Source organism: Pomacea canaliculata, linkage group LG13, assembly GCF_003073045.1.
Source record: "Pomacea canaliculata isolate SZHN2017 linkage group LG13, ASM307304v1, whole genome shotgun sequence".
NCBI lineage: Eukaryota > Metazoa > Mollusca > Gastropoda > Architaenioglossa > Ampullariidae > Pomacea > Pomacea canaliculata.
Window position 1 is genome coordinate 12,261,359 of NC_037602.1, and position 271,047 is coordinate 12,532,405.

The following is a 271,047-nucleotide window of genomic DNA, read 5'->3' on the forward strand; positions in this document are numbered from 1 at the left end:
CTGTCCAGTGACGAGTGAACAGATTGTGAAAGTGAGACAGAGGCAGACCGTCATTACCTAATGATGCTTCTCCCTACCTTCTGCCTGACTCTATACACACAGGTAAATGAGGAATTAACTGACACAAACATGTTCCAAGAAACTAACTCATGGACTTCTAGACAGTATTTGTAGTTCCCACGTTTGCTCAAATGTCCAGTGTCACGAGGTCTTGATTCAGTTCTTTTTTGACTGTAGCATCATCACAAACGCCTAATGGCGGGATTTCTAGAGGTCAACATACTTTACTGGTTCATCAGAAAATGAACATGGGACACGTGACATTCAGAGTGTTTCTTGCGGCCTTGACACTGTTGACGTGCGGCGCATCAATGATGAAGTCGGTTCAGTGAGAACTGACCGCCATGTCTTCCAGCGGCTTGTGTAACACACAATCCTTTCATCTACTTGCATCTACGCCTGCGTAATGACTTCAGAGCTCCTTGTGCTTCTGGTTTAGCCTGCACTTGCATACTTTATATGTATTTATATATAAACCCCCACAAGACTTGACATACATGAACCACTTGCAGAGTACAGTGAGTACTTGATATGTGTATGAACACGCGTACTTCATATGCACACACACACACACAGCGAAAACGCAACAGAAGTGAGAGTCCTGGAGTATGCGCCGTCGTTGGAAACACCAGCTGCTTAGTGGGAGGTGGGAAAATATCAAAAGCGTCAGCAATCAAACGGAAAGCCTATCCTGTTCAGCAAATGTGGTAATCACTTGGGTACTGACCTTTCCAGTTTTACTCAATCTTTTCTCGGAGATTTCTAGAGCTCTGCTACGTCACCTGTCACTTCACGTCCTTCTCTGTACTCGGGCCTTTCATTAAATTTCAAGAAAACACCTTTTAGCATATTAAGTTCAGAGCGTTATCTAAACGCTGCAAATGCGATCTTTTGAGGGTAGAATGCTTTTACATTGAGTTGGGGCTGCAACTCGTCGAAGATGGCTTTCGCCACATAGCAACCAATCTTGCACGTCCACATCACACACGCACATTCAATCCACCATACTGGCTCCAGAAAGCACAGTCCTGCTAGCTGCATACTAAATCCTAGCTAAACGACGATGATTAGTTTATAAGCATTGTAGTTGACTGTTAGGCGGAAGCATGTAGCTATTCTGGCAATGCAGCTGGACCTGATTTACAGTTGCAAAGCTTCGCACGTTATCCAGCTATCCTAAGTTCCAAAGTTTACACAAAACCCTTATTATTAGTTTACAAGCCACACCACAAAACTTGATCAAAAAAAAAAAAAATTAAATTAAAAAACCGATATTCCCAGTTGGTATGGTTATCTCTTCCCCTCCCCTTTGAACACCAACTTAAAGCACTACTCCTACACTTAAAGATTACTAAACAAATGGGTATTTTGTAAATGGAGTTTTAAAAATCTGCACTAAACAATCAGCATTTTTATTTTGTTGATCACCAAATTAAAAAGCTGTGACAGAAAATTATGTATTTGTTTTAGATCAATATAGATGTAGAGGATAACAAGTTAACCATCCATGAAAATCAAATGAAATTAAAAAAAAAAATCCTATTTCCAAATTTTGGTGTACTTTCTACATAAAATGCAGAAAAATCCTACAGTTAACAAATCTGCCTAACACCATTTGAAGCCCAAACTAAAACAAATTGACCAGCTGTCAAATGCCTTCAGCTCTACAGACAGCACACATAAACACTCACCCATCCACCCACACATACATGTGTACAGCATCTACATACTTGAGTGACAGCTTTCTCAATCCATGTATTATACACTTTTTTACACAAAAGAATAATTTTTGTTATGGTATACTCCAGTTTATTTACAAATGTGGTACATGTCAGTGTACTTGCATTCCCTAAAAAAAAAATGCACCACTTTTCCTACCCTTTTGTTGTTGCTAGTTCCTGATTAATTTTTCTTTTATATGAGCTTGAATTTTCACAGTTCAGCAGGAAAGGACAGCTTGACCCAAGGGAGGTGATGATACTTGTTGAATCAATTACTAAACATGACCGCTAGAGTAGCCAACACAGCTAGGATAGTCTGAACCACTAGAGTACCCAGAACCACTAGGGTGGTCAGCAGTGTGTGCTCTTCACCTTCCTCCTGGACTCAAGCCATTATTACCCACCCTTAGGTAAAATTATGGCCTTTAAATGTCCAGACATTGAACACCATAAACTCACTCTGAAAGAGTTAAAACATTTCCAGTTACAATGAAAGAATGCAGTGAAATGGCCATAACAATATTAGCCTTGATCTGACACACGAAATCTGGCATCACAGAAGATTGGACATGCACAAGAAACCCACACTGAATATTTCAGTCAATATCATGACAACTGTAACTGGCTTTATAGTGACAGTGCACAGTGATAGTGCACCTTGACATCACAGGGTCTGTGACAGGGCCTTGCAATCTCAGCACAGTCTTGCACATTTGTGTATTTTTAATTTGCACACCATTTTACAGAAGACCCTTCATTCGCAAGTATGCCTGAAAAAACAAGACACAATGGGTTATTTGTTACTGCAAATCCATACAATGTAAAAGAAACATTTATGCGTTAAGAAAATATTGCAACAATTCATTACTGTCTATTTATATGATTATGTGTATCATATAATATGCATAAACAAGTACCAACACATGCATGCACACACACACACTTCTATGAGCCAGCATTAATACTTTTAACAGAAAACGTGTGTTGTACAGACAAAAGTATGTAAGGACATGTGAGAACCTGAAGGTCTGTATCTGGAACACTCTCATTGTTGTTGCAGCAGGCAACAAGACGCTCTTTCTGGTCAGGGTAGTGTTGGAAGTACAGGTCCAGGAGAGTTTCTGCCTGAGCCAGCCTGTCAATACACCATCTCTGTTATCTCAATGAGAATTTTGCAGTGTTGCTGGCTGAATTTAACAACACCCGATCAAAGGAGCTTACAGATAAAATTTTGGAAACTCATTGTCTGTCATTGTCAGTTTTGTGCAGTAAATATTTATCACACTCAGATATAACACTCAGGCCTGACAAGCATCCAGGATATCTCAACTTTTCACTTGTTTTGTAATGATGCACTTGATTTATGCGAACTAAAAGATAAAAGAGATTTTAAGACATTTTGATTCATGCATCCTGAATGCACACTTTTAAAATGGCTATTACAAGATCCCTTTGTTCTGAAAAACATACATGTTGTTGGATGCTGCAAATAGTAAGCATCCATCAATGTTGTCTTGTTTAATGATGAAGTTTATAAATTCTGGAAGGGCTGTGGTTATGATGCTCTGATAGTCCTCTTCTTGAAGGATTGCTTCAAACAATTTCTCTTGCATCTGTCACAAAATCCCACAAAGATAGTAGCTTTATAGGACAAAAGTCGATTCACTGCATCTGATGAAAATCAAATATAAATTAATTAATTTATCTTTGAAACAAAATTTTTGTCACCTTCAGATTTGTTCTTAGACCAAAATGGACTTTTGCATAAAGCTAACATAACAAGAAAATGCATAGACTGTGTGTATATATATATATACATGAACATGATTAAAAAAAAACATAAATAAGAGAGATAGTTGAGAAAGAGTATATGTGTCTGAAAGAATGAGAGATAGAGAAGGAAAGAGTATGTGTGTGCATGTGGAGGGGAGGAAGGGGTTGGAAATAGTAAACATCCTTTGAGATTTACCAGATGACAAGACTATAGGAGCTTTGCTACTATTTTTTCTTGTCAGACAAAGAGTTCTCCCCCTCCTTAGAAACTAATACTAGGAAAGGGGAAGGCATAACTAATCTAGTTATTTACTTCCATGAATACTCTTCATCCTATAAACAGACCCTTTCATCAGCTAATCACTACTGACACCATCCCCCATCATACATAGAACTGGAATAGCTGGATCAAAAGGGCAGAGGAAGGTTGATTATGTCATCTGGCAAGTCTCAAAGAGTTTAGTTAAAAATTTTATTTCTTCAACATTACCAGACGACATGACCATAGAAGAATAAAGAAAAGGAAGAATAGCTGAGGCATCTGAGATGTATCTCTCTGAAGAGAGCCACCACGAAATCAAACTCCACCTGGAAACCCCCAAGGTAACCTACTGGTCCCAAGCCTGGATGAAGGAGGAGGGTTGGGCATGGGGTTAGCAACCCCATCGTATAAAACAACCCCTGCTACAGAAATTGACTCTGCAACACTAACACAACGAGAGCCTGGACGGGAAAATCCCTCTTTGGAAGGGTCTGTGACACATGCTGGTGAAAGCCTTCGGTAAGTCAGCTCGCTGACCATCTTCTCACAACCAAGGCAAAAACCAGGATAAGGACCTGGAGCATCGGAACCCTATATAAGAGAGGGAAATCAGCTCAGGTAGCCCAGGAAATGAAAAACCATGGCATTAAGCTCCTCAGCCTGTGCAAGACCAGGTGGAATGGCAGTGGTCAGACCAGACTTTCACCAGGGAAGACTATCATTTACTATGGACATGAAGACCCTGACCATGGCCACACACAAGGAGTATAAATACTGATAACACCTGAGGCTGTAAGAACACTAATAGCATGGAAACCAGTCTCCCCACGACTCATGTCAGTGACTGTTTGCATTTAACGCCATGGCAGCAACTAGGGATATATCACAGCAACAAAAGATAATTCTAGCATAACAACAAAAGGTAATAAATAGAAAGGAATAAATAGAAGAAGAACTACTGGATCAACCAGAGCTGCTAGCACAAAGACAGTGGGTTACAGAAGAAATTAGTATGAAAAGACTTGTGTGAAAAAAAGACATGCATAAAATACTGGCACACCATATTCCGATGGCAAGCCAGGTAGATGCAGCTACAAACTTCATAAGGTCTATGCAACAAACAAGCCCAAAGTAAAAGGTGAGAAGACACTCCCTGGAAGCCCTGTTCTCTCGCCAAGGAATACCTTTAACTCAAAATCCTGCCCAGCAAAGTCCAGCTACAGCAAGACTTATTCCTTTTCAAATCCTCATAAGACAATCCTACAAAAACACACTAGAGCCGGGTGCTAAACCTGATAAAAGTATGAACAGTTTTAGTAGGATGAAGAAAACACAGAAAGTATCTCAATGTTAGTCTGGCAACAATAAGTGTCGAAACTTCCTATGCTCTCTCTGCTGGTTAAAGCTACCAGTGTCTCACGGAAGAAGAGTTATGCCCCTTCACCTAAAAGGCTGAGGGGATTGGCTCTACTGTTTCTACATTGTCTCATGTTGCCATTTGAATAGAAGTGTTGGATCTTCATGTTTACATGTGCTTCTGCTGTTTGCTCCCTTCTTCTGTTTTGCAACTGGATTGAGAGCTGATTGGATCTATTGACTGGATTCCACTCTGCTGTGCTTCACTCACTTTGGCAGCGACCTTAAGCTGCAGTGAAATGATGATCACCTTTTTGCTCTTTAATATGCTAATATTTTCAATGCTCTCAAGATTTTCTCAATGCTTTCTCCATATTCTCCTGATGTCATTAACCCTTCTTTTCTTGAGTCATCACCATTATTGCAGTAATTGCCCTTTACTGCTGGAACGCAGTGAGTCTTCACATTGTTCTACATCCTTGTGACTATTTCATGAACCATGTTCAATGCAATGAGAGCCTTTTAGCTGAGATATTGCACTATACAAATTAACTTATTATGAAGCAGCCTTCAATAAAAGATGAGACTGAGTCCCTCTTTCATAATTTGTAATTCTAAGAGGTCCTAACACACTATAGGTGTCCATGTGGCTAAATGTCTCTTCAATGTCTCCTGCCTGGACCAATAAAAAAGTGAATACAGCTACTAGTACTGGCTGAGGTAAGTGAGGTAAGAATTCCCCTCCTTGGTCAAGGAGGAAATGGTTATAAACACTTCATCCTCTTGTCACATCCTTCTAGGTGTATTCTTCTTCACATGCAATCGGTCATTCACTGATAAGTAGGTGCAGGTAACCCTTGTAGGGTATGGCAAAGAGAGCCAGTTATGTGTCAACTTCATGCACAGGTTGCTTGTGAAAAAAACGGGAATAGCAAGTCCATAGAGTTGAACACAGTACCACCAGTGCAGGAAGGTCAAATCATGACTGAATCATGGAGTAGCAAAGTGACCGATTACCGAAAGAAAAAAATGATATTGAAGAATGCTGGTGACCAGCTGATGCGAGGGTCTGAAGTAGTCAGGGGAAGCAACTGGTTTGGTTAACTATGCCTTGCAATACCTAGCATTTGTTGCTAAAGAGGGTTTGTTTGTTTATTTGTGCTTTATGTCGTGCTAGCAACTATGGCTATATCACGGCAAAAAGTAGTTGTAACCTTAAAGGTTTTGGAATAAAATTTCCCAATTCTTATAAACATGATATATTTTTAAAGGCCAACATAATAAGTAACCAAAATGTAAAAAAGGGTGGGTAAAGCATTAAAAGGGGTGTTGAAGCCCAAAAACAAAACTATCACATTATTACTATCACATCAAAAACAAAACAGAACTATCAGGACATAAAAATTTTAAATTTGATGGTAGAGCCCTATCCTCTTCAAAAAGGAAAAGATTGCCGCCGATGGGATGGACCTAAATAAGGAGAATAAAGATTTCTCTGTAAAAAATTGACGTGTAGCCTGAAGCTAATGAGGGAGAGAACTCTACAGCCGATAAAAATGTAGTAAAACTCCTATGGTCAGGTCATCTGGTAAAGTCGAGAAAAGAAAAAAACAATTGCAAATGAATAAAAATCTCAATACAGACAAGTGTGGCTGTTGATAAATTCAGTCCCAGTTCAACAAGATGATGGACATCTGACAAGAGCTCGCTATGATTTCCATCAAGAATGTCCTGAAAGAAAGAGGAAACTGTATAAAACATGGCCTCAAAGTACTCTTTGTGTGTGTTTGTGTGTGTGGAACCAGTGATATTTGACATCTATTATCTCACAAAGGGTTTGTTTACATATTTGGGTCCCATCTTACGTGGTGTCTCATAAACATTTATTATTATTTCATGTAACTTTCCCTGAATACATGAACAAGTTTTATCCTATTTCAAACATAAAAAAAACAGGTGCTATTCAAATTTGTACAAACAAAAAACAACAATAAAACTTGCAACAGCAAACACTGGAAACAAATAGAGGTAACAAAAATTAAATGCTTTCAAATTTAAATCTAACATTCACTGCCCAAGGCACTCATTAGAAGCAGAGATGATTGAGGACAGTGTTCTTTCTAAGCTAACCTGTCAGCCTCCTCCTTTAGTCCACAAACAAAGAATAGTTTATGTCAAAAGATCTGTGCCTACCTTGAATTTAGAGTCCTGCTGCAATGGATCCATGTCAAGACAGGCAGCTGAGCAAAGAGCAAGACCAAGGCACTGGAAATGGTGTGCAAGCAAGATGAAGTCCAGCTGACCAGACACAGGACAACTGCAAAATCATATCAACTGTATGAAAGGCAGATTGAAACTATGCCTCCAAATTATTGAAATGTGAAATATCGAAGCCAGGTGGAATGATCAACTCTGGCCATCCATTGTCCTTTTTCCCCACAATGATCTCACCCTTCTTCCATTTTTTGGGTCTTTGTATCATACTTTTTTAATAGTATATTGAACTTGCTGCTCAGTGGGGGAAATGCACTATATAAAGTGCTTTTTATGATTATTAGAATATTAAATTTGGGAACATCTTCAGCAGTAATAAGTAATAATAAATGTATTTTAATAGCACCTTCCTTCTGCATCAGCTTTACATAGGTACAGGCACACAAGCTAACACCTTGACATCAAATGCACCTTCGTGAAAACACAGACACACATAAACATTGCCTACACATAACACTGCATGCACCCGTATTTCCCCCCAACCACTACCACAAACACACACAAACATGCATACAGACTGCACAGCATGCATGCATACAAGCATACACACATACAGGCTGGAGCAAACTGGAGTACAATGAGAAAACCCTAAATGGTCAGCTTTGTGTCACATTCATAGAGAGAATGACAGAACTATGTTGGAGCTGAAATACAAACCCACCAAACCCAATTCTTACTGTTGTGTGACAGGCACATCGGCCACTGCTCCACCAACTGCAGACATTTCCCACCGAAACAGGAATTTTATCATTCATATGAGTCTTTCTTTAAAAAATGTCCTTATGTCCTTGCATTCCCAAGGCTAACGTACATTAACTGTTTACATACCTTTGTATAAGATTAAAACAATGAATACAGGCTTTCATCTGGTCATCTGTCAGAGGCACAGTCACTAAAGGATGAAAAATGAAAAGACACATTCACTGTTTTGAAGATGTTATGTATTGACCTGTACACTCTTCCCTTTCTATTGTTGCTAAATTATTTATACAAAATATTGACACAAACATTCTGTGGATGTGAAGCAGTTATGTGCTTTGATATTTTAATGGTAATTGGTGGCCAAGTGGTTACCAACAATCATAGATAATTTTAGCTGAGATTATCTTCCTGACTATTTGTTGATTTGTTCTGGTTTCACCACAGCTGAAGTCATGATTTTAGATTCAAACTGTAATTCACAAACTTCTTGGCTGTGACAAGGTGAACAGCAACTGTGGGCTTCCATTAACTTGTTGCAGAATGAGCCACATGATTTGTGTGCGAATGTTGTTTTCAGCTTATTATTGAGATTTTTTTTTATGTAGGTACATATGTGTGTCTCTATTGTGTTGAGCTTGCTATTTATTGTTTATATGCAGGTGGATGTAAGAGACAGAAAGGAGATTTAAAAAAAAAATTTATTCTAATATAGTTTGGGCTGTCTGCTAGTACCCTCAGGTAAATATTTACTTTTCAGTTTTGAGGCTGCTACTTTAATAGGATACTATACTAAAAAATACATTTTACAGGGGTTTTTGATTTTACTATTACTTTAATCCAATAAATAGAATATACTTTTCTCTGACCTGAGAGAGCATACAGTGCAGGGCTATAAAGATAAGAAAGCTTACTCTTGCCAAGGGTGGAAGTCAGCAATGGCCTGCCAGGCATGAGCAAATATGGGAAGACTCCAGACTGATGGCATAGCTTGCAGTCTCTTCAGTATATATTCCAGATTTTCTAGCTGTGTAATAGTACATATAAGTTGGACAGGATCCAAGACATTCAGACTTGTACATTTTAAAAACAAGAAGTTCAAGAATAATGATGGGCACAACAGACTGAAAAAAACACAAACGTTTAATTCTAACTTTACTTGCAATGGGCTTTAAAAAACCCACACTTTCTTCTTATCCACACAAAAGTGAAAGTATTAATTAATACATACCATACTGAGGCTAAGCATTTGCTGCAGAATAGCTGCCCACATCTGGCGGTCCTCAATGCCATAGTCAAGACACAGACTGGCTACAAGTAGCACGGCCTGCAAAATAGTGCCATGTATGTTCAGTGCATCTTTTTATCCAAAGAACTTATCAGAATATGCTTGTAGGTTACATCACCCCTATCACATTGCATCATGCCATAATCATGTTATGATCCCCCTCTCCATTGCACCTCATCTGGTCATGTTCATAGGTTATGCAATCCCTATCCCTAAGATTCTTCCAACAATACAATGAACTTCCTATGTGTCTGTTTTATTACAGATCTGATGCCAAAGCTAACAAGCAGTCCCAACAAGAGTATGACCTTTGATTATGTCATTTTTGAAAAAGTAATGATGCTTCTAACCTCAGAATTTCTCACACAGCCATTACAGACTTAGTTATCTTTTTTTTTTAAATGCATTGGAAACTTCTGAAGGCAGACATTCACATCCTTATAGAGAATTATCTTTAGCATCAGCAAAACCTCTTTCACAACTTCATAGACTGATGTAAAAATTCAACATTAAAGAAGGCCTCTTTCAAGTCACTGAAGCACTGTCTGATAACTCAACAAGTGCAGTACTGCTGGATAACCAAATAGGAGCTTACATTCATACCACAATAGCTGTATGTCAAGAATACCCTCTATCACCAGTGATGTTCAATATCTTCTTGGAGAACATCATGGCTATCACACTTCCACTTCCATTGGTGGAAGTCCGATCTGCAGCCTTTACTTTGTAAACAACATAGATTTGTTAGCAGTCACTAACAAAGAACTGCATGACCTCACCAACAGACTGACAGTTTGAACAATTATGAAATGGAAACCAGCACTGACAAGAACAAAGTTAAGATCAATGGCAACGACAAAGCAGAGATCTTTTTGCAGAGTACTGCTTGAAGAGGTAAGCAGCTTCAAGTACTTGGTAGTCACCCTCTTCAAGAATGGCAGCTCTATGTCAGATATCTGCATCAGGATTACAACAGCACCAGCGGTGATGGTTAAACTGGATGTGATCTAATATAAGCATAACATCAAGTTTACCACAAAGTACAATCTACAAAACCCTTGTAGTACCAATTCTGCTCTATAGATGTGACATGTGGATTCCTTGCCAACACAAAAAGGGAAATCCAGTTCCTGTGGAGGCTGCTCCAGGTCTCATAGAGAACATAGAACCAAGAACTCTGTACGAAATACAGTTGCCACACTCATAGGACGTCAGGAACTTCTACTTGCAGCAGTCAAGAGACGTATGCAGGTCTTCTTTGGCCCCATGACCCAGCTCAACAAAGACTATTTTTCAAGGTACCTTGAGGGTAGTCAATGATGCAGTGGCCAAAGGAAGAATTGGACTGGTCATCCTATGAAGGACCTGCTCACTATCACCCAAAATAGGAAAGAGTGGAAGGCCCTGTTAGCTGCCATGTCTATCCATGTGCTCAACCAATGACAGGTACCAGTCAAGGGATGACTGTATTTAAATGGTGAGACTTACCGGCTTGCTGTGGCTGTGGTTTCGCCAGATGCCCTTAACAAGGCCTGTCTTGTTGCATTCAAGGAAAGTGTCTTGGGAATGATGGATGTGGAGCTGCTCCAGGTGGGACAGGTACATCAAGACCTTCAGAAGCTCCCTGTTGCAGACAAAGTAATGCTGTACCAAGCTGCACCTCAGTCAATTTGTATTAAGCAGAATATCAGCAAAGTATTATCAAGCTAGGTTAGAATTTGCTAAACCTATTTTAATCTTGATGCCAAATACTTTAAAGAGAAAACCCCCCACCTTATTGTGTCACAAGTGTATCCCAGTGGCCGAAGGTCTTCATCTGTGGCCACCTGTAGCAAGCAGTAGAGGCACTGCAGGCGGCCCCTATAGCTGATGCTTTCGGCTTCCTCCTGGAAACAAGAATTTGAATCATTCATACACTATTTTCTCCCAGAACAACTGGATTAGCTCTAGAATTGAAAGCAAAACTAATCAGCATGGCTTACATGAGACCACAGCAATACTCCACTAACATGCCAAGAAAGAGAAACAAGTAATCATTGTTCTCACCATCAGGGTGTACCCAACAAGAAACTCTATAATTGCCTTCTTAGGTCCATGCTGCAAAAAGTACTTCACCCTGTCATAGGACAGAAAAGTTTATTGGTGATCAAAGACAATTATTTTGACAAGCCCTATTTATACATATCACCAAAATTTAAAATATACAAAATTAGCCAAAGGTGACAGAATATTAATCATATCCATGTGTGTATGTGTTATTCTATGACTAAGGTAATACACTAACAGACTTGCCATAGACTGCTCAGTAACAAGCCACTGCTCATTAACAGAGAAATCAGCAAGACACAAAGGAAAGAATCAGTAACTACTTCTTCCCTATCTCTTTCACCAGTGAAGTAAAGAAAATATCTTGCAGTTTGACAAATGCGCTTAAAATTTGGTTACGATTTCTATGAACTCCAGGGAATTGTCCCTCAAACCACAGGATCATATGAAGAACAGACTTGAAGAACAGGTGTGAGTGCAGATAAAACAAGTTCAAAAGAAAGCATACCTAAGGACTGATCTACAAACATCATATTTCAACCAGAAACTCATGCTGAAGTGTAATCCACTGGACTCAGTAACAACAGATTTTGCATCTTTGAGTCAAAAAAAAAATAAAATAACCTCTTCATGTTGTCCTGTAATCTGCCATTGTCAGATTGATCTGTGAACTTCAGGCTGGAAAAACTGATGTTCATTGTCTGTGAAAGAACATAACCACCATAGTTTACTTTGTAGAGTAAACAGGAATACTTTGCTCTTATGGCACCGAACAAAAATGAGAAAGTCATATCTAAACTTAAAGAATTTTTGATACAACAGGGAAGTTAAAATAAATCAAGAATCTTGCGTGCTATCAAAATGCAGTACTATCACATACATGTATTAGGAAACTACATATAGAATATTCCAGCATATTCTTGCTGGTCTACATTTTCCTAACAAATGAAATGCTTTTAGTTTGTGTTGTGCATCTAACAAAAATTTACTTTTAGTATCATTAGTAATTGTATGATACAGATGACATTTTGTAAAGTGCACTTTAAGAAAGATAAACAACAGTAAGAAAAAAAAACTGTGCATTAAAGAAATAAAAAAAGAGAGAAAGTGCCACTGTACACAGATCCTTACCGTGTCCATATCTTGCTGTGAATCAGATGACAAAAGCCACTTCTGCATGGCTTCCACAACAGCTATGCTGACATCCATGCCATTTATCTCTGCTATTCCTTGTATTGCTGCATAGATGTCTAGAGATAGAGTGACAGGAAAAAAACCCATTACATTCTATTATCTCAGATATTCCTTTGTACTGCCGCATAGATGTCTAGAGAGAGAGAAAACCAGCACATTCTATTTTCTCTTTTGTCATAAATAAGATGATGATGAAAAGATGATACATCTCTAATTCTTTTGTGTAGAAGCTGACCCACAGAAGCTAAAATGACTAGCATTTGTATACCTGGTCCTGTCCCTAACTGGCCTGATTCATTGATCAGACAGGGATGCTCCATGAGTTGTGCCAACAGTTCATGAGGTGAGGACCCCAAGTTGCAGCAGATAGGGCTGGGCAAGATCATGTGTATACAGCACCTGCTCTGTCAGAATCTTGTGAAGAACTTTCTCAAACTTGACATATGCAGCCATGGACTTCTTTTTTGTGGGGTCTGAAGAAAAACATTTCTTGTTGACAACTGTGTTACAATCATTGTCATTCAAAACCACTTCCTTTTGTTGTCTATGTCCTTCTAATCTGCCTTTGTCTACCACATGGATTTCTCAAAGACCAGTCACACAAACAATCAAAGATCCATGTCTGTATTTTTATTTATGCAAATTTGGGTGAAAAATTCTTACATTGTCAGCACAAGCTTGATGCCATTGTCTGGCAAAAGTAACACAGCCCTGAAGTCCAACCACTTTCTCACCACCTGAGAAGATCACAAATACTAACTATAGAAGCAAAAGAAAGTAAAAAAAAAGTGGGGAAAAGATTATTTCTATTTTGCTTTTAAGTCATATTAACAGTATTAAAGTGAAATATAGTAATGCTGTTGCATCATTCTGCGGTCCCAGTGTCAGCAACAAACCAAGGTTACAATCTTGCCTTCAGTATGCAGAAACTTAAATGCTTCTTCATCAAAAAGATGTACCCATAGGTAGTTCTTTGACAACCCAGCTGGCGCATGCTAGGGCCATTTCACAATTGGTGACAGAAGACACAAGCTGCTGCACTCTCTCTAGAAACCGTAGACTTGATTCACTGCATTTCCAGTCTTTGAGAGCTGGCACTGCCTTCTTGTGCTGTGTACCACTGGCACCGGAGGGGAAACTGTTGGTTGCAGCACACACGCCAGAAGTCCGAATGTGTGCAACATGCTGTTTAACCATGTTTTGAACAGTCATCAGGTATATTTCATCGGTTGACAACTACAAAAAAGAAAGAGAGAGACACAATAACATTCAACTGCACAAAAATGACACAAATAACCCTTTCTGCGGAAATGAAAGTTAGCAGTAATTTAGAGATTTGCTCAGCTACAAGTTTTTAAAAATCTGTCCTTGCTAACAAGCAGCTATAACTGCTGGCATAACTACAAAAAAAAGAAAAGAGAAAAAAAATCTCAAAGAAACCTTGAAAGCAGAGGGTAACTCAGGATGACCAGCAGTTTTTTTTTATAAGAAAACTGCACAAAAGGTGCAACTAATGATGGCAGGGTCATCTGAGTTTTCTAGAGCCACACAGATTTTAGAGTAAATGGATAACACATGCATGAACATATGCATGCAGAAAGGAAAAGAGATTTGAAGTTGTGTACAAGCAGATACACACCAACTTTCAGTTTCAGTCACGTTTCAAGATAAATACTTACATTAAGTAGTTGAGCAATCTGAAGCCAGATGGTGACTGTTTCTGCCTGTAGTTCAGATGCTGTTGGGGAAAAAAAACCCAAACAAACCTGGTATTGTTATTTGTGTTAAAAAAGTATTCATGTTATCTTGCATGAATAATAACAGTGGATGGAATATTTGGACAAGCTTCATCCAGTAATTTCACATCACACAAAATAGAAGTGATGAATAAACTCTGAAACAGACTTCCTCCCATTTCAAATTTACCATTATTCTACATAACGAACCATTAAACATTAAGCATGTTATCATACCACACTGTACTCCTAAATAGATATCTCTGCAGAGGAACTGTCTCTATGAACCTATAAATATTTTACACTATATCTAAGTCTAACACAGTACATGGTCGAGGCTTACTAATAATTTTCCAGGCATCTCCATCCAAAAGCAGATGGACTGGAAGACGTTCTGCTGACCAGCGTGTCAATAAATCCACAGGGCTTCCGAGTTCAACTGCCTTTAAATATAGATCAAGTTTGTACAGTAGTCCAATTGCTTTTAAAAAAAAATTAAGTTTATAATTATGGTTTTGTTAATTTTTCTTTTATTGAAAGCGTGCACATGCAATTCAAATAGCTCTCCCCTCTCCCTATCCTCACTTTAAACCATGTGTACAGATATAAACATGAACACAGAACAGGCATACAGGTATAAACATGAACACAAAAACATGCATATGGATATAAACATGCACACAAAGACACGTATACAGATAAAAATGTGTTCACAAAGACATGCATATAGGCAACTATATTCACACAGTCAAACTGCTTTACATACATCATCCTTTTGTTTCACAACACTTGACAGCTCATAGTCAGAAGGAGGGTTATGACGATTATAAACCTTGAGATAGTTTACCAGCTGTAGGCCCTGCACAAGAATACATTTGATATTAAACATTAGAAAGTAATTAACAGCATATTTCTCCATTTTTAATAAAATGCTCCTGTGAACAAAATCTTATTTTACCCATAATCATCAAGAAAATGGTTTTACCTTACTTAACAAAATAATATGAACCTTGTAGGATCAATCATGTCTCTTTCAGATTTTGTCTCAAAATTAACTGCATTCACTCAAACTCAGACATCCCCTTAAAAACAGAAGTCGAACTTGTGTCATTAATTACCTTTTGATAAAGTGGTGTTGGTTCCAGCTTATTGATTTCAGTCAACAAGAATTCAATATTCTCATAGTCATATGGGCTTGCCTGTAACAGTAAAAGGTAATGTAAGGGCTAATTTAACATTAAAGTAAAAAAAAAAAATCAAATAAGCCAACAAACAAAATAAATTTAAATTAAAAAAGCCACTCCTTTCCCCACATACAAATCTGGAGTACCTTTTTATACAGTGCCTTTAGTTTCTTCAACAACTGGTTCTGTCCTTGTAAATTTATGATGGCAGACACAGTAATCTGTGCATGCTTTAGCTGGAGTGCATGAGGGGCTGATGTTGAAGAAACGTAATCACCATCTCCAAGAGAGATAGGCCATATCAACAGGTGCTCAAGGTAAACCATATAGCCATCTTCAAGATCTAGCTTGAAGTCACTGAAACCAAACCAATACTGACATTTTTCAAACCCTAAGGGAGGTAAAATTTCTTTTAAACTGATTATGAAAGGTTTAATTCAAACTTGCAAGCCTACATCTCATAAGAATCCAAGATCTGAAAGATCAACTACTTATAAACACTCATAGATACTCCAACATGCCATGCCGGGCAAGGACTAGACTATGACAGAGAGCTTTGTCAGCTGCATTCTTCCTTCCAAATAAACTTAACACCTTTACAAAAATAAAATCTAGCAATGAGTAAGACCAGACCAGAAACCAATGTCATAATGTTTTACAGCTAACTTACTGGCAGAACTCAGTCACCATAGCAATGCTGGCTTCTTTGCAGTGAGCTAAACAAGCAATAATGTCACGCTTGGCTGATACTCCACCTTTGAAAGCTTCCTTAAAGTCAACCTGTCATCAATAGAAAGGAATAGATGTTACATAGTCAATGCTTCTGGGCACCATTACATGTTCATTAAATCATTTTACACTTTAAGTGAAAGTTATTCATTTTACATTTTATTAAAAACTGTTATAATAAATCACTTTTACAATTGTGTGAACATTATTATATCGTGAACTTGTATTACTGGACTGCTGGCAGACAATTTTTTTATAGGCAGTTGTGTATTAAGATTCCGGTTTAGTCACATTCATTGTTTAGGCTCGCCGAGACTAACAGAGAACTTCGCAAGAGGCTAAGCATTGGTCTCAGTCAGACATACAGCTATCCACCTATGCACTTTCGTGGTTATACTTTGAATGTGAACAAAAATTGTTAAAGGAAAGAAGATGAATTTCTATCTGCCTTAAGGTTTAAACAGGGCATACATTTTCAAACATTTGACTTGATGTGTGTGAATGTCACAGGCAAACTTTGGGACACTGAAATTATGGTTAAGAAGCTGTTCAAACTTGTTCGCCAATTTTTTGCATCAGATTTGCCAATACAATGGGACTTTAAGGCGGCACCTTGTTTGGCTCAGGGCAGACTTAGTTGAGGTGGAAAAATACAGGTGGGATAATTGCAGCAGTTGTAAAATCATGAAAGGAGAGAATGAGGCAGAGCACTCTACCTGGTGCTAATAGTGGTTTGAGGAGTGGTATGAATAGGCTGCAGTCACCAATTCTGTTTACAACAGCAGGTTTAATGTCAACAGAGACCCCCACCCCAAAAAAAATCATTACACTGAACTAAATAAAAAATAAAATCCCTTTCATTTTCAAAACAAATATCCAAGCATGAAACCAGATGTTACAAAAGAAGAGTTATACAGAATTTTTTCTTTTTGTGTGTGGATCATATAAACACTTAAAATTTTCGAAATAACTTATACAAGTTTCTTCCTGCTAGTAGACCACACCTTCGCTTTGGCAAGCCGAACACCCCAAGAAGCTCCTGTTTCTAGCTCTTGGCAGGTGGCAATGACAGAGGTCTCCTTCAACAAGTGTCCCAGGCAAACGCCAACACTAGCAATAGCCTTAATGTGAACAAATAACAGCAAGACAAGAAATAAATATTAATGGCAGAAATAAACTGAACAAGAACAAGAATTTTATGCAGGTAGCAGCTAAAAGCTACATGGCACTCAACTACTGTCTTATGCTAAAGGCTACAATGGCAGCTATTGGCTTTATGCTAAAGACTACATGGCAGTCAACTACACATCCTGATCAGCAAACAGTTGCCATATCCAGCTAGAATGATTATGGGTCAGAGGCAAAATTTGAAGAATCTTCACTTCGTGCCAAGTGATCTAATGTACTGCAACCAGATTTTGTTCTCACAAAAATGAGTGTTATTATCTTAAAAACAAAATTAACAAAATGTACACTTTAACATTAGTATATAAGCTTTATAATGCCAACAGACACTTCCCAAATTGTATTAACGATAAGCAGACATTTAGACAGTATCCTACCCTTAACTTGCGAAAGTTCAGTCCACAGGAAGAAATACTTCTGTTGAGGCATGAAATGCTGACTTTACGTGGAACACTAAGGAGGTAAGCCAAGGCCATTTTACAGTCTACAGACTTTGCACTAAATATCTGCAACAAATAACTGTACTGATTTGTCATGCTTGTAAAAACAACAAAATTTGATTAAAACACTTCAGTCACTATGTGCATACCTTGAAAAATGCAAGCCAGTCGAGTTCCTTAAACCATATGCGATAACTGAATGTAGCATGAAAGCTGTTAAAAACAGTCCTATCCAGATGATCCTACATATATAATTTACACATTTAAGTTTAAAAATAAGCATGTGTTTCTGACCATTACAGGTTTTCTATTTTTATTTTTGGGCAGAGGTAAAGTGTGGGTAGGGGTCTAACAAGAAGAAGAAACACAAATCTTTACTTTTTGTCTTAGAGACTGCCAGAAAAGGTACCTTCACTAGGATGCCTGACACCAGATCTCTTATGAGTTTGCCAGCTTTAACGTCAGCATCCTGCATAACAGCCCTCTCCCTCTCCAGCCATGCTTGCATCTGAGACATGATTGCTCATATCACTCTCAGCCTAATCAAGCAAATCTTTTCATCCCTTATTAGAAGTTAACCACTACATGACATGACCACTGCAGGACTTAGCAGACCACAATAAAATGTACCTCTTGACCTGATCACAATTTTGTCTGATAGTACTTAACATATCTTTGGAAAGGAAACAATTTTTAATCCCACAGAAAAAGATAAGAAATAAAATACCATAGTCTGTTACCAACATCAAAATTGAACTCATAAAAAGAATAAATAGGAGTTTACATAAAGTTCCAGAAGGACTAGAGGCACACATATGAGCATGCACGCACACACAATCTAGTCACACAGCTGTAGGCTACTACAGGCACTGACTGACCTCAGGGACCAAAGGGTAACCCATGTCATGCTGTTGCAGCATATGATGTAAGGAGCTAAAGGTGAAACTGGTGAGGCGCAGGGACAGTTCTAGGTGGCTATTCTCTCGCAGGTGGCTGACAGCTGTAAGCAAATGCTGCAGTGGCCTTGTCACAGACCCTCCCTGTTGCTCCTCCTCGTCTCCATCCTCATCATCTGCCCATCAAAGGATTCAACAGGAAAAACACATCTTATATTGTCCCACATTCCAGGAATACATTTTAATGTCTGGTCTAAACTCTTTGTAAGCTACATCTCTCTATGCAAAGATATGCCTACACACACATACAGGAAGACACACTAACAGAAAAACAGTGAAATGAATACCTGACAATAAAATAGTAGAGACAAAAAACAGGACTGTACTAGAATAATTTTAACAAAATCTCAGAACATAGTAGCAAAATCTTTAAACATTAGCTGATAACAGTGGGTTAAAATATATTGACAGCCCTGCCTAACCTTCAATAAAACTAACTGTGGTTGCCAAAGATGTGGAAACAAGTGGCAAAACTACAGCAGAACTCATCACTAAGGCATCATCTTCATATAATGTGTCCAGTTTGTAAGCCTGCAGTGGTGTCCTGGGCTTCAGCTTAGCCTCTTCTATCTGCTCAATAATTTACAAATTATAAATGAGAAAGCTGGGACAATTAAGCAAATAATAAAAGCACCTTCTAATATTCAAATATTCAAAATTAGCTATTAAAATTACAAGAAAATATGGCATCATATGACAATAGTTAAGTCAGGTTGCAAGCTATGAGTTATTTAAGAGTTAACAGGTTTCTCACTTGGAAATAAAATTGCAAGTAAAAAATCTATCTGGCATTTTGGCTACAGGTAGAAAATGTAATTTCTACTTTGTCTATTTTTACGTATTACAAGAATTACCTTATCCATATCTGGGGTCTCAAAGGCTTCACACTGGGCACTTGTACGTTGCCAAAACTCTGCTGCTCGACTGAGCTCTAAGCATGAAGGTAGCAATTCTGTACAAACAATCAAACACAACTGATGTTCACTGTAACCTTTCTGAATACTTCATAAAGCTGAGATATTGCAGCATAGAGAACAATTTCTCAGCCACACAATCATACTGTACAATATAATGCAAAATCTTCTAGCTGCAATGGTATGTATAATGTAATGCAATGATATTGCACCATTAATGTAATGTACCATGTAATGCAATAATAATGTACCATTAATCTAATGGTAATGCATTATGTAATGCAATGATAATTTGCCATTAATGTAATGTATATTTAACTTGAAAACAGCTGATGTCACTGCCCATGTACACACCTTCACTGCACATGACTACTGCTCTTGTTGCTAGCTGCTGTGTCAGGTGAGAAAAATAGCGATATTTATTCGTAAAATTTGTTTCCTCGTCTTCTTTATTTTCTCTTCTTTGAATCTGTAGTAAATTCATCCCAACCTGATACAGCGCATGTCCTACAGTAGGTGATGGATCTGCTCGAAGCAGTTCTCTGGAGACATCATACAATGTAACACATTTTAGGGGAAAATGATAAACAACAAAGGGAATACATGTATGATTTAAGCACAGGTCATTATGATAAACTAAGAGATATAATTATACATTATGGGCCAGCAGGAATAATAATAATACTAATAAAGAAGATTATTGTAGTGCATTTCTCCACGATACAGCACATTCTAAGATTTTTATACAAATAAAAACAAATCACATAAATACAGATTCAAAATGCTCATGACACACTTTCAAACAGACCAAACCAAATTGCCCTCTGGGATAAATAAAGTGTTCTCTTATCTTAACAAACATATCAGCCAATACATAGAGACATATCAACAGACACAAATGGAAATACAAGGCATAAAAAGAGAATCAGGCATATGCCACAAAAACACCTGAATTAAAATGATAACAGTAAGGTTTGGCAGCTATGTCTAGGTGGAGTCGACAGCTGAATGCTGAATGATTTAAAAGGCAGTATCTCAGCAACTGCACAGCAGGTAAAGTACATGCAACTCGAGATGCCCAGTCCTTATATTAATGCTTGTCCATACAGTGACAGCATATATAGTACATGCAACTCAAGATGATAATTCTTATGCTTACAAATGCATCCATATAATCATGTGACATCTAACCTACCTGCATAAGCATTCAGTAGCCTTGATGTTCCCATCACATGCTTCTCGGACAGCCATCTCCATAAGAAAATCTTCTCGCCTGATAACGAGCAGATCTGCTAAGCTGTCAACAAATTTAAAAAAGTATTCTTTATTTGAACCACACAATATACCACAAAGCAGAATTTAGAAATTTATATCTAAATGTGTAAATTATTAAAGTATCCACACCAAACAATTAGAATAGCCAATCTAATTATGGAAGTACCTGCACCCACACTAAGTTATTGAGAACCCACACCAATTTAGTGTCAGCAAATGCTTTCCAGCTGTGCTGCTATTTTCATTGAAGTCCACAAAGAAGAGAGAAAACTGGCTTTCAGATGTTTGGTTTTTAATGCTGCAGAAACTTCCAAAACAGCTTAGGTAAGCTAACCAATCTGTGAGAATCTTACCGGTAGATATTTGTGAAGTCAAAGTTGTCCTGAAATCATTTTGAAAGAAGAGTCACATTTGAGAAAAAGAAATAATCACGGCACATTAAAATGGATATTAAGTGACATGTTTAACTATGCTTCAGAGAATTCTTGTATGGCATACCAAATCTCTATAAATGAATATTTGGAACTTTAGAATGATAAGTTTTCTGGGTTTTTTTTAGATACATTGACTTTTTCAATTGTTTCAATATTTTAACTACAGTTGATAACACTGATCTAAGCCTTATGCTTGAAATCTGAAATGGCAAAGACAAAGATGCAGAAGAAAGGAACAATCTACAGCCCACTGCTATTTGCATTTAATCAGGGTGTTGAGTGGATTTATCAAACACAAAAATTTGTAAGAGCTGAATTGAATTTGTCATAATTTTATAATATCAACTGTGACTTTCACTCCCACGAATATGTACACTTAAAGACACACAAAGGCATATACAAAATATTTTAGTGGTAGTTTCTGGGTGTTCTGGTTAGAGTTATCACACATTCTTTGAAAAAGACAGAAATAATGAATAGATTGTGGAAAAGAAGTGACTTGCCTGAAGCAGCTTTCCTTCCTTCAGGTAACTCTGAATAGACTTGACAAATATCTGACCACGATGTATATCACTGCTGTAGTCCACCACTGACATATAGATATTGTACTCCCTCTGCAACATCAATGTATACTTGTACATTAAAATTTACAAGTTATACTTTCAGATGACTGAACTGAAAAAAGTGGGTTTATGTCAAGCAGACAACAAATGTCATCTCACAGCAGTCTTCAAGAAAATAAAGAAAGAGGAAACTAAGATAGCATAGTAGTTTCACACTTTATGAAGCTGATAAAGCTTATAGTTTCTTGTTTTTCTTTATCAGCAATAAAATTTACCTGAAGACAATAACAATTACATGATCATTACCTGGAGAGAAGATAATGCAGTAAATATCGACAGCTGACACTGAAGTTCATCAAGTTCTACTCGATCTGAAATACATTAAGTAAATTTAAGATTCTGATTGAAAACCAACTAGACTGGACTGCAGCAAAAATGATCAATAATCAAACACATAGATCAAAACATCAGGAGAATATCCAGATGATTACAAAGCAGAAATTGCAGTAAAATGTTGAAGCACATGACTGATACTGATGTAGATTCTATCCCAGGGATGATGTAAAAATGAAGAAACTGTGATGGTGTTAGTCAAAGAGAATTAACAACAATGAAAAAGTTGATATTAGCAGAGGAATAAATAAAAGCCACAGGTAAGTAAACAGTCAAACACAATGCTGAACATGTCAGAAAAAAGTGCAGATGAGTACAATAGGCATTACAAACACAACAAATCCAAGATGAAAAGGAAAATGCAGAAAGCTGTCTCCCATAAGCCTGTTTGGCGAAAAGACATCAACTTCTAAAATCTTGGTCTAAATTTTAGTCTATTAAAAGCACCCTAGAGAGACTGCATGTAGCGAAATTTCAGAAACTGCTATTATTTTAAAGTGTTAAATGGTTTACATGGACTGGACAAAAAGATATTTCAATTTTTCTTTTAAATATTGGGTAAAGCTCAGTGCAAGATACTTCTTCCCTAAATCTGGGTGAATACCCCTCTTCCTCAAAAGCTTTACCTAATCATCAGAAAAAATATTGCACCCCACTAGTTTTTTTTAAATAAGAAGTGGATGAAAACCAAGAAAAATGCGTAGATACCCTTGGTCTGTGTTATCAGATGCTTCAGAGTGAGAACAGCTGCCTCTGTCAACAGAACCTGCTGTTTCTGTTCTGTCTAAAAGCATGGACATTAAAGATAGGAGAATAAGAAGCATGATCTTTTTATTTCTCATGCACTTAAGCTTCATTTCTTATATAATTACCCACTCTCAAGTGAAATTTTCTCACTGTCTAGTATGTGGCTTGTTTGAATTTTTAATGATCATGTAAAACTAAACATGAGTAACTTTACAAGCCCTTTATACAGGGATTTATACAAGAGATGTAGTCTGGAATATTGTCCGTAATTAAAAAATTATTATAAAAAAAGATAGTGCCATTATACAGTGATTGGGATGTAGTTTGGAATATCATCTATAATTAAACAGATGAAAATGTGAAGATTTGGTACCTTTTTTAGCCCATGCATACCCAATTGTGGGGAAATGTTAATAATTCATGTGAGATGATTCATAATTCCAGAAATGTAAATGATGGTTTCTTATCAGCCAAACACATAGCTTTGAAGTGAAATAAACAGAAAATAACTTGCCTCTTTTAATGCAGTTGGTGGAGGCTGGTCCAAATAGACTTCTGCCAGACATACTACTTGCATTCCACATCTTTTGGCCATCTCTGGACTGAGGCATCTCAGGTGCTTAATGTATTCAGATAACTGGTGAAGAGGTATCAGGAAACTGATCAGTAATATGATACCACATGCACATGGAATGTGAACACAAATAGAATAGAATCATAAAAATATTTTGAAGTATTACGAGCTGGTGTAAACAGACCTGTGCACACTTACAAATTCCTCATTCCCACTCAAAATGCATACTTTCTGGTACCGTAGTATTGCAGACATTGTCTGAGGTACCAAGTGTTCTTTAAAATATTAAAGAACCTTGCATCCCTCTTATCATAGCATTATGAAACGTTATTAAAAAGTATTGGTATTATGTCCACACTATTGTTTCAATTCAGCAAGTACAGCCTGGCCAATTTTGCCCTTTCTTTATCTGACATAACATGCTTCATCCAAAGACATAGTCTTTTCCTTGTGATTACTGTGAAGATGTAGGGTCAAAAAGTGACTTTTTTAAAGGCTGCTTCTCTCTTAATTTGTCACAATATCTGAGACCTAAACATCTCATTATCAAGAAAGAAATCTTGGGTTATATCAGTTTTATTAAAGAAAAAGTGTTTAAATTTAAGATTTTCTTTGGTGTGAAACTTTTGAAACTCAAATATTATTACTCAATCTTAACTTCCATTCTTTTACAAGCCAATATTTAGAAGTTCACCTACAGTACCATGGCACTTTTTTATCATTTGGTTATTTGACCAAACAAAAATGTATTATCAAAAGAACAAGATGTTTGTACGATAATGAAAACTATTTGTCTTAACGAAATGAAAAGTCTTGAAAAGTTACAACTCTCTTCCGGTCTACACTGTGTTGAACCCATCTCCCACCCTTCTCAACAGCAAAACAATTGACTGGCTGGAGTGAATAGAAAACATTTCCATTCATTTAAGTCAAAACAGCAAGATTATAACATGAGATGAAGTTGACATTGAGTATAGTGACAATATGCAGCATAAAACAGGAGTCAGTAATAGTTTCCTGTCTCTTACTGTAGCCCTGCTTTCTAGAGAATCTCTCCTGCCCTCACCAAAACCACCTTTTGTCCATTCGTTCCCTATTGTCCATTCATCAGTGTAATCATGTTATCTTGCTTTCCTAGGCACACTCCTGGTTAATCAGTATAATTTCAAAGTATTTACAGTCTCAGCCTAATGACACTTTTTTTGTACTTTTAGGATGGTGAGGTTACAATGGTTGGATTTGTCTTTCTGTAAACTGGCAAGTTCTTTTCTGTTTATTTAGTTCCTTAAGCCTTTTCATTTTAATCTTTTCTTGTAGTCAGAAGATCGATGGTTTCTGAAGCATGACTAACTCAGTAGTCAGCTGTCTGTAGCAGTAGACAAGATTATAAGTAGTGTGGAATTATTTTATGCCAAGGGGTGGGAGAAGGAGAAGGACTGGAGTGATGCAGAGAAGGGGAAATCCTCCTTAGTGTAGGATACAACACAAGTGAACTTCTAACGCCTGTTAAAAAAAATAAACACACGCTAAGCTCATCATACACAAGTTTAAGTAAATGGGTAAAACCAAAAACCAAACACATTCCATTTTAAATATATATGGATTACTTTCCTTTTATGTTTCTTTCATTTTTATATTTATCATGCAGACAAGCGCAATGTATGATGATTTAAATTGTATACAAGCAACTGCACAAGAGCTTACCCTTTCTGTGGAGATGAGGACATGTGCATAATGGAAATAAATGTCTGCTTCTGCATCTGCGCTGCAGATGTTGTATTCCTTAAGTATCTTAAGAGCATCTTGTAGTGACTTCTCTCTATCCTTTTGCACAATCAATCTGGCAAGTTTCTAAACAGGTTTAAAAAATAAAAAACTGGTGATGGCATTAAGAATGAACATCATTTACCATATCTGTAATCCTAATACAAAATATTTAATTCTTACTAGGAACAAAAAGTAAGGTTAAGCTAAGGTCTAATAACGGCAGCAAGTCATAATTTGCAGTCAATTTACATCTAAAACCAGTGTTAAAGTTCCACCTGTTTTTCAAACATGACCATTATGGATTACCAGTCTGTCAGTTTACAAAGTAATGCAGGACAGAGAACTTGACAAGTGGATGTTTAACAGAATAAAGGAAAATCTGCATGACTAGTAATTTGGAACACAGCACTTGCTGCTACAAGTTGTGAGGAAAGTACTAATGTGGAAATTTGAAAAAGTTTTGGGTCTAAACATAGTCTATACAAAAATCCATGTTCTTATGAATTTTATGCGGGAATAAGGTCCAAGTAACAAATAAAACTCTAAATCAAATCCATTTCAAACATGAATCTTGTGGTTTTTCTAACATTCAGCTCTAAGCATTCAACATTATTAAACATTTTTTTAAAGAGGAAATTCTTTTAAAATGTTTGTTGCTATGTTAGGTTCACACAAAAATAACCTGTGCTTGGGCCTGGCAAGGATGATTGGAGGTTTTGATACCATAGCACTGCATCAGTTGTCGGACTGTAATAATCTTCTTCTGTTCCCGCAAATCACTTACACTTCAGCGAAAAGAAAAATAAAAAGATTAGTTTCTCCTACAATTTTTTTTTATGACTGACATTACACTGATATCAGTAAGAAGCATTTATCATCTATGCGAACAGATTCAAAACACGTGGAAAGTGTCTTGGAAAATAGAGGTCACAAGACCCACAAAACATGCATGTATCAACCTCTACACACCAGTGGGACAGAACTAATCAGAATAATAACCTTTACGTGATCTGACAGCAATATCTTTCTTTCTGTTGCTGGGTTTTTTTTTTAAAGTGCCAAACACGAACAGCTATTTGTACTGAGTTCTATACTGAGTACTGTTCTCAATGAGCTCTTGTGCAGCACTTCAGCGTCTATGATGAGGTCCTCTATGATATTGAATTTTTAAGTAACATGCCACAACCATTTGTGTAAGACTCTGTCAAATGCCTAATTAAAATCAGTGAAGTTATTACTGCTTATCTGTAGGTGCTTTTCTATCAGGATGGGACAGTTGATTAAGATTTTTAAGCTGCACCCCAGCATGGTCTAAAGCTAGGATGTTTTTCTGCTAGTCAGTCAGGTCGTTACTTCTAACCCTAAAGTTTCAAAACAGAGTATAGTAGCAACAACAAAGATGAAAGCAGGTTGCTTACAAAGGATGCTGAACTTTTAAGCCATCCTCCACAAGTTGCTCGACCTCTGTACTCCAAGGCAATGGGCCTCCTTCATTACATTTAGTATAGCACAGCACTTTTCCTGCACACAGACAACAACTTTCTCTGGCTTTTTCACCTGCCTTTTGCTTTTTTGAACATCTTTACTTTCAGGGATACTTCATGCATAGATAGCAACAGAGGGTGATATTAACTAATTTCATCCTGTGTTTTTTTTGTTTTTTTTTTAATGACTGGCTAAGGCTTGATTCAAGATAATTAGCACAGACATATATATGTGTACATTGTGATGGCTTTAGCTGGTGAGAGAACTAGAAGAAATGTGAATTAGGAATATCTTTATCTTGTATTGAGCTTTTCCCAGTATTTTACAAAAAAAAGCTCCACACTAGACATTTAAATCAACATAAATATCCTGTCATACAAATAAAATAAGCATCTATATTTAAACCCCAAATTCATCTGTAAGATATGATAAAGCAATCAGTAAGTTTTTTAAAATCACTTTAATCGTCAATCCTTATTTATTCTTTTTTAATGATTTACATAATTTTTACATAACATTGTTAACCATAGATAAACAATTGTATGTTAAAGAGATGCATGTCTGAAATCATTGCACCAAATATACTGCATAATGAAACCTCACTTGTTTTATCTATCTTTCTATGTCCTCTTTCAGATATATAACTGTTATAAAAGTAACAAACCTTAGGGTCAAGAATAAATGATATTATAGCTAGAACCTTCTCCTCCCAGGCTGAATGGCCAGTGTAGGACTTCAGGTGGCCTACTCTCTTCAGCAGATCCTGTTGGTCATAAACAAAGTTAACTTTAGGCATTCATATCAGTTCCCAAAAGAAAAACAGCACAACTGTCAGTAACAATGGGAACTTAAAAGCTGTATTCCTTTTAACTGAAAAATAAATATATCTTAAAAACGGAATGACAAACATTTAAAAGAAAATACTTTTATTGCAAATATATGATAGTACTGATTAGCTTTTATTACATATTTCAAGAAGGCATAGTGAAAAAAAAAAAAAATTCAATCCCAGGTACTAAAAATAAAAACAAAACTCATTACTAGTAGAAGTTCCACCCTCGTCTGACAACTTAAATGAAAACTTCTGATTTACAACATGTATGCTTTGAGGGAAAAAAAAAGTGCTACATGGGCTTTTAGGCTAAAAATTGATTATATGTGGCAGACTTCTCATGCAACCTACCTTTACATAACTGGCAAAGATGTGGTCTTGGTTCAGATGATTAGCTTGAATGTAAGGAGTAATATATCTCTCAAGTGTTGGCACAATCAACTCAACCATCACAACACGGTCAAGCATACGGAATGCCAGCGTTTCCTTTGTTTCCTGTAGAGTCATTAGCAACAAAATCTTGACCTTTTTTTTTAAAGAAATTATTACTCTAGTCCAGCGGTTCTCAACCTTTTACTTGTGACGCCCCCCTGATGAACAAAGGTACGTCCGCACGCCCCCTTAGCCAGCAATGTAAGCTAATTTCACTAATACCGGTATAAGAAACTTTTCAAAAAATGACCACCTTTGCGCCCCCCTTGTAAGCACGGCGCGACCCACAGGTTGAGACCCGCTGCTCTAGCCTCTTCTCTTAAGTACATATAGATTGCATCAGTATTCCATAAGCAGCCAAAGACTCACCTGTTTATCGGCTGAACTATCCAACCAATACTTCTCCAGTCTCTACCACAATTATTTGATGATAATAAAAAAGACAGTAATGATGATTATACCATTCCTGACAAACATGACTGAACTGAATGCACTCCTGAAACAATATCAACTTAGCTAAAAGAGAAAGCAATAATGGACAGCAGCCCAATCTTACCTGCTGGAACTGTTGTAAAGGCATCCTGAGATTGTACTGTTGAAGGTCATACAAATTTTGTAACAGCTGAAGCACATTCCTCAGTGGCCCCAGCAGTCGACATGCATCAATTTTCGTCTAGAATGACATTTTATTATCCACACATTTTCAAGAGTAAATGCAGTTTAAAATGCCTACATGCACCCACCCACAAACTTCCATCTTTGTACATGTGTCTGCAAGGCAACTTACACTTATCAACCTCGTCCACTTGGCTACCCCTCTCCTTCTCTCCAGCCCCTGTAATCTAGTAATTCAAAGTTAACAGTTCTCTTAATGCTGAGAAATGGTTTTGTATTAAAAGATGCCAAAAGATCTTCATTCTTTTTCTCTTGTTTGATCATGCATCAGCAACAACAGCATGGCTTTATTTATCCACCAGGGGCCATAGTTATTTAGCAAGAGTAAGTTGTTTCAGGGTAAAATGGGGAAATCAAGAAAATGCGTCTTGTTTCCATAGTTGCAATGCAACACTCAGAGCCTGTGGACATTACTTTATGTTTCATTATCCCAATGCAAAATTTGCTACTGATGTATAACTATGGCTCCAGGGTTAAAACATCTGCAATGTCTGGACACCACTTTATAACTTTGGAAACAAGACGCTTCTCACTGACTTCCCTGTGTTGCCCCAAGGCAATGACTTAGCCTCAATTAATAACTACGGCACCAGGGGAATGAGAGAACTATACATAACTATGCAAGTTTATATTCCAAATACCCCATATAAATTATGAGTAAACTGCTAGTGCGTGCACTGATCCTTGGAAGAACAACCTTTGTGGCATTCTCTGCAGCACTGTGAGTAGATTCTGAGAAATCTACTTCCATGATTTCCATCATCTGCTTGTAAACAGCACCCAGAAAACTGAGCGCATTCCTTGGCCAGCCATCCTGACAACAAACCTCTCTTATCTCAGTCATAGTTCCTAGAGGGATAACCCTCCAAATATTAAAAAAATAAATCAATAAACAACCTAAACTGAGACAGTTCCTATCACTTGTTAAGTTAAAACATTTTGCCATAAGTCTGCAATTTAAAAATGAAATTCATTTTGAATTTGAAATGGATTTTAATATATGATTCCAGGAAATCACAATCTTTCAAGTACCTTTAAAATGTTAGGCCTGTAGAGCTCTATTTCCTGCAGTTTTTTTCATAGACACAAAACAATCAATTTCAAGAAGCTATTCAGATGTATGGTCATAAACTAGATGAATTAAAAATGCCCAAAATTCAGTATCAGTACTTTCTCCAGCATCTCCATGTTTGTGGCTCTCTGAATGCTCCATTGCCCAACTTGACCCTAAGACAAATCAGTTAAAAACAAAACAAAACAGTAAAACAATGAAAAAGCAACAAAAGTAAATGACCCACCCTCCAACCAAAAGAAACCCTAAATGAAGACAAACAAATATCCACATTAAGGAGACATGTCGACTAATCTAAAGCGGCCAAATATCTTGTTTTATTTGCTATCTTAACTGAGCCTCAAAGCTACGCCTCTACTCTGAAGTCAAGCATATCAAATGGAGTAGTCTTAAACAGAGCGACATTTTAGTTTCACTTTCTGACACGAACCAGACTGTGCGGCAGGAATCTGGCAACGTATGGGATAAGATCTTCCAGCACCCAGCCCAGTACACAACTGCCTCCTAGCCTCTCTGGTACTGCAAATAACAGCTGGTCCAAAGTGTGGCTGGTTATCTGACTTGCCCACTCCACCTGCAAATGAGAGGTCTTATTAGTTCTTTTTTATTTTCTTCAATGCACCATAATATATTATTATAAACTTTTCTAATTACTGCACAATACTTTATTTTCTTTAAGGACACAATGTGCTTTTGTGCATTTTATTTGGAATTAAATGAATAAACCAAACGTCTAATAACTAGAGTGTATACATATAGACACACACATACAAATAGGGTGATGTCCCTAGCAAGAGCTTTGACTCCTCTTTATATTTTTGTTGCAGCTACAGCTACATTATGTTGTTGTCCATTGTTGGATTGTTCAGATCTGCACCAGGGCTTATAGCCATAAATCAAATGCTAAAATAAAAAAATGTATTTGCAATGGTTCTTTTCCTTGGATTATGGAATCTGTACCTGCTGTTCTTTGCTGGTTATACCAAAAAATGGTGGCTAGCCAGGACTTGAAGCGGACAGGACTATGAAGTCATGTACTTTAGACATCAGACCTCTGGTTGTGAATGCTTGAGAGAATTATTTAGTGCCTGCACCAGTCTTTTTTTGTACTGCTGATGATGCCCTAAACACCCTTCACAATTTGCTTCTCTTCTGTCAGTCTGGTTCTCTCTGAGTATGTCACTTTCTGTGTTGTGTACATGTGTATACATTGTGTATATGTTTATTCATATATGAAGGTGTACTTGAGGCCTTCCATAAAATGGTACATGCTTGTGTGCTTTTGTGTGTGGTGTGTATGCGCGCACATGTGTATGTGTATGTATGTGTATATGGTGCTTGAATATGTATGTAAAGTTTGAGTCTGGCTTTAGTGTTAAGAAAGGTGCATATTATTGTTGTTGTTGTTGTTGTAATATTCCCTGTATATCCTCAAAGAGAATGCTTTTAGAAAAATTACAACTGTCAGAAAGTAGCTATGCTACTGTGAAACCTCTTAAACAAATTAACACAATCTGATTTATTAAACTCACAGAATGTCTGCGCCATATTAAAACTGCAATATGAGCATTGTGGGCAGTCATGTGGCAGCATGCTTCATGCAGGAGACTAGACTGCTGAAACCTCATCCATTTCTCTGCACTTTAAACCAAAGCAGAGAACAGCATGAAAAGATGCAAGTAATAGCTCAACAAGCAATCATTTTCTCTGTAATGCAGAAAACAGTTCTAACCCTCACAAGGGCTACCCTCAATGTCACAATAAGACATTAATAAAGCACTAATTCATTTCTTAATAACAGAAAACGTAACAATAATTTTGTAACCAATATGATGATCAAATCATGTACAGTCACAATCTAATCTTACATCTAATGATTGCAAAGAGGCTTTACTAATATTTTGATTTTCATTTTAGAAAATGTTTAAATTATTTGATCTGTAAAATTATATATATCATATATCAAAATAAATGTCATATATATATATAACATATAAATTATGTGTTGAATTCATTTTCAAACCTCTTTGCATTATTATTATTATTATTTAAATATCACAGGCTTACATCATTAACACTTCAGCTCTATTACAGCAGCCAACACCATAGATCCACTTTCAACTGTGGTTGTGGCAGCCACTGATACACAATATTTAGGATTCTTTGTGTTAAAAATGAACATCAAGACTTAACCTGTAACTGTTAACACCGAAGGCAAGTTTGAATGTCAGAAGTCGGTTTTGAATGTCCAAAAGCTGTAAAGAGTAAAGAAAAGAGTTCATTATTCCTCAACCATTGGAAATATCTAAAAAAATTTTTATTGCTTTTAGAACCCAGCAAGAAACTATAAAATAAGTACTTTATTATTTCTCATTCATGGAAGATTCCTTAAATGCTTTCATTTCCCTAATTCTTCATCACAAAGTTCAAATGCTGTAGCTATGAATTATAGACTAGAGGCAAAGTGGTGACTTCTATGAACAAACAGGTACACACCTCTTGAATCAACAGGTGACCTAGAAATCTTCATTTTTTATGCAATTAGAGATTATATGTATTACTGTATTGGGGTTGTTACCTTTGTTTGTAAAGCAAGCTGTTTGTCCACTTTGTCAGTCTTCACGATCTCCAGCTGAGAAAGCAAAGAAAAAGGAGTTCAAGATTTATCTCATGCCTTGATTTATGATGGAGCTTTGCTAAAACTATGAACAGGATCCAGATTCTTCATGATGATATCTGATATTTCTTGATCCATTTGGTTCACATTTTTGGTGTTTTTTTAAGTCTCATTAAGAATACCATTTGGATCAAATAAACAGAACCAGTTTTATCAGCTACTATTCCAGGTATGAGAAATAGCCACAAAAAAATCGGTTACTGATTTTCTAAAAATGGGCTCAAGTAAACCTACACCCTACACAAATGGATGATACTGATTAAGGCAAAAAAAAAAAAAAAAAGATTGCCAAAGAAAGGGTGAGAAATTGTAGAAGAAATTGTAACATTATTATAGATCTAATACCTGATAGTTCATGGATGTTGCTAGAGAGAACATAACTACACTGTTATATTAAGATCATCTTATGGAGAAGTTTAGACATTTTCCTTTTTTTTTTTTACTTTTATTTTTAGTTCTACTGATCACTGCAAACTCCATTTTCCCTTCTTGTCATGGAAAGACATTTATATTAAACCTGCTTCTATTGGATGCCTTAATCCACCACAACATCACATTGTCATACTAACTGCTTATTAACTTGTAAATATCATTTTGCATTTTAGTTTTGGCAGGAACTTTTTGCTTATGGTTATTTTTATGGTTTGCGGAGAAAATTGGCCACTGCCTCATTTTCAAGCCTAATTATTTACCATCTTAAACTTTTTGCAAGAACAGTAAATATGCGTCAGGTTAATGATAGGATGTATCTAATGCAGGAAGTTTTACATTTTATGACCAAGATGAACTTAATTGACTAAGTCAACAGGTTCAGGACAAGCAAAAACCATAGACTGCTCCACTTCCTGTATGAATACAATTTGTCTGTAGATTCAGCTCTATGAGCTTAAGTTAAGCCCTAATAACCCACTTGTCAACTGCAAGATGAAAACCTTTGTTTTGATACATTACCTTGGCCTGGCATACTGTCAGCAGTCTCCATGTATCTTGAAAGGAGGGAAGTGCTGCTCGCATGCAGTTCTCCACCACAAGAAGACACTCCTGGAACATGAAAGACAACAAAGTACATTTTTTTTAATGGCAAATGTTTCTCCTTGTTTAGGTTAAAGCAGCAACAAAATATATAGCAACAAAAGATATTGTTTTTCTTTTAAGGATTTATTTTCAGTTAATTAATAAAAACACACTTCTTCATTATTCACAAATGTAAATAAAGCCATTTTTCCCTTTTGCAAACATATGTTCATCCAATAAAACTCTGACTCACCCTAATGTTATCTAGGCAGTCCCAGAGCTGTAAGGTCATGGATGACACACTTTTGTTATTGAAGTTCACAGCGCTCCATGGAGACAGTTGGTCAAGCAAATGGTTCATGAAAGCCACATGTACTAGCTGCAATGTGTACAATATTATGTCCTCCTTTCTACATTCTTTGTGTACATAATGTTTTACTCAAGGTAAAACCAGTAAAGTGAGCAATACACTCAGTGTGTTATTTAGACAAGATTCAGAATCAAGCCCAATATACACCATTCAGCCCCTGCTTTCCTACGTATTGATAAATAAAAATGTGAAGACAAAACAACACAAAGCAAAGGGTCATGTACTCACAAAAGGAAGGATAATCTATACAAATAAATGTAGAGGAGTAAGACCTCTTTCTTGTGCAGAATCAGACAAAGAATAAAAAATGTAGTACCTCTCTGTCTAAGTGGAAGAGCTGTGCAAACTGCAGGGCCTCTTCAAACTTCTTCTTCTGTAAGATTCGATGAAGACGAGTTTCTGGGCTGGTTTCACTAAGGCGTCGAAAGCGAATGGTGGAGATTTTGCTGGGATTCCTGACACAGACAGCACAACAATGTACTGTAATATATAATGTAAAAGGAATGTAGCGATTTAATGACTCCAGACAATATTATGCACTTCTTTATATACACTTTGTGATTAAAGTAAAACTGTAAAAGTAAACAATAGTTTCCTCCACAAATTCCTGGCTGGGCAGAGGAAGTATTCATCACAGGCATAAGCAAGCCTTTAACAATGGACTGTTTGTTCCAAAGTAGACAGAAGTAGACAGTACTAACCACAGGCTATGGAGTGCTCTACAATCAGGAAACTAAGATCAGATAAAAAATAATTTTTTAATGTCCCTTAGTTCTATTCAAATAGGTTTTTATATTTTTTTAAAAATGCTGTGCGCAAAATATTCAAGCCTTACTAAGACTAGTAGAGTTAATGTAGCCTTAGAGAACTCACCTTGGTTCTGGAGAACCCTCAGCCAAAAGCAGAGATTCCTGAAAAATGAATAAGTATGTGAAATGTTTCTTTTCTCTATGCATATCTAAATAATTGGAAATACTGTTTTATTTATTTATTCATCTTCACAAAGACCTACCTCTGTTAGACCACATCGGGGCATGCAGACAGGATGCCCTGTCTGAAGGGAGTAAATGCACTCTCCCTCAGGTAGGGTTAGAATCTTGAGACATGCGTTATCTCCCAGATCTTCACGATTCTTTTCACAGAGGACCAGTCGCATTCCTCTAAGGCTACACAGAATAATTGTGTCAGTTAAGTCATAATTTTACTTTCCAATTTGTTTGCGTGAGTCTTGTGATAAACTGCAATTTTTAACATGAGCACTCATGTGCATTTAGTAATTTAGTAAAGACTATAAGCATTAAATTTTTTATAACTGAATTGATTTCATTTTAAAGGCTAGTAGTAAAAGTATTCCTCATTTTCTTAATATCTCTAAAAATAGTCATGCAACAATTTAACATAAAGATTCAAAAATTGGTCGAAAAAGAGTCAAGTAAAAGATAAAAAGTTAAAAAAAAAAAAGATAAGTTCCGATTTCAGACTCACCTGTTACCAGTGTTGTTTGGTGTCTCTAGCAGTACAAAGTTTTCGATATGTTTTGTCTCACTTGCAGCCACAACAATCAATAGCAAGACAAGCTCTGGTACACACCAAATACTTATCTGGCTCTGGAGACAGATATGAAGAAAATCTTTCCTTTCTTTCTAAAAATATTCCTTATCTTCACAACACAGTGCATTGTCAAAAGCTAATGCTAAACCAATTTAGCCGAAAGTGTATTGCATCACAAAATATTTCTTAAGCTATAATACATGGCCTTTCTAAATCACTTAAACCTAAATGAAATAATCTAACTGAAACTTTATATTGTCTTTTTAACAGTTGATGGACATTACACAATTTGACAGTTTGACAGCTCTATGACACTTTAGAAATCTGTAAAAATGTGCTGAGGTAAATGCAAAGATTCAAAGAAGGGAATTTAGTAATGGTCTCTGATTAGTCTAGCATAATTATCTTACTATTCCTATTGTCCTTTTCTGAGTGGTCTATCCAAAAAAGAAAAAAAAAAAAAAAAGAAAAAGTGACCATAAGCAAGTTAATGTACAAACATGTATGGGGCATTGTCTATGTATCAATGCCAACAAGCTATGTAAATGTCTCTTAAAACTATTATCTTCCCCAGAAAAACTGCCCAAGATCATCTTTAATCATTAAACGCCTTACATTCTAAAAGAAGAAGCAAACTCACATTTTCATCTAAAGTCAGAAGTAGTTTGTTGTTGGAGACTGCATGAGCATGCACTATCCCCGCATCTGCAAAATATGTTATTAATCTTGGTCTTGTGCCGATATTTTCATGCAAGCACAATATATTCAGGCTTTTAGAACACTGATTCTGGGCTATTTGTTGCTTAGTTCTGGGCAATGTTGCATTAATGAAGAGTGACCAAAAGTTATGTGACAACTATAGCTAAAAGCCAGGTCCAGCATGTTAACCTTCATGTAAAAATCAAAGAAAAAATAATACAAAACCAAGGCTTTCTGAATAACTTAGAACTGCTTTTAATTTTTCTGGATATTCACTTTAAGATCCTTTTCTCAGCTACAGACAATGGAAAGAACATAAATGAAGTTAAATATAAACTGCATGTAAGAAAATTTGTCCTGTCTTCACACTTTTTGATTGCAAGAAATTCCGAACTTAATTTCTCCTTTCTGCAGCCACTTGCCCCCACATGCACGTACACAATAACACCACACCATGCATACATGTGCATATGCGCAAGCACATACCCCCACACACACAGTTCATCTGTCCAAGTGCATATGCACAAGCACACATACCCCCACACACACACACAGTTCATCTGTCCATTATGCTGGAATGTAGCATATTTGAAGTAGTGTTAGACCATTTTATTCCAAATACCTTTATCCAGGATGCTTCCAATACTGTCCACCAACTCTAAAGAATTTTCATGCCACTCCCACACAGCCAACACGCAGTCTCCACAGCCCTAAGATCAAACCCAACATTACAATTTTGAGTGTTCAGTAACAGAAATTTTTAATACATATATTTATTTTAACCTTTTCCTGAAAACCAAGAGTACTACCACTGACACAAATCACTTATGTGTGTTTTCCAACCCCCACCCCAACTTTTGTGTGTCCAATAGTTTAAGGTTATTTTTGATATGTACATATACTAAAAAAATGGACCCTGATATAAGTAGGTTCTGTAGCTCCTCACTCCCAATAATATCATGCGACAAACTTAACCTTGCTTGTATATATATATACTCAGCAATACTTAAATGCAATGAGGATTTGAGAATGAATGTAAACCTTTCAGAAACATTTTGTATGAGGTTGTCTTTCATCCAGCATACACTTACACTAGAGCTATTACTTGAAATGTTTATTACCTAGACTATTTTCAGTACAAGAGAAAACATAAAAAAGAAAAACAATTAAAAAAATTACCATCCTATCCTCAAGGGCAGTTTGATCAGAGAGCGTAGATATAGAAAGGCTGCACTCTGGTAGCATCACGTTTTGAAGGGACGCAAATTTTCTTAACAAGGACAAAGAAGGAGTGTAGCCTCTCTATGTCTACGCTCTCTGGTTTGACTCCTTTCATTCTACATAGGAGCTTTAGGTAACAAGTTTCAAACTGCTTCAAACTAGCAGCCATCAAGTTTCAAAAGGTTTAGAAATTAAAAGGAAATGCAGCTTACAACAGTTATGATATTCCCATGGCCAAGTGACACAATATCACACGCTTGCCTGGTGTGCATCTGATGTGTCTCAACTGTTGCAAACTGCAACTGCTGTTGTATGATGCTAGCAATATTGTCTGTTTCTGCATGTAAAGGGAATATAGAAATGTTATCCACAAATTTAATATGGGAAGTGGTGCTAGACTAAGCTTTTTTCCTGTCAACAAAAGAAATAAGACTGAATTCCTTAGAGAATTTCCATTGCTTCTTGATTGGTATGCATTAGCAAACATCAGAATTATAAGTCCAACTCTTCTAGAAATGCTATGTGAAATGTCCGAAGCCAATACTACACAAGCAGCACCACTTTTCACCACTCTCACATTCTCTGGTGCAAACATCCTATTCTATCAGACAGTGAACATATCTACCTTCCTACTGTATCATCTCATAAATCATTAATATTAAACAGGTTATTCTAAAAGTCAGGTAAAATTTGCATACCTTGTGTGAGAGATTTTGTATCCAGATCTTTGACAACAAATAGGAGACCACTTGAAGACAGCAATATCAAGTCACACAAGCCTATAAGACCAAGACTTCTGTTATACAACCGAGCTTATCAAATGTACTTTTAAACCCCGTCCCAAAAAATTTTCTTACCATTCTTTATACAATTCTTACAATTTTCTTTTTTATCCATTAGCCAACATAATCTAAGCACCAAGTTATTTGATCATTGCACATGAGCTATCATATTTATGATTCCTGATAACATTCCATCTCACTATTGATCAAATACTGTTACAAGATTCATCTGATGAAGATAATCAAAACATTTATAATTATGCTCACCATTGTCACATCTATGAAAACAGATGTTTTGGAATGCTCTTCTGCTTGTGATCCTTTCACATGGCAGTAACCTCTGTTGATAATATGAGTGAATTTTAACAGATTCTCAGCTCACACAACTATTTTAAACAGCACAACTAGATCAGCATACCCACGTATACATATCTTTCCTCATTACCTGTTATGGATTGCAGGGTCTTCCTTATTATTCTTCACTACATTCTTGTAAAAAAAAAATGTTGTTTGCCTTCTTCCATGTGAGATCTAAGAAAATGCTACATTTAAAAAACAAAAGATTTCACAACGATCAGATTTAACTAAAAGATGACCTGTTTTTGAGGAAACGTGGTGTTTACAAAATAATATGGAAAAATAATGCTTAAGGTATAAAAGCATTTAACTTACATGGGAGAAAACAGATTGAAGGGTCTCTGCGATGAAGATATACAGTTTCCCAGTTGAATCCACCGTAACCAGCAATGAGCCATCTGGACTCCAGGCTGCATCTTCTAGAGTACTCTCTGAGGTCAAACAGAAGACTTGCCATAGCTTTGCACTATTCCATATTGAACTGTGAGAAGTATTTGTTTATTTTTTGCAGATTGGTTGAACAGATTTAATTATTAACAAAAAAGGCTGTGCATTAGGCTGTTTCAAAATTTCTCCACTTCTTTCTAGGTGTGGCCATATAGGGGAAAATATGACTAATCTAAACAATTTCAACCTATACAATGCATGCGATTTGATTTACCCATACAAGAAATACAGATGCCGCTATGTGCTTGTGCATATATTTATAATAAACATGAGAAAAGATGTAGCAGCATGAAGAAAGAGATGCACATTCTTGTGAGTAAAACTGTTTAAACCATTCTACACTGATAAACAATGTACCTTATTTTACACGCAATCTACATTTACATTTTACATTCCTCAATTTTTACAAATGAAAAAGATCAAATATGAGATTATTCTAGCTTTAGGACAAAGATATACTGAACTAACATACACTCCCAGTTCTCCACTGACTGTAGCCTTCAAGCTCTAACTGTATATTAGTACATTATAAACATTAGCATCCACTTGTACATTAATGTAGTCTAGCCCATCTTTGGGAATTAGTACATTATCTCGTAATAACTAAATTCCTCATTAAACAATTTCAAATTGTCTTTAAAGATAGGAAAAAAGAAAAATAACAATACTTATCAAAATATGTATAGATATTTTCAAAATCTCTTCATATCAGATAATTGCCTTCAAGAAAGCATAAATGGAACTGATGAGATGAATAGGACTTATACCAAATGCAATCGTGATCTGAAGCTGTGAATCCTGGAAGACACTAAGATGTTGGTTGACTCCAACACATGCAAGCTCCCCTACTGCTGCAGTGACCAGAGAGGTAACTTCACTTGCAGTCTGATGACAAACGTTTAATATTCAAGCATTAAAATGTATTTTTCTTTTACTTTATAATCACCATTATATTCCAAATCTTCCTAGATAATTCAACCGCAGCTTAAAAACAACTCTACCACTGCCAAAACCAAATCAATCTTGCCAAGGCCAGATCGACCACTGCCAAAAGATGTGGATCATTGCTTAGAGACACCTTAACAAAATTAATAGAAAAGAGAGTAGTTTATTTCAGCAATCTTGGAGTTTTTTTCCTGTTATGTTTTAATATTGATTTGTCTTATCAGATTATTGCAACTTCCTGTAAATGGGTACAATGAATGGATCTAAAGTCTCTCTTTGATAGTCTCCAACAAATGTTTGATAAAATCTCTCATATTTCTCCTAACATGACTAATACATGTTAATTATTATAATATTCCTATCTTGGTGAGAGGAGATAGGGTGAAAAGTGAGACAATGTGTGAGAAAGAAATATAAATCAACTGTGACAAAATTATGACACATAGATTTGTTTTAGGACAATATGTTACACTGATTATATTTGATATCATTCATGCTGGTTTGGTAAATTGGGGGCTGAGCTACCTGTAATCACATACCAATACAAAAAAAAAAATAACAAGCATGCTTGGATACATTGCTCTTTGACTTGGCAGTGGTTGACATAAAACAAAAGTCATCAGAGATTGATCGAGCTGCTTCCAAGTAGTGGTCGGGTCCTTTTTTGGCCGTAAAAACAATCTGAGCTGTATGAAGGGTGTAACCTGGTAGTGGGAATTTTATGACCACACCGGAACTACATATAGTAAAAAATTATATTAAATAATAAAATAGGACACCGATCACAATAGTCTAAGCCTAAACCTATAAGCTATTGTGGTGAAAATAAGTATATATTAAGTGCGACGTTGTATGAATCAGTCAGTAAATATTTATTTTAATGTCATCAGAAACACAAAAGCTTGAACTGGAGGATCACCAACCTGACTTTTGGGTGAAATGGTAGCTAGCGTATCCACTTGGTAAAGTGCTGTTCCATTTTCAATTCTAGGTCCAAAGTTTGTGGTCTCGTCTCCCATAAATTCTGTTTGCACACAGTCCCAGCTATCCATTTCTGAAAATTTAATGACAGGTAAATAAATGGATATTATCGACTATATCTTCCTTCTTTCTACGTCCAACAACACTTTGAATCAAGCGCCATTCATAACAAGGCAGCAGGGGACATAACTGACTACAACTCACATTTTTAAATACATTTACTTTTTACTACATTTAATACTCGAAGTGCCTAGGATAACTCATTTTTTCGTGCATACTTAAATATTACAAAATAGTGTTTTAAAGTACTCGGGAGTCTAAAATTACTGCACCTTCTCCTACTTCCGCCATATTTTTTCCAGTAGTAGTCACATTTTTTCTCTGTTATTACAACAAAGTGGGATTATCCGTACTAGGAGGTTTTAATTAATTTCTTTTTTTCACAATCTTAATATTGATATCGACTACAAACAACATTTTCTTACTTCAAAGAAGCGTAATGCGGCTTTACTTTGTCGAATAATTTCGTATTGCGCACGTTGTAGGTTTCAGTCTTCAATATCGTGCAAAATGGGAAAGCTAAATGCTAAAGTACTTCGATATTTAACCAAAGAACATTTTCGTGTTCTCACAGCGGTAAGTTTTAGCAGTAATATTGGATAAATAAAAAAGCTAAATGAAAGATAACTTTTGTTTTCAGATAACAGTTAATTATGCATTATACACAGACATTTCGTTATAACTTACACTACATAAATTTGGTCTGGAATCTAGATACACGTCGAACGACAAACGTTAATTTTCAGGCCTTGAAACAATAGCATCAGAGTAGCATGCTTGTATGCTACCGGTCAATCGGTTAAAGAAGATTAAGTATTGGAACAAAATACATATTATGAAGATATATATGTTTTGATTGTAAGCGTGAGTATTGTCAATCTAAGATGCTTAAATATTTGAAGAAAATATTATATAACATACATGTTTTGGTTGTGAGCGTGGGTATAAATTATAATCAGTATACTAAATCTTTTGCAGGTTGAGATGGGTATGAAGAATCATGAAATCGTTCCCATTCCTCTAATAGCATCCATTGCCCGTTTGCACAGTGGTGGATGTCATAAGATTTTGATGAGCTTAGTCAAGCATAAGCTAGTAGCATATGAACGAGGCAACAAAAGATGTAAGTACTCACTCATGTCTGACCCTTACTTTCTGTTTCTGTCATGATAAAGCTCATGTATGATTTGTGTTATAATGGCTGGATAACTACACCACTACATATTAATCTTTTTAATCATCTTCTGGACACGTTCCAAGGGTTTAAATTAAATGCTACTTGTTTTGTCTTTGATAAGCAAAAGGTACCATGCCACACCTCTCTTCTGTGAGCTACCTAGGCAGACCCCATTTGCATCTTTCTTCCTTATAAGGCACAGTACTACATCAATATTTTGTAGGAAGCTTGAATCACCTGAACCAATAATTAAAATATTTTGTTTGAAAAATTATGAATCTATGCTTTTTTCTTGAGATTTACACATAATCGTCCAAGATATTGTTATTATTTTACATCATAAATATCTTTCAGATGATGGCTACAGACTAACAAATTCGGGGTATGACTACCTTGCCTTAAAGGTTCTTGCAAGCCGTGAGGTTGTGCGTTCTCTTGGGAATCAAATTGGCGTTGGCAAAGAGTCAGGTAAAGAATACTTTGCTTGTATCTTTACCCCATGTGTTTCACCATCTCCTATGTTAGATATTTACTAAAAGAAAATTTTACCTTGGACAAAATATCCTTGTTGGTTGTTCATTTGGTGGTGTTACAGCCATCACACATGTTAAAAATATATAATATTTTTATTAAAAAATTTTTTCAGGAAATTTTGTTGTTGTCTACCAATAGTAATATGAGAACATCAGTTTATATAAAACATTAACACAGGCTATTAAAAAAAAATTGTCTACATCAAATTTATTTATACAGGTGCTTGTGTCTTGCAATTATTAAAAATCTGTAGACATACATATTGTCTTTCAAGGTAGGAAAACGCAGACATTATATATAACATAGTTGAAACGTACACATATAAATAAACACTCTGGAAAGGGGATGTGCAGTAAGTATTCATAATCCTTAGAGCATTATAGATGAAAGAGGTTGTGTTTTAATTGTGCAGATATATACATTGTTGCTGATGCAGAACTAAAACAGTATGCGCTTAAACTACACAGGTAATCAGAAACAAAATATTTAATAATTATAAGATTGTATTATGTTAAAATTTTTATTTTACTATTGCCCTTTGATCTTCTAGATACACTACTTTCTTCTCATTTCTTATCCTTGACTTTAAACCTGTAGCGAAAAATTCCTGTAGACTTCAGAGTATGCGTTTATAGCATTGCATTTGCTGCAGATAATAAAGAGATTTTTCGATAGATTATTTTGCTCATTTGTGAAAAGATAATTTTCTGGTTTTTACTTTTTAATAACTAATGTCCCCATTGTTTTCCATAATATATTTTTATAAAGATAATTTGTATTTTGTGTGTCAGTGAACAAGGATATACTGTGTATTGATGTTGTGTGTCAATATCTAGGTTAGGAAGAACTTCATTTAGACAGCTCAAAAACAAAAGAGATTACCATAAACATAGGAGTTCTACTTCTTGGCTCTATCTTTCTCGATTGTCAGCTACAAAGGAGTTTGCATACATGAAAGTAAGTGAACACGTTAAGCTATCTTTACACTAAGAGTTGAGAAAAATATAGTACTTATGGTAGAAGCTAATGGATATTACTATTATGACACACATGCTTTCACATATAACAGACTGTTAGTAAAACTTCATGAGAATAAAGCGCTTTTTCCCTTTACTTTTGGTGGGGGAGGGGTGGAAGTTTTAGACATACAGTAAAATAAATGACATGAGTCTGACAAACAAGAAAAAATGTGGTCCTCCTGTTTAACGTTGTATGCCTTTTTGCTGCAGGCACTCTATGAAAAAGGTTTCCCCGTCCCAAAACCTGTGGACTGCAATAGACATGCTGTTGTTATGGAACTGATTAATGGTCATCCACTGTACGTATAATGTTAATAGTATAATCATTTTCTTTTTTGAATTTATAGTATTTTATTTGCCTGGAATTTTCCTCATTTTATAAAGAGGAAGGATTTGGTGAACAGGTAAGTTTTCATGGCAAAATTCAAAATGCAAGACAAAATAGCACTCAGCATATTTCTGTGTTGTATATGCAAAGATTTAGTCCTGTAATAAGAAAATTAACTATTTTACATTTCACTCTTTTAAGGCCCTCTCCTCAACTTGTTTTTTTTTTTTTTTGGGGGGTGGGGGGGGGAAATCAATGTCTGATGCTGCACCACACTACTTTTCTCCAAGCCTTGTGGCAACACTTGCATGTTTTCACAGACTTTCACACCCTTAATGCTGGGATCTAGCTTAACATGGGTCATGTATTTGAAGTGCTGACAACATGATGTTTGCTGTCTTCAGGAAGTTATCTCTTTATATTGCTTGCAACTACATTTTGTTTGACATTTAACTATCAGAAAATCAGATACTTTTCTCCTGCTTGTCATTTTACCAATTTTCTGGTTTCTTACATGTGTCTTTGGTTTCTGTTATCTTCCTTACAGATGTCAAGTTCATGAAGTCGCTGACCCAGCAGTCTTGTTTAGTGAGTGTATGGAGACCATAGTAAGACTTGCTGAGCATGGAGTCATTCACTCTGATTTCAATGAGTTTAATTTACTGCTGGATGCAAAAGATCACATTACTCTCATTGATTTCCCACAAATGGTCTCCATATCTCATATCAATGCACAGTGGTAGGTCGCATTTTTGCATCATGACGGCAGTCTTGGGTATTAGTATCTTGTATATCATGGTAAACTAAATATCTAATCCTTAAAACATAAGTAAATTTTTATATTTTGATTAGTTGTATCCATTGCAAGCAAATAACACACATGCACCCTTCAAAAGAAAAAAAAAACCAAACAGGAAAATAGAAATTACTTAAAAACCGAGTAGGTAGGCTTTTAGAAATGGTGAAGCTAACAATCTTGTAAATTATGTTTTCAGAAATTGTATAAATTATAGGAGAGTAACCGAGATTCTTTGTTTCAGGTACTTTGAAAGAGATGTCCAGTGTATCAGAGACTTTTTTTCTAAAAGATTCAACTATGAAAGTGAACTGAGTCCATCATTCAAAGATATCAGGTAGTTAATAGTATTTTATTTCATACAAAGTGTTCAGTTGTTATTTAAAATGAACTCGGACGTCTGTCTTGATATAATTATGAAAACACGCTTCATATTTTTGCCTTTAATATCTACTGGTTTATTCTATCCATGTGTTAAAGACGCATTGATGATCTGGACCGAGAAGTTGCAGCAAGTGGATTCACAAAAGCCATGGCTTCTTCATTCAATGAGGTGAAGTTTTTGTGCAAAAAGTCATCAATCATGGACCAGTACAATAATCAAATATGAGAACATTAGCATTAAATTGAAGTTATTTGGTTTTTTGTGCAGATCTGTACTTGTGGAAGTGATTAATATCAAAAATTTCTGCTTTATTCATGTCTCGTCAGAACAAAGTATTAGAACAGTGCTCTCTTTAGTGTTAATATTTTGTCAAATTATACAGTTTTCTGCACTTTTTTTAAACTGTGTCAATTGTTTCTTTTCTTCTCAACTCCCTAACCTCGTATTTCTCAGGCTTCTGTATTTTTGTTGTATTATTGCTTGGGGAACAGAAACAGCAAGCAAATAGGTGTTGTATGGGATCTATTTTTAGGTGTTTGCAATACATGCATAATTGCTTTAAAAACTAAATAAAACTAAAAATTTCTGTTCTCAGATTATTGATGAATTTGGGACACTTGAAACCAAAGAGAATACAACAAATGAATTCAGCAGTGACGATAGCAGTGAAAGTGATTCCAAGGAATCTGTTGAGAGTGAAGATGAGGATCTTCTGACCCACAAAAATTGCCAAGCCCTATCAAAATCATCATTAAACGCAGAGACTGACAGATTAGGGTACCGTTTGTCTCTGCTTAATTTCCCTACTGCCAGTTCTGATGAGAGGGAAATTCCAGAGGACTTCATTCCGGATTCTGAACTTGATGCTGTGCACCCACCAGAAAAGATGGTTGCTGAGGATAAAGGTTTAGATACTACTGATACAGCAGACTATACTAGTGCTAAATTAAGAGAAGGCACTCCTTCTCAGTCAGAAGTGGCATTCAAAGAAAATGCAGCAGATATAAACGACGACGAAAAGACCAACTCTAGCAGTGAAGAGGAGGTGGAAAATATTAGAACTAGTAATAAACATTATAAACCATTTAGAACTGAAGCAAGCATGCACCACAAAAATTCCCATCTAATCTGGCCTGCCGTTAGAGCAGAAGTTATGAGTGTAGCGAGTTCTACCATAGATCCTGAAGTGATAAAGAAAAAAGTTAGATGTCAGGCCAAACGGCAAGAGGCCAAGTTGAAAGCCAGGCGAACACGCAAAAGTGGGGAGTCTGCTTTGGCCACGAAAGCAAGGCGTGAAAACCAGATGGAAGTCAGACAGTCATTATCAGCTGTTTGGTACTGAAGCAGATTATTGTACTGACATGAACTGTGATCACAAACTGCAATTTGGAATAGGATGAATTCTATGTTTTTGAATGAAAAGGCAGTTTTTGAAATGTATCACAAATAAAAATTGTTAAAAATTTATCTTGATTTTTGACCTTGCATGTTGGCTGGGGCTTTGGATGCAGAATCCTATTTGGATATAGGGATACAGTCATTTAAAAAAAATAAGGTTACTATAGAAATATGTTGTAGACTGATGCTAAGAAGAATGGAGAATATGTACACCTCAATGAGAGCTTGCCCTCTTGTTCAGTTTAATAACAACCTGTGATTTTCAGTAGCTTTAATCTGGTGTAGAACAAATGCAATAATGCAAACAGTGGGGAAAAATTCTTGGGTAACAATTAGAAAGCACACAATTGATAACACTGTTGCAATTTCAAGATCAACCAAGACCAGTATGATGATTTAATTTATAATCACAAATTATAATAAAAAACAGTTCCATCAATTTCCAATACCTCTATTACCAGGAATGTAAGCATTTTCATAGACTCCACAAATAAATTCTTATAAATGGCACAATAATTCCTTCTTATAAACCTGATTGTCATACTCTATGAGCATCTGTTTATACTTTACCGTTCAATTAATAAAATTGATGCCTGCATGGAGCAAACATATTTGCAAAGGTTTTCATGAAGGGATGGCTTGTGGAGGGTGAGATGAACCACCTCCAAAATGTGGCGAACAATTTCACCTCAAAAACTAGCTATCCATAACCTATATCCTATTAATTCTTAACTGCTACTCAGTCTTTTTAAAGGCCAAACTTCCACTGTCTGGCATAAAAGAATGGAATTGATCTGGCAGAGGACAGTGTGCTACTACTGGTCTGGTCAGATGAATGCAATAATGAAAAACAATTTTTAGGGTAGCCAGCACAAAGTGTGCTCCTCACCAGCCTCCCTTGGGTCAAACCTTTTCTGCCATAGGGTAGAAAATGATGGCAAATCACTCCAACATCCATCTCCAAAGCATATGAATCTGACTCCTAAGATTGATGATATTTCCAACAGTGCTACTGAAATATGTTTTAAGAGCACCTACACTTTGGTAAGGCTAGGCATGCAACATGGACAAGTAATCGCAGAGCTGAAAGATCACACTCTTCCCCAAGCTTTCCTCTACATCTCTACCCACATGTAAAGGGTTCTTTTTTTAATGGATTTTATAACCCAGTAAACATGCACAGATTGCTCAACGAGATGTATGCATACACCTATTATACTGCTTCTAAATTGAAGACATACTTTATGAATGAATATGTCAAAAGAAAGTCCTACCCTCCCATCCCCTAAAGAAGTGAACAAATAATGCAACAATCTGTGATAAAACAACAAAGTCACAACAGTTTAAATCTATTTACCATAAAATCCAGAATATTAATCTGTACTGAGTCGCAGGGTATAAGTATGTTTTTTTTAATTTTAGCTTATCATTTGACATATTTACAGACAGAAATGTAAAAATATTGTCTAGGTTATCTAACTTCCAGCAAAAAAAAAAAAACTTTTTTGGTCTAATCTTCAATATTTGTCTGTGCATAAAAATTTATTTCACATCATTCACAATTGTCAAATGTATACACATCTCTAGTGTAGAATGTTTTATATGCTATCCAAGTTATTTTTCACAAGTGACGACTGTTATTAGTCGCGTTTTTTGTCGCCTCCACCATCAACTGATGTCACTCCACTTGCCAAACTGTTGGAGACCTCTTCACCCTAGAGAAGATCAAGGTAAATACAGAATATCACATCTGCTGTTATTTAGGAAAAAAGTGGCACACTCATGATACAAATGCATCCCACTTCATTAGTATCACGAACTTATATCCCATACACGTCCATGATTAGTATTGAAGCTTGGACTGTGCATATGCACATCCATTACTTTTTTATAAAATCAGTATGCCTACAAATAATTACTTTTAGTAAAAATAATACTTCTTACTGTTTACCTACCTTTTCCGTTTTAAGCATTGTTTTCACGGGGCATTGTAAAGGCGTGGATGTACCGTTTCCCTTAGATTCTTCTACTTTCTTCCATGGATTCCACAACCTTGCTATGTATGGTTGGATGTATTTATGAAAGAACCAGAGAACAAATGGAATTACGATGCACGGAATACAGACCATGACTGGAGCGTTAATCAAAGATTAAAAAATAAAACACGTTGCTAGTCAGTTGATGTTGTCTGACGAATACCGGAAATCGTCAACATAACGAATGGGAGTTCACTCCAATGACCGCACATGCTCTAGGAAAGGTTTATTTTCATATCAGTTTTTAAATAAATACAAATATAATATTTTAACCTAATTCCTAAAAAAATTATTTTAGATAACATAATTTTAGAATATGCTTAATAGTATAATAAAATTCTTTGAGCTAACAGCAAGCCCTGCCACCCCGCCCACCAATATCAAGGGAATCTACTCTTTAACCCAAACCAAAACATATAGCAGAGTTCCTGTTCTTCAAAAGAGAGGCATTGACGTGGATTACGACTTGAACATTGTCAGCGATATCCCTCACAATACCCGTAGATACAAAACCATTTATTCTGTTTCACGGGTTTGAAGCACTTGAAACTTAAATGTACAGCATTCTGTATCGCGATCACTTTTGTTTACACTCATCTTCTGCAAAGAAAATACGACATGAGTAGAGGCAGTTTGCGTCCCTTTACGAGAGGAAGAGAGATCCTGTCTCACGCTATTGCCGATTACAAAGGACAAGTTCAGAATGTCAAAGCAGCCCGAGTGTACATCTTTGGAGATGATGATATTGTCGAAGACGATGAAAATGACCAAACAGAGTTTGAAATGCCTGAAATACGTTCTAGACGTGGACAGCAAGGCATTGGTAGTGGTGGCCGGCTCGAGGAAGAAAAGTTTTATTTTGAAAAAGAAATAGTAGATGGTGAAACTTTACAGAGTGTTTCACTGAAGTATGCTTGTCCGGTAAGTAAAAATACTCACGCTTTGTATGTTGAAACGCTTAAAGAATTTAAAGTTATAGTCGTCGAGTTTATGTGTATTTGTGTTACCACATGGGGATTTAAAAACCCTCTTTCATTATCTGGGAGCATACAAACAATTAAAGAGTTTGTGTCTGCAGTTTTTATCCTTTCTCCACCCAAACCAATTGATCATATTCATGAGAGGATTGACAACCTATCAGGAGACACCTAGGCACTTTGTCCCTCTTGTCCACAGTATCTTTTTCACTAAAAACATTGTGCTCATTCTGTGGAAAGTGAGCTATGAACATCAACATTTTAAGGAAGGAATATTGAAAATACATCAAGTACAAGCGTTTCGCTATTTTTATGAACATGTATAATAATAAAAAAAGATGGTATGAAAATGTGTGTTGGTTGTCTTTCGTGTCACAAGAAGACGAGGATTTGTGTGACTCATTTGTGGCTTCTGAACGGATTCTGCAGTCCCAATAGGTAAGCACAGAGTCTGGTAAAGATGAGGCACTGTTGTCAGGATGACTGCTTAATATACTCTGTGATGCTGTTCCTGTGCACCAACAAATCTCTGCCACTGGCTGGCCTCAGTTTGTGGGGGCTGCATGGGTCAGTGTATACCGTTAGGTTCTGTGACTGGCTGCAGGTTCCAGTTCTTAAAGTTTGATGTTGCACTACTGGAGATTATTTTATAAAGTGTCAGTGTAGCGCTTGTGTGGATGACCTTGCTTCTGCATGCCATCCTCTTGCTCACCGTAGAGCAGTTGGCATGGGATGCACTTACCTTCCATCCTGATGACATTACCCCTCCAATAGAGTTTGGCTTTGAGCAGTATGGCATTGATACTGGTACAATCCCTTTTATAGAAATTTTAACTTGGTGGCTGTAGAACAGTTTTTTATGTAGTTTTAGTATGGTAGGGTATAACACTACATGAATTAGTCCATGTAGATAGTTGTCAAGTGCATCTGCACGGTAATAATGATATCCCCACCATATTTTGCAAGTATGTTGTGCAAACATGTAAACAAATGAACTGTTCTCAAACTGATGCATTAGACAAAAAGTACATCATTGCCAAATTTCTCTGCTGTGAAAAACCAGTTTCCTCTGCACCTACAGGTCTGACTGAGGTTCAATTACAAAATACGATGTAAATCACGAATCTACAAAATTTTTCTAAAATTCAGAAGAGGACTTTGGGAAATATTTTGACAACAGTGACTCAAATATACTCACGAAAATATGCATTACATAAAAATAGACTATTCTGCAGCCACATAGTTTAAATTTCTATAAAGAGTGATGGCCCATGCTTCTTCGGTCAAAGATTTTGAAGGAATATGGTAACATTTAGTGGTTTTATCATTAAACAAACAAAAAAACAGCATAATACCATCTTTTAAAAATGTTTGTTGATATGATCCCTGAATTACTAAGTTTATCTTTATTGAATATTGTTTTTACTGATTTTTAAGGACCAGTCTATTATGTTTGGTGCATTATGCAGGCTGATAAGCTGTCCTACTTTTAGATCATAACCGTTCACATTATCTCTATCAGCAGCTATATGTATGTCAGAAATTGCACATTTTGGAGGAAAGATGGTTAATAGGTATGAGGAAGTAGCAATGTGTATTTTGTAAATATTTAGATTGCTATAAAAGTGAACTGGAAATGAACTAAGCTGCAAATTTTAGTTGATTTAAATGTAGATTGTAATAAACCACCAAAAACAGGAGTTTAGAAGTGCTCATATGGTAGCTTAAAATGGATGTCAAAACATTTCATAAACCTTATTTGAGCCTCTGGTTCCAAAGATGTCAGATGTGTTAATTTTATGACATTTTGTATGCCATCTATTGATCCCTTATCAAAGCTGCCCACACCTGTGCTTCCATGTAGCATTTGGTAGAGAACATTTCACACAAGCTGTTTATTGATCTGGGTTCATTTTGCCATCTTTGCATGATTGAATATTGCTTATATTACTGTTTGGGAGGACACACCTCTTGATCAATGATAAAGATTACTGATCACTAGTACATGTATCATACTACACTGCACATGCCTAACAATTACACTACATTTGTCAATGCCTATTTAGACAGTGGCATCATTTTCTTGACAGCATCTGTGCACAATAATCTTGTGACCAAAAGACCAATGCAAGCGCACATTTTTCTTTGGAAATGTCTATTTCACCAGAAGACCCATTGGTACTGCACTTCATCTGTATATATTAAATTATTTCTCAAGAACCATTATATATTACAGTACTCCAGAAATGAAATGCAATAATCTATCACATATCTTCAGCATTGCATCAGATCATTTGTTGTGTTGTTCTTTTTTTAGTTCTTGAATGAGTTTCTCCCTATTAAAAAATGTTTGAGCCTTTTTGTGGTTAGACAAATAACACAGCTTTATTGATTTTATGTTCAGGTATCAGAGCTGAAAAGAATCAATAACCTCATCAATGATCGAGACTTTTTTGCCTTACGACACCTCAAGATTCCCATGCGGCGCCATGGCTACCTGTCTTCCATTGTTGCACAAGAAGAACAGAACAAAAAGAGGCCAGCAGAAACACATGATAGCCAGAATGGAGCAGTTCCACTCTCTGAGTCTGAAGCAGAGATGAATGCTGTTAGTTCTGACGTGGACTTCAGTGATCCAGAAATGCAGAAACTTGTCATTCGAACTGTTAGCATACGAGAAAACTTTTCTCAACAAGGACAAGAGGCCCAACATTTTTTGGACAAAATGGACAAAGATCTGTCAAATTATCGTCAGTCAGCAGAGACCAACCGGAACTCACTAGATGAAGTGATATCTGTCTTAACACATACAAGCATTTATCCTCTGCAAAAACGAAAAAGAACAGATGGTGCTGACTGTGGAGTAACTTGGGGGAGAATTTTGATAGTAGCTGTTATTGTGGCTGTTATTTTTCCTATAATAATTTTATATTTCAAGTTCTTTCATAACAAAGACAAAGGATCCTGAGGTCTTTTCATCGTAATGTACATAATGTGTTTGAATAGCACTGCTAACAAATATTGGCAAGCTTAAGATGGTTGTGCTAAAATGAGTTGTTAGATAGATACAAAATAGGCAGAATACATGTGCGAGTATATCTAGAATGGGACTTGCAACACTGTCAGAAGACCAAGCAAATTCCTAGTACATGCTTACACTAAAAAGCTGATAAGGAAAAAAATGAAGCTGAATCATAAGGATTTTGAAACATTAGGATCTAATCTCTGTTGAATAGGTTCATACAGTAAACTTGCAATTGATTTGGAGAAATGGTTTGAGCATCGGGTCTGCACAACACTTTTATTTTAAAGAGCTGTTCAGAGATAGCTGAGTTTTGGCTATTTATAACAACACTACATAAGGATCCCAATTGAAGGGGGCTGCCCAAAACCGGGTCCGCTGGTGAGGTGTTGTTGCGGCCCTATGGTTATCATGTGACTGTAAATGTTTTGGGCTTCATTTTAAGCCTATACCATAAGCTGTAATGTGGTCATCAGTATGGTTTGCTATAGGTTATTTATGTTGCCATTTTAGGTCCGTTAATTGCATTTAGTCATTCACACTCCAGTGAGAACACACTTGCATCACATACCAGCAACCTTTGTTCTGTGCAGATTTTATAGAGCCAGTAGCCGTGGACTAATCATGAATACCATCCATTACCTTTGTTGATTTTATGCTTCTATTTGATTCATTTTCTCAGAATTAGGATTATTTTTTTCCATTTCAAATTAGTTGTCAAGCTTTACTTCAAGAGGTATTAAAAAAATGAGATTAATAGTTTACATCTCAAGTGTGATAACATTATTTTCCTGGTAGTTGTTGGCATTTGTTGTATATCTAGTCTCCAAGGTGTTGGATGTCAAGGAATCTCCACCATCATCATTTTGGGAAGAATAATTGTTTCAAGATGATCTGCCATTACATGATTACGCCAGTCATGTACTGTCACTGTATGCATTGTTCAACACCATACCAGAACTAGTTTTGACATTGATTTCTTCTAAAAATGATTATAAAATCTTACTGAACTAGATCTGAAGCCTTTTTCCTTTTTATGCAGGCAAGGGGTTACATTGTCATGAGTTGGGAAAATGTCTGAATTGTTTAACAGTAGCATAATTGTTATATGTCAGTAAATTGTTTGCCATGTTCTTGACCACTAAAATGATAATACTTTTAATCTTTTATGGGACCAATTTTACTGCATTTTTCATTTTGGTGGCAAAAACATGGGGTCTATTTGCCTACCTGACAGGTTTTGATTTCTCATATCAGTGCTTTATCATATCATTGACAGCTCATTTTGAGGTAACTGCTCACAGCAAAAGTAGGTTAATACACGTCTCTTCCAATTAGTTCATGCTGGAAAGGGACATATGCATGCATCTTCATGTTTTCCTCAAAACAATCTTGCTGTAGTCTACTGCATTGATGGGGTTTTTTGGAATATAATTTGTGAAAATGAGTACATGTATTATGGTGAAATTGTCTTCTGAAGTGCCATTGTCTTTCACTGCTGGTGCTGATATCAACCAGTTAGTCAATGCTCGATATTGTAAAAAAGAATGACTAGTCCTTGAAATGGTAGAAAATATTGTGACACATTTTCTGTAGAAAATGTCACTGATGGGTGTGTTAAAACACAGGCTCAAATCACTTTGGATTTATTTGGTCTACACATCATTTGCACATTAATATATAAATTTACACTTGCGGCCTGCTGGGATTTTTAGGCTGGTAACATTTGCAGATTGTTTTATGGGACCTTCTTCTTTGTACAGATCGTTAGTTGCCTTTTATGTAAAATACATGAAAACGATTTTTTAAATGCTAAAAATGTGCCTTAACCAAAAAAATATAATATCTATAGTTTTGTCATTTAAAAAAGCCTCGCTACAGGAATAGAAAACAAAACAGTTAAAAGAATACAGATCCTGATTTAAGGAAAAGGCAGGTTGAATGTGAATGATAGCTACGGATGTTCTGAATTGTTTCTTCTCAAAATGGGCACTTTAACTCCTCTACAGCTGACATTTTGTTTCTGACAGGAATGCCACAGCAGTTAAAACCGATCAGATTGTTGTATCTATGGACAGTTATCTCTTCCAACAGCTTCTCAGATTTTGCAGATGTGTACATGCACAACTCAGACCGGTGGGAGTAAGCAATACAACTTTATAAATTGTTGTAATTTGTTGAATGCTATAGTGTAGGTTTTTAAATTTGTTTCATAGTCATCTTCTTTATTACACAGAAACATATGCATATCATGGGTAGCTGTTGGAGCAGCCTTGGTTTGTTCTCCAACTGCCTAATATAGTCTTTATGTTCATGACTGTGCAAAACAGGTGAAACTGGAAGTGATAGCTTTGCTTCTGCAGTAGTCATCGAAAGTTGAATTGGTTGTTAACAAAATTGTGTTTTGTCGGTTAGAGAAAGATAGCTACTCCTTTATAATGCTGTCTGGTAAAAAATGATTTTTAACTTTCTTTATGAAGGATGGAGTTTCAGAAGTGACAAAAATAATTTCAGTTACCTGAATGTGATAAAATGGCACAAGATCACTTGACATTTGGTTTGATGATTTATCGTAATATACACATGCAGTGGATACTCATATGCAAACAACAAAAAAAGTGAAACATTTTGAAAGTACATGTGCTGAAGATTGTAGCTAGAGTGAAAACCAACAAATGATGTGATATTTCTCAAGAGGTTTTCTTTGTTGGCTGTTTTTATTTGACATAATACTTTCTGTGTACATATGTACAGAAAATGTGGATTGATGTTTGTTGTACTGATAATTAAAGTCTTGTTAAAACTTTCCCAATTCTTCAAACTGACTCCAGCTTTCAGCTAAAGTGCACAAGACAGGTACATAGTACTATAGCAGCATTTATTACACAGTGAAACAGGATCTAGAGTGCTTAGAAAGCTGCATTTACTTGTCCCTCACACCATTTAATATTACCTTGTGACTGAGCATCCTGAGAAATTCTTGGCCTTCAACTTTTCCTTCTTTGAGTGAATGATTCATAAAACAATATCTTCCGACATGTACCTTAAAGTTCATACATGCATCTTGTCTTGATCTTTGCCAGGTAAAATCCTGACACTTTGTCCAGATCTGCTTATACCACATATTTCACTCACTCTTTGTCACATTGTTCAGAAAGCGGTTTTTCAACCATAACATAAAAGTTTGTCAAATTGTGTTCACATGAGAAGACAGATTTCACAATGGACTCTTTTGAAAATCAAATATTGATCAACATATTAAAAAAAGGTAAAGGCCATCCTATGACCTTTTTCAAGTCGTTGGGGAGTGAGGTTTTCACTTTTCTTGTGGCCAGCTTTACATAGGGCAGTGCCCATCTTCTCAACCTTGCTGTCCTACCTTTCCTAACCTCCTTTGGAGTGCAGTGCCATCCCTGCCAGTTGGGTCAACTGGGAGAAGTGAGCTGCACTAAATGGCTATCAAAAAAGCACATTACAGTTCAGATGCCAGCATTCTAACCAGCCAGCTTCAGAGATTTGCTGTCACAATGAAGTTTTTAAGTACAATCTTGATAGAAGATGAATTCTTTCAAACTCCTTGAGATAAATAGCCATTTCTCAGTATCCTGGTAAGTGTGAAAGAAGCCAATATTATCTTCCAGAAACCAACACAGGAGCCGGGATAAACATCAGCATAGTACAAAATGGGCAAAATGTAGAATTCTTGTGATCTAACATCTCAGGCACCTCCTGTTTGACATGAACCAAACTCCCTGGCAAGTCCAACATAAATGGATCCACCTAGATTGAATCAGTACACTCCTTCATCATCTTCGTCTTCATCTTCACCGCCATATCCCTCACCATTGTCGAAGTAGGTCATGTTATAATCTGTTTCCTGGGAAAAACAGCAAAAAATCTCAAATGTATGTCCACAAGATGACTGACTGTAAAGAGCTGAGTATAGTTTTAAAATGTTGAAATAATACATGCCTGGTACCCAAGTTCATGTCTGGCATCTATTCATGTCTGAGTGGATGGTATCACATATGAAATGGTTTGTACTCAGATATTACATCTCACACATTATTATTAGTGCTTGCAATTAATGTTATATGACACACCTATATCAAGCTATAATTTCTTCTCTTCACACAGCAACGTTACACATCAGTTTTGTTTCCCTTCTATCAACAAAAGAAAATATATAAAAATAGAAAGATGTACTTACTTCTTCAAGCTCCTCCTCATCATACTCTTCCTCTGCTTCTTCCTCCTCTTCATCTTCATCCTGCTTTTCTTCTTCTCCTTTAGTGTCTACTTGTTCCTTCTCTGCAGTCTCTTCAACAGGTGCTTTCTCTAAAGTCTGAACCAAAAATACACAAATTTTAACTCCAAACTGAAACCTACTTTGGTTTTCAATAGAAAGATATAACTTTAAGCACAAGTTCATACTACTCACTTAAAAGCTGGATGGGGCAAGGTTGTTAGAAAGGTCACCCAGTTAAAAGTAGAAAAAAGACATGGCAACACAATGGGTCAAAAGTGTTACTCAAGATTTCTTAAAATTCTGTTCCCCTGCCTATTTCAAGGACTAATAATAATAATAATTAAAAAAAAATTCTGAGCATGCTCTCACCTCAAGAACTTTTTGCACAATTTCTTTGACATTCCTATCCTTTCTTGCTATAGGGGTAGCGGCTTTCAGTGTTTTGTGTTTTCTCACCCTTTTCTCTCTGAGCTCAGCAGGAAAACGCTGCCAGTCTGGTGGAAAATGTGTTTGACACAATAAGGGACACTAAAATCATCAAATAAATGTTAAAGATGTTAACATTTCTATACAGAACAACTGTTCTAAAATCATGATCAGATAGACATATATTGCAATATGTCATTGTAAATGCCTAAAATCGCACGTGTGCATGGATAAGGTGTAAACATTTGGAGAGCCTAACAAAAGTCTGGAATGTTTTTCAATAATGATTAACTGGTTTGAGGAGACTGCTGTCTTTTCACCTGTTATTCTATAATTGGACTTTGCTTTAATGCATGTTTTATGGTCTACCTGTCACTAGACATCTGCATGTGATGTAACTCCTTACACCTGAGTTGCTTTATTTTCTTGACTTTGAGACATCCATATTGATGCATATCAAAATGCTTCAATGCCTTTTGACCTTTGTTGATATGTGGATTTGTGTGTGTGTGTGGCATTGGGTTGGTTCACAATGCTTTGTAAATCCTATTGAAACTGTGGGCTGCACTGTCTAGTGACAGCGTTTGCCATGGAGAGGGTTTCTTGGCTGGTTTTGATGTGTGGAGACTACAAATTATAATTTATATGAGAAAACGTCTATGCTTTTGCCTTGGACTAATTGTCCAGTCCTCCCTAGCTGCCTTCATCTCTTTCCTGATGTCACAGTTTGTTTGGAAAAAAATAGTCAGTTAAAATTACGTAAATTTGTATTGTCACCACCTAATGACTTCTTTGCTTTTATTCATAGATCTGGACCATAAGTAAGCAATATTGAACTGTAATGTGCACAAGGCATTGAACGGACAAATCTAGGCATCCATTGTCCTTATACTAAATATGACTAGCATATCTTATTCTCTGATTTTATAAGGCTTTTCGGTACTTTTCTGTGATGTGCACTGAGCTCACTACCCAGTAAAATACTTTATACATACTCTTTAACAGTAATAACCATTGGAAGAAAATCAAAAGATGACTATTACTGTAATACTTGAAAACTATTTTTCTGAGAATGCACATGCAGTGACCTTAACGGAACGTGAAACAAAGTAACTTTCAATAACTTATACAATATGCAGTAATCTCTACTTTGTCACCACGAGATTTATTAATACCATATTTCTAGGGATATGTTTTGATACTTTAAATTCATTAGTTAAGTTAATCTGTTTAACAGTCAACTACTGAAAATACTGCATAAACACACTTACTTGGTGTCCAGTTGCCCTGAACATCTTGCTGACCAAGTTGATACTTATCCGAATAACGCTCAATATCTTGTTTCTTTTCCACCAAGGTGAGGTAAAATGGTGAACGGCGAATTGTTGTTCGAAAGTCCTGCTTTAAAGCTAGCAAATAATCATAATCTTCCCCTTTCTGGAGAGGTACTGGTTTGTATAGCAGCAGCTGTAAATAAACACAGGAAAGATTCTCATTTTGTCAGCATTTCAACATATCTGATTTCAAGTGAAGCATAAAACATAATCATGGTGTCGTGCTTTGTAAACAGCATTTTTCTCATTTCAAGAAATAAATGGGTACCAAAAATAAGCGATCAATAGCTTTTAACATGATCATTGAAAATGGGATGGATGCCTAGTGCCGGTGCTAGTGGCACCAGATTTTTTGCATCATGGCCTTTAATTTTACAATATAAGCAGTATAGAAGACTGATAAGTAAGTAAAGTTAAATAGTAATGATAACTGGGGATATCATTTATCCTATGTAGACAAGAATTTACCCTAGTTATGTCTTAGCAAAATTACAAATGATTATATCAGTATCACAACGACACTATAGCAATGAGTCTCATAAAAGCCCACGTACATATAACAGCACGAGGTATTCATTTTAATCTTTACCGGATAAAGGGGCGGTGGCTGCTGAATTGCAGCCGGCAAAGTTTCACCCCTACCAAATCCTAGGGTATCAACAGAGAAGGACAGTCCCCTCCCTCGTCCTCTCCCACGTGCCGCCATCTTCGATTCTTCTTTCGATTCCTCCGTAGAATAACCTTAACCTTTCTGAAGTTTTAAATTGCTTTCAAGTAAAATTTTTTTTCAAACATTTCTTATAAGTAATATTTTGTGAATATATAATTAATCTGTCATTCACACACACAGAGCACATATTTTTAGTCTCAAAATCGTCTTGACTACACATTATTTACAAATGGCGACCATTGTAATTGTAATTTTTGCTAGTGATTAGCGTGTAACAAAGTACCACTTAAGCTGCAATTGAAATGTAAGAATGTTTGAATGCACTGAACACATTTTCTTTTGATAAAATATTTTGCAGTTTTATTTGTTTTTGTTTTTTTTTTTTCTTTAGCAGAAGAACCATGTAGTGTTGAATAATCTTCATAAATACGTCTTTAAATTTCTTATTGTACATGCGCATGACTAAGTCTTCTTATATAAGTTTATTACAAGCACACTATACACCATGTTGTATTTTCTGTGAAGCAAAGGAAAAAGTAATCTTTTGCATAAAAATACCTAATGTTTGATGGTACTTTTGTGGTACTAATAATTTAATTATAGTCCCTCTGCAAGAGACTTTGTATTTTCTTCACCAGCAGTTTAATACCCATTTATTGTCTCAGGATTAACACAACCAAAAGTTATAATCTAGGCTAGTTGTATAGCTGCAGGCAGAGCTTAGTATATCAAGTGGTAAAACGTTGCCAACATATAATTTCTTAACCATGGAAGGAATTCCCAAAACATTAAAGTGTGTCATGATCATTTTTTTTTCATGTTAATCTACCAGCAAATATCAGGCAACATAGCAAATGGACAACCGAAAAAAGGTAAGTGATAATGATTATAACCTGCCACAAAGATTGTGCAGATCTCACTTTGAAAAATGCATGCACTTGGATGAAATTATTTTGCCACGACATTGTTCTTTCATACACGTGTAAAGCATCATTATTATGAACAGTCAGAATTAGTTTAATTCCCATTTCAGTAAGCATATGTATTATATCTCACTATTGTTTTATCCTCTTATAACCTCCAGCCCCATACCAGGCAGTTCTTTATGCTGGAAATTACAACATCTGTTACTTGTTATACATATACATGTATCCACTTCATTACTGCTTTTTTTTTAATTGTATGGAAATAAACAAAAGTTTAGAGGAAGTGTATAAGGAGATGCTGGGGATCATGAACCTGATTCCCCTTTCTCAATGTATTTGTGTTTATGTTTATGTTGGGGTAGGGGTGATGGGTAGATAAAGAGACATATACCTTGCTGGTGGAAATATCATTGTATGATTAGTATTGTTGCTCAAGTGGGTTGATTATTTATCAGGGGAAAGAACCAGCTGCTGGGAAAGGCCATGGCTGTCGAGCTCCAGATTCAACAGCAAGCAGAAATCAGGCTTCTACCAGCAGCAGAGCTTTGGTACCAGCAGGCAGTCATGCTGTAGCTAGAGGCACACCCTTTGATGGCAAACAACTAGCATTTACAAAGAAGGGAGACATGCTAGTCCCAGAAGGTCAGATTTATTGAAGGTTAAAGGCTAACCTGAATCAAACATGAAAGTAATCTCGAAGCAGCTGAAAAGTGAACAGGACATATAGTACGTGTCTTTAGTAGTTTCCACAAAAATGCATTGTGAATGTTAAATTATTTTTTTTAAATGCATGTGTGTATTACACAGCTTTTCACTTATGTTAGACTTTAACTTTGCTTATATCTGTATTTCAGAACAGGGATTCAGAGCCAAAAGTCAGACTTTTGATCCTGAATAGGTCTTCTTTCTTTGCAGAAATTACAGATTAAAAATTCAATAAATATTTTATCTTAATGATCTGCTATAGTTATGATAAGGGTAACCGAATACCTGAGTGGTTAGAGCACTGGCATCCAAACTGAGATGCGCTCTTGTTCAATACTCAATTAGCACAGCAAACTTCCCCCAGTTGATCCAGCTGGAGGTAATGGGTACCTGAATGTATAGAGAGTTGGGGAAAGTAAGGCAGCAAAAGGGAAAGTAGAAGGGAACTGCTCTCATGTAAAGCTGGCACTGAGAAAATGAAGTCTCTACCATCTCACCCCCAATGACCTGAAAAGGTTAGGGGATGACCATTAGCTTTTTACCTTATAGTTATGTGCATTTGATATGTTATGGTCACTCTTAAGTAAATATAGCATGCATTGTTTGCACTTGGTTGCATTAAGATCTGACAGCATGTGAAGGGCTTTCATCTTCCTCTCAGTGTTAGCTGTCAGGGTCTCTCTTTCACAGTAATTTATGACAGCTTGTATATGTCAGCAGTATAAATAAAAGAAACTTATTTCTGTGCTATTCACAGGCTACAGTATGCGAGTAATCAAACCAGCAGAAAAATATGATGTCACATCTTTTGCCCGTGCCATGAATCCTGATTTTGCTCCAAGGCTGAAACAATTATTTGACCTTGAAACTGAGGCTGCAGTTGAAGCACAAAAAACAGGTCAGTATAAGATGCATAAGCAGTTTTGTTCTTTATTGAAAGCACAAACTAATATCTCTACATCCGTGATCAAAAGACTTTGTTAAAGACCTTCTACTGTCAGAAGCATGCACTGTTAAAAATAAAGTATTTGACATGTCGCCTGCACTATGATATGCTGAGATAAGGTTGTGCATATTTTACATGTTATTAGAACTGTGCTGTAGAAGGCTGTGTGTATTCAATGTTACCAACATGATAGTAGCCATGGAAAAGCAGAGAAATTCAAATAACCAATTGTCTAACAATACTTGAAATTCCTGAATCACCACTGATACCAGTGCAATATTTCTACACTTTAATTTCACACTGTTGATGTTGGTGATATTAGTACATAACATAAGGTGACCAGACGTTTCGGGGGCGAAAGCGGGACACGTGCCGATGATGGTGTCGTCACCGTCAAAGAACGCCGAAAAAAGTGATTTTTAAAGACAACCGGGACATTTATGGACTTGCCAGAAAGCCAGAAAGCAGGACAATGGGCGTCCCACCCGATTAGCAGGCAGGACACGAGGTCAAAAGCGGGACTGTCCCACCTAAAGCAGGATGTCTGGTCACCTTAACATAACAGCACTGCAAGGGACGAATCTGTTGGCTTTAAAAGATGCATTTAGCCTTTAGTAAAGTCTCTAAATGAAAACAAAATGTCATAGACTGAGGTTGCTGGGTGAGAGGGGAGGACACAAAGATTGTTATATGATAGCTAATAACTGAAAGTATGGATACATAAGAGAGTTCAAATTAAACATTGATTATGCCAACTGTTTACAAACTTCTTCCCCTTTCAGAAGTGCTCATTGTTCTGTTTATAATTAAGCTGTACTAAACAATAACTCAAATTCGAACATCTTATCAGGGATTTACATTGGCTGGAGATGTCCTGAGTTCAAATATGACTGCCAGCGAGTGAACAAGAAGTCAAGATGCTTTTGTGATCATTCGCTGGAGGAACATGACAAGTTTACAGGTGATGTTCCATCATTGTTACTTATTTTTGGTACTTCTTTGAGGACTTTAGAGTTTGAAGTATTTATTGAGCTTTGTTTGTCCTGTATGCAGAAAATTCCAAGTTTTCAAACCATTTTATGGCCAGCTCTTTATTTCCCTGCTGTCATCCCCACATTACCATTTAACAGTGGCATAGGAACCAGTGAAGCAAGGGGGGCAGCTGCCCCCTCAAAAAAAATTTTGAGGTGGCAAGAATATTTTTTTCTCCTCCTGGCCCAATGCTTGAAATGTGATTCTTCACAAATTACAAAAAAGGCAGAGGAGCTAAGAGGGAGAGGGAGGAATTACAAATCTTTATTTACAAGGGTAACAGAATAAGCAAAAATATGCTCTTGATCTAAAGAGAAAGAAAAGAAAAACTACTACTTTACTACAAAACAAAATCATCAAAGAAAATGTGGTTTTATTTCTTTTTATTTGGCACACTGACATGTGAACCTTGAATGTGATTAATATGATTATATACAGTTTATCTTATTTTGAATATTACATAATTTCTTGTGATTGCTATAACCAGATGAGTCCTTCTCCAATGAGTTGTGTTTCTTGTTAAGTGTTGCTTTGTCCTTTAACACTGAAAGCAGCATATGTTGCTATGCTATCACCATGTAAGTATATGTGTGTGTGTGCATGGCTGCACTCACGCACCTCCTTGTCTTTTTCTTTTTTTTTTTTCCTTTAATGTGTGAGCGTGAATGTTATTCATTGTCAGAGTTTGCCCCCACCCTACTCCCAAAGCCGAACATCTTCCTACACCACTGTTTAAAGATTAAACAGTTCAGTTGTAGTGAACGTTGTTTATTCCTTGTTACTCTTCGAGGAGCATAGGGCCACAACAAGTACGTCGCCAGCAGACATGGTTTTGGGCAGCCCCCTTCAGTTAGGCCCATGTGGTTCTGACTTCCTTTGCCTCGCTCTCTACTGTTCTTTTCCAAGCGTGCCTTAATCTCTCAACTGTCCTCTTCCCCTGCGGGTTTCAGTCAAGTGTCTGCCTGGCAATTTCTTACCTTCTTTTTCTAATATTTCATGCATTTAGTTCAACTTACCCCTTTTCCTTATGTGTATTGACTACTCTGTACATGTATCACATGGTAACTAAAATCAAGTTGTAATATCGCAGGTTAAAAAAAAAAAATTTCTTTTTAGGCAAAAGTGTTAGAGTGCCTTGTAAAGTTCAAGGATGCCCTTGCAAAACGTATGCGTGGATTCCAAATCGTCCTGAGGATATTGGAGAGTTCTGGCATCAGCGCCGCAGAGATTTTGATCCATCTAAGTGGAGAGCAAAATGCAAGTGCAAGCACACACACATCTTTCATGACCCGGTTACCAGAAAGTGCAGAACACAAGGTATATTTGTAATATTCCACAGATCATTATTCACTATTGTTTATATTGCTTATTTGAGCTTTGTTGAAGTATAGTTTATCTTTGGCCCTACTAGGAAAAGATGAAAGATTAAAGTGAGATGGATTACAAGAACCATGTGCGTACAGTGATGATGGTGATTTTAGAAAGATTAAGTAAATAGGTGGTACAAGGAAAATTTTCTGGGGCCATAGTTATGAAGTGAGGGTAAGTCGTTGCCCTGGGGAAACATAGGGAACTTAAGGATAAGCATCTTGTTTCTGAAGCTATAAAGTGATGTCCAGAACCCATGTACAGAAGTTGTTTTACCTCTGAGGCCATAATCATAAAACAATGACAAAGGTGTCCAAGGGTAAAGAAATGTGAAGTAATGTTTGCAGGGTCTGGACTTCGCCTTCTCACTTTGAAAACAAAATACTTCTCCTTGAGTTTCTCATTTTGCCCTTGGAGGATGACTTACTCTTGCTTCATAACTACAGCCCTTGGAAGAAAGAGGTGGGAAGTGTCTCTGTTGGAAGGCAGGTATGAATGCACACTTACATACAAGTTTATAAGCTTAAAGAGAGGTTTTCAATTGATAAAAATTCTGCAAAGTAAAAGGAGCCGCCCCAGTATGCTTAAGAACAAAGCAGTGTGCATTCATAACCATTCAAAGAAATACAGTTTTCATTCAAGAAAAGGTTCTTTGGATCAGTAATGCAGTAATTGCCATAGTCAAATATCTTTCAACCTATTCTTTATTTCTATCTTTATTTCTAGCATGATTTTAAAAAAATGCTGCACTTCCCGAAGTCTTATGACAGATTTCTGTTATCTGGTTTGGCCTGCATGTGGCATTGCTATACCCTGCCATTGTTAACTAATCATCGCTCATCCTGTTTTCCAGGGTGTGGCTGCAGTCATTTCTCCTCTGACTTCCTCTGTGCCGCTTGCAACAGGCACTATGAAGAACATGAAACGTTTTTTGATACAGAGGATTCTCGTCGCAGCAGGGTTTGCCCGTTGGTCAGTGCTGATTTCAACGATCATGTAAAGAATGTTTTGAGTGCTTATAGTAAGCACTTACAAAAATGAAGTAAAAGGTGAAGGTCCCATGGCTTAATGGCTGTAGTGAACTTAAAGTGGTTCAGTGCATCTAAGGCATAGTATATGGCAGGTGGAGTTCAACCCTCTATTTCAATCATTTTTCAATCCATGATGGAACAGATTTACCATTTTTGAAATCCATGATTTACTGTATGGTTGGCAAAGGGACTTGTTCAGTCACTCAACAAGTGAGTCTTAGACCTGCAACCTTTGCATCTTGAGTGCACTAACCACAAAATTCAGGACATAAAATACATTATGAAGTTTATCAATATGGCTCTCTTTCAACATTTATGTGCTAAGTTTCATCATACTTAACAGAAACACACAAAGCAAGTGACGGTACAGTACCCAGCTATATTATCTTTGAGTGATATGTCTTATTGTTGCATGACTCCCTGCCTACCGCCTTGAACACAGGGAAACAAACTACATTTCCTCATGTCATGGCCTAATTCCCATAGCTGATATATATTTCTTAAACAAGAAATACCAAGGTTAAGAGCTATGACTACATCGGAAAATATTAATTATCCACAAAGGGAGTTTTATATCCTTATCAAAATATGTATACTGCTATAGGCAGTAGCCTCCCAAACATTTGTTCTGTCGCAGTGGTCCACTCAGAACCTTCTGAGCAGTCTATCTAGCCAGGCACAGTAATGACATCATCACTGTGTGAAGCCAGTAAAAGTTAAAGTACTGCTCCCTATTAAAAATGTTTAATTTCATGCAAGTAGCCAATTTATACCAGTAACAAACTACCAGCATGCTACACCAATGCTGCTACACTGGTGTAGATTACATAGAGATTAGAAATTATACAGGTGTGCAAGTGGGAGGTGGTGATGACCAAAATTTATTCTAAGCAATGGTTCAACACCAACCTGGAATACTTTAAGATGTTCATCTGAATTTGTTTGGTTAGTGACAAGATTATTAGTGTTGTTATTGTTTTCAGTTACTATCAGTTGTTTTTGCCCAGGTCAAGATTGGCTACCATTTGCTGAAATGCCTGATCTACGCAACATTGCACTCACTGGTGAAGAGGCCAATGACTCCAGATACCTAGCGCTTACCCAGGGTGAAGGTTCCATTCCACAGGGGTCAAGGCCATCTGGCAATGATGCAGTAGTAAACTTTGGAGCCAGTAGCAGTCGTGGTGGTGGAAAGAGTGGATTTCGGCCAGTATATGACTAAAGCTGAAAGTCAGGCGGTTGTAGATTTCAACCTAAGGCCAAAAAACTCCCCACAAACAATGAGCTAATGTTCATTTTTATTCTGAGCAAAATGTATACAGAAATCTACCTTTGTGAGATTAAAGCAGATTTTATTATTTTTGGGTCAGCCATAATAAGAACATTTGCCATAAAAGAGATTTCATGTTAACCATCATAAGCATGATTAGAGTATCAAACTATGAAAAACTGGAAAAATACAAGTGTAGACAAGGATCATCCCAGTGCATTAAAAGACATTTTTGTGCAAGGCTTTCGCAAAAGTCTAAGGGAGTACTGCAGAGAGAAAGCACAAAATTAGATTATATTCTTGCTAAATTGTGATATATTTATTGTAAATGTTTATATAGAATTTGTTGACTTGCTTTTTTTTCTTTCAAACTGCATTTTCACAACTATTGTGAAGATTAATTTGCCTGTGATCAGTAGAACAAAACATTAATTCATCAGAAAAATGACAGTATGTGGGATAGTGCATTCCATATATTAGCATGTCAGCTACAGGTATGATCAGTTAAGCAAGCTATACACCAAATCAGTGTGTGACTTCAGTTTGGTTCATAAAGAATTCTTCAGCTACTTTTTTTATCCACTTATGTACACATAAGGATAATGCATATCTGATCACCTTGTTCATTTTATGTTTAAAATCAATTAAATACATTGCTTTTAGATAGTCTGAATGCTTTTTTTGTTGATATTTGTTCAATGCTGTTGCCAAATATACACCTTAGCTTCAGAGCAAAATAAAATTTGACAATGTTTGCAGGTGCTGGGGAGTAAATTCTCCTGTCTGTTGCAGAATGTTCTCTACTGTTACATCATACTATTTGTATTTTATTTTTATAATTTTAGAACAGTATTCTAACAAAAATTGTTTCTGTTTTCCAAATATGTATTCAATATTTTTGGTTGAAAAGTTTTTTAAGTATTTAAGATTTCTGTTCTAAGCCAAGAAGAAAGTGTACATTTTGACACAATTGACACTCTATAAGTCTGTTAATTTTTATAGGGGAAGGGGTGTGTGTGAAAAAATAAAACTTTACATCACACATGTAGATGCAGGCACACACATACAAAGACACACAGAAAGAAAGAAATCTTTTCCTTTCAAATTTATCTTAAATTTACTGTAAATTGAAAAAATATGACAAGAATTTGGGGTAAAAATGAACAGAAATTTTTGACACACCATTATATAATAATGCAGTCAAAATAAAGAGTCCCATCTGTTAATAAAAACTACTTTTTAGAACATTTTTTAATTTTAATGTTACCTTCTGAGCAACCCATTAGTATGTATGTGAAAAAAAAAATCAAAAGTAAAAAACAAAGTTCCTCACCATAGCTTATGCAGCTTACTGGCCCAGGTTAAAAAAAATCAACAACCAAATAAAAAAAACCAACAGGAGCATGGGAGTGGCAATAAATTGTTTTGAAACTAAAGAATAGTTCAGGACTATGTTTAAGGTGCGAACTAAATGAAAGATTTCTACAGAATAAATAGTATGTTTAAGATGCAAATTATTCTAAATGCTTGTAACCAAATAAAATCAAAAGAGAAAAGAAATTCTATTCAAAAACAGAATACTGCAACACTTTTAAACATGTTGTGTGCAACTAAACTTAACAGAAATAATATTTCTAAATGATTTTTGAGGCTGTATCAATCTAATATATTCTTGTTCAGTTTTTAACAACTGGTGTAAGATGAATGTATCCTCTTTGGGCAGTTTTTTCCTTTTAAATGGGAGTAAAATTTTTAATTTCTGGTGAGAATTTCAAGGTGATAAAGATTTAGTATTTTTAAACAGTATTGAAACAGATATTTAGCAACAGAAAATGAAATATAGAAACAATAAAAACCATGTAAAAAATAGTCACAACCGAAAGGAAAAAATACCACTAAAAGATTTCATGCTGGACAAATTGACCATATGTACAGATTAAAAAGAATTAAGTACAGGATAGAAAGAAGGCCATAAGAAACTGATGCCATCCTTTTCACAATTTCACAATACACACTCACATTTTTACAGGTGCATACACAAACTCCCACACAATATGCAAACATACAGACATTTACAATAACAAAAAGAGCAGAAGATCTGACTAAACTTGTTTCAAATATTTCATCATGGTTTCTAGTTCTATTACCTGACTGGCACACACAAACCAAATCAAAACATGTTCTGCATCATTCTTGGGTCATAGGTGTTTCAGTGCCTGCTGTCACATGCTACAGTCTTCATATTATCTTTAAGGTGTGACAATACTTCTTTTTCGATCCATGTTTTCATCCTCTCATATGCATAAAATACTAACAAAAATAAGCCAAAATGCTAGCATTAAAAACTGCAGCTAACGATAAGAACCCTTACTTTGAAACCTATGAACACATCACAAAAATGACATGCAACTATAATTAATGAAATGTTAAAAGGATCGAAGGTTGCTGTGACTACATTTCCCCCCAAATACTAGCCACTTCTAAGTACGATGAGGATTAAAAACAACAAAAATAATGATCAAACAGAATAAGCTGTACAGTACCCTAAACAGAAACACTGGATGAAAGCACTTTTACACAGGTCCCAAAAGCTGCAGATCTGAGCAGTATGCATCCAACCTGTGAAGATCTTCCCATGGCAATCAGGTATTATGCACCTAATGCAAAAGCATCAGACTATGCGACCATCTACAGCAACACCATTGTTGTGAATATAGATCTCTAAAGACAAAGGCTGTTATGAATATCCTTTGCACACCAGCAAGCCTTAGCAAAGCTTTGTTAGGAGTTGTATCAAGTCACATGACTGCATGCAGCACCGGCACCAGATTTAACAATCCATATTGAAGCTTAGTGCTCTCTCTCCCTGTGAAAAAAAGCAGCCACATTTCATAGGTCTCTTTCTAGGAAATTTTGTAAAAATCTATTCTTATTCTGTGTATGTAAAATTAAGAACTGAAAATTTTGAATCATCACTGTAGATGGAGGGTGTCACAATCTGGAATGTTTCAAAATGCCCAATAACAGCCATGGAACAATTCTTTATGGGTTAATTAAATTAGATTTCCAACCATAGCCTTGACAATTTAAGTGTATTCATGTGCTACACTAACATCATCAAGATTCAACTCTTCCAATGCCCTGGTGAGAATTTGAAGACTAGTAACTTAACAAAATAGTGTGTCTGCTTAAATTTTGTAAACTGGTATCAGGAAAACTTGGCCCAAACATTTACAAAAATTGCACTCTACAATGTTCACTGCAAGAATACAACTTTAAAGTATATTTAAAAGAAGGTCATAAACTTCTGCCCAAGTGCCAATATCTTAAAAAAATGTACATGTACAAGGACAATTAATTTTTGTGTCCATTGGAGTAGTTAAAAGATAGGACAGTGGCCATGAAACAGCCTATAATACAGGCATAAATAGGTTATATAAATATATATTGTATTTAAGTATTCATCAAAACTAATAATATTTGAGTAAAGATGGAACTGATAAACACTAGTAAGCACAAATGTGGTAACCAGCTAGGAAAACAACTTTTTAAATACAAAATAAAACCCATCAAATCTCATCATCATCTTAGAATTATTATTAAAGTTAACTGTCAATCCAGAAAGAGTTTTACTGCAAATGCAGTCATAGTATTTAAGAAATAGGTGCATGGTTCAGTGGACGGATCAACACCTCTCTACCAACAAACCAAAAATATATATCTTCTTATTCAGAAATCTCTCAAGCTGCATCATGATGATCAATCTACATCAGATTTAAATTACTACATTTTTCTTTACAGTATTCAGGGCACTTCATAAGAACTTCACTTGAAGTGTTATATTTTCCATAGAAACACCATAAATACAAAGCTTTCAACAACTTCTGTCCACAAGAACTCCACTCAAAGTGTTATATTTTCTGTAGAAACCCATAAATACAATGCTTTCAACCACTCTTGTCCATAGTTTGTGTGACTGAAATCAAACACTAGCCAGTCCAGCCTCACTAAAGTTCTGACATACAGATATGGCTGGGTGGCAGGATACTGAGAATCCATAGGCAAACATAACCTCTTTTAATTCTTATCTCAACTTTGGAGTGACTTCCTGCAGCACTAAAGTAAATTCAAAATAAAGGATTCAAATAACACATCAGTTCACATGAAAAAAAAAACAAAAACATATTGCAGATGTTTTTAACTTTGTTTGGAAACAATGATGGCAATATGTTGCACTCTAATTTTTGACCTTTTTAATGCCTCTTTGCTTGGCATATAAAACTTATCAGTTTTAGCAAAAACATTCTTCAGCTCTGGAAAAAGCCTATGCTTAGTCATGTCAAAATTAAAAACCATCAAAAGTTTTATTCTTTTTCTCTACACCTTTTTTTTAACCATTGCTACTTTTTTTTTCAATGCACACTACCAACACTCTTGTTTGTGTGGTTTTTTTCTTGGCTTGATTACTGTTAACTCCTTGTTTGTAGGCTGCCACTCATACCTCATCAATAAACTCCAGAAAGTACAGAACTTCACTGGACATCTGGTGCTTAGAGCTAGGAAACAGGACCACGTCACTCCTCTCCTTCATTTTCTGCACTGGCAACTCATCCACTCTCGCATTCAGTACAAACTGTGCTGTGTTTTAATTTCTTTGCAGGCTCCTGCCCTAACTATTTCTCTGAAATTCTCTTTCCCTACGTCCAGCCAGACAACTATGCTCTTCATCTGATGACTGTATCCTATTACTGCCACCAGAATAACAACATATGGTCACAGGCCTTTTAGTTACTGTGCAGCAAAACAATGAAACTCTCTCGCTTTCCATATCTGCCACCTACCTACAATTGAATCCTTCAAAATCTGAACTGAAATGCACAGCTTCTTTAAGCATTACTCCAAAAACAATCCACACAATGCTAGTCCTTTTTCATCCCCAATTTTTCCTATTGCTACTTTCCTACTCATCTTCCTTTTTTGAATCACAATATTTTCAGTTTTTGTTACTTGGTTCCTCTTTGCATTTTCTGTTTTTTATTTGTTGTCAGCACTCTTGTTTTTTCTATCCCTCATATGCTGTCCATGTCTCATTTGTTTTAAGCACTAAGCATTCCTTATGAGTGTATGTGATATACAAATCTTTCATTTATTATTATTTTTCTCCTGTGACAACTACAGCACACAACAAATTAATACACTTCGTTTTTGGGTATGTTTCCTTTTTTAACTTCTATCTCTTTATCGTTTCAACCATTGATGTCACTAAACTTTGCAAATTGAAAAGCAGCCCTGTTTAGCAACATTGTCAACTTGTCACATTGAAGCAGTTTGATTTTTCTGGTTTCCCTCTGGTCAGAATAGCACCAGTATTCATATACTACAAGGCCCTAAACACATGGTGGCCAACAGATGAAAGGACAGCAGCAGGAAAGACAGTGACTGAGGTATAAGGTAAAGTCTTGAAAATGACAACTGTTTGCTTGGGATAAAACTGATATTTTAGTGTAAATTAAAAGATAATGATATAATTCTCAATAATTATATAGGATTCTCTTCTAAATGATAAGGACTATATGATCATTTAGACAAATATTTAACACTGGGGCAAAAACTCCGTAATATTTTTTATATAAGTTTGATTTTGAGGTTTTGCTTGCCGTGAAACTATCAGCGAATGAACCTTGTGGATTCAAGCAGATTTCATACAGAACAGGTGACATAAGCAGTTTGCATACAAAAGGGATTTAAGTGGGGAGTGAATGGGTGCAGTGACCAAATAAAAGCAGATTCTTTTGCTGCCAAATTTGTCGGCCAGTATGTTAATGATTACAATACACTTGAATGGAAAACACTGCTAGAGAGAAGCTCACTGTTGAAGATGCAAATACAGATTTTTCTGCTCATAGATCAGTATGGGCTGTACACTACTGTAGGTCACTGCTAAATGGTGGGAAGGCAACACTGAAGCCTGGGTAACTGCTTTGTTGAAACTGTAGTGTGGCATGCTGTGAAGGACACATAGAATCTAACAAAAGACTTTCCAGCTCAAAGACTGTTGTCAACAGCCCCATGTTTGAGCTGCTGAATCTCTTCAGTTTGCTTAGGCACTCCATGGCTTCGAATGGTGATATCTCTGGCAATACTCCCATATCATCCACAGACGGCCGCAAAGGTCCAATGGCTGCAATTTCACTGCTTTCATCAGGCTCACTTTTGATGTTGCGACCAGTTGTCTCTGCCAGAAGTGTTGTCTCCCATTCTTCTCCATCTCCTTGGTGGCAGGGAAGCTGAGAATCGAACTGAGAATAAATGTCCGCTGACATGGGCATGAATTTAAACGTCTGTCCAATCTCTTCTATTAACTGAGGTAGATCTTCAGGAATAAACTCAAGGTTGACTGGACTTTTATCCAGACTGCATGAACTTTTGTTTTCAGGGAAAGCTGCTGCTTGAAAGCAGGTAGTGATGATCTCAGAATTAATGTTGCGCCAAGCTTCCTGTTTCAATCAAAAGAAATATCTATTTAACAATAACAAAATAGCCAAATATTTTTATGCACATAACTACCAAAGATAATCTGTATTTCTCATAAAAAATAGCTACTTAAACTGGTTAAGGTTTGTGCACAAAGTGGAGTAGAGTATTATTGCTCTAGTATCTGGTCAACATACCCTGAGAATTTTCTACATAAATATATTCTACAATAAATCCTACAATCCTATAACACAAAGCAAGTGAGCAGATACCCCAAAAAAGAAATCTGATTAGTGATGACATAATATAAAGCTGCAGCTCGGATATTAATGAAAAAATCTATTCCTGTATATGCAAATGTTTGTGTCTTTTACAGATAAATCCTTGAAGAAATAGTCTGTAGCACAACTGTAACTGTTACTATAGCTGTAACTGCTTTTAAAGACTAACCCAAAGCAAACATGAAATTTAGTTAAAGATTGCTGTCACATTCACCAACTTTACTACTGAAATTAAGTTTTTAAGAAAAATGTGACTTCATTTATTTTCTTAAAAAGCACCTACACCTAAAGCACATTTATTCAATCTTTTGACATTACTTAGGACTGCAACAAATGCAGCATGTGCTAATATGGCTTTGTACCCTCAGCAAGTTTACTTTTGTGACAACAATAGAAAAGAGGTCTCCACCTTCTAAAACCCACTGGAGAAATGTGAGGTTCAAAGGCTTATATTTCAAGAATAGAGTAAAAAGGGTTTTTATTTTTTGCTCAGCTTGGGTATCTTATAATCTTTTAATTAATTATGTGCACTCATTTCAAATATAATTTTCCACTTGGGTTAGCTTTTAACACTTCAGTCAATATTCTTTAGTGACACCACAACCATATGAAAATTATGGTGTATTCCGCAATGCTTTTGTGTGAAGGAGTTTTGTCTCAAGTTGTCAAGACATTCAGCCATGTAAAGATAAGAGAAAAATGGATTGCATGGAAGAAGATATCTCCAAGCAATTGAACAGATAAGAAGCCTCTCTTCGTACACATTGTTTAAAAGTAAGGCAAGAACTGAAATCCACACACTAATTTTTGTTGTTAAATACATATCTAAATTTTAAATCTGAACCTCTCAAGGACAAATAAGCATGACATGGATCCTTCAGAAAGACAGAAGATAGGGACTGGTTTAAACATGTGAGACAGACAAAAACAACTCATTATCTGATATGACATTTTCATTTGAAACAAATCTACAAACCCACAGTAAAAGAAACAAACTAAAGTCTAACAAGTACAGCATGATTAAAAAAAAAAACCCCAATTTTTAAGTCTTGGTGTCAGAACAGCCTATGACAGAGCTAGGAGCTATAGACCAAAGATGACTCTATATTCTTTTCACTCCTTTTCCCTCTTACTCTACCCACCAGCCTTAAGTTTGAAATAATTTGATGCTGGGTTACACATCATGAAAAATTATCTTCTCACATGTATCCAGAAAACTGCATCAAGCTCTGAAACAGCTTCAAGAGCAGAGAGGCAGTCATCAGTGGAGCAAGTTCTAGCTAGAATGGACTGCAACAAACGCCGACGATAAATGGCTTTTAAAGTCTGTATAACACCCTGGTTTAAAGGTTGCAGGAGATGGGAAGAGTCATCCAGATAAAACTTGAGACTGATGTTCTTCAGCAAAGTAGAAGCAAGATGGCTTGGAGTCATGTCCATGAACAGGGCAATCTATTAATCAAAATGAACAATTTTATTACTACAAGAACAGTATCTGCCCAATACTAAAAAAAACCTGAATATAATGATACCAGATAACATTTCTTGAGAAGAAATGCATTAAAACAGGATCATTGCATATTAATGTAATATCTAAAGACTAAATCCTAGCGAATTGTCATGAAGTGCTATTACACACAAAACAAATATAGTGAGGAAGTTCATGAAAAATGCATGAGGATCACCTTTCATTATTTTCAGCTTACCCTGTACTTGATGGCATCCATGAATGCAAACAGTTAAGACTTATGCAATCACTGTTACGTGATGAAATGAACAATGATGGCAAGGTCAAACTTATGAAACATTTTATGAGGGCAGACAGATACGTTTTGCCTCCACAGTAGTATTTTTAGTTACATTACAGATTTCTGGATAAAACCAGTTCCACATAGTCCAATCCAGTGTACATTAAAATGTAAGGGTGTTGAAATGTTTGGTTCAAAATTCCAAACATAAGCTAGAAATGTTTTACTAATTTTTTAAAAATCTGAACAAGTTGCTCTTGCAAGCTTCCTCAAAAAAGAAACAAAATAACCTTTAAAAGTTACACCAAATCTTTGACAGCATTTAAAAAAAAGGCGCAATCAAATGGATTGGAATAAGAAATGAAATATTTCTTCAACATGATAACGCCAAGCTTCATACAAGTGAAGCAACAAGAGATACAATTCAGCGACTTATTACTGCAGCAGCCTCTGTATAGGACAGACCTGGCTCCTGGTGAATTCTACTTGTTCCCCAAACTAAAGGGTCAGTACTTAAGCTGTGATGAAGAGATGAAGTCTGCAGTGAGAAAATGGTTTCAAAAACAAAACACCAATTGGTTTTGGACAAATTAAACAAATTAATACAGGATAAGTGGAAGGTGATTATGTAGAAAAAGCTGCTCTAAAAATAATTGACGGATGCTTGTTTCTTTCATTATTTTATTAAAATATCTTATCCTGTTTATTTTCTATTTAAGTAGAGGTAAAACTTGACAGCCTGGCCTTTTAGTATTGCACACAATTTAATTTGTTGGAAAAATAATTGGAAAAAGCTCATATAGTCAAGAACTTGTGCCATAATACTAACAGCAGCAGGGTGTGCTTGAAAGAATGAAACTGGATTTTCTTTCACGATGGTAAAAAATATCTCTTCACAGCCTGCATGTTAATCTAGACATGTATAAACATCCATGCAGGCACTCTCCAAAGGAAGGAAGGTGTACAACTGTTCGATAATTCTGTTAAAGGGAAGTTTAACTTTAAAAAAAAAAAACAACCACACAAAAACAGTGAATCAACGACTAGTGTTTAAGTCCAGCCCTCAGTGACTAATAGGGTAAATACATATGCACAAAACTATTTACATGTCTTTTTTGCTGTCCCATAGCTGTGTCTAGTCCACGCAACCAACTAGCAAATATCTCAGCTGTCATATTTGCATTAGGTTGATGACACCATCCCACAGGCAAATCTGACATTCTTATGTTGGACAACGAAGCAGGGCTGCCATGCCGCGACACAACCAGGGGCTTAAGACGCTCCCCAAGAGCATTGCAACACAATAGGATGGTCAGTCTGTTCTCTAGGACATCTGAGTGGTGATGACAGCCCTGTGAATAGTCAGAAAATGTTATCAAAAGCAATCATAAATGGTATTTCATTAACTAACCTTTTCTTCTCACTCTACCTGTTTTGTGTGAAAGCACACATACCTGTTCACAAGCAAGCATGCACCCACAAGTTTAGAACGAGTGATCCCACATTTTATATGCACAATTCAGATAAGCATCAGACTACCAGAGCTGATACTTTCTAGGCAGTTTACAAAAAGCTAATCTAATTATTCTGCAATCATGTTTTCAGAACATTAATAACAGCATGAGTGAAGACAGAACACCCATTGAATGTTTCCTTAAATTGTATGTTTAATGTTAAAACTTGATTTGATTTTATTTAACCAGTCTTTCTGTGGCACCTGTTTCTTTACTGCGTGGGTTAGGGGGAGATGGCAGGTCAATGAAACTTTAGCCTATATTGTATCAGATGAATATTCTTGTTATTTCTATTATTTTGTGTGTGTATAATGTTGCATATATGTTGCTTAAATTTTGAATTATTCTATGATTGTATGTGTTGTACATGTATGTCTTGTGGAATAAAAATGTTATAAAAAATTGTACATTTCTATTTATTTCCTCCAGTTTAAATGCCCAACAGCTGACCCTTACCTTGCATGTTGCTCCTGTAATAAAGCATTTGTCTGGTAAGCACTTGTAATAAAGAGCTGTCTCTGAAATGGTGAAGATGTTCTCTGGCTCATATCCCTGCTGCAGAAAAGGAAGCATCTTTCTCCACATTGACAGCAGCTTAACATCACTGTCGGACATGTTAGATTGCTCTGGTAAAGGTACCGCAATATCAATAGACCTTTTCAGGTTTTCTACCCACAATCCTGAAGAATTAAAGTTCAGGATATTCAGTTTGACTGCAAACTCTCTAGACTTCTCAATTATGATGGGCCATGTTAAAGGTTTCATTTTTCCTTTAACCTTTTCAATCCATTTCAAAATTAGGGTGTGCAGCTCATCATATCCAGATCTCTTTGGTGGACGAGTAAATCTGAAACTTTTACACGTTGAAGGAACTTCATTTTTCTCAAATGCTTCCAAATACTCCCTCTTTCGCCGCAATATATTATTGACTGAGCCTACAGATATGTGAAATTCAGCTGCAAGGGAACGCTGGCTTTTACCTGTTGTCTCTGACATATTTATCAATCGCACTTTTTCTCGAAGAGCAAGGTCTGTACGCACTTTCTGTTGACGTGACATAGAGCGGGAGGACGGTGTCTGGTAGTCCATCAGCTTTTTTAAGGATGAGTTTCCTTGTTCTGGATTTCTCTGAATCCATTTAATTTTTTCCATCAGCATCTGACTGACAACTGGGTGCTGCTCCTGTCCTGCAGAAGCATGAAGTGGGAGATGCTCAGGGTAAAAAGTTCCTGTTAATGATGAGCCAGTATGTTCTGGGATTCGACCAGCAAAAACCTCAGTCATGATGTCCATTTGATCACCCATAACAAATGGCCCACTTGGTGGTCTTCGTGACATGTGTGACAAAATAGGACTATGCTGTTCCTCAGCTGAGTCACTAGCTATTGGAGTTGATTCAAACAGACTAGGCGGTCTTCTCATCACTGATGAATCACCACCTTCTTTTGATACATCAGCCATTATTCTATCCACTATTCCAGTCGCTAAGTTTCCCATGTCATTAGATGAATCCTTTGGTGATATTTCTTGCATCATCCGATCAACAACACCTGTCAAATGATCACCCTCTAAAGAAGAGTCTTTGTCAAGGCAGGTAGCATCTTCGTCACATGGTGACAGATCTGATGGATTGTCATCTGCTTTGGGTCGAGTGATCAAATTTCCCTCAGCTAAGTTAAACGCCATGTAACCATGTCTCTCCATGTCACTGTCACTTCCATCGGAGTCCTTGCTGTCCATGTTCCTTTCAAACACAAGACAGACGAGGTGCATACTTCCAAAACATTCCCATTTAAATAATAACAAATTTGCTGAAACCATTAAGACAAAGATAAAAAAACACTCTGGCAGAATGTAAATAATTAAGACTTCACTGATATTTTAGTTCCCTTAGGGGGGGATGTGTGTGTGTGCGCGCGCGCACCAAAAAAGAAAGGAGACTGGAGTGATGGATAGCTCATCGTCAACGGAATTAAATGACAGCGTCAACATTTTTAGAAAAAAAGCACAAAAATATCGCACTCGGATGTACTTTCTCTACAGTTCTTTTAATTTTTGGAAGTATATTCCCATAATAATTCATCGTGAGCAAAATCAGTACAGAATGTAATGTCAATAATGGGATCGCCTTCGGTCCATTCACTGTTCATCAACCCTTGTTTTAGCATCTTACCTGAATTCGGTAAGACCTCTGCCAGGCCTCCTAACAATGATTAGGTGCAGTGAATCACGTCTGCCACACAGATTGGTACCATCAGATACATTGTTAGCGTGCCAGCTCAAGACACACCGAAGAAAAAGAGGACTTGAAGAAGTTGCAGAGGATGGCGCACGGATAATTATTCCGTGTGTATTGATTAACTCCCTTAGATTACTCTATCTAGACACAAAAATTATGTTATTAAATTTGCAGCATTTAATGTATTTGTAAAACCATTTAAAGGTGAAATCGAAATTGTATATTATGTATTTGAGGTAGTCTAGATAAGTTTTAGTTGAATCCATACATTCAAAACAAAGTGAAAGGTCATCAAAATGGCGTTCATTCTACGACGAACTGCTAGTACGTTTATAACGCTTTTACGCAAGAAACTTGATTAATTTATCTTTAACTATTCTGTAATACGACAAAGATTTTTGTATTTTGATATGTGAAGAATTTTGCGCCACATTTATATCATCTGCATTTATATTTGTTAGTTTCTATGATTGCAGTTGTCTGTAGCAGACAACACAACGCCGTAGAGTGGATGCTTGCTAGTTTGTTGTTAGAAGTCACTGATGTTGTCGATCTGTGTATGCCTTACGTGCGGTCTAATTTTTCAGTGCCATTTATAAGTTTCACAAGACAACAACTGCCTGAAATAGCTTTAAACTTTCGTCACCATTCTGAAGACAGCAAAGCTGGTAATGACAAATCAAAACGAAGAAAGGGAAAAACGCCAACAGGGAAGCTCGATGACAAGTGGGAGAACGAGGGGGAAGAGAGACAGCCACAGGGAGAGCAGGAACCTTTAGAACGCTTTCCAAACGACACAAACCCAATTACTGGCGAGATTGGTGGCCCACGAGGGCCGGAACCCACACGATATGGAGACTGGGAGAGAAAGGGTAGAGTAACGGACTTTTAATAAAAATACTTTAAGTTATAATATCCTAAACTACACCTCTATATTGTATAGAAACTATGATGTCGACATGTTGTGCGGGACAGAATTAAATGGTTGCATGTGCAGTGAAAAAATCGATGTCAGATCTTCCCATCCAGCATATTTTTTTCAGACTTTGACAACAGGTTTTTTAAAGTAAATTTTGTACAATTGCATACAAATAAAGAAAATATGCATCAAATAATTCATGCAGCTTTTGTGACCATTTGCATGTGCATGAAGTGCAGGGTCTGTTTTGTGAATGTTGAAAGTACTATCAACTATTTTAAAACACGCTGAAACATTTTTATTGAGAAGACTGTGGACTGGTAATGATTCCTCCAAAAAAATTCGTTAGAAATGCTTGAATGGCAACCTATTGAACTATTTATTGCATGTATACAATTTGAGCCAAAAATAGAAATGCCATTTTTTTTTTTTCACAGCATGTAAAGACAAAGCATTTTAAACAGAAATGGTCAGTTCTTTTTCTTACTCTTACTCTCACTTTTGTCTTAATGATGGCATTAGTTATGAAATATGTTGTGTCTATAATGCGAGAAAACACTAAATTTTAAAGGTCTTTCCTCAATCAATTTCTGTGTATATATTATGTTTGCTTAGCCCGGTAATGAAGTGCGGAGAGGTGGGCTACATAGGGATTCTGTACTATATAAGCATCCAACTGAGATTTTACCAGAGAATGTGCATGCTACTGGACTTCATTTGACTAGTAGTACAGAATTCAGCTCATCTCTACAACCCCTTCAACTGCCCTTTCCCATCCCAAATAGGTAAGAACTGGTCACACACAATCTTTCAAAATCCAGTGACACTGCTTTATATTCCATGCAGATTTCTTTTGAAGCATCCAGTCATACTGTCACTGGTAATAGAGCAATGTATATAAAAGCACCATACAATAAACAAGATCCTTGCTACACTGGATGAAGTTGTTACAAGTTTGATAGTGAAACCAATCATGGTAATTAGGTGATAAAGATTTATAAAATATCTTTGGATATAATCCTTGTAATTGTTGATTTCTCTACTTTTTACTTCTAATAACTAGTAATTTTGTTTTTACATTAACATTTTCTGTTAAGTAGCAGATATTCCACCATAACCTTTGCTTTGAAATGGCAGTGTTACTTATTTGTTTAAACATATTTTTAAAAAGGGGGGGGGGGTAAAATACGGTCATGTTGGTAGAAAACCTTTCATATTATCAGAGTAAGCTAATCATTGTCAGTGAAAGGTCAAGTAAATGGTCCATGTGCATCAGTATGTACATTTATATTGCATACAAACCATGTCTGCAATATCTAAATGTCCTGGTTCACCATACCTGAAATAAAGTTGTGAGCCAGTTGCTAAGCCTGGTTGGATTACCAAAATAAAACTTTGGATCAGTACCAAAGGTGCAGATACACATTTTCATAATTTGATAACAGCAGTTCAACTGTAGTTGAGAGTGTAAAAACAAGTTATAATCCCTCTAAAAATTCTATGATTGTGGCTTGAAAGTTTGTATAAATACATGTATATTCTATCATTTCTGCCTCATGTATTAGTTGTTGTTCTCATGTTAAATGCAATAAATAACTGCTCATTACAGATAATTTTAGGAAGTTCTCTGAAAACATATGGTTTTATCAGGATACTCTAAGAAAACACACAATAGACAAAACATTACTGCACGTGTAATGCTGAAGAAATCAATATTACACAGGATGATTCTTAGTGAATTGAGCCAAGTTCAACTGCTTGTTATCGGGCATTTTATTATCATTATAAACTGATGTGAGTACAGATAGATAATAGAGCTGGACAAGTCTTAATTTTCAAATTAACAAGTCCCTTTGTAGCAATTTTCATCAATTGTTTAAAAAATGTTTTCAAAGAGTTACACTACATTCTTCTTAAAACTATGTAGGGGCAAGTCAATTTTGTTTCTATGAAAGCTTTACTACAATTACACTTACAAATTGGTTCTAGAGAAATAAATTGCAGTTTCACAGAAATACTGTAATGAATCCGTAGCTACATTCACCAGTCAAACCAGTCCCGTTTCTAACCCACTACTGATTCCAAAAGACCATGTTTGCTTAAAGATTCAGTAGCTTCCCACATAAGAAATGTCTGTTGCACATTCAGTCAAAACTAACACCATAATAACAAGAATCTCCATGAGATTCTGCCAGTCAGCAACACATCCAGAGAAGAAAAGTGAACAGTTATTTCAAGAGCGAAGGGCACAGAACTGCTGAAACACTTCCAGAATATGGATGTCTATATCAGAGGTGAAAAGCAAGCTCTCAAGTGTGCTGATGTAGCAGAAGACCAACTGGTGATGCTGCAAGAAGATCAAAAAGTAGCAGTATCAACATGTCTCATTTACTGATGATGTGAAGGGTACTCGTAGCAAGACACAATGATTTAAGTACAAAACTTGTAGCATAATAGTAATATTAGTAATATAATAAACATCTTTGTTATATTTAAAGCCAGATGTCGCAAACAACCAATAGTGCAATATTCTTATTACTATTCTGGGTTTTTTAAAATTAGAAGTTAAACATTTAATAAAAACAGTCTAGCTGGGTACTTAATTTTTTTGAATGAACATAGCCATACTCATTAAAGTTATCTTGTTTTGATACACAGAATTTCGCACGCACACATGCACCACGGACTTGTATAGGTGGACTGTCTGCCGAGACTAACGCTTAGCCTCTTGCGAAGTTTTCAGCTGTTAGTCTCGGCGAACCTAAAGCATGAATGTGACTAAACCGGAAGCTTTGTACACCCTAGCCTCATTCTAGTAGTCAACTGAAAAAAAAAAAAATAGTCTGCAAGCAGTCCATTAATACAAGTTCTTACTCTCTCTCGCATGATCCTCAAAGTTTTTTTTGTAGTTGGTTTATCCTTTCTAATTACCAGTCAAAAAAAAAGCTACTTTTTACCTGCAGGAAGACCTGCTGCAGCCTCTCAGTAACCCACTTATACCAAGTGGTATTGTATTCCACGCCAGCTGACTCACATCTTGCCAAGTGCTCTGTTAGCACAATAATGAATCGCTGCACAAACAGAAAGTACTTGTTCAGCTTTTATCTCAATTCAACAGCATTTTTACTCTATGCATAATTTGCATATTTTATGAATGCGCTCAAGATTAAACTAACCTGAAAAATTATCAAAAAAAGATTCTTCTGCTGACTAGTGGCTGCTTCCAGTTTTTCCTCCAACCTTTCAATCATTTCTTCTGATGGTACCTCTTCATCAGAGAAGATTTCCATGCCATCAGCTTCCTGAATCAAATAATAGGTTTCCCCACATTAGAAATATTGAGTGAGAGAGACCAAAAGCAGGTTCAATAGAAATAAGAGGAGATATGCTGTACCTTTCTTTTGGCAGCATCAAGTTTATCACGAGCTTCATCTACTTCTGACTGTAGCTGATCCACATGTTTGGTCATCTTTTTGATGGTGCTGTGCAAGATTTCCCAAACGTGAAAACTGCAAAAAAGGAAAATGATAATATCAAATCTAAGCAAAAGCCTCATGTCTTTGCTTGCTAAAATAGGATGCCAGACTTTATTTTCTTGCTTCTGATTAACTGAACTCTTTCATAGCTACTGGCTGCAAATATCCTATTTTCTCTGAAACATAGGAAATGACAAACCTGGTGAAATCTTTCTGCATAGTGTCTGAGAATAACCAAATGGCCACTGAGTGACACTGCACAATTTCAGTTCTAAGTAGTTTGTCCACCAGAACCACCATCATCTAATTAAAGAAAAATCACAAAAGTAAACATAACGAAAAACTATATCAGATATACCTAAGTAGGAAAGGTAAAGTAGCTTTAGTACCCATACCAAAGTGAAACTGATAGCTATGAATAAGTTTCATTACATTAAAATGATTTCATTATATAAAAAATAAATGTCTATATACAACTAAGTGTAATTTCACTGATTATAGTATCTCTGATGGTAAAAAATGGAAACAAAATACCCAAACTCTTACTCAATACTTAAAATACAAAATTTCAAGAAAGTGAAACAGGACTGATATTAAAACTTGTTTTGAATACAAAAAAATTCTTAAGACCACAAATAAATCAATAACTGCATAATTTTTCATAAAACAGGAATAATAACATGCAGCCATTTAAAAGTAAAATGCAACTTGCCTGCTGATGCGAACCCCACACACTGTGTAGGGTTTTCAACAAATAGATTTGGCTTTCTTCTGTCTCAGCTAATGATTTTAGATTCGGGTAAAATCTACAACAGCAAAACTTTTTATTTTATTATTATTATTTTTTTAGGAGAGGGTAATAAAGTAATAGCGCATTCTCTAAACACAATGATTCAGTTGTGTCTGCATAGTTTTATCTCAAATTGCTTATTTCTTGATTCTTTGCTGTCAATCTTCCAGAAAACAATAGAAAAAAAATGAATTACAAGTTTAATGATAAAAATAAAGGAATCCCTTATTATCACACTAATACAAAGAAACAAATGTGCCATATACAAATTCAATTATTTCCCTCAACTCACCATGCACTTGCATGCACACACACAAAAAAAACCAAACAAATTGAGAAAAAAAATCTCACTTGGCAAGAGCAGCAAAGGAGTGGCTGAAAGACTTTTGCCCAAGAAATAACAAAGTTGACACAAATACATCTATCTTCAATGGATTAAAGGAAGGATTGTCTGCAAAAACAGCAATCAATTCAACATATTAGGCATATACAGCAATAGTTTTAGATTTATTTTAAGTAAACAAGCCTAAAAAGGAAACATAAAATCTTGATCCTATCTAGGACTATGTTCCACAAAATCAAAGCCTTAAAAGTGTGCAGAAAGGTCATTATCAGGAAATTAAGCTTCCTATGCATGCAGAAAGACAAAGATAGCTCCAGGTAAACAGTATAGCGTATCTAAGTTGTTCACATATTCTAAGCAGACATGTTTTTCATGAAATATTAACAGATATACTACCTATCCTGCACATTAAAAGCTCCAATTTTAGTATTATAACCGCCCCCCCCCAAAAAAAAAAAGTACGCCCAAAAACAAAAACAGAAAAAAACAAAAACAAAAACAAAACCGACCAATGCAACAATGCTTGTAGAACATGTTTTGGGTTCTTGATTAAGGCCCTTGTTTGTGACAGGACAGCTTCAGCTTTAATCTACAACAGTAAATGCTAGCAAACTGGTCAGTCAACCAGACAGAAAGCTGAAACACTTGGTGTCAGAAACTAAGCTATGATTAAATATTAATAAAATAACTCCTAACAGAAGGTGTAACCAGTTCTAGGAACCCTACCGTTTTCTTCCCCATTTGGAAACTTATTGGGCAGGTCTTTCAAGATCTGGGCCGCCTCATCTGGTGTGCACTTGGACTTAATTGCATTCATCAGAGCATGTGCTGCCATTTTACCTGGCAACGATCCTGAAAACAAAGAAGTCATTAACTTTTCTTTCATTGTTATTGGTTAACAACTTTTCTAGTCAATTATATTTCCTAGTCTAAAGATGTCCTTGACTGTTGAAATACAAAAATCACAATCAAAATATTCATAACTATTGCTATTAACACATTATAGTTCAGAATTTCTCGCTCATCTGTCCAGTAAACTTTGTTTTTCAACTAATCATAAATGAACAATAAAAAAATTAAGGCAATCTGACCCAACCTAAAGCAGGCAATACTACAAACCTTGTTCTTGTTCATACTTGTAATCTGCATGTGGCTTCTCTGGCAAAAGCTCCAAGAATGACTCAGGTACATTTTCAACTATTCGCTGATGGTAAGAAAACCTGGACCAAAAAACAAGCTTTCCCCTTAGAATTTATGTTCTCATGAAGAGTAGGAATAAGAGATGCTATCAGAACTTTTGAGCAGCAAGATGATAAAAATAAACAGTTGTTGATGCCAGAATTGATATGAAAGATCTGTTTTAACAACAAGTTGGGCTAAACCATAATACCTCCATTAGCTGACTTTCTTTTCCTAAACATTCACACGTTTAATATATATATATACACATATTCAATATATGTTTATTTTGTATGAAACAGAGAGTTTTTTGGGAACTGTTTCAGATATCAATTTTTCAAAACAACAAATTGAATAAGGAGGAATTTTGCCTTTAATACAAGAGATCAATTCTGCTATTTTCACAATACCTGGAGACAGTGCAGGGCATATTATAAAGAATATCTCTGTAATAAATAGTTGATATCTAAAACATTTGGTCTAAAAAGGCTGCTTTATAGCTAAAGCATTATGCCAGCTGACAAAAGAATCAAATAAATATAAAGTTCTTCTTAAAAAGGCTTTCCAAAAAAAAAAACCACAAGTGTAAACAATACCTCTTATCTGTGCACCAAAACTAGAATTTCTCAAGCATTCAGATAATAAGGATCCTGAAAATTATTTATCTGAAGTATTTTATTTAAGAGTGTCTCTAAGTACTATATTAACAATGAGGGACAGTATGTCCGAAATGAAAATATGTGAATCAGGTTCATATGTTCACCTCATACACTTGAGGAAAACCTCCCGCACAAACTTGGCCTTGGGTGCCTCTTTATCCATACTTGTCACTTCTACCCAGTCTTCCCAGCTCCATCGAAACTGGAAGTTGCTCAAGTGATAAGAAAACCAGTTGACAAGCCTACCAAAAATATGAAACATTAATAGCAAAAAATTTCTAAAAAAACTATTTAAAATCAACTGAATAGAAATTAAAGAGATTGTGTCAGTGTGTGTAGTCATAAGAGTAGCATATTGCTGTGCAGACAACACTTTATTTATCCTAAAGGGCTAGGGCCAGCTTGATATGAAAGCACAAACAATACCACAACATATTCATATCTACCTAACATACTCATACATTCATAGTTCAGGCAGCTGCATTCACACACAGTAACATTCAGAAGTCCCACGGCCGAAACAATGGGCAGCCTCGATCTACTAGCCCCCATGCAGGTACACAGAATCAGTGGCTCAATGTGAATTGGAAAAATTCTTTTGACAGGACATGCTTGTCATCACAAAGAATTTCAGATATTTCAGAAGTGTCTGCCTGTTATACAGAGATTGAAAAGCACTCTATTTTGATAATTTGGCCAACAAAAAGAAGAAAGGTGGACCTGACCATTCACCTCTGATGTCTGAATCAGTGCATGATTGTGCGACATCTTATAATAAAAGTATTTTCTAGATACAACACATTCATGACTGCACACTGTCTTCATCTATTATTATTACAAAAAGTGTCTATGGTAATGTTTTATGCTTTGATACTAGCTCTACCAACCATTCACCAGGCTTACACCACTAACAAAACCACTATCAGTACACAGTAGACACTTGTCCACATGGCAGGCGTACCTCTCTATGCAGATTGTGTGCATGCTGTCAAGTCTTTCAAACAATAACTCCGTAGCCTGGGCAAGCTGAGAATATGTAAGGAAATGAACCTCCTAAAAAAGGCAAGACTGTAACATGTGCATTTTTATCAGTGTTGTTTAACTTTGAACAATATTTTTAAATTTACAGTGCAACAGTGTACTTGTACACATTCTCTTAAGAATCATTTTGTGATTGTCTAAGCAAACATACATACGACCTGCAAAAATTATTTCAGACAAGAACAGTTCTGCTTTCTATTTGTTTTCTTGATTTATACTACTGTATAATCAGTGGCAGTACCAAAAGTAAACTACACACCGGACTGCCTTCGGTACAAAATCTGAAGGAATGCAATTGTGAATCAACTAGAGTTATCTAACTAGTGTTGAAAGCTGTATTCTGTACTGTAAGAATCTCAGAATGATAAAGTCTGCAAGAATAAACTGTTTTTCAATGTTTTCTTAGCAGTTTTACAAATGTACAATTTTCATATTTGTAGAAATATTCTAGCCATCACAAAAAGTAAATAACTACTTTTCAATGCTGTCCATCATCAATGGCTAGTTTCAGATATCCAGAAGTTGCTGGTAAAGGATACAACTTGAGGCATGGAGCTGGGCTGGAGTTTGCACAGCTCTATGAATGTGGATCCATAGAACAGTTCAATGTATGGGGCACAAGGCAGCTGGAAGAGCTGGGCAAACATCACCTCTACAATCATGTAGTTCAGAGGAATTTTGTTCTTCACTGGGTAGCTAAGCAATGCAGCAGCACTAAAAGAGAACAGAAAAAAATTTGCCCATAACCTTCCCTGGTTTTTTACCTATAAGGCCTGGCAATAGGTGCTTAATTTATGATTTATTTTTGATGCAATACATCTCTTGTACTACACTTAGATCATAAAATCAGTTTAGCTTCACCTTAAATGTAGCTTCTTTATAACAGTAGCAACAGCTAAGGATGAAATACAAATACTTCTGTTTGGAATCCTATTTTTTAGTAGAACACATAATCTAGCTGCTTCTGCTACATAAACACACTTTACAAAAAATCAGTTTATTTATTATGACATAAAGAAAACTGACCAGTCCTTGCGTTCTTCATTGTTTGCATGAATGATGCAATCAATCTGTTCCTCGATCAAATACCTCTCAATAGCATGGCTGCCTGGAAGCACAGTCTCCTAAAAAAACCAAATACATCAATGACAAAAATGAAGGCCTCCCATAATTATATAAAGGTTAGTGTGTATGTTATTTCTCTAAGCCTTATCCTCTTAACAAACTGAGCCCTATGTGCATGAATTCTTCATGACATGTTTGTGAAATTTAGACAAGGGAATAATGATGATGACAAGTGTGCATTTGAGAGACAAAAACCACTACAATTGTTTTTTTTTAAATCTTTAAATAACACCAGGAAAAACAGATCACTTAATCACACTCTGCATATATAGAGAAGGACAAACTGCTTAGAGAATACAGGCCTGTTCTGGAAGTAGGACTTTGTCTGCAGGAACTTCTTACACTGATTTAGTTTTTTTTGTTTTTCCTGAACACCGATAAGAAGAAATAGACAAACAGTCTGCACACTCACCTCTGGTACGTCTGTGTAATCAAACAGTCTGAAGATAACACGAGGGAGAGGGTAGACCATCTCCTCATTATGAGAAGGAGGGATGATCTGAGGCAAGGTGTGCTGCAGAGCATCACACAAGACACCATCAAAGGCCAAGTAGGGTCGCACAATCTGCTTTTCTCGCCACTTGTTGCTACGAAGGTTGCAGATCTGTGCCCATAGGCAGTCCAGGTACTTCACAAACAAACAGATTCTATAAGATCAGATGGTAATATAATTAAGCAACTGCAACTAACTAGTACCTTGCAAGTCTGTGTATCTACCAAATTCAAAGCCTTGTCAGGAAAGGAAATGCTCCATTATGTATATAATTTTCTATAACCAACATCTAGATCTGAGAGATTGAAAAATTAACATGCTGAGTCATACCTCTTCTTGTGGATGTGGCACATCAACTGACCACACCCGCAAAGCTGGCATATGTATCTTCTGTCTCTTGCTGCAATGAAACAGTTTAAGGTTATTTGAGGGAAGAAATAAATCCAGAGATGAATGACAGAACCCAAGGAGTTAAAAAAATACCAAGGAGATAAATTTTTAAAAAGTAATTTGATGACTCTACAATATCTGAAAAATAAGACCTCATCAGACACTGGTCACATTATTATAAACCATAGTCCACAGTCTTAATATTTTTAAAATCCTCTTCGCTTTACATTCCAATACATGTATTGAAATTTTTAACACATTTTGAGAAAACATTCATAAAAGTCTAATTTTACATATTTTAATATGCTCGTATAAAATCATATTTCAAAAGACATTCTTACCCAATATAACTGTCAACTGACTCCAGAAGTTTGTTGAGTTCTGCTTCTTTCTTTTCAAATAACTCTCGACCAACCTGTTTTAGAAAAGAAAGCAGTGGGAATAGCTGATGGTACAATACAATGGTATCTAGTTCACAAAATATCTACATGATAGATATACAAGTTGCAAAAGCTTACATTAATACAAGGAAGAAGTCAAAACAATTTTTGCACAAACCAAACAAAGTCAACTCAAATGTATAAAAACCACTCACCCAAGGTAAAGCAGACAAAACAGTGTACACGTATACATCGGATCGTACCTGCACATATGAAATGAATTCCGGGTACTAATTACTTTTCTATCAAAATGGAGACAATACTGTAAAATGGTAATGGTCGTTTTGCTTGGGTAGTGAGGATTGAGAGCAGAATATGTTTGCTCTCTGGTCATTGGTCAAAGCTGTCCAATCAGGCGCATACATCTGAAACTGGTATGGTTAGCAAAGTAATCTCTATAAAGTTACATCATTTGGTACTGTACAAAAAAGAAATGCCACCTCACCTGAGGAATGTTATCTTCTAGAACAACTTCAATGAAATTGTCAAACATTTGAAGAACTGAAGCTGCCACAAGGACATGACAGTTGACAAGATCAGCAAGAAAGCGTACCTGTTTAATAGAAATTTTAAAATGATACTCAATGTAATAAAATTTCACCTCCAACTCTGACTAGTTATTATGATAGGTCAACAATGAAAATTATAGTCACTTTGTGATTCTACATTTTAAGCAACATTTCCTGCTTTATCTTAAAAAAGTACTAACAAATATCATACCATTAATCTTGCCTCCTCCCAAGAACCTGTCTTTAAAGCTTCTTTTAAATTTCTGACCAACATCTCAACAAACTGTGGAGAAGAAATCAGTAAAAACAAAATGAGCATTTCATTGACATGCTTCACTCTTATCAGAGTTACATTTTTTCTGTTCTTAGGCATGATCATAAAATTTTCATCATGATCTAACAAACTTAAATATTAATGAAATAAATTACTGTCTGATAAACTAACAAACTTGAAAATCGACAGATATGCAAATCTTTATTCAAGATATAAAATACAATTTTTTAGATAATAATTATAATAATAATAGGAATTTATGCAGTGCATTTCCCGACTTAGCAGATGGCTCAATGCGCTTTACAAGAGAAAGGCACACATACAGACACAGTCCAATACATGTCAGCAAACAAACAAAACACATACACAAAACAAAGAAAAGACTAAAATCCAGCTGTGCTGTCATTGATGGTAGTGGAAGGACTGGATCATTGCTCTGCTGTACTACATCCTCAATGCAGACCAAAATTGTGAGTTTTTACAGTTCAGAAAGCCATTGTATCGCAGAACAGATAAAGAAATGCCTGGGCCAACGGAGCTGAAATCACCAGAAGACTGTTGGTATCAATGCAATCACAAAGCAGAGAAAAACAGCATGAAAAATTTGAAGCAGAGTTTTCTGTGTGATCTTCAAGTTATATAAGGTCCATAGTTGTGATGACTTGGAAAAAAACAGAAGAAACTGTTATGGCATAAGATGGAAAAGACCGGCAGTTGACAAAAAATTTGAAAGTTGCAGAGAAAACAAAAAAGTCAAGCAGTCCCGCATAACAGTGGTGCAAAGAAAAAAGCACTGGCCTATACAACAGGCACCAAAAACACAGCAAATTCACAAAAAATACAAAAAGAGCTGCCTCCATCAAGTCTGAAAGGTGAAGAGACTTCCCTCCAATTTTGAGATATTTACAACAGTTGAAAACAAAAAATGCCAAAGGCAGCATTTGGCATAATTATTTTTACCTCTCCTCCACATGTGTAGTTTTTTGCATTGAGAAGACCTACAAGCGTGGTGTAAACTGTCAATTTTTCTGGCATGTTGACCACACTGTCAATAAAAACAGTATTGAAGATACACATATACATGCTGGCACATAAAATGTTTAGATCTTGAGACGTGACTCAAATGTAGCAGTCATTACCCAGAAAATACCCATCAAGATTTAAATGCTTTATATGTGATTTTCAGCTGTCTAAAACCCTTATTTCCAAAAGAATGATTAGTTTTCAATTAGGCTAATATAAATATTGCAACAATTTATTAAAATTACTTCAAAATAAGAATTATAAAATAAAACTATCATCATAAACTACTATAATTCAAATTGTGACAAAACCCAAATACTGACCACTGGCAAAGGATTCGCATGATCTTCACTTTATAGTTGGGCAGGTCTGCTTCAAGAACACTTGCAAGACCTTCTAAGTTGCTTTCTAAGGATGATGTGCTCTTAATTATATAAAAAGTTAATATTAAATTTTAATCAGCTGCTAAGAAAATAATGAGAAATTCTTTTATTAACAACAACAATGTTCTAGACGTGAAAACATTTTAGCACCCATCTGCAAGAATAGTTTATATAAACAAGTAGTCTAATATATACAAACTTTCCACTTAAAATACACAAGAAAAAATACAATAAGAAAAATGAGAATACAAAACATTTAGAATACTCACTAAAAACAATGAACAGATTTTAAAACTAAAGTCACCTAAAACTTACATCATGCTATCTTACTGGTATAAGGTATTCAACAAACTGGAAAAGTCTTTTAAAATCTCACATAATATATAATGCATAATATAATTTTTTTTTATAAATCTGTGAACAAATATGTAAAGCTGGTGACACTGACTTTTTCACCGACTCTTGTTATTAAGGATTCCAGACGATCTTCTATGTCAATGAGCTCTGTCCTTCTCTTTCTTGGACGCTCTGTTTGAAGATATGCTTTACATCAATCCATTAGCGCAAAACATCTTTACCTAGATTTTTATAAGCTTACATTAATAATAATTAATAATAATAATTGAGAAGATGTAGAACGAAGAACAATGTGAGGATTATAAGGAGATAACAAATGTAGTCATCATATCTGTGAAAAATCTTGAAGATTTGAATGAGATCCCCTTGATTCTTACTTGATTCCTACCTTTCAGAAAGTGGAATCTTAAGTCAGAGTAAGTCATCTTTCCATTTTGCAAGTAATTTAGTTCCATGTCTTTGTACTCTTTCTACTTAAATAGATTGCCTCTATAATATCGGACTTCAGATTACAATGGCATATTCCAATTGTCTCTTTATCCTAATAACTGAAATTTATATAGACAATAACTAATTTTGTGCTGAGAACAAGATCTACCATTTGATGGTAGCTACTATTGCTGTTTTTACACGACTAAATACATAAATAGCACGATTAAAAACGTTAACATATCCCACATTAACTACTATATAAAGATAAAGTAAAAAAAGGACAATATACTATTTAGGAGTATCAGTGAACTACTTCATGGTTTTAATGAGTAGCTCAAAGAAAACAAAAAGTCGAATGTTTAGGTTGTTCAGTACAGTATCTCTTACTGACTAGACGATTTAATTTAATAATTCTTAAGTTAAAAAGACAGAAAACCATTATAACTGTAAAATCAATTTTTGTTTAGCGTGACGTACCATCATCTTCATCGTCACTATAGCTTTCCCTTCTTCTCCTAGACATGTTGAAATTTAACAATCAACCGCGTAAGGCTCACAATAATAAGACGTGATCTTTTTTTTCCCAACCGGAAGTGGCTAACAGCAATGGTTATGAGAGGGAGATCTCATTATAGCCACTGGAGCATGTTGAACTATTTTGTTAAAAATGTAGAAAATAGTAATTTTTCCAATAACCTCAAACATTTTCTGGAATTTTATTGTACATTTAAGTGTTTATAACATGTAAATGTATTGTTGAATGGAGGGCAAAGCGGCAGAATGTACAGCCTATAGAGGCATTAACCAATACCGAGGACCAATAAACACCTCCACTCTTTATTTTCACCTTGTCATGTTGAAAATAGTGGGCTCAAAGACTTTTTCCACAGACTTGTATAATCTCGAAGTCCTTGAGTAACTCGATAATTTGATGTACTTGATGTGTGAAATAACTGGGCGCTTTGTGTAAGATTCACACAATTTAAAAAAATATATAAAATCCTATGTTGACCCTGTCACGGACCAGTCCGTACCTCTGTGTGCCTGATAATTTTAACTCCTTTTAGACTTACGATTGCAAGTGTAGATAGAATGTATGGGAGAATGAATGTGAACGTCAAGGGGAAAGGTTAACCGTGACACGAAGTGTATGGTGAACCCGGAACACGGCCAGTGTGTAAAGCTTTATAGTTACGCGGAGCGACCAAAGATTTTCTTACCCCCCTCTCTCGGGGAAGAATCAACCGATTCTAGGTGAAGTGTACATTACTAATTGTGTTATTTGATTCTAGTTGGCTGGGGATGCGAAGGATGACAATGAACTGACTAGTGTAACTACTGCTAAAGCGGTTATAAGACAAAACGGAACATTAGAACTGAAATCTTATTGCCGAACAGTATGAGAGAGTACAAGGAGCGTAAAATATTCATGCTTTTATCGCAAGATTTGATTATGCTAAGAATTATCGTGGGGAGTACCCCAGATATAATCATTGCATATAATGTTAGGTTTTCGTCGCCTTTTAAGCCTTTTAATGCTGTGTGAGGTAAGTTGTTTACAAATAAGTATTTGTGTCGTAGTCTGTAAAGTCCTGAGCCACTATATAACGAAATTAACATGATTTGGGCAGCCCCATAAAATCGTTTTGTTGCGTGTTCAAAGAACGCGCTTTTGTCTCGTACGAGTGTGTTGTTCGAACCATCCGTGCCGTGACAGACCCGATTCTGAAAATTTCATGTTATTTACAATTCTAATAGTAATCTTTTCGGATAATTCGGTCTCGTCTTTATAGGTCTATCCAGCCAGACAAGTAATATATGCTCTTTGATGGCCGTATTCTAACTATTCCTGTTAAGTTATAGGCTTTTTAGTTACTGTGCAGCAGTAAAGATGGAACTCTCCTCGTTCATATCCACCACCTACTCGATCATTTTCCTCGGCAGAATCATGATAACCTTAGTTATTGTTACCAGATTCCTCTTTGTGTTTTCTATATGTGTTTTGCTTTTACTAGTAATCTTTTATCAGTCATCACTACCGTTGTTTATCCTTCGGTCTGTCCTTCGTTTGTTGTCCATGTCTCGTTCTTGTCTCAAGTGCTGAGTATGCGGTATATAAATAAATCACACGTTTATTATTATTATTGTGAGATTTCCAAATCTTTGGTCCATAACTGGCATAAGAATTACCGGATTCTCGATTTGGAAGGATGTGTATGCTTTTCTAGATATCACTTTTAGAAAAAGTTCTTGGGTGTAAGAAAGAGTTGTTTTTTTTAAAATTAAGCAAAAATTTAAAAAAAACTGTTTGCTGCTTTCCTGTTCTTCGACGTTCGATTGATAATGGTTGGTCGTATCACAATTAGACGGTGGCCTCAAAAAAAAAAAAAAATTAAAAAAAAATCCATCGTTCTCTCAGTTAAGTGGTTTCTGTAGTTGCGCATATCGGGCAGGTCGAAATAATGTACTCTGGGATCTAATCTGTTCCCCAGGTCTGACTTCTGCACGTGACCCAAGATTATTTATATACATCCAGATTAGTGTTGGGTGCGCATACGTTGTCTGCTCAGAGTACACGAATCGATTGCCATAAGAAAAACCAATAATCGCTGACGATGGTCACCTGTGATGTGTCCCTTTTTGCCAGTGAGAATTGATTTTTTTTTAATGAAAGGAAGAAAAAAATACATGGCCTCAACTTCTTAACGCAGTAAGCTTGGAGGTTTTATGTGTTTATTACGCAAAACTTACATTCACCATTTCAATGCACAGATCGATTTACAGCGAATGTCTTTCAGGGGCATTTACAGACTCCACACACTTTTCGACATAAGTTCGCTAAATGCCAGTCAAAGCACAAGCTGGACAATCCAAACTGTCAGTCAATTTTTTTTTTATGGTTGATGGTTGTATTGAGTCAAACTTCGCCGCACCGATTTTTACGAGCAGCATTTTCTCCCACCTCCAAGAACTCGCATCAAGACATTGATTGTGCAGAGGTTTTGTATGCCGTATTCCTCCAGAGGCTGACCATCCTCTAGTTGCCTACCCGCGTACAGGAGGCGCTGGTGCTTGGGGTCTATATTGTCCCTGTCTTTCGCCTGTATCATGGCTTTTAGTTTGTCCACGGTGTCCGAAGGCTCCACGAACAGTGTGAATGTCTGGCCAGTCAGGTATTTAATGAATATCTGCATCTGCGGAGAAAGAGTAAATTATAGAAATGAGTAAACATAGCTGAAATGTCTAGACCAGTGGTTCTCAACCTTTTACTAGTGACGCCTCCCTGACGAACAAAGGTACGTCCGCGCGCCCCCCTTAGCCACACAATATAAGCTAATTTCACTAATGCCGGTATAAGAAACTTTTAAAACTTTTTGGTGTCAACAACACCAGGCACCCTGTAAACAACTACGGGCTTCTCACAGCCGTTGTAAACAGTATCTACTAATCCATACCCTCCTGCAGGCTATTAAAGTGTCCCAGAGCCTGCGGAGGGTTCTTACAACATTGTATTCAGTCCTAACCCTGACCAGTGCCCCAGAAGAAATATGTGAACTAGAGTACTAGACTGTGCTGTAAATATTATTATTGTAAATTGTCTTGAACTTGTACATAGAGCAGGGATATAAGGCGCTATACAAACGAACTTTATTAAAATGAACATGTGTCACATTCTAAGGTCTGCTTCGGTGACAAGTCCTCATTTCATTACTACGCTATGGGACTAGGCTGCACTTACCACTACGGCAGGACTGTTTACTTCATTCTACAAGCAGCGTTTGCACGTGTATAAAAGGAGCCAAGAGGGGAATTTTTATACAAATTTCCTTCTTTAGATATAGTTATACATTCTATAGCTATACATTTCATTCCATAATCAAGTCAATACATTGTATAATTATACAATACATTCTTTATGTAATTATACAATACAATACGTAACTGCATGATACAGCTAGAATTTGTGTTAAGCAAACATAAAAAATAATAGGTTAATTTATGTAGCGCTTTACCACACCATCAAATACTAACTCAAAGCTCTTCACAAAAATATATACAATAATAATCGTCTCAAAACAAAGAGTTCATAAGAATTAATAAGCTGTGCAGGCTACCGAAATTAAGGCGACCATACAACGACTGTAGACATGCTAATACAGCAAACTAATGTGAAATTAAAATTTCTAAGAGGTATTCCTACCTTTCGATGAACTGTCTTAGTCTAGGAGTTGCGTTAGCGGTAAGCTTATTTGCGATCTTCCTCGGCAACTTGTTTCTTGACACTGCGGTCTGAGGTACGTATGCGTCACCTGTGATCTGTCTAAGCGTGACTGGGAAATTTCCAGCGTTCAAAGAAAGTTCTGAAGATATTTGTTTTGCGTAATTCCGCGAAAGCAACCTTACAACTTTCGGTTTGCTTGGTCTATAAATAATGACACGTTACGTTTAGACACATTTCGATGAAATGTTCTCCATGCCGCTACTGTTTGCATTACTGCAGAGTATCGGTGGAGAAAGGCTGTTCTAAACCACGGTAAGTGCCAAACGTCGAGCCCCTTAAAGGTGGTGCAACACGGGGTTTGGCAAAAACCACTTTCTTGTGAAACAGCCTCGTTTTATCTTGTGTCCTTAGAGTCCCATTGTACTGACAATGTCCTAGAAAATTTGGATGTACAGTATTCACAAAATTACTAATGTCCCCAAAGTTCGCCTCAAAACAACGCTCGGTACACTGCATTAGGTCACCTGAAGTCGACACAGTCGTAAGAGCCGGTGATTAAGTGAATGGCATGTACGGGGAATAAATGAGTTGGGGTGACGATTTGTTTTACATACTCTACATTCTTATGTCTGCGGCCAGACCGCATGCCAACATCTGCAATGGTGCTTCGTAAGGATATGCTGAATTCATAAGAAAACTGCTTGCTTCCTGTGATAAAACCGGGAGAGAATGACAGTTGACACAGAGACCGCAGTTTCCGTAGAAGGTACATCCATTGCTAGCTCCGACTAGGATTATGCCAGTGCTGGCGTCCCATTTAGTCTTATTGTCCAAGGTAGCATAATTATTTTTAGTAGTTCACTGTCTTGAAAGCATCACCATAGATATTACTGTTAGACACCCCCTTCCCAAAACCCTCCCCACCTACCTTTTCTCTGGGCCAGTGGGCGCATGCAACTCGCTGTCAAACATTTTTCCCCGACATCAAGAACATGAGAAACGGTCTACACTGCTTGATGATTGACTCATCAATGGTATTGTATTGTAGGAAAAGATGATGAGACCCTTCTTTCAATGTGTTCTAGTATTTGTCTCTCAAATGTTTTACTAAAACACATGCTCTCTGCCATACCTGGATAGAAGGGACAATGGTGAGGTACTGGAATTTTATACCTTGACACCATCAGTTCAACGATGGCGAGAGTAAGCCAAAACAGGTGATGAATAAGTGGTAGCATGTAAGTTTGGGATATCTTTTTTAAACTGCTGACCCATCTTTGACACAAATTTCATCTCTGTTAACATTCTTAGCTGTTGCCATTTTCCCGTCTACCACTGGTTTCAATAATTCGGACGAATCTCTCATATTCCACCCCTTCTTCTTCTTCTCATATTTGATTTTGAGGACGGAACTGAGCGGAACTATGGAAATTGTTGCTTACTTTTAAATCACGTGATCTTTGCCATGCAATGTTGGTACTGTATCACATAGTGGTCAACGGTTTTAGTGATGCAAAAGTATTTAAACCCACACATATGCCTGTAAGAAAGGATTAACTTTAACGACCCAAACGAATTCACCAGAAACACAAAAATTGCAACCTTATTCAAACAATACTTTAAACATACAAAACTACAACGAAAAAACTTGAGCTGACTTTATTTATTTTGCAATCAAAAAATATTTCCAAGACCTAGCATTAGTTCACAGCAACTAAAAACAAGTCCTAGGAAACGTTTGAAGCGTTTTCAGCTACTTTCTCGAAAAGTGCTTTTTTAAATTACTGACAGTTGCAGAAATTAATTATAATTAGCAAAAGCTTTAATAAACATCTGAACTGTAAATAATTCTTTCTCAGTTAACAATCTTCTTGTCCAAAATATTAGAAACCACCACGCAGTCGAAGAACAAGGTGAAGGGTGGACTCTTTCTGGATGTTGTAGTCAGATAGGGTGCGACCATCTTCAAGCTGCTTGCCAGCAAAAATTAGACGCTGCTGGTCTGGGGGAATGCCTTCTTTGTCTTGAATCTTGGCTTTGACATTTTCGATGGTATCTGAAGGCTCAACCTCGAGGGTGATGGTTTTGCCGGTGAGGGTCTTCACGAAGATTTGCATGCCACCACGCAGTCGAAGAACAAGGTGAAGGGTGGACTCTTTCTGGATGTTGTAGTCAGATAGGGTGCGACCATCTTCAAGCTGCTTGCCAGCAAAAATTAGACGCTGCTGGTCTGGGGGAATGCCTTCTTTGTCTTGAATCTTGGCTTTGACATTTTCGATGGTATCTGAAGGCTCAACCTCGAGGGTGATGGTTTTGCCGGTGAGGGTCTTCACGAAGATTTGCATGCCACCACGCAGTCGAAGAACAAGGTGAAGGGTGGACTCTTTCTGGATGTTGTAGTCAGATAGGGTGCGACCATCTTCAAGCTGCTTGCCAGCAAAAATTAGACGCTGCTGGTCTGGGGGAATGCCTTCTTTGTCTTGGATCTTGGCTTTGACATTTTCGATGGTATCTGAAGGCTCAACCTCGAGGGTGATGGTTTTGCCGGTGAGGGTCTTCACGAAGATTTGCATGCCACCACGCAGTCGAAGAACAAGGTGAAGGGTGGACTCTTTCTGGATGTTGTAGTCAGATAGGGTGCGACCATCTTCAAGCTGCTTGCCAGCAAAAATTAGACGCTGCTGGTCTGGGGGAATGCCTTCTTTGTCTTGGATCTTGGCTTTGACATTTTCGATGGTATCTGAAGGCTCAACCTCGAGGGTGATGGTTTTGCCGGTGAGGGTCTTCACGAAGATTTGCATGCCACCACGCAGTCGAAGAACAAGGTGAAGGGTGGACTCTTTCTGGATGTTGTAGTCAGATAGGGTGCGACATCTTCAAGCTGCTTGCCAGCAAAAATTAGACGCTGCTGGTCTGGGGAATGCCTCTTTGTCTTGGATCTTGGCTTTGACATTTTCGATGGTATCTGAAGGCTCAACCTCGAGGGTGATGGTTTTGCCGGTGAGGGTCTTCACGAAGATTTGCATGCCACCACGCAGTCGAAGAACAGGTGAAGGGTGGACTCTTTCTGGATGTTGTAGTCAGATAGGGTGCGACCATCTTCAAGCTGCTTGCCAGCAAAAATTAGACGCTGCTGGTCTGGTGGAATGCCCTTCTTTGTCTTGGATCTTGGCTTTGACATTTTCGATGGTATCTGAAGGCTCAACCTCGAGGGTGATGGTTTTTGCCGGTGAGGGTCTTCACGAAGATTTGCATGCCACCACGCAGTCGAAGAACAAGGTGAAGGGTGGACTCTTTCTGGATGTTGTAGTCAGATAGGGTGCGACCATCTTCAAGCTGCTTGCCAGCAAAAATTAGACGCTGCTGGTCTGGGGGAATGCCCTCTTTGTCTTGGATCTTGGCTTTGACATTTTCGATGGTATCTGAAGGCTCAACCTCGAGGGTGATGGTTTTGCCAGTGAGTGTCTTCACGAAGATTTGCATGCCACCACGCAGTCGAAGAACCAGGTGAAGGGTGGACTCTTTCTGGATGTTGTAGTCAGATAGGGTGCGACCATCTTCAAGCTGCTTGCCAGCAAAAATTAGACGCTGCTGGTCTGGTGGAATGCCCTCTTTGTCTTGGATCTTGGCTTTGACATTTTCGATGGTATCTGAAGGCTCAACCTCGAGGGTGATGGTTTTGCCAGTGAGGGTCTTCACGAAGATTTGCATGCCACCACGCAGTCGCAGAACCAGGTGAAGGGTGGACTCTTTCTGGATGTTGTAGTCAGATAGGGTGCGACCATCTTCAAGCTGCTTGCCAGCAAAAATCAGACGCTGCTGGTCTGGGGGAATGCCTTCTTTGTCTTGGATCTTGGCTTTGACATTTTCGATGGTATCTGAAGGCTCAACCTCGAGGGTGATGGTTTTGCCAGTGAGGGTCTTCACGAAGATTTGCATCTGAAAATAGAAGAACAATTGACAATAACTAAAGAGATTTATTACTTCTTTCTACAGTTTTGTTTGAATCATACATGTGGCTGCTTTGCTTTGATGAAGTTCTTTGTCGTATAAATATTCTAGCAATAAATAATCAGAGTTAATTTTGATGCCTATCTGCCATATTTAGATAACTTAAAAGTCTCTTTAGACTGCTCCCTACACCGTTGTAGATTCCTTCAGACAAATCATTTTGTTTATTTGCGTGAAAGAACGCGTATTTGTCTAACTGAGCAAGTGTGTCGAAAGGGAGTGAGCGGGAGATACTTTGCGGTGTCGTGACAGACAATGAGAGTCTAAAATAGTACCACTATTTTCCTATCAGTTAATTAGAGCATAGAAATAGTACTAAACACAGTTTTAACAGAAAGTCACTTGCTAATTGGGCCAACGTAGACTTGGAATACTATAATAAATTAAACATATTTCACAAATTAAAGTAAATAATGCTAGGAAACTTCCTTTAATTTTACATATAGAAAACTTTTCTATACCAACTACTTTATGTCTGAAACTCTGCCAATATCAACAACGAATCACATTCATTCCCGAATTTCGCAGGAAAAAATACCTTCTTATTAAATGTTATTTCCATCGTGACAGAATAACGAGATGCTGGCATTTGCCCAAGCAATTGTTGTCCCTACTTCCCCCTTCCCCGTGACACTGGCAGATCTTATGTTTGGTCATTATGCGAAAATGATTAGTCATCGCGAACGCCATCTTGAAAAGACAAAACGGTCGCCTACCGATCCGTTCACAAGCCCTTCCAAATGTTTAAATACAGTGAATCTGAACGAAAAATAACATATCTGCGCATTGTTATTTCCTACAATCGCATATGTTTACGCACACACCGACGGCGATTTGATTTCACAAGGCCCTAGACTACTCCGTCGAATCACGAATGATTCGACACTACTGTCATTAGTTTAACATAAATTCTACTTAACTTAAGTTGTACCAAAACTTCAAGAATAAGATAACAACTAGTCTTACCGTTCCAGAAGTTACAACCTGGACCCTTGTATACGAAAAATTTGCGAAGAATTTGTAGCTGATCGTCGACGAGAACAAGTCGGCTAGACGATTTCTTCGGCTGTCTACTTCGCAATGGCACGCAGAGCGTTTTATAATGATGCATCACGTGGTCTGCTTCAGGTCGTGTGATGTCATGGAACGTCAGATCTAAAAATATATATTTTTCTTTCAAATGAACAAGCGCAGTGGAGACGAAAATATTTTTATTTTTATCAGTTAAAAAACAGTTTTTTTCCTCAAATTGCAAGTAGTTGTTGTATTATACTTCTAGATTTTGTAAATAACCCTAGCCTTTCTTTGTCAAATCGTGGTCGAGCATTCTAGAAAGGTGAACCCACTCTATCTTTAGTATAAAAAAATTGCATTGCAATCAGTCAAGAGCTTGCGTTGACTATACTAGCTGCACTCAGCATAAATTTATCGGCATGAAAACATTTCTGGATGATTCCGACCGTGCTTGTATGACCGCTTAACATTGCTGAGTCTTATCGATAAAATGATAATTACGAAAACATAACCGAGTCGAGAAATCATCACTAAACATGTTCATGTTCATGACACGAGTACACAATATTTTCCTCACCATCAAAGACTGGAATAACAGATGGTGGAAGAATACAGCCTCAACATCTTTAAAAAAAAATATATAAAAAAATAGAAGAATTGTTTTACTAGTTCAGATGTAGATCATCTCATTGCTGACAAAAAGACCAGAATTTGAGTAATAGTAAAGCTGCTCGTACTACATAGGCCGACCAGACTTGGCAAGAGGTCATTAAGGTCAGGTGTGACGGATTAATTATCATGGTGTGCATTTCACTCTTTTTTATTGACCTATGCTTGTCACCCCGTAGTGGTCGCTGAAATGGAGGTAGAGGGGATGAATTTAAACAGCAGCTGACAAGGCTGGAGACTGAATAATAATTTTATAAACCATACAATGTCAATAAAAATTTCCTATCAGGGCTAAAAATAATCAGGTAAGACGATAACCATCACAGAATTTTGACAGTCACACACTATACAAAGTTCTTTCTTGAGCAGCTGTCCTGCATAGAATGATCATTCCATTCTTTTATATTTTCAGCAAGTTTTTCCTTTTTGTCATTAGACTTTCTGAAGTTACTCTGAAGAATAGTCTCAGTATTGAGACAGGTATAGCCGTATAGGTTATGTGGCATGGCTTGCATCATTTTACTGTTGGCAGAAGAAATTCTTGGGAGGTGTCTGGATTTTACTGTGTTAAGTTAAAAATCTCTGAACAAGTCATCTGAACAATATTTCTTTGACAATGGGCACATTTTTGGTGAAACAGTTTTTGTTTACTCGAAGTTCTCATAAGCTTAAAACTACAATCTCAGCTTACTAGCTAGCCAACCATGGGTCACGATGAACGAATGGATTTTCTCCAAATGTTCCCTCTACTTATTGATCATACATCCTCTTTCTATATATATATCATCATCATAACCTCTTGCCCTTTTGCATTTGACAGATGATAAAAAAAAATGAGTTGGGACTGTAAATTACAGTTCATAAACTACTCAGAATAAATAACAAACAGGCTAGATATGGTTGATTCCGATTTTTTTTTGTATGTACACTGTAACTTCATTAATTCACACTATTTTTCCCCCATGATAATACTGATACAGTGATAGTTTTGCATTATGTTTAAACATTTTCATTTTATTTATACAGTAGATGATGGAACATAACAAAGCATTAAGAGGATTGTTTGTTATGTTGGATCCTAAAGGATAAAGCAAGCTTGTTGCTCCAGATGTATATTCTAGAACTTGAGTGTTTGGATTATCCCTACAGCAAGACGTAGGACGATAATGAACACAATTTAAGAAAGCGTCTCAATTTGGAGATGTTATTAAGTCCAGGATTAAGATCATGATGGAATTAACATTAAAATGGAATTAAAAAAAGTGACAGGACTTTTGCTGAATCTGGAAAGCAGCTTCAGTTTCTTGGGAAAGAGCCTTTTTGGTAACTTCCAGAACACCAAATAATGTGACACTTACTTGAAGTCAGTCTCGCTCAGAAGGAGAGGTCAGCATGGAGAAAGAAAAAGCACAGTGTTCAGTCTGCTCTTTTCTCTTTCAATATGCAAGAAAATTGAAGAAACTGTTTTAGTTTATAAGGGCTTCTACACTGGAAAAATTATTGATATTGGTAACTCTGAAACGGTAGATGTCAACTTTATGGGGTTACAAAACCAACATAAAAGTAAAAGCAGAAAGTGTGTACCTGTGGCCTAGACTAGATACAAAGTTTTCTTCAGCCTTGAATTTGCCGTAAATATGATCATCATTCCATCCTCTTTATATGGTTGAACGTCCAAAAACATTAATGACCAGGAGTGCAGTTGAAGGTGCGCTTTATGTATGAATGACAAAAACCAGCTGAGACAATTTTATGGGAAAAAGATTATCTACCATTGTCAAATAATATTCTTCTGCCATCAATCAAAACTGACCATTAATGAATCTCTCTAAAATACCCTCACTTCTTTATTAAACCTAATGTTATTTCTTCATTAAACCTAATGTTATTTTTACAGAATTGAATCTGACATGGAATGTAGAAGATACTGGTATTTCATCATGTATTCCCACTAGCTGTATATCAAAATTCTGTATACATTGCAGTTAAATTTTTTAAGTTAGACATGCAGTCTACTTCAAGTTATAGATGATTTTGACCTCCAAATTTTATTATCTTCATTACTCTTTCAGAATGACCTAAAACACTTTGAATATACTATAGTCAATTTGAAATTTTGGCATTTCTATAATTTTCTTTTAAAGGTGTGTAGGTTAGGGTGGATGCTTCAAGTGAGATAGTGAAAGAGACAAATGAAAATTACAGCTAAGGCAATGTCCACCAACACACAAATCATGTTGCTAGTCCCTTGTATACTGCTAATGTGATGGCAGACATAAGAAAGACATTATGAAGATAAAATAATAATTATGATCACAATATAAATCATGATTTGGGGACATTTTTGAGAGCTGGCAATAATGAGTATTCCAGCTATTTCAATTTATATTCATTAAATACAAAGTTTATACTGATTCTGGGATAATAATAAGTTGTTTTTAACATTGGGTAAAATGAGACAAGTAGTCAATACCAACAAGTATCAGCAGATAATGTTTTCAGTAAATTTAAAGAGATGAGCTCTGACACACTCTTTTCACTTCCACACTTGAAAGAATATATAGCAGAGACAATTGAGACAGTTTCAATTTTGAATGTTACTGAATACAGACGATAAAACAAACATAATGGTAATCATTTTTTATTTTACAAATGATTCTTTTGAAATAATGAAGGCTAACCCTTTAAAGAACTCATTCACTCCATTTACAGGTCTAGAAAGTTACAATTTTTGTTAATGACTGTTTAAAGCTCTCTACAACACTCTTTTCCAAATTATGTGAAAATACATGCAGGATGTTTGTAGGAGTGTATCAGGTGAACAGAAAGGGAAGTATTCACTGAGCACTTGCACTGAGCTTTACCAATCATTAGAAAAGAATGCAACCCCCACTAGACCTTTTAAAGGAAATCATTCACTCACTGATGTTAGATGTTCATGGGGTGGGGTGACTGATAAACTTTCCAAACATTCTAATTGAAATTTGAAATACAACTATCACAGTTAGCTGATGTGAAGCCTTGCATCTTGAAACAAATCAAACTATCGATAGTATGTTGTACATATTGTAGGTCACATGAATCCACTGATACTGATCATCGTTCTTATGCTCACTAGAAGTCTTAGTAAGATCACTCCACTATCAGTCATTTCCATGAGCTATATTATAGCAATCTGCTAGTTCGTGCACACTCTGCAAAGTTTCTAAATACTCCTCCTCTTCCAGTCCTGCTTCTAGAAAATGATGAAGCTTTTTAATGTGAAAGCGAGCAGCTTCCATGTGTAAGCTACTGACATAATTCCCAATCTGAACTAGACTGCAATGATGTCATCATGGGAACTGACTCTACCCCTGTTGGACAAAAAATGCAATTGCAATCATGACTCAAAATCAAAAATACCAATGGCCAAACAAACCACAGAAATTGCAGAAAGTGAAAAATATAGTCACAAACTGCTCTTAAAAACCACTAAAAAAAAATGTGATACAAAATCTGAGTCCCTGACAATATCCTGCTTGCTTATTAATAATTATAAAGATGCTTTGGATATGTGCAGCTAGGAAATCAGTCAATCAGATAAGCAACATTCTACTTACCACATTTTGGATGTCTTCGGGTATCACTCACAAACCCTGTTTGTGTTACTCTTTGGTCAAATATGTGGGGAAAAGGTCTTTTGACAATTAAGGGATCTCTGAGAACTGACCCTTCACTAAGAACAAAATAAAAAAGAAAAGGACAAATTAGACTTCTTAAAACTTGTCATCTTCAGTATTTATCGGGGACATATATCTCTGGACTGGTAATAGTGTGCTGAGACCAACTCTTAGCCTCTCAAAAAGTTGCAGGCTGTCAGATCTCAGTGAACCATTTAACAGTTCAGCATCTAGAAACATGATAACATTCATCAACAACAGACTTGCGTGAATTTATTACTTGGGTTTTGTTTTTTTGTGTTTGTTTCTTTTGCAAACGTCCTTGGCCTCCACATCCCGTGAAACAATAAACTGAAAACACAACAGACCATAAAGCTTAGGCTTTTGTTCCTCACAAGAGTTCACATTGCTCTTATTCTTGATGTTGATGGCTAAATTGGAAGTCAATCTGTGCTTTGGCCATGTTTAAAGTTAATGCAGAAAATTCATCTGCAAGCAGTCCAGATATATATATATGTATCTGTGCTTTTATGTACTTTACAGTTCTCACCATTCATACTGGGTTCCCTTTCTCCTGCTACTCCCTGCAAAGCAGGTTATTTGAAATGACTTGGTAAAATTTTGCAAAATAGAAAAAAGAGTCTTTGTTCACCATCTGAACTTATTTGATAGTTGTACGAAGACACAAGTCTATCAGAAAGTGGCTGGGTTAGACTGACTTGAGGGCAGAAAGGTTAACAGGGGAAGACTTACTTTAGGCTGTTTGGAAAGGTATTTGATAGGAAGAGATTAAGGACATCCTCAACAGACCCAAAGGTGGAGATAAACCGTGGGGCTGTATGCTGATTCTCCCTGAAACAGAAGTAATAAAGTTTTTAAAGCATGAATGCACAAATATGAAACACTCATATATTAAGTGTAACTACCTGCATGTAAACAAAATGACTGGGTTCTGGTTGCATTGGCTTGTACTGTAGTTGAACTGACTGATGGTCGAACTGGCAAATGGTTGAATTAAGCGGCCCCCAATAAAACTTAAACCTATTTCATTATAGAATAATAGGGAGGATAAAGAAAGAGAGTTCGTGAAACTAAACATGGAGAATCTGCCCTGGTGAAAAGTTATTGTCTAATAAAAGCATACTTTACTGTATGCTTTTATTTACTTTTCCTTAAATTACAGTTAAGGTTGGAAAAAAAGCCATATCATGATTTCTTTTCCAAAAGAAATGACACTTTTAAAATGTTAGAAAATCATAAATTTCATATTATTGTTAAATTTAAACCATGGAGCTGATAATGGGTAAAGAGTAAAATCTGAAAAGGCATTATCATGTCTGTACCGGTGGATCCTGTCTGAGGGGATGCCGCGAACAACACATGAATGGACGATAGGGTCAATCTGACAGGTCACACTTGGAGTCAAAGCATGCCACAAGGAGTGTTTTTCATAATTTATCATTATGTCAGCGAAGGTCTCGGACTCAGCCAGAGGAAATGGTAAACTAGTGTTAAGTGCTGCCACCTACAGAGAAATGTTGAGACAGGATTTATGAACAAATACCACATTCTAATATAGATTTAAAAACAATTACCCCCAGAAATCACACAAAACAATAAGTAAGCCATTAAACATAAAGATTATGTGACAGCTGATATAGCCTTGAAAAATATGTATCATAAATACCCTGTAGCTAGGATAAGAAAGCACACAAATTGCTAGCACTCTATTATCCTTCTAGCATTTTGTTACAGCCATCTTTTCATGTAAACATATTGCAGAGCACCTTAATCTTCCCAGTTTGATAGAAAAAAAAATCTATTTGACATATGAAGTTGACACAGTCGGTATGAAATAAAAGGTTTATCATTAGATATGTACTGACCTTTCTGCCACAAAATGAAAAGGATGCAGTGAGATCTGCCATATTCATCTGACTGCTCTCTCTTCTGTAGGGCAAGGTCATTGTGTCAAATGCTGATGCCAAAACTGCACTGGTGTGATAGTTTAGTTCTGCCTTTTACAGAATAGATTAATTTCTTTGATGCTTCACTTCTAATTATTCTAAAAACGACTTTTGGCTACCAAAAGATGATGAAGAATAATAAATGCTGGTTCTTGATATTTAAGTGATATTTTAACAAAATTATACAAACTTGTCACCATGAGTTTACACAGTAAAGTGATTTGACTGAGTTTTAAAAACTAAAAAGATTCTGCTGCAATATAATTATAGTTCTTCTAAAATGATCAAACATGCATTATTACAGGTTTTCAATAACAATCATAGCTACTCTCCATATTTAAAATAATGTCATTATCATTTATATGAAAACACTTGTTTTTCATGTCCAGAACAGCTGCATCATGACAAATTTTAAAGGGCAAGTCAAAATACTTGTCATACTTAAAGGATGATAATATTCTGAGTCTTTCTGCACATAATTTCCAGTTTTTAAAAAATGTTCATTCATCAAACACACAAGACTGGTCATACTTTTTTATATGACATTTAACAGCTGTTGATTTTGAATTCTTGGTTTCAATTACGGATGTCAAGCACAAAATTTGAGGAAAGGCTACAATCAGCCATTGACAGGAATAACATAGTACATGTGAATAATATGAATAAACATGTAAAAATTAATTAGGTCTCTTATCTAATGGCTGATAAAGTAATGAACAATTATACAGCAATGTTCATGAAATATGACCACAACCCATGAACCCTGGCTTTCATAAGTCACAATCAATGCAAAATACTGGTGTTTTAGGTAAGAATCTGTACAAAGGATTCTTTAGTACTGCATGTTTCAACACAATGATGTTAGGGGAGGAATGGTATGCTATTCAGCATATTACTTCATGGAGGTGTTGTAACAATGTAGGCAACATGCATGTTGTTTTAACAGCCACATCAAGGAGGCATCATTCTTTCTAGTGCATCCTGGAAAATGTGGCATCTAGAGATAAAGCAGCATGGCTGCCTTCACCTCGGAGCTGCATGGTATGTGCATTCATAAGTAATTCTGCAGCTGGTAATCATGTGCAGAAATGATTCAGATTATTATATTCATCATTTCAGGCAGCTTGTCTTTTGACTAGCCTTTCTTTTTGACATCTGATCACTGAAGCTTTGAAGGGAATCTTATTGATAATGGCATCTGTCTCACAAGACAAAAAAGTGTACTTACATTGTAATGTAAGAGAGGAAAACCACGTGGGGCACCCAGGTTCCTCCACAAGGATGAGGACAACGACAATGGAATGTACAAGGAACTTAAAGGAGCACATGTACCCAAACTCAAGGTGTTGTTGATGATGCGTGTAGCCCTCTGTAAAGCAGTCTGTGACAAGACTGCATGCTAGAACCTTCATGGTTGACTTTCCTCACAACATGCTTTATCAATCAGTCTTAAACAGTTAAACATTGTATGTATAGATATGTTGCTGAACTCTGACTTTGTGGACTGTGTTATCAGTAGGTTTCAAAAGGGACGAAAGCATCAATCTGTACAACAGTCATTTAAAAACAAGAATATTTTAAATCCATCTAATAAATTAAAAACAAGTTAAAATGAAAGTAAAGTAGTACTTGGTCTGGAGTAATGGCAGGAGCAAGTGAGAGAGTCAGCAGAGATTTGCTGGGGAACTCATCCTTGAGATAGTGAAGAGCAGTTGCTGCTGCACCACCAAAACCATTGCAGGAATCAAACAGCACATGGAAACCCTAAGAGACAAAAGCCAACGAGCAATAATTGATTCTTGGTCTGCAGCTTATTTTGACATCATGTCTGCTGAGCTGGAGCTCGCTGCAGCAGATTCATGGCTCTGCCTATATTGTAAAAAAAACCAAACCAACTGCTGAAACATAAACTGTGCATAGGACAACATGGTAACTCATAATTAATGCATGTTCACATGAAAACATAAGAAAAAACATAAAATGTCATAGAACTACTATACACCATGTAGAGGTATATATATATATCCATGTCAAATCCCATCTACAAACAATGAAAAAGATGAATTATTTGCACTGAATACATTTTTCTTGCCATTCAAACCCATCATTAGGATTTGACTGCTGCAAACTAAAAATAATATAAGTGCAAAAAAAATCTGTCAAATAGAACAACAGGGCTAAGTTATGAGCTTCTTCCTGATATATTACCTGAAGCTGATCACATTCCTCCGCAAAAAAACGGACCTTGTCTTCCCACTCTTCCCAACAGGTCTCCAGACATTGCTCCCTTGCCAAGACCAAAAATATCAAATGGCTGTTCTTCACTGTAATGGAAAACATATTTATTCTTAAATATTTAACATATTAAAAATCCACTTTGTCAGTTAGTTTAGTTAGTTTATTCCTTGTTGCTCCTTTGAGGAGCATAGGGCCACAACAACACCTGTCCCTCTTTGTCAGTAGATAACACATATTATCCCATATTTTACCTAACAATGGTATGCTGGAAGCAAAAATGTTCTGAGAAACAGCGAAACCAGTCATCATGACCGGCAAAATACATGTGAACTCTTTCTCTGTGCAGTAACAACAGCTCATTGAGTAGCTGTCTCTCCTCTTTTGCTTTTAATCATTATACTTATGCTTATATCTTTGTTTATCATAATTTGATATGTCAGTCTGTACTTCATCATAACAGGTAAGAAAAAAAAGAAGAAAAAACTAACCACTTAAAAAAAAAAATAAAATAAAAACATGCCACTATCAATTACCCCCCTAAACCCAACAAAAAATGCAGATAAATGGAAGATGACTGAGTCAGACATAAGATCTGATCTGTTCTTTTGACACCCAATAAGTGATTCTGTTTCTGTGGATTTCTGATTTTCTTGTTAGCATTATTTGTTTATTCTTCAAAAACTCCTCATTTATAGGGGAAGCTGAATGAGTTGTAATTGTCAGAGAGCAGTTTGAGTTAGGGAGAAAGAGAATGTGTACATAAACATATAGTAAAACACCTACCAGTCCAAAATATAATTTTGTATTAGTTGAACTGATCTTGGGTGCAAATGAGTTCCCAAGAAGTCAGACCACACTTTCACTTGGTCATCTAGATCAAAAAACTTGTGTCCAAAAACTTCATCAGAGTTCTCCCCAAGCTTTCCTAAAATAAAAACAGTTTTCCATTTACTGTTACCAGTTTCAATATAGCAATAAGAAAGATGCATGCAATACATAAAAATATGCATCATATATCATCAAGCATCCTCAATAAAGACCACAACTGAACAGTACAAAAAATAAAAAAATAAATAATTATAAAATACTGCTTAGCCATCTCTGTCACTTGTCTACTCTGACACACAGTACAAGGATACAAGGTCTAAAAGCCCTTACTCCTTTGCTCTGCCTTCTAGAGATTTTCATGACACCTGTAATTCTATGCTCCTAGCCTAACTCCTGACAGTATGGCTGGCAAAAGGGCTGAAGATAGACAGTGAGCAGGGAATAAAGCTGTAAAGTGAAGAAACAATCTGAATAGTTACATGAGAGTATGATTAAGTGGAAGGCCTAAAACAATATGGCAATGTAAAATGATGGCATGAGAACATAATTAAGTGGCAGGCCTAAAACATGGCAATGTTATATAAAGACCCTCAACCACAATTGTGTTTCCAAAACGAAGTTTTCCAGTAACACAAAATTTTTGTTTGGCTGTACCTATTACACACCAGAGGTTCAATGATCATTTAACTACTGATTTCCGAGACTGTCTTTCTGGTGCAAAAATTAGTCCTTTTTTCAAGTAGGTCAGCACCAGTCAGAACCAGAGCTAGTCTTAAGTGCATTCTGCCATGGCACAATAAAACTGATATTATTTGATGTGAACCCAAATTCATATAATATTCGTCAAATTATCTCTTGGCAACAGCTGAAACATAAAAAATATCTTAGCCTAGTTGACTTGGTTGAGTTGCACAGTGAGCCAACATGACTGCTTGAAGTCAAGTTTCCCCCCACGTTGACTAACTATTAAAAACATGAAATGAAAAAGTTAAAAAAGAAGTTTTACAGTAAAAAGGCTTTAAAAGTAACAGGGTAAAGAACATAAAGAAAAAAATGGTACCTGAGTTTTTCACATCCTCTGTATCTTTGGTATCATGCACACTCACACTGCTGCTACTCTCCGATCTTTGCTCATCTTCATGCTGAATTGATTCCCAAAGTACTTATAAGGTAAATGTAGTTGTAAAGTGCTTTAAAAATAAATGTATTAGTTATACAGGTGCAAATAGTTTTATTGTCATCCTTTTCTTCATTCTAATTACAGGATTGTATTAGAGGTAGCTAATACCAATGGCAACATGATATAAATTTTACGCTCTCACCCACTTTCCTAAAGAATTCAATAACTGGCCACTTTGCACACATTCATGCATATGTGTATAAGAATGAATATCATAAGCAAGGAAGACCAAAGTTTATTCACACATACACACTCTCAAAAGTAAATGTACACACATGCATTAAAGATTTTAACTTAAAAGTATTGTCTTGAACGTACCTCTACACTGTCAAGATGTTGAAGATATTCATTTTTGCAACTGGGAACTGATTTGTGAAGAGTGACATCCCCTGACCTGCAAAATTTCCTATATTTCAGCCCGTTGCAATGCCAGGAACATATACAGAAACCACAGGGTTTAAACAATCATCATCGATTTTATACCAGAAAAATCCCTGCTCCAAACCTCAGCTTGAACTAAGTTCTGGATGGGGAAATCTCTTAAAAATCTCCAGCTTGATTATAATTTTATTGAATGTTCATAGCAATAATGATTATGGCAAAAGAAGTTTTGTTTACATCAGCATTGTTAGGCAAGAGTACAAGTGCGCTATTGTACTTTTTTTCCCATATCAGGTCAGCATCAAACAGCTGCCAAAGCATAGCATATGCTTACATATTGGCATAGTTTGTAAGCAGGCAGACAAATGCAAAAGTCTTTTTCTTTCTGAGAACAAAAATGTCCGATCTTGACAAATTTATGCCCATGTGCTCATGTAAATTTGGAAAAAACTTTGTTTAACAGATCCTGGCCGTGGTTATTTTATATGTTGGAGATAAGTTTTATAGCAGAGGATCCTAAATACAGACCTGTATGAAAAGCAGTGTTGTGTGAAGGTGTGCTGATCGTATAGCAGTTTACCACTGAAAGCAGGCTTAGGAAGGAGGGAAGACAACTTTTGAATTTATACAGTTTTACTTAAGAAACCAATTTTTTTTTTCCCGCATGAAAATTGAACTAGAATTGATGATCTTAATCCCTTGTAAGTTAAGTCACTATATGCAGTATGGCATATTACACTGTTTGCTAGTTAAGAAGTTTACATAATTTTTACATGCTGGTTGACGTTCAAGGAATATTTGTAAAGAACCCTTACCAGAGAAGATATCTTTCTGTTTTCATGCGAGTGGGTTAAATTTTTCATCTGTCATATTTATTCCAGAAATTATGAATGCATATGCTTATTACCCACATGTATACTCAAGAAATTGTGGTGAATGAAGGAAGCATAGTATGCAATTTGTTCAGCTGACATGATTGTATAGCAATTTGCTTCTCTGTCATGCAATGTTACAATGTCACGGAAATAAAATGTTATATTTAAAAAAAAAAGTTCTGGATGGGAAAATGTTTCCACAGTGTACTACAGAAATGTTTTTTAATTCTAGCAGCTGACTGGCTAAGCTCTTCCTACGGAACAAAAAAAAAGTGGAATGGTTTAATTAAGAACAAGATGTTAATGGTTTGAACCAGGTTCAGATTGGGAAGGATCCCTCAGTCAATTGACATCACGGAAACAAAGTGGTTTGTAAACGATGAACAAATCATTACATCAAGACAATGGAAAAACATACTTCCATTTACATGACTGGGGAGACTTTGCAAGTCCAAGTATACACAAGAGTGAAGAAGCATGAGGGAATAGTTGATCTCTTTTCTTTAAAGGCTCTATCAAAACAAATTCACTGACAACAAAAAATGAGAATTGATCATGTTAAATTGTTTGTTTTGAGCTACGTTAAATGCAGTAAATAGCAAAAACAAAGTTTTATCAAAACTGTGATCACTCACCATTTTACGTCCTCTTCTTTGCCCTCTTGGTACAGCACTCCTCCCTTTGGAAGGGTATTCAGGCTGCCTTTGAGGTCAAGAAGAACTAACCTTGGAGTAAAAGTCACATCTCCCTGAAAAGGAAGGAAGAGAGTGTGGTGATGAACATCCTCTTGTATGTGTGAGAAGTTATATTTGCACTCCTCTGTATGAACATATTTATTACACAAATGTGAACTGTATTTATTGAGAATATCTTTGTATTTTGTAATTTAGTTTATGACCCTATAATAGCATTAGCAAGTGTACTGATGCAGGTTAAAATTCCATTGATAACTGAATATTTTATGAGCTCAAAAATAGAACTCAAATACATGTAGCTGCCAACTGTAAAAATTTACACTTGGGAATAATAAATGTCTCACTTTAAGTGTCTGTCCTTCCCTAAAAAGGATGTCATGGTTCACTTCCTTTGGGAACAATAGAAGATGTTTGGGATCATAAACAAATGAAGCTTCCTGCAAACAGACCATTATTTCAAGAAACAAATTAGTGAAAAGTCACTGAAGTTACACAAGGCTATGTAAATATTCAGGCAAAACCTTTGATAAGATATATATATATAGATGTCTCTGTGTTAGATGGAGGGCACTTTTTATTTCTGTGTATAGGTTTAAGTTGTTTCTGTAAATCGCAACAACCTGGCTTTGCCTGGAGTACAGCGCTATGCAAGTTCCATAATTATAATAATAATTTCTATTACTATATACATTTCCATGCTCAATTCTTTTATTTCCCTATTTTCTTGTGCATTTAGCTATCTCTCAAATGAAAATGTGTACAATTTAAACAGGCTAAACATCATTTACGTGTGATCAGCATCTAATATCGTAACAATCCATGGATAGGCGATTTAGTACACCTATTGCTACTAAGGAAAACAATTTGATTCATGTTTATGAGTGTATGTTCTTGTGTACTTTATTCACAACTTTTAGCCTCAGTTAACCACTGTATGCGTCCACGAGCGCATTACTAATAAATTGTGACAATGTCACTACTTGTAACCAGCGTGCACGGAATGACAGATCACAAAACACATTTTATTCATTAACCTGCAAATTCCACATTTGAGTTCCAGTAAAATTGGCGTAATGGCCAAACTGAAGAGTAACAATCTCGCGACCAGACATTTCATTGATTATTTCTACGACATTAGTAAGATGAAATGACTGTTTTTAAGCTGTCTGTGGATTTTATCTACCACATGTGCGACTTCGCCCCGCTGCTTAATGGCATTGTCCAAGTTGTTGGAAGAACGTTCGCTTCCATTGGGTTTTGAGCCAGTATTTTCGTAGAAGTTACCCAATAGAATTACTCAAAACATTACAACCATCACCAACCCGAATCGCCGAAAAATTGTAAACAATCGTCGATGAGATTTTGTCACGAGACCGTTTGACATGCAAATAAAATTTTATTAAACCTTAATTAACACCGTGAATTGACTTGCAGCTAGACGAAGTTCTTGAGAACAACAACCTGATGCGTAAGACAATTTTTATTTTGCGTATGTAGCTTACGTCGGAAAGGTGGCGGGAGGTTCGTTTACGTGCGATGCAGTAGATGTATATATCAAAATATTTATTTTGTGCGCTGCATTACTATTATATATAGTCGTTTTCATTTTCGACGTGCATAAAGCTTACAGCTTGATTTTTCTTCTCTATTAGGAGATTACCTCCGCACACACTTCATAGACTTTCCGTTTTACAATATACCAGTTTCATATATGACTAAATTTTCCTTTTAATACTTATTTAATTGCTCTGTTATAATTGTTATACCGATCTTTAGATTGTGGTAATCTTGCATTTTACGGTGCGGAACACGCGAGCTTGAGTGGGATCTTTGCATTTCTTCAGTGGGGTGTATGTAATTATCCATGCACATTGTTTTGACGATGAATTTTTAAAGTAGATCAGTTAATTGTGTGTTTACTATAACGGTGGTCTTGAAGTCTCATATATATATATGCCCATTCCTTCTTGTCATCTTTAATCTACACTTTAAGTTTTATTGGGTATTTTTCATAGTAAAAGTTATGTGAGAATTTCACGTGGAGCTCTTCTCATGTGACCATACTTGCAGATGGTAGAAGCATATGGATGTGTAATACAAGTTCGTGGGTAGAAGCTGACTGGAAAATATATTCTTTAGATATCATGATAAGCAATGTGTGTCAGCATATGTTTTGCAGCTCTAGTCGCAGCTGTTTTGTGGCACATGGTATACAGAGTCCAGGAAAGGGGTTAATTGTTAAGACTATATTTAGTACCTTGTTTTTTTAAAATTAATATAAATTATGGAACTAAAAGAGAGGAGAAAAAAAAATGGATGAAGTTATCGCCCCTTTCCCTTTTCTTGTTTGCCTGATAGAGCTGTGGATCTAACTTATACAGTGTACGTGTTTCTTAAAGATGTTTGAGTGGGAATCTGGCAGAGGGTAATGCATGCAGACATTTGTGATTATTGATCTTGCGAGTTTTATTTCTAATAATAGTAATATTAGTAATATGTTTTTCTAGTAATATATATATATGTATTCTGATGTATACATACTCTTTCCCTAATTCTTGGGGAATATGTCAGAATGGTCCATAGATATGTGTATGTTGTGAAGCCAGAGGGAAAATTGGGATCTTATGTTAGTAAGGTATTTATGTGTAAAAAAAAAATGTAACATTATGATTTTGATCTCTTTATCATGATGCTTATAGAAATGTATTTTGAGAACAAATGGGAATGTTAATTTGGGGAAACATGTTAATGAAGAAAGTACCCAGTCATTAGACACACACACACAAAATTGCACTGATCTAAACTTTTAAGATAGGTAATGACTTACTATTGTTAGAATGAGTACATCTGGAGATGGAGCTTCTTCCAAACAGCCAGTTGTTTACATCAGTCGCTCAGAAGTGTTCAGCGCTAGCCACAGACTGCACAGGTAAGAAGTTTTGTTGTTATGTTTTTAGTGTTATAGTGTTATATATGGTGGCTGTTGGTTCAAGGGCTGAAGCACCAGTCATGATGACAGTGAGAACTGGGTTTGTGGGTTTAGATTTTGCCTGACATACTTCTCTCTGGATATGACACCTGTTCATTGGGCTGATTGTCAGTGGGTAATTTGTTCTAGGTAGTACAGTTTCCTCCACACTGTGTGTGTGTGTGTGTGCATGATTTTTTAAAATTCAATTCTTTTAAAACACCTGGATGAACCTAGGTTCTTAATTATTATGTTACTGAAGAGTATAGCCAGTGCAAGACCCTGAACTTGAGCTCATGCTAATTTGGAGTTGTCATAAAAGCCAGTTTAATTTTGTGGTGTCCTGAAAAATTATTTTTTAATCTTCTTAGATAATGCAGGGGAGAATTGTGATGTTCAAACAATGCAAGGCTTGTGTCTTGTGAGTGGAATGCCTTCATTCAGACCTGGTGTTAGTTCATTGTGATACAGAAAACTAGCTATTTAAAAACCATTATACTTTAGCTTTAATAGCAATCAGTACATAATTTTATCATAAAACTGTCTTACCTCTATTGAGAAACTCTTAAACAAATCAGTGGCCAAGTCTTGGAATAATAGAATGAAAATAAATACTAGCGCTACATATATATATATAGCATTACAGAGCAAGGAAAAGATCAACATTTTTATCATTTTCACTTTACCAATTTGATAATGGCCAGTTACCTGGGGATCATGATTTTCCTATCATGTGTTTTGTGTTTTGGCAGCCATCAACTCAGTGATGAGGAGAACAGAAAGCTTTATGACAAGTGCAATAACCCTAATGGGCATGGGCACAATTATAAAGGTACTAGTATTGACAAAGAACTTTTTTTTTTTAACAGGAACACATGCCCTTAAACACTTGCACTTACACACACATAAACACAGAGGTGTACTAGCGTTTCTTATGAAAGATGTGTTTTTATGTTCCATAGTAAAACAGTTGCACACTGTCAAAGGTGTAATGTGTGTTTAGTCCTTCTGTTTCTAGTATGCATACATTCATTTTTCTTGTTTCCTTTGCCTGTATTTGTGAAGTAAAGGTGCACTGTTGTTCCTGGTGTGTATTTATTGATTTTCTTTTTAAACTTAGCTAATTCAGCTGGTGATTTCCATGAACAAGTCCTTAAAATTTTGTGTACTGCTTATATATAGATATCTTTTATAATCTATAATAATATATTTTACTCTTTGTCTTCTGCAGTTGAGGTGGTTGTGCGTGGACCAGTGAGTAAAGGAAGATCATTATCTTTCTTGTACTTTCTGATGTGCTGTTGACTGGTGTGGGCTTGCAGATGTCAGAAATATATGTACATATTTTAGGAGGGATTATTTGAAAATTGTCGTTGTAGTCTGCATTCAAATTATGAATGAGCAGAATGTATTTTCAGTAATGTAGTATCATACAGTGTAGATGTGTACAGAGTTGACTTGAGGCTAAGGGAGGAAGCAATAAGGGTGTAATGCTAAGAGGGACAGAGTTTTTAATCAATAGAGATTGTGATAATTACAATGTACCTGTGTTGATTTGTGTACATATGTTTGGGTAAGCTTGCATATATGTGTCTGTGGCTTTACTTATAAGCCTGTGTTTCAGGTTGATCCTGTGACAGGAATGGTAATCAATCTGAGTGACTTGAAAAAATACATTGATGTAAGCATGCAGCTTTATTCCTAAATTTACTTTTTCATATACCAGGCTATGTACAATTAGCTTATGTGAAAAAATAAATTATTGATTTTTTTTTATGCCTGGCAGCAAGATTTGTCCACATTTGTTTGTCTAGGTGTGAGTGTATATTAGAAGTCAAATAGTGTAAGACATTTTGTAATATGTCAGTTTTGAAAACTGATATTTTGTCATTATTATCAACTATCAGTGACAGTTTTACAAGTATAAAAATATGTCAAATAATAAATGCAGTTTCTTAACACAGGTTATTTGTTTTGGCTGTTTAAACCCATGCCTTTAATTATGCAGTTCTGTAAGAGATAATGCAACATCAAAGAATCATTATTTAAGGTATCAGCGTTATTGCCTTCTGAACCTGTGCAGTTGGTATAGCAATCTTATGCTTTTGTGTTTGAAAAATTATCTCCCCTTTCCCAGTTTCACATTAGCTCATTGGAGAATATCCTATTGCTGGCATCCTGTATTACACTGTTATTGAAACAACTTTGGAGGGAGGTTTAATTTCTGCAAAAGACCATTCAATGTTTCTTTCATGGCATATCAGCCAGTATTATTTTGTCCCTTTTATGGTAAAACTATTAAGTTTTCATGGAGAAACATTTTGATCTCAGTACTTTTATGAGAGTTAGCTCTCACTCTGGTTCTTGGCTCTTTCTCTTGCTTATTTCTAAGTATTTTCTTTCAGGAATCAGTTATGTCTGTACTGGATCACAAGAATATTGACAAGGATGTTCCATACTTCAAGGATGTTGTCAGGTATGCTGCATGTATTCAGTTTTATTTAATTGATTATGAGATGGATGGAGAATGAGAAGGAAATTTATTTATAGGTAGTTAAATATCCTTAGTAAGAGCTGTCTACAGTTAGTTTACTCAGTTGTATTAGAGAGATTTGTTTATCTGTTTATCTATATAAGTGGTAAGACTACTCAATTGTTTATCAGTGATGTGCTTAAATTAAAACTGATCTATTTTCAGAAGTACTTCTTTAAGTAAAATTCTGTTGCAAATTCTCATTGGAATTGAAAACTACTCTGTATGTCTCTTAACAAAGAATTAGAAAACAGATCTAACAGAGAATTCTTCATATATTGTACTCCCATGCTTGCAGTCCTCTGCTGCATCATTAATGTTCATCCTGGAATTTTCTTGTTAATGTTGTCCATAATGGCTAAGTGGTTCAGCTGTCATGCCATTTTGAGGGTTTGAGATGCTAGGGCTGATTTATCCATTTATACACATGGCCAACTTTCTGTTTAGTGTGCAAGTAGACATACTCTTTGCATCAGGATTAAACTATTGTATTTCTGTCTAGATGTTGAAGACTAGATTGTTTTATTCATTGTTGTTGGATTCATTCCTTCTTTGATGCTGTGTATATGTGTGCCTATTTACTGTTTTCAGAAGCTTGTTTACTGTCTTGATCAGTCTCTCTCCATTCTTTTGCAATGATAAACTGAATGCATAAATGTCATTACTGTAAGAGAGCTACATTTCCCACATTTAGGTGGGTTTTTTTTCATTTCCCCCTTTATTGACATGATAATTGCTTTGGCTGTGTTACATTGCATAATAAGGCAGAATTACTGTCACTTCTTTGTTCTCTTGCACTTTTTTAAAAATTCGAATGATAACTTATTTTTGTTAGTTATCTTGAAAATCCAAGATATATTTACTGATGTGGCTATTTACTAATTAAACTTGAACTTCCAAACAGCACAACTGAAAACATTGCAGTGTTCATCTGGAACAATCTAGTCAAGCACATACCTGAAGGACTCCTTTATGAAGTCAAAGTTTACGAGACAGATAAAAAGCGTCATGTTTTATCGAGGGGAGCAAGTGTAATTGTGGTCAGATGTTAGTTAAAAATGTGTTCTGTCAAGCTAAAATGATATGCTACTTCAATGTGGGCATCAGATTTCCTGTAAAAGAAAATTAGATCATGCTTTAAAATATTTCTGCTTTTGGATGAGTCGCATTGAACTGAAAAATAAAGGACTATATGCTGCTACAGTTTTGTTTTCTTTCAATAGACTGGGTTTTATAAGGCACAATAGTTTCTGAAATAGATAAGGTCTAGAATTTTGGTTGCTAGCATTACATCATATACCCTTTGCAAAGAATGTCAGTAACAACCATAGCATAGAGAAAGCTTCATCACAGATGTATATAAATCCTGGCTTCATGCACTTTGCACTAACCCTAGAATACAAGAATGATAGTGCGATTATTATACTCTTACTGCCAGAAACCAGTGTTTGTGAGCTTATGTGTCTTTTGTTGTAGTCTTCATAACAACTCTCAGACTTACCCTCCTTGCATTATCAGACAACTGATAATCTATCATTACAAAGCAGAAAGGTGTAATTTGTAATTGAAATAGTATAATTAGTAATTCCTGAGATTCTCTTTCTGTGCATGAGTGAGAGAATGTTTAAAGCAGATTGATTGGCAGGTGGAGGTGGAAGACAGAAGGTAACACCTGTGCTTTTGAAGCAAATACGTTGAAACATAATCTCTCTGTCAACTATTATATTTTTTGGTTTTAGAAAGAGGGGCGCACACAGTCAACTTGGCGTGGTATAACTGTACATAGCTTACATACTATGGGCATAATAGGGGCAGCGTATACCGCCGACAGTGCTTTGTTCCCTCCACCCTCCACATACTGTAAATGCATGTCTGTTTAGAAACGGTGATTGCAACTTTACAAGCTCTTTTTTACCATCAGATCATATTGTTGATCCCACGTATTTTGACACTATACTTTGTACGGAAAGAAAATGGAAGACAGCTTAATGGATTAATGTGCTGTCATTTTGTGTATTTTGAAGACTGTGGCCGGGCCGGACCATCGGTTAGTCGCGGCTCCTAAAAGCCCTAGCGCCAACCAGTCCGTTAATTCCTTTTTGTTCCAGGGAAGAAGACGGAACTTCCCAAAGAGAATGTTCTACTGCAATTCTAACTCTTAATCGTCGGGTGTGCTATCTTACTTTAGCCTAACATACCTTGGCTTGAGTTTTTCTGTTTCCTTCCACCTACCGCACACCCACACTTAGCCGTCCGTGAAGTCCACAAAAGACCCTGCTTTTTCCAAAATAATGTTACGTGTTTTATTCTTTTTGGAGTGTCGTTCAGTCTCGGATCGGCTATAGCTTCTCTGTCACTCAACGCGTGCTGTTTCACAACTGCTTTCTACCGTGCACGAGACGACAAGTAACATTCACCCAAGGAATGTACAACTATTTCGTTCATAGGACGAGGACAGAAATACATGAACTGAATCACACACACACAGCGGTAAGTAAATTTAAAAGGATAAATTCACATAATATACACATGCAAACCAAGTCGATCGATCCATCCAACTGTACTTATTCTTAACTCCTACACCGCTAATGCCTATCGCCTACTTCTAATGCCGTCTGCTTACGTTGCTAACAACAAAGGGGAAGGAAAATGGGATTTCGATATACTTGAGCCACTTGACTGCGGACCAGAGCACCCACACAGTGCATTCGAAATAAAATGAAGGGAGTGAGGAGAGCATGCAATTTTGAAATACGTAAGTCACTTGTCAGTAACCAAAACACCTCGATGCAATTAAGGTACTCTCTCCCACACTCAAAATAGAGTAAACTAAAAAGGGGGCATTTATGTACCTGAATCACCTGACAGAGGGCCTGAACACGGTGCAAGGGTACTTTCTCTCGTTTTTGCCCCCTATACACAACTTTGGGTGCTACGTCACCCGCTCCCTATACACAACCTTGGGTGCTACGTCACCCGCTCCCTATACACAACCTTGGGTGCTACGTCAAATGGAAATGGCTACGGCATGTATGTAGAATGAAACCAGAGGCACCATCCAAAATATCTCTTCATTTGACAGCAGATGGCAAGAAGTGGCGTGGTCAGCCAAAAGAAACATGGCAAAGATCAGTGGAACGTTAATAAAAGGATCAGAAACTTTCCTGGAACAGCACGGCTAAACTTGATTATTACAGAGGGGTAACATAAGTTAACTAGTTAGCACAGCGGGGTGGCCGAGCCGCACCTGTCGAGTGCGTAACAGTTTTTTTAAAAAAAATAAAGTTTGAAGAGAAAAGGGGAACCAACAAAATTAACCGTCGCCGGCCAGCGCTTCAATTGCCAAGGACTCATGGCAAGTGCACAGACGTACACTATGTTTTGGGGGAGTGGAGGCTACGTCTTCCTAGAAAGGTGCGGTATTCATATTCTCGCGTACCTCCGATTTTTGTGTGTGTATAAGTTGAATTGTTCCATTGTTAGTTATATGGATAAATATAAGAATTTTTTGGTTGTAACTGTCAATAGGCGCAGTCCAAGATATAGTACTAAGGTACTAGACTGCTCTCGCTTTGTCCGTCAGCACTCTTCCGTTTCCTACCGAGTTGGACGACGGAGACTCAGACGGTCGTTTATTTCATCTTTCAATGTTGCAATCAGCCTCTAACCCAACGTAACTTAAGCAGTAACTCTAAATGTACACTCATACATCTAAACAAAAACCATCCACCACACGAAAAAGAAAGCAACCAGAATTTTAGACATGATTTTAAAAAATTAAATGAGAAGAAAATAGAACTCCATGACCTTATTACAAAAACAGTTTTGACACAGTGGCTTTCAAGTATGGTAGGATTTTGTTGTTGTTGAGTTGGTGTTATACGCCGAGCCAGCAACTATAGGCTATATCACGGCAAGGCAGCCAGCCCTGTAAACAGATGCCACGTGCAGAGAAAGAACAGCGTGCCCGAGACGAGAGCTGAACCCAGGACAGCCAATCCTCGCTGTATTGGTGGCAGGCGCTAACCGTTACGCCACCGGACCGCCTTCCAGTATGGTAGGAAAAAGTTGTGTGCAGACACCACCGCACCCCGGTCATTCACACCAGCCCTTCCTCGTCTCCATTGAGTAGTTTTCTTGGTCATACTAACCGGCGGAGAGGGAAGTCGTGCCGGAAGGAGGCAGCCAATGACGTCATGAGGAGTACACGGGGGCGTCCTTGCGCAATCTCAGCGCCGCAACGCAGTTGGCAATTAACCAATAGGTGATGAGGGCACTTAGTGCACAAGTACTAGTAGGTGTCTGTACATGCAGGTACCTGACAGTGAAAGTCTACACAAGCAAGCGATGTCCATTGGCCAGGTGGGTAGGTGTACGTGACTGGCTGACTGGCCATGCCGATATCACTCGCTCGTCTAACGGGCTTTCCCGATAAGCATCATGCCAAAATATTTATTCTTATAAACTCCAAGCGCTCCCATGCACGGGGGTGTATGTCAGGCATGTGTATTTATATAAAAACATAAACAAATAAAGCTCTAGTTTGTATGTGTGTTTGCGTATGTAGTAGGCCGAGCTTCTTTTAGACTACTTTATATGCTTTCATAGTTTATTTGTCCACATGTATTTTCTGCTTGACAGTTTGATAAGTTTTCTAAACTAAATTATACCCTAAATATATATGAAATTTCAACCTGTTACAGTTACAGCCGAACTAAAACCATTGAAAAAACTATAAAAATATTAATTAAAGAGTGTTTTCACTCATAAAAGAAGTGCTAGAGGCGCGGCTGAAATGCATGGCGATAAATGATGAGTGTCGTGCCAGCCGCCTGTACATACCTATGTCCATATATATATATACGTGAACTGTTCTCACAAAGTCAGTCCAGACGTCATTGTCATTGCCTTAGTTGTCACTCAAATCTGGATGATACTCATAACTCGAGAGCTCGTCGATGAGTGTGACATGCTGACTCAGACGATCCTATGAGTGTGATACACTGATCCAGACGATCCCGTGCAGCACTAATTACACTAATAGTGCTGTTGCTATTTAAATGGACAACCCAAAAAGAAGAAGCAGCTCGTCCTATGGGGAATATACACTCCACTTTCTTGTCTTTGTTATGTGGAATACATGTTGCTTCCCTATCTGTCTTGTAGCAACACGTTAACCATCTTAGCACGACATAAGTATTACAAATACTAGCTAATAACTGAAGACTGTAAAGACGACAGTGGATGAAGTTTCTATTACTTTTATTGCAGCTGCTGCTTTCAGGTAAACATTAGACCAAGAAACCTTCACATTTTTGGAAAGGAGAAAGGGTTAAACGGGTGCAAGCTTGAGGGAGGCTGACGCCAAGGTAAACAAAGACATGACTGACGAATTGGATCATTTGGCCATAAAGATGCTTAGTTTAAGCATTAGTAGCCCACGCAGGACATGCTAACCGCCCCTCTAGAAGGACCTCTGAAGGGAACCATGTCGTCCATGGTCCATCCATTCCTTTGGCGACAGCACGGTCTGAAGAACATAGGTCAACCAGTAAAGGTCAAGGAAATAACCGAGTGAATGAATGAATAGGTAAGAAAAGGTAACGCAAGGACTGTACCTAATCACGTGCTATGTCGTGAACAGATAAGGTCATGTTTTGCTCGATCAGTAGGTAATCACACGCAAACACGGCACCGAAGTAATAAGTGTCACGTGGTCACCTGAGGCACGTGACCAGTGTGTGCCGACCTTGCGGCCTGACTGTAGCACTCGCTTGTCACACTTGTGAAACTGTGACCGTAACCTTTTTGCAGCAAGCTGTTGACACCCCTACAAAAATAGAATAGACACAGGGTCTTGTGAAATATATTTGTAATGTATTGTTGTAATAACAGTTTATATGCGAAGGTACGTCATGAAGGAAAACGAACTTTCAGGATTTACCAGTCTATACTTTTGCTTATCCTATATTTTCACCACCATCCACCTTTTTTTCTCTCTCTCTCTCTTTCAGAGTAATTGCAGACAATTTATTATTCTGAAACTAAAAACGCCATTTACAAAAAATTCAATATATTCTGTGTGACGATTTACCGTTTATAATATTAAGTCTGACAGTAGACTTTGAATTTTAGGAATAAGGTTGCTTTCTGCGGAATTCTGTTTCTTTTGGAAACGTGATATCGCACGTGATCGGTGATTACACAGGGTGGTACGGCATGGTGTCAGGCGGCAACTGCCGGGAGCTGTCTACATCTTGTATCTATAACACGGGAGAGATGTCAGAAAGCTTTTTGTATGCAAATATTGTGATCTCCTGATTTCAACGTCAGTTGAAAGGAAAAGGTTCACCATGGTTAGTCCCTGCAGTATGAGTAGATTATATAATAAAACCTACAAATAATAAAGAAATCAAGCAACCATGAAATTGTTGTGCCTACAAGTAAGAAATAGTGTGAATATAAGTAAGAAACATTCACAGCGTTTCAAGTGAATGCACATCAGTAGGCATATATTTTGCGATTGTGACATTAATTCTTAATACTTTTTGTATAAATCTAAAGATATTTGCTACCAGACAGCTTAAAGAAGGAAGCATATTTATTAATACTACTATCTCGTATTAGAACTGGGAAGAATATTTCTGTAAGAGCCAGGTGGCTAGTTTCCAGCCAGATCCGTTTCTTTTCATTCACAAATCAACCTTCCTCTTTGGGCGAGTTTCCGCCAGTGTTTATTACTGTTATGTACCACAGGCGCAGTGGTCCAGTTATTGTTTGACTCACTTCCCTAAACCCTTTGTGTGTGTGTGAGTGTGTGCGAGAGAGAGAGAGAGAACATCGATAGAGGAAGAAGGGAGAAGTGGTGGTAATGACTGTGTAGGGGTGGTAATTGAATCTTGAATTGCGTCTTCTCGTTATACGATCTGCGGTGGGTAAACGACCGCCAGGAAAGACTTCCTGACTGGAGTGAACGGGGATACCTTCCGTATTCCACTGAGTTTTACTCATTGATGGATCGTTATCATCATGCACCATCATCGACACAGATCCGCACAGAACCAACACTTCCACAAAATCCGTGAACATGTCTCAATATGTTCTGGCTTATTTTATCGTGGTCATTCTTTCCCGCTGTCACCTGTCAGACATAAGCAAATGTGTAAACAGCATAAAGGTTTTCAAGACTGACATATAACTGTAGCCGACCACATAAGCCAGGGCCATTTTGGTATTGCTAGTACGAGTCACGGGACGTACAAAACTTAAAAATGAGATTGTTTTATTTGGTCAAGCTGTAGTTTCACACCACAGATGTTAGGACTTTAGCCACGTGTACAATCCCAGCCTGCCTGGCACTGCTGTCCTCTGAATCACACAATCGGCCTTTTAATAATTAGTTGAGCGAAAAGCCGAAAACAGCCCTGCCACAACGAAAACTGTGCAGTGAAAGTACATTAATAATAAATAATATCAAGACTATAAAAATACCTACTCCTGATAGAGGGGTTCATATCTCCCAAAATATAGGTTATTGTTATTATTATTGGTATTATTCGCTTAATATACATTTATGTTGCTATATAAAACTCCAAATTTACTGAACTGCGATTGCCTTGGCGGGCCGGATCAAATGATTTTGCGGGCCGTACATAAACTTGATAAAAACCAACTTTTCTGTGAATGACCATTTTGGCATCTTTTCAACATTGGAAAAATCCCCGAAAGTAAAGGATTCGATTCACATATTTTTGTTTTTGATACGTACAGCAATGAATAGGGCTGTGTGAGACGAAACCGGAACTAGATTGGTTTTCACCGGATATTTCCGAACAGACCACAGACCACTGCATGCCACAGGACGTCACGTGCACACTCCCACACCACCACCAAAGTTTCTTTTTCGCACGAAACACTTCATTTTGTGGTGGTCGATGTGGTCAGTCGTAACACGCTGTCCCTCCACGCTTTCTTTTTACAGTTTCTCCCTTCTGTTATAAAAGTCGCATTTTCTGTAAAATATCTGACTGTTCCAGTACTTCTCAATTCTAATAAACCAAAAAATCATATTGATTTCTTAACAAAATTTGCAATTACTTTTTCCACCTTTACAATTCTCCCTCCATCTATGGAAAATAAACACTGTGTTTTCTATAGTTACAGATTTCTGCAAAAATAAGGAAGGAAGCGAATTTTAAGTAGTTCAGAATGTCTGTGCATATAGGTTAGCTATGTATGACAACAACTATGAATCATAACCACGTGACGCGGTGGTCAAGTACTTTGATTATATTTTAATCGTCATCATAAAGACACTTTTATTCATCGAAATTAACTAAAGTTTTACGGAAAACAGCTGGTATCGGCCTCGAAAGTTGTACGAAGTTGCATCAGCATCTCTAGCGTTTGACAGGGTGAACAGAGAGTAATGTTAACGACCTTGTTGACACTTTCTCTGTCACTTTAGACTGATTTTCGTTAAATGGAGGAGAGTGGACGTTGACGTCACTTCCAGGACACAGGGACAAGTCACATTTAAGCTTGTAAAGTACTGGTTTAGTTTTGATTACACTGGTTGAGAGAGATGATAACACTGGTTAGGCCCGACGGACATAAATGTATTGGAAGGTTAGTAATGGCGCCAACTGACCTTACTTAAAAAAAAACTAGTTTGAGTGACCACCAAATAAAAACTGACAGTGACCACAGGAACTAGTTTGTGCGGTGCAATAAGTGCCTGTATTTTTGAAAAGAGATATTAATGAGGACTAGGAAAGATGGAATCCATGTGCTGTACAGTACAAGTCGACAGCTGGCAGTGACAAACCGTCGATCAGTTTAAAAAATAAGTTAGGAAAAATAACCATCTAAGATTTTTTCACAAAGTGCAGAGACTTGCAGAGGTTTCCATTTGTGATACTGTCAAGAGTTGTCGAGAGCAAATCCAGCATGTCATAACGGGTAGTCCCTGTCCGAATCCCACATTACGAAACTAGTGCTAAATAATATTGTATATGGCAGGGAAAACAATTCAAAATGCTTCCGTTGTGATTGTGGGTCAATGGACATTACACGTTATCAGTTGCTGCGAGTCTGACTTTACTTATTTCCAAATAATAGGAGAGAACGTGTCCAAATAAAGTAATAAAAAAGTAATTATGAGTACAGAAAGTGTCCAAATTATAAACAAAGAAACCACAAAACTACCCACCCACCCGATCAGCAAACGAACGGACCAACAACAACAACAACAACAACAACAACAACAACACAACAACAACAACAACAACAACAACAACAACAACAACAACAACAACAACAATGCAATGAGCAGTACTAATTAAAGAAATCTAAATACTGCTTAGCAATTAAGATACCTGTGACCTCTACAACCACCCCAAAGATAGTCAAATATAAATTATATGATCATTGTTTATCTACCTACAAGATCGAGGAGAGAAAGAGGCCGTATACATGATGCTGCTATTAAATGCGTTAAGTCAGAATAGGTGTTGGTTTATTGAGTTATGATATATAGGTGTTTGTTTATTTAGTTAGTTATGATATATAGGTGTTAGTTTATTGAGTTAGTTATGATATATAGGTGTTAGTTTATTGAGTTAGTTATGATATATAGGTGTTAGTTTATTGAGTTAGTTATGATATATAGGTGTTAGTTTATTGAGTTAGTTATGATATATAGGTGTTAGTTTATTGAGTTAGTTATGATATAAAGGTGTTAGTTTATTGAGTTAGTTATGATATAAAGGTGTTAGTTTATTGAGTTAGTTATGACATCCTTATTACATTAGCATTGTGGCATTAGTTAGTATATCCTTATCAAATTAATGTTATAGCGGGTTTAAACTTTTGATTTGCCCTTCCTGCATCACTTCCCTCTCTTTTCCTAGACATGTCATTCAGTTGTGATCGTGTGAATGAAGGATATGTGAATGCTAAAGTTAGTCATCGGAAATCCCCGCGTGTGTTTATAATAAGCCTGGCGCCGTGAGTTGGCGGTTACAACTCTCACGCACCTCGTAACAGTGACATCGCGAACTTGAGACACTAGGAAAGAGAGAGGTCCGCTAGGATGATGGGAACTACTACTTCACGTGCTAGAATATGTTCGGACGTCAGCAAGGTAAGGACATGTTTTTACATTGTGCCTCCGTCTTTATACCACATGGAGCCATATGAGCTTAGGGATCACCGGGGATCCTAAACGGTGACCTGAGGGATCCTAAACGAACCTGACGGATGTGTGTATGGAATTACAGTTAGGTTTAGTGAAAATGGATTAGACTTAGATTCAGTAGCGTAGTGATGGTGATGATGATGATGATGATGATGATGATGTGTGCTTGGCTCCACCTCTGCCCATCTGCATATTGCTTCGCTCCGTCCATCTCGAGAGAAACCCAGGGAGAACCCGCGAACCCAATAACCGATAATTATTTATAGAAACTAATCTACAATACTGGAAATGACTGCCCCACTCTCGATTTCTATTTTTAGAACACGCCTACTGTGCATTGGCTGTTACTCCGAAACGTAACAGTCACGTTACTTCCCACACTTCCGTCACCATTTACGGCAGTGACGTTATTGCATAGCCAGCACTGGGTGACTCACCGCCATTATGTAACACCTCGCCCTTATATAAGTGTACATTTGTTGTCTCTAGTTTCACATACAGATTGTACATGCTGAGAGACAGACAGAGGTAGTCTGAGGTTACGTATAAACTTACGTATTTTCATTAACGGTTTCAGATACATCGTAACCAGCCGATTAAAGGGAAGCTACTGTCACCACACCAAGAACCTGTAGAAATGACGGAATCTGCCGAAACAAAGTCTATCTCCCCTTGCAAGCTGAAGTACCAAGGCAACATCGGCAAGGACGGACAGCACCTTCACACCTCTATTAATTCTGATTGTCTCTCCACCAACAGTGTATCTAAATCACAAATGGATGTTTTTAAAAACCAAAGGCCACCAGGTAACTCTCCTTGTGAGTGCGCCACGCGAGAAGAATTCCTAATGTCAGCAGCGGTTTGTGCCGTCAGATGCATGCAGACAGACGTGTCTGACGACCTCCTCTGGGCGGCCTTTAAAAACATCTGCAGCAACAGCAGCGAAGCCTCCCAGCTCTTACTTTCTCAGAGACTTCTAGAATCACTGGCGAGCTTTGACAGCAGTGGTGACACAGAAGGCGACGACGCCAACAGTGGCACCTGCGCATGTTCCAGCTCGCACCAACCAAGACTCGTGGATGTCTCAGAGAAATTCGTCGAGAACGTCAGAAAATCAGAGAGTGAAGGCGATACTGGCGCCGCACAGTCCTGACGTAGCCACCGTTCTTGAGAAAGGGCGCGTGGACACGCAGGACAGTGAGGTTTACTTGGCCCAGTTCCCCGTGGAGAGAGAGTCATGTCTAGAAGAGCCATCCGAGCTTTTGACGGAGGTTCAACCCCTTCCTGTCACGATCAAGTCAACAACAGACTTGCTGCAGCCAGAGATCGAGAGAAAAAAGTTCCATAACGTTACTGCTAGCAGGTAAGCTAAGCGGCTAATTGTCAGCAGTCTTGTCTTAGTCGAGAGCACAAGTATTTTCAGTCTAGAGTGCAACTGTAAACAGCATCATTCTGACCGTCTTTTATATTCGAAGACGCAGTCCACGTCTTGTACACTGTCTATGGAACAAGTTTCTCGCATGTCGGAGGGGAAGGGGAACAAGGTGGATCAAAAAAGGAGGATGTACAGCACGTAGGAGCAGGATCAGACCAGGATGTGGGTGGGGCTGTATGCGAAGGGCGAAAACAATAGTTAAAAGTGGTTGACGTGCAAACAACGTGTGGTGGCTGTAATATTTATCTGTCACCCTTTGTTAGATCGCCTCGTGATGTAAGAAGGAAAGAAAAAAAAATAGTCCTCTAAGGGATTCAACTAATTAACTTAGTTTTTTCTTCTTGTTTCTTTTTAGGTACAAAGTTCTGCTGGCAGAGAACGAGCGTCTTAAGAGAAGACAGGTGTGCCGCCTTTGCAAGGTGCACGCAGTAAATGCCACTCTCCTGCCCTGTGGTCACTTTGTCTACTGCCTGGACTGTGCCCAGACTCTGGAGCGCTGCGGAGTCTGCGACAAGGAAATCCTTGGCGACGTCAGGACCTTCCTCAGTTGAGGCCTCATGACACGAGCTCACTGTGGCACATGGTTACGTGATGTGAGCACAGCAGGCCAGCCTCCAGAACGTACCCCGTAATGCCACGTAATGTCATGTGATAGGACAGAAGTCACGAGCATCATCCAATGTACGTCGTCATATCCACAGCCGTCTCGTGATGCCTGGAGCACCAATGCACTACATCGGCCCGATCTCACACCCTCAGGCCACCATGGATACGAAGTCCATCCCGGGTCCTCCTGATGCTCACCAACAGATGTCTCTGCGGCATACAACCTGTCTAAGGTCGCCGCAAGAACAAGTGGCTCCGTGCACATCGCTTCACTCAGCACAAATTAGTTCATTGGCTGTGCCGTCACCTTCGTTGTCACGTGCTATCTCAGCTTTCAGAGGGAGGAATTCTTCTGAGAATGCTGTGCAGATGGCCGTGAGATTGCAGGTGTTGCCCAGCAGCCACACGGAGCATGGAAGCGACAAGATGCCTGCCACTGCTACACGAAACAAAGCAACAAGATGGCTCAGGATCACTTGACAGTTCCATTCCCATTTACACCCGGCACACAATTAAAAACAGATTTATGGCGCGGCTGACTGGTGGGAATAAAAAGCAAAAACTTTAACTTTAATTTCGAGTTTCGACATTGTTTTGTGATCATTTTGTCTAGTCATTAATTAATTCTCCTGTTTATTTATTTATAGTCCGAAGCCTTCCAACAAGACATGGCCAACAGTTATAATTGTATTGTTGAATATCTAGGCCCGTCCACATGTCCACGTCGGTCGGTTGGCTTATTTAGTAAGAAAGTGCTTCCACCTTGCGGCGATTTCGCACTACAGGGAGAGGGAGAAACCCGGAGAAAACGCCGAACGCCCATCCCTGCGAACAGGTGTCACATAGAGTGTCCCTAGATGCTCTCTGCCGTAGTGACAAGCGAGTGTGTTAACCACTACACTACCGGGCACCTCAACGAAGTGTTTTTGTAAATCATAATTTATACTGGCTTATGATGATTTTAGGAAATACGTTTATTCAAAACGGTCCAAGTATGTTCGACCAAGTCCGGTTACATTTTTAAGCATTTGCTTAGAACCAAAATTTATTTATTACACGATGAGGAGGAACAACTGAGTGACAACAAGAGCGAGTGAGCGAGCGAGAGAGAGAGAGAGCGGGATGAGAGAGGAAGGGAGAGCGTGAAGGTCTTAAATTTTAATGTTCCGTTCCGATACTCCATTTTATTGAATTTGTAAAATTCCTGTGAAATAAATCATTTCATACCATTTGTTATATGAAAACTGTTATGTTTATAACGTGAAAGCAACGAACACAAAACTATTAAGCAGCACTAAAGTCCATTTAATCACAAAACCAGATAAAGGAAGGAGGGTAATAATTCACCTGCCTTAGAAATAATGAGGCAGGTCAAGAGTTTAGGTGAATTCAACGGACGAAGAAATCATTAGGACCTCGAATCGTTAACGTAGCATTAGGTTTGAAGCCCTTTCTCTCTCTCACAGACACACACGTACACACACATACACAGTACATGCCGAAAAACAAAACAAAACAAGACACTGGAGAGAGAGAGAGGAGTGGAACATTTTGGAGTATGGGGGTGTTACTCATTTTATGTGTCTGAGAATTTGATATAACCATTGAGATGTGGATCGCGAAACAAACAAACAAACAAACAAACAAACAAACAAACAAACAAACAAACAAACAAGACCATTGGACTCTTGTCTCCAGCTGAAAATACTCAAGTCAACCCGGATGGACTGCAGATCCGGAAAGAACTGACATTTGTCGCGGGACTGTCATTCTCATTTTCTGAAAAAAAAGCGAGAGGCAAGGAAGTGATGAAGTACGTCCGGGTCAGAGTCGCTTATATAACCAGCGTCTTTGCAGTGGCAGTTCCTGCTTATTCTCACAACACGTGGCAACAACAGACTGACAGCGACAACCACTACACAACCAGAGGTGAACACACGGCTTGCCACGTTTGAGGTTTAGTTCACTTTGTTTCATAACTGTACTAGCTAATTAGCTAACGAATTAGCTACTGATGATAATGTGTGTGTTTGTGTGTTTCTTAGAGAGAATGAGCGATTGAAGAAAGAAAGTGGGAAATAGACAAAGAAAAAAGAGAGCCAGCGTGTGGCTGCATGTGTCCGTGAGGCAGAGAGAGAGAGAGCGAAGGAGTGGAGAAAGTGGGAAAAAGACAAAGAAGAGGGAGCCTGTGTGTGTTTGTGCCTGCATGTTTGTGTGGGAGAGAGAGAACGAGTTAAGAAAGTGGGAAATAGACAAAGAAAAGAGAGAGCCCGTGTGTGTGTGTGGCAGCATGTGTGTGAGACGGAGAGTGAGCGAGTGGAGAAAGAAAGTGGAAAAAAGACAAAGAAGAGAAACAAAGGGAGCCTGTTGTGTGGCTGAATGTGTGTGTGTGTGCGAGCGCGCATGTGCTTGTTGGAAGGAGACAGCGAGGTTTTGAAAATATAGGTCTTTCTAAATAGTCACATTACTTGTTATTATAACAGACCTGAAAGCAGAGTAAGGCCGTCGTGCCTGCGTGTGTCCTCCCACCTCACCGGTAACTACCTGTTACCTGAACCAAGAAGGCCGGCCACCAAAGATGACAGGTGTACAGCGAGCATTACTGGTCCTAATGATGGGCCTGACTGTCTTGTTGCACCCGGCAAGAGGTCAGGTCAGACTGTGTGACAACCTCATACCCGGGGTCAGCATACAGTCCCGCGGAGTTGACGTCACCATGCTCGACCTCACGCCTCTCGACTTCACAGGTGCCGATGGCTACCGCAGCCCCATCATCCTCTTCACCTGCAATGAGCGGAAGACATTTGCACACAACGGGGTATAACACACACACACACACCGAGTACATAGTATGCTCGCGCACGCGTAACACACATCCCAAAGATAGAAACATATATGAACCCACTCTCACACAGGCTACATTGTGTCTCTTCTATCTCTTTTTTCTGTTTCTCTTGGTGTGATTAGCTGCCTTTAATCTTATGTTGAGGTGCTGGTTTAACTTCCAATACTTAGTTGATAATAACCATCGCACAGGTGCAGTATGACTTCCCAGACCAGGTGTGGCACGTAAATCGTGTTCCAGGAGGCTGGCTTTCGTCAGAGGTCAAGATTTTTAAGGACTACAAGGAGGTCAAGCGAACCATGTCGTCTGACGTCAGTGGCGGCATCACGCTGGAGAAGTTCGCCTTCTCGGCCAGCTCTTCCTACTCCCGCATGCAGCACACCATTACCAACACGTCCAAATTCATCGAGCAGGTCTCATCATTTGACTCGGCCACCAGGACTGATCTCGTGCCCTTCTGGGTCCTGGAGCTGGGCGCCATCGTTCAAGGCTTTGTGGACAACCGCCTGCCGGCCAATTATTCACAAAACCCCGCCGCCTACAAGCTGTTCATCCAGTATTTCGGCACTCATTACTTCCAGAGTGCCAAGTTTGGCGGCCTGATCAAACTGGTTCTCGAGACGAGCTCCGAATACTTCCAGAATAACAACGACAACAGGGTCCAGCAACAGGCTGAAGCTTCTTTCATGAACCTTCTGAAGGCCAAAGGCGGCTACTCAGGCTCTGTCGCTACAGTTGACCAGCGGTTTGAAGAGCTGACGACAAAATCGACACGGTAACCTTAGTGTACATGACTGACTGAATGGTGTTACAGCGTTACACTATACTTTATATGCCTTTTGTAATGGAAAATTTCACAAGGTCTATGCACTTGAATTTTAAAATATGAGAGTTTAGCACTGTCAGGGACGCGTTCAATTCACAATTTCACACCACTCGAACTCACTGTGTACACACGTCCCCACACGTGTTCTTTCTCTCATATATCACATAGATTTGACGTGGGCAACGAAATTTTTATGATTCAACATTAACATTAAACACTCACCTTATTGCAAATTATATATACAGTCTGAATGTCTTTCACGCGGCGGCACTTAAATCAAATTGGACGATTGTTTTTTTAATAATTCTGTAAATTCCTACTTACTCACACAACCACACTGCCTGGAGTAATCGTCTGAGAAAAAAAAGGACTTACTGGTATAATCCTCCCTTTTCCGGTCCACAAATTGAAAGTGCAGTCTCGGCAACACCTGGCTGATGTCCACGAATAAACTCTTTAGGAAACAACTCACAAGTTCCAGTTCTTATAATGGTAGGTGCTGGCTCGGCAGACACCTGGCCAACGTCCACGAATAAATTCTTTGGGGAACAACACGCAAGTTCCAAAGCGAACACTCCACACACTCCGTCCGCCTCTAATCCCTTCTCTCAGCCGTCTGCCGTCTTCCAAAATCTTTTCTCCTTACGTACAATCTAAAATTGCGTCATAATATGACGTCGGGTTCTGACGCCAAACCACGACGCAGCAACCACACTCACACGCTGGTAAGGGCAATAATCCCTGCTTACCTATTCCTAACAAGCACGTTCAATTCCTGGTCTATCAGAGTGACAAACTTAGTTTCCAATCAACCAGTTGTGGTCATTTGCCATCTTCTGGGCCTTCAAAGCCTTATTCGTCAGTCTTTATTCAGAGAAAGTCAAGATTATGTTAACACTTATGGATTATTTATTACTGTTTTAGCAGACATGTATAGTGTATAACAGGTCTGTAGCAAATATTTTTTAAAAATTTATCTTACTCAAATCTACTCCTTATGATTTTTATGTCATAGTATGTTTGTCGTGTTAATATCAAAATTTTCCATCAGAACAAAGTTCTGACATGAATTGTCGCCGTGATATAGCCTTAGTTGCTTGCACGGCGTGAAACACAGCAAACAAACAAACAAACAAACAAACAAACAAACAAACAAACAAACAAACAAACAAACAAACAAACAAACAAACAAACAAACAAACAAACAAACAAACATGAATTATTGCATCATAGAGGTACTCATTGAGGTATTTTGTACAAAATAGTACGAGTACATGCAGTAAGACTGGTTAATTCTGATAATAATATTGTCCACTTAGATTAAAATCAGTTTTGAAATAAGATTACACGCATCAATCAATCCATCAGAGTAAAATTTTTCCATCTCATGAACGCGAATCTCTGACCAGTTCAGTTAAATGGAAACGGAGAATTATATAGTTTGCACTCTCCTGTTCAGGTACTATGGCGGCAACACCAACCTGTTGTCATCCAGCGGAATCGTGCAGTGGCAAGCTACAGTGGCTGGCAGCCATGGCTGTTTTCAGGAGAACTGGCGTCATCAGGCGAGCTGATCGGACGCCGACAAGAAGGCTTCAATGGAGATCGCCGTCAACTCCTAGCATAATCCTACGATCCATCTGGACGGCTTGCTGCGCCTGCTGAATGCCCGGAGAGAGAGCTGGGCCGCCGGCCTGTCCACTCTCAACTCGCTGGTCACCAGGGTACAGGCCATGAAGAGCATGGACTTGCTGGATCAAACCGCTGTAGAGGCGCTGGGGATGGAAGTGGATGAGCAGGTGAGACAGCACAGCCCGGAGTGATAGAAAATAGAACGAGGCTGAGAAATGTGTACGAGCTTGTTTACGAGCTTGTTTGCTTAGTGTACGAACTAGACTGTTTGCAGACGATTTTTCAGTTAACTTCTAGAACAGTCATCAGTCCACCTACACACGTCCATGACCAAGGGCAGTCAACTCAACTAAAGGCCATGGGAAGGTACAACCTGGCTTGTGAGGTTACGCCCCCTCCACCTTGTTTCTCCCCATGTATCTCACCCGACGTGTTGTTTGTCTGTAGGTGACTATACCCGCATGGTTTACACAAAGGACGCAGCTGTGTTACCAGTGGTACCCAGATGGTGACGGGGGACAATGCGGAGGAGGCGCTGACCGTCTGCTGTGCGCGGCACCGGGTAAGATGACGTCATATTACCGTGACGACACAGACCGGCGACCCGGCGGGTGCCAGATGCAGTGGGGCGTGATGACGTCTCGTGGGGCAGACTGGTTCAGACAAGTGCAGGTGAGGACACGGGTGGCTTGCTGTTTTCTGACAATAAATGCTATGATGCCATCCTATGTGATTCGGCAGGACAGTTCTCACATTAATTACCGAGGTTATTGATTTTCAATTTAAGGCCAAATTAATGGTTTAGTCTGTCTGTCCAGTAGGTCACCCACAGGTTCACGCTGAAGATAATTATGTAACCTGTTTCAACCTCAGGTGTTTTCAACACCGGGTCACAACCAACCACCACCGGATGAAACGAACCAGGACGGCGAAGTGTGGTGGTGGACGCTGCTCGGAGTTATGCGCCCCTGTCAACAGTTACACCCCTTACTACCGCGACGACACCGACAGGCGAGGAGGTGGTTGCCAAATGTCCTGGCGTATCTGTGGTTGTCCTAGCAACGCGCAGCCTGTGGCCCTGAACCTGCAGCTGTGCTACGTCTGGTACCGATGGTGACGGTGGCAGTGCGGGGGCGGAGCCTCGCGCAAACCTCTGCGCACGCGCAACGACTGGACCTACTACAGAGACGACACGACAGACGGGGTGGCGGATGTCAGATGAGGTGCTGGGGTATCAAACTGAACCTGACCACCCGAGTGTTCACTGGAAACTCTCACCACTCACTATGACTGATCGTTTTTTTTGATGTTTTTATCAGCACTAGTAACCGAGTATAGGCAAAACTTCCGTAAGATCATACGTTATACAATGTAAGTCGAAAGAAGTAGAGGTCTATTTCTTTGAACCTGGCTCGCTATTATTCCTATGAAATGATTTTGCTTCTGGATAAGCAAGACCCGATTGTGTTGGTATTTATCCCTTTTCTCCTTTTTTTCTTACTAGTAATTAGTTAGTACATGATGTACACAAGTTCATATATATATATAAACATTTTGGGGATGGACTAATTTGTTGGCGCGTTTAAAGACAGAATATGTAATCCAGGTATTGAGTTCACACAAACAAGTCTTTTCTGTTTTTTTGCAATCCTTTTTTTCTTCGTTTCTCTTTACTTCTCTCTGCGGTTTAGGTATGGATTTCCATTAGTTACATTTCTTCATAATATGCAATTTTCAAAGTGTAAAAATTTCTATTAGGTTTCCTAATTGTTGATGCAGAAGTAGTTGCGTTTCATTCATCTTTCCACTTTCATTCGTCTATATATTCTGTAGAAAAGACAGACAATCAATATTTGTTTAATTGACAATCAGAAAACCTTTCTCGACGACATTTGTTAATGTAGAAATGGTTTCAATTATTACATGAATAATGGCGCTGTCACTTTATCGAATAAAACACTTCTGACAAGGCAACCACTCACTGAGTCATTCTTGACGCGATTTAGTCAAAACCCTATTAACTTAACCATACACAAAATGCACAACTACATTTACATGCCTTACACAGAAAACCTTCAGTAGACATTTTTTTTCTACACGTTTAATTAATAATTGCTTTGGTACAGGGTCAGACCACATGATGTTGCTGGCCTGAGACTTGGATGTTCCCTCTGCTCCCCTGCCTTACAGGGATTGGGAAAATAAGAAAGCGGGCACCACTTTCACAAAAAGGTGACTTCTAATGTTTCATTCCCCAATAACCATAAAGGAGGCTGAAACCTTCTGAAAATGAATTTAAAATTTGACTCTGGTCATGCATTGTTTTCCAAAATATATATGACAGATTCGCAATTAAGAACTGATCATTCACTACAAAACATAAGGTTTTCAAAAAACGTAAAGCTATGGTGTAAGAAATTTCCATAAATTATTACAAATTACTATTTTGATTAAGGCTTTAACAACAAAATCTCCTTTACATACGAGTAATTCATGAAAAGAGTCATCAGCAAGGCGTCCTTCCAGCTCTAACAAAGTAAATGAATCTAGCAATATTTTATCATTTTGCAGCAATAATTGTCACTCAAACGATTTTTAAGTACATTTTGGCAAGTATTTCTATATTTTTAAGGTAAAAATTGTAGTCTCATGTCATTCAGCGATGTGCGCACAAATAAAAAGTGTATTTCATCATGGAGGTAGGTATTATTTAAGGGACGTTAGAGAAGCTGGGCGCTGAGAGCAAAATGTCTTTATTTTTGCGACAGCTTTTACCTGAAGGCTAATGTTTCTACACTTGTTGACAGGGCATTTGACTGATTTTGGAGACCCATAGCAGTATCCGACAGTTACACAATATCGTCAGCAAACACGCGCACGTACGCACAGTCACATTTCTGTCTTCACCACGCGGCTACATTTTAACCGTTTTTTTCCCCAAACTGCAATAAGAACACGTACGAAAGGTCAGGGGTACAATTCATCCATGAAGCTAGAAAGCTCATGATTATAGAGGGTGTGGAGGGGAGAGTCGGTGGCTGTCCCAACAACACACCCCAACCACACAAACACAAACCACACACCACAACACCCCCACACACTACCATGTAACCAAACCCTGTCTTGCCTATTGTCGTTGCCCATCATTCAGGTTAGAGAGAGGAGCCGACAGGACCGTTGAACAGATGTCTTAGATAAAGCATTGTGAATAATAAACTGATTATGGAAAGTATTTGACCGTGGCTTCACACACAACCACGTAACAGACACTTTTAATTTGAGACAGACACGACGTGGTGATAGCAAGCTTGGTTTACTGTAGGCTGTTATATTATTCTCTGTCTCAACTAACAGCGCTTGCACGCACGCACTTGGTATCACACACAGCCATCGCACACACAGAGGATGAAAAAAATTAAAGGCGGCAGTGTAGATAAATATTGAACGACTTAAACTCTTGTATCAGTTCATTAAGTTTTACAGGTTGACAGCTTCATGTTTGGCAACATGGCACAAGGTTTCAAATGAATGCAAAGCAGACTGCGGGGTGATGGTATGTGCTTTGGTTGTGGCGGTTTCTCGTCGCTCTCGTCCCTCCTTCGCTCCCTCCATGTCTCTGTCTTCACACAGGCTCCTGTCTCAAATGTCACGTTTGCACTGCAAGAGAGGTACGTCGTCATTTCTTTGTCTTGTAGCAGAATTTTCTTTTAACTTGGCACTTTTAAACGTAGGCAAAAAAAAACATGAAAAATAAATATAGTCCTGGACAACATTAATAACAGCCAACTATAGTCTAGGACTTCATCATCGAGACAGAGGACTCCTGCCAAAGTGAGTGATGAGACAACCCACAGACTTTTCTCACACACAAACATCGCCACTCTGTTTCAAGCAGCCCTGACCGTCAATATGATAAAGCACCAGGCGTTGCCCGGTAATGGTATCAAATAGTGCTTTCATGCCACTGGTCGTTGGGGGAACAACTGCTTGATGTCGTTACAATGATCAGGTTTCATTATAGCCTGTCACAAGACTGTAAGGAAACGTCAGTTAGTATGTTTGGCATGGAGGACGGAATACCTTTGACGTATGCATTCATCAACATCAACATCAACATCAACATCATGTTCGTAAAGACAAGGTTCGTGGTCGTTGCCTATAATTGGCGCTCACTGAATATTACTTCTCAATTTGTTGTTTAATTTGAAAACCTTGGTGGTGAAGTAGATTTGGTAATGGAGAGTGCATAGTTGTCATTCTTCAATTGTGGGGATGGAGGGTACTGGCTAAGACACATCTGTAGCTCTCTGCGAATTTTGGGAGCTTAGGCCTATATCGTCCAGCTGTCCTGGGCTATGATGGGGGAGGGTACTGTTCCCCGAGCGAACGTGGGAACGCATGTTTCCACCACATTGCTTAGAACACCGACAGGTCACATGCCAAACATTCCAACAGCTTTGTTCACTGGTCGGTCCGCGGGTGCTTGCACACAGACTTCCCCACTACGTATACAGGACCGACATTGACCAACATTGACCAACATTGACCAACATGGACCAAGGCAAAACTAGGAATGAACAAGCGTCTTGTGTCCGTAGTTATGAACCGTAGTCCAGATTTCTTTGGAACCGTCTTGTTACTTCACCCCAGGTCATAGTTGTACAACTCATTGCGTAAACTACATCCGCGAAGTCTCGACTCTGTTTTATAAATACAGACAGACAGACAAGATATTAATTTTGATCTGATTGCTACATGAGAAGGGAGAGTAAGCATGGACCAGATATCACGCAGTCATTGGCTCAGCTAACATTTTACATATTATTGCCTCATTTTTATTTTTGGTTTTCTTTTCTAGATATAACAAAAATGAAGACGCTGTCATCTAGCCGCGGACTGAATGTTTGCGATTCCTCTCTTTCTGCGCTCTTGTTAGCTTTGGCTGCCCCTAAGATCATGGCGCACATGATTTGGTACAGACACTTTCCTTCCCCTTTCCGGCACCGGCAAGTCAGAGAGAACAGTGTGCTCCACACGACGACTGGTGCTTCGTAACAGAGGCCAAGAAATGATGACCGTATCGTCAGTTGTCCATAACTCCTCTGCACCTCTGGACGAATTCAAAGTATTTTGGACGAAACAGTCCACCAGCTCTTGCTCTTGAAGAACAGCCGTGACGTAAGCTCGTCTGCCGGTGGCACTGCAGTCCAAATGTCTTCGTTATGGGACGACAAACAAAGTAGGAGCTGGGAGCGGGCGATCCCGTGGTGAATACGACCCGTTCACGTGCCAAGTCTGTTAGAGACTACCTGTACGACACCGAGGAACTGCAAGAGCTACCTACTGCACTCCACCGGCTTCAAGAGGGCGCTAGTCTCTGAGCTGGAGAAGTCCTTTCTTTGGCCTTCAGCTTGATGGTGTACAAAGACGACTGCACAGGTCAGTCTTCTGACTACTACAAGATTCGTAAACTGTAAACAGACGCTACAGAGTCGTTATTTGCTCCTAACAGCTTTTACAAAACTTTTTTGTGACATTTTCACTGATGCCATTAGCTCTTTGCAATGATAATAGAGTGTTAGAAATGTTTCTATGGTTCATCAATGTGTTCATTTTGTTTTTCAAACACCTTTGATGCCGACTGAACTCAGGTGATACGCCTGCTGCGCGCGTGTTACAGCCCACAACGTTTACTGCGTCACGGGACCGGAAGTCAGCACGAGGCCTTCCACACACAAGCATCCGCCTGATGATCAGCTGTTTGCCCAACCGTGGTGTTGGCCGACAACGTTTGGTGTAGAGTGGGGCACAGCCACGGTTGCTGCTACGGTACAGGAGCGCGTGGGCACTGTTTCACACCCTTATAATCACTATTTCTATGTTGCTGAGACATCAGTCGCCATATACTATACATGACACGGAGAGTAAAAACGTTGAAACCTTTACATTAGGTACATCTTCTTACACGTCACTGAGACCAGTTAGCTACAAAATAAGTAGTTGGTAACGTCATTGCAGTCTGCGACATGGAAGAGATAAATGTTACAATCACTTCCAAGATATTGAAAATAAAATGTTTTACGCATCATTTACTAAACTTATTGAGATAAATGTTACACTACTTCTAACTTATTGAAAGAATGTTACAGCATCATTTTATAATGTTGAGTGAGGTGAATGTTAACGTCACTTATAAATTACTGAGCTTAATTAATCCTTTCATGGTAGCTTTACTGATCAATCAGCGGTTCTTCTCGCCTAATTTAATTTAGCGATGCTGTTCAATATTAATTGTTTTCAACCAACGCAGATAAACTGAGTTTCTTACTGAAAGGGAAATTAAATCTGTTCACGTGCTTGCGAGTCCCTTGAATGTGGACACCGACAACTGGTGTTTCTGTCTGACCAGGAGTTAGAGTGCATGGAAGAGGGTTATGGGATCACTCGACCAAATGGCCGCTACTTCATTAACCTGACCGGGCAAGAGTTTCCACTCAAGACTAACAGAGAGCTTGTAACTATTCTCAGGGCCCTTGATGGTGCCAATGATATCGGCCTGGAGCAGGACCCGTGAGTGACGGATGCACGCCTTTGTCCTCTTTCTTATATCACAGACGCTTTCACACACCCACACACACACATATAAACTCAATCCCCCACTCTCTCTCTCTCTCACACACACACAGAAACTGTATGTAAGCACACAATCACTCAGCAACAAGTACAATTTACCTTGTAATGTTCGTGTAGTCTTTAGACAGCTTTTGTAAACACAAGTTGTTGACTGCATTATCGAAGAGAATTGTTCCCTTGGTGGTGCTGTGTACATCTGGGTAGCTCTGGAAACATCGCTCTACTGTGTCGCACTGTGTTTGTCTTGTCCACGTGCAGTTCTTTTGTTTACCGGTGGAAGAAGCAGGTCCCAGCGCCACACAACCTCACTGTCACCAAGGCGCCGGTGCACATCGTTGCGTCACGAGGATATGTGGACTACGTCCTTCACAGTCGTGTGGCTCGTGACTTCCTTCAGTGGATTCTGCCATCATCCATCCCAGACGAGTCTTTCTTTGGAACATTGAACAGCAACCCTCATCTGGGTGTACCTGGGTCATACTTGGGTACGGAGCTTCACTAGCACAACTTGCATAACGCTGATGTCAGCAACACGTTCAATGTTCAGCCTTTCTAACATCGCCATCACATCCAAACCCACATCACATCATCATGCAAATACAAACATTTACCAAGAATAAGAATTTATAAGCAAGTTTTTGTTTGATCTGATACAGGTAGTGTCAACGCCTCCAACAAAGCCTCTTTCGTCCGCCATAAGATGTGGCACTTTCAGAATCCCTCGTCGTGTGGAGGGAAATGGGAGCGACAGATCTGTCACTTTGGTGTAGGGGACCTCTATCGGTTAACTCACTCCCCTCAGCTTTTCGCCAACAAGTTTTCGTTTGACTTTATGCCGTTAGCCTACGACTGCATGGAGGATTGGTACTTTGGAAAAGTTGACCAAGAGAATAAAGGGATATCTTCTGTTTTAAATGTGTCTATGTATGAGGATGCAGATTTTGTGAGGAAACAGTATAGAGGACCCGTGCTATTATGGAAATAAAATGTTACTCTGCACAAACATTGTGGCTTGATTCTTTACAAATACATAATAAACTCTCCGGACATGAACAGAAAAGGCAGCAACCTTTACATGATGTGCCTATAAGGACTTTTTGTCACTAGCCTGCTTCTCTCTCAATTTGTAAAGTTTCATAGAGGGTTTTTCAAACAGAACCTGGTATTTCAAGCATGGTCATCTGATAATAACAAAAGCATTACTCTTAGAGGGGTCGCTCCTTGTTACATTTTATCTCGAGATTAGGGCAGGGCCGCCACAACTCCTTCCACAAATGAAATGAAAAAAAACTTGTATCGACCCACTGGCAGACAGAGGCTGTGTACAGTATCACCTGTCAGGTGTCAGGACTGCTGTAGGGTTGGCTGTACAATCTACCCAGAGAACTGACAAGTTAACCGAAGAGGTAGGCACGATATGAGTTATTGTGCTTTGGATAGTGCAGACGACTTTCTTAAATTCTTAATGTCTTTTATTTATCCGCATTTTTATCACATTATTATCTTTTCTGAAGCTCAGACGCTTATTAAATCGCGGTGTCTCAATATCTTTCTGTCTGAAGCTCTAACTCTATACCATTCTGTCTAGCTTTCCCACTTGTACTTATCGACATGTGTACGTGTACCCTCTGTACCTGTCGGCTTGTAACATAGAGCGTCTACCTATAGAAGTTTATGGTGAGGACCATCCTTTATCTCTGATTTTTAATTGCAAAGTGTTGTTTTTAAATACTGTCGCTCGGTCACCTATCCACATGCAGCCATGTCACGGCCGGCGGGAGGATCCCGGTGGTTCGGCGCCTACGTGTGTCTGCTGGTGACGAGCACAGCGAGCATGATGGTCCTGTTTGCCATCTTCAGAAACCCCACCCGCACCAAGTCGTTTTCTCCAGTCGTTGAAGAATTGAACCAACGTCACTGTCTGAACGAAGAGGCCTCCTCAACCCCCGTCATTGGGTCGACGAAGAGCACACCCTGCAAACCAAGAACAGCAGCCCGAGAGCGAGCTGGTCGCAACAGACCGTTTTCAGATCGAGTCCTTTTGAGGACTGGACCAAGTACCTCCGGGAATTTTATGGCTCGCTGCAAGACAGGGCTGATGGCTTGCGAGCTTTACTGGCTAGTCCCGGCAATTTCAGTCCACCGACCGTGTCCTCCGTGCAGTGTTCGCTGCTCTGGGAAGGGGAACCCGAAGAACTCCGACGCGTACAACCGCTGGTTAACGAAACAAGATGGCGTCCCAAGAGCGAGCGCGACTACCTGGAGGCGACCGTCAACTGCACGCGCTACGTTCTGGAGGGAGGCTTCAGAGCAGCCGCTGTTAGCGAGGAGGAGCTGTCCTTCCCTTTGGCTTTCAGCTTGCTGGTGTACAGGGATGTAGAACAGGTCACTTCTGTTATCTATGTGTTGTTTTTATTTACTTTCAAAATTAAATGCGGTGATGTTTATTTTAAAACTGAGAAATTTAGAATATTTTTCTTTGTGTAGCTTTTTTTTTTCTCTCAGCTTTCTCTTTCGTGGACATTTTTTACTCTCTCTTCTCTGAGTGTACTCGTCAATGATCGATCTCATGCAAAGGTATATTCGATATCTAGTCATGGATCTGTGCACACGTCTCAACTCACAACCGACCAAAGAAGACATACTCCTGCGTCACCAAAGTATTTGTAATTTCTTTGTGTTAGCCGGCAGTAGGGAAAAAAATCTGCTTTCACTTTTCTTGAAATGTTACTGTCGTGTTTTCAGTCATCGCGAAAAAAGACTGTTCCTCTCACAGATGCTCATTCTGTTTTCCAAAATAAGAACAGGCTGAACGACTTCTTCGAGCAGTTTATCGACCACACAACATTTACTGCGTGCACGTAGACCGGAAATCAGCTGACGACATCCACACTTGCATGCGCCTCGTCATCAGTTGCCTGCCGAACGTCATCCTCGTCCCGCGGTCTATCAACGTCACGTGGGGAGAGTTCTCCGTCTTGGAACCGGTGAGCTGACGATTACGAGTAAAGATAAAGACGATGATATCGATGACGAGATAATGTAGATCAGAGGGTTTGTAGTGGACACTTCTTTGTTTAACTCATGCTTACATCGCTGAAATCTTTCTGTGGGGGCAGACTACTGGAGGTGTGCGCTACTTCCGTTGAATGATGTCTGCTGACCTGTTTTGAATCTTGCTGATTGAAAGATCCTTCACCTGTGAATGGCTCTCGAGCATGCTGTTAAAAATATTTCCTGCCACTGAAACCGCGACAAAGAGCTCGAAACTTCTGCGTTCAGATGTTCGGGAGTTCCGGTCACTGTAAAAATAACCTTTTGTCTTAGTTTGCTCTGAACGACTGTGTAAACATCCTGCACACCTGCCGCTGACCATTCTCACCTGTGTGGCCGCATTGTGTGTGTCCTGACAGTATTGACGACTCTCCGTGTGTCATCTTGCAGGAGATAGAGTGCATGAAGCGGGTGTGGGCCCACCCTACCAGATGGCGCTACTTCATTAACTTGACGGGCCAGGAGTTTCCTCTCAAGACGAACAAGGAGCTGGTTCAAATCCTCAAGGCTTTTCGTGGGGCCAACGACATCAGTGGCACAAACGACCCGTAGGTTGTCAGTTTGTCATGTCTTGAGTTATAACAGCTTCTGTGCTTTTTTTTCAGTTTGTCATTTCATTGCCTCTGTCTCTTCTTGCCGTTATCAGGATGCACCCTTTCCACTGAAGTCTGTTCCTGTAATAGTTTTAAGTCGAGTGCAAACATTTCAACATGCAACACATTTTTGAACATTTAAAGTCTCGTACAGTTTCTTTCAGATTCGACTCAACAGAGAGTCTATCGCGTCTAGTTTGAGTTTTTTCTCCTCACAGGCAGTTTCACTTCCGGTGGAAGGAGTTTCTTCCCGCACCCTTTAACTTGACTGTCATCAAGGGCTTTGTGTACATCGTGGCGTCGCGAGGGTTTGTGGACTACGTTATCCACAGCCGCGTAGCACGTGACCTCCTCCGATGGGTGCAGCCCTCCAGAAACCCGGATGAGACGTTTTTCAGCACCTTGAACCACAACCCTCAGCTGGGTGTGCCTGGTTCATTTCTAGGTATAACCATTGTCCTGCTTTTGCCAGATATATCTGAGTGTCTCTCTGTTTGGTAACTACAGGAATAGACTTTTTTTTTATACTGCCATATTTCAGTCCTTGCTCTATTTTCTGCTTTCCTTTTATAGTGATCTGCGGAAGGTTTATTCCATCATTATTATTATTATTATTATTATTATCACTTGGCTTTGTATTTCAGGTAATATCCAAGAAACCTACAAAGAATCGTTTTCGCGTTTCACCCTCTGGGTTTTCAAAGACAAGGAGCTGTGCACTGGCAAATGGGTGAGAACTGTCTGCCATTTTGGGGTCGGAGACCTCTACCGCCTGACACATACCCCGCAACTCTTCGCCAACAAATTCTCGTACGATTTCATGCCGCTGGCATACGACTGTCTGGAAGAGTGGTACTTTGAGAAGGTGCGAGCGGAAAACCAGGGAGTAGCTTTACCGCTCAACCTGTCGGTGTATGAACACTCTCTGCTGGTCAAGCGGCGGTACAAGGGACCTGTGCTGATGTGGGATTAAGCGCAGTGTGTGTGTGTGAGAGGGGGCCAGCAATGACGTCAGCTGTGTACAGAAAAATTGGGATGTTTTGTCCTTATTTGTAGTTACCTATTACTTAGTTTAGGACCGAACATTCCTGTGTGTAAAATATTAGCTTTTTAAGCATATTTAACATTAACGTATTAGTCATGTAGGACAGATGCTAAATGTTAATGTATGTCATGTACTGTATGTCCAATGCTAGCGTGAACTGTGCTAACATGTCAGCGTGTTAGTTAACCGTTAAGTCCTGTGCTGAGTGCTAAGCGTTAGTATGTTACTCATATTAAACATCGTGTGTTGGGCATGTCAAATGCATGTTAGATTGTGCTGGATGTTAAGATAGCGTGTTAGTCATGTTAGACATTATCATGTTAGGGTTAGAGACTGTTACTAGTGTTAGCGCATCAGTCATGTTAACCGTTAGCAAGTTTGTCATGTTACACACGTGTTGTATGAGTCGTTTACTGGATGCCAAACGTTAGTGTGTTAGTCACGAACTGGAGATTAAACTTTGATGTGTCAGCTAAATATTGATTGTTAGACATTAGAAAGACCAGATGACAGGACGTTGCAAATAGGTTGTCAGAGGCGAAGCTGACCGTCAAGCATTGCAAGGGAGACTAATATTTATTTTGCGTCTAGGGTTGGGCGCAGGAGTAGCCTCCCCTTGTTATTCAGGTTTGATGAAAATGAAGAAATGGGTAAGGGTAGTATGGAAAAGGAGGAAGGTATCGGAAAAGCTGTGCTGGGAGCTATTTTAAAATGCCGAAGAAACATTACGAATCTTTCCGCAAGACACTTATGTAAACACAAAAGTGGTTAGGACTAGAACACTGACCACATATATTCTTCGTCTGAAAAATAAACAAAACAAAAGTACAGAGAAAAGAAAACTCAAAAATGTATTAATTGATTCTTTATTTCATTAATTTTTTTTTTTTACAAAATTAGAAACTTAACAAAAACAGGATTGAGTCAATAAGAATATGCGGGGAATCATACAACAATACACACTGTCCACCAATTGTATTGGCAAACTTATTATTGGACTGGGAGTCTTAATGACACATGAGAAGAAGGAGAATGAGATGATGGTGATACTAACCACGAAGATGATGACAAAGAAGAAAAGAAAGAAGAAGAACAAGTTATAATCAAAATAAAAAAGTTATAACTTGCATAAAATTTCACTACCATACAAATGACTCAAAATTGTAGTAGTAACAACATGAATGTATAAACAATAAAGCTCGATACACGGTACAGTTCAATATGAATAAGTAATAAAAAACTGTTTGGAATATAGGTTGAGACAATCAACTTAAGGTAAAACCTAAACAAGATTTGATCAGTCCTCCTGTCATAATGCTGATTTCTTTGATTAGCAGTTTGTCAAGGTGCTGGTAGCTTCACTTAGCAGTCTGTTAGTTTTGTAGCTTCATCCTTTGAAAGGCAGCGAGAAGGAGGACTGCCTGACGTAGCAGATCTTGGAGTCACGTGGGCACTGGCTCATGCGGAATTTCTGGCGGATGCTGAGCCAGGGGTCGCTGTCGTGCTCCTCCATGATGTTGGACTCGTCTCGCGCCACGATGAGGCTCTTCAGAACTTTGGTCAGCGACTCCCACTCTTCGTCAGTGCAGAAACTCTTTAGGATGGGTTGTTCTGCCTCCACCAATCGCCGAGCTCGGAACAAGTATGGGAAGTTACCTTCGTAGGGCAGTGCCACCACGCGGGCAAGCTTGATCAGCAGATCTTCGATGGCGGGCTCATCGGACAGTAGCAGCATGTTGAAGAGTTTCTGCCGCAGCTTGTCTTCCTCCAAAGAGATGGACCCCTCGAAGTACATGGTGTCCAGCGGGCCAACAGGTGCACTCCGCGCCCTCGCACGGACTGGGCCGCCTCGTCACGACTGGCCAATATGCGGGGGATGTTCTCCTCCATGTAGGGCCCGTGCATGCCGGTCTCGGAGTCCATGTAGCGTAGTACCTGTGCGCCACCAATACCGATACCATCGACGCCGGCGTACACCGCGTGGCGGATCTCGTTGAACTTGAAGCCCGCCGAGAAGTATGTTACCAGTCCACGCAGGTGTGCCTCGTGCACGATGGTCAATGCTTCCTCGAAGGTCAGCTGGTACATGATGCACTTGGATGGGATAGGTGTCGCTGGCGCCGTCCCATGTAACCTTGTCGAAGCCGCCCAAGGAGGTGATCTCAATCGCCCTCATGGCGATCTCCATGCGCTTGCTCAGCTCCACCGGCTCCTTGTGGTCGAAGTCGTCATGGAGCACCTGGTTCAGGTTCCAGGCGGCGGAGAGGAACTGCTTCTTGCTGCGCTGTACCTGTGCACGCAGTGCCTTCATGTAGCTCATGGACTGCGCGGTGGACAGCCCCTCCATGGACACCTTGCACTCGGCGGCACCCAGGAAGAAGGCGGCTGAGGCGGCAGCTGCCGTCAAGTTGACGACTTTGAGGAAGTCATCTTGGAAGTTTCCAGAGTCCTTCACCACGCGGCCCACGAAGTAGGTGGTGGGGGCGGAAGAGCCCACGTGCAGTCGCACGCGTGAGAAGTCAAGGATGGAGGGGATGCGGTACGACTCGATCTTCTCGCGCGGCAGGTGGCGCGGCCGCTCCAAGTGCTCCACGTGCACGATGGCACCCTTCATCCAGTCGCTGAAGCGCGTGGTTCCCAGCACGTGGCCGTCGCCAGGGTCGGTCAGCGACATGTAGGTCTGCGTGTGTGGACGAAAACCTGGGGTCCCTAGCGGTATGGGATCGCTCTTGATCCCCCAACCACCGTTGCTGATGTGCAGGTAGCCAGGTGCGTGGCGAAGTACTCTGCTTCCGAGGGCTGACGACCTTCGTCTCGCAGCTGTTTGAGCATGCGCTGAACGGCCTGCAGGAAGTCGTGGCCGATATCCTCTCGCGACCAGTGGACGTAAACCTTGTTGTTCAGGTCGTCCACCTCCACGCTGAAGACAGAAGTGTCGGCGGAGGGCGTGGGGAGGATGCCCTTGAAGACCTTGTCCTGCACCCCGCACTGGAGATGACGTCCCAGCACCGGCTGTACACCGCGGACATCGTCTTCAGCAAGCTCTTGACTTTGGTTTCGCTTAGCAAGGATTTGCACCAGTTGCAAAATATCTGCCTGGAATCAGAAAGATCGTCTGCTTGCAAGGACACGTAATTTCGTAGTTTTTAGAAATGTTCTTACAGCTGTTACAACTGTGAAATTTCTCAGGCATTTACTCTCATCATCATCATCATCATCAATCATCATCATCATCACTGGCAAAGATAAAACTACACAACAAGGAAGAAAAAAAAAAAAACCAAACCAGGAAGACATGCGATGATAAAGCAAGTCGCGAGTCTGTCAAAAGTTTCAAGAAAGATAAAAAGAACAACGATGAAAAAACTACGCAACGAGGCTGAAAAGCGTGAGAGAAAGAGAACGATAAGCGGGTTTTCACACGGAGAAGGATCACACGCACAGACAACAATATCCGGGTGTTAAGGTGGAGAGGATGTGAAGCCTGGCCCTGGTTTCTGGGCATGGGTTGATAATAAATCATACGAGTAAAATAAACCAAGATAATAAAGCAAGATAAACTGGTTGAGCTTTGGGCGTTCAAACGCGAACAGCTCTCACCTGCAATACCCAGGTAGTCAGCAGGGTGGGGGAACAGGGAGGGCTGGTGTACCCAGGGCTTGGCACTGGTCAGCAGATTGTTTTCCTTCTTCCCTTTCTTTTAAAGAAAGGTTGACAAAACCATTTCTCACTCTGGGGAGCTTTTCTCTGGAGCTTGAGTACTACACCTTTGATCCTTTATCGTCATTTTGCTCATTTACTGACCACTCACGTGTGTTTAACTCTTTGTTCAAGTAGTGATGTAGATGCTAGTGAACATGTCCTAATGTTTAGGAGTCTATATTACGTTACTGAATGAAATGTAGACATTGACAATCGAATAGTAACAATAGTATTATATAAGGGCAAATAATTTACGATTACAATTACAAGGGTCCCGGAGAGTTCCTCCACCCAAGGCCCGCGCTGGCTCTCGGCAGCCCTGGTACAATTAAGGAATTAAGGAAGAAGACAAGAAGTTCGAGTTGGGGGTGGGGGAGTATACAAGTACTTATCAGAATGTTTTGACCGAGGGGTCAACTAAGCCTACGTCACAGTAAACACAGCAAAACACAGCCCCTCCTGTCAACAGGTGTCACAGACCGAAATAGAACAGAGGGCTTGAGAAGGGAAGGTGGAGGGTGGGGTGTGTGTGTGAAGAAAAGAAACAGAGAACGAACTAAAGATTTTATTGGCTGGGCCATCGGCCCAATATACAAGGAAGTGGTTTGATACATTTTGTACAGATAAACAAGTTCGGGTCCCAAATACAACAACAGGGTCAATGGTGAGCTGGGTACAGTCCCAGACAATCAGGCAGCTACCCGAAGAGCATTGCTGCGTAGTACTTAAGCCTTCACAATACAAATCACTCTGTTATCTATGTCCTGCTACTGCCTCGGAAAACGATGGCAACTTTAAAATAGAGACTTTTTACAAAATTTCAAAGACTTGTATTTATTACTGACATCAGTCTACCAGGGACAGATTTTAGCGGAAGTGAAGCTCTTTTTTCTATTTGTGTGTGTGTGTGCACGCAATGCTGGTATTTCTGAAATAGTACAGACGAGGACTTTCAGTAAAAGATCTACAGTATTTGTAAGAATGATATTATTTTGCAAGATATATTAAAACGCCATTTCTACTGATAACAGTCCCGTATTCTCTTTTTCAATATTGTAAGAAATGGTTCAGGGTCTCCAACAACTTCCTTCTGCTAAACATGTCCGAAACCATAACGATACAATAAATAACACGAAGACAAAGCGGAGGTCATCTGGTTTTGGTTATGTCTACTTAACAGCATCATAAGCTTTATATGATAATCTGCTGGAAGACAAGTAATAGAAATACAGAAAAATATGTATGAAAAATATTAAATATTTTTGTAAAAACATTAATATGCAAGGAAGATGTATCTTGATGTTTCTCCATAGACTAGTGTTTATGTTTGTAATGGGACAGAATCTAGGCAGGTGTGAACTGTTTCTGTTGGGTTGAGACTGGGAACAACGCCCCATAGTTCCGCGGCAAACACCTTTCAGGACTACTGACCATCAAACAGTTTTTTAAAACAAAACTTAAGAGCAGGTTAACCAGTGTACCACACACCCAAAAGATTTGAAGTGCACACACTTGAAACGACTAGCCACTCCATATAAAACACGAGAGGAGAACAGACGAGTGAACATGAACAGAGAGAGAGAGAGGGGAAGGAGAGAGCAAGGTACCTTTCTTCGTCATCGTCTTCAAAGATCTGAGCCAGCCTTTCGTCGACGCATTGTTCGATGACGGAGGTGTTGAGGACGCTGGGGAGGGGCAGTTCTTTCTCCGACCGGAAGGGGGCGTTGGCACAGCGCACCTTGGTGCGCACGTTGTAGAGGTTGAGCAGCGAGGCTTGGAAACACGACAGCACCACCTTCTTCACTTTGGCCACACCTACCCCACAAGCGGCTGTTGTCATCTGTCGAGATGCAGGTGAATGTCAGTGATGATAGTCTCGTACCCGCCTTCACGTGTTTGCTATATTATCTTTTAGCCCCCAGTTGTATCGAGTTGTGTATGTTTGTGTAAGGCTGCGTGCGTGCACAGGTGAAAGTATACAAGACATGCTTTACCTTATTTGTACATGTGTGTAACAATGCTTATACACGTGCTTTCACAAATTAGCATTACTTTTGTGTAATTAATTTTGCGATCCAGTGTTTGCTTTGCTGAAACAAGTGTACGATTCTTTTTCAAATGAAAACATCGGTGCAAAACATCTCAGCAGCAGTTTTTCATATTCGACAAAATGTCTACATAAATAACCAGTGTGACATATCATTGCGAATTAAATAAACAAACAATTGAAAAATACCAACCTTCTTTGATGATTAGTAGTAGCAGGTAGAAATGAGTTGCAGAATGAGTTCGGAGCGGTCCCACTTTACTCTGTGCGAAGTCAGGGTTAGTGTTGGGGAGGACGACAGTTGCTGCGGCTTATAAAGACTCGACTGGAGGGATAACCGCTGACTAACACGCCTCCGCCAATCAGAAGACCTGTTGTTGTTTCGGAGAAAGCTTCACAGAAAACGGAACCAAATCAAACGGGATGACGTAGACCGGTTACCGGAACTCCCGACCTTGAACCGGTTATCAACGGAAAATCTGTTTACTTGGCGCAAACCTTGCGGGAGAAACATTAAATATTTGTAAATGATGCTGACACAAGAGCAAGTTTGAATGATGCTGTATGAAGCATCTCTAGCCTTCTCGCTTGTTAGTCTTTCTGCTGTTGTTTTTCTTTCTCTTGGTGAAGCTGGATAACGTGTGGAACCTACCCACCACGCTAAACCAAAAAAACAAACAAACAAACAAACAACAAACAAACAAAATCAAAAACAAAAAACCAAACAAATACCCCCCCCCAAAAAAAAAAGAAATAAAAACAAAAACAACAACACACACTCAGAAGAAGGGAGGGAGAGACAAAGCTAGTGTAAGACAAGCACCGCCCTGTCTGCATTGTTATTACCGGTTGTGGAGCCACTAGGACCGATACCAGGAACCCATCGTGTAGCTCGCTGCCAGAATCCGTTGCCCCCTACACATGAGTATTTCGGCGGTTCCCACATCCCAGGGCAACGCGACTCGGGAACAAGATAAAACGGAGAGGCAAACAGTTGCAATAAGACTATGTAACACAAAACAATAAAATATTTACTTTTTGTTTTAATATTTACATCGTGTGATCATCTTCTGTGAACACTTAATAACATGCTAAGTTGCTATTTCCTCTATTTTTAGAATGTTTTATTTTTGTCTGAGCATTGCAGAAAATGTTAAAATTTTTTCAACCCTTTTTACCTTTGGTTAATTTAAGTTGTAAATCAGCTTTCTTTCTTCAATCAAATATTTTATTATTTTGAATTGCTTTGTCTTATTGCAAATGAAAAGAGAGAAAGCAAAAGAAAATAGAGGGAACAACGAAGAAAAGAAACAACAGCTTATAAGAGATTGGTTAGATTTGTGGTAATAGATGGCCATATAGACATTAAGGGTCAGGGATTATGGCAACGACAACGACGGCGATGACGGTTCATGATGATGATGATGGCGACACGATAGGAGCTCAGACACGTCTGCTGGGACAAGAGCGATGTTGTCATCAATTTAAACAGGTGGCCAGGGACGTTCACGGAGGAGGTTTACAGCGTAGTCTGCTTTTCACCTGCGGTAAACATAACGAGCGGCATTGTTCTGAGCCCTTTGAAGTCTAGTAGGAAATTTGTGGATTAAAAATTTGCAAGAATCCAGCCGAAACAATACAACAACAAACATATCTAGTTTTAGAAAGCTTTCAATTTACAAAATGAAAATATTTTTAAAACATCGATAAGACGCTTGTGTATCAAACGTAAATGACTTTAGAGTTATTTTTAAAATCATTTCATAATTTGTCTTTTTAAATAAAGGTTTAAGGGTTGTGTGACTGGCCCAACCCTTTAAGTCTATTTTTTTGTGTGTGTGTGTGTCACTCACACGTGCACGGTCCAAGTCAGTTTGACCTGAGATAACGAAAGTCGGGGCTTTCCTGAGTGTATTCACAGCTGTAGAACGTGGGACTCAGGTGAAGTCATTGTGGACACAACAAAATTTTTCTATTTCTCAAAAACGGAGCAGTTCTAAGACCCTCGATATGTCTCAGATGACGAATACAGGCTGACAAGGATCTCAGTTTAATCTCTCTCTCTCTGACACACACACATGCACGCACGCACGCGCGCACACACACACAAAGCGTGCAAAGACTGCGGCAGACTTTCACATATACGTATTTTTTGTTTTATTGGCTGTTAAAATCACACATCGACTTAGAGTTTTAGTTTGATGACGGGCCTTTTCTGTCTTTTCATTGCTACCGACATCGACACGTGCGACGTTCTCGGCATTGTGGGATCTTGTGAAGCTCGTGCTTCATAAACCCAGCAAAGTGCAAGTAAACATCTGCCAGGATCCACAAAATGCAGGACTACAAAAAGCGAAAACACAACTTCTTGAAACATCTGAGGGTGTGGTGGTTTCACCGACTTCTTTTGCATTTACCATCTTGTGTTTGTTGGTTTTATTTTTAAAACTCTTTCTCTTCAAAATACTTCATTATTAAGACAACCCTCGGTGTCTGTTATTTGGACAGTCTGTGTTTTTTACCAGTACAGACCTGAATGTTTTTGAATATGACACTCCTTAAATGTTCTTTGTGAGGACAGTCCTCAGTGTGCTCTGAGTGATGTTCTCGTCATACCTCACCAACTTCCTTCTCAAAAGCAACCATATATTACAGCGGGGTTTATCATAGAAACTTTTTGAAAGGGTATATTATAACAACTAGTGTTTAGTGTCGAGCAAACTGTGGGGTGGGGGCTGTCACGTGGCGTTAAGCTGAGATTTGTACATTGAGGACCAGGTGTCCTCAAGACAATGAGGATCGGGTGTCCACGTGAGCCACTTGTTTACAGGGCCATCTGCTTTGCGTGATACAGATTTTTCCTCGGTTTTTGTACAAAATAGTAACTAGTTTCTAATATGAATTTAAGCATAAATAATTCAGCAGACAGATTGCAGCTTCAGTTATTGAGTTGATGGAGTTCTTACCTATAAATATGTTTTTTTCTTTACACATTGGAGTGTTTTGTTTACAGATGTCCTGTGGAGACTTCTAGCAGTCTGTCCTTGTTTGGCAAAGTCTATTTCCCACGTACGCACCACACACGGACGTACCCGGTACCTGGGCACGACACAAGGACAGCAGGGGGGGGGGTGTTATCTACTCCTACCCCTACCCCTGTAGGTAAGCCCTTGCCGCGTCACCTGGAGGATGGGAGGAGGAGCAGCAGGTACTTCCTCAATGTACACGGACTTTCTCTCTCTTCTGTTGGAGTCGCTGTAAAACTGCCCACAAAATTTACTTATTGCCACTTTCTTATCTGCTCAAGATTCCAAGGCGTTAAAACAGTTTCTAGACACTAATTGCCAGTTGTGTGCTGTTTATCATTTCCCGGACATCGTTGGACATCTGACGCCGCTATCATCACCCTACCCCCCGTCAGTTGTAGTTGTAGTTGTAGCCACAACCCTCCCACCCATGAGCGTAGTTGTCCTTTTCTCCTGGACGATTGTAGCCAAAAGGTTTGCCCTCCACACTCAAGCTTGTCTGTTCTTCGTGCACATACATTATCAACCGTTAATGTAGTTGGACTGTATCCTGGATGTCTTTTGTGTGGCTACAGCCCAACGTGACACTGTCAGACAACAACAGACAATATTCCTGGACTACAGAAGGCGAGACAGGCGCTAGCCCATCCCCGAATACAGATTCAGCAATTTATTTCTTTTAAATGTCTCATTCCTGGACAAATCAATGTAATGTGAGCAAAACGATGAATAAATGTGTGATCATCAAATAATTGATGACCACAATAGGTGGTCATGTGATCTTCATGGGAAATAAATACGGTATGCGTCATACATTATTACTTATTTATTTATATCACATATACATGATAAAATTAGCGGAAGCATCTGCCAGCCTGGTGGTTCTATATTTGAGTATTTGAGTAAAGTAACATCCGCCACGAGCTAAGTAAAGTCACCAGTGGTACCAGATAGTACGGCAGCTCATCCCAATAGGTTTGCCCGGAGTTTCTCGTCGATGTCGGCGTCCTTCCTGGTGATTATCGTCTGTCGGATCCGGTCTGCAGCTCCAGCACAGCGGTGATCTCGACCTCTCCCATCATCGTCACACCAGGATGTCGGTGTCTCAAGGGTTGACAAAGAGAACACGCAAGAAGGACACTTAATCTTATGACATAGAATATTTATCGCAGGAACATGTACTGAAGCGAGTGTGCTCAGTGAGGTGTGCCGGAAGAGCTTTGACTGTTGACAGCTGTAGAAACTTAATTGTTAACTAGAAGAATATCATAAATTACCCGTGAAAAGTACATCTAGGGTAAAACGAAGGCCATACTTTATTTCGGGTTTTTATAGTTTTAAAACACTTAATAACAAGTGTACTTTATGTTACTTAAAGTTGTGAACGAGGGCTACTTCAATATTTCTGTACTTTTTTTAATAATTGGTATTGTACATTTTTCAACGGATACAAATACAGAGATTTTTTTAGTGTTTATAATGTTCCGACAGAGTACGATGTAGAAGATCGCATTTGATGAGAAGTAACGACTGTCTTATTCAATACAGAATGTTAATATTCTTCTTTTAGTTATTCTGACAATTTTTATTAATTTTAACCCTTTTTTAAACAAGAATTTAAAATTTATTGCCTGTACCATTAACCTACATTTCACTGGACTGTACATCTAGCTTTTAAGTCGTGCATGGGAAGCTACATGAAATAAATCTGGTAAAACATCCTGTCAGGGAAAGGGTTAACTGCTGTTGTCAGGAGAATGTGAACGGATATCCTGTTCTTCTGAAGGAGAAGATGTTTACAAAGTTTTACCTGACTTTATTGTTTTGTGTTTATGTCCATATTGACTGTTAGCCGCTCGTTAACCTTAGGGACAAAACACCTTGAGAAATGTGTCACGCGTGAGTGGCTACAGTAATTCAAACCAAAACAAACTAACCAGACGATGGCAATCTCTCTCTTTCTCTCTCTCTCTCTCACACACTGAGAATCATATACAGACGCCCACGTACTCATATACACACAATTACATATACAAACATACACATGCGCACAATCACACATAAACAGTTATGCAAGTAGGCAAAATCACATACTTTTACACGTACTACAGCATCACCTTTACACAATCACACATGTAAATACACGCACACATCACCCTTACACAATCACACATCACCTTTACACAATCACACATGTAAATACACACACATCACCCTTACACAATCACACATCACCCTTACATACACATACAATCACTCATATAGCTGTACACACCCAAACACGACAAACACACACACACCTACATGCACGTACATACACACAAGGTCATTATTTGTTATCGCCCTCAGTTTGTTTTTGTTGATGATCTAGCAGTTAGGTGTGAGCATTGTACTAACAACTAATACAGTCACACGACAACCCAACATTACAACGCTCATTTCTAAGTTCTAACCAGTGCTCATGAACTCCAACCCGTCTCTGTCTCTGTCTCTGTCTCACACTACACGTCAGGAAAGGTTAGGTCGGTGGTTGGTTGTGATATCTGAACTTGAGTGTGATTTATGTCGCCACCACTTGCAGCGGTCACACACAGATCACAATAGATTACACTGTTGTTCATTGTTCACTGGTCTTATTCACGGACAACTAATCACGGTTTATCAGATATCCGTTTTCCCTACATCCGGGACCTCGACACACACGGATGCACAGGGCTGCGGTTCACGTAAACTACCGACAGGAGGAATGCGCCTGAATAGTCAAGCATGCGTGTCCCATTGATACTGGACATTGAAGGCAGAGAACTTCTTCCTTCCTTATCCGCTCTCTCTCTCTCTCACACACAAACACTGTACTGGAAGTCTGTTGTATTGCTGACGTGCATGCACGTGCACATGTAGAGCAGACCTGCATTCTCTACAATATTTGAAGGAAATGCTCGGAAATGAAGTGGGTTTCCAATAGTCAAAGCGATATGGAAAGACAAAAGTAACAAGCGTTTTAATTAATAGTTAATGTAGGTGTTCACTTATTAATTACTGTTTGTTTCCATGTAACGTTTCACGTTTTTGTTCTTACAATATTTACTGTTTTTTTATGTAGTTCATGATGTTTCTGTCCATTTAATGTTTCATGGTTTTGTTCGTGACAATGGCTGTTGGCCGTTGGCCTACTGTTTGCCTCAGAAGCAACAAGTTTGAGTGAAGACCCGGGATGGAGGAGGTGGAGGACCCGGGTATGTAAGACATCTGCCGAGCGGCTGTTTAAACAACGATTGTGTGATAATCATGGTGCGTCAAGCTTACAGAAGGTTTATTGCTGTCAAGACAGCAAACACAAAGGTTAGACATCTACAGAACCGGTAGCAGGTATTTCTGTGAACTGGTTGATAGGTGACAGGTGCGCCTTGCGAGTCCGGGATGTAGCTCGTCCTGCTGCGCAGCTGACTATCAGAGACTGTTACTAGTAGTCACCTTAGAGGCTGTCACCACAGGCCACTAACTACCCCTGGGGTTTGCTACAACACTCTGGAACGTTCCACTTTACCTGCCGGATGTGTTGCCTGTATCTCTTCTCCATACAGTCCGGTACCCACATTCTATGGTTGATTGGTACTCCGGGTAGTGTTAGGTCGGTCTTGACATGCTGTTCTATATCAACAAATACGAACGCTTATATCTTGATGGAACTTTTGCTCTCTCCCTGATTCAGATCATATTTGCAGATTATATCAGTAGCCGGAGAGACCAGACATTGTTGTAAATTACATATCACACAATTTCTGAGGACACATTGTTCGAGACTAGTGTTCAGAGATTGTTCACGATCACTGAGCATAAATTGCTGCACATTATTGATTGTTATAAATTACTGATCAGACATCAACATAGATTACCAGTCCTACAGACTGCTATCTATTTGTGTCTGAAAGTTATTGCCATGGAGACTTCATTCCCTTGTCCTCTTACTTCATGAGATCATGAGTGTGGTTTGTCTCATGCGAAAGAACACACACACACACACACACTCACAGCGGCTCTGAGCTTTAGACACGAGTGTAAGCAACTGTTTGAGAAAAAGAATTCGGTTATTTATTTATTTATTTATTTTTTTGCCAAGTGTCACGACACCAGGAATTTGACTTGAAGATGGCCACATCTTGCTCGACAAGGAGCATTCACAAGCACACCCTCTTTTTGCACACGCACTATTATTTACGCACCCCACCCAAACATTATTTCACACACACACACACACACACACACACACACACACACACACACACACACACACACACACACACCAAAACATATTTCCGAGCAAGCGCGTATGGATATTCATTCACACACTCGCACTGTACATTGATTCCCACCTCTCCAACATACATGACCCTCACTGACACCCATAAGTCTTGACTTGAAATTTGTGGAAATGGTGGATTTATTGTCCATTTCAGATGATTTTTTAAATACTAGGAGTAAACATACAAACATAAACATCACTATCCGAGTCATAACTGTCAGTTTCGACGTTACTGGAGGACACTCCATTTTTCTGTTGAGAATAATTTCCTAGTTTGCTATTGCCACCTGAGTTTCTATTTAGAGTAATTGAATTGCTAACTATTATCCCAGTCAGTTTTGAAAATGACTGGATTTTATTTTTCTAGTACCTAGCCGTTTCATAGTCTCCTTTCCATAAGTTTCCATGTGCATCTCCTGCTCGACCTCAGAGCGCAATTCACGCATGCGCAATTCAAGGCACGGGCTGTACATTATGTTTGTGATAATTCTTCTGTACAAATATTACAAACCCTTATTTGTTTTGTTGAATTTTCTAGCTGCTTTCAAAGGTGGAAGCAAACATTTCTCGCGATATTGACGGACACGCAACCAGGATACACAGGTTACATCCGGGCTACACCATCAGCACATCGCACTACCGCCCCTCCTCGTCCTGTGATGTTTTGTATTGACAGCCATTCTTTGATCCGTTATATGTTTACTTACACTAATTTTCTCATATTTGCTTATATTATCATACATAAAAACAACAACCTAAAAAATATGATTGTTTATAACAAAGATGCTATCAGTATTGTTTTCAAGTGGGATTGTCTTCCCTGTATCAGGATGTTTGGCTAGGACAGGTCATTTTACAGTTGAGATTATATCCTTTGAGAAACTTTCTTTGTAATATTCTCTTTGTCACAAAACGTTAGTAACTGTCTGGAGCCGTTGTCATGAAGCGAGAGTAAGCCTTTTCCTCAGGACAACGTCTGGAAAGTGTTTTGTTTCCGTAGTTACAATGCGACACCATACTTTATGTTTCTTTACCCCAGAGCATCTTTGTCACCGCTTTAAAAAAATATGGTTTGAGGGTAAAATATCTGAGGGTGTGGATATCGCCTTTTAACTTCGGAAACAAGAGGCTTGTCCTTTTCCCACTGTTTTCCCAGGGCAACAACTTATCTCCCCTTCGTAATTATGGCCCCAGAAGAGAACACGCAGAAAAGCAGTTTCGTCTGATTATCTGATACCTTGATCTAATCTAACCCAAACTACAAACAGGAGCGGTTTTCTGTAGGGGTGGCTCTTACTTGCTTTCTTTCATTTTGCCGTCTCCTCTCCCGCCTCGCACCCCACCCCACCCCAACCAATTAAAACTATCTTGATCTCGACTTTCTGTTAAGAGAGTAATTCCGGAAACGTCCCTACTGTCTCAGCCACGTGAACTTCATTCCTTAGTCAGAAGGCAACAGCCTAACGACATCAGTTTCATGTCTTACTGCCGAGGACAGCAATAGGACAAAATCATATGAGCACATTCAGCATGCACACCGACTCAAAGCTGACGGCTCGCTTTTAATCAAAGAATACGCAAAAACAAAAAAAATCACTTTTTAAAATGACCACAAGTAGAAATTCCGGCGTTGTTTGGGTCCCTTGAACTCTCGGAATAATGGAAGTTGATGACAATTTAACGCCTCACCGATTTTCTTTGTATTTTCCCCTGAAATAATTTACATACTCACAGCATCAGAATATATTACCTGTCATTTCTGACCATCTTTAATAATCTCTGTATTTTTAAACTTGACAAGTCTAATAATAGCTGTCCGTCATTTTTTTCTAACTTAGCCATCTTTAATACATGTCTGCATTTTTCTTACTTGATCGTTCAGTCAAATCACGAACTTGTATTACTGGACTGCTGGCATAAAACGAGGCATGCTACGACAAAACTTCCGGTTTATTCACATTTCAAATTAACTACTAAAACGAGACACGAGACTACAAAACTTCCGGTTTAGTCATAGTGTTTGTTTAGGCTCACCGAGACGAACAGCGGAGAAGTTCGCAAGAGGCTCAGAGTTGGTCTTGGCAGACAGACAGCAGTCCACCTACATGTATACACATCCATGGTCAAATGCCATAATCTTGGTCAGCATTAGAATTCAGGGGCCAGATGCACAACACGTTTCTAACTTTAAATTCCGTTAGTCCTCAGATCTTGTAAGATAACGAGTTTTATAAAAACATACTAAAATGGTTTTGAACAAGATAAAACTGTTCAAGCCAGACTTTCGTTCCCGGCAGCACAGTTTTTTGCAAATCATTTCTAAGTTTGCTTCTTGAAAACAATTTTTAGGTTCCAGGGCATCACGTTTTCGTTCCTTGTTAATCATTATCCCAATTATCTTCGCACACGTGGGCCATTAGAAATGCATTTTCCGTCTAATATTTTCTTGTGCTTGTTTGTTCTTTCGTTCTACCATAAATACGAAAGGTCGATTGAATTCAATCCTTTTCTTGAAGCATGCATTCACGTGTTTTTGTTGTTGTAAATTACTGTCGACATTCGGAGCTTCAGAAAGTCTTCAGACGCCAGAGAGAGAACTCAGCTCAAGAACTCGACACTCACTCACCTGTTTCCTGGAAATACCCATCCAGTCCACTTCTACGTGTATCTCTTTCTTGGACATCCTATAAATACATTTGAGTCTGCAGCACAGTTTGCAAGGGACCCTCCCTGCTAATGTGCCCCTCCCGCCACAGAAACGTCCGCACGGTACATCCGAGCCCGGCATCCGGATTCAAAGCCGGTCATCCATCCGGGTCTGTATCGCAATATTTGTCCCTTCCTCTTCGTCATAGGGCAAAGGTGCCTGTGCATTTACACACACACACAGAAAGTGTCCATACATTTACACACACACAGAAAGTGTCCATACATCCACACACACACATAAAGTGCCCATACATTTACACACACATATATATATATAAAGCATCTCACTATACGACAAAGCCAAGATCACAAACACCGCAGTCCTGTCCAAACTGTGGAATACAAGCAGGCAATATGGCGACTCAGAACAAGACACGCCTCACAGACAAACCGCAGCACCATCGCAGTTAGAAGCAGACCCCACGAAGAAAAACTCAACAAATGAAAAGAAAAAGACATGCGACGACCTTTCGTCAGTTTGATAGTGTGAAATAAACTTTTCTTTGAATACTTGTTAAAATACCTGTAAATACTTTGTATATCTTTGTTTTTATTGTATAATAAACAACTATGAAAAAAGGTCTTTTCGCACTGTTGTCTCTGTGGTTCACAGGAGGTTACCCCGAACGCTCGTGGTGGTGCTCTGCTGCAAGGTGTCGTTGTTTTTCAATCTGTGTTTATCCTCGAGGTGAAGAGTTCTTCTATTTGAGATGTCTGTGGAGGGGGACCTTGTTTTTAAGCCGCCATATTGCCTGTCTGTATTCTGTGAGGACGATGGTTGCTGCAGTTTGAGATGCTGTTGATAGGTGGATGGGAGGGTGGTGAAGCGTATGCAGGCTAGTGTGTGTGTGTGTGGGTTGTGTTTGCGAGCTTGTTCATCAGTGCGGACAGTTGCTCGTGTGTTTGCTGTGTGTGTGTGCAGTGGAGGAGGATGCTCTGTTGTCTCGCTTTCCTTGTGGCAGAAGGCGCACATCTTTTTGTTTATGTTTCTGGGGTCGGGTGTATGCGACTGGGAGGACTTCGTGCTGTTTTGCAGGACATGTCTTGCTTGGTCCACCTATTTGTTGCTCAGTTGTTTGAAGGTGTTTGCGACACTTATTTGTGGGAAGGACTGAAGTATTCTTGGGGCTTAATGCGTTTGGGTACGAGTGCTTGATATAGAGTTTTTGTTTTTGTGTCCGAGTTCAGGGTGAATTTGGGATCTGCCAAGACTGTAGAAGGAGCGGGTACATCCTCGTGCTGCGTGGGTGCTTGTTGGTGAAGGGGTCGTTGCTGAACCTCCTCCTCAGGTCTAGCCCCAACCATAGGTGGCCGAAGTGCGTCCAGTCCTATTCGTCGTTTCCGAACAGTTTTGTCCTGTCACCTGGGCCACGATGTGGCTTTCCTTCTTGGAGAGGATGTGAAAGCCTATCCCTCCTTGTCGGGGGTGCAGGTAGAGGGTCTCCAGTTTATTGGTTCGTTGCCATCGTTCCAGAGAAAACGGAAGATGTTTTTTATTTGTTTGATGTAGTGAGCTGGTATTGGTAATACTGATGTAAAGTAGTAGTGCATAATCTTGGCTGCAATTTCTTGTTAAATATAGTGTTTGTTTTATTTTTTAAAAATTATTTTATTTTAATAAAAAATATTCCTGTTAAACCAATTCATCATTGTTCATACCAACAGATATCGGTGTGTATGTGGTCTCGCGCCCGAACCTTGACCTGTTCAGCACCTCTTAGTATGTTAAAGGTCAAAGGTATGCGAAATGAGTTTAGGTTTAACTTACTCTGACGCCATCAATAGTTTTCACTCAAACTTTCGGGTCGCAGAACAACCGTTTAGTTGTCTAATGCACAGGTGTGCGTGGGTACCTGGAGGACGCCATGTTTGTTGTCGCTGACATGTTTTAGGCGAGATGTGGCCTAGTAACAGCTGTCACTGAGATGTTTTGTGTCAGAGACCTACAGCAGCCCCTGGCACTGACCACGGAGTTACACATGTTTCACATTAACGATATGTGCGGCTGACAACGATGGCCGCCCCGCCTAGTCTAGTTACAGTATCATCTTCTGCATGAATGTTGCATGTAAAGGAGATAATGAATGTAGTTCGGTGTCTACCTGGCTGTCAGTGAACAAGGGAAAAACACAACCGGATCTTATGTCCCCATCACACACCCGCAGTTTTTTTTTTGTTGGAAAGACACAATGGTCCATTTCTAAACCACCCCCCCCCCATCACCAAACCCACGACAAGTGGTGTGATACAGTACAGTGCTTGCCAGACAAGTGTCACATGAGTACAGTTCACTGTGAACCTTGTCCTCTAGCTATCTAGGTAACCACTGCTCCTCCATTAGCCTCCCCAGGGGCCAACTGCACAACCAGTTTCGAATTTTAAACACTTTTAAACCTTAAATAATTTAGATCCACCAATCCAAAACATAAGTTTAGAACTTTAAAAAACTGCGTTGTGTTGTTACTTAATATTGAGGTAATTAATAATTCGTGAATCCATTCTTCGTATGTTCAGTTGAGCTATGTCTACACTAAAGACCAACCAGCTCCATCATGAAGGTTAGTCTTACAGCCAAGTATTGCCACCAGGCAAAGCCGCAACAGAAGATGAATAGCCCCTATTATTTGTAAGTTCACACTATGAAGCCCTTAGGGTAAAAATAATTGGAGCTAGTTTTAACCTAAACCAACAGATTGAACTACTTACATGTGCACTAGTTAGATTTGTTTTTCATATTTTAAAATTAAGAGAAAAACAATTAAACATGAAGTTTAGGCAATGCACTAATACCTCTGACCGACAGCCTTGTAAACCTCCATTAACTGTGGTCTGATTTAGCCCTCTGTTACATGTTTATGTTGGGGTGGGTGGGTAATATGTTGAGTTCTTGACTTGCTTTGTTTATCGGGTAGATGTAATAAACTACTTTTTATCCCTACTTGGAATTGTAACAGAGAACTGATGCACAATCATCATACATTACTTGTACTATGCATTACAGAGTTTACTTGTCTACCTATTGTCTAATAAATAAACGAAGTTCAAAGTTCTCATACATTACTTGTACTCAAAGTTTGAAAGTTTGCCATTGTCCATTGTACCAATAAAAAATTCAGTTCTCTTCACTCCCCCACAACACACATTTATCTTTTAGTATTGAGCTAGTATTGATGCTCTGATGTATGATAATGGTAGTGATTGTATAACATGATTGTATTGAGTTGATTATAGTGTTACATGAGTAAATTAATTTAAGCTTTAATCAACAAAGATGATAATCGTGATGAAGAGTATTGTTCACTTTTTCCCGGGATTTCTCTCTAGTTTCTCTCTCTCTCACACAGACATACACACGTATATATTTATACATGCAATTTTCTGAGGGTCCTTTTAACCGTTCCCACAGGCAGCAAACACGGCTACACTGTTCAGTTCTATCAGTAGAAGTGACTATAGTAAGACTTGTTCAGTCGATGTGTGAATATTCCAGAGACTGTGGGAGTAAATGCCTGCAATTCACGTTTTTGATTGGGTCAGAACTGAGTTCCTATGATTTTTTTTCCATTTTGGGGTGGGGTTGTTTTAACTCCTTTTTTCTTGGAATGGGTTTGTAAACCAAATTCCTTTCATACTTGGCTGTCAAATGATGAAATTTAAGTGTGCAGTAGCACGGACAGTGACATTTGTTGCAATTATTTTCTAATCTGGTCGCAAATTTTCTAAGAGTATAGTTAAAACGCTGGGAAAAAGGTCGTTCAAGACAAACATTTTTTTTTACATTGCTGTTATATAAAACAGTTTTGTCAAAAGTTTATATATATATATATTTGTTTGGTTAAAAATAGCATTTTAGCAATACACCCAACTTATATCATCTCTTTTCAGTTCACCCACCAGCACTGTTCCCTGTGCTGTCTACATGGTGTCGAGTACAGACACGCCCCTCCGTGAATGTATTTCTACATAGACGCACAAAAGACAAAAATAGTTTTAATTTTTTCACATGTTGTTACACAAGGATTTATAGAAATTTCCCGAATTCGACGTTTCTTGAAAAGCAGCTGATGACTCATTTGTAATCGATGCGCAAAAAATCCTTTTCCAGAAATGAACCAAGCATGATTTTAACAAGAAATCTCCGATTTCTACTTTTCTCACAGATACCCAGCACTCAGCTGTTCGAAGCAACTAATTTTTCAGTGGCGCCGGAAGATATTCAGCTTTGGGGGAAGTGGGGACAAACTCTATGTTGACAGAACGATGTTCACATTCTTGCCTCCTCAGCATTTTTTTGTTTGTTGAAATGGTGACTAACACCCCCTATTCCCTCCCCACTCACGGACCCTACGTCACTGATTTTTGCAGTCTCATGGTCTCGGCCCTCACACGAGGGCGTGATCACCATGTGTTACGTGGTCTGAAGAATGTATTCTACCACGAACTAATAATATACATACGTCCGTGATTCTACGCATCCCAAGTCTACTCATCTCTGCCCAGCTACTCCCAAGCACTCTCACGAAACAAATCGCATAAAGCAAGACCCGCTGAGGTCACAAGCAGCCTCACGTGCACATTGAAGTTACCAGCCGCATGCCACGAAGCTGAACGGTGATGCCCGTTGGCATCATTTGATCTGGCCCGTAGTGTGAAATATAGGGTTGGTAGGGGGTGGGGTGTGTTAGCAGATACTGATCATGATGTTTCACCATAAATTATAACCTTAGGCACAATCTCTTTTATAGCTATTGAACCTCTTAAAAACACCTTGTTTGTGAGATAGGTGTGAATCCAGTGATGCACTGTGAAAGCCAGAGAAAACCGGTCTGCTAGCGGCTTGAGTCGCTTAAGGCTTTGGCAACCACGTTGTTGCAATGGCGTGAGTTTATAGTAGTTTTGGCACATTTGAAACATGTTAGTGAATTTCTGAGTGTCGCTAGTTGGATAAAAGTATTCGGCAGGTGCCAGGTAAACTCCATTGTTCGTGGTTAAGTGAGTAATCTGGATAGGTTTTACTATATGTGCGATAAGCATATGTAAGGAAGTGTGGTCCTGTACTGTCTAGAACATTCCACATGTGTGAGAAATCTGGCAAAATGTTGATCACCATTTTGAAAAAAGGATGACCAGCTCTACAGCCCATCAAAGCATTGATCACCAGACCCTGAAAGTTGGTGTCCATGATAGAGTGTTCATAAGGTTCTTGACCCAGGAAGCATGAATATTTAATGATCAAGGGATCAAGGGGTTTCAGGCTCTCCATATCCATGTCCGCATAAACACCTCCATACTCATGCAGTACTACATAGCGCAAGGTGTCTGCTCGTCGGATGTTCTCTGAGTAGTTTTCAAAGACTGGAAGCAAGCTGGGATACTTGTGCTTTAGCAGTTCTCTGGCACTGTCATCCTGTCCATAACCAGTATTCCCAGTCAGGGTGCATCTTTATCCATGACCTAGTCATTGAAAAGACAAAACCAGTAATTAATACATGGGCAGTTATCAACAAGATCTTGAACTGGAATAAAGGACAATTCAAATTGTAAAGATTTCATGCACTGATAAGCTAGTCTCTTCTATGTATATGTGCACACACATCTATAAATTATATGCATGCATACATAGTTCAGCATGATATACAAAAGGGATGTATATAACTGCTTTTGCACCAGAACATCAGTTCTGCTAAGCCTGCCAAGACTCTCATGTTTCTCATAGCCTACATTGCCTTATTTCACTAGACTGACTAGAGTATCCAAATATTTTAAAAGACCAGAGAAACAGCAAGATTTCAGCTTCATCAGATTGTAGAAATACTCCATTTAAACTGGGATTAACCTCAACATCAGCACTGTTATTACTAGCATTTTGCTCTCCAGGCTCCCATACAGTAATTTTATTGCTTTTAGTGAGATGTTACACACGTAGGTCTGTAAGACCGCCCCTCATCAAATCCATTAAAAAAGAAAACTATATAAAGTTGGCAAAAATGTTTGCTTCAGTGACAGAAAAAAATGTGTTGTCTTACTCAATCCAGGGCTGAAGGGTGGTAGGCACCATGGCACTTTGCCAAGTCTGATGAATTCTTCGTGGTATGCGAGGTACCCCTTTGGTTGGTAGATCCTCAATAGAACTGATTCTAAATGGGACAAAGTTGGGGTCATCTGGGATACGCAGAGCGGCAAACCTTGCCACTTCATCTTGTTGCATCTCCAGACTTATAAGCCAGTGTAGAGCTAGCAGTACCAGAACGCCTACCAACAGCGTGCCCACAGTTGATTTGTCTCGAAAGGATCTACAGTGATGCAGCATCTTCCATGTGCAAGGGTATTTCCAACTAAAAACTGTGCCAAAGATCATTTTACTTTGTTATAATGGATATGATGAGCAACAAACATGGTCAATTGCTCAAGGCTTTTATTTATCACATTTTAAAAAACCTATTACATATTTTTTAGATGCCACCAAAACATACGTTACAGGTACAGATTAACATCCAACATAATCAATTTTAATATTCTTCAAATCAAGTAGAATAAGTCAATGCTGGAGTGTTTCCCTGTAATGATAAACAGTGCATTAAACATAAACAACAAACCTAAAATGTTTTCACTCGAGTCTTAGCATACCCTAAGCATATCAATATATAAAATTAACATATACTAAGAAAGTCTTCAATCTTATAATAATTTATAATGTCCATAGATTACTAAGTCCTATAACAAGCTATAATCTCTATAAAAATAATCTTAATTTGTGTGCTTTGGCTTTGTTTACAGTGTGTAATTGATCCACATGTAGCCAGAAACAACTTTCAGTGCTTTTGTTTAAATGATATCGTGCCTGTAAGTGCAATGCACTTTTTTTTTAACTGCCCACATTCAATAGCATGTAATATTAAGTAAACACAAAAAGCCATGCATGTAAATAAGAATATATATATCAAAAAAAGAAACAAAACAAAGCCTTGACACAGAACATGCTAAAACATAAGAAAAAGTGTTAAAGAGCAGGAATCAAACACTACCCATAGACCCAAGTTAGTTCTGCAGCCTCTGTGGTTAGTTGCTGAAAAACTTCCCATGTGCACCAAGCACATCTTTTATTATTTTTCTTGAGTCAAAGTAACTCTTAAATGACAATTAGAAATTATTTAAATACATTTAATACTAACAATTCTATCACACACTATGATGGATATGAATTTTAATCATAAAGGGTTGTATGGAAAAGTTAACTGGCTATATTCTTTGGCAGCTGTTTTGCTGGTTGATTGGCACAAAGTGCTGGCACCTAGTGGCAATTTCTCACCACAAGGGGAGAGGGAGGGTGGAGTTGGGAGGAAGCCAGAATACTTGGAGAAAAGCCATGACAATCAGCCTTGCAAATAGGCGTCACATACAGTGTCCCAAGATGAGGTCTGAACTAAGGACCTTTTAGTTCTCACTAGTAGTAACAGGTAATTTTTTTTTAACTATTGCACTACTGGGTTTCCCTTAACTAGATCTTTTAACAATGCAATAGTAAGTGTAGTACAGCATGACTGTGGTTACATAAAAGCTTAGAGTTATGTGCCTATTTATATAAAACAAAAACTAGTTCTAGCCAAAAAGAAAAAGTCAACTGTTACAATAAGTGTATTAAATAAGCGTAGTGGTTAGTGCACCCAGCATCTGAGCAGGTAGCTAATGAAAGGCCAGTTGATGCTCCTGACCAGAAAACTGGCCATCTTTCAAAAATGAGTACTTGATTTATCAGGATAAGTAAAAGGGTAGCGGAGAGTGTTGGCTACATCATCTCCATGCTGTGACCTTGGCCTGATGAACCACGCATTGTTCGCTGCCCTTATGTTCACTTGCCTACAAGTTATTAGTTTTAAGAATAAATAAATGTATACAAAAAATACAACTTATACACCTGATACCTTGTCCTCTCCAGTGCATGGTGAAAATCTGAAGTAAATGTTAGACATTGAAAATAATTTGCACACTTAAATGAACAGATTAGCTTTGCAAACAAGACAACATCTAACTTCAGCTCTATATTTAAAGTCAAAGTGCTAAACAATTATGTGACTGGAAACATTTTGTCACAGGGATAACTCCCTAAATCAAAGCTACTCTGTTACAACGGTTCAGCTGTGTTTGTGAAAGATTGATGTTTGAATTGACCTGCTTCTTGCAAAGAAGTAAAAATTTTGATTTTTGATTTTACTCATGATAGTAATCACACCATCCTTATAATGCTGAATGCTGTCTAGTAATACTAGATTCAGCTAGTACTGTTTAGCAACACATATTTAGTCCCAGACAATAGCAGTATTTTGTTGCTAACTGCTGAGCTGCTTTAATTTAACAATTCTTATTTTTGTGTTAAACACAGGTTCACATTGAAATCAAATGAAAATGAAATTCTAGTGAAGGCACAATAGCATGGTCTAATTCAAGTTCTCATTTTTGATAATTCTGGTGCAAATTAAGCATATCCATAAACTTGAGTTTATATATGAAGTTTTTACAAGTGATAACAATTTCTAAGTGTGATAACATTACTCAGGACAGCCCTTCACCTAGTATTTAATTGCAACACTTTACTGAATGCTTTTTGTAAATGACATCCACAAAATCCTCAATTTCTGGAAAGAAACTGCCTGAAGTTTAAATGGTACATCACTACATTTAGATGGTCTGGTTGAGATGTAAGGATCAGCCATAAGGCATTTCTGTCCAAACTCACAGTAACAAATTTTATCACTTCACAGCAGGTGAGACTGGTTGGATCTGAAAGGCAAGAATTTTTAACTAAGGAAATGAGATTCCCTGATATCATGCTTTCAGTTGTCAGTAGCCACTCTCTCACATTATATGTATAATATAGACCTATATAGTATATGTAATAAAGTATCACACTGTACAAGAGTTATGCTAATACAAAAATCTAATCATTATAATATGCTCTTTGCCACATGGCTACATTTGCAACCTGCAGGAGAATAGATAACCAATAATATACATAAATCTTTTAATCCCATCAGCAGGGCTTCTGCTAATGCTAAATTCTTTGGGGTCCCAGGGACCCCTACTTCAGATTTTTAAGGGGTCCCTGTTCTTCGCCCAACTGTGGAGGGAACCCCATTGACGAAAATTGAAGGGGTCCTCCGAACTTTTAATGCGTACTGTACGCAATTTTTTGCGTAAGCAGAAGCCCTGCATCAGTACACGATCAGAGGCTTAAGACCCATGCATGCGTAGTACATACTCAGTTGGTCATGGGTGGTCAGGCATCTACGATCGCTAGACTGGTGTTTGTGTATCTGTGTGTTTAACTGTTATATTGGCCAATGATACATGCTTAATCTGCGCCTTGCAATTAATCATTTAATGATTACTCTTATTAAAAATGTCTCGAAGTATGGGTTAATCACATTGATAACTATTTCAGTTATATAACTTTCAAAGCCTTTACTGTAACAAAAACACACTTCACTGCTCCCACGTAATGAAATCAATGATAAAAAATACTCACTCCGAAAACTATAAGAAAAGATGTCGGTGTGCACTGGTTTGGTAAAGCATTATTACAGTCATTTACAAAATACTGGAAAATCAACTAAGATTGAAAATACTTCTTTACTGTCAATCGCAAACAACACGACATCTCGGATGATACTACAGCAGACGTTTTAAAGACGGCCATATCACCGGATGTGCATCAGAGTAAAGTCCCCTTCCTTCCACCAGCGCTGTTTTGTGTTACGTCATCAAAAGATGGAGCACTTTCATTCCATGCGCCCATGGAGTTATATACATATATGTATTATGTATTGTGTAACTCCATAATGCATCCACGATCTTGTATTACATGTCGTGACGCTATCATTACCACCATGGTTGCTTTTGTTAGGTTTTCGTACTTGAACACAAATATGTGTCGAAGAACTGTACTCCGGTTTATATATATACTTTTGGTATACGGTGTATATATATAGCTTAACACTGAAAAACAAAATACACTGATTCGACAATTGCAGACAAAATTAAACGATGGAATAAGTGAATAGTCGATCGACTGTTGCCTGTCTGACGCTTGAAAACGTTTATCATTATTTTCATTACAATTAAAGTTTAATGGAAAAAATAATTTTATTGACATATTGTCGATCGAAATATACTTATGAAATGCGTATTTGCAATATTATAGTCTGTCATATTAACCATCATGTAACGACTCCATCTTACACTGTTTACAATACTTCTATCCATCATTCATTTATCCACTTAATTATCCATTTGTTTACTTTACGTTCCATTTTTGGACTTCATTTTTATATTAATTGTTTATGTTCCTATATGAATCTTACCGTCCACTGTCATCCAGTCATCCAATGTTCATTCATCCTTACTGGTTTGCGCAGAGAGTGTGATCTAACGGCCAGGTCGTACGTGATGTTGCACGCTACAGGTCTACGTTATTATTAAATATGATTTTTTTACCTTAGTACAGATCGACGATGTGCTTTTTTGCTGACAGTATAATTAATCCTACTTATAATTGTAATCCGACTCTCGGCTCATATATATCGTTTTAACAGTTACTCCTCGACAGTACTACGTGAATTGTATGTGCATAACAGCACTGATAATAATGCACATAAGATCACTTAACTCTGAAAAATATTAACACCTATCTTGATTTATCGTCTATGGTTCAAAATAGATACCTGCCCTTCCAGTTAAAATAAAATATCACATAAGCACTGAATCAGTATACAAGCCCATCTGTGTGATCTACACCACTACAATTTGCAGAGGGTCTCTCTCTCTCTTGCTTTTTTGGGGGAGAGAGGGGTGGGCTAGGCTGTGGCAGAACTTCGATCGTGTATCCACAATCCACACCTTTGACAGGATTAACAGTCAAGGGAGGCAGTCGATGTAACAACGCTGAAAGCGTGCAAGGTAGTTACATCCCTTTAACTTTACCCCATCGCCATCCTTCCGTTCCGTGAACATCAGGCATCTATTTAGCTGTTTACAGCTAACATTTTTAAAAGTAAAAGATTTAAATTTTTTTAATATACACAACTAGAATCAATATCTCTGCTTAAACAAAGGGGCTCTGTGCATGTCAGTCCTCCATACATTTTAAATTGTTTTCCCCCTTCGCCCATTTTCATCCTCTGTTGACTGTCTTTCAGCAGTTTTTCTCTCCTCTACATCTATCAGCGAGATTGATACACGTGCTGGTGGTAGGGGCAGGCGACTCGTGGATTTGTGGCCTGACTAGTGCCGCCCTGAGTTGTCCAGCTGCCTCCTGACTCACGGCGCGCGCCTGGCGACATCCATGGCAATTCCAGCCAGGAAATTTGCTTCCGTTTGTCCTCCCCTCTCCTCCCCCGATCTCACAAGTGTGCTCAGGCGATTGTCTTTCGTGCTGGTGCGACCTGTAGACTATACCTGCACTTCTTTTATCAACAGGGAAAATTTGCTCATAGCTTGCCGCTGATTCTCTTTTTCTTTCCATCCTCCGTAAACTGATTGATTGATCTGATTGATTGGCTGGTCGGTTGGTTGGATGATTCATGGATAAATTAATTGGATGTAGTTGATTAAATGGTTGGGTGGGTGACTTATTCTTTCTGTAGCTAGATTGATCGAGCTGGAGCAAACGAGTGAACAAGAAAAGAGAGAGAGAGAGAAATAAAAAACAAATGAAGCACAAAAAATTTGTGTTGCCCTTAATACGGTGGGAGCGACCAGAAAACACAAAATTGATGACCATCCAATGCTTGCCAGCTGTCTGTTCCATCACAGTTGCTGCCAGTCACGTGAGTTCAAAGGTCATCCTTCTTTTTCTTGCGCGGAATGAGCCTCCTTGGACTCCGAGGTACTGCTGATGATAATAGCAGCATTCCTCGATCGCCTCAGCAGGTGGTAAATCCTTATTGGTGAGTCCTGCCTTCGACATTGCAAACCTTGCTATTAGGTGGTTTGTCCTCCTGGCACTTCTTCTACGAGTGCCGATACAACAAAAACTAATGCGGTGAACTGCGAAGTATAGCAACATGGCATTGCATCAGTGTCTACTTTAGCAGATTGTCATGTGCATACAAAGATACATTTCCTCCATCTAAAATCTTCCTAAATGTGCTTTCATCACGCACAGAAAGTGTTGCTTGTTTGTCAGAACTGGTCCTTGACAAACATGTGTAAGAAGGTAAATACAGCAGATGCTTGCAACAGGCGCTGTGACCACCCAGCGAGATGCTTCGCATGTCACGTGGACAGAGAGGGCGCGGCCACTGGTCCTGATGCAGTTGGACACGCACTGTATAAGTGCTGTACTTGCACGCACCCAGAAACTCTGTGCTTCACAACTTCAATGACAAAGATAAGTAACACAATGTTCATTAAAAGCTGTGTTGCATGTTTATACGATGTGTACACGGTCAGTACACATTACATTGTGTAGCGCGAGGTTTATGTAACAAAATGCTCATGAGAGCTGGGTTGTGAGGGTTGTTCTCTGCAGTATGTACATGTCACATTTTGCGACATACACTTTTGTAGAAAAAAATCAAAACATCTTGGTATTTGAAAGTTTCCTTTCTTCTATCGATTCTGCAAATAATTTTTGTAAATAACCGTCGATGCTAATCAAAGCGACACAAAAGTCAATCAGGCTGCTTTGACACAGATTGATGTTCCTCTCGCCTTACACATTTTGTCTTTGTTTCACAATCATTCAACAATTGCCAATTGTTTTGCTTTTGTCTTGAGTGGTTTTCCTGCAGCAATAATTCCTTAAGGCCAAACTTCTAAGCATGATCAAAGTAGAGGATCCCCGGGCCCCTTTTATTTAAACCTGCCAGTCCCCCTTCCTCCGACTAAATCTTTATTCCTTTCTCTTCTTTCCGTGAAAGTATTCAATTACCCGCTTCCACAAAGAGGTACAGGACAACGAGAAATAGCTTCCTTTAATTATTTCTCTCCACGTAGCCGCTGTAAGATGAATTCAATCTGCTGGTGTAACTATACTTGAAAAAACATACACACAAAGTAAAAGTGAAAGCGAGCACCTAATGAAACCTCTTCCCCACCTCGTAGAGCTGCATACAGGAAACCAAATCATGCAATTAATTAACACGATCCACTCGCCCACACAGCCAAACTCGTCCACACACCCTCTCCACGTTTTTAGCGTTTCTTCCACAGCCGAATGTAATCAGTTAACGAATGAAACGAAACGTGCTAAAAATTATACATTGCACTTTACAAAAGATACATTGGAAGAAAACATTCTTAGCAGCGAAAAACAAATAAAATGCAATTGTAGTAATGTCTTTATGATTCGTGACATTTCCTCGTTAACACGCTTCCTATAGCCCTCGCCAGTATTTTGTTTTCATTTCTAGCAAGAACTCAGTCGTATTGCACCATCACTTTTATAATCTCTTCCCTGACAAGAAAAAACTAAAACATGCAAGCAAAAAAAAAAACAAAACAAAACAAAACAACAACATACACCAAACAACCCAAAGAAAGAAAGACCGAAAAAGACTCACTAAATGTTTACATATATATATATGACAGAAAGCATAAAAATGCTAGAGCGATGGAAAGTAAAGGGAGTGACAGACAAGAAAGAAAATGAAAAAGGAAAAGATAAATAGAAGTGGGGCATGCGATTTGATTAACAGATTTGTCCAGTACAAACAAGCAGGAGTAGTAAAAGAAAATGTCGCTGTTTCCCATTGCACTCTCGATGCCAATTCCGCTGACCACTTGTAAAACGAGTTTTTTTTTTCTCCTCCTCGTTTGGTGTGTTGTGGAGTAAATGTTCAGATAAATGAGGAGGTAAATGCCCCTGACATGCAGCTGTAAATGCCCCTGACATGCGGCTGTAAAAGTCTCTGACATACAGCTGTAAATGCAGAAGACAGCTGGGTGATGCAGACTGTCGTGCAGACAAGGTGCACTCACAATGATCAACACACACGAGTCAGACACCAACACACCGCGGCTGGCACCTTTCAAGCACAGTTCGAGAGCTGTGGGCAGTCGCTACCCTGGTTGTACACCCCTTTCTCGCCAAGAAAAAAAAATATTGCAATTAATAATGAACGAGTGGAACGCCAAATGCCAATTTATCAAACCTGCATGGCTCTGTGTCACACATCTGTTTTTCAGTAAACATGTCTTCAACTCAACTTGTCTCCGAATACAAGAGCGAGGATGGACCGCAAAATTGAACATAACGAGAGTTTGTGATGCGATACTTGATGTTGGAATAAGTGAATGTATAAATGACAAGTGTCAGAAAGAGCTTTTTCCAAAACGGCGCGGAGGCTCAAACTGATTGCTTTTCTGTCTTCTGGAGTGTTGGGGAAGTTTTTCTAAGTACTGTCTTGTAAATCCAACGAGTTGGTTGGAAACATCGAAATGGAGCCTTTGGAAAATATCCTGGACACAGTTGGATGTTTGGCCATGTAATTCGATCACAGAGTGTGATTTTCCAGTCGCTGGGTAATGGAGCGAACCAGAAGGAAAGTGGAAGGAGTGGACTTGGTCAGGACAAGAGTTAGGCTCCAGTTCCTGAATGTTGTCCTGCGATGATACATGGAGTCCTTCTGACCTTTCTACTGCCTTTCTCAACTACATATGAGAGATGATTAATATGCAAGAGACATACAAAATAATGTAACCATGATGATAATAGAACACACATGTGTAGTCTCTTTTGTCACCGTATCAAGATTTTCGGAGAAAAAAATTAGACCAACCATTAAATTATATATAAAGTGTATGTGTATGTGTGTGTGTGTTAGCTAACTTTATATTTATAGTTAATTTTATAGAGCCTGATGTCTGTGGTGCTGACCTCTCTGTACTGTGGTGCAAGTGTATGTTGAGCACAGAAGTTTATTCGCCCAGATTTTGGTGAACAGCATCTTGTTTTGAGCTCTGCCCAGTCATTACAAATCAGTGTCCCACCCCATCCCACAAAACCATGGAGGCAGGAGCAGAAGAATTATAATGTTCTGCAACGGCTCGTGAGATCGTCAGGGCACGAAACCTCCATCTTCATGTTTTCCCAATACAACACTCATTCATCCACAAGTGACAGTCCATTCATCGACTGTCTGCTTGTTAAATAATTCCTCGGTTTGTTTGATCGTTTTCAAACGGTCAAGCAACGCCTTAGTAAAATGCGAAATACAATTGGAAATACAATGAAATGTTAGTCACACACCTGAACTAAGCTGTCTGGACATGCTGAACAAGAGACATACAATGAAGTCAAACACATACGACCACACACACACAAACGGAACAATAAAGCTAAAGAGACATTTACAGACTTCAGGTCTACTACTGAGAGCACTTCTGTAGATGACCTGCTGTCTACACTGTAGACAAACCATAGGTGGCAAGGTTGGCTTCAGACGGCGCGCAGGCCTGATCACACAAGTGAAATAACAAGGAGTCGTATAGAGGTTTTTTTAAAGTACGGCAGATCGCAACAAATTAGTCGCCCTCAATAAAGCGAAGCCAAATGCCACTAAAGCCATGGAAGAAATATCCTGCCAGCTTCCCTCCCGATCCTGCAGCGTGCCTGTCACGTCCAGCGCCGGCTAATGAGCGGATGGCGTGCGCAGACAGACGGGGAGAGTCGGCAAGGATGGGGATGGTGAGCAGTTACTGATGGCGGAGCCTGAAGGACCCCACCACCATCCCCATCCTCAGCACTCACCGCCTGTCTGTAGCCGCACACTACGGGCGGTGCTAAAGGTGAGATGAGAGAGAGGCTCAGCTCCGGCTTACGCATTGATGTCTTTTTATGGGCTCATCGGCTCTCCTCCACGGCTGGGAGGTCTCGTGAGGATGGAGCTGAAATCTGAATCCTGCTGGCCGCCGCTCGTGGCGACTTGTATGTCGTCGTCGTCGTCGTCGTCGTCGTCTCGCTGTACTGGCTGGTACATGTACACTGTGGATCACTCCCACCATAGTCTAGTACATCTACTTTGGGATAAGTAAGATCATATTCTAGTACCCGCACACTGTCATCAGTACACCCTTATTCTGGTCCATGTACACTGTGATCAGTACAACCATCTAGTACATGATAAGTAAGATTATATTCTAGTATCCGTACACTGTGGGATAGATTACATAGTAAATAAACAAAATAACGAGCAACTACTTGCAATCCTCACCCCAAATTCTTCTGCCGAAGACGACGAGCCTATCAGCGTGAATGGCGATGACAAGACCGCCCTCACGGAATGCCACAAGACACTGGCAGAGCTTGCATACTGCACTCACAGACAAACAAAAATAAAAATAAAATTCATTATGGACAGCTTAAATTTTTGGGGTAAGTGGGAGCACAGACTGCCAGATGCGAGTAACAAATATTAGCAACATAATAAAGAAGCATTACAAGGCGAAGGAAGGGTGAGGGAAGCCTACTTCAGCCATTGCTGCTGGGGAGAGCAGGACGAGACAGGCCGCTAAAATGAAGATGACGACTTAAAAAGTAATGATGAGCTGGTTGTCAGGACATGACAATTGTAAAGAAATTCTCAGCTGCTTCTGAAAGGTTTCCTGCACTCTCTGTCCGTGTTACACTCCAGGTGTGTTTTGTCTTCTCTCTCTCTCGAGTCCTGCGTTGTTTGGCGAGAGTCTCATTCTTCTTTCTCTGAACATGTCTGTTAATTCCTACAATTCTGCAACGTTTGAGGACCCTTCTGTCGCTGAGATTGTCGAAAACATATTTAAAAAAAAATAATTTTGACAATTATTTTTAACTGGTCATCATGTAAAGAAATGCTAATTTATTTTAAACTTCTCTTGTCCATTGTGTCAGCTTTCACGAAGTATTTTCAGAAGAGCCATTACAGGGAATCTTGAAGGAAATGGAAAATGGTGGCAGGGTAAGAAGAATGGTACGAAAAAAAAATCTTGTTAGCAGTTTGGAAGTTGAAAAAGCGCCTCTAATGTACTGTTTGTGGGATGTCGACAACGACTGCAACTGATCCTGCCTCTGTTGTCGCTACTTCATCGTCGTTGTCAACTCTACTGCTGGTACAGGGCTACCTCTATTGCTGCTGGGTAAACCTCTTCTGCTGACACGGGTGAAAACTCTACTGCTGGTACAGGGGCGCCTCATCTGCAGCTACCTCTACTTCGGGTAGTACGATACTTCTACCGCTGGTATACAAAAGTATGTTACTACCTACCAAGTACCGATTTCACTGAGGAAAGAACTCACGTGCCGGTAGTGTGAGAGACAAGAACACACCGTTGATTGTTAGCACTCTGGGATCCATGCAGGCCGATTACATGTCACCATGGGATCCCTACAGGTCTATTTCATGTCACCGTGGGATCCACGTGGATGGATTGCATGTTATCTCGGGATCTGTAGGGAGAGATCACGTGTTACCACGGGACCAACACGCGCCAGTGAAATTTTACCTTGGGCATTTATCACCATGGACACACGAGAGTCGTTTATACGTCACCAAGGGATGCACGTGAGCCGATTGCACGTCACCGCTGGGCAGACGTCTCAAGCTTCGGTCATTACAAACCTCCGGACACTGTCATCGTGTGGGAGGTGTGAAGGCGTCTCCAGTTGGAGAGTGGATATGGATTTTTCTTTTTTATCATCCAAACCCCAGAAACTCAAGCAGCGGTGCAGGAAGCAGGTTAGTGTGCAGGCTCCCAACAAAAAGTTATCTGTCGATTTCACTGCCAAGATTATTTGACCCTTTTATTGCTGAGCCGGGACCCTGGCTTCTGCTTGACCTAACCTACAGGGCCGACACAGGGAGATAACCCACAATTACCCCGTGAGAGACACAGAAGGAGGACAAAAAAAAAAAAAAAAAAAAACAACTTCAAGCAGCAGCGCTAATGCTTCCGCCAGGTCCTTCCACCTCCCTCTCCACCCGCAATCTTCTCTCTCTTCTTCTACACTTTCCTCCCGCCCACTCGCCCCTCGGGATTCTGGCACAGAGCAGGAAGATGATGTTTGCAGAAAGATTTCTTGTTTATTCTCTCGCCATCGATTTCCGCACTCCTCTTTAATCGCAGCGACCAGCTGTAAATAATATCGCATGTGACGCTGAAAATTTTAGTCAGCACCACGGCAGAGGGAGAGCTCATCGCTCATCTCACTCTCTTCCTCATCGTGATGCTTATGTCGTCAGATGCTCCCTTTATGACCACGTGATCAAAGGAGAGATGGATAGATAGAGTGAGGAGGAGCGAGAAAAGCTGAAGTCGAATTTATTGAAAAAGAAATAAAACTCTTTTGAGTTCTAGGGGAAACGAGAGCATTCTAACGAATTTATTGAATAAACATAAAGCCCATGTCAAGTGGGCAATGAGCAAGCAATGACATCAGCAAGAGCGAGAGAGAGAGAGTAAAAGAAGAAAAAATAGAAAGGGAGCGAGAGTATAGAAGGGAACGAGGGGGAGCAAAAGAGAGCAAGCGAGAGAGAGAGAGAGACAAAGACAGTGACAGTGACAAATATTTATTTACGACCTGGTGGAATAAGCTAAACATTTTTAAAAAATCTAGTCCTCACTGTAAAAAAGGGATGAATATGGTAAATAATATAATAACAAGGTGTGACATAAATAGAGAATGGCAAGGTAGTAGTTGTTAACTAGAAGGGACAGAGAGAGAGAAAGACAGAGAGGGAGACAGCAAATACAGAAAGGGAAGGGAGATAGAAAAAGAGACGAGAGAAATGGAGAGCGAGAGAAGGAGAAATAGAGAGCTGCAGTTTGCGCCCTTGGTTAGCGAGACGGAAAACAAGAAGAAAATAGTGCTCATGAGGCTATCCTGCTCATCATTTATTTTTCTTAAGTCTGACAGCATTTCATGAAAATGACAAAAAACGGACCAAAAAAAGCTTGGTTTGACGAGAAAATGAAAGAAAGGGAATGAGTTATAGCTGCGGTCCCAACCGCTTCTGGCGGGCTTTTGTCTCTTGTCGCGAGCGAAGCGAGTTGTCTCGCCCATAGAGCTGAAATACAACAGGTGGCGCTGCCAACATCCTTATCCCATTTTTTCTCACGCAAGACTGACGCCGGGGCAGCGCGGGCTGGATGGCCCGGATGAACAGTTGATGAAATGTCCCCGAGAGAGAGAGAGACAGAGCAGTCACTTATCACGTGCTGCAGGCCACAGCTTACAAGCTGCAACTAACTGCAGGGATTCCACATTCAAGCGGCTTCAACGGCGCTTAAATAAAGGATAAAAAAAGGAAAACCTACCTGATCACGTGAAGAGAAATCTCCACGTGCAGCGACAAACGAGCATCTTTGTCTCTCTCTCCCTCCCAGTCTCACCACCCTACTCTTCATCCCCTGCCGCCAGCAGTCTGCGGGATTACATGGAGAAAAGAGTCTCAGAGGTTCGAGCCTTGCAGTAAAGTCCTGTAATCAACATGCACTGTGAGGTATTTGGACACAAACTGGTTTTAAAGATCACGTGTGATCGCTTTCTTTCTGTTTAACTGTTTATCGCCTGCTGCGTTTAGAAATGTTGGTGTGTTTGCTTGCGATATGAAGGAGAAAGCTGGGTGGGTCAAGTGTTTCAGAAATGGCTAAAACTCTGGTTTTGTCTCATTGCTTGGTCCTCAGTCTACCCTGTACCAACAAATCGGTCTGCAAGAGTAGGTACTACTTTTCAGCCGACGGGCTTGTGCTCATTACAAGATATTATCTTCCAAATACGAGTAATTAATCAAACAACTGGACATTACCGATGTACGAATACCAAACCTGGTTTTGGGGATTTCTTTCAACTCAAGTAGCCCTTTAAAGTGACAGAAAGCTAAGGGAGCTAAGCCTAAAGAAAGCCGGGCCTTCATCGTGGTTGTTGGATGAAAGAAATTTTAAAAGAAAACAAAACTGGAGAAACAGGAGCTGTCATCAAGCTTTAATTCTATCAGCACAATAAAATAATTCATGATCTCATGAGTGAAACTTAGTAAGTCATTCTACCGAGATTAAAAAAAATATCTACTGAAACAGAAAGATTAAAAACAAGTAGCAAAGATGTATAAAATAACGACAAACAACAGTCACATATAATAATCACAACAGTAACCTTGCAAACAAAGTAAATAAATAACCGACCAGGGCGGACGGATGTGCATGTTTCCAAGTATTTGTGTGATTGTGTCTTTATACATATTGACATATATATTTATACGTGTGTGTCTGAATTCCGTACTGCATTTCGTTGACACTAAGCGGTTGAGGCTGTCGTCCCGCAGAAAGCTCGATTGACATCAAAGCTCGACACATAATATGCATGTGATTGGCTTAAAGCTCCGTAATTTCAAAGGAAAGGATTAGAGCACGAAACACAGTTAAGTCCTTTGTTTTCTCACACCGACACACCCATCGATTTCTCTCTTGACAAATATCAATCAGCTTATTCCCCGAGTCTGTCTTCTTGTCCGCTTATTTCTAATGAAGGCTACTGGCATTGTGTAATTGGCAAAGAAAACAGATATTGTTCCTTCCAGGAGAAGCCGATAGAGGATTTGTTTGAAAAATGTTTCTGCCTCTTAAAGAAATCTTACTGTGACCTTTTAGACTAGAGAAAACGGACAGCATGACCATAATTACATCTAGATACATGAGACATTTTCATCCAAAAGTAGAGAGTATTAAAAAATTCTTTGAACACGCAAGTTATGTCTAGATTATTTCTGACTGACTGAAGATTAGCCGTGAAGTTTTATAAACTTACTTTACAGTACAACTGGATGGAGACTAGCCGAGACCTTTAGTACAATTTAACATTTTACTAGCCGTGTTACAGTGCAACTTGCTAAATAATTTGTTACACCAAGGACTTTGGTCTGAAGCACCGCTGAAAGAAAATACTACTTTACGAAGATGATCACAGCTGATTTTAACAGCATGACTAGCAAATGTGACACAGCTGTAACTACACAGCATCATACAAACAGACAGGATAAAGGGGATTTTCATGGCACATAAACAGATTGATAAAAGGGAGAGAGAGTGGGAGAGAGAGTGGGAGAGAGAGTGGGAGAGAGAAGAACAGAGACAGAGGAAGAGGTGGGGGAGAGATTTACAAGATGCCATCACACAGAGAAACAGGAGAGGCTGTTTACGAGGAGGGTAATGTCTAGTTGTGAGACTTAAGGCATTGAGAATTGTTTTCACAAGAGCTAATATTGGGCTAGAAGAGTTCAATTACGGGAGAGCTGTGTTTAGAAAAGATTGTTGAATGGCGCGTTGTGGCGGGGAGGGGACAAGGCCGATAATAACAACAATTTATGTGAACAAGCTGCACCTTGGTCCACTTCCCACTTCAAGCTCAAGGATCCTCCGATACTTAGTCCTCTCAAGATATCAAGCGAAGATCTCCTCCTCAGGTATCGTCAGAGGACATGGCGCCAGGTCTCATGACCAGGGTTAGGAGGGGATTAGACATGTAACGAGGCGTGATGGCGACTTCCTTATCGAGAGTTCTCTCCCCTTGCTACGTACCCACAGCAAACCACGAAACTGGAAGAGACGGGAAGGCTGGCCGACCTTTGCTGAAAACAGAACTGAAAAACCGGAGCCACTCAAGGAAGAATATATGAGAAGTGGCTAGAGACAGACAGAGATGTGCCGGCTACAGGTTCTCGGTCACGTGGGAGCAGGAGGGAAAGGTTCTCAGATGGCGCAGTGGTGTGCGCAATGACGCAGTGCGCCAACAACACATGCTGTAAGGAACTTTATCTGCTCAAAATTGTATCAAAACACTTCATGACTTAGTCTATACAAGCTTCACTTCTCCTCTCTCTCTCTCCATAGTTGATATTTAGAATGCAAGGGTTACATCATTAACACAATAATTATGGGATCATTGCCATCACGAGCATTATTATTATTGTTACTACTTCTAATACAACCACGAAGATAATGTAGGAGGATTTTCTAGCTGGTTCCTACCCGCCTCGGTTGGCAGATTAGTCTTAAATTAATCTTGCCAGTGTCAACAAGGCAGCAGTTACAGCTGGCGTCGTGCAGATGACTTGTACCCCAGAGACGGCCGATAAGAAGCGGACCGGCAGTGATTGCCGATGTGCGGAGCTGACGCAGACATCAAGGAGACGAGTCTGTGGATATTTAGTTGACAGAAGATCGTTTCAGAAGATGTCCATGTCGTAGACTACGATACCATGAACTACATCATTGCTACACCAGCCACTCAACAGACCGTCTGATAGAGTGGGAGCAGCGTGCACCTGACGATCCACAAAAAGCAGTAAGAGTGGAGGGAGGGGCTAAGTTTCCCTGAAGCCAGAGGCCAGGGGGCGACAATGAGGCTGGAGGTGGCCGCCTTGAAGTTTGTGTTGTGAGATAACTTACTGCCGCTTAGATGTGAAGTCTTCACAAAGGTTCGGGTAGGTTCTCAGGCCAAAGGACATTCTTGTGAAAATCTTGACGATCGCCATCCCTGCTGAGCTGAAGTCGTCAGCCAGACACGGACGGAACGTTGTGCAACGTTAGAAAAGAAGAGGAACTGACCAAAGGTACGTAATTTCCCAAGGGACATAATTTCCCTAAAGGATGGACTTAGAATTGCCAGATCAAGCAGATCTTCTTTCTTGGAATTCACTGCACTGAACTACCCCTGGTGTCTGCAGGTACTTCCATCGCAGTCTTCTCGCAGACGATGATGCATTGGTGGTTAAGCATTAGACCCTTCGACTCTGTCCTGAACGACACTTCAGGAAGCTGTGGTTATCAACAAGAAATCGTATTGTGCTTAAACTACCTCTATGACACGTGGAAACAGTATTTTATATCACATAAAGCAATATTTTACGTTAGTAGTCGATCATAATATTACAATAACAGCAGACTATAACAGATTACAAGTCATGATTGACCCATTAAAGCAAGCACATGCGAGATGGAGGGAAACAGTTTTGAAAATTCAGATGAATTGTTATTAGGTCACACGAGCACCAAATCTGTTTTAGAAGACTAAATTGATTTAAAAATAACAACCAAACAACAGGATGAAATGCAGCTTCATTCAAGTGCTGAAATGGAAAAAATAAATAGAAGAGAATACCTGTATTGAAACTATGTGATTTCTCGTTGGTAGTAGACAAAAAAAATATAAATTGTTCTTCGATTTTTGCTGTTTATCTTGCAGCAGGCTTTCAGTATGTGTTCTGATGCGTTCGTGAGTTATCTGGAGGACTAAACAGCTTTTTGTTTCAATGTTTGTCAGGAATTTTGTCCTTTTAATCATGTGTTCGTATTAGTAGTTTGTACTTTGTCTGTTGTCCTTCGTTACTTGACTTTTAATATTTAACAATAATCTGCTATCGTTAGTCCTGATGCTACATTTACATTTTGTCACCTCACCCTATTCGATTTTATTTTTCAGTGAGTGACACACTGGTTTGAGAGATTCTTTATCATGGTTAATGTGCTAGAAACAAGTCGAAGGGGAAAACTCGCTGAAGCGTGTTAATGAAGCAATGAGCACTGCGCCAGACTTCTTCAAGCGATCCTTCCGGTGGTGGAGAGCTGTAGAGTTATCCCGCCTTTTGCATCATTTCCTTCAGGAGACATGCACAGGAAGCAGGGCAGAAAACGCGGGCAGCCAAGCTCAGTGGCCGACAATGTTCAGACTTATGGCAGATACTGTTCGGTATTGTTATAACTATGGAAAATACTGTCCGGTATTATTATAACTATGGTCGATACTGTTCGGTATTGTTATAACTATGGCAGATACTGTTCGGTATTGTTATGATTATGGCCGATACTCTCCGGTATTATTATGACTATGGCCGATAGTGTCAGTATTATCAGACTCATGGCTGATTCAGGTCAGGACTGAGGCTCAAGTCACTGATAATGAGATATTGTCTGGACACGACAGAAAGCGATGTGTTCATCAGAATTATCGCAGAACATAGCAAAAGCTAGTAGTTGTTGACTAGTTTGTCAAGTAGTTCCATTTTACACAATCATGCATACAAAGTTTTGAATTACTCTTAACCTTCTCCTCTAAATTAAGCAAGACTTAGTTTGTTTTGATCATTTCATTATGTAATTGATTTGTAACACCTGAGTTGTTTAATCACTGCAGCTTCGAAGACACAACAATAAACCCAAGCTTGGTGAAGATTTCGTCAAAGAACAAATAAAAAATTTCTTGAATCGATTTTTTCTGAAAGCTGGAGTTCAGATGTTGAATTTGTTTAAAGTGTCTGTAGTAGTAAATAGTCTCTGTGTTTATTTAGCACTCAAGCGTTAAAACATTTGTAAAGGAAGGAGGTACACTCAGGTACTAATTGCTGTGTAAGGTAGAAAGGAAGACACGGTATACTTAGTGTAAGATTTTGTTAGCTATGACTCACTGCCTCCCATGACAACATCTGGTGCTAAGCTTTCATGGCAAGTAAATAAACACAAGCAAGCAGGGCCCAGAGGAGTGGGAGGGCAGTGTCGTAAGAATCTCTACAAAGAACCCGAAACCAAGTCCATGGAGCTTCTTCAAAGCTGGCGGTAGTGCAGCCATCGTCCTCCGCGCCACAGGAATGATTGGTTTTAATCTTTTGATCCGGTAACAGAGGCTGCAACGGTAGGAAGAGGCCAAATGTTGATAATGAGGCTGAAGTCCAGTGGGGATTCCCCGCACCATTCATCACTTTTTAAATGATGGATTGTCTGAAGGAAGTATTCTCAAAGGGTCGCGACGAAAGAATATTCGAGGGCCAGCGCTTGTACACAAGTGGGTGCGTCACTGACACACGAGGGACTGCATCGCTGAAACAGAAAATGAAGCTAGGAACTGTCGTCTGCAAGACTCAGCTTTTTCAATCGAGCCGAACAGATTTGTCTCCCCGTGTGGTCAGAGGTCACGTCGATGATGCATAAGCTTCGGTCGAGTGCGAAAAAGTTGCAATGTCATTACTATTATGTCATCCCCTCTATCACACTTACATCCTGTTTAACTTTCTCACGCACCCTGGTGCCTGAAAAATGATATTTATGATTTTTCTTCCAACTTTTTCTCTCGCAGCAAAATGTGCCATACTCTTCTTTTCTCTATAATCTGCTGAATATTTTGAAATCTCTTTCAGTACCATCACTCTCTTGCTTTCTCAGAAAATAAATAACTCACAAATTTAGCATTTTGCAGCCCTGTGCTCCTCAAGGGAGAAACAAGGACTAAACTAAACTAAACTAAATGTAGTATCTTCAGTGTACTGTCTCTGTCGCTCCCTCCCTCTCTCTATCTTAGAGAAACTCCTATACACCACCAGCTTAATACAGATTAACCACTCTAACTCCATCGGGATTTATCTGTCTCTGTCCCGTTTCAATTCTGATTAACTTAGCTGTCTGTCGTGATTAATTATCTCCCTTTATAACACTGATTTACTTATCTCCCTGTCGTGATCATCTCCCTTTTCAAATCTCCAACTGGGGTAAATTACTTGTACCTCTATCGTGATTAATTACCTACATTTAATTCACATATCTCTAGCTCTGCTGGGACTACATCTAGCTCTGTCATAATGAACTTCTAACTCTGTCTATTAATTATCTCATTTCAGCCCTAAATCACAGATCTTTAACTTTTTGTCGACATTCTTTACGCCTTTATCTCAGAAAGCCATTTAGCACTGAATTATCAACTGCCTCACTGCTCTGAACTATGATTTACTGCTGATGTCGTCAGCTGACATAAGGTATCTGCAGCTACAGCAATCACTCAGGTGATTTAAATATTTTAACCATGAAAACTAGAGAAAATAGTCTCTGCGATAGTCCTTGATCGAGCACCATCTCGATTATTCTCAATAAGTTCAATAGTCTGACTGCACCAAACCACCAGCTTGACCTCCGGATGCGTTTAAAATAAACACAAATTTTTCAACAAATAAAGGTAGAAAACAAGATGGAAGAAATTTGGTATTTTTACAGATTGCAAACAACGTTGCACAGTCCAGCCACTGCGCATGCAACGGAAGTCGCCGGTCACTTGCACCACTTGCTGGACTATGTGACGTCATTCAGCAGTCCGTTGAACACGTGCGTTGGTGGACAACAGACGCAGAAAATCTCTAAACAGTTTTTAAGGGTTAGATGCTGGCTCAACACCCTTCTGGCGAGGGAGAGAAGTGCCCGAGGTAGGTTCTCTCATCACGGAGCCTGAGACCTGACGACCGCCTCCAGCGATGTGCACATCCGCGCACGAGAAGCGAGCAGTCGCTATCATTTTTCATGTTTTTGGAAAATTTCTCTTTGGTTTAAATAATCTGATGACTGCAGGATCCATGTTTACCCTCTAGGTTGATTATGATCCTCTTATTCATGATACCCACACTTTTCCCCATGAAAGATTCCCCTTCGTACACCGCTGACTACATCACTGACTTTATTCACACGCATGTGGGGTGACACACTCGACTGTAGGAAAACCTGGATATGTCTCTGTGTTCGCTTGTGTGTGTGCGTGCCTTCGTGCTTGTGTGAGTGAAAGAAGCGTGTAGATGAGTTCATGTGAGTTCTTGCTTCCGCGCCGCTCCTTTCACAGTGATGAAAAAAGAATACACACATCTGATTTCTCCTTCCTTATTTGTCAATTAGTCTTGTCAGTTGTCTTTTGCATGTAGGTCGATTGATTAATTAGTTGTTCAAGCAATCATTCGCGTTCTCATTTATTTTTATTTAATCTATTCATTCATTCACTCTTTCCTTCTTGATTAATTAATAAAAATAATTAATAACTTCTTCTGCTCTTTATATGATTAGACTTTATATTAATTCTGTCGCGAACTGTGTAATTCACCTTTCCTTCATTTGCTCATCGCTGACGGCCAACTGACCGTGCAAGAGGATGAGTGGCTTTGCTTTGCACCAGTTGATGGCTGTTTCCGCAGGCGCCACCCTGACTTTTTCCACAGCTTGGGTAAACTTTCCTTCAAGAGGGAGGAGGGAGAGTATAAAAATGGGGACTGGAGTAAAGCAGGAAATTGCAGTGAAGCGTAATAAACATAACTTAATTACTTTGTGAAAAGAACTAAGAGGAAGGTGTCTGGATATCTGACTAGAGGACAAGAAGAGCAATCTGAGGCCAGCCATTTGCGGGGCAGCAAGATTGAGCACACTGCTCACAGACCTCTCTGAGCACGAAGGGCACGCACGCACGTACGTACACACAAACATATACAAGCAAATGCATGAGCGAGAAACAGAAAAGGTAAAGTGATAAAGGGAGACGAAAGAGGAATAAGGGGGGAGGGGGCAGAGAACGCAAACTTTCATTGAATGAACTTAGTTTAAGAGGAAACATAGCAGTAACGATTACATCGTCGTCGTCGTCGTCGTCGTCATCATCTTCATCAACTTGACTGGTTCGCAGACTTTGGCTCAGAGTGTCTAGTAATCCTTAAACGCTGGTCAGCGCAAGAAGAACGCTTCATCTATGATCAAGGCGATAATAAAGGTGATAGAGAAGAAAGTATTGCTGTGTGCGCTGTGCTTTGTACAGATAACAAATCCTCGACTGTAAACTGTTTACAGAGGGAAGGGCAGATAAGAAGTATACTCAGAGGGCCTCATAAACACTGTCAGTTTGTATTTGTCAGGAGGTCAGAAGGTTTGCCAATACATCGCCATAAGTATGCAGGGCGCACAAAGGTGTCGGCGACAACGGACTGTGGCGGTTGGACCACTGAGGTGTCTTAATGTGACTCGCACTCAGACTGAAAGTCTCTTCCCAGGAATTTTTCATTAGAAAATCAGCGGCGTTTCCGCGGCCGTCACATTGGAAATGTCATCAGCTGCTCGCTCTCGTCTGCAAATGGTGGGCTTTCCTCCTCCTCCCTGCATGCCAGCTTTCCTATGGCTTTCATTTTCGGCGCCAGGGAGCAGAAGACAAAAGTGAAACGCATGCCTGTCCGACAATTTACAAGACGATGGGGGTCTGTCTGCTTTCTGCCTTGTTACATTCCGTCTGTCGAGGTCGAGTACACCCGTGACGTCACTGATTAATACATGCTCGCTTCATATAAGCGCACTTTCCGCAACTGGGAGAGAGGCTGAGACAGGGTGAGGCACGCCAAGTGTCCAGTCCCAATCCCCAATTTCAATTCTGTGGAAAAGCTCTGGAAAGGCCGCGGCTCTCTGACATTATCTGGTGCGAATGAAAACGAGATTGAGATTACATTTTGGTTTTCAAATAAAATACTCTTGTTGGATCGTCTCTTCCGCCGTCTGCTGTGACCTCATTCTATTGTTGACTCTTTGAGAGGTGGATATCAGTCAGGTGAATGATTATCGGGGTTTGATTTTTTTTTGTTCCTCTATCGTCAAAGGAGAAACAAATAGTAACAGAGAGAGTGTCTAACATAATAAAGAATTAGGTTTGATTTGTGTGCGTGAGTGTGCGCGTGTGTGTTGTGTGTGCGTGAGAGAGAGAGAGGAGGAGAGTGAGAGTGAAATACAGAGAGAGGGAACACACAAAGCCTCATCTCGCTTTTCCCGTCGTTCGGGACCTGTTCAGTTTGGTGCAAAAAGCAAATGTCTACATCAATAACTGACCACAGCCTGGTTCTGGTCGATCAGCGGATTTTGGTTTTATCTACTGGCATCACAGACTTCACAGATTGTTTTCTTGTACTCCGAACTCATCATCTGGAAACAGCAGGCTTTATTTATATAGACTAGTTAGTATAGAAATAGTTTTTAACACCGGGCTTTTTATAGAGTTTGTACACACCAGGGCTTTATGTAGAGTTAGTCTGTACATATAGATACATCAGGCTTTATACAGAGTTTGTAGTGGATATATGGATAGATGGATAGACCAGGCTTTATGTAGAGTTAGTCTGCCACATATATATACACCAGAATTCAGTTCTGATTGCTAATACAGCTCAGTCCTTAGTCCCGAACACACAAACAAAGAGGAATTCTCAGGACAAGAAGTCATTTTAACGGCTTCCGGAGATTATGAACACATCCATTTCTGAAACACTCACAACACACGAATAAGTTTCCTACTTTAAGACTTGTATGAGAGAGAGAGAGAGAGAGAGAAAGAAAAAGACCGAGAAAAATAAAATCAAAATTTCATTGAGGAAGAACATAAATACATTTTAATAACATTTTATAACAGGCTTGACAGATTTTCAAGATCTTAGTGATCGTTAACTTTGAGATAAACTAAGAACAACTTGATTTGTCTCCCCAGACTCCTGAATACTTTTGAGGGTTCAGTCGCAGCTTCAGAATATTTTGCTCCGAATTTTTTTTTTTTTTTTTTTGTCGTGAAGTGTCAAAGTTGAATTAAATCTGCTTCACTGGTTGCCATGGCTGTCATGCACACAATCCTTGTTTTCTTCAAAGTTTTTCTTTTGTCACGAAAAAAGTTCTTTTGTCTGTCTTTTGCCTACCAGAATTTTTTCAGAGTGTGTGTAACTGTGTGAGTACAAGTACAATCAGAATATCTCGCTCTGTATGCAGCACAGCATTCTAATGAACAATATACTGTAGTTGAAGCATCTTAACAGGCAGCTTGATGTGCCGTGAGTGTTGCTCGAGAACAACAAAAACAAAACAAACAAAACAAAACAAAAAAAAAAACCCAAAACCAAACCAAACCAAAAGCAAAACAAACACAAACAAAGAAAATGAAACAAACTTTTTTCCGAAGTATGTCCGACAAACATAATTTGGTCAGCAATACACGGCGAGCTCTCGACAGCAGCGATCTTCGCGATCCTTTGCCCTCCCCTCACTCCAGGGGGACGATGATGGCATTGTGTGTGTGTGAGAGAGAGAGGGAGGGTGACTACGGCATTTGTACGGCTTTTGCCGTCGTGTCTACGTGTTATCTCCAACAGAGCATCTGGCGCTTGGTGGTCTTCTCCCGCAGGGTTTTCATTAAGCCAGTAAATGGAAAATATGTTGAAGAGAATTAGGGTCGCATCACTTCGTAAGAGGCCCTGGCGCGGAAGACGAGGAGCGGAACAGTTGGTTGGTCAGAGTCACGTGTCTCGTCCCGACAAGCAGCAATGGCAGGTTTCTTGAAGGGGAGTCGACTCCATGTATGATTGGTACGTGTGCCTACCTCCCCTCCTTTCTACCCCCAAACTCTTCCCTCGCTCCCCTCTCGCACTTTTTCCTTCTCTCTGCACCTTCCACTCAATCTTTGTTCGTGTCTCTGTCTCTGCGCCCGCTTCTTCCTCTGAGTCTTTGTCTCTGTCTCGGATTCTGTTTTTAATTCTGTTTTCCTGTTTCTCAAGAACGCTATGAAACCTAATTTGTCTTGCAAGAAACAGAAAATAAAAATCTCAAGAGCATTGGAAAATAAAATGGAGATAAGATTAAAATAATTTGGGGCACGCAATTCCATTAGATGCGAGGAAGTGTTCGCTTGTGGTTATTTCTAGAGTTCATCTGATTTTTCAAATAGTTCAAGTGATTGCAGTTCTTTAGCAAAGCAGGTAGAAGTAATGATCTGGCTAATCACCTTCTGCAGCAGGTCAAAACAATTTACACATCTCACATGTTTTCTCTGGACTGGCCACGAAGATGATGACAGTTGCGATGTTACCACGAGCCATGGGTGGCGTCGCTCTTTCAGGGCTGTAAGGATTGCACGGGGGGATGGGAGTTTTTAATTCTACATTTAGCATGAAATTGATGTGCACATTCCGAAAATATTTAATTGAAAATGAAGCACTTTTTGAAAACCTGCAAGAAAATCTGCTAACAAAAATATTAGTACATTATATTATTGCATTAGTGGCATCCACAAGCAAGACCAGCGACAAGTTGTCCTCTTGAGAAATCAACTATTTTATATATTTAAAAACGCAGTTTTCCAGGTGGTCTTCAAATTAAAAATTCCAATCAATCTGACAACAAAGTGAATGCATACATTAGTACAAGATAAAGGCTTAGTTGTATAAAGTCTGTGATGGGTGGCGTGGTTACTTATACATTTCACCACTCGAAGTTAATTCAATCGAATTTAATAGCAGTTTAAAACTATGGGACAGATACATCTCTTGGTCTTCAAAGGGTTATATAGCTTGGAGATGTTCAGATGAATGAATCTTGTGTTGGCATCTCGGCCTTTTCTCTGGAGTTCACAAGGCAGTGCATTGTGCATCGTGTAGGTTTGACATGTGACTGCATTTCACTGGTTGCAGCTTTTCTTTGTCTGTAGTGATTCATGTTTTTCTGCTAATATTTCTCCTGATTTACTCTGACTTCGTTATTATATATCATCTGTACACGTTGCTTTTCACTGTTGTGTGCGCAGTCGCTGAAAGCCATTGCATGCCATAACCTTTGACCGACATTGTCATGAGCTGAATGACAGTCAGGAGGAGGGCAGAGAGCGTGACAGCAGTAGCTTTGTCACAGCAACAAATCAGTGTTACTCAAACAAAAAATGCAGCCTCATGATTTCCTGTCTCCAGGGGCTCTATCAAAAGTATGTTCATCTTTACAATACTGACAGGCAAAATGCCACCAAGACTCTCTACCTTCTTTACTACCAACATAATAAAAGTGCATGTTAAGCTCAATATTCGTATACCGGTCATTGACCTATTCAAGACAAGCCTCAAATATTCTGGCATGGTTCTTTGGAACAAGCTTCCCTCACATCTCCAAAGAACGGACTCCAGTCTGTACAGGGACTCCCGCAACACCTTTTCCAAACTCTTTGACTACTGAGGCCTCCTATCCAGCTTAAACATCTATACTCCTGCCGACAAAGCAAACATGTATCACATGTCAGTGTGACTTAAGGCTCGTGGCGGCCCCTGGCACAGAAAGAATTGGCGGCCCCTTTGCCGGCCAATGCCAATAAATCCAAGTGGCGGCCCGTGATATTCGCACTACGACAGAAAGTTACAATACTACATACAGCCTCTGCTCACTTCTCCTACTCTAGCACATTAGTAATTATAGCGAACTCAATCAACGAGAAACAATGTTTTCCGGCCACATTTTTGTCAGCTGTGTAGTAATTTTTGCTTTCTGTTTTATTTTACATTTGATAAATATTGGGGCAGTGGCCTCAGGATATGGCGGCCCTGTGCAGGTGCGCAGTTTGCACTTGCCTAAGGACGCCCCTGCACATGTTGCCAGTCCTCTAGCTAACAAAAACCTGTCAATTCAGATCTCAACCATTGTGTTTGTACATATTATAATTTCTCTGTATGTTTTATTGCCTTGTTTTGAATTAATGTGTAGTTTTTTATTTTTGATAATTAGTCCGAGGGCTAGATGTAAAAAAGCACAGCATTTGCTTATTTTGTTACCCTCCTAAATAAAAATTTGTCATTTGTCAACACCAGGTTGATGAGTTACTCCTTCAGGGATCTGTCAGCGGACAAAGCTGGTGTCAGAGAAGAGGTTGAAGACTTGTTGAATGTCTGGTTACCTCTAACACTTTGTTGGTGAAGGGCTACAGGTGGCGATGTGCTGGTCCCTGTCTTGTTCCCACTCGCAACCCTGGGGATACCTACAGCTGCTCAACAGACCAGACGACACTCAAACATTCTTGTCAAGAAAATGGCTCAGCACTACAACCTTTGTGACAAGGGAGTTCACAAAGAACCGTGCAAGACTAGTTGGCAGCAAGACTAGTTGACATACTGACACAGGAGAGAGACCACTGGGAGGATGAAACAGTTCAACGAGACAGTCATGAAGACAGCCATGAAGACAGCCATGAAGACAGCCCGTGAGACAATGCCCTGGGGAGCAATGAAAAACTGCAAGACGCTTTTGGACAGAGGACTTACAGTTAGAAGAACAGAACACTATAACAAGAATAAAAGTTGAGAGCACTCCAGAGCAACAAAAAACTTTAAGAAAAGACTGACTCACACAAACACCAAGAAACAGCTAGAAAAGAAGATCGAACAATTAAACTTAGAGATGGCAGAAAGCTAGAGAATCAACCAAGAACTAGGAGCAATGAAAAACCCACAATCACTCCAATAATACTGAAGAATAAAAAGAGTCGCTGCAGACAAGGAGGATGCTGACAAACTCATTAATTTCTTTGCTGAAGCCAGCGACATCAATATCCTGGAGAAAAGAAGGAGACAGATATAAGAACAGAAACGCTTAAAAAAAAAAATCATGTAGAACCTCCTCACTGATAAAGCAGTAAAAAGAAAAGAAACATCACCAGGGTCTGTTGATATCTTCGACGAACTACTGACGCATTTAGGACGAAAAGCAATGAAAGTATTGCTCAACATCTACAACACCAGCTGGACAAACTCTTCAGTACCACCATCATGGAGAGACGCCACCGTGAAACGAATAAAGTATATAAAAAGTACTACAGTTGTGTTGGGAAACTCTTTGAGAAAATGATAAGCACGAGGCTGACCTGGTCCTGGAAAAATAAGAAATCCTCAGTAACAGACAGATCAGCGATAAGGAAAGGGAGGAGCTGGAGTCACAACCAACTCAGGGATAGAAAACACTCCAGAGTGAGTTCCCAGCAGGTACTCCACAACCTACAAGGAGCAGCCCAGATGTTCTGTGACACTACAGAAAATATTTACAAAATAGTTATTTTGACTGATGCTCTGTCAGTCTTGGAAGTCTTCCCGAACAGCCAGAATAAGGAACTGAATGCTCTTATACCAGGGTTACGGTTAGGGTTAGGGTTATTTAAATGTTCATGTAAATGTTGCAGACTGCTCAGACTGCTCAGTGAGCAGTCTGAGCAGTCTGCAACATTTAAATGAACAGTCTTGCAGTCGATTCCCTCTCACAGTATTATCCCTCTACCTCTGGGGCAGCTAACCCTGGCCCAAGAGACCCCCTTCAGGTCAGCTTTACGGAGGACAAGACAATAATGAAAGCCAAGCAAAGGAAAAGATGGCTGAAACAGTTCCCTAACAACAGCACCCAAGACCTTTACACGTGAGAGAGAGAGAAGGACAAAAAACAGTGACTATCATGAAATTAACAAAGGGTCTCTCTGTTCATGTATTTTGACTGCATATTTTAAGTATCAACTGTCTGCAAATGCAGGCTGTATTAGTGACCATTCATCTGTGCCTGCGATTACATGTCTGTAAGAGCCTGTAAATCCTGCATGTGTGTGTCTGTGTGTGTGTCTGTGCACGAAGATTGAAAACTGTTAAAAAGTTAATTTTAACTTCTTTGGAACTGTCTTGAAAAAAAAATTCCGTCTGGAAATAAAGACATTCGCAAAACTTTTTGGTGAAGTACATTCCTTGTCTTGAGATGCTTCATCTGGAAAAAGCAGAAACCAAGCACGTGCTGTTATTAGATCACCTGTTGATATCTCTCCCGCCATTCACGACTGTCGGAGTGAGGATCACAGAAAGTGGCAGAACTCATTACCCAAGGAAACTGTAAAAGTTAATTTTACTTTTATGGTGAGGCTTCCATCAAACCGGCCAAAATGTCAGGCCTGTGAGGCACCAACCCTTTGTCTCCGGGAAATAGCACGTGACGTGAATCAGCGCCGCTGCCATGTTTTGTCAGACAGCAAAGAGCTGTGACATCTTCAGTCACTGACCACCAGACGAAAGCGAGGTGACTGGCAGTCACGTGGCCACCACCGACCTTAAACAAAGGGAGGCACGCATCACGAGAAGCCAAGACAATGTTGAGGACTTGCTTTGTAGGTTAGCCTGCTCCATCTACAGTGTATGTTCCAAGTCCATCAGAGTGAGAAATCGCGAGGGTTGCGTGTCATAAATATTTGGACCTGGAATCCAAGCCGGCAGACGATGCGGCCTGGATGGCCGGCCTCTCTGACATCTTAGTGCGGCCAGCCAACAGAAGGAAACAGCCTTTCATCACGGCATCAGACCATTGTGGACGTGGAGGGACTATGAATGACCCACGAAACGAGGTCCTGGCTCCTGGCATTGTCGCGATATTGCTCTCGTGTCCACGAGGGCGCTGGGTCGGCAGCCATTATCACCTCGTCTCCTGCTTCCTTTCTGGTGGCGGCTCGGTGCTGGTAAAGAGCAAACGGTTTAGGGACACCGCTGATAGGGTGAGATTGATTTTTGTTAGCGAGACGATTAAACGGTTGTTCACTGTACATATCTGCTTGTCGGATTTTACACTGAGTATACTTACACCACGGACGAGTGCAGATGATGAGACAGGAGATTAGATTGGAAGAAAAAGTCATATGCGCGCGTGCACACACTAACGAACCCGTAAGCATTAGTAGAAGCGAGAGAGAGAGAGGATGGTGGGTTGGGGTGGAGGGTAGGAAGCGGGTGGTCGAGAGATGGAGTTTCAAGATGGCGGGAAGGCTCTGTGTCCTGAGTCCAGGAAGCATTGGCAGCTGATCGTTATTTCTGGCGGTTTAATCTCCTCGGTCAGTGGCTTGAATTCCAGCAATCTCCAGTAATGTGAAATGTGGATAAGTTAAATGAGAGAACCTGATATTGGCAATGTCGTGCTTCGCGTTTACAATATGTCAGACTGGACATCCTTACAAACCTGCAAAACCGCTGTAGTGCTTACAATGTCCATGTGAGAAGCAAGCAGGCTAGCAAAGCCACAGACCTGTTTACGACACTTTGTGTCACAAGACTAAAACAAACAAGTGAATTTTCTGCAGAGCTGCTGCTAGAACACTGATTGCAAAATCCATCATTTTAAGAGCGGGGTCAAAGAGGAATGGCACAGTCACACAAAAATTGTATTTTGTCAGAATAGTTTCTTTTGACCTTTTATGATTCCCAATCTCAAGAAAAATATAATTAATTCGTTTATTTCTTTGTGTAATAGCCGTCAAGTCCTGAACATTCCACTCCCATTTAGATTCTTTGACAGGAAATTACGACTTAAGTGGGATGCACCGTGGGTGGCTTCTGCTGAGGCCGGAAGTAGCCAAACTTGTCAGCAGGTAGACAGCGCCGCCACTGCCCACGTCCAGTTTTTGAAATTCTCTAAAGGACACTGCAGTGACACTTTTGGCAACGGCTCACAAGGGAGACAATTTTTGTGGTTACAAGGCAGCTCTGAGCCTGTGAGTAAACAGGACAAGAAGACACGACAGTCGCAGGACGAAAGAAAGAAGCAGCAGCGCGGCAGCCATAGTAACTTGTCGGTTACTGCTGATGACCTTACCTTCGGGCCTTCGATGATGCGCCTGCCTCTTCTGTTCTTGAGGCAGATGACTGCAAGCTTTACCGTGAACAAACAGACAAAATTGACGTCAGCATTGTACACGGAGACGTTTACGCTGTGAAAGCCTCAGCCAGCGGGAGAGCTGGGATCACAAGGGTATCTAGATACAAACGTGACGTCACGATTTTGACCTCTTTCTGTGCCTGGTGATGTACGCAGGCGTTTATCTCGAGAATGGAAAGGAGGTAATTCATCCAGATTTGGGAAATAGTATCTTGCATCGAGATTCACCCAATCATTAAAAAAAAGTGTTGCCTCTCATGCCCTGTTCGTGAGCCTCGAGTTGGAATTGGATTACGCGACCTTCCTCGTGTATCAGAAAAAGAAGTTCGTGTGTGTGTTCACTTGCCTTGCCCAAATTAAAGAGACCTGCACCGTCCACCATCACTTTATTTCTTTTTCTTTCTCTCTCTAAAGCATACCACCTACTTACTACTGACTGATGGACAGTAACACGTGGCTTGATGACAGGGGCCAACTAAAGCATACAATTAACTGTGTGAGTCACAGACAGATACGAGATTACCATGGTGTTGTGACGTCATATGGCCTTTGCCACGTGATTTAGTTGCATGACAACTAAGGGGATGATGAAAGTCAGTTGTGCGGCAGCTCGAGATGCGAGTCAGCTGACGGGAAGGTATACTTTGAGCTGCTTTAAACCTCATAAACGTTGTTTGAATAGGTGCTTACTGTGGCCACCAGACGGAGCGGATTGCCGGAATCTTTGTGAAGAGCGGTTCATGTGCGGTTCATGTGCGGTTACCAGGCTCGGGCGGCTTACAGCTGGGTCAAGGGTCAAGTCAAAGTAATCCACGAGCTGCAGCTAAAACTTAGTGTCGCCAATGCAGGAGTGAGCTGTATTCAGTTGTTCACTCAGTAAGACTTGTGGGTGAGCATTTGTAGCTCTGTCGGCTGACTGTTGAGTGTCGACAGTTAGTGACGTGTTTTTCTCTTCAGCTCTCAAATCCATGCAATCAGAAAAAAAACTTTTTCGCTGAGTTTTCAGGAAAACGTAAATAGAAAAAATAATACTATCTGTGTAGAAAGGGTATTCTTGAGAAATTTTTTCCCATTAAAGCCTGCAAATGTTTTCGACGATTAACCTGTTTTGGTGAAAACAGCTTTTAATTTATCTTTTCACTTACAGATTAACTCTAAAGGAGCAAAAAACAAACAAACAAACAAACAAACAAACAACAACAACCCCCCCCCCCCACAAGCCATAAATACCGTTCTATTAACTGTAAAGCAAACAAAACATTTGTACAACACAAAAATAGAATAGTTATCCACCCCACCCCCTGTTTTGTAGATAAAACTGCTGAGCTCTTCAAAGCCGCTCATTGTAGAGAATAAAATCACTGGGTCTGTAAACAATATCTCATTTATTTTCACTTCGCTAGACTGACCTTAAAGTCGTATTTTCCCTGGAAACTTTGTCACATGATTGTGCTTTATTTATTTCTTTTATTCGGCGCGATGGGTCTAAGCGTGTCGACACCATCATTAGCAAGACGAGGTCGGTGTTGTAGTTGTGGGTGGACTAGAGGACAGGGCACGTAAGAAACACCCAGTCAGAGCTAATAACGACTGTGACACACATCCTGATGTCTCGTTACTCGAAATAGATGGCAGTTGATGTTGTGAGGTGACAGCAATGTCTCCTTGTGGCTCACCTCATTGCTGTATGCGGACTCGTCACACCTGTCGCAGGCGGGTGGGACCTTTCGTGTTGCTACAGGTACACAGTCAAAACCTTTAAAAAAAAATAATAATAATAATTATTACAAATGCAGTCAAAAACCTTCTACAGGGGCGTATACTATTACAGATAGAGACAGTCGACACTTTCCAATGAGGTCTCTCTGATTACTACAGGTAAAAGATCTTCAGCAGCAACAGAGGAACAGAGGAGCAGGCACAGATGGAGGGAAGAACATAAATCTCACAAGGACATTTGAGAGACAGAGACACGGAGACAGGCAACAGAGAGAGAGAGAGAGAAGTAAAGATATAGACTCTGGGAATAAAGGAATAAAGAGAAGCTAATAGGGTCAGAGGTCAGCTATAAAATACAGATTTCTTCGTGTGGATACGCTCAGCCTGCCTTGTAGCCCGCTTTCAATCAGAGAGTTATCAACATCTGTCTTCTCGTCAGAGGTGTCGTTAGGGCCAAATCTTTCTCTTGCTCCCTTATCCCCAGAGACGGTCTGAAGACACGGGCTCCATCTTCGCCGAGACCATCAAAACGTCGCTTTCCCAGTCTTGGCTATCCCACTCTTGTCTGTCACCGAGACTACATACAGACTCGGTTAGCCACTTCCGTTCATGCCATGTCGAGAAAACTGATCGAACGTCTTTATTGTTCGGTCTTTATAACTCACTTTTAATTGCAATATCTTACAATGTCTGTCTATGGAGTTTACCCAGAGCTTGTACAGGTAATTATGTACAGAGGCAATGCACGCGGCACTGCTTAGTTTTAAAAAAATGGAAGGTCGTTCTCTGCCGTTTCCGGTTGAAGAGTGAGGTGTTGGACTCTTCTAAAGGTCAGCTTTTTGTGAGGGTGGTGTCCTCCTTCTGCTTTACCCTCCCCTCTCCCCTCAGGAACCATCGTCGACAGCTGGGTGACTGACAGACGTTAGGTAGACCACGAAGGTTTGCACGATGTCTTCCGGGTTGAAACTCCAGTAAAAAATTAGTTTTCGTTTAACTTAAAGGGTGAAGCTTCACTGTGCCAGGGAAATGTTTGAATGTGTACGAGAGTGAATGCGATCGATTGGCTGATTGAATGATTTATTCAGTGGCTATAGGTCCATGAAATGGACAAGGAAGTCCTAATCTATGATACAATCACTTATCGAAATATCTATAAAACGTAGGTAAGGTGTACAATAGGGAACCTCTGATTGGATGAATAAGGAATAAGCCATTGTACCAATTCCCAGTGAGAGCAACGAGAGAAGGCAAGAGTTAGTGTGGAAGTGGTGGGGGCTGGGGCTGGGGGAGACCATCTCTGCCATTAAGACACTCTGTGATGTAACAAACAAACTTAAGAAGTCTGAAAACAACAAAACAAATTGAGTACTTGAAGAAAACTCTGGAAAAGGACAATAGTGTATCAGTGGCCGCCGTTTGTCCATCCTAGGGAAGGGAGGTAGATATACTCCATACGGGAGGAAGGAAAGGAGGGGCTGTGTCGCGGCAGGGAATGGTTGGGAGGGGAGGGACACTGAAGTACCCTCCTGCCAATGATTCTGAGCTGAGGACAAGACCACAACTTGCGGCCTGACTCCGGCTGACGAGCAACGAAGAAGATTGCAGACGTAGGCAGACATAAATGCCTTTTAAATGCTGGCTATAAACATTTGTAAACAAGCTTGTAGCAGCTACTTGCAGCACGAGATTGGATCTTGTGGAAATGTACAACATAGGCCGAAGGTTAATTTACCAGCGACTGGTGGCACTTGAAAAACTCTGAAGTAGGTGACCGTTGGTATTGATTCTTCACGATCTGATTCATTCATAGTCGCAAAGGTTGTCGGAGACAAGAGAGTAACTCTAGAAACCTTCAAAGAATCCTGGGATAGTTTTGAAATAACGTGTGAATGGCATTGTATTTCTCCTAGTCGTAATTACACACTAAAACAGACATGGTCGAGATAGGACGGTATCACGTGACTACAAAACTGTGGTGGCTGAATCAGACGAAGAATGGTTTAGAAGCTTTTTTACTTTGTGTAACCGCTGTAGATCGAGTTGCCTGCTACCTTGGTCATTACTCTGTGTTCCCTGTGACACCCGGCAGCTTGTCCTCCCCCTGTCTGACCGGCTGTGGTTGTTGTTGTTGTTGGAAAGTCTGAGTAGGTCTTGTGGGTATTGGTGGTCTGACCAGGCCTCCTGACCGGGGTTTGAGAGTCTGACTAGGACTTGTGACTGTGTTGTTGTCAGGACCCGAGGATGTTGTTGCAGTGTGTGACCAGGCCTTGTGGGTGTTTATAGTTTATTGGCCTTCACCGCATTTTGACACTGAATCACTCTCATTTCTGTGGATTAGTGTGTGTGTTTGAGTGAGAGAAAGAGAGACTTTCGTTGCATTCTGGGTTTTAACTGCAATAGTACATTTATCTGAATTTTAGCTGCGACATAATATTTGTCTGGTTTTCAACTACAAATGCACGATGTTCAGCTATAAACCTTCGTTAGTGTGACTTTCAGCTCCATCTTTGTCAGTACAAGTTTCTTTTGACTGGATTGACCAGCCATGATGCAGAGGCCTTATCACTGGGTAGCATCTTCGCTCCCTCTGAACACTTGTCCTCCTTGCTGCTCGGAACCTGAGTGTGATCCACTTCTCTTAACATGCTTCACGTCTGACACAAACGAGTTAAAAGAAGGACTTCGGATTTCCATAATTATTGTTTTCCATACTTCTCTGGAACCTCAGACATGATACCCGCTCTCCAAAGCTGCTTGAAGACATTGGAAACAGGCAAATATCAGGTCATGTCCATCAGAAAACCTTGCTTTGCCAGCCTCCTCCCAACTCCTTCCAACAAACCAAAAACAAAACAAAAACAAAAAACAAACGTGTTATGTTCGACTTCGTAAACAAAGCAGACAATAGAAGACAGTAGGTGCATGACTGTGTTCCTTAATGTAAAACGAGATTTGTAAAAAAAAAAAAAAGCTTTCCATCAGTCGAGCTAGCCTTATCAGCGACTGCCCCATTGTGCGCATAAGGCGAAGAATTGCGTGATGGCATGGTTATCATGGCGGATCTCTCCGCTGGCAGGAGATGATGCTCTGTGCCATGGAGTCCTTCTCTCCTGTACACACAACGATCATCAGAGTCATCAGAGAAGTTACTAAAATGTCACGTGACAGTCAGTTACCACAAACTTCCCTCCCCTTCTTTAGAAATGGCCGGAGGCATTTCTCGCCCAACACTCAACACTGCGTTTGATCTGGTCCACGAGCGCACTGAGCCTGTCAGGAGAAGGGACATCACTTGGGCAGCGCCCGGTACCCTTGCTAGTATAAAACACAGTGTAATATAGATGATCTGACAGACACCGGCGTCTAACAACACTGATCTGACAGGGACAAAGCTGACATGACAGGAATGTCGTCAGAAAGGACGAAGGTGGGCAGAAGAAGATGGCTTCCAACTCTGACTACAGGATATGCGGCACAGGACTTGAGCAAAAGACAGCAGTGGATGAGCATAGCTTCATCTTTTACGTTGTTTTAACCTCAACTTATGGTCAGAAAAAAGTTCCTTCTAAGTGCTGAGGCCGGGAATTCTTTATGACTTGTTGGAGTGTTATACGGACGCCATTTCTTCTCGGACACAGACCTCTTGAGTGGCCGCGATGAAAGGTCACGCCTGTTAGGAAGCAGGAGACATCGCCCACTCCACAATTATTCTTCGTTCTTCGTGCATCTGGGTTCTTTCTCCTGAGATTAGCCTCCTAAAAAAAGTGATAGAAAACTCCAGGCGGAAGAAGTCTGTTAAAAGTTTTAAGGCACGCTCCAAGATTCCGGATTTTTAAAATTGATTCTTTGTTGTTGTGCATTTCATCATGTGTAATTATCTTTACCAGGAATAATCATCTTTATGTTTCTTCGCACAATTTGCTGCACAAAGAACATTAAGATATTTCAGTGGACAATTAAGGCCTTGTCAACCTTTCTGTGACTCCTCTGGAACCTGTCAGAGAGACAAAGGCACAACAGGTACATGGTTTTAAAGAGTAATCAACAGCTCAACCTTTTCCTGCTGTTGCAGTCTTGGACATTGAATAAATATGTAGAAAAGATGCTTAATTGTTGTTGTAACTGGTTAAAATGTCTCGTCCCTGAACAGCTATCACACCAATATTGCGGACACGCACCATGGATCGTCAACAGTCCTGTCACACTCTGTGGTTTAGTCGATGGGAGCCTCGTCTGCAGGCGCGGCAAACAGATCACACTGAAGACAATTTTGGAGTGAAGATGATCGTCGAGGGATGCTTTCAAGAAGGAAAGTCTGGGAGTATATCTGCCATCCTGGTTTGTGCCGCCCCTTGCTGAGCCGCTTGAGGTCCAACAGAATTGCCTACAGATTCCAGAACCCATGATCAGGCTTATCAACCAAGGTCCAAAGCCCTCGAAGAAAGTCTACTGAATGATTCCTGTTCCTTTAATGCCATCTGTCTTGTAACATCTGACAGTACTTAGAACCTCTAGATCTTATACAATACTGAAATGGCAAAAACTATTTATTAAAAGGAAAGACAAAGAAAGAAGACAATGTGTTTCTGCAATACTTTAACATCATCCCCAAAAATTAATTATTCAGGTTTTAATGAGATGTTATATCATATAATAATATGAGAACGAATATTAGCTATTCGCAAACTTTTCATTGATGCTTTAATAATAAATATTAATAACTAGATAAAAATTGCGAATATTTGAAGTTTCACTTATGAATGTCTTACATCGATAAAAAATATCGAATGCCTCACTGACTGGAAAAAAAAAAAGAAAAAGAAAATAGCGGGAGAAGGAAAGGCAGGACTGTTTGGACATCAAAGGACTGAATTTCTTCCTCACAAACAATATATTTAGGTTTGTGTGTGTGGAATCTTGTTTGTGCCTCTGTGTGTGTGCGCTCGCGTGCGTGTGTGTGTATGTGTGCGTGCAGATGACATACAAGTGATGTTGATATGACTGGTAAGAAACATCTATCTTGTAACATCCATTGACAAACTGATATTTACAATGTTTGTGATTGAAGGAAGTAAAATATCTCAGCACTCAAGAAGAAAGCTGGTGAGCTTTGGGTCAAACCGACAAGTTGTTGGCTTGGCTTTCAGAATAATCGCCTTTACATCGGCCTCAGAGGCTGGTCAAACCGGGGTCAGAGAGCATCCCTGGAGAACACCACAAGAGATGCCATCAGGCGCCGACATCGAGTTTCAGGATGATGAATGTCTGAAATCTTCTGAGCTAAATACATGTAAACACTGAAAACTTACGGCAGCTGTGAATCAGGTGGGCGATGGGCAGTGTGGTGTCGTGCGAAGTCCAGCCATTCGATTGAACATGTCAAAAAAATTCTTGGAGGAGGTGCAATAATTATTTGGGCCTGAAGATAGGATATTTAGCCTTGTATATGAATTGTGAAACTCCTTGCTTCGCGGCGTTTTAAGTCTCTTTGTGGATGGTGAGTTCAGTCTAGGAAAACCAAGGTGGACAGTGAGACTGGCGCATGAGAAGTCGAGACACTGGGGACTGTCATCAACCACTCTACATAACACAATCAAGTTAATTAACATATTGTAGATGGAGCAGCGCCCTCTGCAGCTGTGCTTTGAATGCCAGTATATCAATATTGCATAACTACTGACATTTAAAACAATATCTTGAAGTGCATGGGCAAAAACATAATGTGTAGAAGAGAGAGAGAGAGAAAGACTGTGTGTGTGTATATATACAGAGAACGAGAGACAAAGAGAGGGAAGAGGTGTGTGTGTGTCTCTCTCTCTTGAAGGAAGGGGAGTTGACTCATAAAAAGCAACAAACAAACAAAAGAAAATCAAAGGACAAAAACTCAACAAAATAAAAACAAACAAGAAAAAAAAAACAAAAACAAAAACAAAATAAAGTACAAAAAACCCAGAAGAAGCATTTGACCTCAGGGTCAAATACGAGCAATCAGCAGACCCAGGCTCAGAAGTGTGTTAAAATGTTATTTTGCCCTCTCATAACGGTCGTGCCGAGCTCAGTCTGTAGTGCTGCCCTCCTTTCTTCCTCACACCCTGGCCTCCCTACGTCACTTCCTCTTCCGCTGGCGTTTGTAGACAGGTTTTTGCCCCTTCCACCTGTCGCAACAAGCAGCACGCGCAGCGTGACACGAGCTCATTTGCATACGGCGTGCACCTCCTCATTTGCACACTCATTGTTGAAGGCGCTGAACCGTGGCGAGGGCGATGAGCCGGAGTCTGTTAATGTCGGCGACATCTGCTCTGATTCCCAGGGCGGCCTGACACGTGACACCGAGTAAATAGGTCTGAAGTCGTTGGTCGCAAGTGCAGGTCGACTTGTGTTCAGACACGCACGCACGCACGCACGCACGCACGCCAGCAGAATGTTGCAAAGTTATTCCGAAAAAGGCTTTTCTAGTTGTAAAAAGTTTTATGTCTTCAAATCTGGTTAATCAGTCTTATAGAAACATAAAGCCCAAAACAATTGAACAACTTGCAAGTTGTCTAAGATAAAACTGTTTAAGCCAGACTTTCGTTCCCGTCAGCACATGGCATAGGACAGATAGAGGAAAAAAGTTCGAAGTTTCATTAATTTTTTTAAAAGAACAGTTTCAAGTTTTAGAACAAGCCCCCAAACTCCGTTATTTTTGTGATGGAATTACAGGAACATGTTGTGGCGTGGATGCTTTTAAAAATCACAGAGGATGCAGAGTGACAGACAAACGACATTAAGCGTCTACAGACTACTACTGGCCGTGTGTTGCCATGGGTTACACACGGGGTGTGGTGACAGTAGTTGTGACAAGCAGCCTGTGAGTCTGTGACACGTGTGGTGCCATGAGTCACACATGGGGTGTGGTGACAGTAGTTGTGACAAGCAGCCTGTCAGACTGTGACACGTGTGGGTCTGACACTACATGCCTGGCACAGGCAACAAAGACTGACACAAATGGTGAAGAATATCTTTTCTGAGGCCAGCAGTTAGCACCTAACAAAATAACGGAGCTCCGTGATTGCCAGGTGTAGACGCACTTGACTACAACTAGAAATTAGAGCGCCACCACCACGAGTTAAAGTTTTTGCCAACCAGCATCAGGTCATGAAAGTGTCATTTTTTTATGGAAATAGAGAAGCAAATTGACATTTTATGCTAATGAACTTTCCCAGTCGTAGGTGTGTATTTGCTCAAACGATTTTTCTCAAAATGAGAGACGTGAAGGCTGAGGTTCAGGAATCTCAATGGCTGTGAAATAAAAAGTGGGTGGAGGCAAGTCACCTGACTTGTAGTTTGACTGACAGGGAGGCAAGTGGTCGGGTCAGCTGAGTGACGAAAGTCCACTATTATCAATTATTTTCTGTTGACAAGCAACGGATCGCATGAATAGATTTACGCAGATCCGGCACGCACTCTGACGGCCGCTCTGCGAGGGTCACGTGGCGCTCGGTCACTGAAGGAACGAGTGATGCACGAGGAGAGGTAAAGGGTCAAAGGGCACGACATGAAGAGCGGGCAACAAACACACATACGTGTACTCTTCATTTAGAAGTAAATTTTATTTAAGAGGGGAGAGGAGAGATTTCAATTTGGATTTATTAAAACGCTGATCACCATTTTCCAAGGGCAGGGCAAGTTCGCCAGGTCATGATGGGTAGTTGAAATAACGTTTTTCTAACGCCGTGAGAAATATTGTCCATGCTACGTTAAAGAACAACAACAAGTAAAAGAACATCCTATGAATACAAAGCATGCAGCACAATACAGGAATGAGAGGTTGCTGCTCATTGGCACTCCACGAACAAGAAAACAACTTTGCAATCGGCTGAACACACTGCAAAACACATAAAAATGTGAGAACTCAATCTGTGTGTGTAGAGAGAGAGAAATACAAATAAAAAAGAAAAGACTCTACCTGTGATAATATGTATTCACAGAAAAAAATGTCGTTGAGATAAGAGAGCAAACAAGTTGAATAAAGTAACCGTCAAGACAATTTTAAAAATGAAAGCGTTAGTACAAGTTTAAAAATCTCTCTCTAACATTTACACTTCGGCAGACGACTATGTTGACATTGTACTCTAACCACTCGCTCAGCCTTTTACACAGAGTATTTGTTCTTTAATTTTTGATGTGAGTGTTGTGATAGTTGTATCTGTGTGTTGTTTGCGGTGCTGTCCTTTGTAGATTGCTGTTTGTTTCCGGTTTGTTTCATCGTCTGATGCTCCACCCTGTCGGCATGTCGCGAACCCTGCATCGGGTACATGAAGGGAGGCAGTCGGACAGGCAACCTCCACAATTAGCACTGACAGCCACTTTATACAAACTCGCTTTTAAAAATATGATTTACTGATTAAAACGGAATTTTTGTGTTCTTGGATTCTATTTTGTGATTAAAGAATGGCTTTTCAAAAAAGAAAATCTTGCCATTGACAATTAATCATCTATATTTATAGGAGTTTTAATATATGAAAAACCAATCACATGAATTGTTGGGGGCAAAAAGGGATGACAGCCTAGTCTTGGAGCGCAGGCACGCCACGTGATGTCCGCACGTGACTTGAATGCCGCCGCAGGGAGGTGAGTGGTGGGAGGTGTGTGTAGGGGGGGGGAGGGTTGAAGGGAGGCTGCCGCTAGACCTTTTTTTTTTTCTTCAAAAAATCAAGCAGATGGAATCGACATGGCAGCCAGATCACAGAGAAACCTTGGGACAAACACATTACTATAAGTATTTATAGATTAATTCATGCGCTGCGACCATCTTTACCTACAAATATTCTTAACATTCTGATCAAAACATTTGTGAACCACAGAGCGAATGTAAATGCAGCAAACACTGACTGTCATTCACTGAAGCACAGACCTCACATTAGACTGATAAACAGGGCCTGCTGCTCGTCTTCTTGGCTGTATCTTGACAGCTTGCTGCGTCAGTCCATCTGTTCGTCTATCACCCCCACCTCCGCAAAGTATATCAACTTCGTTTGTCACATACACACAAGACAGACATTTTAGTCAGTCCCGAGGGGCCTAGAAACTCGAATAGTCATATAGTCCCTAGGCACCGAGAAGTCACCTGTCGGCAGTCCCCTCATTTCAGGAATTGTGAAGGTTCTTTCCAATGTCTTCCTCTTTTTTATGATCTTTTCTCTCTCTCTCTCTCACTACTTCTTTCTCTGTACTGTCGGTTGCATTCACTATCAGTAAAAACTGATTTGAATTATAAACTGTCAGATGTGTGGAGGATGGGAGAGCCTCACACTGTGAATTCCTCCCCCTCTTCCTCTCTTCCTTCAACCGGCTGACGATACCCGCCATTGGCTCACGCCATCACGTGATCTTCAGTGCGTGCTGATAAGGGAAGACCGGTCATCTGTGTGCATGCTGATGAAGCCACTTCCGGCCTGCGGCTTCTCCTTGGGATTCGGTGTGAACTTGCTTCCTGTCCTCTGCATATTGCTCGTCCAGTAATTAAAGGGAAGCAATTCTCAAAGTGGAGGAAAGCTCGGATTGTTTGCGGTTCGTGCGCATGCGCTTCAAGCTGGCGATCAAACTGTGGCCGGTGCTGACGTCACGACCTGTCCAGTTGTAGCAGGCTCCACACATTCCGCAGACCTGCACGCTTCCCACGAAATGGAAAATAAAAAAGTTTCGCATGCGGTGTTTATGAACAAACAGTTTCTCGGAGGACGTATTTCGGATTCTCCTCAATCCTGTAGCCACTCGGGGCGACGGGCGATGGATGAGACCTGAAGTCGGGATCCTTGTGTAGACCAAACTGTACTTTATACATTTTAACCACTGCAGTGTCAAGGTACAAATACTTCGTCTGAAATAGACGCAAGGTGATTCAAACAGATTATGAACACTTCCAGTGATATACTATTCTATAACTCACCTTAGCATGCAGTAATCTCAGTATTTATTTTCATATAATTTATTGGACTGTACCTAATAGATGCATCAAACGGTAAAATTTATTTGTTTTTTTTTATTTGCAGGTGAAGGATAATTGAGCAGATGATGATGCCTATTCTGAAAAGCGAACATATGAATTAGTAAAACATGCAACTAAGAACAGGCAGAAAGAAGAAGAGACAGTATCTACGAGCGAATTGCCTTTCCGAAGAAGAGCTGGTGGCACCTCCGACCAATCAGGTGTTAGGGGATGATGTGATGTGATGATGATGATGAGGAGGAGGAGGAGGAGGAAGAGGAGGAGGAGGAGGAGGTAGAGCTGGGGAAGGGTATGGAAGGATGAGGAGTGCCGTTTAACCTGTTTTATCGAGTGTTTGGAGTACATTGTTAGCGTGGCGGACAGCCCCACAAGTGTTGCCCTCCCGTCATGGCAGTGCTTCTGTGCAAGTAAAACTCAGGCCTGGAGCACTCCACCCCGGGCGGCAGGACAGTGTTTCTGTCGACAAAGGCCGCCGCCATTTTGTCTTTGATAAGCGCGCGGACGAAGCCACAGAAGACGAAGACTGACCTTTAGCACAGTCGCCTGCCCTTGCAAGCAATCATGGTCTTGTAGACTGCCGACACCACGGTGGGGAGGAAATGAAGGACTAGTGGCGAATGGGTCTCGGGGGAGTAGTGGTCCTTGTCTGTGAGAGGGGGGGAACCTGTTCCGTCTCGGAAATGATGTCCGCCTTGTGTCTTACATCACAGTCTTCTGCTCTCTGTCTCTCTCAGCCTGCTCGTGATATGCGTGAGTGTTAGGTGTGCATTGATCGCATTCTTTCTGCACTGGATTTCCACTCTTTGTTTTTGCTATAACGGGCCTGAGAGAGCGGTGGAGGGAGGAACACTGAGGAAGGGGGTATGGTTATCAAGAAGGGCGAGTTCACCAGCTCTGTCTTTGGACATCTCGCCCTCAAAAAGCGCAATAAAGCGCTACATAATCTCTGTGACTGTACACATGAGAAAATAACTAGACCAGTCGGGTCTGTACCTGTCTCTTTGTTTGTCTTACTGTTTGTCTCTTTGTCTGTTTTAGTTTTCTTTGTTTGATTTGCTATGTGCCTGTCGCTTTTTCTCTGTCTCTCGATTTTCGATTTGTCTCCGCGTGGGCGTCTCTCCCTCCTGTCTACTTTTTTTTTTTTGCTTTAAGTATCAGTACCCTTTGTGGTAAGGAAGGACTATTAAACCATTCCTGGCTATTGCTTTAATTAGACAAAGAAAAAAATAGTCAGGAAAAGTACTCAACGAGAAAACCAAAAATAGTTGAGAAAACGACGTCGTCCGCTTACCATAATGGTGTTTTTAGAAAAAAGAAAAACTCAACAGACGAATCCGCCTACAAAACACCTCGGACAGCAGACGACAGATTTCTTCATAAATTCTATGCTTCGTCTGACGAAAATAAGCTTGAAAAGACCGTGAAGACGACAACAAGGTATTGTGGCTGGAATCAGCTTGTGAAGAGAGATGTCACCGGGTTCTTACCTGTAAAGACTGTTATACAGAGCACTACCGGACTAAACACACCGTGTCTCGGGTGATGGGGAGAGAAGGGGTATCTTTGGGGGTCGCAGAAAAATACTTTCATGTCCTTTCCTTCTGAGAGCCAGACATACATCAGTTCTGGAAGACATGATTTCTTCAGGAAAGATCTTGTTTCCCTCTAACGTCTCACAACTGACTGTTGTCACTCCAATGTGTGTAGAGTTTTGGTGTAGACCAATCAGAAATAAAACACCAAAACAGATTGTATGAGAGTTAGTGATATACTCTGACTACATACAGCAACATCCCAGAAAGTAGAAAACAAGCAGCCTCGGCAAATCTGAGGCTAACAGTAGAGGTGTCGCGCCATGAGTGAAGGTCAGAAAACAATAACATCTTATCGACAGTGTTGATTTTCTGCGTGCAAAACGCGCCTCTCGTTGATCCTCGGTCACCATTGGTGTCGTCAACATTACCAGCACAGCCTGGTGTCATTAGCATTACCAGATCATTACGAGCAGACACCTGATGACGTCGACATTACCAACACGCCACCTGGTGTCATTAACATTACCAGATCATTATCAGCACACCACATGGTGTCATTATCATTACCAGATCATTATCAGCACACCACATGGTGTCATTAACATTACCAGATCATTACCAGCATTACCTGGCAACCCTCGTGTCAAAACGTCAAGCCAGCTCTCAACGTACATTGTGAACGTATTGCGCTGTGTGGCTACGGCAGTCGCCATCTTATACCACGTGTCGGACATCTACTCCAACAGCCCTCCGCCCTCTGCGACCTTTGCCCTGTTAAAGCCGCAGTCTGGCCGCACGGGGCCCGCACGTGGAGGTAGTGAGTGCACGGCCTGCACTGGGTCAGCAAGCGTGCACGTGTGGATGTTACTTGAGGCTGTGATTGAAGTGGCGGCTCTCGCCATTGTCGTCTGACGATATGCGACTTCAGAAAGTCTTGGACGAGTGCCTTGCTCTGTGATACTGCAAACATCAGCTGCAGGAGGAACTCGGACGGGACTGTCGGCGTGAAGATAAACCGTAGTGGGGGGATCTGTCTGCTGCTCCAGTGGAACAGTCAGTCATTTGTTTCCCTCACACATAGTGAATGCCGAGAAGATCAAATGCTTGTTAGTACGGAAGGTGGGGAGGAGCTGATTTTATTCTTTCTGTTTCCTTTGAAGCAAAATTCTTCAATTAAATGTGAGATTATTGGGAAACCGTCAGACCCTAAAATATCACGCAATACGCACATGTCACATTATGTTGACAGTTAAACATGTCAGGCGAACAAAGGGTATAAGAAAATATGTCACGGAATAAACACATGTGCTATCTTTGTCGCTTTCAGTCTTTTTCGTTTGCTTCTTTGTTAAATCGGAGAAGTTTAGGGCATGAAGGAGGAAAAAAGACTAGAAAGCTGCGCCCTCTCCCCATCCTGGCTCACCATCATGACCTGATTTACTGGGGAATGTAACATGCAGAAGGTGAGGGCTATGCATCACACAGTCCGGTGTAGCTGGCTATGACATGCACGTTGTCATTCCTGCAGATCAGATTAAGGAGGTCGCCCCAGCGTCTGAGGTATCAACATGTCCTCTGTCTTCACCTGTCATCTAGTCATTCTCTGGCGCATATCTGTCACACTGATTAGCTAAACTCCAAAAAAAAAGCAACAAAAAAACCAAAAAAAAAACAAAACAGGAGAAACACCCAGATTATTTCACATTTTTGCGCGAGAGACATCAGCAGATCGGAACCCAACACGCCTGTACCAACATGATGGAATGATGGCATCCATGAAATCTGATGTTTTTTCTCGACCATTATATCTCTACGCACTCTACAAAGTAGTTCATTATCCTGCAGTCATCGCCATTTCCACACTACTGTCTGCTGTCTGGCTATATTCATTTCATTTATCTGAATAAACTACAGTAAAGACTTTGTTAGTGAGGCTCAATGGCTTTTTAAGACGAGAGAAACAAGTGCCCACCCGAAAATGGATGAAATCTATTCTAATGACAAATAATTACCCCACAGCTTGACCTCTGAACCTACTTACGGCAGGTACAGTTCGAAAATCATACCTTGGTATGCGATAGCCACTATGTCTGTCTGCTTGCCTGTATGTTTCTCCTCTGACTGCATATATCTCCCTCTGTCTGTCTCCCTCTCTCTGTCTCACTGCCTGTCTCTCTTCCTGTCTCTGTCTCTCCCCTCTGATGAGGATTAAGAAGACAGGCGTCTGTTATCGATTCTCGTCGTTTTTCCGCATGTGTTCAGATTATCCTGATTCCATAATTCGACGAAAAACTTTGGCACAGGCAATTTATTTGTGTAATGAAAATAACTGACATCGTCTTTGTATGTGTGTGTGAAGGAGGAGTGTTTAGGAGGCTGAGGGTAGGGGGCATCTTGAGCTGTGTGGTAGTGATTGGAATTGTAGCCGGCACTACAGCTGCAGAAGTGAAGCTTGAAAGGAAGTTGTTTACACAACTGCTGTGAACACAACAACAGGTAATACACCTAAGGTAATGAGGGGTGTTTTCACCACGGGGTGCTAATCACTCTAGCAGCTACAGCTTGAGAGCAGGCCCCCCTACTCCCTGGTCTCCCCCCTCCACACACACACCTGAGATGTTTGCACCAGCTGTGTTGAAAGTTTCCACCGTCTACCCGTCATGCATCTGGACATGGCTCCACTTTGTCCCCTGTAGTCACAGAAGGAAAAAAAAACTTCGTAATATGAAACTGCTTCTAGTAATTTGTGGATTTCCATACCTGCACAGCCTCATCACATCAACCAAACCATATCAGGATTCATACGCCTTTACTATAGGCCTGAGGAGTAAATATCGTGTTTGAGGACGGTTGACTAGAAGATTTGTTGTCCCTTCATTCAACATTTTACTGGCTTCTCCAGTTACGAGTGAGTGTTCTTCAAGTGTAGATGGACATTAGGTCTTGCTGCTGGTTGTACAGAAAATAGTTCTGATGGTTGACCTCGAGGCTCATGTTGCTGCTTGTACAGAAAGTGTCCGATCGTTGACCTCGTGTCACACGGAGCTGGGAGAGACACTTGTAGATGCTTCAGGAAGCAATGGAGTCTCTGCCGAAATTACAGCCATTGCTTGCATGTGGCCTGGCGGAATAATAACATTATGACTGTAAGCGGTCTCGCGGAATAATACGCAGTATAACCTGCCCTCACTTTGTCTGTTTCTTCAGATACTCGATCTTTAGCAAGTGCTGTCGATATGTCTAATCTTGTCTCTGTCTGTCGCTAGGTCCAGCCATGTCTTCTTGCTAGGTGTTGCCTAGTCTTGTGGCGCTAGGTCTAGATATGTCTTGTGTTTCTTACTAGGTCTGGCATAGTCTTGTATGTCTAGTCTTGTCTTGTAAGTCGCTAGGTCTAGTCTTGTCTGGCCTCTTGTCTGTCTCTAGGTCTAGTCTTGTCTTATGTTTCTTGCTAGGTGTTGCCTAGTCTTGTAAGTCGCTAGGTCTAGTCTTGTCTCCTGTCTGTCCTATATCTACCTTGTTTTGTGCTTGTCGTTGGGTCTACCCTCTTCTTTGTCGATTTCGCTCTCGTCGTCGCCACGTCTTATCTTAAACCAATCTGATGTTTCTCTCCCCCTGTCCCTGTTATCGGTCTTCGTAGCTGATGTCGACCATTAAGCTTTAGCTACTGCCGCTGTTTGGACGGAGCAGTGTTCTCACATCTTGTCGATTTGCTGATGCATCGGGAAATCCATTTGCCTGTCAACCCGACCGCCCTTTGCTTCATTCTCATTGTGAACATCGCACTGGCCACTGACTCAGGACCGTTGCTGGCCAGTCGGCCATCGATGTCGGCAGCTGACGAAATAAAACCGAACATTCATCGCCGATAAGGAAATTAGGCGACAGCTCGCGTTTGCGTTCGCGGCGTGATGGGGGAGGTGTGGGGCGAAGTGGAGGTGAGTTTGGGGGGAGGGAGTCGAGCGAAACCTCCGCGGTCAGCAAAACTGAAGAGAGCGATCTTAGCGGTTGGATGATGCTGGTCTAGATCACGTGACGGGCATCGTCCAATGTGCCCCCTGCTTTTGATGTCATAACGGAACAGTTAAGTGCTCGGCGGAGAAGGGGAGATGGGGGCGGTGGGACAACAGGGATTGCGGAAATGACAATCTTGAATTAACTGAGAGACGTAACAGTTGCATTTTCCAAGTTCTGAAAATAGAAAAAGTGCGAGCGATCAGTTTCCCAAGCTCTAGGCCGAGATGATAGACTTTCACCAAAGTTGCCGCTTTAATGTTTTTATTTTCGCCATTTCCGCTAAAGGGAATAAATGAAGGATGGCAGCCACATTCAGATAATAGGGCCGCGGAAAGATTTCAGAATAATTTAATTTGTACCTTAGAGGGGAGCAGGGTTGAGAAAGGTGAACACCTGTCACTGTGACGTCATTAAGCCAAACGCAGACACAAATGAGGTTGTTAGGGCCGCCAGCATCCATAGCACTACGTCATCACAGACGTCAGCAGCCTGCGCGTGCTGCAGAGACAGAGAGCGAGGTCAGGAGTGAGATGCTTGTTAGTCGGACCAACCCTCGTGAGACTGTGTGACTACCGACCATGAGGCTATGTGTCAGTGTACAGACATCGCACCTGCTCAACAAAGTCGTACAGGCTTACAAAAAGTTTACGAAGCTCAAAGTTTACAGATCAAAATGGTCTGATGCTCCTTGTCTCATTATACTTCTTGAAATATTTCTGGTCCTATATGTTTTCTATATTTTAATTTCCCTTTTGCAAACTTTCACCAGTTTGTCACATGTCTTCTAAATAAAACACTTCCAACATATTAAACACTGTTATATCAATAACACAATATTTCTAACATATGAAAACACTGTTATATCAATAAAACAACATTTCAAATATAAAGACTGTTGCTTTATGAGCAGGCAGAGGAGAGGCAGGGCAGTTCCTCCATCAGCACCAGCGATCGACTCAGAGACTAAGAACCTTCACTGCCATCGAGCCTCCCACGGCTGACTGTTCACATGCCCTTTATGCCCCAGTGTGCACGTGAGCTCCGCCATCTTTGACCCTACCTTGCATTCAGTCGAGTGGAAGTAACTACTTTCGATCTTTCAAGATTTGTATCGTCGCCCAGACCATTGGAATCTGTTGCTATGGCAGAATCTTTGCTTATCTTTTTTTTTTACAAGAGAAGGAAGGAAGGAGTAGTTTATTTCGATGCCCCGATGCCCTGGGAGTGCTGTCCGCTGTTGTTTTGCTGCAATCGATGGTCAGCTCACCTCTCTGTCTTCAATTGCAGTTCTGACAAATGTCCATGCGCCTCCTCTGGTCAGGACCTCTACACGGGCCACACAGCAGCAAGCAGGCGGCTAGCGGATCGTATTTCGCCTCGTGCCTCACTTACGGTAGGACATAAATTAAACAGAGGGAATGATCGCCTTTGATGTGGCTCTGCCAACAGATCCGCAAGTTAGCCACTGGCTTAACAGCAGAAAAATCGTTAGCATTGCCTTGCTTTTTTCATTCAAACATTTAGAAAAAAAAATAAAAACCTAAACCAAAAATAACAAAAAGAATTATAAATAAATAAAAAATCGGGAGTTATCAGGAAGAGGCTGTGCCATCCAGTATTTCCAGCTTTCGAGTTATTATGGACACTATTGCTTTGTAACCTCCCATTGCCAGTATTGTACTTGTACAAACCCATCAACCAACATTGCTTTCCTTTTTTTTCTTCTCAAGAGGTATGCTAGCAGTATGTAGCAATAAATGATCACATGACCATTCCAATGCGCAGTGCTGGAATTTCTATGCTAAATGTATGCTGCCTCAACACTTGAAGATGAAGCTGTTTTCCAGCTACCTGGAGCTGAGCTGTCGGTTATGAGCACGTGACAACAGTCCGTGCGGCGAGACCTCAAGGTGTAGCGTGAAGCGAGATCACAAGAACCGGGTGATGATCAACTGCAGGTGAAAAGCATTCCGAGCGGGAGGATACTACACACTTGTAGACGCTGTGAAGAAGGTGGGACTTTGAAGGATGGGAGGAGAATGTTTGGAGGCCTCCACACGGTGCAAACCTCCGACCTGCAGGGTGTCAGTGCCGGAAATGTGACTAGCCTGCTAGCTCAGTCACGTGATCCAGCAGTCCCAGAACTGGCACGAGAGATCAGCTACATCCGGTTGGACTTGCACATGTTCTGTAGTAGCCAATCAGCACAATATTGGTCGCATTCATAATCACACTTTTCTTTCAAATTACACCGTTTTCTGTAAATAACTGTTGAATGTGTGTTGAACGGTTAAAGATGCACGTCGGGAAGGCTCGCTACTGATCATGCATACGACACACACTGATGAGCCTGTGGTCACGCGCCGGCTACTTATTCCTGTATATGCTTTGCACAAGGGTGTAGACAGATGTCCGTACCCCCACCAAGACATCCGTGCGCCAGTCTCTAGTCACAGTGGACCACACATGGAGGACAGTTGGAGAGAAGCAGGAGGAGGCTGTGCCGTCTATTGATGGTCACTCTCATCGCTGCCGCAGTCCACCCTGCTAAGTCCACCCTCCCCTTCACAACTTCAAAGAAGCGCGAACAGGAGTAGAGCCAGGGCGGGGGTCACCAGGGGTCAGGGGGGTAGAGAAGGACAACTGGAAAGCCATCTAATCAGCCTAATGACGTCACGGCCGAGCGACTGTTGGGTCTGTCCAGCGACTTCCTTCCGACATCACTTTGTTGTCTGACAAAATGAGGCGGCACAGATGAGGCAGCGACGATAGAGATTTGATGTCCGTGGTGTCCGACTCTCTCTGTGTCATGGCTACGGTCACTTCTTGGACTCTTGTAACATCCGTTACTGACCGCTTTCTTTTTCAGATTTCCTTCACTCTTCCCCGAGAATGACTCACGTGTCTGCTGTATCTAGAAATGGGATGATTGATTATTGATTGATTGATTGATTGATTCTTTATTATTGCGATATCTCAGCCCTAGCAAGGCAAAGTCAAGACCTATACTACGACAGAACAACAAGTATAATACAGTTATAAACAATATAACCTGCAGGACCAACGGACTGAGGCTGTCCTTCGTTGTTTCGGCCGTGCGACTTGTGAACTGTTACTGTGCCAGTGAATGAAGCTGTCGGAAACATGAATTGATGAGCGGATATGGATAGATTTTGAGCTTTCAATACCGAGCTGCCTTCATTGCCTCTGGGATAAATAAAGTGTTGTTTATACATATACCATGTCTGTATGTAGTCATGTGTATACATATGTACTATTTTGTGCGACAGTATGAGCACAATTGTTTTCATCTGGCCGCTTACTATTCAAAATACGTGAATGACGTTCCGTCTGAATATTTAACACTTCCGCTTCCTTCCTCCATCTTCACTCCGCCTGGCCAGCCGGGCGGCTCGGTGGCGCAGCGGTACAGCGCTGGTCCTCAAGACAAAGGATGAGCCTGGGTCGTTAGTCGTGGGTCGTGGATTGTGGGTGTGGGCACATTGTGAGTTCGCCTCATTTTTTTCTAAGTGTTGTCTTTGTGTGCAAGGCCGGACTAGTCTCTGCGATATAACCTTGTTCCTGTGATCGCCAAACGGCTTGTTGACAAAACGATTTCAGACAATAAATCCTGTTAGGCCTGGAGAACTCAAACGGTTGTGTCGTTTATTAAAAAGAGTAAAACACGGTTTGGACCGCATTGATCGACTAAAAACTGATAGCTTTTAAGCCGAAAGAAATTAATTAAAGAAAATCGTGCTATTTAAGAAATACGATGTTTACTCGAATGCAGCAATCAAATGTTCTAGTTAGGCTAACATCTCAAAATGAAGTAATTAAACCGTCAATCTGAAGCTAGAGCAGTTTTTCAGCCCCCTCCCACTACCACAAAAAAGGTCTGTGATTACAGAACTAAGGAATTAAATTCTGAGGGGCCATGTCCAGCCCTTGGCACGCCGCTATCTGACATGCGCGGTGCAGGCTGTAACGTCACTTCCGCTAACGAAAAGGGGGACTATGCCATCTGAGTTGTAATATATTTTTTTCTACTTTCTGTCAGCAAGAGTTTGATTCAGAGAGAGCGAGAGAGAAAGAGAACCTACACGCACGCGCTCGAAGAGCTTGAAAAATAAACATTGTTGTTGAATGGAGCCACCGTTGTCATGGTCACGCGGCAAAAGGTACGTAACTCATAAATAAGAGAAAAATGTTCTACAATATTGCCTGAAAAAACTAAATCAAGAGAAAATATAAACAGGAAAGAAAGCCAAAACGAAAAGCACAAAAACTTAAATTTCTGATACAGCACAGTGACGGAAGGAAACGGTACAGAAAGAAAAAGTGTTGTTGAAAAATAAACAGAAAGACTGAGACTTGGCAACAGCTCCATAGCCAGCACAGCAACGGCGAGATAGCCAGCATTACAACAGTTACACAGCCAGCATTACAACAGTTACATAGCCAGAACAGCCATTGTGCGTTGTATCATCATCATCATCATCATCATCATCATCATCATCATCATCATCATCATCATCATCATCATCATCATCATCATCATCATCATCAGCACAACAGTTACATAGCCAGCCATGCCAGCAGGACAATTGTGAGATTATTATTATTGACATAGCAGGACAATAGGTACAGAGCTAGTAGGAAGACAGAAACAGCCAGCAGAACAAAAAGCGATACTTGACAACAAACAAATGTAGAAGATTGACAACTGTCCATACAGCCACTCCATACACAGTCACACAGAAAAGGAAGGATGAAGAAGAGGAGGACAAGGTGGAGTCAGACACTGCAACACTCTGTCTGCTATTGAGTGAGAGCTGGCTTCTGTATCCAGCCTGTGAGTATGTGATGTACTAGCTTTGAATTATCAGGTCCTGGCTTACAGGCTCCACATATAATATTCCTGCTTCAAGTCAGGGATTTTTCTTCTTTCTCTTTCCATTTTTACACTCGCAATCTCCTGAGGGTTCTTTCTCAAGCGGCTTGAATATGAATGAAGCAGGGCGAAAGTAATATGTTTGTTCATTTGTAGGGGATTGTATCTGCCTGAATGAACGCCAGTCAAAAGAGAGAAAAAAAGAAACAAACAATCGAGAAAGAAGTAACGAAGAAAGAAAGAAAAGAAGAAACAAGAAAGAGAAAAAGACGGGAAATGATGCAACCAGTATGTGAATCTGTTATTTCCCTCTTCGTGTGAACTGTGTGTGAACCTGGTTTCTTTCCTCAGTATGTAAATCAGTTTCATTTCTCCCCTCCGTCTTTCATATATCACTCACACGCACACATGCAGAGTTTTTGTCACTGTGTTCTTATCTATTTCACTCATTCCATCGCCCAGTCCCCTTGGCTCATAATCATACAGTCGTGTCCTCGTGAAGAGAGAAGACTGTAACAAGTGTAACCAACAACTTAACACTTGTGTAACACAAGTGCGCTGAGTGTCAGTGTGTGGACAACAGAGCCAATCATCGCAATATTGAGAGGACCTTTGATTCCCCTTCCACCAGCCAACCAACAAAGGCATCCCTAACTCGGCCCTTGTTTACCCGATCAGGACGAAGCCCCTCAACAGGTGTAAGAGCCCAAGGTGTGAATGCTGGTGAAGCCTGATAAACTCTGTTTACGTGTTTACTCGCGACAATGGCAAACTTCACCTTCGCTCAATCACGATGGCAGTCGGTGTGGCCACGACCGCAGCTCCTCATGAAGAAGGTTAAAAAACAATCATGAAAATAAGCTTCTGTCAGACCCCACAAGCTGATTGTCGAGGGCAGTGCAGGCCGAGTGGTGACGTGTGTTCACTCCTCTCCTACCGCCATCGCCAGGGACTGGGAGCGATCGTGGCCGAGCGACTGGCGCTCCTCGTTTCAAAAATGTGCGCGGATGATATGAAAGGAATAGCAATTATCTGCCTTAGAGAGCGAGTGACAAGGGGAGGGCCCGGCGCTGCAGGTTTGAGACTAATAGGCCGCGAGCATGCAAGCGGCTCGGTCAGCCCATCTCACTGCAAACTGTTTCGCTCCTCTGAGAGTTTGTGGCAGTTATGTGTTTGGATTCTTTCCTTCACCTCATCCGTGGAGACAGCAGCGACATTTTGCGCAGTTCCGTCTTTTCGTGCTTGAGTGCGTGCGCGGGTGCATGCGTTTGTGCGTGTGTGTGCGTGTGTGTGTGTGTGTGTGTGAATAAGGTGGGTAAGAGACAAACTTAATTAATGTTGTCACAAATATCAATCTCTCTGACAGTGTGTTGTTTGTGTGCGTGCGTGGGTACGTGGTGCTTTTTTTCTTCTGTTTTTATGATTATACACATGAGAAGAAATCACTGAAGAAAATAAATTATTTTTAAACGTCTCATTTAATCTCACATTTTTATTTTGATAGAGCATTGCTAAGTAATCAGTGAAAACGAGTTTAAAACAAAAAAGACAGAAAAGCCCAGTGACATTTTGCCTCCAAATCACCTGTGACATTTTGGGTCAGTGAAGTGCAATTTACCCAAGGCCAATGTAGTGAATGTTGATTGTGTGTAAACAGTTTACGACCTCCTGCCAAGATTTAATACAATCAGCTGGAATTAAATGTGGGCGTGTAGTCCGCACTGCCTCTCCACAGTAACCACCATCTTGGGCTGAGGCTTGTGCTCACTGTCTTTGGGTTATTGGCTACAGGTAGAAAGCTTCCATAGACCTGCGAGTAAGGAGGGATTCTACACGAATATCAGCAAGGTAGGAATGTTAGCAAGTGACCACAGTGACCAACAGGTCAGCAAGTGACTATGTTTAACCAATAAGCAGTCCGCCATCTCCCTGTTCACTAGTCATGCTTGGAATGTCAAATGGCATCACTAAGAAACATTTCTTCTCCAAACTGTTGGATTTGCTTTGTAAATGTTCAGAACATGAAAGTCGTAGATTTTCGAGAATAATCAATAAAATTAATTATTTTTTTATACTTATGTACATTACAAAAATAATTTCACTTTCTGTATCAAGCCAGTATAAATTACCAAAATAGTCTCATTCTCTCACGGACACTCCCACATCATGATGATAAAATTATATACACAAGATAAAAATTAGTTTTGACTTGCTATTGCAGGATAACAAATATTGTTACGACTAAAATATCTTCAGAACTTTATTGTCAGATCACACGAAGAAGTACTTTTCCAACGACCTCAGTCGCTTGTTAATTAATGTCAGAACTAAGTGACAGCATCCAGTATCAAAATAATAAAATATTGAGAGACAGGGAAACGAAATGAGACTTTCAAACTACAGCATCCTTCGACTGTTTACTGCTCGAATATTCCTCTTAATTCCTCTCTCACGTGCATCGTTGTGTGAGCGTGCATGTGTGTGTGTGTGTGTGTGTGGACACAACAGAACTTTCAATCGTTTTCTTCCTCATTTTTTTAAAAAACTAAAATATTTTAAATATCAGCTACTGTTTTGCATGTGTGCAATGTCTGTGGCTGTGTGTCTCTATAAAGTATACTTCTACAAAACAACGGGCTCAGTACAGTTGTTATTTCTTGGGCCAGGATGGACCAGCAATGTACAGAGTTAATCCTGAATCCGACATAATCCAACTTCAGGCCTAATGTCAGTTCATTATAATCGACTCTGTACTTCTAGTAAGTCCCAATATCGACAGGCGATACACAGCCGGCCATGGCAGTACAGTATCGGGCCAGCAGCTCTGTCACGGTGTCTGTCTGTCTGTCTGTCTGTCTGTCTGTCTGTCTGTCTGTCTGTCTGTCTCTCTCTCTCTCTCACACACACACATGTAATTGCCACAACATGCGCATGTTTCTTTGTGTACATCAAAATGTCGCGATCGTATTAACCTCTCGTGTCTTCCTTTTCTTTGTGTTAAACTGTTTTTACTTTATTTTTAAGTGTTAGAAGAGGAAGACAAAAACATTTCAAACTTAAAAGTGAAGATGTCAGTCGCTAATCAGAAAAGTTTCTGGGAGAATAAGAATACGCAGCTGACGATACAGCCCACGTGACCCACGTGGCCCACATACCCTCACAGCCCACGTGACCCACATAGTCACAGCCCACGTGGCCCACATACCCTCACAGCCTACGTGGCCCACATACCCTCACAGCCCACATGGCCCACATACCCTCACAGCCCACGTGGCCCACATAGCCGCAGTCCGCTTGTCCGAGTAGTTGGCGAGACGACACGGCAAGCCGTCACTCAGCGCGTGATCTCCGCGGTTCGTATTCATGGGCTTCTTCGATTTATCAATTGGCAACAACTGGCCATGCTTGGATAGCGACCCAGCGGGTAGAGGGGAGAGTGGAACCGGCGGCTCAACTCCTCTCGGAGTCATGAACCTGTAGCAATGCCAAGGTCGGGATGTTCAGCATGGTGGATGAGGATGGGTAGAGTAGGCATGAGTGTGTGTGTTCAAGTCCCTCCTCCCGTTCCAGTTGAAGAATAATGCAGACAATCACAGGCCCAACCACGAAGGGGAGGCAAATCTTGGGGCATGGTTTCCACGGTGACCAGGGTGAGCATCGTTACATGGCTACAGAAGAGAGAAAAATATGGTTATGGGTAAGAAGATCTCGCAATGAAATAGCCTCCAAGAAAGCAGCATGGTCTTTGAACAAAAAGGAAAATTACAGTTTGATGTTTACGAATTAAACGTTGAAGAATGTGAACTCTGTACAAGCAGTTCGCCACACACAGATAAGCAATTATTAGCAATTTACTCATTGAAAGGTTGGTGAGGACAGGGGATGAAGTGCCATGAATTCCCATTTATCTGATACCCACAGAGAACCAGCATGGACCTGGAGAGGACAGACTAACAAACTCAAGACGCTTCATGACTTCTAACCCAACTTATTGTTCTCACAAACACTTTGCCTCTCATCTGGTCATGTGATATACTGAAATCTCAGTCAGGGACTGAAGGAGAAGGAAATAAGTCATCTCAAAGACAGAGAAATATAAAACCAAGTATGTAGCCGTCATATAACACCCCATTAGGTTGGTCATAAAACAATCCTCCAGTACCATTTAATGGCGATTTGTAACAAAAGACAATGGTTGTTGATGTACAGTAGAGTGGTTAACAAACACTCTCAAGGTATGAAAATGGCCATGGTCAGTCCTAGAACACTGTTCATGTGACGGAAACTTCATTACATACTATTTCTTAGTGATTCAGGATTGAGCAATATTTTTTTCCATCTGAAACGAGTGATTGCCATAACAACAGAAAGTGTACAAGACAACAACTAAGCCTAAAGACAGATATAAAGAACAGAAGGATTTCTGACTAATAGGAAATTGCTTAAAAAAGTGGTCAGTCATAAAAATTCTAGAAACTTTGAGATACTTGGAAAGATTTCCTTCAATGGAGACGTCTAGACTGATTTTGCAAATAATCATTAGCGATGTGTGTTTATTAAACATTAACAAGTTCTTTTGTAATGTTGATGTTTTTCTGCTGATTCACATCACGTATTCTCCACTTTCTGTCTGAGTAAAAATAGGAATACAATCAAGACAAGACAATCAATGTATACTGCAGCAACATTTGATTATAAATAGTTTAATTAGTCGGGGAAAAACTAAGGTTTTCACTTTTTGATTCATACTAATGTTATTTTTATTGAAATATCACAGAAACCAAGAGCGTTTGGAGATAAGAAAAAGAAATATTCGACGAAAGTCCTATCTCTCTTTCTTTTTTTCGTTCCCTCTATCCTGACCCCTTTCTCATCACTGTAATGTCGTAGACCCTTTGATTTACGACGAGAAAAGTCGCCTGAACTTCTGTCGACTCCTGGGAAAACTTGCAGTCACGTGATTTATAGAACTTCCTGGACTACTGTGTCTTCAGCTTCCAGGACTGCTGTGTCTTGAACTTCTTGGACACTGGTATGTACTGAGCTCCCAGGCTGCCGTATGACCTGAGCATTACCGTTTTTTCAGACACTTATTTTTGCTGGACATTTGAAGATACATGAAATATCCTGTTAGTCTACGTTAAGCCATCCTGTTAACAGTTAAGTTGAGCCAGTGTATTAGAGTCTTGTATCCTCCTGATGACCTTGATCAATACTGATGGGGAAGAGGCTGTTATGTCCTCTCATGGCGGCGAAACACAAAGCGTTGGGCCGAGTTGGACTTTGTTTAGACCCTGCCTTACAATAAATGAGAAAAAGGTGAGCAGAGCTGAAAATGGACTGCTACTCATGAAGAGAGAAATTTTAATATAAAACAATGAACGTGAAGATTTTCCTTGCAGAGGCTGACTGGAGAGAAAGTGGCCGCTAAATGATCTGCGAATGAAAAATGGCGACGATAATTGAACTTTAAACAAGACATTTATTATCTCTACAGACCTACAGAATGAATTTCCTGACAATGGTAATCTGCTTTATTGTGTTCCTACACTGTTATGCGATGTATGGGATTTAGTAATGTCTGAAAAATAGTCCAAGTGCTTAGTTTATCACAGGTTGTCGCTCCTTATCGACTAACTTCTGTAGTCGAGTAGCTACTGGGAGACTATCCCTCACTGTATTCACGTATGCACTATGAGTCAACCTCTTACTTTCTGTAGCCAGCAACCACAGTAGGAGAAAAAGCTCCTTACTTCCACTAGTCAGCTAGATTAGAAGCAGTTCCTTCCTTTTTGTAGTGGTGTAGCTACACTACAAGACAATCCCTCTTCTGTAGCCCAGCAAAGTCGTATCCACACGGTAACAGCATCAAGCTGCACTGATGTCCCACCTTGAGCTGGTTACCTGTTGTTTGTGTGTATGTTAACTGTAGTCAAGAACAAACGTGCGTTTGCAGGTGTTGTGTGTAAGAACTAAATCTTCAAGCCCAATGCTGGAGGTGAAATTCGCCACCCTGACATCGAAGAGGACCTCGTTTGTCATCGAAGCGCTGCACAGAAGCTCTGTGATCATAGTTCTGTTGGACAACCAAATGGGGAAATATCTTACTACAGTGGGCGTCAATCAAGGGTCTCTCTGTTGCGATAGTCTTCAACATCTTTTTTGGAGACATCATGCGAGAAACCTTTCATGACCATCATACCTCAACTTTCCATCAGTGGCAAGCTATATGCGACCTACGCAAGCGACATTGATCTGATGGCAGACACCAACACCAAGGCCTCATCAACACGCCGACAGACAACTCCGTGGACTGGACACCAGCACTGTCGAGAGTCAAGTCATTGTCACTGGCAACGGCAAAGCAGAAATCTGTAAGAATGGAGTACGGGTAGAGGAGTGAACACACTTAGCTACTCTGGAGTAACTTTTTCTAAAATGGCGGCTCCATGGGATGTGCTAACGTAGCCCAAGGTCTGGTCAAGTCGTCCTCGGAGTTTCCAGACGACATCTGGCAGTCCTGACGCTCTGTTGTCACTGACCGGCCCCTCAGGGTTCTCCACCTCACAGTTTCGACTTTCTCCCGAGTCTTTGTCCTCCTGGTTCTAGCCTCGGTCTAGAAGATACGTCCTTTGGCGTTGGAGAAAGCTGAAGACATGTCTGCTGTTGATTAAACAATTTCCACTGCCCGGCAATTTCCGGTTTGTTTATACTTCTCTCCATCTTCACTTTCAAGCGAGGTTTTAATGTTCGTTTGATATTAAATTTGTAACTTCAGGGTCACGTGCAGGCGAGGGAAATGATCTTACTCCACGTTCTCTGCGTAATGACACGTGGACTTGAGAGCTAAATTCATGGATTGACTTGTTGTCTGTTTATTGCAATGTTCATTTTATGATCTTCGACTGTCTCGTAATTGAATGACAGTGATTTTCTCTTTTGGCTAATTAGTGGAGGATGACTGCTGTGGACAGTTGTGAGTCTCGCACTCGCAAGTTCTTGTTCTTTCCCATCCATTCTCTCTCTCTCTCTCAGCTAGATGCAAAAGCAACAAGCATCCCTCATTCAGACAAGTAAGCATGGTTGCCATTATTCACACATTTTTAGCATATGTAAGCACACTTTGCCATGATTAATACACACTTTCAAAAACGCTCCTTTACAATATAAAAACATGTTTACTATACATCAACACATTTATCACTCCTAAATACGCTTTCATCGTCGGTGAAGATTTTTACCATGGATACACACACTTTTCATTCGGAAACCAATTTTATCATCATATAAATCTCTCTCGACAAGCGTCGAATGTAAATCTTTCCAGAATATGTAAGCGAACTGACTTTGCCACAACAGATGACTTATTGTCTCTTCTTCAATAACACACGTCGCACGTTTGGGGGAGTTAACTCTCTTTCTTAGGAAAAAGTAATCTGTTGGTAAAATTCTGTCCAGAGTTCTTGACTGAAGTCATTTTGGTTGATTGTGTGTTGTTCTCGTGTGCCAGTTGTCAAATACAAGCTGTAACATGGTTAGAATTCTATTTCAGGATCCTGTGGACAGAGAATCTGGATATTAATTGTAATATTTATTCCTCTTTTTTTCAGTTCTTTTTATGTTTTAATTTGTAATTTATTTTGAAGCGGATTGCATTTAAAACTGCAAACTGTAGAAAGTCAGTAGTAATGTTAGAAAACTTTATCTCAAACTCTTTAGCCGGCTGGTTGTTATTGCAGACAAGTGGTATAAACATTAACCATTTCCAGACCACCAGTTATGTAAGGCTCACATACACTTTTCTTACCGATCTTAGCTTGCTTTCCAGTCCATAGAAAGCTAAAAAAAATAGTTGTTCAATTTCTTTCGAACATTTATCTCAGGGTAATGTAGGTTAAGAAATAAATGAGTTTTGAATAAATTTTGACATGCTTCTGGTTTCTAGGATTTCATTTTTTTTCAACTGGAGTAAACTGGCGCTGACTCGGTGAACAGAGTAATTTTCGTTTTTCAATTAGTTTATCATCGTAGTTAACATTTACAATGCGACCAACATCAGGTTAACCATCATGTACTGACTCCATCTTACATAGTTTACAGACTGACAGTACCTATATCCCTTCATACCTCATCCATTACTTTATGTTCTACTCTTGTGCTTCATGCTTATGTTGCTCGGTGTATCTACGTATCTCACCTTTCATTGTCTGTTCATCTAATGTTCATTCATCGTTAATGGTTAATGCCGAAAGTGATTTACATTTATTATTATTATTAAACATCGAAAGTGATACATAGATATTTCAAAATTCCTGGATGTAAGCGAAAATTCCTGTCACACAAGAAGTTTGTCTGGCAGTTATTCGTACTATGTATCTATATCTATATAGCTTGGATTTTATCGTAGTTTACCTTCAGACCCACATCCTTGCAAAACATTGAGAATTTTAGCAATTTCTCTAAATCAATTTTTCGCTTTCATCCTGACTCAACACTCTACCATCAGCAAATAAAAATTCCTTATCTCGCACTTTCACGAATCTCATATTTTCATTTTCACGCAACAGAAGAGATAAGATAGCTGCACACAGCATCAACAAATCACGTGACTAGCGATCCCCCCAAACTGAGCCTCCGTGAATCTAGACAGATAGTTGCTTGCTATTAAAGAACGACGTTGAGGGAGTTGAGGTGATAAGGCTGATATTTATTTTATTCTCTGAGGACCATGTTGGCAAGGAATGCGATGGCAGGCATCCAAGGACCGAAACCTGCTGAGTAGGATTCAACGTGTCAGGTACCGAGGTGAGGGGAACATGGCTGCTGTGGACAGTTTCAGTAAGTGGACTAAGAGTTATAACTGACTGAGTTCCTGTTGACAAAATGCAGTTGACTGGTGACAATGGCAGGGCAGCAACAAATCACCAAAAGGCATGTGTCTGAAAGACAACTTGCTATTGTTTGATAGATAATTGAGGTCCACAGAAATGACATGTACAGATTAGTTGGTTCTTGGTGTTGTATGCTGAATTACTAAGTGAGGCTTATTTGACTGATGCTGCAACAGCAGCAACAACAGCAACAACAACAACAACAACAACAACAACAACAACAATTCTGCAGTCAATACGCTTTACACAAATAAAAACATCTGAATACAAATTAAAATTTTTTTAGCACACATTTACACAGACCAGATATAAAACAAATACACAAACATGTATCAACAGATAAAATACAATAGAGGCTTTCAGTCCAAACATAATTTAAAGCATTAGAAAATGTAGCGGTCAGGGGCTGAGGAAAGTGTAAAAGTTGCAGTGAAGTAGAGAAGAAGGAGAATATACAGCTGTAGAGACCGTTAATCGACAAAGAGGAAAGCAAGGTGGCGCAGTCTTAAAGACAATCCTGAAGAAAGCAACAAAAGCACAGACGAACAGTTGGCATTAAAATCGACGAAAATCCATCGGCAAAGACAGAGGAAAGAAGGATGAGGTTAAAAGTCGTAAAACTGTCAGCCTCGAGCCGCTTAGGCGAAGGGACGTCACTCTCACGTTCATGTTAAGAATAAAAGAAAGACAAATCGACTGAAAGTCATTGTGCCTTGCGTTTGTGTGAGTGCGAGTGAGTGAGGGTGCGAGTGAGTGAGAGTGCGAGTGAGTGTAAAAGTGAGTTGAAGAGAGTGAATGTAAAAGTGAGAGTGAGCGGATGAGCGATAATAAGTGTGATAATAAGTGTGAGAACTATTTTCCTCTAGTCAAAGCGAGGGTTACAACTTTATGCACGATAACCACGCGTTGCAAATGTTTGCATATAGTGGTGGTTTGTGTGTGTGTGTGTGCGCGCATGTACAGTCTTGCTACACGTCTGCATGTCACACATGCCTCGAATACTAATATCACCTTTACTATCTGCTTGCCCTTACCTCCTTCCACATGTAATCAGTAATGATAAGTGTACTTGTAATGCGAGCATCACGACCACCATAGGTCGCACTCTTTGTACAGATGAACGAACATTAAGAAAACAGACAACAGACGGTGAGACACGTACAGACACACTGAGCAACAGAACGATGAAGTACAAGAGTACACCGCCATGCAGCGTTCATTTATCCACAATTCATTTCTAAGGCATAGAGAAACATTTACTGTTGAATGAATGTAACTCGGTGGGACAGTGAATGTCTACACACCTACACACCTACACACCTACTACTACACCACACACAATGGAGGGCGTGCACAGTGCATGCTGCTGTCTGTAGTGTACATAACCACCCTGCTGTCGTCATCTCCGGTGCCGTTGGGTTGGTCCACGTAGCTAACCCCATCCTGCCCCTCCCCTGGTCCTGCGCCTCCCTTGGTCCTCCCTGGCTCTCATTTACATACTGTTGGCGGCGCGCCGTCACGCACGAGCCCATGCACGCGCAGGGTCCGAGCCTCGCGGTCTTTTTAATTCCACCTCCTGCCGCCGCCGCCAGCTTTGATAGCAGCTAGGTGAGTGGTCCAGGGGCGGCATCCTCACCACACCCCTCAGCCAGGTGCCACAGCAATAGAGGGCGGAAAAAATTTGTAAAAACATTAGAGAAACTGCCTGAGCCGTAAATAAAAGACCCAGGAGGTGAAATCATCTTCAGGAAGAGTGGAAGAGGAAAAAAAAAAGACAGTTTTGTGGAAATCACGGACTCTTAGACGCGTTCTAAAAGTGGTGATGTTGAGAAGCTGGTCATGTGACGGGAAACTTCAGAAAGTCATGCCACTGGTGACAACAATGAGACAATGAAGCTGCTGAAAACCTAGCTGCTGACTTGAAAAAAAAAATTTTTATTTTCCCAGGAAAACGAGAAAGGAGCAGATAACATTTCCGTGGAAGACCTCAGAGAAGTAAATATCAGGTAAGAGATTTAGCTTCCCATCATGTTTATATCTGACAGTCTTACAGATGATTTTACTCTGTGTCGATTATCATTTTAGTATACTTCCTTAGTTTATGTCTGCAATTTGGATGAACACCATTTAACCGATTTGCTTTTTTTTTTCTTCGTGTCTCATCACCTCATCTTTGTATATGTGCATATGTCTGTGTATTTTCATCTGTATATCGGTGTATTTTTAAGTACATTATTTACAAAATATACTGTCTACGTATTTATGTGTATATCGGTATATTTGCTTGTTGGTAAATGAGTAGTGAGGGGTATACCACGCATTTGTAAGCACTTCTTACTTCTCCTTTCTCTCTAGGTGTGTGTGTGTATGTGTGAGGCTAAACTCAACTTTAGCTGTGCAGTTTAATTCAGGTCCTGGGCCTCGATCGCTTGCTATCGGCGATATAAAATTTTTTAACAAACAGTTTACAAGAGCAATCAGCGATTAGTAAAATACGCGGACTCTTTTATGAATGGAGCGGAACATAAGAACCTTGAATTCATAGACAGTGGTGATAGCAGACAGACACATAATTAGTTGGAGTACAGCTCTAATGGAGCTGCCGTAAATCGGAAGTCTTAGTCTGGCCTGTCGTAAACTGGGAGTGTTCGAGCTGTAACTGTAACTGTAACTGTAACTGTTTGTAAGTCTGTTACACTTCATGAGATGCTCACCACATCAGCAGCCGGCGGCAGACGAGTCCGTGTCTCAGTGAGCAGCAGCCATAACAGGAAATCACATCACTGTAAATGACTGCATTCCATCTCTCATCACTAAACCATCGCATTGTACTCAAGGGATCCGCTTCATCTAAACGATAAACGAAACTTTCATCGACTATTCTCATTTTTGTGCAAAAACATCAACTGACAGTCGTCAAATAACTGTTTTGCTACAATAATTAACTGGTCCTCAGTACAGACAAGAGCTCAGATAGTAATTATCTAATCTCAAAACGGAAATAAAATAACTGTAAACTACCATCACTTTCATGCCTGCTAACATCAACAATAAACTGAGATAGTTTAGACATCTGGATTACCCGAGTGTAATGTGCACTTGATTCTACATTTCTTCGCCGTCAGCCGCTGATTTCTACCAGTTGGCTCTCAAGAAAATCCGTCTTTTGTCTTTCTCACATTTAGAAACTGAGCTCGATAAAACATTTTATTCTTTTTAATAAAAAGCAAATGATTTCTTACTAACTGATCGTCATCTCAAACTGAAAGTCAAAAACACTTTTCCCAGCCTCTCATCGTTTGCTTGTGGTGTAGCTCCTCAGCGCTTACATTTTGTTGCTGGCCATTTTCTGCCATTCTGGAATGATAAAAAATGCTTTATGATTTTGTTAATATTCCAACCTGCAGTTTCGTAAGTCAAAGCGTTCCTTTGGGTTGTTGCAGTGGTGAGCCGTGCGTGACGGGCGCCATGTTTGGCCGTTACGGTGTCATGGCGTGCGTTAATCACGTGCCGTGTGGTGCGCAAACGAGATCGGGGGAAATAGCATCGTGTTTTTTGCTCCCCTCCTGATTGCTTTACTGCTGTCTGATGCCTCCTTAAGGTCAATTGCTCCTAAAGGTCAACGTCAAAGTTAATTGAGGGGCTGAGATGAGAATGTTGAGTAACCGTTAGTTGAAGCTGTTGTAGATGTGCTCGTCTAATGATTTTGTCTGCTTTGCGAAAAGGCAAGGTTTGGCTATTTAAATGTGTCTGTATGTGTGTGCTTCTACGTTTTGGTTAAGCCACAGAATTTTGCGACACCTCGAAAACTCACCATCGTCTCCTTTTTAATACACCTATGCATCATCATCGTCGTCATCGTCATTATCACCATCATCTCCGTCGTCATCATCCACATCCACAGAGCAGCATGTTAAGGTCCAATGGTGGAGCGAGATGAAAGAGCACTCGCCAAAAAGGATGAGAAGAATGTAAGAGGATGTCAGAGAAATCTCAGTTCAGACTGCGGAGCTTTGACAGGTGGATTGTGTGAGTCGCACATCGAGCTGACGTGACGAGAGAGTTTAAAATAAAAACCATAAAGAAAATGAAAAAAAAAAAGCGCTTGAAAACACTCGGCAGATAATGGTCAGTGCCAGAACTTTTCTCGCTTTTACTGTCCACGCGAGTCGCTACGCGGCCCTCAAACTCGCTTGTCTTCAAAGCGGAAACAGGCTTGAAGTCACGCATGCGCACTTGCTTAATTCTCGTTCTTTCCGCCCGATAAACGTTCGCTTGTTTCCTGTTGGAGCAAAAGCTGCATTTTGGGACGGTGATGGGATGGCACTATCTGCCCGATGTAGAGACAATGGCGAGTGATGAGGGTCTTGTAGTCACAGACCATTATTTTGACTATTCCAGGGAAGTAACTGTGGTAATAACTCACCGACCTCTGTTCGCACCACAGCTCTCTGCCTACATTGTTGTATATCTGTATGTCTGGTAAGGCTAAAGGCACTATTCACAGAGCTGCGGCTACCAATTTCCCAAAATGGTCACTAAATATTATCTTGAAATCATAGGGTGAGTAACCACTCGACTGGAAATAGAAAATCACCATACTGGATAAGCTTCTCAAACAACAGTATTTTGTGTATTCCATTTATGTTTGTGTAAACCACTCAACAGTTAACTACTGTTGTCACTGAACATATTCCACCAAAAACTGATTCTAGAATCATTCAACCTCCCACACTTTTCTTTATCAAAATGCAACACTGTTTTACATGCCCGATTGTGTGCTACTATACAAGAATCCGTATATATTCAAAATAATTATTTGTGTCGTCATTAGGACACAGTAAAGCATATTTTAACACTTAATAACATTTAGGAAGTAAAAAGTGTCATTTCGGCAACAGAAATGTGTTCAGAAAGTAAAAACTGATTTAGAGTGCACTAAACATTCTTATTATATCCGAGTATTTTAGTTCTCTGTGAAATGCGTGCACCAGCCTTAATCATTTTAAAAAAATAAACCGTTCTCCGCCCAGTTCTGAGCACCATCCTGCTGCTTATCTAAATACGACACACGCCGCGGTTATGCAAACATTTGCCTGCAGGAAATTCGTTTGGAGGAGAATCTCGGCATTTCTTCCGCATGTTACCTCCCTGCGTACAGGACATGAAATTTGTATTGATATGCTAGAGTTGCTTTCTTCAGTCTTTAGCCCATTTCCCGAAGTCTGAAATAAATGGCGAAGTCTATGTCAGCCCTCGTGCCAACCAGAGTCCGATTTCTTGTATTTTGTGGAAGCTGGTCCAGTACGTGACCGTCTCTACTGCAAGCCGATGTTTCCAGACTGCAATCATGCAAAGAGTTATGTTGGGCCAATCATGTTTCACCAGCCATTGCCACCGATGGCGATGGGAAGGCATGCAGCTTGAACACTACTCAGCTCCACGCCGCCATTGATCTGCACTTGATCTGCCGTTTGGCCTGTGGACCAAATCCTTGCGGTTGACAAAATTACCGACAACACGCCCCGCTGACAGGAAACCATGGCCGTGAATTGTCCAGAGTTACTCATACTCCACGGTGTCTGACCTCAGCACCTCCTGCACGTCTTCACCAGGTCAAAGTTTCACACGACCACTGGCTCAACTGACATGGGTTTTTTCGACTTTGCATGTCGACATGGCGACAAACCTTTGCACTTCCAAAAGTAAGCCCACTGCCATGTATACAGGACAGGAATCCCAAGATAAGCGGTTTCAGATTGTCAGAGATAAGATGTCGGCTTTTCACCACAGGCGATCTGAAATGTCAGCCCACAGCACTGCTCGTAGGATAAAAAGATATCTTCTGCTTGCTCACGCCGCCCAGATTAAGGTTGGGAAAATTTGAAAAATAAAATCAAAAACACGTTAAGGCAATGGGTTTACAGCTACAGACTCACGAAATTCCTCTTGACAAAACGTAAAAATGATGGGATAGAAATATGCTGCTCTAAAGCACGAAACCATCGTCCATTGCTCACAGTCGACTTCCTGACGGAGGATGGTCACCTTGTGCCAAAAAGAAATCACACACGTACACAGACACATACACAGACACAGGCCCAAACATGTTGGCAAAGAAACAGACAGAGACACATCAACAGACATCAACACAGGACAGAAAAGCCTACAATCGAAACCTGTCCGGGCAGCTGGGCCTATAAACAGTGCGAAGGTAAAAGGTGAATCTGAGGTGAGGCATGGAAGCGACAAAAACTACTCAGCACCACGTTCCCTGCAGCACGTGCTCCGACGACGACAGCGACGTGAGAGTGCACAGCACATGGCTGTCAATTATGGTCCTCAGCGCCAAGAGTTGCATAACAGTTGCGTCAACAGTCGATAAAATTTATGGCGCGGATGCAGAAAAGAGATCCGACAGTGAAATTGATGTCGCTGATGCGCGGAGGCTAAAGATGGCGAGACTGAGGCAGAGAGACTCTAGTAGCTCGCGCTCAGGGTTCCAACCTCGAGTCTTCGCAACCCTGAGGGTGGGCATTGTCGCTGTGTAGTTGTGTCATGTGTAGTTGTGTCATGTGTGGTTGTGTCATGTATAGTTGTGTCACGTGGGGTTATGTCACGTGTGGTTGTGTCACGTGTGGTTGTGTCACGTGTGGTTGTGTCAGTATCTCACTGTCTCGACTAACTTTTCAAAGACTACTCGCCAGAGTCCAGGAGAAGACCGTTGGAAGCTCTTTCTGCTCATTAAAGGACAGACAATCGATTGTAACTGTGCGCAGGGGAGGTAACATAAACTTTCCCCCTCAACTGACAGACCTCTGGGAAATTCTAATCGTTGTCATGTACAGGCGGCGGAACTAAAGAAAGGTCACTGCTGGACAGTCACAGCTGGCGAGGGCGAGTGGGCGACATAATGCCAAACAGACAAGCGGACAGACCGACCCATACTGGCGAGCGCGGACAGACATACAGACAGGTGTGACAAAAGAGAGGAACGAAAAGAGGCAGATTGACAGACAGATACGACACGAAGCTCAGGTATATGCAATCCACACACACACATACACATGGCATCCACCCCGAGCAGACGCTAGAATATGTCAGCTCATTTCGGTTTGTCACGAGAAGTCACGTGATTGATGAGGGAAGACGCACTGCTAATGACAAACTGAAGGGGCGGATGCCGGCAAGATGGGATTTAGCAAGTAGCTGTTAAATTAAAAAAATTGGCGCTATCAGCACAAACTTTATATGCATTACCTCCCGCTCACTTCCTCTTTCATATCCGCAAGTGATATAATTATATATATCTATGTATGTGCGCGCGCTCATGAAGGACGGACTGGTTTTTCTGCAAACAGATGAGCGAGGAAATCTGATGACTAGTTGAAACGCTGGTGACTAGGAGGTGGGGAAGGGTGTAGGGAGTGGGGAGGAAAGAAGAACAGGGGAGATAATGCTTTCATCACTCACTGATCACTTTCAGCGACCTCTGGCGGTGATCCTGCCGACGTCTGGCGACCTCTGTTCAAAATGACTCGGCGATCTTTTCGATCGCAGTCAAGATTGCACCATCTTCATTCAAAGCTTTCTTCCATCTTGCGAGGTGTGTGACCCTCCCACCTCCTCCTGTGGCAGGAGTTGTTTTTTTTTTTTTTTAGCTTCCCTCGATTCATCATTTTCTATTTTCTTCGCTTGTCTCTCCACCCATTCTAGTCTCTCGTCCTGTCTAGACTGTCTCGTCATCAGTTGTTTAAATAAAACAAATCGCTGTAAAACTACAGTGAGGTGTCGGAATCGACACTTAGACAAGGAAACCGGATGAATGAACACTGCATACAGTGTGTATATATACATTGCCGTGTTTTGTCCAATACTGTCGCTGATGTCAGAATGATTAACCCTCGTTAAGTTAGGCTACTTTAGGTTGGTGTCATGTTCGAATGATTGTTAGTTTGTTGTTTGACATTAGCACGCCCCTCCATCAAACAAATGATAAGGCTACCTGTATGTAGTACTTGCAGATAAAAGTTTTGTCTGGGTTTTTCTGTAACAGAAAACTTTCCACGTGAGAGCGAGTTATTATGTGATGAGAATAAAGATTTATCTGCTGAAGGTGTTTCTGTTCAAAGTATATTTTATTTTAATGTCCTCGAGACATTAGACATGAACACATTAAAACTGTTTTTGTCTGTTACACTTAAATGTTTGAAACTATTAGTTTGTACATTATCGCTTCTGGGACAGCAATGGGCATGATGAGGACTGGTTCCGGTAGTCGTCCTGTCACCTCCATCACTAGTGAATGTCCATCGATGGTCACTAAATAGTCTCATCATGCGGGACGTCACTCACTAGTGACATGTCATTGCCTAGTCCCGTGTCATGTCCTTCCTTAGTCGTGTCACTGTGTGCAGCATCTCGTCAGTCCAGCGACTCTCCATCAGTCAGTCCAGTGACTCTGCAGTCAGACACGGAGCGACTTCTGCCGGCCGCCGACAGCCTGGTCTCCTGCAATCCCGGTTGTCTCAGACAATGCATACAAATGTCCGGGGCTTGAGAGGAGGAGGAGGAGGAGGAGGAGGAGGAGGAGGAGGAGGAGCCGCCATTATATGAGAGGACTCGTCATGCCGGGCGAGCCGTGCGACAGGCAGTGCGGGAGGAAGTAGCAACATGTACATTGATATGTATGAACGGCGCCCTCCCTGTGCCAGCGCTCACTGTAGCGGACGGGGGTTGTCTCCCCGCAAGCCATGTCACTGTCCTTCCTTTCCCTTCTGTTACGCAAATTAACTTCCGCTCTCCGCTCTCCCAAGACTTCCTGAATAACTTCAGTCTTCGGATTTGAATTCAATTTCACGGGTTGGCCGGTGGAACTTTGATTTCTTTCTCCATACTTTTTATTCTTAAGATAACTCTTTGTCAGATGTTTGTAACGCTTTGTCTGAAGAAGTTCCTTTGCAATGTTTTGTTCTGCGCACAGAAAATGTTCTCGTCTGCTCAGTGGAGGTGTTCTTAGTATCGTCTGCTCATTTGCAACGTTCGTGTCTGTTCGTCATCGTTGTCTTCCATTCCTTCTTCTGACCTTCTTGATGACTTCTTCGTCGTCCTGATAGGATAACCACTCAAGATGGCGAAATTTGCTAAGAATATTTCTAATATGTCTGAGATGTTTCTGAGATATTTCTGACATATTCCAGAACCAGTTCTCCTCAAGCTGATAGCGCTAATGTCTCTCAGATGCATGATCCAAGAGAAAATCGGTGGAAAGCGGGCGACCTGCGCGATATGCCTCCAGTGGTGTCGGGGAGGAGGAATAAATCCGTTAGAGATGACCTCACAATCTACGGCAGCGCCCCCACTGCAAGAAGCCCGGCACCGCGCGGCTTACGGAATCAATCACAGAATGCAAGTTTGCCCACAGGCCTCGGCAAGCCGCCCGCCGGACACGTGGAGGTCCACCCGCATTTTCGTCGACCTCTCGAAGTGTCCGGGAAGGGCGATAACCCCTGACCACCCGGCTAGAGACCCAACACCAAGATGGAGCTCGCCGGGTACAAGCAGACGAGAGAGGGATTGATTGTGGGTAGGGTGTAGCAGTCTAAGTGCTGTCAATGTTTGGATAGCCGCTGGAGATGAGAGAGAAGGTAGGATGTCGTTGCTATCGTCTCAGCATGCGGCAGTTGCTTCCCCTGCCATGTCCTGGCTTGCCACTTGATCTCCCTTGAGTTGTTTATTCTAATTTCCTCCGACGGGGACCTGCCAGCGGAACAAGGGGAGAGAGATATGTAGATGAAGGCACAAGACAAGCGACGCCGAAAAAAAAATTATTAAAAAGTGGGCAAGAGGAACATGAAAATCCAATTAGAAACAGTTTTACACAAATTTGAACTAACAATCGTTTATCCGTTTGAGGTGTAAAAGAAAAAAAAAGAACTCTATTCATTACCCAGTGTTCATCCTTCCATTACTCTGTGTGTGTGTTTTCATTAATGGCCTCTCCCACGGTGTGAGAAGATCTATGACCACAGTTACTGTGCCGCTGTAAATACTTTGAAAGCAAAACTGTTCATAAAACCATACATACACTGTCCAGTTGTATATGGCACGAGAAGACCAGGTCTTGACCGGTGTCTTGGTGATCTAAAGGTATTTTTGAGACCCGACACTAAAGTGCCACAACTTGAATTCCTCATCACCATCAGTACCATCAGATAGACTTTGCACGAGCAGCTCCTTGATGACACGACAAATGGGAAACCCCAATTCCGATCACAAAAAGAGGTTTTATTGAAGGCAGATCAGCCTGATGTCAGATGGTCCTCTTTGCCTTGCATCCTCTGCTTCATAAATATGGCGGCTATATGGTCTCGTCCGTCCAGCAATGAAAAAGTGATCCTTGTGGGGCCGGAGGTGCTGTAAGTACCGGCGATATCTGGCCGGTCATTGATGGCAGCTCACGCAGAAATGGGTTTTCGTTGTTGCCAACATCATTTTTGCTCTCAGCAAAGAAATAGTCAGGGTCCTGATGACACTGTCAGATACATGTACAGGACCTGTATGTCATTCATAACCGTTTTTCACCTAAAGTATTCCTTCTGTCTTTCTCAGTGATTTCCAGGTGATTTTTTATCACTGAAAACGATTTTGAAATTTATTTCACTGGCTTAACTGACACTGTTGAACAAATTACAGACAACATCTGAGCTAACTTCAGTGCAGATAGTTTTTAATTAACTCCAGATAAGTGATTATACAGATTAAGACTGCTGCCCTTGAAAAATGCAAATCTCAATAAAAAATCAGACAAGCGAATACACGATGTTGTCGATATATAAACTACTCCAGCTACTTAAAGAGCCACTTTAACATTAAAGTTTTTAGTAGAAAGAAACCAGAAAGATTTTAAAAGTCATCAAATTAGCCCAAAACTATGGACACATCGGAATAGGTTGTTTGGATAGAAACAATACTGTAAACAAAAACAACGTGGGAAAGATCGATGGAGAGAGAAGGAAGTTCGCTAACTACTTAGTTCAGTACTTCTTACACTGCTGTGTGTCATTACCTGTCGTTCATTTCAAAGGAAGAGAGGAAGAATCTTTTATATCATCAAATAAACGCGATAATAATAGCAGCAGAACTGTGTCTGCAGTTACATCATTTCCGAAAAACGTGGGCGCGAGCGAGGGAGAAAGGGAAGAGAGGAAAGGAAGGATGAAAAAAGCCCTGCAACCGATTTCTAAGCCTGTGTAATTTGACTCGACCGAAAAAAAGACAATGGCATATCGATGAAATGCTTCCAGCCATCGTTAGAAACTATTGCCAGGGCTGGTCGTCAAGAACAAAGCGAAAGAAGCGCAATAAACACAAATGGTTTTCTTTTTTACCTTTTACCTTTGAAGACTTAATGTACTGAGACAAGTTTGAAGTTATTTTTGCCTTGTTACATCTCCGTTAAGCTTGTCAAAACAGAAGAATTGGTGGTGTCGTTGAAGATTAGAGCAATTTCTCCATCACTTGATTAGGAAGACAGTCCATCGACCGACGTCTCTATTTCTTTGTCCTCTTCTGGGGAGACATCGAGTTGTGTACAATATTTCTTTGTACTTTCAGTACTTCGTTCATCTTCTTAATTCAAGAGGCTACAGAATTTCACGATTTCAGGATGACTCCAGAGTGGATTTGGGTAATTTCATGCTCTGTCTCTGTCCCTTCCAACCTTCTTTGTGTCTTTGCCACGAGTTTGCAATAGTTGTTTCTTTATTTTGTTGCTCTTAAGTTTTCATCGCGTGTTTGGTTGCAATGTTTACTTGTACATCTGAATGCCCTGATTTTAGCTTTTTTACTTATGGTCACAATAAAATATATTTTAGTTTACTACTTTTGTGGCTTTGTGAGATCACTCCGATTTCTGACTCTGTGCCAGGGAGAGAGGTTAGGACAGACAAGCAAGCGGACTGGCGACTAAATTAAGTGACTAAATTAGTATTTAAAAATAAAAAGTACACCATTATAAAATAAAATGTAAAGGCTAGGTAGGATTTATCACATCAGTGCCTGCCTGTCTTGTCTACCTGAATATTGAGCGATCAAAGTTAGATTGCTCTATAAACACAAAAAATAAGGTTATTACAGATAATTGACAATTTCGTTTTTTGACAAGAGGTTTCTATCTCAATCCATCCAAGCTCAATTAAGCAGGCGAACAGTCAGAGACTTTGTAGGCCAGCCAATCAGTAAAGTCACCAGGAAGACGTGATCCATCAAGCATCCACCCACTCAGCCGGTCAGCCAGTCGAAGCTAATTTTAGTTCAGCAGCCAGCCAGTCACTGATCTTTCACTCGATATCAACCACATTACAAATCAGTCAGCTGACTAATCACCACTCAGCACATTGATCATGATCTAATTAAATAACCATTACTCCGCCAATTAAATGATCATGATTCTGCTACTTAAGTAATCAGCAGTCAGTCAACAAACTACTTTGTCAAACACTAATTATCTAGTCACAATCAGCCACTATGACGAGCCAGCGAAATACATAATAGTCAGTTGGGCAGATAACTAATCATCGACCAGTTAAACTTCTCACCGATCGGACAAATAACTGATCATCCATCAACCAGCCTTGCCACAAGTCGGGCAGCCAGTTGTCTGCTCAGTCAGTGTGTAATCACACTTTTTGCTGAACCTGACTTCAATTTCTTTTTGTTTCTTCTTCTGTCCTCGTCTCCATTCCATTCGACGAGAGATACGTCATTACCGCCCCCGTTGCTAGCATCCTTCTTTGTCTTTCTTCAGACACATTTCCTTGTTCTCTCCTGGCATCTCCACGCTTCTCCTCGCCCACTCATCACCATTTCCCCTTCCTGCTCCAGTCCCTTCCCAACCCGAAGCGTCCAGAAAAAGGTCAGAACCGGAAAAGGTCGAGCCTGAGACTTTGTTGATCACCTGAGACTGCTACTCGTGGCAGGCAGGAGACTGGAGGTTGGCTTTTCAGCTGAAGTAACGAATGAAACTCGCGCCAGACATCTGTACCAGGCGACTTCAACAGTTCTTCGAGAAGCCCCCCCGGTCTCAAAACCGCTTTCTACAACTGTCAAAGTTGCGAGAACAAAGGCTGTGACTTGGACCTCATAGTTGGGAACAGAAGGGTGTGTGGTTGCCTTTTATACGAGCAGTCAAATGTCTAAATAAATAAATAAATGTGAACATTTGTGATGACTGAAACTACTCTCTTATCCTTCCATTTCAGGACAAGAGCATTTTTCGATCACCTGAAGTCAACCCTTTCTTTAGCCTTGAGTGTTAGCTCATGAAGTCTTTGGGCAAGGGTTAGGGTTAGTTTTTGGACATATACTTAATATACTTATTATAAAACATGTTCGACTACTCTGTTGTAATAAACATGTCCGACCACTCTGTTGTGAAATTCTCCACACCCTTTTGTTCGCCGTTTGTCTGGAGAAGAAGCAGCGGGTCCGGTGAGAAATATCAGACACTATATTTCCATAGAAATCCCCGCCAGCCGCGTGTCTGCGTCTGTAGCCAAACTCGGAATTAGGCGAGAACAGACGATTTATGCTCGATTATGAGTTCACTACCGATGCGCAACGCTCTTCTGATCCCAGAAAAAACATCTTTCTGAGGAGACAGTTGTGTGGTCAGCAGACGAGTATCTCTACAGGCTTTTGTTCCACGTGCAGTTGCCATCTTGTTAGTCTCTTGCCTTCATCTCCCTTCTCGCCCGTTCAGCATGTGTCGGCCATATTGGTATTCTTGTGCTTGTCTGAGGACCTAGTCAGGAATACCTTTCATCCCCGTCATCCCATTATTTACAAAATACATCTTTTCCTATTGGATATTTTCCAGCTACACATGGATTGCATGTTTAGAATATTTATCTGATACCGTTGGGCATCGACGAAGACAACTCTCTTGTCATCTTGATTTATTGCTTGACCCTTGCTCCCCGTGACAGCATGGTAACTCCTCCCTCCCCCAACACCACACCTTTACTTGTTCGCTCACTGGAGCTTGGGACATCCTTACATCTTCATCGTGGCACACACTCCAGTCTGTAGCAAAGTTCTGCAGAGAACTCTTTACTCTCCTTACTGCACATCTGCCTCTTCTTCCTCTGATAACATTATTACATAATCTGATAATCTGATAAAATTATTACTTAATTCTAGCTGCCACCCTTCTACGTCTCCTTGTATTGCCCGTGACCATGCCCGCATCCATCCAAGCCTTGGCCAGGGGCTGGACGTCTCTGAAGTGGTCAACACCTGACTCTGAGATCTTCAAAAAATCTCGAATAATGGAGTTGGGCTTTCCTTTGTTGAGGTCTCGCCACCAGACGGGGATCTGACCTTCTCTGGTGTCGCCAGCGGCTTCCTGTTGACTGTAGACTCACCGACCATTGGATGGGACTGTGGCACTTGCTGTCGGTGTCCAGACGTTTGTTGCGCGTGTCCAGAGCAGCCGCAAAATATCGTTGTTGGAGATAAAAATAAAACTACGTGGTCTACAGCTTGGCAACTAATGACGTAGTGAGAACGGTTAGTCTGCTACAAGATAAATCACAGACACAAACCGCCTCGGTGTTAGGTCAGTTAGGATGTCCTGAACTTTGCCAGGATTACCCAATCAGAATTAGGATCTTTTTTCTTCCCATACTCTAACCCGACCAATTTATTTACCAAAACACGTCTACAACAAGTTGACCACGATCCCCTAACTCACTGCTTCTAGTACTGTCCTCACAAAGGTCCACACCAAAACGCACGAGAATCTTATTCCCCAGAATACGTATGTAAAGTATACACTTCTGGCCTTCTGGGAAAAGGAACCCCAAACTTACCGAGATCGTCAACCGTATTCTTTATTTGAGGGGAGTTCTAAGACCTTAAAATAGACAAGCCTGACAACACAGTCCTCACACAAGTAGTATTACAGTTATCAAGGCAGTGTTCTATATTTGTGCGATCATTTATAACTGATGGGTTAGTTGCTTGGCTAGATGGTTGATGGGCTGGTCGACGAATGAATGGGTTTGTTGATTCATTTGAATTACGTATCCACCTTTTGGTTTCATTAAAATATTTTTCCATTGAATTCCATTGATTGCTCTCCATCTGTTGATGATATTCCAGTTGTTTTGAGAATGAGTCCTGGCGTTTATCGTATAAAAAGTCCTGTGCGCATGTGCATTAAGCCTGTCGATTGTTTCTTCATGGCGAGCGCAGGAAGCGCGATTATTCTTGATGCCAACGCCTCCACCACGACTGCCACCAACGACTGGTGCCACAGAGGGAAATGTCGGACGTCGGGTTCCCCATCTTCGTTCCCAGAATTCCACCCAGCTGATGGTCACCCTATCCTGATATCACTCTTCCTGGCCGCCTTGCTTGCTTAGAGTAGTCGCTCTAGACGGCGCTGTTGATCATAAGGGAGGCGATCGCTATCAGATGACACGGGCCTGCACGGCAATGCGATTGAAAGCTAGTTGTCCAATCAGGCGGCTAGAGCTTGTGTTTCCACCATCCTCCTTTCTTCCCGTCCAGCCTTCACTTTGGACTGTACTTTCGGATAAAACCAGTTCTCAGTCAGCTAGAATTTTCTAAGCTGATCTTTGTTTATTTTTCTTAAACTTAAAAATATTTACCGCAAGCTTAAAAAAACTCACATTACACGCATTCCTGGAAAACATTTTTTTTCTCTTTTCTTTCTTTTTTTTTTTTAGTCTTGAAAGAAAAACAGATGACACGAGAGAGATTGGACATCAAGATTTCAGAGTTTGTGACAGTGCGTGCACACATTCGTACACACTAACAAACAAATTTTTGTGGAAGGCTAATGGAGCAGTACAAGGATAATAGATGAAGAATGTGATGCATGATTTAAAATGCTACCTCCTTGACAGTTTAATCTTCCCTGCCTGATGAAAACCCAATTTTGATATTTTTTAAGAATGAAAACTACGAGCTCCATGTGCGAGGGACACGACAAATACGACAACGATGACAACCAGCGCGAAGACGCGCTCCACCTGCACGGTGGTGAAGACATCAGTCACAATCTCTCAAAGACCACAAGGGACGAGTGGTGTAGACTACATCTTACTGGGAGTTTTATCTTCTCTTCCTGTGATAAGTATCCGGAGGTCTCGTTCATCATCTAAAAACCACGTAGTCGCTTTTATGTAGGACAATTTATGGCCACTTTTGTGTAGTGAAAGGAGAACGCAGGTCTGGCCAGAAGATCCGAGATGTGAAAACATCAGAAGTCAGACGTGAGTTTGTAAGGAGGCTGGATGACAGACTGGACACTCCAGTAGTGTTCCCGCAATCGCCACCAGACTCGAAAAGTTCTCGTGTGATGCTTGTGCAAAGCTGCGTGCAATATATTATTTCCGCAAATATAGGTTGATGCCCTGCTCTGTTCTTCAGATGCCCGCCTACAGACATCGCCATGCAAAGAAAGGTCAACAAGACAGAGGTCATGATAATGCGTGGACGTATCTATGTACAAACGTGACGTCACGATTTTCTGTGCGTAGTTCTATGCTCTGGGTGTTTAGCGTTGAGATTTCCCCAATTACCAGAAAAAAATTTGCACAAGTTTATTTCTTCTGGCAGGGTAATGCTAATGTCAGACGATTAAGGTGTTAGCATTACTTAAAAGAGAAACGGATAGGTCACGTGCTTATAAGCGGAACATCCTTTATTATAACCAGACGTCACGTGACCTCTTCATGAGACGCGGGGTTCGGTGCGAGTTGTAGGGTGTAGAAAACACCACCTAGCGGGATTTTCTTTCTGTCTTGATGTGGCATGAAGTAATCAGACAAGTAGTTTATAGGTCTGGGGCAATGCAGGACTATGTGATGCCGAGGTTTCTGGTGGCGCTGGTGATACAGCGATCGTGTAGGATTACAGGACAAATACGTGGACCTCGAGTTGTCTGAGAGGCCGGCGATACAAGGGGCCTCGGTGACGAGCTTTATTGCCGGCCAGTGGCGGTCTGCGACTTGCAATTCTATCAGCAGTCTGTTGACCACATACGGGTGTCAAGGCTTTCAGACGAGTGGAGCAAGGTCTGGCACGAGGGTGTCTCGCGCTGTGCCCCCACCACTCTACCCCCCTGGCTCCTGGGGCCACTGGTTCCTGCTTGAGGATGCAGGGCATCGGCGTCCCGCATGGACAGATTTACAAGCCTGCGGGATGCCGCCCTGAGGGCCAGCGTGGGCTGCAGCATGCGTTTGCTGCGTGAGGGCCTGCAGCAGCGACAGTGGGCTGCACTGCAATTAGCCACCTGCTGGCTGCAGTCGACTTCGGAGTATTGCGCATGCGCGGCACGGAGGGAGAGAGACCGGAGAGAAATGCGTCCTCTCGAGGGACCTCGGGGCACTCTGTCGCCTGGGTAACAGCAAGGGACAGCACTTCACGCTCTAGGGACACTACCCTCGCTCACGTTGACACCTTCTTAGTCAATCTGACAAAGTGAGAGGACTGAATACTAATGGCATGAAAGCTGAAGAACCTGTCTCTTGGTTAGCATACTGAATGAATATGTGTCCAGTGGCTTATAGCAACGGACACAGAGAGATTTATTATTATTATTATTATTATTATTATTATTATTATTATTATTATTATTATTATAATAATAGCGCATGCTCAAGCTCGTAAGGAACATGCTCTTAGCACTTGAGACAAAAACTAGATATCTACAATATAAGAAGGAACGGAAGGACGACAATAATACTGAATATTAATAAAAGACAAATATAGAAAACGGAAAGAGGAATCAGGTAACAAGAACTAAGAAAATTAGAAAAAAGGATTATTAATCACAGTTGTAAAATTCTTTTTTAAATATACCTTGCATGAATGATTCTTCAATATCAGGAAATTATTCTAGAACACACACGCGCACGCTCACGAATTCACACACACACATAAAAATGTTAACACAAGGAAAGAAGGAATAACAGAATAAATGAATTACGGAAGAAATGGTGTGAAGGGAAGAGAAAAAAATCACTTGGAAGAAAAAGAGCACAGGCAGATGATCCAGTGTAGGCGCCTCTGTGACCAACACTAGTCACGTGATATATGTTGTGCCCTGGTAATTGAGGCAAACAGTGGGAGAGGGTCTGTGTAACGCGCGGCAAGTCACCAATCTCGAGGCTCATTTATAAGGCCCGAAGACAGATGAGTATAAAAGACAAAGATTTGATTGCGTTCCATTATCTTGTCTCTTTCTCGGTTCTAGCGCACTTTTGTCATGACAGGGCGATTGCTGTGAGCTTGTCCAATGTTTTTCGGCATTTTGGCCAAAGCGAGGTCAGGAACAACACGAGAAACTCGTGGACAGAACATATAGCGACTGTTGGGCACCACACGACTGAACCTGAGAGATGCTTGTATGTGGGGTGGATTTCCACCCCTTTAGAGAGTAGAAGCTGAATAATAATAAATGTAAAATTTGAAAAAAGCAAACTCACACTGACAAGGAGCATGCTCATAGCTCTTAAGAACAAGGAGACATGGACAGCATTCGATGGACAGAAAGGAAAGTGATAAGTAGAGTTTTTACTTCCAATAATATGATCAGTTGTTTTACGATAACATAATGTGAAGCTCTGCATATAAAACCCTTATTTCTTTCACATATTTATATGAGACTGGAATCGTTTAAGTGCCATCCAGTTTTTTTGGGGGATGCCTGCTTTTAGGAGTCCTTGTCATTCTGCTTTCGCTCTGCGACAGTTTTAAAAGCATTCGTCAGATTTAAATGCACATTTCCTTCGCAAGCATTTCTTATAAATGGGGAAATTTCTACATCTCCGACCTTTTTTTTTCTCCTCATCAAACATTTCTTGTCTTAAGGGCTTGATCTTTAGCTTTCCTTTACCCGATCATTTCACTACTTCTTGTATACCTTGTCAATTTGTCAAGCGGCTTATCCAGTCTGCAAGTAACATTACTTTCACTTTATTACAAAAATGTGGTTATGTGTGCTTGAGTGACTGGGTAGGTCAGTGTGTCAGTGAGTGAGACTATCAAATACAAACTAAAATTCGAGGCTGAGACAGCGTTAGAGAGAATACTTTGTATATATTTCATATATATATATAAAACACATGTAACTATCCAAATATTTCGCGAAACTACTTTTAGAATACCACATCTAGAGTATACTTCGACTGTGAGTTCCTAAAGCTCTTTCCAAGGATCAGAAAGAAACTTTCTAGAAAGATTTCAAAAGATAACATGATAAGAACACCTGTGAAGACGTCTTTTAAGTCCTTCTTGAGGGAGCGATCTCTCTATCATTAACAGACAACTTAAAAGCGACAGGAATCCTGTAATCGCCTCCTCACACGGGTATACACGGACAGATGACTGCCACCCCGCTCTCTAATCACAAGCTCCAGCCACAGACCTTGTGTCCATGTTCAGGTGATCGGCACGTAGTCAACATCCGTTTGCAGGAGCTCGTTGGCGAGTGTGCATGACGTGGATCAAGAGCTAGAAGTAAAATACATTTATATTTCCATTGAGATAGATTTTGTTGAATGAAAACTTATTTTCATGGAGATATCGATCACGAAGACCAGACTAGCCTGTGCGCATGCGCAGAAGAGTAAGGACAGCAGACATGCTTGTAACGTCAGGCCAGCCTGGGGTCACGTGACGGGAGTGAGTAATCCGCACAGTCTCTTCCAATCCTGGACTTTGCAGGACAGTCTGCCAAACGTCTTTTCCCGTCTCAGCAAATGCTGAGCTCAAGTCACCGGCACTCGAAAGCCGGGAATGGAGAAGTAATCTCAGAATTCTGTTAGTGACCGCCTGCTCTAAACTGTGTCGTGCGCAGAATCTTGAAAAGTAGAAGAATGGAAGATTCCAGAGAGGAAGCTCTATAACGCATTTCTGGCTGATTTGTTGACGCACCATACACAAGCTAGAGCAAACACGCTGACTACATTACCAACCACATTACCACATTACCACATTACCAACCACATGTCCTGATTCATTGCTTGGAGCTGTCTGCCATTGTATTCCGAGTAAATTCTTTAAGACAAACGAGAGTGAGTGAGAGAAAAATGACTTTATTTCTTATGGTATTATCTGCATTACATTTCACAGTATATATTATCTGCAGAAACACACACACACGCGCACACACACAGATGCCTAGTCAAGATTTCATTAAGATACTTTGACTCTCCTAACGCAATCTACAAGGGGACTTAACTGTAACCGAGGATTGGAACATATTGCAGAAGTGGTATCTCTTTCAAAAAGTATCAAAGAACCAAAAATAGATAAAATGGAGATTACGGCGGGGGAAGCTCTACAAATACACTTGTCGGTCTGCACGTGCACACGTGGGTAGGAAGTTACCAGTCTGTTGCTATTTCTGATTTGTCTGCTATTGTATTTTGAAGACTAAGGGGTGAGAGAGAGAGAGAAGGAGGACAGGGCAGAGTCTGGGTGCAGCTCTGACGTCAGTGGTTGCCAGGATGAGGATGTACTGAGCCAGGGCCTGCTGGCGGGACACCACCTCAAGTGATGTTGCAGGGCTCAGCTGCTTGCATCATCAGTCAGGCTGGCAGTCTGCACAATGTTAGAACAAACAGCAGCAACGGCCAATTGGGCCTTCCATATTGTCTTCTGGCAACAATGGGTGTATGTGTTGGGAAGCTGCTGTTAAAGATTTCTCTGCTTGGTAGTTGATAAAAAATGTCCGTAACGGGAAATCAACAGTAAATATATTTTTATCTCTGCATCGTCACTTTGTCATCCACAGCTTGTTATTAGCAAACACACTGACAACTCTGTTATTAACGGTCTACGACGGACAGTTCTCTAAATTAATAAATCAAAAAACAGATACATTTATCTTCAGAAGTTGTTTTAAGCCTGCAGACCGACTGAAATATTATAATGAGTAACTGAACTGTGAAATGACTGAGAGAGTAAACAAACAAACAAACATTCGCAACACAGACTACCTTGCACTTGTTGCTGATGCAAAGTGTCTTGTTTTTTTACAGATATTTTTTTCTTCAACTCGAGTACAAGGTAAATCATCTACTTAACTCTGACAGCCACAAGCGCCAACTGCCAACATGTCGGCCAGCAGCTCCACGACAGCCTTGACCTCTGCTGGAGAGTCTCGAGGTTCGAGCCCCGGCCTTGACCTCCACAGATTTCGGGACCACGTCGACCTTAACGCCTTTAGTTCTTATCTCTACCATCCCCACAACTACTCCCACGACCGTACAAACGGCAGCAGCACTACTACCACCAGCAGCGGCAGCAGCAACGACTACTACGTGGGCAACGTGGCGCCCAACGTGACGGCCCCTGCAGGGACTGTGCACGACATCGAGTACGACTTCTCTGTGCGGGTGTCCGTGCTGTACGTGCAGATCGTGCTGGGCACCATCGGTGGCGTGCTGGTCATCGTCTGGATGCTGTACAACCGCCGCCTGAGGTCAAGGGTCAACGCCCTCATCCTAAACCTGTGTGTGGCGGACCTGCTGGTCATGTACCTGGGCTGCTTGACCCAGCTGGTGTGGGAGTACACCAACCGCGCCTGGCTGGCCGGCGACTTCATGTGCCGCCTGATAAAGTTCCTCATGATCTTCGCCAATTGCTCCTCCACCAACATGCTCGTCGTCATCGCCGTGGACCGCCACCAGGCCATCCGTTCGCCTCTCCGCGAGCCGTTCGCTGTGAGTACTTACTTACCCTCACTGTCAGTCCATGTGTCTGTCCATCTGTCTTTAAGCCAAGCACGGGGGTTGGTAGGTAGTCTTAATTGTGAAAACAGAAGTTACGACCAGGTTCATGAGTTCATTACAGTAAACACCTGTTACTTGTGAATGTTCTGAGCTTGGTGGAAGTGAAAGACATCTTCTAGCGCAAAGACACACAAGTGGGTAAACATGGACAGTTTGAAACACGTTTCTGCGTCTCTATTCCATCGTGTTAACCTACCCTGAGTCTGTGTCCGGTCATGAAAAAACCTATTCTGAACATCTGTACTGTCCAGTAAACCTACCCCAGCAAAGTTCTATCCCACTAGACAGAGACTGAGACCAGAACAAGCAGGGTTTCGCCAGGATATGTCGTGCACTAACCACATTGCCACCCTCCGTATCATCATTAAGCGGTCTATTGAGTGGCAGTCCTCCCTCTGTATAACTCTTGTGACAGGGACGTCATCTGGAGGCTGATGATCCACAACGGCATTACACCTAAGCTCATAAACATCGTTGAAGGTTGTACAAAGACTTGTCCTGCCAAGTTATGCACAATGGCAAACTCACTAAACCTTTTGTAGTGAAGACCGGCGTAAGACAGGGTTGCATATTATCACCAACAATCTTCTTGACGGTCATAGACTGGAGAATGCACAAGACAACAACACCAGTGGCATCCAGTAGACCTTCACCAAACAGCTAGAGAACTTGGACTTTGCAGACATTAGTCTCCCATCTCATCGGCAACAACATGCACAAACCAAACTGAGTAAGCTAGTCGGGAAGCAGAGAAGACTGGTTTAAAGGGAACAGAAAGAAGACCGAAGTGATGAGAATCAACAAGCAGGAACTCCCAATCCAACTTCAAGGAGAGAACATCCTAGAAACAGACCGCTTCATGTATCTGGGGAGCGTTGTCAACAAAGACTGTGGAGTGGATGATGACATCAAAAGCCGCATCAACATGGCAAGACATGCTTTATACACCCCCGTACCTTTTGTAACTCCAGAGCATTATCCTTCCACGTTGAGACCTGCATCTTCAACACCAATGTGAAAGCTGTCCTGCTGTAGGGTTCTGAGCTCCAGACCTTTACCAACCGATGTCTACGCCATATTCTGTGAATAACATGGCCTGCAAAGATCTCCAACAGCAGCCTGTGGAAAAGAACCAACCAGAAAGCCATTAGTTAAGACATCACAAAGCGCAAATGGAGCTGGATAGGACACACCCTGCGCAAACCACCTGACACCAATGCCAGGCAGGCACTTGACTGGAACCTCAGGGGAAGAGGAGAGTTGGGAGACCAAAGCAGACTTGGAAAAGAACAGTAGAGAGCGAGGCAAAGGACATCAGAACCACATGGGCCCAACTGAGGGGGCTGACCAAAACTGGGTCCGCTGGCGAGGTGTTGTTGCGGCCCTATGCTCCTCGAGGAGTAACAAGAACTAAACTAACAAACAAGATGGAGCCAACAATGCAGCCAACAGTTAATGTCCACGTGTCTCTGCGCCCCTGTGCTACAGCAGCAGGTAAACACATGATCCAACAGTTGCACGCTGCAACAGGGGACACAAATCTCCCATCGCAGTTTTCTGCAGCTGAGCATCATTTACAGGCCGGGAGTGGCCAGGCCGCCATGATGGCAGTAAATGCTAGTGTTACATCCACTGAGACGTTTTATAGTCTTGACTCATGCAGCCAGGCCCCGGATCTGTGCTGTCTCACACACTGGGTAGTCTCCCATGACACGTGCGGGGAAATAACTCCATAGAGATGTCACAGTACTTCACAGATTTTTACAACAGACTATTGTAAAACGAAGATATTTACAACGAACTATAGTGCATAACAGAAATATTGTAAGTAGACAATTTACAACAGACATCTTTGTATAGTAGACTATTGTACTACAGTGAATATCCTTGTATAGTAGACTATGGTATTACAATTATCATTGTATAGCAGACAGGAAACTGTTGTAGGAACAAATTAAACCAGAAATAATTTTACTCATCAATTCACTGGCTGATCAGACTATCAGGTCTATAAGCTGGTCTGGTTCCATAATAAGGGAACCACTTTTAGAAAAGCTAACAAAAAAAAAAGTTTTTTTTCTTTCTTTTTTTCCCCTCTCTGCCGTTCTCCCCGACTAGCCTATTCTGGCGCTAACCAATTTAGTATTTTCACATTTTGCTGGTACATAACAGATGGCGACTCTGCAACCGATATTACATCTACAGTTGTGTTGAAACTGTTACCTACAGTGAAATGCACTTGTGTGGGGCAAATACTTCTGACCTAAAGGTCATCGGGCCGTCCAGACAAGATAACAACAATGATGTTTTGCAAGTTTCTGTAGGAAATTTCTGAGTCTGGGGGTCCAATTAAAAAAAAAATTGCGAAGATAAAATTTAAAACAATTAATGGACCTAGCATCCGTAAAGTGTAGAATCGATGAAAGCTTTCAGTCTCGTTAAATTGCGGTCTTCTCAGACGATTTTTCAAGGGGAAAGAGGAAGAGGAGAGAGGTGGTTGAGGGAAGAGGGGAAGGGAGAGAACAGAGGAGTAATTCATTCAGCGCTGGAGAGTCACGCAAGAGTCACGCACGCCTTGGCATCTAAAGGGCCAATAACCCGGTCTAGGGGTAGGGGAGGGTGGAGTTAGGGGACTTAGTACTGAATCCATCGAAAATATTTTCTGACTTCTAATACTAATTCGTGGGCTGACTCTTTATTTTTCCTGCTCCTGCAGGCAAATAGAGAAAATCGGAGAAAAACGATCTTGCAGCAGCTTTGGCCCAACGATTCTTCTGAAGATTAGGCTCCTGCCCCGCCGCCATGGAGCGTGTGACACTGCATCGACTGTGAGCACAGACCTCAGTGTTCACACGCACAGGGTCAACCAGTGTAACAGTTGAGATGTTCCTGTCTGTCCTTGTACTGCTGCCCCAGTGTGACCATGCTGGTTTAGCCCTTAGAGACTCGGACAACGAATGACAGTGTTTCTACAGGACTGACCACAATTCCCTGGCATGACAGACAAGATGGACACACGCGGGGTTCGCGGCTGGTACCTGTCATTGTTTCCTGCGCTCATTATTTTGTCTGGGCTCGGCCTCCTGGGGAAAGAGTTCGATTATTTCTGAAGCTGTGTTGCTCAGGTCAGCTGTGCAAGCCGATAAAGAAACGCTGACCATCAGGTGAAATGAAAACTTTCTGAGACGATTTCGGGCATGCCCCATCCTTCTCTCCAATGCCAACAAGTGCTTGTGGCTGGAGACAGTGCACCCTGTCGACCTCATCTTGTGACAAGCTCTTGGGAACTTGAAGTGAGGTCTGCAACTTTCTTCAGGCGAAGTCTGTGACTTGCAGCATGATGACTCAGCTCACACGTGCGTTGTAGTGAGTGGTCATGACAACAGGTCAACAATTGAATTCACACAACAACCGGTGTAAGATATGAGAGGCACATCGCAGTATTGCAGCTTTATATCAATCTTCTCTATCCCAGCAAAGATAATTAAAAGTTCACAGAAGATGAAAGTGTGTGCGTGTGAAAGAACGAAAAAGAAGAGTCAAGTGGGATAAATTCCAAATAGACAGAAGAACGTCCAAAAAAAATTAGAGACAGGCAAGCAAAGTGTTACCCATCGGCCAGACGTCAAACAATTTGACAGGATCAATACAGCGCCGACCTTTGATGTAGACCGCCCAGCCAAACAGCTCATGGTTCCTCCAATTGCACGCGACAAGACCCTGCAAACCTGCCCTCCTCCCCAGTGAACCAACAAGATCAGATTACCAAGACCGAGTCCTTCTGCTCCCATAGGCCTCCGTGATCCGGGCATTTTGTCAACAAGGTTTCGTTGGTGCGAGTAGATAGACCTTCTGACAAGGTAATCACAACCCGCAAACCTGAGCCGATTGAATATCTCTTGATTTGAGAGACTGGGAGTGAGTGAGTCTGTGAGAGACTGAGAGTGAGTGAGTCTGTGAGAGACGGTGAGTGAGTCTGTGAGAGACTGGGAGTGAGTGAGTCTGTGAGAGACTGGGAGTGAGTGAGTCTGTGAGAGACTGGGAGTGAGTCTGTGAGAGACTGGAGTGAGTGAGTCTGTGAGAGACTGGGAGTTGGGAGTGAGTGAGTCTGAGAGAGTGAGTCTGTGAGAGACTGGGAGTGAGTCTTTGACAGACTGGGAGTGAGTGAGTCTGTGAGAGACTGGGAGTGAGTGAGTCTGTGAGAGACTTGGAGAGAGTGGTGCTCAAGAACGAAGAGGTGGTAGGGTGGATGGGGATTGACAAGGTTGAGGTTGATATGAATCATCTCTCGAGACCTCCAGATCTTGAGCTGCAGGTTCTGCTGGGTGTCGGGCAAGCAGGGTCACCCAGGCAAGGGTGAAGGAGTTCCTCATGCCAGTCCTGAAACAGATCCTTGGCTTCCGAAACAAAATCGATGACATCAACAACCACAACCATTACTTGCTTACTTGCTTTACAAAACTGGACGTGCAGTCGGTGTATGTGTCCTGTGTACAGTCGTAGTCTAATGACAAATGAAACGACAGATTCAGTTGTTTACACCACAACGAGCATCTTTGTACTACGCGTGCTTCTTGAAAGTGCAGTTTCTCTTCTTCTCTTGATACACACACTCGAATAGACACATGGTCACGCCGTGTAGGCTCACGTACACACTCGCAAACACATGTCACCATATCTCAGCATTTGTCTCCGACAAACATTTGACAAAATGAAGGTCAAGGTCGATATCCTTGACCTGACCACGTCATCCGCAGTCCTCTCTTCGAAGTTAATCTGTTCTGGATCCATTTTTGTCCCTTTGTGTTTTTTTTGCCAGTTGCCTGTCCATGACCTCTAACTCTCCATTACTGATCAGGAGTCCAAACCTTCCCTGACGTGGCGAGAACGGAAAGGGACTCACTGGAGAGTTTGACTAGGCTTTTCCCGTCCTTAGTTTAATGTTGCAACAATTTATTCTAAAGCAGATATATTGTCCTCCCATCTCTTTACTTTCGTATGTCTTAATAAAGGTAACTGTGTGGCTAACACCGCGCCCCAAGCTTCCGAATGGACCGCCGAGTGTGTCCTGCCCATGCGCTGAATATTTGACAAAATCTCTCATTGTCTTCCCAGTCTCTTGCCCTGCCAGACCCGCTGATTATTTGTACGTGCACCGAATCCTTAGGGAGCAGGAGGGGAAGATACTCGCAGAGTTGTCAGCGATCCGCAAAACAGTGTGTGTGACAGTGCGTCCGCTCATTGGGAAGTCTTTCTATCCTTCTTCCCTCCTATGTTGTAAATCGATTCCCAGCCTCCAACGGACCTGATTAATCGGCAATTAGTCTCTAACTAATCGTGCCAGCTCTAAGGGCAGCAACCGACGTACAGCAGTGGACATCGAAAACTTCAAAAGGTGTTTTCCTTTGACTGCCCGCCCAGACTGGTGGCAGACACAACGGCAAGAAAAAGGCGAGGGTCAGCTCAAAGGCACGTTAAAAGCAGGCAATTAGTGTGTGACGTGGCTTCCGGTGGCCATCTCCGTCGAGAATGCGCGTGCGCAAACGTCGTGCAGCAGCCAGACACGCCAAGTACAGAGGAAGCAGGACAGTCAAAGGAATGTTGAGGACAAGGAGAGGGAGACAATAGGGAGAACAAGAAGGAGAAGACGAGACAGAGATCGATTCCATGGCTATCACAGGCTTGATTGCTTTTTTATGTAGAGACGTGTCTACATTTCTTATTCACAGCTTTAGTACTGTAGTTGTACATCTTTTTAACCCCGGAAATAGGCAACCAGGATCATTTAATGCAAATTTAGTTACTTTGACTATTTACCTCTAAACATTAATCGCTCTCCAAAGTCGGGAACAAGGTACTTGACAAATAAAATAACAAACTGCTTGACCAGTGGAACAATAAACCAAACAGAATTCCCCCTTGCAGACAGACTAGTCCCCTGCTTCAAACACCTTGATTTCTCTTGCTGCTATGATTTTATTTCGAACGTTCGATTTCTTACTTTATTGAAGGAATGTTTATTCATGTGCGGCCTCTGTGAACACTTGAGTGTACAGTCTTATCTTTGGTTCTCTTCCCTGACCGGTTGATATTTTATACTTGACAGCGGGGCTACCCACCACGTGACTCGGTCGTTCGCTCGCTCCCAAATCCTTCTTTCATTTGTTTCAGCTCAGTCTGTTCCTCCACTCTCTCCCTCTTCTCTAACTCTAGCACTCCTCCTCTCTGTCTTTCTACCTCATAGATACTGTCTCAAATGTCGACGTGGCCCAACTTTGCCCAGTTTAGTCGACAAGAGTCAGCATTTCGTAATCTAGTCTGTGTGTTTATAAGTTGCTTATGTGCAGGTCGGTTTAACACACACACACAGAAACTGACTTTAACTACTGTTGTTTATAATCGGAATATTTCTACCTTCGCTCTACGCCGTTGTGTAGTGATCGTGGTGAGATATTTACACTCTCTGGAGGGGACACCAAAATTGGTGTCAGCAAACAAAAACAGGAACAACAGAAATCCAGCAATAGCAACTCCCCAGAAAAATCCCAAAACAAAAATCCGTTAGAGACATCACGCTGCGTACATTCCGCCCCCATGCCGGGGGATCCGCAGAAACAAATGGAAAAGGCAGACTTTGTTATTATTAAAACCCGAAGTCCAGTTAATTGGAAGTTGGACACCTTCACAGCTGCTGACGACCGCCGGCGGTGCGATGCCGACTGCTGCACGGAATGTCACACACGGTGATGTTGGTGCACGCAGATGTTTTACACTCTTACAAACCTCTTTAGGCTTTGAACCCACGACAGTGGCCTCCATCATAAATCTCAACCCAATCTGCTCGACATGAGTTCACCGGACTGGCACACCGAGGTTTCTAACTGTGGCAACTTCAATCTCGCTCCTGGCACTCAGCAGCTGGTGAAGAACAAGTAAACAGGAATTTTAAACTATTTCAAATTGGATCATCACCTTTCTCCATTCTAAACAAATTCCTGTTGACTATCAGACTCACTTGCTAATTAAGTATTTGAGAATAATTTGTTGTCCTTTGACACAGTTTGCAAATATTAACAAATGGAGTTTTCTTTGAAAAAAACAGTCGCTTTGGAATCTTTTTTGCTTTTCATCTACCTCCACGGGTAGTCTAAAATCAAACCGATTTGTTTCTATTTTGTAATCCTCCATTGTGTCAGCCATCCTCACTACCAGCTACATTTGGAGCCTAGAGGAGGCCATTACAAGGACTAAATAAAACTTTAATGAAACAAAATGTCAGCGAAAGTTGTCGGTGCCACCAGAATGGTGGGTGCGCAATGTAGGTGTGCGGGGTGGAGGGGTTGTGGCTGGGAACAGTGAATGGGTGGTCGTCCTGCAGCCCACTCGCCCACACGAACTCGGAATCTTCCATCAGACTGCAGCTTCCGCCCTCCTCGTGCCCTCGATGCTGGATCAGATTACGATGAGAAATGGTCAGCTGTCAAAGGGTTAAAAAAGCTCGCAAAGCAGACCGTTTGGAGTCTGAATCCGTCTACTGAAAACACGTGAGTGAAAATGTGTCATCATGGCGACCATTCATCAAGTCTCCGATCTGTGGGCGCTCTTGTCACAGCCTTGCCCTGGAGGTGACAAGGGCGCGCAGGAAAATAGTTCTCACTGGCTTTCACATGGCAAAGCCAGACTTCAGTATCCACAGTTTGTTGAACTGCAAACACCTGCCATCGCCTAGTCCTCAATTTCCTGTCGAGTAGCAAATCTTTTGATTGTTATATCTCCGTTATAAAGTAATATCAGACTTAACGTTCATCTGTCCCTTTGTCAGACAATTTCATCTTCTTGTCGATTATTTACAATATTTAGGTTATTTTCGGTTTTTCTTGTAGAGCGGCTTAATTCGAAGGATGTAATTAATGATAATTTGTGCAGCACAGATGCCAGTAGATTAAATATCGCCCTCACACTCACACACAACGGAAAGAACCTACAGCCTTTCTATTTACTCCTACCAACTAAAAGATGATTTGTTATGACGGACTAACAACGGCGATAACGGTCTGTGTCCGCCACACGCACGTGCAGGTGTGCACGCCTGTGTGCTCCTTTTATGAAGCCAGGTAAAGCGTTGCCCCGGGGACAGATGGCAAAGCAGGGCAAGTGTCTGTCTCCGAGGTCGCGAGGCAGCGTGCAGACCCTGCAAAGATTGCTTGATGTGACCCTAGGGCGTCTTTGCCCCTGATTTATAACTACCACCTCACGGGAACAGCGACATCTGTGGTGCCTGGAGACCCATAACTGTGGAAACAAGGCGCGTGTTCCCGAATTTCCCATGCTGCCCTCAGGGTAACGACTTATCCTCGCTTTATAATCACAATCTATGGCGGCGGGATTTAGAGGCTGGGTAGGGAGAGATACAATGGACGGGCGTGTCTGTACGAGTTACAGGTGGCCCATAACAGATTGTCTGATGATGAAGGGTGCTATGTGCGTGCTACAGGTGTGAGTAATCTGTGACTTGACAATCTGCTCACCTGTGCCTGGTACAGGTAATGCCGGGCATATGTGTACGTCACAGGTGTGGGTGATACGGGTACTGTGCATGTTTCAGGTGTGGATGATGACGGGCACCGGCTGGTTGGTGGCGGCGCTATGCTCCACGCCCATGCTGTTTGTCTTCCAGACCCGCTACGACGACACCAAGGGTCAGATGATGTGTGAGAACTTCTTCCGGTTCAAACCACTGTCACATCGCCAGGCCTTCCTCACCTACGCGTGAGTCTCTTCCACTTCTCTCTTTGCTGTCTGCGTGAAGGCGAGTAAAACGTGCGAGAGAGAGAGGAGAGAAGCTGATCATAACACACATGTGTAGCAGGTTACACAAATGTAAATAACTAATATCGCTTGAGGTAGAGTCTCACAGTCAAACCAACAGCTCTCCGGTTTGTCTCCAGACACTGAATTATTCTCTCTCTCCCCCTCCCCCCCTGCCTTCCGTACCTTCACCCTCCCCCCTCTCTCTCCTCACCCACTGAAGGCAAACGTAACGACCTCAAACCCTTGTTGCTCGGTAAAAGTGTTTAATTCAAAACAACCATCGAAGTTTTCTTTTGGAATTATATCCGCGATTCTACCCCTGTAATTAGCTCCTTGCCCACGTTGTGTCAGTGTTTATACACTGGTCGTTGTATACACGGTCTTTCGTCGTACGACTGTGACCACGACAATCAAATGTCTAGTTGTACCCTTTGTTCTCTACAGGTCCTTTGTAAACTTTCTCATTCCTCTGGTGGTCTTGATGGTGTGCTACACGCGGATCTTCCTCAAGATCGCACAGAAGGCCTCTGAGAACCAGAACAACCAGCTCAACAAGCGGCAAAGCTTCAAGCCTGGAAAGGTAAGATCTTGTTGTCCCTCAAGTGGGAGATTAGTCTTGTGTATAGGGCTAACACCTCCTTTCACTCAAGGCCCGACTTTAAGGCATAAATTCCGAAACTTGCGTATTGCCACAATATTTCGGATTTCTTAAAACGTGAAAGGGGATCGAGTGTGAGACCTGTTCTGCACGTGCCTGTCTGCGATGCCATGTGACCAGCTGCCAGCAAGTTTTATGTAAATTCTGACTCGGCAAATTTGGCGAATATGCTTTGCAGGTGAACACACTCAACTTCAGAGTAAAGGGTCGCCTATTGGAGGCACATGATGTTTTGACAACTAATGTTTTAGTATTGCATTTAATGCTCATTTTAATGATATTTTAACCGACCTTATCTTTATTATTATTATTCTCTCCGCCTTCTGCACGCATTTATATGTGAATATTTTTGTACTTGATTTGTGTACATAGACTTTCATTCTGACACTTGAATCTATAGAAAGCAAATAATCGACTGTTTGGGTGATTAAACAGCTTTACGCCAAAGTTAATGAATTTCTTTACCTGTGTTCGGCAACAGGTTCACCTGACCAGCACCGGGTCGTCGTCGCTGCCCAAGGCCAAGATCAAGACACTCAAGATGACGTTGGTCATCGTCATGGCCTTCATCCTGTTCGGCCTTGCCCTACTTTGTGGCGGAGATGATCATGTCGTACGGCGACTTCAAGTCCCTCAACAAGGCTGTGTACGCCATGCTGGGTGGCCTGGCCCCGGCCAACTCCGCCGTCAACCCCTACATCTTCCTGCTCTTCAGCGCCAACATGCAGTGTCTCCGCAGCCTCAAGCTGTGTCCCGCGCAGGCCGAGACCAGTCGCCGCCACTTCATGTACAGCACGGCCAGCACGCGCTCCGACTACTCCGCCAACTACAGCCGCGGGCCCCACCTCATCACCACGGAAACCTTCGAGATGTCGTCACTCAAGTGACGCCTACAGAGACGCCGTCATCGCCCTCATGATGTCACGCGGCGAGAGGTGATGACGCGCGCGGTGTCGCCGTGCGTGTGGAGAGCCAAGCACAGATGCAGTGTCCCGGATGTCGAAGGAGACTAAAAGGGTTAAATTGACGTTTGCGACGAAAAGGTGAGCGAGATAGACGATAATGCAGAGGAAGTCAGCGTGACGGGCAAATAAAAGCCGGATATGACGAACGAGTGCTATTGTGACGTCACATGGTTACACGGGGCCATTCTCCTCCGCGGGCACTGTGCGGCCCTAAAGTCAAGGTGTCACACGTGTAAAGTATGGGAGGTGGGGGAGGGAGGCTTTCGGCGCCGGCACCAGGAGCTGAGCACGAGGACCACTGACCGCAGAACGTGGCGTGCGACAAAAGAGTGCAGCAGCATCCTACCCCTTCCTGCCTTGCGTCACAAAGACTGTGATGTAACACAAGGACCATAGTGTAGGACAAGAACAGCGATCTCGCCATGTTGGTGTCAGGCAGAATCGTCCTTACACCATAGCCGCGTGCGATTATAAGAGGAATGAACTGGCGTGCGTCCAGCATGGAGAACGAAACTAGCCACCCGTATCTAGTTTCACATCACGGGTCTTTTTCCTTCTTTTCCGGTGTCAACCAGCCCTTCGCTTTCTCCTTTGTACCCTAGTCTAAGCACATCCATGTTCTCTCATCGTGATCTCAACCAGCTCTCTTCACACCCTCTGGCTTATCTCTCCCATCTCATGACCTTATCTGTTCCATTTCATGATCTTATCCTCTGATGACCACATACCTGTTTCTTCCAATCTTGCCCCTGATGACGTCTCGTAAGATTTATCTTCTTCTTGACCACTCTCCTCCCCTCTGCCCTCCCCTCACCTTGTCTCTAGTGTTTGTTGATTATGTCTGATCTTGTCTCTGGTGTCTGATCCTGTCTCTATGTCTCACCTGTCGTAATTTCAGCGTTTGCGCAGCGATACTATTTACTATTCACAATTCCGAGACCTCCTCCCTGCCCTCTGTCCTCTGACCTTATCGTTTTGGTGTGATGGAAATGTCGTCTCATCACCTCATGATGTTTTAGTCTCGGGCTTCATGCCTCTCATCTCATCAGCTATAAACATCACAGAACTTTATGTCCAGACGTAGTTCTTCGTACTTCATATTCTCCAAAGTATGTCCTGGTCGTGTTACACACGTGTTTGTGTTATTGGTTAACACTTGTAATGATCTACATTTGTAGATCTCTCTCTTTTTATGCTTTTCCAGCGCTGGCAAGTTTTGCTCACTCAGAAACACCCGAAAATGAAGGTTGCTGGTCGTATCCACCCTAGACCACGTGTACACTCACACGCCCACACACACACACACCGAGCTGGGCAGGGCCAACAGGGGCCAAAGCCTTTTTTGACATTGATATTTATTTTTACAGGGTATAAAAATGTATTTCAGCTGTTTATTTTTACAAAAACATATCTATGGGCGTAGCCCTTTCCACACATGCATATATATTCTATGTGGGTCCATTAACAAATCCAGCGTGTTTTTGACAAACAACTGGCTCGTGAATAGCTATCTAGTTGTCGTTGACTTGTCTAACAAACTGTGATAAACCAAAGAAAACAAGCTAGTCTCATCAACGGACAAGCCCCTTACATATGTTTACACGCAAGTCCCTCAGACACTCTTACAGACCCTTGATAGATATTGACAAAGGTTTTGACAGATGCAGAAAGGCTCTGACACATTCAAAAAAGCATTCAAAAGATAAGGAACACCCTTCATCAGATAAAGAGAACAAGGTATTGTGAGATGGAGGGAGCTTCTCAGGTTCTATTGGTTATAGTGAAGAGGTCTTCTCACGAGGACGTTTGCAATTCTGTTTTTGGCGATGCTGCTGGCGTTAGTACTCTTGCAGTTGATAAACAGGCCGAGTGAATGGCTCTTGACAAGGTAAACACCTTGTCACAATAAAGTGTATTTACAGAGAATACAGGCACGGATTGTGCATGAATAGCGAAGTGCACCAGACTCATGTGATGACAGTTCACAAGATCGATGCCTCATTTCACCAGCAATACGCTTTTCAAGTTGTGGCCACACTCCTCAAATCCCAATGTCGCGATAGAATCGCCGGCAGAGAGGAGATGATTCAGTGGCCTGCACTGAGGGGAGGTTTCAATCAGCTGACCACCTTCCCGTGAGAGACACGAGGGCGCCAACATGTCCAGCAGGTGATTGCAGTACCTGTGAGCGATGCTTCGCAAGGAGAACAACACACCTGAGATGAACGAAATGGTTTCGACCTGCCATGTCATTTTTGTGGACTAGAAATCTCAAAGACACGCATACAAACCCACTCCAACGATGCTACATCAGGCAGGCAGAGGACACGACCTCGGCAAGGCTATTGAAGAGGCGAGAAGCTCGATTATCCATACACCAGTCCGGAAGTCATACTACGCATGCGCATTTAGCTTACACCGACACAATAGTTCTTTGCGTGTTTTTCTATTTTATGATAGCTTATAATAGTTTAGGTGACGATCGTCAGGGTATGATCAGCTTTCCTGACAACCTGCAAGCCCGAACCGCTTCCCTCAGATGTAACAGTTGGGTTTCAATTAATGCGTTTCGCTAAGAGACAGCAAATATTTCTTAACGAAGCATTGTCACGCAAAACTTGATGCAGGTAATGATCATCCAGCGTGAAGTATTAAAACAGTAGAACATGTGCAAAATGACTGAGACCAGTCACAGTTCAGCTACACAGAATCAAGCCAAATGTGTTATCTAATCATTCTAATGTATCATGTAAGTCATCGTTGTCTTTCCCTCTTTTTTCCGAATCCAGGGGTAGCTTGCTTAGATGCTTGCTACTTCATCTTGCTTGTGTTATTAATGCTGATGATTTGACTTTTAGTAGAACTAAACGTTTTAGTAATGCTGTGTAGTAATCTTTCCCATAACTGAAATCTTGAAATAAATTATTGTTATCCAAAGCAAGAGTTTTACAACTGATTCATCTACGTGTTAGTTTACCTTCCCTGCATGCTAATTTACCACTCCTACAAGCTAATTTTTCTCTACCATATTTTTGTAATTGTATTTGTTTGTCTCTGCCTGCGAGCTAAGCCAAATATAAGGAGATAAAATCTTTTTTAATGCACTTCTCATCAATAATAATAACAAACAACAACAACAAAGGAGAAAAACATTACAAGTTGTGTTGTGAGAGTGTCTGGCCACTTGAATGCTAAAATTGATATATTTAAACAAAACTCATTTTAAGTATTTGTTGTTAAATTTTAGCATTGTTAATCGGTGGTTTGTCTCTTTTTTGGTCGAGTTATCAGTGACCTTTAACCTCTCAGTTCCTCGATGGCACCTTAAGCTTAAGTCTGCAGCGTCGTTTAGCAAGGCATTGGATGCTACAAGTGATCCAACACTAGTTGCCGCGGTCTGAGGTGTGGAGGCGAAGTCCGTTGCTGGACTGCGAGATAATCGGAGAGTGCAAAGCCTCCTCTGTGTGAGTTCTCTCCAAGCACCGCTAAAGAAAGTTGCGAATCTCTCGTTAAAGCCTCACAAAAACTGGTAACAGCTCCTGTGTGCCATCATCAGTCCACTTGAATATTTAGCCAAGCTTTGTCAAGCAGACGGCATGAGACTATAAGCTGTGCAAGAGAGTAGAGTATGGACGACAGGAAGGAGGCACAACACTGACTCAGCATACTCACATCCTTCGTCAGTAGAAATGTAAAAATTATACAAAAAGTCGATTTTGTCTGCAAATGCAGTTTCTGTGGTTTTCTACATCCTATAGCTTGGTGCAAAGTCTTTGTTGTGCGATGATGACGATCAATATGACGATCAATGTAATGACAGTTATTACTGTTCCCTCTGTTTAACCAACGAACAAAAATGACACAGCAGCGCCGCCTTTTCTTTCGTCGGGGCTAACAGCAAAACACACAAGTCCTCCCTATTTTTTCTCCATAATGTCGGAATAAAAGGCACTTATTATGGGATATTTCGTACTGGCTCACACCCTGTAAACACAGGTGCGCTCCATCTGTCTTATTCTTTCTTTCATTCCAACGTTCACTCACGTGCTATTATCACGCCAGTTTTGTTTGAGGCTTGCAGTTAAGTAGAAAAACAGGTGTTGACAAAAAATTTATAATAAATCAATACAATTTCTATCTGGCTAGAAAGGTGTGGAGCTGCTTGTATGTAAATATAATGATTATGACATAGGACAGTCATGCACAGGCTGGATGCGACTTCCATTCTGTCCAAAATAAAGATATACAGTTTTACACTCAGATCCTAACCCTAACCCAAACTCTAACCCTAAAGCTATTTTAATCATAAGGGTCGAATTAACACATTAAAACACACGCAGGCACACACATACACATACACGTACGCATTCACATGCAAACACACGCGAGCGCGCGCACAGTAACCTTTCCCCCAACACACGCACATAAGCGCTTCAGAAAAAAATGAAATAAAAACAAATGACAGGTCCATACAAAATACTACCTGCAACGTTCATGCTAAAAAAAGAACCCACTTTATCCCCTGTGGCTGTACCAGGTCAGCTGTTTAAAGTCCTTCATTTTTCAGTAGACACCATAAACAGATAAATAATAAACGGTGTACGCATGTGTGGCAGCTCAGTACAAAAAAAAAACAAAAACAAAAAAAACCAAAAACGAAATAATCGCTGGTCGGATGCACAGTACCTGCTAACCTCTAGCTTGCTCCTAACAGTCAGCTAAACAGTTGATATTTACTGTCAATAATTTCATGACAAATTTCGTTTATTGTTAGTCGTTTGTCATCATCCTAAAGGCATCTTACCTTGTGACATTTAATTATGAACCGTACACGTATGTTAACTTTGTTGATTCACCGGAACAAGTTGTTTGCGCTAAGAATCGTGCTTCAGCGATTTGCAAACTTCGGCTTCTGTAGGGACCTCGTATTCCTCCTGTTAGGGCCAAGCGGTGGTCTTTGTGCAAGATCAACAGAAAGCACAACAGTCGGGAGTGCTGGACAACCCTCAGCCGCCAGCAGAGGAGGAGAAAAAAGTGATCATCAGAGTTATTATCATCTTCACCATTTCATCGTTATCCTGACTTTAAATGTAATTGTGTGGAGTTGCAGTCAGGCTGAAAAGTACGGAGTGGTCAGGATGCTACAAAATGAACCCTCGCCTGTGTCTGTAACAAGCCATACAAAAACCACTGGAGTCACTTAACCTGATAGGGAGGGATAGACTCAGAAGCACAAGTGTAACTATACTAATCTTTAACGAACGCTTTCTTCCGCTCATTTATCAGTCCCTTCACCTACAACGGTTGGTAATGGGGGAGTGAAGCGATCCAAGGGACGCACTGCAGCTGACAAGGTTCTCTAAAATCTAAAATCGCCAAATAGGTGATAAGGAAGGTCTGTCAATGAAGCTTTAGTGTCTTAGTATTCAAAACATATCCAAACCGCAGCAGTTAATACAGTGACAGCCTTCAGCCCAGCCATTGTTTCTGATGGTCATATTGAGGTCAGGCAAGAAGGACAACTCCGGCCAGCGCAGTACATGGCCCTGCTCGACCTCATTTCCAGCTGAGCAGGTGTCTGGCTGAGTGTCAATGACCGTTACTGGCACAACTGAGTAGGTGTGTGACCAAGTGCCGAGTGACGTGACTTGCACAATCGATAGTTGCCTGACTAAGTGCCACTGGACGTCACCGCGCACAGCTGAGCACCTGACTGAAGGCAGCAAACGTCACTCGCTGACTGCTCTGTGCGAGTTTCTTTTCTCTCTGAAACTACATCATGGAGACCGACTTTTGCATCCATCATAATAAGAACGAGTCAGAGGCTTTGCTGAGATCTGTTATTATCCCACACCGACTACGTGTTTCTCTTTGTCCACTTTAATTGAACATCACTCATCATAAGACAGCAACACTGCTTCTGTCACATAGTTTTTAATCTTAAAATGAGTGAATTTACAAATAAACTGAGTTTTTTTATTTTTGTGTTTTTGGAAAGACTGGAGGTTAAGGTAACTCATCAATAAGCTACTTTATCTCTCCTTTTGCTCATAAGTACTTATATGAAAATGGTCGCAAGGTAGGTAATGAGAGTACACCTCTCTGCTATTTTCATGCTTTTTCTTAAAAAACAATGGCTCATGATTGTGTGAAAACAGCGAGAATCAGTCTACTCAAGAATATTGGACACAAGATACTGAGCAACGTGGTATGAGGGACAAACACAACTTATCGTTTGTTAGAATTTCCTGGCGCTTGTCCCGAGCTCCGAATTCCCCCCACTTCAAGTCAAAGTTCCGACAAACAGTCACAACAAGCACATGCTCTGTCGGTCATACTGTAATAACCACCACACCCAGGAATGTCGACTTCCAGCTGACTAGTCACTATTCCATTTTTAATAAAACACCCTAATTAAATTTCTGGCATATCCCAGGGCTATTTTGGTTATAAAAAAAAAGACGCTGGAGTTCGTCTGTTGATAATTCCATTTCAGGCTGTGTTTTCGTCTGATTGATTTTGTCATTTGAGGCAGGGGGAACCATTTCCGCTCACGGTTTAGTTGGCTTCATTTTTTATAATGACTCAGCGCAACTGCAACTCAGTGCTTCCCGTGTCAGAAGTTCTGAAGAAAGAAGATGCAGGTGAATGGTCACTGAAGAGGGAGGTATTTAGCAGAAGGGAATGATGGAGATA

At 40.2% G+C, this 271,047-nt stretch overlaps 16 protein-coding genes across 19 annotated transcripts; 8 read left to right on the forward strand and 8 right to left on the reverse strand.

Annotated features, from left to right (window-relative positions):
- Positions 1-7,365: 7,365 nt before the first annotated feature.
- Positions 7,366-41,467, reverse strand: LOC112554437 (kinetochore-associated protein 1-like). Its single transcript, XM_025222212.1, is given in 61 exon segments — positions 7,366-7,489; positions 8,275-8,338; positions 9,060-9,172; positions 9,377-9,472; positions 10,922-11,057; positions 11,207-11,319; positions 11,480-11,549; positions 12,104-12,180; positions 12,611-12,729; positions 12,942-13,029; positions 13,031-13,084; positions 13,087-13,146; positions 13,337-13,410; positions 13,633-13,909; positions 14,353-14,411; positions 14,753-14,852; positions 15,176-15,268; positions 15,528-15,608; positions 15,740-15,950; positions 16,264-16,373; positions 17,327-17,443; positions 17,885-18,013; positions 18,357-18,455; positions 18,826-19,019; positions 19,326-19,473; positions 19,758-19,855; positions 20,172-20,359; positions 21,013-21,114; positions 21,446-21,474; positions 22,030-22,140; positions 22,396-22,460; positions 23,191-23,266; positions 23,744-23,866; positions 25,508-25,654; positions 26,253-26,355; positions 26,989-27,052; positions 27,055-27,091; positions 27,720-27,818; positions 28,239-28,382; positions 28,876-28,992; positions 29,692-29,808; positions 30,165-30,221; positions 30,497-30,640; positions 31,599-31,707; positions 32,260-32,321; positions 32,645-32,698; positions 33,695-33,784; positions 34,011-34,136; positions 34,444-34,582; positions 35,001-35,038; positions 35,140-35,293; positions 35,613-35,734; positions 36,319-36,383; positions 37,000-37,087; positions 37,811-37,935; positions 38,297-38,377; positions 38,648-38,720; positions 39,053-39,168; positions 39,952-40,069; positions 41,053-41,183; positions 41,443-41,467. Coding segments are annotated over 60 exon segments (6,171 nt in total). The 5' UTR covers positions 41,462-41,467; the 3' UTR covers positions 7,366-7,489; positions 8,275-8,316.
- Positions 41,468-41,469: 2 nt separating this feature from the next.
- Positions 41,470-46,876, forward strand: LOC112553861 (serine/threonine-protein kinase rio2-like). 2 transcript variants are annotated; one of them, XM_025221333.1, is made up of 11 exons: positions 41,471-41,529; positions 41,656-41,746; positions 42,149-42,293; positions 42,702-42,815; positions 43,294-43,348; positions 43,718-43,838; positions 44,111-44,199; positions 44,776-44,967; positions 45,269-45,361; positions 45,505-45,577; positions 46,005-46,876. In XM_025221333.1, the coding sequence occupies exons 2-11, from the start codon at positions 41,681-41,683 to the stop codon at positions 46,749-46,751; spliced, it is 1,695 nt and encodes a 564-aa protein (XP_025077118.1). In that variant the 5' UTR covers positions 41,471-41,529; positions 41,656-41,680; the 3' UTR covers positions 46,752-46,876. The 2 variants fall into 2 exon arrangements, with proteins under 2 accessions (XP_025077117.1, XP_025077118.1); XM_025221332.1 differs by having other exon boundaries at positions 41,470-41,746.
- A 2,382-nt stretch (positions 46,877-49,258) lies between these two features.
- Positions 49,259-55,649, forward strand: LOC112553646 (lysM and putative peptidoglycan-binding domain-containing protein 3-like). The gene is made up of 2 exons (XM_025220999.1): positions 49,259-49,764; positions 52,225-55,649. The coding sequence occupies exons 1-2, from the start codon at positions 49,462-49,464 to the stop codon at positions 52,786-52,788; spliced, it is 867 nt and encodes a 288-aa protein (XP_025076784.1). The 5' UTR covers positions 49,259-49,461; the 3' UTR covers positions 52,789-55,649.
- On the reverse strand, positions 55,527-59,595 carry LOC112553647 (DNA-directed RNA polymerase III subunit RPC7-like). Its single transcript, XM_025221001.1, has 5 exons — positions 59,441-59,595; positions 58,789-58,984; positions 57,461-57,585; positions 57,053-57,187; positions 55,527-56,719 (listed from the first exon to the last, which is right to left on the reverse strand). The coding sequence occupies exons 1-5, from the start codon at positions 59,555-59,557 to the stop codon at positions 56,633-56,635; spliced, it is 660 nt and encodes a 219-aa protein (XP_025076786.1). The 5' UTR covers positions 59,558-59,595; the 3' UTR covers positions 55,527-56,632.
- A 105-nt stretch (positions 59,596-59,700) lies between these two features.
- LOC112553645 (protein FAM221B-like) lies at positions 59,701-68,161 on the forward strand. The gene is given in 9 exon segments (XM_025220998.1): positions 59,701-59,825; positions 60,354-60,393; positions 60,903-61,089; positions 61,910-62,050; positions 62,949-63,059; positions 64,247-64,447; positions 65,352-65,450; positions 65,453-65,470; positions 66,537-68,161. Coding segments are annotated over 8 exon segments (990 nt in total). The 5' UTR covers positions 59,701-59,825; positions 60,354-60,375; the 3' UTR covers positions 66,752-68,161.
- Positions 67,476-79,159, reverse strand: LOC112553644 (tigger transposable element-derived protein 4-like). Its single transcript, XM_025220997.1, has 5 exons — positions 78,990-79,159; positions 77,273-78,560; positions 76,409-76,654; positions 74,758-75,006; positions 67,476-73,296 (listed from the first exon to the last, which is right to left on the reverse strand). Exons 2-5 carry the CDS (start codon positions 78,554-78,556, stop codon positions 72,724-72,726), a joined length of 2,352 nt encoding a protein of 783 aa, XP_025076782.1. The 5' UTR covers positions 78,557-78,560; positions 78,990-79,159; the 3' UTR covers positions 67,476-72,723.
- A 1,645-nt stretch (positions 79,160-80,804) lies between these two features.
- Positions 80,805-93,515, reverse strand: LOC112553643 (nuclear cap-binding protein subunit 1-like). The gene is made up of 23 exons (XM_025220996.1): positions 93,366-93,515; positions 92,548-92,627; positions 92,040-92,140; positions 91,654-91,738; positions 90,631-90,702; positions 90,356-90,463; positions 90,066-90,113; positions 89,812-89,885; positions 89,411-89,480; positions 89,000-89,215; positions 88,489-88,586; positions 88,002-88,176; positions 87,383-87,447; positions 86,526-86,663; positions 85,703-85,803; positions 85,310-85,435; positions 84,592-84,691; positions 84,163-84,256; positions 83,650-83,753; positions 83,369-83,483; positions 83,151-83,276; positions 82,932-83,045; positions 80,805-82,321 (listed from the first exon to the last, which is right to left on the reverse strand). Exons 1-23 carry the CDS (start codon positions 93,409-93,411, stop codon positions 82,208-82,210), a joined length of 2,370 nt encoding a protein of 789 aa, XP_025076781.1. The 5' UTR covers positions 93,412-93,515; the 3' UTR covers positions 80,805-82,207.
- A 5,240-nt stretch (positions 93,516-98,755) lies between these two features.
- On the reverse strand, positions 98,756-102,241 carry LOC112553780 (polyubiquitin-C-like). The gene is given in 7 exon segments (XM_025221222.1): positions 98,756-99,982; positions 99,985-100,028; positions 100,030-100,130; positions 100,133-100,261; positions 100,263-100,334; positions 100,336-101,049; positions 102,088-102,241. Coding segments are annotated over 6 exon segments (2,049 nt in total). The 5' UTR covers positions 102,088-102,241; the 3' UTR covers positions 98,756-98,993.
- Positions 102,242-105,429: 3,188 nt separating this feature from the next.
- Positions 105,430-115,870, reverse strand: LOC112554438 (protein misato homolog 1-like). The gene is given in 16 exon segments (XM_025222213.1): positions 105,430-106,110; positions 106,112-106,157; positions 106,404-106,519; positions 107,217-107,315; positions 107,807-107,988; positions 108,350-108,481; positions 109,659-109,811; positions 110,060-110,194; positions 110,639-110,754; positions 110,920-110,933; positions 111,452-111,593; positions 112,557-112,638; positions 112,995-113,070; positions 114,568-114,680; positions 114,972-115,064; positions 115,662-115,870. Coding segments are annotated over 16 exon segments (1,740 nt in total). The 5' UTR covers positions 115,740-115,870; the 3' UTR covers positions 105,430-105,947.
- A 74-nt stretch (positions 115,871-115,944) lies between these two features.
- Positions 115,945-121,331, forward strand: LOC112554183 (6-pyruvoyl tetrahydrobiopterin synthase-like). Of its 3 annotated transcripts, XM_025221821.1 has the most exons (8): positions 115,955-116,095; positions 116,404-116,475; positions 117,464-117,556; positions 118,348-118,427; positions 118,827-118,849; positions 119,220-119,276; positions 120,001-120,071; positions 121,033-121,331. In XM_025221821.1, exons 3-8 carry the CDS (start codon positions 117,465-117,467, stop codon positions 121,178-121,180), a joined length of 471 nt encoding a protein of 156 aa, XP_025077606.1. In that variant the 5' UTR covers positions 115,955-116,095; positions 116,404-116,475; position 117,464; the 3' UTR covers positions 121,181-121,331. The 3 variants fall into 3 exon arrangements, with proteins under 3 accessions (XP_025077605.1, XP_025077606.1, XP_025077604.1); XM_025221820.1 differs by lacking the exon at positions 116,404-116,475 and having other exon boundaries at positions 115,945-116,095; XM_025221819.1 differs by lacking the exons at positions 115,955-116,095; positions 116,404-116,475 and adding an exon at positions 116,485-117,052.
- Positions 121,332-130,115: 8,784 nt separating this feature from the next.
- LOC112554290 (baculoviral IAP repeat-containing protein 7-A-like) lies at positions 130,116-133,598 on the forward strand. Its single transcript, XM_025222009.1, has 3 exons — positions 130,116-130,272; positions 130,904-131,689; positions 132,117-133,598. Exons 2-3 carry the CDS (start codon positions 131,406-131,408, stop codon positions 132,310-132,312), a joined length of 480 nt encoding a protein of 159 aa, XP_025077794.1. The 5' UTR covers positions 130,116-130,272; positions 130,904-131,405; the 3' UTR covers positions 132,313-133,598.
- Positions 133,599-134,152: 554 nt separating this feature from the next.
- On the forward strand, positions 134,153-138,444 carry LOC112554439 (perivitellin-2 67 kDa subunit-like). Its single transcript, XM_025222214.1, is given in 7 exon segments — positions 134,153-134,296; positions 134,851-135,185; positions 135,404-135,987; positions 137,498-137,562; positions 137,565-137,613; positions 137,615-137,837; positions 138,118-138,444. Coding segments are annotated over 6 exon segments (1,488 nt in total). The 5' UTR covers positions 134,153-134,296; positions 134,851-134,945.
- Positions 138,445-144,091: 5,647 nt separating this feature from the next.
- Positions 144,092-149,406, forward strand: LOC112554440 (beta-1,3-galactosyl-O-glycosyl-glycoprotein beta-1,6-N-acetylglucosaminyltransferase-like). Its single transcript, XM_025222215.1, has 8 exons — positions 144,092-144,240; positions 144,562-144,788; positions 144,960-145,257; positions 146,205-146,688; positions 147,111-147,290; positions 147,748-147,905; positions 148,169-148,395; positions 148,595-149,406. The coding sequence occupies exons 1-8, from the start codon at positions 144,092-144,094 to the stop codon at positions 148,921-148,923; spliced, it is 2,052 nt and encodes a 683-aa protein (XP_025078000.1). The 3' UTR covers positions 148,924-149,406.
- A 439-nt stretch (positions 149,407-149,845) lies between these two features.
- On the reverse strand, positions 149,846-155,121 carry LOC112554112. The gene is given in 7 exon segments (XM_025221716.1): positions 149,846-150,801; positions 150,804-151,098; positions 151,100-151,761; positions 151,764-151,982; positions 151,985-152,087; positions 154,298-154,537; positions 154,938-155,121. Coding segments are annotated over 6 exon segments (1,938 nt in total). The 5' UTR covers positions 154,938-155,121; the 3' UTR covers positions 149,846-150,382.
- A 13,466-nt stretch (positions 155,122-168,587) lies between these two features.
- LOC112554310 (inositol phosphoceramide mannosyltransferase 2-like) lies at positions 168,588-174,512 on the reverse strand. Its single transcript, XM_025222043.1, is given in 6 exon segments — positions 168,588-169,762; positions 169,764-170,189; positions 170,191-170,236; positions 170,809-171,124; positions 172,705-172,732; positions 174,306-174,512. Coding segments are annotated over 5 exon segments (1,092 nt in total). The 5' UTR covers positions 172,724-172,732; positions 174,306-174,512; the 3' UTR covers positions 168,588-169,477.
- Positions 174,513-253,167: 78,655 nt separating this feature from the next.
- Positions 253,168-266,579, forward strand: LOC112554667 (arg8-vasotocin receptor-like). The gene is given in 5 exon segments (XM_025222606.1): positions 253,168-253,848; positions 262,523-262,686; positions 263,173-263,308; positions 263,868-263,966; positions 263,968-266,579. Coding segments are annotated over 5 exon segments (1,314 nt in total). The 5' UTR covers positions 253,168-253,239; the 3' UTR covers positions 264,274-266,579.
- The last annotated feature ends 4,468 nt before the right edge of the window (positions 266,580-271,047 follow it).

Excerpts from the sequence above, each read along its gene's own strand:
- LOC112554290 (XM_025222009.1), top strand. The coding sequence starts at position 131,406 with ATGTCTCAGAGAAATTCGTCGAGAACGTCAGAAAATCAGAGAGTGAAG. Across the intron at positions 131,690-132,116 it reads CATAACGTTACTGCTAGCAG|GTACAAAGTTCTGCTGGCAG; the intron begins GTAAGCTAAGCG and ends GTTTCTTTTTAG.
- LOC112553861 (XM_025221332.1), top strand. The coding sequence starts at position 41,681 with ATGGGAAAGCTAAATGCTAAAGTACTTCGATATTTAACCAAAGAACAT. Across the intron at positions 41,747-42,148 it reads ATTTTCGTGTTCTCACAGCG|GTTGAGATGGGTATGAAGAA; the intron begins GTAAGTTTTAGC and ends AATCTTTTGCAG. Across the intron at positions 45,578-46,004 it reads TGGCTTCTTCATTCAATGAG|ATTATTGATGAATTTGGGAC; the intron begins GTGAAGTTTTTG and ends TTCTGTTCTCAG.
- LOC112553646 (XM_025220999.1), top strand. The coding sequence starts at position 49,462 with ATGAGTAGAGGCAGTTTGCGTCCCTTTACGAGAGGAAGAGAGATCCTG. Across the intron at positions 49,765-52,224 it reads CACTGAAGTATGCTTGTCCG|GTATCAGAGCTGAAAAGAAT; the intron begins GTAAGTAAAAAT and ends TTTTATGTTCAG.
- LOC112553643 (XM_025220996.1), bottom strand. The coding sequence starts at position 93,411 with ATGTCTAGGAGAAGAAGGGAAAGCTATAGTGACGATGAAGATGATG. Across the intron at positions 90,464-90,630 it reads GGGAGGAGGCAAGATTAATG|GTACGCTTTCTTGCTGATCT; the intron begins GTATGATATTTG and ends TCTATTAAACAG. Across the intron at positions 89,216-89,410 it reads TGCCACATCCACAAGAAGAG|TACCTGGACTGCCTATGGGC; the intron begins GTATGACTCAGC and ends TTGTTTGTGAAG.
- LOC112554183 (XM_025221819.1), top strand. The coding sequence starts at position 117,027 with ATGTTTGAGTGGGAATCTGGCAGAGG. Across the intron at positions 117,557-118,347 it reads GCTAGCCACAGACTGCACAG|CCATCAACTCAGTGATGAGG; the intron begins GTAAGAAGTTTT and ends GTGTTTTGGCAG. Across the intron at positions 120,072-121,032 it reads TACTTCAAGGATGTTGTCAG|CACAACTGAAAACATTGCAG; the intron begins GTATGCTGCATG and ends ACTTCCAAACAG.
- LOC112553647 (XM_025221001.1), bottom strand. The coding sequence starts at position 59,557 with ATGGCGGCACGTGGGAGAGGACGAGGGAGGGGACTGTCCTTCTCTGTT. Across the intron at positions 58,985-59,440 it reads AGCCACCGCCCCTTTATCCG|CTGCTGCTATACAAACCAGT; the intron begins GTAAAGATTAAA and ends GTTTATTTACAG. Across the intron at positions 57,188-57,460 it reads TTGTGCAAAAAGTTCTTGAG|ACTTTAGAGAAAGCACCTGT; the intron begins GTGAGAGCATGC and ends TTTTTGGTTCAG.
- LOC112553644 (XM_025220997.1), bottom strand. The coding sequence starts at position 78,556 with ATGGACAGCAAGGACTCCGATGGAAGTGACAGTGACATGGAGAGACAT. Across the intron at positions 76,655-77,272 it reads TTACAGGAGCAACATGCAAG|GGCTGTCATCACCACTCAGA; the intron begins GTAAGGGTCAGC and ends GACTATTCACAG. Across the intron at positions 73,297-74,757 it reads ATGCAGTTTTCTGGATACAT|GAAGCTTGGCGCAACATTAA; the intron begins GTGAGAAGATAA and ends TGATTGAAACAG.
- LOC112554440 (XM_025222215.1), top strand. The coding sequence starts at position 144,092 with ATGGAAGAGGGTTATGGGATCACTCGACCAAATGGCCGCTACTTCATT. Across the intron at positions 144,789-144,959 it reads TGTACCTGGGTCATACTTGG|GTAGTGTCAACGCCTCCAAC; the intron begins GTACGGAGCTTC and ends GATCTGATACAG. Across the intron at positions 147,906-148,168 it reads ATCAGTGGCACAAACGACCC|GCAGTTTCACTTCCGGTGGA; the intron begins GTAGGTTGTCAG and ends TTCTCCTCACAG.